This window comes from Microtus oregoni, unplaced genomic scaffold (genome assembly GCF_018167655.1).
Source record: "Microtus oregoni isolate MIOR12 unplaced genomic scaffold, Mior012 000005F_ref0000423, whole genome shotgun sequence".
NCBI classification, from domain to species: Eukaryota; Metazoa; Chordata; class Mammalia; order Rodentia; family Cricetidae; genus Microtus; species Microtus oregoni.
Window position 1 is genome coordinate 3,038,543 of NW_024543064.1, and position 288,358 is coordinate 3,326,900.

Here is a 288,358-nt window from a genome sequence, read left to right on the forward strand (position 1 = left end):
AAAATCATCCATTCTTCAGTGAGATCTTTGGACCCCAGACCAAGAACTAGCAGGACTTGACTCGTTACTTTACAATAGCCTGGGTGTTATTCACAATCCACTTTCAGCACTGCGTCTGTGGATAGCTCCAGAGCTCAGGGTCTCCAGGAGCAGACACTTCCCTCCTTGGAAAACTGCCCTAGGAACTTGTCAGGGATGGTCTCCTGTCCTTCTTCCCTGACTCGTGAAAAGAATCACTGGGCCATCCTGCTCCAGTCTCGTGTGGTCCACGACACCCATCCGCTCCTCGATCTCATGTCTTGTTTCCGTTTGTTTTAAAAAAAGATAGACGTTGGCTGCTAATTAACCCAGCTAACCTTGCAGCTGTGAATAGTTTGGCTTTGGTGGAATCTGGGGTAAAGGTTAATGATCGGCCCATGCTTCCCAGCATGTTCTTTCAGAAGGTATTGCCCAAGGAGGAGAGGATGGGGAAGAGGCATCACACACCCCGAGACAGGATTGGGACACTTCGAAGCAACTTTTATTACAGCAACAGGAAGAGGGCTAAAGGTTAGATAGGATCCTCTGCTAATTCAGACACTACTCGAGGATTAATGAACATTCAAGTGGGGCCAGAACTGTGGAGGAGAGAAGATGAAGGTGAGCTAGACTCTCTGACATTCACTGTACACTCGGGGACTAGCTCCTCATGGCTTTTCCCTCAGGGCCCAAGGTTGAGCCCAGCTTAAGGGAGCAGGTTAGAGACTAGTACGTGGAAACAGGGATGTCCTAGGAGAACCCAGCAATGGCGCTGCTGTCTCTCTGGGCAGCTGAGGGGGTGATGGATTGCTATAAATGCGCAAATCTCTCCACTCGAAACCCCCGCTGTTCTCAATAACACTAGGTTCTTCTTCAAGACGGCTCCATTTCTTGGCTGTGTTAATTTTTAATAAGCTGCTTGCATCTGATCTAATCATGCCACCGAGGGCAATTTTTATATTTTATAAGCACAAATAAATCCCTTCCCAATCGGCAAGCCCCTCTGTGGCAGTTTGCAAAGGCCTTTGGGTAGCCGGCTTTCAGCCTTCATCTCCTAGAGGCGTCCCTGACTTGTAAATACCTCTGGAAGAGTCATTGTTGCTTAAATAATTGAATCTATTTAAAGAAATGAAGCCAATTAACTTTTCAGTTTATGACTAAGAAATAATTTCACTGTGTGTGGTCAGACTCTGTTAAGTATCTGGGGATTCAATTATTGTTTAGGGCTTAGAAAAACTCAAACAGGATCCTAAACTATGTCAGGCGGCCTCTTCGGTGGCATTTAGCATGAGGACCTTGGAGTCCAGATTTGAAGGTAAGATGCCAAGCAATTGAGATTCTGTGCATCTAGCTGCCAAAACCATTTAGCTTTTTCTACTGAACTCCTGAGGTAAATCTTGCCAGTGAGGGTTTGAGGCTCTGTGCTCTCACTCCTGTGTCTTCTCCATTACCAATCCTTTCCCTTCTCCACCCGGGTCTCCCTCTGATTTTAGTTGTTTCTCACAGCCTCACCTCACATTACAGTGTAAGCGACTGGTAATAGGTTGAGAGGAAGCAAATCTTTCCTGTGGGAAATTGCGGTTTTAACAGGGAACGCTATCCTGGAATGTACCAGAGAGCAGTCACTGCATGCCAGGGGAACGGTAGATCTATCATGAGCAGTGAAGAGTTCTGGGGACCCCTGAGGATACTGTGGGGTGCCAGGTGTGTTCTGTATGTGGTGGGCACCCACACTTGCCGAGGACCAGGAGGGCAGCAATTGAGAGTCTATTCCAAAGCTACTGTTCACGCAGCACTGAGATCCCTCATTGAGGATGGCCAGGGTAGCAGAGCTGTGCCCAAAAGTGAGCTGGTGTCCGCATTTGCTTTCTATAGCTGTGATAAACACATGACCAAAAACATCTTGGAGAAGAAAGGACGTCTGAATCACACATCCCGGGTCACAGCCCATGATAAAAGTCCGGGCAGGAGCTCAAAGCCGGAGCCCTGAGGCAGGAACTGCAGAAGCCAAGTGCACTAGCTGTTCCCCGTGGCTTTCTCAGCCCACAGCCTGTTTTCTTATACACCCACGACTACCTTCCTCGGCACCATTCACCATGGAATCGCCCTTCCTACACCAGTCATTAATCAAGAAAATATCCCAGAGATTTGTCCACAAGAAAGTAGATGGAGGCATTTCTCAGCTGAGATTCCTGTTCTCAGATGACCCCAGCTGTGCCGAGTTGACAACCCGCACAGCTATTGAGAGAGGAAGGCAGAGAGCTTAGGGATTTTCCTTCCTGGAGGCAGAGCTCAGCTTCCAGCATCGAAATCCCACTGCTGATGTTATAATAATGTAGATGTCATAGCAAGGGAAGCTTTTCCACTAGTGAGAAGAAACAAACCCTCGCCTTCCGATGGCTTCCTGACCCCACCCCATCCCCAAGCACTTAGGTCATGCTCCCCTGCATGGGAGGAGAGACTGGCCTGGGAGACAGATGTTAATAACCCAGCACACACCTGCTTTCCTCAGCAAGTTGGTCTTCCAAGAGTGCACTGCTCTGTAAGGCTCTTCCAGTGCCCCAGTCATTTTAAAGATTTGTTTGTGTGTGTTCAGTTGTGTGTGTGTATGCATGTGTGTGTGTGTGTGTTCATGTGTGTGTTTGCAGGTGTGTGTATATGTCATGTGTAGGCGTGTGTGTGTGTGCACATGTGTATGCCATCTGAGTGCAGGTGTATTCTATGTGTGTGTATGAGTGTGTCCATGTGTGTGTATGTGTGTGTGTGCCTTCCATATATGTATAAGTGCCCAGAGAGGCAAGAATTGGGTGTCATATCCCCTTGATCTTGAGCTGTAAGAGGTTATGAAGCTGGCAGGCATGGGCCCTGGGAACTGAACGCTGGTCCTCTGGAGAAACAGCAAGTGCTCTTAACCCATGAACCATCTCTCCAGCACCAACAGTCAGAACCCCCCCCACTCTCTCCCTGGGCAGGCAAGCTTCATCGCCTCTGAGATCCATCACTTCCTAAGAGAATCAAGTCTGTCTGTGGCACCTGTGCCTGTGCCTCTCAACCAGTGGCTCTCAGCCTTGGGACGTATCTCAGAGATGACGTCTGAGCAGACATCTCTGTCTGTGGTGCCTGTGCTTGTGTCTCTCAGCCTTGGGACGTATCTCAGAGACGTCTGAGCAGACATCTCTGTCTGTGGTGCCTGTGCTTGTGTCTCTCAGCCTTGGGACGTATCTCAGAGACATCTGAGCAGACATCTCTGTCTGTGGTGCCTGTGCTTGTGTCTCTCAGCCTTGGGATGTATCTCAGAGACGTCCGAGCAGACATTTCCCCGTGCTTCTCAGACTAATCCCCCATATTTCACTCAGCCTCTTCAGGGGCACACGGCCACCACCTGCCTGGCCTCCAGAACCAGAGACCAACCTATCAGGCTCTATCCATCAATCACTTTAGTCCTGGTTTCTGTTTTCTATTTTCCCCGCTGGAGTACTATAGTAGCTTTGGTAGCTTTGTGCCTCCTCTATCTTTCCCTATCTGCCCCAGACTAGTCTCTCAACAGCCTCCATGTATAGAAGCCACATTCCCCAAGGTTCTTGTCATCTTCCTTCCCTCTAACCCCTCCCGTGGGGGAGGGGGCAAACAAAGAAAGGGTCACTGGGGCTATGATCAGTCTAGCTTAAGTATGACCTCTAAGCCAGGAAAAGTCCCATCTCCAAAAGAAACCATGTGCATGGCACCTGAGGGATGAGGTCTGAGGTTGACCTTTGGCCTCTGCATGTCCGCCTGCACACGTACCCATCCGTGTACATGCGTGTACCTTCACACTCATGAACACGCACCATATTTGAATGGCTCCTAATGGACATGAGGGATACTTCCCCTCCATGGGTGCTGTCCTCCACAATGTCGCCAGCTTTTAGGGAATTGATGATAGAGCACAGTAGCTTGTCCTGTAGGGTTTATATTTTCACTGGATGAAGCATGGGGGACTATGGCAAGCCCTTGTGAGAAATCGGTGGCAGGTTACAGTGTCTTTAACCCATTTTGTTAAGTGGTATTTTTGGACATTTCCAGTTTATCAGATCCAGCATTAGACATGGGTGCAGCGACCAGAGGAGGCCCCCAAACTCCAGTTTCAGTGACTTGTGGAGCAGGTGTCCCTGCTCACACAGGGACGGTGGTGTCACAGTGCGCTTTGAGATATGGCAGCTCCACACAGGAGTCAACACGGCCCAGGCTGAATCTCCTACAGCAAACGGGTCTTTGCCCAGGAGGAAAGCCGTGCTGTGAGAGGGAAGGAGCCTACGGTTTGCTGTGTGAGGCCAAGAAGCAAATGACATCTGGTCAAGTTCAAGGACACAGTTCAGCTGCCACGCTTGCCTGGTGGCCACTCAGTGGCTGCATTGGCAGCCGTCTGAACTCCTGAAATGGAATGGTGTGAGGGGAGGGGAGCAAGATGGAGGGGTGTCCAGAAGCTTTCCCACCTCCATGGGCTTTCTTGATCAACATCCTCATTTCAAAATATGTTCTTCCTTCTCCAAATGAGCCGAGTGAGCCCTGATGCTGTGGGACATGGATGGGGTGGGAACTCCGCTTGCAGTCTGCCTGGTGTGAAAGTTGAGTCTTCATGCGAGGGACTTATCTATCAAGGCTGGGGCGGATTTGTTGGTTATGAGAATATATGGAGAGATGAGCCGCCTGGATGTCATTAAATGGACTAAGTAGGTCAATCTTGTCTGGAGTAACGAACTTGAGTTTAATCAACACATCATAAGCAAAATTATGTGGGAAAAGCATCGCAAGTTATTGTTGTCATGTTTGCTTATTTGAATACTTAATCTTCTAATGCATGCCCATAATAATAAAAGAATTCCGCATGTGGGAAGAAATCATTTCTCGGTCATCCCCAAAGTGTGTTTAAGAGTCTGTGAATTTCTGTCCGATGCTCGTCTGTGAATTATGTTTCATGCCACGTCTGTGGGGAAAGGTTTGAAAGTTGTATGTGTAGGTGACTTTGGGCACCCTGCATTTCCACACCTAAAGATAGCCTGATGGTCTTGTTCACATAATAGGTGCTTTGAAAAATTAAAATATGGGTGTCCAGGAATGTCACTCTGTCCCAGGTCCCCAGCTGCAGCAAGAACAAGGAAAGGTTGTGGCTGATGTAGGGGACATTTTAAAAGACATTGCTTTAGCCTGGAAAAAGACGACAGCAATGAGACTTGAGCTTTCAGTGTGTGTGTGTGTGTGTGTGTGTGTGTGTGTGTGTGTGTGTGTGTGAAAGAGAGAGAGAGAGAGAGAGAGAGAGAGAGAGAGTGCTTGCGTGTGTGTGTGTGTACATGTGTATGTGTGTGTAGGCCAGCAGTCAATATCTGGTATCTCTATTGTTTTCCACACCATCATCATCATCATCATCATCATCATCATCAACATCATCATCACCATCATCATCATCATCGTTATTACTGAGCCTGGAGCTTGCCGTTTCCTCTAGACGGGCTGGCCAGCAAGCACTAGGGATCCACTTGTCTCTGCCTCCACAGTTCTACATTTCCAGACATGTGCTGTGTTGTGTCCAGTTTTAACTTGGTCACTGGAGAGCTGTTGGGGAATATTATTTTCAGATGTGTGACTTTTGTTTATGTTGCTTTTCTTTAACTCTGTGAAGCTGTGGTTCTTTGCCTGTCTAAAACACCTGATGGTCTAATAAAGAGCTGACCCACCAATAGTGAGGCAGGAGCAAGGATAGGTGGGACTGAGGCAAAGAGAATATAAATAGGAGAAACGGAGATGGGAAGGAGGAACAATGAGGGAACAAAAGGAGGGCATCAGGGGCCGGCTATCCAGCCACCCAGCCACCCAATCACCCAGCCACCCAGCCACCCAGCCACCCAAGCACCCAACCACCCAGCTACGCAGCCACCCAGCTACACAGCCAGACTCAGAGTAAGAAGGAAAGAAAAGGTATACAGGAATAGAAAAAGATAAAAGCCCCAAGGCCAAAGATAGATGGGATAATTTAAGTTAAGAAAAGTTGGCAAGAAACAAGTCAAGCTAAGGCCAGGCATTCATAACTAAGAATAAGACTATGTGTGATTTATTTGGGAGCTGGGTGATGGGCCCCTCACAAATCAGAAAGAATAAGACATTACCTTGCAGAGATCCAAATTCAGGACCTCATGCCCAGTCAGTAGGCACTTTACCATTGAGCCATCTCCCTAACCAAGTCCTTTGCTCTGAAGAGGTCACATTTCCAAGCTGGAGCCTGATCAAGGCCCCTCTCCACTCCAACGTGTCCCAAAAGATGAACTTGAAGAAAGCTTGGAAGAACACGAGAGAGACTCAGGACATCCATGTGGGAGGAGGAGGCTGCTGTGTCCCTGGAGCCGGCACTCCTGGCTGGTGGCTCTTCTGGAGGTCGCTCACCGGGGTCAGGCAGGCCAGCAGAACTGGAGCAGCTCCTATGAAGTGTCTGGGGCAGTGAGCACCGGCTGTCACCATACAGCTCCTGTGGATTACAATGTCCATGGTCGTTGTCATTGGAGTCATCGTCATGAGGGCAGGAAGGATGTGTCCATGTCCAGAGTATGCTTGGCCTGCTAAACCTGTTGACTGGACCACAGGGCATCTGGTGGCTTTAATGAGAGCAGCTGCCTCTTCCTCAAGCCTCCCATCTCCTACCCAGCCCACCAACTCATAACCTTTCTTGCACCCTGGGATCTGTAGCTGCTGGAAACGGGGAATGGAGCCAGGGCCTTCGTTAGGGTGCCTGGTTAGTCCCAAAGCCAACACCATGTACATTTATGGGTCCTGAGAGCCCTGACCATGGTCAGCAGCCCCCCCCCTTATTTGAAGGTCAGAAGGAAGAGGGACCAGACCACATGGACACCCTTGACGCTCTGTTCTGTCTCAGTGCACTTCTGCATCTCCTCCTCTGGTGTTGGGAAGCCAGGTGTCAGGTTACTTTCAGGAAGTACCTGGGAAGTTTCACCTTTGCAGGGAAGCCTTAAAGGGCTGACAGCAGCTGGGCAGACTGCAGAGTGGACACTGTTGAGCAGAGCGCTCATCAGAGGACAAAGGCATCTGGTATAACAGAGAGCATAGCTCACACAGTGGCTGCAGACTGCCCAGGAGGGGTGGCCACTTCGTGCATCGTCTTGACCATAGGTTGGCTGACCGAGGACAAGCCTTGGTGACTGGAACCAGTCTCTGCCCTGGGGAGAACAAGCCAGGCAGGTTTGGGCTCAGCTGCCCTGGCACAGACAGAATGACAGGGGTGCTTGGTAGCCTGGCTGGCCCTAGGAGGTGACCCAAGTGCTGGTGGTGGGTGCTTACAGCTCTCTCATACATGGGTGGCATGCTAGACGTGGGCTCCCAAGTGGCTTCAGCATTCCATGGGATGATAGATTGGGGGTCAAAGCTGTCTTTGAGGTCGGGCAACTATCTCACACTCTCAGTTATCCATGGGGCATGAGAGAAGGGGCCTCGTGACTCTCACAGTCTCCAGTCAGGACAAAGACGCATTCTCCTTAGCATGCTGGCTCAGCTGCTCCCTGACAATGGCTTCCTAGAGATGTCCCATTCTTCTGCTTCTTCAGAGAAATGCGCTCTGTGGACGGCGCTCACCTGGCTTCTCCTCTGCCTGTGTTTTGAGTGTGGTTCTTCCTGGTCCATGGAAACCTGGACTGGTGAGCTACCACGACAGACTCACCTAGACCTTGGGCACCCACACTGGGATGGCTGGGAGGCCAGGGTCAATGTGGTATCTCTCTCTCCCTCCCTCCCATGGCCTGTTCTAGAAAACAGCGGGGGCTTCTCCTGGTACAGCATCGCAGTAACCGATTCTTAGGTGGCAAGGGTCTTCCCCAAGGGAGGCTGCAGGAGTCCGGAGGCACATGCCCAACAGAGGCTAGGAGTCCCCTTTGCTACAGCCTTCAGCTTGACTGGTGTGAAGGTAAGGATGACAGCCCAGGGGCTGGGACTTCACCTCCCACAGCAGGAGAACCAAAGAACTCTGGCCACTCTCTGTGTTCCTCGTGTACATTAAGAAAACAATGCTCGCCTTCAAGGACCACACCTCCCCCACCAAAGGTTCAACAAGGGAAGTTAGATCAAACTTTATGCCAGGCGCACAGGGAGCGGCTTCCCTTTCCTTCTGCTTCTGGAAAAAGATGTCACATCTCCGAGGGCCAAGGTGCCCCCTGTTCCCTCTAGCTGGCTGGTGGGGACCTGATCATGTGAACCTTGGTTAAGGTGTCTGATTGCTACCCCAGCTGCTCACTGCAGAGCAGGAAGCATAACCCCGCTGCCGCCTGGGCTCACATGGTTCTAACTTATCTTTCTGTAATGGGCTGCCTCGCTCAACCTTTGGCTGGGTAAGAACTTGGTTGCCAGTGGCTGTAAAAATCAACTTGCCACGTCTTAGAATCCCCCCGAGAAGAACTTCAGTAAAGAATTATTTAGTTGAGGTTGGCCTGTGGGCATTTTTCTGTGTGTGGGGGGGAGGGGCAGCGATGGGAGTGGGAGTGGCCGTAGTCTTGAATATTTATTGAGATTGGAAGACTCACCCTGAATGTCGTCGGTACTGCTTCATGGGGGGCCCTGAACTGTGTTAGAGGAAGAAGGGCTGTCTGGGCAGAGAGCGAGCAAGGATGTGTTTATTGACTGTTCTTGACTGGTGGTGTGATGTGAACAGCCACTGGAGTGCTTGCCTTGACTTCCAGGTGGTGGTGGACAGGGGCTCGGCATCGTAAGCCCGATAAACTGTTTCCTCCGTAAGTTGCTCTTGTCCAAGTACTTGTCCCATTAACAGGAATTGAGTCAGAGCCCCCTCGTAATGATGTAAGAATATGCCACTGGACTAGGACCTAGTAGGGAACAGCAGTGGAGTCCCAAAGAGGATTAGTTACCCACAGACCAAACCCCAGTGCGTTGGTGGTCTGTCTTGACTGGCTACATGTCTCACCAGCTCTCAAAGGCAGTTGGCGAATGTCCCCATCTCCCGCTAACTCCAGCAAGCACAGAACAAATTTTTCTTCTCTGGAGGTTTAATATGCCGATTCATAAAAACAGAATGGCTCAGGAACCCCGATTAACAAGAACACCACCATGGTCAGCTCCCACCAGGCCCTCGGTGTGGGGACAGTTATAAATAGCCAGCTTTTAGAAGAAAATGCTGATCAGATACTAGCATCAGCCACTTTGACGTACTGCAGAGGCGCCGTCCCGGTAATTGGGGTTACGGGCAGTTGCTCTCTCCGCCGGGATGGCAGGTCATTTCTGCAGCCCGGGGCCTCCAGGAGGAATGGGGACCTGCCTGGGAAGTCCAGCAATCCAGCAGACAGTTAACCCTCTCTCTGCCTGCCTACGGCAGCGTCCCCTTCAATCTCTGCCCCCAGCTTCCTCACTCACAGCGTCCACTCTTGCCCGCCCCTGCAGCCACCCAGGAGGGCAAGGGCCTGGGACGAAGGCACAGGTAAAGACAGATGGGTCAAGCCATATGAAATAGGAACCATAGGAGCAGGCAGGCCCAGTGAGCCGAGCAGGAAGCCAGGTTCATTTCTGATGGGATTCTCTGATCCACAGTCTGGCCATGTCATCGCTTATGTCTCAGGGAAGACATTTTGGCCACTCACCACCTAGTCTCAGGGGGGAGAAGGGTCTCAGAAAAGCCATTTCCTTCCGGGGTTAACCAGTTTTCCATGAGGCGTGGATCACAAGGTCTTTTGTAACTGAGGCTGAACAGACAGCATGGGCTGCAGAGCCGCAGCTGCTCCTCCAGATTTTCCTCTCATAGTTCTGGGACTGATGGCACTCCGTCCACTGGCCTGCTCGTGTGAACCTGTGGGTGCTAAGGTATCTTCAAGGCCAATGGATAGCCTCAGGAAGGATCCGGTTTGCTGGCGACCTGGTCAAGTATCTTCCTGTTCTTCAGTTAGTTTGAAAACATCACTTCTGTTTGTGTAATCTCTGCGGCGAATGGCTAACTTGTAGACACTCGGTGGCCTCACAGTGGCTGAAGCTGTGTAGAGAGTGCAGTCAGGGGTCATCTGTGCCACCGCTCAGAGGCTCAGACTGTGACAGCAGTGACCTGAGCAACAGAAGGTCCTGGAGGCAGGGAGTTGGAAAGAAGGGGTTCAGAGCTTGGTCCTTCCTGAGGTCTCCCACAGGACATAGACACCATTTCTTCTTTGTGCCCTCAGGGGTCACCCTTCTACGTGTCTCTGTATCTTAATCTCCCTATTAGAACACACTTGTATTAAAGCAGGGCCAAGCCCACTGGCCTCATTTTAACTGAATTACTCATGGAACAGCCGTGTCTCTAAATAAAAACAGTTGCATTCTGAGGTCCTGAAGGGTTAGAACCTCAACATACGAAGTCTGGGGAAGGGGCAGTCATTACACAGCTATAGGGGTAGCTCCTTGGCTTACCTGGCCACAGCTGCCGACAGCCTCCAAGGGCCATGTGTCCAGTGATAATGCCCTTCACGGCCTCACCATCAGGTTATTTCAGGGTGTCATCTCTCCCCCCACCCACACAGCCGTAAATGAAGACAGATCACTCCAGGCACATTTAAAGACGCCTGCATACCAGAGAGAATGGATTTCTCTATAGGAGAGGCAGCACCCCTTGGCCACGCTGGCATGAGGTAGTGCTTGATAAGCAGGCTCCTTGCTCAGCAGATTCCTCCTTTCAGGGTGGTCAGGGACAAAGCTGCACCATGTGGAGGGGATCGCAGAGCGGGCATAACACCACACTACTATCTCAGTGGGTCGGAGCTAAAATTTTATTTGCCTAATCAATTACGAAGGATGTGTTGGGGTGCTGGCTCTCAGGGAAAGGTTTGGACAGCTTATAAATCAGATGCATCAGCGGCTCCAGAACTCATTTTCTTTGTGACTCTTCGGATGTTTCTGGTCTCCTCCTGCCTCAACAATCAGCTCCTTTGTAGAATCTTTAGTGGATCCCTATTGCCTCTTAGATCAAGTCCAAAAGCCAAGCTCTCTGTGGATTCTAGCCCCACTCCTAACAATGGAAATGTCCTTCTTTGAACAGCCAGGTACTTGGCACCTTCTCCTCCTCAGAATGTTGGCATAAGACCTTCATGTAGCTCTCCAGGTTCGTAGCGGCGGGGCTCCTGCCTTTCCTGGGCCTGCAGCGGGCTCAGCCTGGTGAATATCTTCATCATGTGTGCCCCTCTACACAGCCCCATCACTGAAACACCCCCACCCCCGTCCTGGGACACCCTGTCCCACCTGATGACGCCTCACTGCTGGTGCTCCCTCCTGTCTGCCTGACTTCTGCAGGGTCAGGGCCGAGTGCCACATGGGTGCCCCTTTCTTCCACTCTTTCTTTTGCAGGGATATGCAGCTCAACATAGAGTTCGCTTTGGAAGGTTCCTGAAGTGTTGAGGGTTGAGGTGTTCACACCCCCAGGACTTCATCAGCAGTGTACCTGCCTGACAAAACTCCCCCCAGACCTGTACACGGGTAGACACCACAGCTGCCAACCTCAGTAGAATCCCCACTCCATGTCAGCCTGGTGGAGCAGCAGCTGCCTGGTCTAAGCAGCCACCCCATCCCCAGGAGCAGCTGCCTGGTCTAAGCAGCCACCCCATCCCCAGGAGAGTCATTAGCCCCACTGGGCAAAACCGTGGGTTTATCTAGACACTGTAAATGCATTGCCTGGCTGTGGCCACCTAAACCATCACAGCATGATGTTTCAGTCAGATCTATGAGTGGGAAAGCCACTCCAACCCAGACCTGCCTCCCAAGAATACCTGTCCCCCCTGGCATCTGGAGCTCTGTGAAGTGGCTCTCTCCACTGTATCAAGTGAGAACTCGGCTTTGCTTGGTCCATGGGTTCCTTCACAGTAGTCTGAGGGACATAGATGAGTAAGCTTCCTTTAGAACCTCTCAAGGCTCATGGGGTGCTCTGAGCTCACAGGCAATGGTGACTCAGGTTCCCCTACACAAGTAAGGCTGGTGCATGACGCCATGTGCATCCAACTAGTATGGAAAAAGAGCACGCGATGAAAAACTGGAAAGAAGAAGTCACCCCACAGGGGGAGAGAATAAAATCACCCCTGGGGGGGGGCTGGAGAGATGGCTCAGTTGTTAAGAGCATTGCCTGCTCTTCCAAAGGTCCTGAGTTCAATTCCTGGCAACCACATGGTGGCTCACAACCATCTGTAATGAGTTCTAGTACCCTCTTCTGGCCTGCAGACATACACACAGACAGAATATTGTATCCATAATGAATAAATAAATAAATATTTAAAAAAAATCACCCCTGGGACTGGCAAGATGACTCAGCAATAAAGGCACTTGCTGTGTAATCCTAGAGACCTGAGTTCAATTCCTGGAACCCACTGAAGAGGAAAGAAGAGAGACAATTCCACAGAGTCTCCTGGCCTCCACATGCTCCACCACCACACATATGCACGTGTGAGCGCACACACGAGTACACACACATGCACATGCACAGAGACAGAGAGACAGACACACAGAGAGAGACAGGCCGACTAAGAGATGGAGAACTTGGCAGTAGGTGCGGCTTCACCCTGTGGCCAGCTGCCCGCACCCGGAGCAGAGCAGGGCTGTCCTTGCAGTTGATTCTTGGGTGGGCAATGAGGATAGGAGCGAACTTTAAAACAAACATCACCTTGTCTTTCACTAGCCCTTGGGGATTTTGGCACACTTCAAAACCCGCAGAAATGATGGTGTTTTCTTCCCCCACTCTGATTCTCGAGACATCTTGATACGGACTTGCACCCCAGAATCAGGCCTTCCAGCTAGCAAGCACTGAAGCCACGGCAGGAACCTGCTGGGAAAGGCAGGTGAGCAAGAAAGCCAGAGTTTTCTCTTTGTCCGCTTTTGCTAATTTTCCCTGCGTGGATACCAAGGCCTGCCAGTGAAGGTCATCTCAAGGACATCCCATGAGGACTGTCAAGATCTGAAAAGAAGACACAGTGGGAGCTAGGGACATGGCTTGGTGGGCAAAGTGTTTGCTGACACAAGAGTCTTGATCCTGAGGACCTGTAGATCCTGAGGACCAAATACAGTGGCCATGCCTGTAACCTCGGCACCAGGGAGATAGAGACAGGAGGATCCTAGGAGCTCAGTGCGCAACCATCATAGCCTAACCGATGAATCACAGAGACTTTAAATATTCTTGCTGTCTCTGTCTCTCTCTGTCTCCCCTCCCTCTGCCATTCTCTCTTCCCTCCCTCCCCTTTCTCTCCTTCCCTCTCTTCCTCTCTTCCCTCTTCCTCTCCCCTACTCTCCTTCCTCCCTCCCTCCCTTCCTCTCCCTTTCTCTCCCTCCCTCTCTCCCCTCCCTCCCCTCTTTCTCTCCCTCCCTCTCTTCCACTCTTCCCCCTTCCTCTCCCCTGCTCTCCTCCCTCCCTCCCTTCCTCCCTTCGTTTTCAGCACACAATTGAATCTCTCTTCTCTCTGGAATAGACTTCCTTGTGAAAACACTCCTCCCGTGTCTCTCTCTAAGAGGGAAGCTGTTTGGGTTTTTATTGGAATTGTTTGAAAGCAGAACATCTGCCTTTTCTAATAAGCCACGGAGAATGCAGAGCCGCCAGCACTGACTGGAAATGCCAGTCAGGAGGCTGAGTGGATGTGTGTGTGTTGAGTGAGCTCCTGGGACCCTAGAGGCCTTCAGGAGTCCTGCCTTGTGCTGGGAAGCTGGGAGGAACTCATTCCTGGTTCACATGACTCTGGAAGTCACACTAATTTGTGGGGGAGGGACCTGTGAAGAGACGGTCCCCGATCACTCATGATGCAAGAAGACTGGGAAGGGGGTACCTCCTCCAGGTAGCAGCCTGCTTCCAGCAGCTACTGGTGCCACCACTTACATGATCCAACTTGTCTATTTCCCACTAGACTGTACAACAGGGGCCCTCAGGTTGGGACTCTTGAAGTGTGCAGTGCTTAAAGCTGCTTATTGGTTAAAGAAATTAATATTTCTACCCAAATAAACAGCAGAAGCAGACACTTGATGTCGGTGATTCTGCACACCGCTGGCTTACATCAGATTCCTTAAGTGCACTGTTTCAGAGGGCTCTGCCTTGAAGAGTGGTTCCTTGCTCTGACAGGGTGATGGGCAGCCATAACTGGTCTCTCATGGACAGGGATTAGAGTGGTGGCAGAGGACACTGCAAAATGTTCTACATTGCTGGGCATTCCACCCCTGTGCTGGAAACAGCCCCCCTACAAACACACACAGCAGAGCCCCAAATCGGAAAACCCTGGCTCAGGGAGACCACCTGACCTGGACGGGTGCCTGCTTTTAGGGCTCCTAGGCAGGGCCGTGGGTTGAGCTGCCTGTGACAGGTGAGTTCTGTTTCTGCCTCCAGATGATTTCTTTGGGAGATGGGACCTGAGAGTGGAGACACATACAGGGCAGAGCACAAGCAGGAAGGGCCGATGTGATGCTAACTATATCCCTAACAAGACATGCTCCCTGGGCTCCTGACAAGTGACAAGGAGACACCTGTGGCCCATGTAGTGACTTAAATTGCTGCCCTTCTTCCTGCAGTTTGGAACTGGTTATGACTTGCCATCTTTCCCGTCTGCTTGCATGAGAGTTTTATGAGATTGATAACTTTTGACAGGAACTCACCACATAGCCCCGAGTGGCCTGCAACTCACTATGTAGCCCAAGCTAGTCTGGAACCCACAGAGACCTGTCTGCCTGAGAGAGAGTTGTATGTGGCTAATGAATGACCTGAGCCTGAGAATGTTTCATGACTGTGGAGTGGAGCATGTTCCCCAGGAAGCTGGAAAACCCAGTGCATCTCCAAGCTCATGCTAGCCAGGGGTGAGCTCAGGGAGGACTGGGGAGGCGCATGGTGACAGGCCATTGGTCTATGGCCTTAACTGAGAAGGGGAGAGCATTGGTTTGCAGGGAGGTGGAAGAGGTAGAAGCTGAAACCTGCCAACTACACCATTCACTGCTGCTTTTATTGGCATGGTGTATTGTCGTGGCGTGACTCGGTTTCTTCATATCTCGAAACGGGAAGAGGACGCCCTGAGGTTGTCACTGAGGCAGGCAGAGAACTGTTTGGTAATCCGGGCCACCCTGAGTTTAGACTATACACACAGCCCTCTTAGAGAAAAGTATTTAGTAGCCTGAGACACGAACCTGTGTCCCACAGACTCAACTCTGAGCAACACACCCAGCACCTGCTGGCAACCTAAGACTCCCAGCTGCTTCCAGCTGCATGCACACCCTGCTTCCAAAGGAACACATTTTTCCCCCTCTTAATTGACTCAGACAGTTTCTGTTCAAATGCATTCGCAGTACGTGCTAGTCTGAGGGTAGGAAGGTCAATCCAGCCTGAACTGGCTTTGGCTGTCGTGTGTGCACAGTCAAACTTGCCCTCATGTGAAATTTGAATAAGAATCTCCTATTTATCCTCTTGTCCCTTATGGGTAAGTGGGTTTGCATAAGGTTAAAAACAAATGCGTTATGGGAAGGGGTCTGTGCAGTAGAAAACTAACAATATGACCCGATCTGTCTGTCAGTCAAACCCACCCAAATTACACCCCTTACTAACCAAACTCCTCCTGCTTAGGAACCCAAAAATCCAAGACCCGAACTATAGTCGATGGGAACCATGACTGTCTTCACTCTCTGGTTTACTGCTGTCTGGAAAGTAGTCCAACCTTTCTTTCTTCTTCCTTCTCTCCCTCTCTCCCTTCCTCCTCCTCCTTTCTTTTTTCTGCTTTGAAGAAAGTTTCCTTGACACTTCTGTGAATCGCTGAACCTTTATTTCAGGTTTTGCACAGGAGGCAGAGAACCTGGAAATACCATCGCCGGCTTAGCACCTGTATCTGCTAAGGCCTCTGCCTCTGCGGGTGTTGCAGAGATGGACATGACCATGATGTGGGTGTGATTCTGCCTTGTGACCATCACAGGGAAACTGAGCACACCCAGGGATGCCAGGCCTGGGCATCCCCAGGCAGGCAGAGTTGGCAGGTATGACTCAAATTCTGTGTTGTGCTCAGAGGAGGCCATGTGATGCCTAGTGGGGGCTAAGTAGCTTTCTTTTGTACCTAAGGCTTCTGAGGATCATTAAAATGCTAATGTAAATTAGACTTTCTAGGAGAGATAAGTGGTGGGCATTTTCCAAGCTTGCTTTATTCATTTCACATGTAATTATTATGTTCATATATATGCAAAACACTTTCTGATGTGTTGTTGAAGTGCATCAGAAGGCATACAAGGTCTGCTCTTCCACAGGTTCCTGTCTACTGAGCAGGGAGGGGGGAGAGGAAGGAGGAACAGCGGCTGAGGAGAGCCAGTCTACAGAGAATGAAACTCTGGAGCAGCCAGAGGTGGCTTCCTCAGCTGAGACATCAAGGCAAGGCCCCAAGAGGATGAACTGAGCTCTCAGAACAGTATCAAGTCACAACCAAGGAGCCTTCCAGGCTATGGGGACAGTAAAATTCCCTGTGTCCAGGATGAGACACAACTGGGCAGAGAATTTAAACACCAGGAATATGGATAGATGCATGACATAAGATGGTCAAAGAGTCCCGGGGCTCAGCCCTGCCATATCAGACCGCCCACCCAGCAGCTGTGCAGTGGGTTATAGGCTGTAAGTGAAAAGTGGGAGGGGTGGGAGCCAGGTGGCTGCTGCAGAGGTGCAGGTGAGAGGGGTGGGAGCCAGGTGGCTACTATAGAGGTGCAGGTGGGAAGGGTGAGAGCCAGGTGGTCATTGCAGAGGTGCAGGGGGCAGGGGTGGGAGCCAGGCGACCACTGCAGAGGTGCAGGTGGGAAGTGACAGGAGGTCAGAAGCAAAGGAGACAAGAAATGAGCACGTGCTGGGTACATTCCATTACCACTGTGTGTGCGTGCATGCATGTGTGCTTGTGTACGTGCATGTGCACGTGTGCATGCATACATGTGTGCGTGTGCATGCACGTGTTCTACAATAACTTTCACTTGGAACATTCCATCCAGGAAGGAATGGGGGCTTGTGAGACTCAGAAAGTGAACAAGCTTCCCATTTCTGGGAAAGCAGACAGGATTCGCTGCCATTCATTCCCCAGGTCATGAGTGCAGCATTTGACTATAGAGACAGGAGACGCTGAACAGCAGAGCTGCCCAGAGACCCTCGGACCCTTTGGGCTACCAGCAAGTCACGCAGAGAGCTCCAGGGATGCAGTTTTCACGAGTTCTCCACGATGGAACAGGCTTTTCGGTGGTGCACCTGCCGTCAGCCCCCTGTGCTCCTGTGACCCTTCACCCGCTGTCCTAGTTCAGGTTCCTATCACTGTGATGAACACAGGAACAGCTCGATGGAAGAAGGTTTTATCAGTTTAAAATTGCAGCCAGTCATGAGAAGTCAGGACAGGAAGGAGCTCAAGACAGGAACGCAAAGGCAGGAACTGAAGCAGAGGACAGGAATAGACATGATGGCTGGCTCACCATGCTTTCCTCGGCCTGCTTTCTTACACCACCCAGGACCATCCGTCAGCACTACTTGACGTAAGCTGGGTCCTACTGCAGCAATCATTGATCAAGAAAATGCACCACGCGCTTGTCTGTAGACCAATCCTAGGGAGACTTTTTAAAATCCAATTAAGGTTCCCTCTTTTTGACTATGTGTAGGTTTGGGTCAAGTTAGTGGACAAAATCAGCAAGCTCATCTACACTCCTGAACTAACCTCCATAAACTCACTGGTTCACCAGGTTGCGTGTGTGTTAGTGTACACATGGGCTGGTATGTGTGCATACATGCTTCAGTGTGTGTAAGCATGCACATGTGCTGGTGTGTGTGCATACATGCCTGTGTGTGTAAGTGTGCACATGTGCTGGTATGTGTGCATACATGCCTCAGTGTGTGTAAGCATGCACATGTGCTGGTGTGTGTGCATACCTACCTGTGTGTGTAAGTGTACACATGGTCTGGTATGTGTGCATACATGCCTGTGTGTGTAAGTGTACACCTGTGCTGGTATGTGTGCATACATGCCTGTGTGTGTTAGCGTGCAACCTGTACTGGTGTGTGTGCATACATGCCTGTGTGTGCAAGTGTGCACATGTGCTGGTGTGTGTGCATACCTACCTGTGTGTGTAAGTGTGCACATGTGCTGGTGTGTGTACATACATGCCCGTGTGTGTGAGTGTGCACATGTGCTGGTGTGTGTGCATACATGCCTGTGTGTGTAAGTGTGCACATGTGCTGGTGTGTGTGCATACATGCCTGTGTGTGTAAGTGTGCACATGTGCTGGTGTGTGTGCATACATGCCTGTGTGTGTAAGTGTGCACATGTGCTGGTGTGTGTGCATACATGCCTGTGTGTGTAAGTGTGCACATGTGCTGGTGTGTGTGCATACATGCCTCAGTGTGTGTAAGCATGCACATGTGCTGGTGTGTGTGCATACATGCCTGTGTGTGTAAGTGTGCACATGTGCTGGTGTGTGTGCATACCTACCTGTGTGTGTAAGTGTACACCTGTGCTGGTGTGTGTGCATACATGCCTGTGTGTGTAAGTGTGCACATGTGCTGGTATGTGTGCATACATGCCTGTGTGTGTAAGTGTGCACATGTGCTGGTGTGTATGCATACATGCCTGTGTGTGTAAGTGTACACCTGTGCTGGTGTGTGTGCATACATGCCTGTGTGTGTAAGTGTGCACATGTGCTGGTGTGTGTGCATACATGCCTGTGTGTGTAAGTGTGCACATGTGCTGGTGTGTGTGCATAAGTGCCTGTTGCGTAAGTGTGCACATATGCTGGTGTGTATGCATGTACTTATGGAGGCCAGAAGTTGACATTTGTTTTCCTCCATTGCAATCCACCTTATTTTTTGATGCAGGGTCTCTCACTCAACATGGATCTCCCTGGTTTCTAGACGGGACAGCCAGCAGGGTCCAGGAATTCCCCTGTCTCCAGTATACAGTACAGGGATTGCAGGAATGTATGTTGTGACACTGGGCCCTTGAATGGATTCTAAGGAACATACTCAGCTCCCCGTGCTCCAGGTGTGAGCACTTAGCAGGCTAAACCATCTTCCCAGCCAAGGGCTGCTGTTTGGAGTGAATAGTTTTTTGCTAAATGATGCTTGCATAGAATAGTACCCCACTAGCAAGGTCACAGGTTGATGAATTATCACAAAACAAGCATGTCCATTCTACCCCCTTGTTGCTGCCACCCCAATATTAATTCCCAAAAACTCTGCCCTAGGGTAAACACTACTTTGAATCCTAAAGCCATGGGATGGGCTTGTTGGATTTAGAATCTGCAATGGACAGTTTCAACATTTTCTTTCTACAGCTCCTTCTGCTCACCGTCTCAAAGAGTTCACCAGTGGTTGACTGTGACAGGAAGTCACCTGCTGCTACGTGCGCTCACATTGTTCACACATTGGTCATTGACTGTGACAGGAAGTCACCCTCTGCTGTGGCTACAGGTACTCACGTTGTTCAAGCACAGCACAACACATTGTTTAGAGCTGACGGCTGTGGCAGTTGGAGTGGTTACTGCCTGAGTGGGTGTGGTGGTAACCGCTCCAATGACTATGGCTGTGGTGGTAACCGCTCCAATGACTATGGCTGTGGTGGTAACCGCTCCAATGACTATGGCTGTGGTGGTAACCGCTCCAATGACTATGGCTGTGGTGGTAACCGCTCCAATGACTATGGCTGTGGTGGTAACCGCTCCAATGACTATGGCTGTAGTGGTAACCGCTCCAATGACTATGGCTGTGGTGGTAACCGCTCCAATGACTATGGCTGTAGTGGTAACCGCTCCAATGACTATGGCTGTGGTGGTAACCGCTCCAATGACTATGGCTGTGGTGGTAACCGCTCCAATGACTATGGCAGTTGCTACCTCAATGGCTATGGCTGTGGTGGTAACCGCTCCAATGACTATGGCTGTGGTGGTAACCGCTCCAATGACTATGGCAGTTGCTACCTCAATGGCTATGGCTGTGGTGGTGACCGCTCCAATGACTATGGCTGTGGTGGTAACCGCTCCAATGACTATGGCAGTTGCTACCTCAATGGCTATGGCTGTGGTGGTGACCGCTCCAATGACTATGGCTGTGGTGGTAACCGCTCCAATGACTATGGCAGTTGCTACCTCAATGACTATGGCTGTGGTGGTAACCGCTCCAATGACTATGGCTGTGGTGGTAACCGCTCCAATGACTATGGCAGTTGCTACCTCAATGGCTGTGGCTGTGGTGGTGACCACCCTGATGAGTCTGTCAACTTTGTACAAACTGGAGCCACTTGAGAAAAGGAAGCCCCAACTGAGAAACTGCCTCCATCAAATTGGCCTGTGGCCAAGTGTGTGGTGCATTTTCTTACTGCCGTGGGTGTTGTCATATTCCTGAGTTGTATAAGAAAGCAGGCTGAGAAGAAGCCAGAGAAAGACAGTCAGTAAGCAATACTCCTTCATGGCCACTGCTTCAGTTCCTGACTCCAGGTTCATGTGAGACTCCAGCCCTGTAGTCTCTCAGTGTTGGGCTGTAAACTGTAAGAGAAAAGTAAACCCTTTCTTCCCTGAATGAGAACGGTCCCCATAGGCACACATATCCAAATGCTTGGTCACCAGGAAGTGGAACTCTTTGATAGGATTAGGAGGTGTGGCCTTACTGGAGTAGGTGTGGCCTTGCCAGATCCAATCTCTCTCTCCCTTCCTCTCTCTCTCCCTCCCTCCCTCTCTCTCTGTCTCTCCCTCCCTCCCTTCCTCTCTCTCTCTCTCCCTCCCTCCCTCCCTCCTCTCTCTCTCTGTGTATGTGTGTGTGTCTGTCTCTCTCTCTGTCTCTGTGTGTTTCTCCCTCTCTCTCTCTTTCTCTTGGCCGGTGGATGAGGATACAGCTCCCAGCTACTTCTCCAGTACCATGCCTGCCCTGCCTGCCCTGGGTGCCACCATGCTCTCTGTCACGATGATAATGGACTAAGCCTCAGAGACTCTAGGCAAGCCCTCAGTTAAATGCATTCCTTTGTAAGAGCGACCATGGTCAAGGCGTCTCTTCACAGCAGCAGAACAGAGGCTAAGACACTGTCTTTATCACAGTATTTAAAAAGCAATCTAGAGGACACACAGAGGCGGCATGGCAGCCAGACTCACAGAGGCAGCGGCGCGGCGGCCAGACACGGCGTGACACCGCATTCAGGAAGAGGTTTTGGGGAACCAGCACGGCAGCAGACCCAAGCGGCGGGGACAGGCGTGCAATAAGGAGAGCAGATCGCCCTACTACAATTAAAGCAAAGAGGTAGGCCTTTGGTTGGCCAGGTCACTGGCACACGGGGAGCCTGGTCCTGTCCTGAAGACCCTTCAGAGGGGTGAGAGGGTTCTTGGCCTGCCACAGGAACCAGGAAACAGAGCGAGGGAATTGAGTAAGCGGAGCCCTTGGCCAGCAGGGAAACCTGATCCGGTTTTTAAAGGACCCGTTAGATAGGATCAATAGGAGGAGATGGGCAGGCGCCAAGGCAAGAATTCACCCAATAATCTGAAAAACAACATGAAAACACCAGAACCCAATGATCTTACAACAGAAGTATTTGAACAACCTAACACAGAAGAAGTGGAAAAAATGGACTTTATGAAGGCAATAGAGTCCCTTAAACAACATGTAAAAAATGCCCTTATAGAAATGGATGAGAAGTATAATAAAAAGTTTGAAGAAATGAGTAAATACGTACATGATACCCTGGGAAACCAAGAAAAAACGATCAAACAGGTAATGGAAACAGTTCAAGAATTGAAAACTGAAATGAAGGCAAGGAAGAAAATATAAATTGAGGACCAGATGGATATGGAAAATCTAGGGCAACGAACAGAGTCTACAGAAACAAGCATAATCAATAGAATACAAGAGCTAGAAGAAAGAATCTCAGATGCTGAGGACACCATAGAGAAAATAAATGAACAGATCAAAGAAAACAGCAAAGCCAACAAATTCTCAACACAAAACATTCAGGAAATATGGGACACAATAAAAAAACCAAACCTAAGAATAATAGAAATAGAAGAAGGAGGAGAGGCACAGCTCAAAGGCCCAGAAAATATTTTCAACAAAATTATGGAAGAAAACTTTCCCAACTTAAAGAAAGATATTCATTTAAATATTCAAGAAGCATACAGAACACCAAACAGACTGGATCAAAGAAAAACATCTCCTCACCATATAATAATCAAAACACAAAATATACAGGTTAAAGAAAGAATATTAAGAGCTGCAAAGGAAAAAGGGCAAGTAACTTATAAAGGTAAACCGATCAGACTTACACCTGACTTCTCTATGGAAACTATGAAAGCCAGAAGGTCCTGGATAGATGTACTGCAGAAGCTAAGAGACCATGGATGCAAACCCAAACTACTATACCCAGCCAAGCTATCATTCATTATCAACGGAGAAAAGAAGACATTCCAGGATAAGAACAAATTTAAACAATACGTAGCCACAAATCCAGCCCTGCAGAAAGTAATAGAAGGAAAATCGCAACCCAAGGAATCCAACACTGCCAACACTGCCTACAATAACCCAGGCATCTAGTGACCCTTCACCAGCACATCTCAAAGAAGGGAGACACACAATCTCTACTACCAAAAGCAATAAGAATAACCAGAGTAAACAACCACTGGTCATTAATATCACTTAATATTAATGGGCTCAATTCACCTATAAAAAGGCACAGGCTAAAAGATTGGATACGGAAACAGGATCCAACATTCTGCTGTTTGCAAGAAACACATCTCAACCACAAAGACAGGCACCTACTCAGAGTAAAGGGTTGGGAAAAGGTGTTTCAAGCAAATGGTCCTAAGAAAAAAGCAGGTGTGGCCATACTAATTTCTAACAAAACTGACTTCAAACTAAAATCAATCAGAAGAGACCGAGATGGTCACTTTATACTCATAACAGGAACAATTCACCAGGATGACGTCTCAATCTTGAATATCTACGCCCCCAATATAAAAGCACCTACTTATGTAAAAGAAATATTACTAGAACTCAAAGCAGACATCAAACCACACACACTAGTAGTAGGAGACTTCAACACACCTCTCTCTCCAAGGGACAGGTCAATCAAACAGAAACCTAATAGAGAATTAAGAGAATTATTGGAGGTAATGAAGCAAATGGACTTAACAGACATCTATAGAACATTCCACCGAAATAGGAAAGAATATACCTTCTTCTCTGCAGCTCATGGAACCTTCTCAAAAATTGACCACATACTTGGAAACAAAGGAAACCTCCACAGATACAAAATATATCAGTGTCCACCTGTGTCTTATCAGATCACCACAGATTAAAGTTAGAAGGCAACAACCACGCTACCCCCAAAAAACTGACAAACTCATGGAAACTGAACAGTCAACTACTGAACCACACCTGGGTCAAGGAAGAAATCAAGAAAGAAATTAAAGTCTTCCTTGAATTTAATGAAAATAAAGGGACAACATACTCAAACCTATGGGACACAATGAAAGCAGTGCTAAGAGGAAAGTTCATAGCACTAAGTGCCCACTTAAAGAAAACAGAGAATGCATACATTGGGGACTTAACAACACACCTGAAAGCTCTAGAAAAAAAAGAAGCAGACATGCCCAGGAGAAGTAGAAGACATTTCCAGTCTTCTGAGGGCTGAAATCAATAAAATAGAAACACAGAAAACAGTCCAAAGAATCAATGAAACAAAAAGCTGGTTCTTGGAGAAAATCAACAAGATCGACAAACCCCTATCCAAACTAATTAAACGACAGAGAGAGAACACGCAAATAAATAAGATCAGAAATGAAAAGGGGGACACAACCACAGACATAGAGGAAATTCAGAGAATCATTAGATCTTACTACAAAAGCCTGTATGGCACAAAACTGGAAAATACAAAAGAAATGGACTTTTTTTTAAAATAAGTACCATATACCAAAGCTAAACCAAGACCAGGTGAATGATCTAAATAGACCAGTTACTCGCAAAGAATTAGAAATGGTTATCAAAAATCTCCCTTCGAATAAAAGCCCAGGACCAGATGGTTTCAATGCAGAATTCTACCAGAACTTCCAAGAAGAACTAATACCTATACTCCTTAATGTATTTCACAAAATAGAAACAGAAGAGTCATTGCCAAATTCCTTTTAAGAAGCTACAGTTACCCTGATACCAAAACCACACAAAGACCCAACCAAGAAAGAGAATTACAGACCTATCTCACTCATTGAACATCGACGCAAAAATTCTCAATAAAATACTGGCAAACCGAATTCAAGAACACATAAGAAAAATTATCCATTATGATCAAGTAGGCTTCATCCCAGAGATGCAGGGCTGGTTCAACATATGCAAATCTATCAATGTAATCCACCATATAAATAAACTGAAAGAAAAAAACCATATGATCATTTCATTAGATGCTGAAAAAGCATTCGACAAAATTCAACACCCCTTTATGATAAAGGTCTTGGAGAGAAGAGGGATACAAGGGTCCTACCTAAATATAATAAAAGCTATTTACAGCAAGCCAACAGCTAACATTAAATTAAACGGAGAAAAACTCAAAGCCATCCCACTAAAATCAGGAACACGACAAGGATGTCCACTCTCTCCATACCTCTTCAATATAGTGCTTGAAGTTCTAGCAATAGCAATAAGACAACATAAGGAGATCAAGGGGATTCGTATTGGAAAGGAAGAAGTTAAGCTTTCGTTATTTGCAGATGATATGATAGTATACATAAGCGACCCCAAAAATTCTACCAAAGAACCCCTACAGCTGATAAACACCTTTAGTTATGTGGCAGGATACAAGATCAACTCCAAAAAAATCAGTTGCCTTCCTATACACTAAGGATAAGGAAGCAGAGAGGAAAATCAGAGAAGCATCACCTTTCACGATAGCCACAAATAGCATAAAATATCTTGGGGTAACTCTGACCAAGGAAGTGAAAGATCTATTTGACAAGAACTATAAGTCTTTGAAGAAAGAAATTGAAGAAGACACCAGAAAATGGAAGGACCTCCCTTGCTCTTGGATTGGGAGGATCAACACAGTAAAAATGGCAATTCTACCAAAAGCAATCTATAGATTCAATGCAATCCCCATCAAAATCCCATCAAAATTCTTCACAGATCTGGAGAAGACAATAATCAACTTTATATGGAAAAACAAAAAACCCAGGATAGCCAAAACAATCTTCTACAATAAAGGATTGTCTGGAGGCATTACCATCCCTGACTTCAAACTCTATTACAGAGCTACAGTATTGAAAACAGCTTGGTATTGGCATAAAAACAGAGAAGTCGACCAATGGAATCGAATAGAAGACCCTGACTTTAACCCACAAAACCTATGAACACCTGATTTTCGATAAAGGAGCTAAAAGTATACAGTGGAAAAAAGAGAGCATCTTCAACAAATTGTGCTGGCAAAACTGGATGTCAATCTGTAGAAGAATGAAAATAGATCCATATCTATCACCATGCACAAAACTCAAGTCCAAATGGATTAAAGACCTCAATATCAGTCCAAACACACTGAACCTGATAGAAGAGAAAGTGGGAAGTACTCTACAGCACATGGGCACAGGTGACCACTTCCTACGAATAACCCCAGCAGCACAGACACTAAGGGCATCATTGAATAAATGGGACCTCCTGAGGCTGAGAAGCTTCTGTAAAGGAAAGGACACTGTCTCTAAGACAAAAAGGCAACCCACTTACTGGGAGAAGATTTTCACCAACCCCGCAACTGACAAAGGTCTGATCGCCAAAATTTATAAAGAAATCAAGAAACTAGACTGTAAAAGGCTAATCAACCCAATTATAAAATGGGGCATTGAGCTGAACAGAGAATTCTCAACAGAAGAACTTCAAATGGCCAAAAGACACTTAAGGTCATGCTCAACTTCCTTAGCGATCAGGGAAATGCAAATCAAGACAACTTTAAGATATCATCTTACACCTGTCAGAATGGCTAAAATCAAAAACACCAATGATAGCCTTTGCTGGAGAGGTTATGGAGAAAGGGGTACACTCACCCATTGCTGGTGGGAATGCAAACTTGTGCAACCACTCTGGAAAACAGTGTTTTGGTTTCTCAGGAAATTCGGGATCAACCTACCCCTGGATCCAGCAATACCACTCTTGGGAATATACCCAAGAGAGGCCCTATCATACAACAAAAGTATATGCTCAACTATGTTCATGGCAGCATTGTTTGTAATAGCCAGAACCTGGAAACAACCTAGATGCCCTTCAACAGAAGAATGGATGAAGAAAGTATGGAATATATACATATTAGAGTATTACTCAGCAGTAAAAAACAAGGACTTCTTGAATTTTGCATACAAATGGATGGAAATAGAAAACACTATCCTGAGTGAGGTAAGCCAGACCCAAAAAGAGGAACATGGGATGTACTCACTCATATTTGGTTTCTAGCCACAAATAAAGGACATTGAGCTTATAATTCATGTTCCTAGAGAAGCTAAATAAGAAGGTGAATCCAAAGACAAACACATAGGCATCCTCATGAATATTAACCTTCATCAGGCGATGAAAGGAGACAGAGTCAGAGACCCACATGGGAGCACCGGACAGAAATCTCAAGGTCCAAATCAGGAGCAGAAGGAGATGGAGCACGAGCAAGGAACTCAGGACCACGAGGGGTGCATCCACACACTGAGACAATGGGGATGTTCTATCGGGAACTCACCAAGGCCAGCTGGCCTAGGTCTGAAAAAGCATGGGATAAATCCGGACTCGCTGAACATAGCGGACAATGAGGAATACTGAGATCTCAAGAGCAATCGCAGTGGGTTTTTGATCCTACTGCACATACTGGCTTTGGGGGAGCCTAGGCAGTTTGGATGCTCACCTTACGAGACCTGGATAGAGGTGGGCAGTCCTTGGGCTTCCCACAGGTCAGGAAACCCTGATTGCTCTTCGAGCAGATGAGGGAGAGGGATTTGATGGGGGGGATGGGGAGGGGGGGGGAAATGGGAAGCGGTTGCGGGGAGGAGGCAGAAATCCTTAATAAATAAATAAATAAATAAAAAAGCAATCTAGAACAATTACTCTGGAGTGTCAGCTTGCTTGGATGAAGATTCCCCTGGGTGTGCCTCTGAGGACATTTTCATAGACCATTAGATCATAAGTGCTCTGACATATTGATAGATTGGGCCTTTTGATAGATTTTTAATATAACAGTATTATTAGAAGGAGGTAGAATGGCGAGCCAGGGTCATTGGAGGAGGTGGGAGGGGCTTGTCCCTGGGGCTGTGTCCTGTCTGGGCCTGTTTTTGTGTACCACTTTCTTTGCTCATTGTTTTCTACAGAGAACACATATTACTCCCTTCCGAATACACCCGGGGTGGGGAAATCATGGTCCCATTATGTGGACTTTCCTGCCATCAGTGGGGACTGACTGCCTAATGCTTTCCGAAAGGGACTGCTTTGTGTGTATGCTGAGGAGGCTCATCTGATGTGTAGGCTTTTGAGTTTAACCTATTCCAGTCAACCTGGAGTGGTGTCCTCTTGCAGTTTTAATTTTATTCCCTCGATGATTAATGAGGTTGGGTATCTTCTCATATTTAATGTCCTGGTTTGGACACCTCCATTTGTGAAACAGATGCAGAAACCTTTTGTACATCTTTCATTGAGCTTTTCTGTCTGTATAAGTGCTTAATTTGTGGTGTTTATTTTTATGTCTGAGAATTTCTTTTTTGATTTATGTTTATAGTTTCCAGTTCTGGGCCAAGAATCCATATCTTATTCTTAAATTTCCTGAATGTATTCATCATAGCTACCTTCAAGCCTGAACCCTGGCCATCTCTGAGTCACTGTGGATTTGTTTGTGTTGTGTCTTTCTCTCTTGGTTCCCACTTTCAACCTTCATTTTCAAACAACTGAAAAGAACACAGAATGCCCAGGTTCTTAACAGAACCACATGTGTTTGGAAAGGACTAACGTTGACCAGGCTCAACTTCAAGCTTTCCTTCTTGGGTTTAATGTGCCTGGATTTGTACTCAGCAATCAGTTCCAGAACACAGCTCAGAATTGATCCCTTCCCTCTGTTGTTCTTCTAGAAGGCAAGGAAAGCGACCCAAAATAGCCTGGAGTTGCACTGCTTGAAGTTGACCCTTGGCCACCATATTCTTTTGTTTGGCTGCTTTCTTTCTATGATTTCTCTTTGTTGGGGGAAAGGTATGGTGCTAGCCCATTTCTAGAATGCTCTTTTCCTGGGTGCTGTGTAGTGATATCCTTCAAACTAAAACATTTCCATTCTGGAGGGAAGTTCATAAGACTTAGGAATTAAACAACTCACAAGTCTCAGGAAGTCCCTGAAACTCATTTGATCCACAGGATCTTTCCTCCCAAGGTCATAGAAGCAATAAGAACAGATGGGGAAGGAAGACACCCTCTGGGTATGGGACTTCCTGCAAGTCATGCAGAGAGCCCCAGAATTACAGCTTCCATGAGTTATTAACCATGCTGGGGTACACATCTTGTTGGTGCCACCACCTTTGAGTTAGCTCTTGGAAGTAACCCCTCACCCATACTAGTATTAGTTTCTCTGATAAAACATTATTTTTTCAAGATGCACTTTGATGTTATTGTGTAAGCATAATTAAGGAAGTCCAAGAGAGCCCAGAATAAAGGATAACAAATATTTATTTGGGGAACACTCACACAATAAAGGTAGAGAGCTGCTGTGGTTCTCAGCTCTATTGGCACTGGAAGCTGTGAACAGAACTCCCACCACTACCCGAAAGAGCCAGCACACTTCCTGTCTGTGCTATAGTACCTCAGACCATGCCCTAATGGGCTGGTACACCAAAAGCTATTGGTTGAATGAATTTCCACAACAGTATTATTACTTGGCTCTGTCACCAGTGACTGATCTGAAATGAATAGTTATTTGCTCATGCCTCTTCAGAAGGTCATAGAGCATTGGGTCACAGCTCTTCCTGGACCCTGCATGACATCCAACATGCAGGCTGTGACACATTCTCCTCTGCAGCCTGAGGCCACCTCCCCCACCCTACCCAGGCCCATACAGCACTCTGCCCAGCTTAAACGTCAATGCCTACTTTGCAAATCAGCAATTTCCTCCAATAAAAAAAAGTTATGCCAAGCCCTTGGCTCTCCTTCCCAAGCTGGCCTTTTATTCTTGGACCTTGGCTCCTTATGCCCTTATGAGCCTAGCTGCCCTCAGATGTCCTCAAAAAGATTTGGCTTAAAGAATTTTTCTTGAATTTTCCAGACCAGTGACATTTTCTATAGGAAAGTTTCCATCGACAAGCCAGGCTGTACAAAAGGACATTTTCTGCATCAAGCTTGACTGTCACTACCAGATGCAGAAAGAGGGTCCTTTATAAACAGAGTGCCTACCAGATGGGCCAAGACTTCTCAAGGACATGAGACAGATAGAGACAAGGTTGACTCCAAGGACACTAGAACCTGGGGCACCATCCCTTGAAGAAGTGAGAGAAGTTAGGGAGAAAGTTTGGGGCACAATGGGTTGAGGACGTTAGGGTTTCACACAGAGGCAGTGACTGAGTGGGTGTGTGGACCTAGAGTCTGGCTGAAGGAGAGGGTGTGTGGCTCTAGGCAGGAAACTGGATGTGGCCACTCTGGCTCTCTGGGAAGGTTCATATGGGCACCTGACTGTGGAGTTGTAGGTGTGCAGGTGTTTCCTAAAGCTGTGTCTGACTGTCTAGAGATTGGATGTGGTGAGAAGAGGCCGCACCCCCACCCCCAATGCCAGGCCTTTTGCTCTCCAGTGTTAGAACGTGGGCGATGAAGAGAGCCTTGAAGGAGATGAAGAAGGACATATCCTGATCTTATCCCTGATGTGGGATAAAAGCCCTGAGCGTGGCCCCAGAGGAACTGCTCTGTCCAAAGGCACTGCCCAGGAGGAGGCCCGTAATGCTCTTTTCTGGAACTCTGCTGTTCCAGCTCAACACTGATCTGAGCCCTTGATGGGGGAGACTCACTCAGATCTCCACTGGCACAGGCAACACCATGAATGGATGTAGACATCTTTCAAACAGGGCATGGTGTCGAACCAGTCAACAGCTACAGAAAGTTCAAACAAGGCCAAATCTCTGGCTCAGCCTTATTCAGCCTTGCCATTAGCCATGGAGGCCATGGGAGCCTTTAATGAGAGCAGGCTTGAAGGCAGTAGGGAGGGTGGTGCCTGCTGTGGAGGCAGGAAGGAGGGTGGTGTCTGCACTTTGGAGGGTCAGTCTCCTTTCCCAGGGTCTGGCTTCTTTAACTTGTGTCATTGAGCTTGTCAGTGCTAGATGCACCCAAGGGAACCCTGGAGCATACCCCTACCTGCTAGCTCATCATGGCCTTCTCCCTTTGAGGGCAAGCATCTGTCATTAGAGCTCTTCCTGTCATGCTGTAGCTCCTCCAGTAAAGGCAGTTGTCACTGCATGGGGTGCTGTGATGACATAGGACTCCCCAGTTGATGTCCTCACAGTTAGTGGGGCGCTCAGAAATGGGATTGAAGGTCCCTCTAGGCAGAGGATGATGGGAGTGATGTGAAGCCTGGGTATCACCAAGTCCCCTTGGTCTTCCTCATAATAACCCAGAACCCCTGCACGTGGCCCATTTCCCACAGTGCCCAAAGCACCAAATGCTTCCCTTTTCGAATGCACAGAAGACTTACAAAAGGCAGCTAATTTTCTCTGCAAACAAGAGTCCTGTAGCTATTACCTCATAATCAAAACACTTCCTAGAGAGAGACTCCTTATGATCCCCCCCCCCCCCAACTTCAATGAACATACAAGGCTCAGGCAGTAAACAAAGTTTAACATTTCTGGACCCCTGACTAGGTTTGCAAGGCCCCTTGCTTGGGCTGACAGCTGCTGCAGGGTTGAGAGTCTGACCACCTCCTGCCCATAAGTAATGCAGGGGGGAGCTTTGGGGTTGCAGCGTGCTTGATCTGACCTCATGCTGAGATGCTGCGGCTGGCTTTGAGTCATCCTCGAGCTTGTGAGCAACCCTTCACGTGAACTTACCTGCTTGTGAGCAACCCTTCATGTGAACTTACCTGCTTGTGAGCAACCCTTCACGTGAACTTACCGTCACTGGCTCACTAAGCTGGACTTCCGCCTGGATGTGTCCTTGTCCTGTTATTGAAACCCTATCTTGGTTCAATAATTTGTTTTCCAACAGCCCAGAACAAGTACCACAGGAGTTCATAAGCCGGTCTTGTATAGTTACATCAAGGTCTACTCTTGAAGCTGGGCAGAAAACTGCCTTCAAGAGACCAAGGCCTGAGAGACAAAAGGCCAGGGTTCTGAGACCTGAGATCTGAGGAGATAGTGGCTGGCATCAGGGAAGAGGTGGTTCTGAGTATCCAGGCCTCTGTGAACCAGAGAGGGCTTTGATGGGTCAAAGGCCATCTGCTGTTTCCGAGGTCGTGGCTTTTTGATCTATGAATCCACCATACTAGAGAAGGTCATTTTCTAACACAGTCCATCCATTTAAATGCTCCTATTATTGTTTTTGAGGCATCATCTTCCTATGCAGCCCTGACTGCCCTGGAACTTAGGCGACCCCTCCTGCCTCTGCCTCCTCAGTGCTGAGATCGCAGGTGAGACACCACGATTGGCCATCCAAATGCTGATTCTCAAAATGCAGTTGAGGAAACATTCCGAAGGATGTTTGATTGCACGTCTGGCACTGTGGCCATGGAAGTCACGCGTGCTGTTAATACAAGACAACCTTGGGGGTCCCAGCTGAAAACACCTTGGTGAGGGGGCTGCAGCTGCCCTGACTCCAGGCTCTGCCCTGACGGACTCTGGCTGTGGCTCAGAAGCCGAGGAAGAATCCTCACCTTGGTCTGTCCTCTTCCCTCTTCCTCTCTTCCCTCCCTTTCTATCCCCTCTCTCATCTCACTCATCTCTCTCCTCCTCTCTGTGTCTTCATTCTCTCTCTTTCTCCTTCCCCTTTCTTCAACCACAAGCAACCTTCCTTCAGCACCATCACTTCCTGCAAGCAGGTGCCCGTCTCAGACAAACTGCTGCATATGGCCACCAGGCAACAGGAGATTGGGAAATGGCGGTGTCTTGTCACCAAGGACTCTGAGCTAGAGAACAGCCATCTGCCCCAGTGTGTCTAGCCCGGCACCCCCCAGCTTGCACTGAGTCCTGACCAGATGTTCTCTGGAGGGCTCTTCTTGCTCACGGCTCTGACAACACCAACTTCCATGTCTTCCCATCCAGCAGCTGCTAATGCCATTCAAATAATCTAATTTGGAATTCTGTCTGGAACACAGACAGCTTCACTCGCCCAGGCAGAACAAAGGGATGGAGCAGGGGCCTTCAGAGATATTTTGGGTGTTTTCAGACACAGAAGTCAACAATCTGTTCCCTCATCAGGGCTATGACCTCTGGTTCCAGAAGAAAACAAGCTGGGTGCAGAGAACATAAATATTTTACTTTCACCAATTCTTCAGTCTGGGCTGAAACAAATGTCCCCGCTGAATCCTGCCCCCTCCCCTTCCCAACACAGCTTTGGAGAGGAGGAGAAGATCGGAGAGTGGAGATGGGTTTAAAATGTCATTTGTCAGTTTTGAAGAAATGGGAGTCGGCGGCACGGCTCTTCATTTAGGGAGGAGAGGCCGTGCTCTTGGATTTCCCCTGTTTCTCCTTCTTTTCTCCTTTGTCTTTTTCCTTTTTCTCTTTTTTGAGATGATCTTGCTCTGTACCCTGAGCTAGACCCAGACTCATGATCCTCCTCCCTCAGCTCACCCGCCAGGCTCAACTTTCCTGAGCCCTTGGGGAAAAGACATGGCTTCCATCTAATAGCATGCTGGGTTCTACCAGGAGAAAAGGAGACAGAAGACATGGCCGTGGGTCTCCCTCACTCCCCCCAACAATTGATAAATGAATAAAAATGTTAATAAAAGATTGAAGGTGGGCTCTCGATGGGTGTTGAATCAGCAAAGGTGGGGCTTCCTGCTGGGAGGGAGAAGAGTGGTGGGCCAGCTAATGAAGAGTGGCTACTGGTACAAGTTAAGGACTGGAAAATTAATTTGTGGCTAAGACTGCAGAGGACCCGAGTTTAGTGCTCAGCACCCACATCAGGCCGCTTACAAACACTGTGGTGCCAGTTTCAGGGGGACTTCTGGCTTCCTGGAGCAACTCCACCAAGTGCACATGCCCTACACGGACATACAGGCATGCAGATGACTACAATAACAAATAAAAGCCTTAAAAGAGTAAAATCAAGGTGTGCTCTGCTTGGAAGAGTCAAAGAGGGGTGAAATGTGTTCAGGGGGACAGAGTGGAGGGTCATCTGGTTGGAGGGTGCCAAGGAAGGCTATCATGATTTGAAGTGAAATGTCCCTCACTGGATCATGTGTTAAAGACTTGGCTCCCAGCTGGTGGGGCTCTTTTGAGGGGTGTTGGAAACTGTAGGAAGTGGGGGACCTGCCTGAAGGACAGGTATCACCAGGGTTGTGCCTTGGGGGCTGTTTCCTGCCTGGCCCCTTCCTCTTTTGCTCTCTGTCCTAGAGTTGCTGTGAGCTAGGCAACTTTGCTCAAGCACATCGTTCCCCCATGATCTGCCTCATCTCAGACCAGGAAACAGCCCCTTGTGGATGGACACTTCTGGAACTGTGAAGTGTGTTACTACAAAGATTTCACAGAGGGTGAAACCGAGTTGACTATATGAGGGCTGGGGGAGGATGGAGTGGGAAAGTTTCCTGGTCAGGTCCAGAAGGCAGAGGGCGGCACTGTGCAATGTATTTGATGGCGGAGGAAAGGGTGGAGCTGGGTATACAAACGACTCAGAGGCACAGGGTGAAACCGTTGAAGGCCACACTGAGATATTTCAACACCAGGGCAGAAACAGGGTGACCTTGAGCCCAGTGAGGATGGCAGAGCAATGGCCCTGGTGCACAGAGGAGCTCATCAGGGTACCTGAGCCTTTTAAATAAAGCTCTTCACCAACCATGGCTAGGATGATGTATTTATCAGTTATAGCTGTGATGAAACACCATGATCCAAGGCAACTTGGGAGGAGGGGTTCACTTTTTTTTTTAAGACTTATTTATTTATTATGTATACAACATCCTGCCTCCGTGTATGCCCGCACGCCAGAGGAGGGCGCCAGATCTCATCAGAGATGGTTGTGAGCCATCATGTGGTTTCTGGGACTCGAACTCAGGACCTCTCGAAGAGCAGCCAGTGCTCTTAACCACTGAGCCATCTATCCAGCCCCAGGTTCATTTTTCTCATCACTTCCACATCACTGTTAATCATTAGAGAAAGTCGGGACAGGAACTCAAGCCAGGACAGGAACCTGGAGGCAGGAGCTGATGCAGAGGCCATGGAGGAGTGCTGCTTACTGGCTTGTTGTCCATGGATTGCTTAGGTTGCTTTCTTATCAAACCCAAGACCACCAACCTAGGAATGGTACCACCCATACAGGATATATTCCCCCAACCCGCAGCAATCTCGTCTCTGAGGGAATGTCAAGACTCTGCTAGCTCAGCTGGGAGGACCTTTTGCAGGTGCACGGTGCAGAGGAACTACTGAAGCTGGCATCTACCTGCCTTGGAGGAGGGTCCTATACTGCAGCGGATGGTGGTGGCACTAGAAGCCCTCACTCTTTGTCTGTCTTGGGCGGTTGAAGCTGGTGGCTCTGTCTCCCATGGTATCGAGCCACTCAGAATGAAGCCTCCTCAGAGGGACCAGCCTCAGTGGCTGCCCTGGAGAGCAATTCTCTGTGAGAGTCTGCTTAGGTTGCCATCAAGAGCATTGGTGGCTTCTGGGTCCTCAGGATCTCTCAGGTCCTGAGAATGGGCAACCCTAGAACCTGCTCCCTGGAATCTGTTCACCCTGCCCTCAGTCTCCTTGGCTGCAGAGGCTGAGTGGGTGTTCCTCCTTCTCAGGAAAGCCATAGCCTCATTCTTATCCAGCTGTGTGTGTTTGCCTTTGTCCATGCTGCCTCGCTTCCTCTGTGTTCAATACGCCGTGTCTGCACGGGACCTTCGCACTGGCCTCCTCTGTGTTCAACACGCAGTGTCTGCACAGGACCTTTAAACAGAAGGGTGACTGGATACTCAAGTGAGGGTCCAACTGCTCACCTTCACTCTCACCCCGAGAGCCCTGTGACGTCACTCTCAGCAGCTCCCACGCTTTTCCCTCCTAACACTGCCTCTCAGACCTCTTATTCCCTTCTCCATGGCTTCTATTCCAGCGATCACCATATGTTGTTGACATGGGTGTTATTTCTTATTTCTGGTCTGGCTTCCTCCTTACATAGGAGCTCCCTGGCGACACTACCAACCAGAGCTCCAGTATGTAGCATTGACCAGGTGGGGTATAGCACTGTATTCTGGCCATTGGACAGAGTTACCCATCATCAGCAACACTGACTTTGGTCGGGAGACAGGGACAACGGATGAACAGGTTTGGGAGAGAGTGGAAAGGCTGGTTGTTTTCTATGGCTATGATGGACCTCACATCTCAGGCAGGTAGTGGGGTTTGCTCAGACTGACAGCCCCGGAGCCTGCAGCTGTCATCAATACACTCGGGGTCTCAAGCGTCCTCCCCCCTCAACACGTCTGACAAATAAGTCAGTTTGCCACCCTTGATCACGGGTGCTGTCGTCATTCACCGCTGCAAGGCCAGGCCCAGCTGACCACAGAGCCAGCATGGCAGCTGCAGGGGGCACAGGTAAGGCAAAATCTGTGAGATGCTATCATGAAGAAACCTCGAAACATCCCAAGTTGATACGGCAAAGAAAACATTCAACTCATCTGACTGTGCTTGGCGCCAGGTTAACAGTGTCAACAAGCTCCCGGTGAACCACTGTGCTGGCACAGACCAATCTGTCACAAATCTCCCCCATTGCTGGACTTGCCTGGTAACAAACAAGCCTCTCAGCAGTGCCCTGGCGCTGTCTCAGTGTGGGGGTCACTGGCCCTGAGGGCCTCCTTCTCAGATAGATCAGAGTGCAAGTGACAGCTCTAGACCCCAGTTGGTCAGGTCTGCTTTGCTGGAGTCTGTGCATCCCTAGGCAGTTCCCAGGATCCCTCCCACTCCTTCCACAGAAGGTCCAGAGGCCTCCTCATCTCCTACTCCTTGAAGAGCCCCGAGGTGCACGGTGGTATGTATTAGTGCTTTCGTGTGTGCGCATGTGCACACAGACAGGTGGAATCACTGCATTCTGAGTGCATGGGTGAGGGCAGTCAAACCCAGAAGGCAGGTGTTGATTGGTGTGCAAGGTGCCCGCAGCCTAGCCCAACCCAGAAGGCAGGTGTTGATTGGTGTGCAAGGTGCCCGCAGCCTAGCCCAACCCAGAAGGCAGGTGTTGATTGGTGTGCAAGGTGCCCGCAGCCTAGCCCAACCCAGAAGGCAGGTGTTGATTGGTGTGCAAGGTGCCCGCAGCCTAGCCCAACCCAGAAGGCAGGTGTTGATTGGTGTGCAAGGTGCCCGCAGCCTAGCCCAACCCAGAAGGTAGGTGTTGATTGGTGTGTAAGGTGCCCGCAGCCTAGCCCAACCCAGAAGGCAGGTGTTGATTGGTGTGCAAGGTGCCCGCAGCCCAGCCCAACTCAGACTCAGGGGGATACACAGCAAAGCCCACAGGGACTGACTTGTGACACCAGCATGAGTTACTGGAAGGAACTTGTCAAGGACGTTCCAGGGACTTACGTGTCCCCATTCTGGACAAAGCACAAGGGCACAGGTCACCAAGTGTCCACCTCAAGGCTTTCACACTTGGGCGGGAGGGGGTACACTTCACACTGCTCATATCATCAAGGCTAAGAACTGTGAACAGCTACCACGTAACTCAGCCGCTGGCTTTACGAATCGGTTTTTCCAAAGAGGCTGGGTTTTGAATCTGTTTGCTCCTACCCAGGTGACCCCTGGTTAACTGCTAGACATTTACCTGCTCATCAGGAGCTGGGTATATCATACCCACAATTTCAATGTGGTCTGTGCATCTTACTTAGAGTCTCATTAAATACTTAACTTAAACTTATTACATACTGGGCATTTCATTTAAAAGTATGTATTAATTACCAAATATTTAATTAAAATGTACTTATTAATTATGAGATCATTTAAACTTGTATATTGTATAAAAGGTATTTAATTTAAACTTGCAAATTAAATAAAGAATCTGAGGCATACTATTTAAGCATAAAGCGATGGATCTAGACCCCTGGTCTTCAGCAGTGTCTGCCAGTTCCCTGGAGATCTCACATTACCCAGTGATCGCACACACCTGTCGTAACTGGGGCTTCTATTGCTATCATGAGACACCAGGTCCAAAAGTGACCTGGGGAGGAAAGGGTTTATTTGGCTTATGCTTCCACATCTACAGTCCATCACTTAAGGGAGCCAGGGAAGAAACTCAGACAGGGCAGGAACCTGGAGGCAGGAGCCGATGCAAATGGCATGGAGGGGTGCTGCTTACTGGCTTGCACCCCATGGTTTGTTGGCCTGCTTTCTTATAGAATGCAGGACCGCCAGCCTTGGGATGGTATCACCACAATGGGCTGGGCCCTCTCACATCAATCACTAAGAAAATGTACAAAAATATAAAAAGAAAGGAGGAAGGAAGGAAGGAAGGAAGGAAGGAAGAAAATTAAATGTTCTACATGCTTGCCTATATAGTCCAGCCTCAGGGAGGCATTTTCTCAACTGGGGCTCTTTCCTCTGAGAAGACTCTAGCTTGCATAGAGTTGACATCGCAACAGCCCCAAGAGAAGGGAAGAGCCGCATGCCCATCCCTTCAGCTCCTTTCTAGTCATCCACCCCAGGCCTTTCTCTTCCCCTGAAGCTTCCATCCAAGTCCCAGCAAGTTGTCTGTCACCGTTGGAATTCCTTGTGTGTGTCTGCTGTGGTCTATTGTGCCAGGCGTAGGGGATGCTGTAGATAGTCCAGGTGTCAGGGCTTTCTGGGGTTAAAAAGTGCTGGGTTCAGAGAGAAGAGTACAGGGAACGTCCTGACGGGGAGATGCTGGATGGCCTGGCCATAGGGGAGAGAACTGGGAGAGTGATGTGTCTCAAGCTACACGGTGGCCTTGGAAACCAGGGGAATGCTGGGCCCATCACTGGGGTCTCTTTAGAAAGGATCAAAGAAAGAGTTGCCTAATTCCAACTTTGACTTAAAGTGCAGGGGCAAGGGGTAACGGGGAGACCCGGGATGGGCAGGCAGGAGCTGCAGGTAACACCCAGCGCTTCTGACCCTGGATCAACACTTGGCCTTTCAAAGCTTCAGTCTCTTCACATGTACCGTGAGAATCCTGGGGAGACCCAGCAAGGTAACAGCCCGTGCCCCCATTCTTGCTATGAAGAGACTAATGTCCAGAGAAACAGCACAAGGAAACTGTAACCATTCAGTGCAACACATGAACTATCACAGACTACAGGAACTCCAAGTCACCTGGAAGCCCCAAATTCCCAGGCTGATACTTCCATTAGGGTACCACTGCCAAGGAGGGTGTGGTGTGTGGGATGGCTTGGGAACTCTGCACACAGTGAGTCAAGATACAAGAGGACTTGAACTAGGCCAGTAGCACAGGTCTGTAACTATAGCTACATTAGAAGCCAAGGCAGGAGGCATCCACATTTAAGGTCTGCCTTGTCCCTACGGTGAGTCCAAGGTCTGCCTGAGTAGCTTAAAGAATCTGTGACAAAATGAAAAGTGGCTTGGGTGTCCAACTCAGTGCCTGGGAGCTTGCCTAGTGTGCATGAGGCATTTGGACCCTGCCTCAGCCACACACACACACACACACACACACACACACAAACACCACAAAACACAACACACATTTGTGGATTTTATATAAGTATGTTAAGTTACATGTACAGATGAGAAGCAAGGGCCTGGAAAGACGGCTCTGCAGTCGAGAACGTTTGACGCTCTTGTAAAGTACCAGAGCTCAGTCCCCAGAACCCAGTCATGTGACTCACAGCCACAGAGACCTCTGTCTTAGGGAGATCTGACACCCTCTTCTGGCCTCTGAGGTCAACTACAGTTGCCTGCACATACCCTGCACATAGGCACAATTAAAACCAAGATCTATTAAATAAAAATAATTTGTCCTTTGCCAAGAGGAAAAAAATGAACTAATGGGAAGGGTGATACGGGGGGAGAGGAAGGGATTCTGAAAGGGTTTGCTCAAAGGATAGTATGCATGAAAATGACCCTATGTAAACCAGTAGAGCAAATTAAGATAAACTATACAATAACGAATATGCTGTATGCACGGTGTCTTAGATCCAGGACTCCCTTCCCTGTGGGTGCAGAGATGGGCAGGATGGTGACTGGGTCAAGCTGAGACGACTTCAGCTGAGCCACAGGTCTCTAACAGCCTGCTGGCTCCAGTGTCTGCTGGAGAAGACACTGGAAGATAGCAGGTGGCTTCCTGCAGGCTTCAGAGAGGCTGTCAGGGCTCGGGACTGCCCAGCAATGGCATCACCACCAGAGGCCTTAGCTAGGAGCTCTCAGTTCTGTCCTGCCCTGACCAGCCGTGGCCCAATCCAGTGAGCGAGCACACATAGTGCTTGAAAGCCACGGGGAAGGTACCCTCACTTGGGACTAGCTGCAGATACACCAAGGAAGAAACAGGGACACACGCTTGCTTGGCAACAGCCTTGCTGTCCAGCCACAGTGACTCTTCCTCCTGAGGGATCCGGAACAATCCAGCTTAAACCAGAACCATGAGAGAGTCTGGATTTCTGCTTTTGAAAGCTTAACCTCCTGCAGTGAATGGGAAAATGTCAGAATTTGGCACTGAATCCCCTTGGGTGACTGGTGAGCAGGCTTTCAAGTTCAGAGACATTCAGAGGGGAACATGAGGCAGCCAGCGTTGGGTCTGAATTTGGAGTCTGAAGTTTGTTCCCCCACATAGATATCATTGGGAGTCTCAGTTACAGTGATTTAGAATATGCCATATTAAAGGGCTGAATCAATGGAAGCCAGAGAGGAGACTTTGAGACAGCTGGTCTACTTTCAAACCTGAGTCTGAGGAGCACCTGGGAGGGCACTTCCGGACTGCATCTTGCAGACACAGCCTTCGGTATGCGGCACAGATGTAGGATGGAGCAAGCCCATCCATTCTTACACACTTAGGGTACCTCCACAGCATAACTCGTCTTTTCCATGATGAGAAAACAATGACCTGCTCAGGCTGGGAGTCCCTGAAGGGCCTGTGCCCAGGACCCCGAGGCTGACCAGGCCACTGGAAAGGAAGAAATAACGTGCTAATTATGTAGCTCGCTTGTCAGCCAGAGAATTTACTGGGCCGGGAGGCCTGGGCATGAATGTTCTTGGTGGAAAATATTCCTTTGCACACTGTGTGCCCCGGCATTCAGAGCAGACCTCAAGGCTAGCAGAATCTCAAGCATGACCTAATAATGCTTCACAAAAGGAAGGCAGCGGGGATGAGTGATGCCACGCCAGGCCGCGGGTTAAGTAGATTCCAGGAATTGTTTTGGATTCTCAGCAGCTGCAACCTGCCTGGCACATAGTCAAACCCATCCCTGCCACTGAGCACTGACCTTTTCCAGGTTGCTAAGGACATCTGTGTCGCAGGAGCTGAGGGACACACCTGACTCCCTCCCATTTTTTCAGTGTATTTATCTCAGGGGATTTCTCCATGCTCCCTAGACTTTGGCCTCTCTCCACCTCCTTCTGAGCTACTTCCTGCCTCTCTTCCACTACTTTCCAGGACCTCTGCTGGCTCCTACTCCTCGCTGACCAGCCTGCAGAGGGTGGAGCTCTCCCAGCCTCCATTCTGACCCCCTCTTGAATCTTTCTCCAACTGGGTCACCAATTCCCAGGAACCACTGACTTACAATGCCCACTCACAATGTCCACCCCCATCTTAGGGCTCTGATCTCATAGACATACGTCCTCACTTGACTCTACTTGAAAACAAAACGTTACCACCGAAACGAGGCCCAGTGTTCTTCCCAGCCCTGTAGCTGTGCGTGCCAGCCTTCCGCAGCTCAGGGAGTCTGACCTCAGACTCCCAAGTCAGTCACTCTCCCTTCCTCTCCCCTCATCCAGTCCATCACTCAGCTTCTCTCACTGCCCTCTGCTTGCTCGGCTTATAGATCAACATCCTGAATCCTCCATCAGCCTCTGCTTCTGGCTCCACATCTTCATCTCCTCTGCGTGGATATGCACCAACACCTCCAACCGCGGTACCATTCTACTCAAGACACACCCGGGGGCATTGAGGGTGGCAGACCAAGGTTAGGTCCTTGCGCTGTGCAGCTTTGTGTCACTACAAAAAAATTTTTGAGACAGATCAGTGTATGTTGAAAATTTTGTTTTAGCTCAAGATTTCAGAGTTCAGAGGTTCCTTGTGTGGCTGGATGTTGGAGCTGTGGTGAGATGTGTTCCTGGTGTGGAGTGGACAGAGGAGGAAAGCCATCCACTACATGGTGGCCAGGAAGCAGAGGGAGAGAGGGAGGAGGGACAGGAGAATCTAGTACCTCTTTCAAGGATGACCTCATTTCTTCTCACAAGAGCAGAAGATTCTAGACCCTCTCTCCCAAAAGTACCACAGGTTGTCACTGAATCTTCAGACACAAACCTCTCAAGACACACACCTCAGCCAGCTACAGATGTCATCTTGTCCAGATCCTTATCTCAGCCCCATCTTATGACGGAGAAGGTGCCATTCAGATGCTCAGGAGTCCACTACACACATGGTCTATTTTTGAAGCACTCTGTGATGCAAGGCTCTTAAACAAGCCTTGTATACAACGTGTCCTTGGGAAGAGTCCCGCCTCTCTGACAGGCTGGTCAGAACTGTCTGCATGAGCAGTGTGACATTTGAGGTGGCTTTTCTGCTTTCTGTGGGAATATTCTCAATATGGAAAGATAAGACTCTGGGTTGGAAGGGAAGGCATCTGCCTTTCAGGGAAGGCTGGTAGCTCTGTGCAGGATCAAGGATAAAGGCCCAGCATGTAGGTATATCTGGAAAGAAACCAGCAGGTGTTGTCCTGACACAAACCCAGCTCAGGTTCTTTGTCCCATCCCCAGAGGGGGTGCGCTATCATCTATCACCTGCCACTATATGTGGAAAATATCCTTATGCCCCTCACTGCCTCCTCAGTTGAACCCCAGGGGGGCAGGGAAGATAGGCGACATTGTCCTGCGGTCAGTTCCCTGGAGGTCTTCACTTTACCAGATGTTACCAGGGAGAGCCTCAACGACCCCTTTCCAGCACTCAGATGCTCTATATTCACTTCCCTTGCTACAGTAGACCAGTCAGGGTGTGTAAGGATTATAAGGCTACAGACATCATAGCCCTGTTCTCCATGGAGTAGGGAGGACCAGAACCCAATATTCTCAACCTACCCCCACTTAAAGTCTTTGCAGCTCTGCTCCTTAAAACTGGAACAAAATTAAGCATGCTCCATTTTTTTTTTCTCGCTAGAAAAGCAAAATGCAAAGGACTGCTCTGGGGACAGCTTCTGTGAGTTAGGCCATTTATGTTCGATGTTCCTGGATGTGCTTGTTAGTGTCTGTCAATCTGTCATAAACTAGAGTCACCCGGGAAGGGGGAAACATCAACCGAGGAGTTGCCTCTGTAAGACTGGCCTATAGGGAAGTCTGTGGAGTGTTTTCCTCATTGATGATTGGTTTCGAACAGCCTGGCCCATCGGAGGTCTTGCAACCCCTGGGTAGTCGACCTTGGGTCGTTTAAGAAAGCAGGCTGAGCAAGCCATGAAGAATAAACCAGTAAGCAGCCCTTCTCCGTGACCTCTGCTTCAGTTCCTGCTTCCCAGTTCCTGTCTTGAGTTCTTACCTTGCCTTCCTTTGTGATGACTGTGAGCTGTAGAAAGAAATAAACAATAACTCCCCAAGCTGCTCTGGTCCTGTTGTTTGTCATAGCAACAGGAACATAACTCAGATGCTGGAGCACATCAGACCTTCAGGAGAGCAAGGATGTGCACAGCCAGCGAGGGTTGTCTCAGACTCCGTGGATTTCCCTTTAGAGCCTCCCCTGACCATCACAGTGGCCTCAGGCCAGGCCCAGACACGAAGGCTCCTTCCCTCTAAAGCCCACAGAAGTGAAGCTGGGAGGAAAAGAATACCAAGTGTAGGTTTTAGAATCAGACAGAATGGTGTCAAATACCACCAGTTGTACAGTTTAGGGAAAGTTTCTTAACTACACTAAATCGAGTTCCGAGATGAACTAGACACATAAGCTGCTTCTTGTCAAGTTGTTAGGAAAATTGAATCAGAAAATGCAGCCCGTCTGGCACAGCAACACTCAAAACCCACCATCCCTTCCCTTTCCCTGAGTGGAAGCAAAAATTACGTGACTGAGTGGAGAGACCGTCCTCACCCTCATCTTCATCCTGATCTCTCCTACCCATTCTGGTCCCCACCCTGTCCTCAGCCCCATCCTCCCCCTGTCCTCACCCCCATCCTTACCCCATCCTCACTGCCTCCCATTCCAGTCCTCACCCCTGTCCTCACCCCCATCCTCACCCCATCTTTACCCCTGTCCTCACTCCCATCTTTACCCCCCGTTTTCAGCAGGGTCCTCACCCCCTTCCAGTCCTCACCCCATCCTCAGCCTGGTCCTCGCCTGTCATCAATCCTGTCCTCATCCCCCCTTCCAGTCTTCATCCCGGTCCCCAGCCACATCCTCAGAGATGCATCCTGAGCATTTCCTGGCAAGAGATAAAGACTTTTTTACTGGTCAACAGGAAGTGAACCTCACAGCCAGAGATTGGTTAGTGCCTGACAATGCTTCCCAGAAATAATCGACCTCGTAGAGCGAGGCAGTGAGAGGTTGTGTTTAAAATGCTTCCCTCTTGTTGGGACCAACTGGAGTCCTGCCTTCAGCTGCTCTTCCCTGCTAGAGCCTTCTGATTGGAGTTACTAAAAGCTGTGCCTTGAGGATCAGAGGATGGGGTTCTCGCCTGTTGGCCCACTTGACTGCTGGGTATTTAAGCCTCCATGGTGCTATTAAAGTAAGGGCTTTTTACCAATGATTTGATGTCCGTGTGTCTGTCTGTCTCTGTGTGTGTTTGTGTATTTCAACCTCCAGCCCCTTGCCCGAAGCTCGCAAACTGTATTGTAGCGCATAGAGCGCAGACGGGGGTGGGGGGGTGGGAGGGTGGGGGTGCGGTGCTCTGCATCCTCTCACCCTGATGACCAAGTGTCCAGCAAGGGTCCAACCATCTGTGGATTCCTAGAGGACTTTCATGTACTGGAGAGTGTTGAGGATGTGATACTTGTGTGTTTCTTTTTTTTTTTTTTATATTTACTTATTTTTTTCCATTTTTTTATTGAGAAAAGGAGAAAAAAAAAACAAGTTTCCACCTCCTCCCAGCCTCCCATTTCCCTCCCCCTCCTCCCACCCTTCTCCCCCTTCTCCCACCCTTCTCCCCCTCCCCCCATTCCTCTTCCTCTCCCTCTCCAGTCCAAAGAGCAGTCAGGGTTCCCTGCCCTGTGGTAAGTCCTAGGTCCTCCCCTCTCCGTCCATTTCTAGGAAGGTGAACATCCAAACTGGCTAGGCTCCCACAAAGCCAGCACATTACGTAGGTTCAAAACCCCGTGCCATTGTCCTTGGCTTCTCATCAGCCCTCATTGTTCGCCATGCTCAGAGAGTCCAGTTTTATCCCATGTGTTTCTACAGCATGGTGGGACTCAGAGGGGCAAGGTTCTTGATTGGTTCATTGGGCTGTGTGGGCCTGGGGAAGCATTGAGGAATCCACCTCAGCACACCACACCCAGCAGTCCGCTGCTCCTCCTGGGACCCAGGAAGCCAAGACTAACAGCCCAGATTTGGACTGTCAGGTCCAATAGAAACTCAGGAGGAATGGCTAACTGTGGTGCCTATTAGCATACCAAAGTGTCTGCTGGCCTCCAGGCTTACTGGAATTTGTGGTTCCTCTCAGTTCTTCTCACCCTGCCCCCTACCCTAAACTTCTCCAGCTCAGGGGCCTCCCTCCCCCAGTGTTTCATTCCTATATCACCCTGCCAATTTGGCCACGCACTCTCTTGGTCCCCTCTCTTTTATTTCTTTTGTCTTCCCCTCTTTCTCTTCCTTTATTTTCTTACTCCCCCGCCCCTTTACTCACAGCTCACTTCAGTCAACCAGCCAAGTTCAGACTACTGCTTCCTCTCTCTGCTCTGGACTCTTCCAGATGCTTCTGTCTGTTCTCCCCCTCACATCGACCATAGAAACCTTCCCCTCAACCATACCTTGGAGCGGTCATGTCCCCACTCTATGCATCTGGTGCCGAAACCCCCACTTTATACCTAGAGGAGATGAGCTTCTTCCACATCACGGCGAAGCACCTCAAGTCACATGGTCTAAAACAACAAACCTGGCTGTTATTTGGCTCTGAAAAGCACAGGTCTGGAATCTAGGTGGCACATGGAGTCACAGCAGGGCACTGTTTCCTCTGAGAAATCCAGAGTAAAATGCTCCAGGCTTAGCTGTTCCAGATGTTCTAGCCTTCCTAGCCATTCCAGATGTTCCATCCATATTAACAATTCCAGATGTTCCAGCCTTCCTAGCTCTTCCAGATGTTCCAGCCTTCTTGCTGTGTCTCAGTCTCTGCTCAGCTTCTCTTCTATGTGCACGTGGTTTCCCCCTCTCTTGTCACAATGGACTCCATCCCGCTCTCCTCAATGAGGCCATGCCTTGACCGGTTCCATTTGCCATGACCTCATATCCCAGGCTCTCGGTGACACAAATATGGGGAGCTGACAACCCTGGTAACCTCCAAGCTGGGCTTCACTGGAAGCAGGCCGTCCCTTCATCCTTTCTAATGACGGGATGGTCATTAATAATAACAGTCTACCGGCCTATGCTGTGCAAAGCTAGAAGCCTAATGTGCCCAAACCACTCCAAGAAACGGCAGAGCAAGGGACTGGCACAAACCAAGGGCCCCAAAGGAATGGCTAGAACTTGTTTTGGATTTCTACCAAACCTTTGATCTTCAGTTGGTTAGATCATGTCGCCAGGGCCATGGCATCTGCTGATGGTGGCTCCAGGTTCCTAGAACCACCAGGAAGAGATAGGGTAGGATTCCTAAAGGAAATATGTCTCCTTTTCCTATGTGGGGTGGATGCGGCTCCCCTGCAGAGATGGAGAAAGGCATCATCAGAGATGGGGAATGGTAGGGGCTGGGCTCGCCTGCCGCCCAGGCAAAGGAGGGTCATCGCAGCTCAACAAGAGCCCAAGTCAAAAGGTGCTCAAGCACGATAAATAATTCACAAGGCGCTTCCGAGGAGCTGCAATGAGATAGTACAATGTCCTCCAGGCCCACCCTGAGCTCTGCCTTCAGAGGTCACTTCTGACCCAACTGTGTCTTTCAAGAGCTAGATCTCAAATGCCCTCCTTTGTTTTCAAGATAAATAAAATAAGAGGTAGGAGATCTGCCACTTTACCAGCGTTTAGAGGGAAGGACCAGGTGATAAGGGGAAGGGGTGACCTCCTTGACAGCACCTAGCTGGAGCAGGCAGTTAGTGAGAGTGTGTTTGGTCCCCTAGAATGGGCTTCATGAGAACTAACAGTAAGACTTGGCAGGTGAGCAGTCTGAGTCCGAGGCCTGAAGTCCTGGGGCCTGAGCATTGGCAGGACACTGCCCCTCCCATCTCCTCTCCTCCCTCCCTTCCTCAATCCCTCCTTCCCTCCTTGCTCCTTTCTGCTAATCTGTTTGAAGGATCAGCATACCCTGACAGCTGTCTTGACAGCCAAGGTCAAAATCTTCCGTCCACACAGCTGGTGTCCCTGGGCTCTCCTTGGCTACCAGTTGGGTGTGCTTGACAGAAAGACCATTAGAAACATTCAGAAAGCTGTGTCTAGAAGCCCGTCCCTGAAAGGCTTTCCTGAGAACAGGATGCTCCCAAATACTTCCCTTGGGATTCACGTCTCTGCTGACCCCATCCTTCTGAGGTGATACCAGGCCAGGGGACCAGGTTGCAGCTCCTTTGAGGAGAGTATCTCATGGTCTGGGGCTCTCCCTATTCTGCCTCCCACTCCAGCCCAGGGCCACAGGGAGACCCCAGGGCGAGGTTGTTATGCTCCTTAATGGAATCATAAAGTGTTCTCCACAGATAAATAGAAAGATAAGGTTAACCGGGCCCTGGGGTAAGTAGGGTTGGGAGGGGGCATTGGGCCTGCTAAATGGAAGCTCACACATTGTCAGGTGCCCAAGTGGAGGCAGTAAATTAGCAGTTTCTCTGTAAATCAGGTTTATGGTTCACACTTTACATGTAATTGTTAAATTGTGCTAAAAATAAGTCACTGATAAAATGGATAATGGTCCAGTTTGCCTCATCCGGTTTGAGCCTGAGTTGACAGGGCTCTACCGGGCTCATGCTTACCGTTGGGCGGCAGCAGAGAAACGGGCTTTATTGGGCAAAGTTTAGGATTCACTTAAACCAGAACACCCTTGGATTCCACAGTCAGCTGGGACCCGGAATGCAGACTGGTTCGACCAGACTAACCCTCCCTGTTGCTTGCTCACCCTAAAGGAAACCTGGTGGAGACAGCAAGGCATCAAAGTAGAGGAGAAAACCCAGATCTAACAGGATTGGAGGATTTAAAGCACCGTGCCCTCCAGTCCTCAAAGGGACTTGACTGCTGTATCCTGATACCTCGGCCTCTGCTTGGTGTTTCCATCCCTAATGTCTTTACCATGGCTCCTGGGGGTGAAGCAGGGGCAGGGGTGGGTCGTGGAGCCATCAAGACAACTTAGGCAAGGCCCCGTGCACATGAGGCCAGGTGCACCCACTCACTAATGAGGCTGCCACGGGAGCAGCCTGATTTTGACTTTCCAGGTCATCATCACGCTCCCTGTGTCACCCCAACCCTGGCCTGCAGAGTGGGGGACTCAGGCACTTGATTGCAGCGAGCTGATGAACACCTGGTCCCTGGCCTGTCTCTGTGAGCTCCTGGGCAGGTGGCCCCAGGAGAGAGCCACAGTCAGAGAGAGGGAGCAAAGACAGGGGCCTGGATTCCATGAGCACACGGGGAGGCTGGACAGGACCAGTTAGTAGCTCTGGCACCATAAAGGGGGAGAAAGGCAACCTTGAGGAGCTGGTCTCAGAATTGTAACCAAAGATGACCAGGCTCTTGACAGGACCCAGGCCTGGAGTGGGAACACTAAGGACAGAGGACAGAGAAAGGGAAGGTAATCCCATGTGATTTAGAGGACCTTCTTGGCTTCTATTGTCCAAATACTGGGAGCCATGGAGAAGACACACACACACACACATACACATGGCAGTGGGGAGAGAAGAGATGAGGGTAGACAAAACTAGGTGAGCCCTAAACAGAGGAGAAGACAGTAACAACACGCAGGACCAGGTAAAGGCTATACCATGAGGACAAAGTGGGTCCCTGGAAACCGTAGGTGGGTGTTGGACCTACAGCACACCCCAAGGTCTCCTAGGCTGAAGACTTGGACAGCAGCAGCTGACTGCATTATCAGGGGTGCGTCTTCCCTGAAGGCCAGGCCTGACACAGCATGCGTTGTCCTCAGACCCTCCCCGTTCTCTCCTCACTTCCTGTCCTCATGTAGTGAGCAGCTCTGCCCTGCCCCGTGCTCCCTTCATGATGCTCGTCCCTGACTGTGGCCAGGAAACAGCCAAAGCAGTGACCAGAGACCCAAATCCTCTGAGACCGTGAGCCAAGGGAAACCCTTTGCTGCTTCAGGTTGATATGGGCAGGGACCTGGTCACAGTGAGGACATGCAGCACACCCGGGAAGAGGAGGTCATTGTAGACAGCATGTGATAAACACACCATGGAGTACATGGTGCATACATACACATACATACATACATACATCCTGAACGCAGGGAACGTCTGGGAACCCAGTCCTGGGAACCTGTTCTCCATGAGTACACACACATCATATGCTCCAGAAGTGAAGGTGTGTCCCTGGGGCCCCAAGGGTCCCCATTCTAGCAGACCCTAATCACAGAATGCGTGCAAGTTCTGGTCTCAGCCCACGTGGCTCTGTGGGCAGATTTGCAGATTGGCTGCCTGCCCAAAGGGACACTGTTTGAGACAAGTCTGGGAGGAGTGGGCAGCAGAGCCCGATGAGGAGATGCCATGGACAGGGTGGGGAGCATTCTGAGGGATGGGGTCCAGATGGGCACAGCCTGCATTACCTGGTGCTACGATATGGTGACAGAGCGTTCTTAGAGGGCTGGCCTCAGGTATCTGTCTAGGTGGCTACCAAAGACACAACTTAGCTTGTTCTGAAGGTGGTGACAGCTCCTGCCCTGCTCTGCCCTGGCATAGCCAGGATCCCCCAACATGGTGCCCAGAGGACAGGACAGTGGAAGAGGGGCTGAGCATGATCTCAAGTAGAGTGGTCCCCAGGGTCCAGGTCACCGAATCTCATCTCGGAAACAAGCCAGGAGCGGGCTGGGTGCCTTGCTCTGCCAGAGGGAGTCACACAGCACACCTGTCTCCACAGGAAGCCATTAGCAGCTGCTTTGATTGGCTCGTTTCAGTGGGGCTCATTATTTTTACAGGGAACAATTTCTAACCACTTTTCCTTGTCACTCAGGGCCGTTGCTGTGAGCTGAGCTCCTCGGGCCTTTATAAATACAGGATCAGGCACATTCAACCAGTCTGCAGGTAAAAATAATCCCCGTGGTATTTGCATGGTGGAGCCCAGGTGTGCGGGCTCATCATGGCCCCGGATTCAGGGCCCCCAAGAGGCCAAGGTCTGTGACAGAGCAAGAACTTGCACTCCCTTCCTTCTGGAACCACCTTGAGTTCCCAATTTTCTCCCACTTCACCTGAGAGTTCCGAGTCAGGACTTAATGAATAGCTTTTTGACTGAGTTCCCAAACAATCACAGGTACACAAAGGCAGGTTTCCACCCAGAAGAGCTATTGTCTGAAACACTGTGTGGGCAAAGTTAATAAGGCATAAATAACTTTCCAATCTGTCATGCAAATTGAGGAGAGTCTTAAAAAAACAAAGGAGCACATAAAATAAGAATATAATATACTTTTCATATATTAATACAAACAAAATGTAAACCATCAAATACTTAATAGACAGAAATATGTAACTATATGTAACTATAAACATTAAGAAATATTTATTTTTTGTGCATGAGGTTTTGTCAGCATGCATGTATGTATGTATATGTATGTACACCACCTGTGTGTAGTACCCTAAACGACCTCAAGAGGGCACTGGATGCCCAGGAACTAGAGTTGTAGATGCTTCTAAGCCACCACTTGGGTGCTGGGAATTGAACTTGGATCAAGTGCAAGAGTGGCAGGCACTGAGCCATCTCTCCGGCCCCTATTTATTTGTCTATCATTTGTTTATTTTGACTGACTTTTAGTTTTAATACATTGAAGAATTCATTGGAATTTTTCTGGAGGGATTTTTTTCCCTCAACAGACTCTTAACATTATTTATTTCTTCATAAAATTGCTGTGTTCTTCTGAAAAGTTGCATTTCTTCTCTTTTTTTGGTTAATAAATTTGAAATGGCCAACACCTTCCAGGGACTCCTCTCTGTTAGACCGTGACATTTTTAATTGAGACAATTTTCTCTCCACGGGTGCTCAGGTACCTGGTAAGCTCAAAGTAAATTCTGCACACTGCTGGATTTTTTTTCTCATACTAAAAAGTATGTAGTTACTTCAGCTGTGGCTGATGCTGACTTCTTGCTTCCGCTCAGACTTTTCAAGAATGCACAGCCTCGCAAACGCCTTTGCTCCCTGAGTAAGCTGCCTGTGTGGAGTTGCGTCTCTGTGTTCTCTTGATGTCTCTCAGAGTGTAGATAGACTCAGCGAACTTGTAGATCTTTTAATGTTGTTCCCTTCTGGTCCCAGAATAATTAAAAGAAGGGTTTCATTTCAGAGTGCTTCCTATGAAGTGAGGTTGTATTATTCCACAATTAAGTCTTACATGTGTGAGGACTCTCATTGTTCAACACGTCTCGTACCTTTTTGGCTTGGATCAAGACAGACCGGCTGTCTTCCCATTGTGGGTTTTTTTTTGTTGTTGTTGTTTTGTTTTGTTTTGTTTTTCCCTGTGAGCTTTAAAAGCTGCTCTTCCTTGTTGCTGCTCTGGTCTCTGGGTTTACTAAATTATTTGCTGTCACTCAAATTGAGACAGTTGGTTCACAAGCAGGTTCAGGGGCAGCAGAGGAGTCCTAGCCCAACTCCCATGGCAGCAGCTTGGGAACAGCTTCCACACCCATAGGATCTCATTCTCTGAGCAAGGAGTCGACCATGTTGGACGAAAGCTTGGTAGGGATGGGATCTCAGCTGTCTTAGGAAACATTGTCATCAGGCTGCTGATGACTTCATACCCAGAAACCCTTGCAAACTTGGCAAACTAAAGGCTTTATTGTTGGAATGTCTCAACTGAGAAACCGTTTTGAATGACATAGGCCTTGAGGCCCTTTCTTAGTTGACACTTGATGCTCGTGTCTTCTGAAAGTGTGTCAGGGTGACACAGGGTGACTCAGCATGACACAGGGAGGCCCTTGTAGCCTCATGTGGGACCTGGTGACTTTTAATGTCCCTTGCAGGAGGAGGCTTGAGGCTTTACTTGGACCAAACCAAAGGTTCGAAGTTGCAGTGGGGATGAGTGGGGCGGAAGGACGTGGACCAGCCCTGAAACTCCACGGTGCTTGTTCATGAGTGGGGAGGAAGGACGTGGACCAGCCCTGAAACTCCACGGTGCTTGTTCATGATTGGGGATGAAGGACGTGGGTCAGTCCTGAAATTCCACGTGCCTGTGTAGCCCAGGTGAAAACAATGGAGTCAGGGCTATCTCCTTGGGGTGGTTCCTCCAGGCCGGGTGTGTCTTCCAGGTTGGGTTTTGAGCTGATGAGGATATTCAGACCTCACCATGTTCTTACTCCAGGCTAGAGGAGGAGGGGCAGGAGGAAGAAGGAAGGGGAAGAGAAAGGTACCAGGAAGAGGAATGAGAAGTGGGCCCTCCTCAGCCCGTTATGTAACATCTGTCACCCAGCTGGAGCGGGAGCCGAGGCCTCCTCCTCTGTCTCCACAGGAAAGGTCCTCCTGTCCCCCTTTGATCTCCACACAGGTGCCTCCTGCCCAGCTTTCCACACAGGACACATTTGCATTTTTACTCTTCGGGCTGCACATACAGTTGTAACCACCGCCAGTCACCACAACTGATTTCCTAAGTTCCCTTTGTTTGAAAGAACTCAAAGCCTCAAGGATCTATGGTAGAGTGTTGTAAACATGGCAGAACATTAAAGACAGTTGAGCTGGGGCTGGACTTACTGATGGGCCTGGTGTTAAGGGGTTTCCATCTAGCAGGATGACATCTTCCACATCCGGGGCTTCTCAGCTGACTGCAAAGGTTATAGGACTCAGGGCTCCACACAGGACTGCTTGCAGCTCTGAATCCAAACGCAAGTTCAGAGATCCCAGATGCCCTCGAGTTTGATCATTCACTAAAAGACTCCTAGCAGGTGCTGGGATCCAAAGCTACATGTGATCACAGGAAAAGGTGCTGAGGAAAGGCGGGAGGAGGAAAAGACTGCAGAGATTGGCGGGCTCTGCCCTCAGCTTCTCCGTTCACTCTCCGAGGGCCAGGGTGCCCTGTGCTTCAGCTTTGTATAGACCATTCCTAGATGCCAACCATCCAGGTCTCCTGGTCAGCTAAATTCAGGATCTATGCCAGGTGTGCGACATAGGCTAGGTGGCTGTTGGCTGGTGGCTAGATAAATGGATGGATGATGGGTGGGAGGGTGGACGGATGGATGGAAGGATTGGTAAGCGAATAGGCAATGGGCAGATGGATGGATGGTGGGTAGGTGGATGAGTGGGTGGATGGATGAACATATGGGTTGGATGGAGGGGGGATGGATGAGTGGGTGGCAAGATATGTTGATGGAGGATTGGGCTGATAAGTGAATAGCTGATAGGTGGGTGGGTAGATGAATTGTGTATGTATGTATGTATATGTGTGTATGTACGTATGTATGTATTTATGTATGTGTGCATGCGTGTGTGTGTTTATGTATGTATGTATAGATAAACTGAACACCAAAGGCTGATCTTAGTCTGTTGGTGGTCTATAGTCTCCGTCTCTCTGGTGCAGCAAACTATCCTAAGTCCACTACTCTCCTTTGGGATGACAAAGCTCTCCCCACAGGTGCTGGGGTGAGGGTCAGATTCCCCCTGAGTAAGACCTAGGGTTCTCCATTGCATCCAGTGTTTGGGCAGCTGTTCCACGTTATGGCAAATACCTGGGTAAAGTATGAGGGCGAGCGAGCGAGCATGTTGGCTCCCAGATTGGCAGGTTCCAATCATCATCGTAGTCCACCATCTTGGGCCTTGCTGAGAAAGCACAGTACGGTGAGGATGCATGGTGGAACACAACTGTCTACCTGATGTTCTGGGCCCCCAATCCCCCTAATAACCCAGGACCTTTTTGTATCAAGACAAACAGCTTAAAGGTTCCAATAGCGTCTCTCAATTGCGTCATCAGCTGGGACCAAACCTCTAATTCATGAGTAATTTGCTCAAGCCATTCACCCCTCAGACTAGATGAGACACCCAAGACTTTCAGCCCAGCTGGTTAAGTGTGGTAGAACCGGAGGCGGATCTGTGTAGGGTGTAATGCGGCTCTTGGCTTCATGAACTGACTGCTGTCAGGAAACAGGACGGTAAAAGTCCACAACATGGTGCAATGGATCGAGATGGACACTCTGATTGTCACCGAGAGCTTTGCACCAGCTGCTCGTCCTCCTGGCTCCTGACATCCTGCTGGGGGTATCCTTTCAACTCCCATTGTACCAGATCAGCCCACCATCCTATTTCCTACCCATGGGGCATTGCGGGGGGGGGGGGCGAAGGTAATTTGATTTTCTCATCCAATCCAATGAGGAAGTACATAGATGACCATGACTGGGAACAGGGTTCTAGAGCTGATTGGTCAAGTGGATGCTGTCTCGTGTGGGACATCCTGCTACAGTGGGTGCCGGGACATTAGCCTGTCACCGTCGAACTGCTTCTCCTGGCTTTAGCCCTACTATTCTGGGCTTAACTCCAGCTCTTCTCCCATCCTAACCCCATTCTAGCCTGAAATGGGACCCAAAGAGAGCACTACAAAGACCAATGGGTTTAATGAGAGCCATTGTCTGGGATTTGGGGTGCTCAGCTTACCTCCGGGCTGCCTCACAGGAGAGAGGGCAAGCAGACATGAGTTCCCATACTCTTCCATTCAATGGGTAGCCACACAATGGCCTCAGGTCATCTCAGTATGGGAGGGAGGGATGCTGTTTCTTGCTCATCACCCTCATGTGACCCTGAGCAAGGATGATCAAGGTCATTAGTAGACGAGGCCTTTCCCAAGACAGGAAGCTTTTGTCCTTCTCCACAGCTGAGTCCCAAGACCAGTCCTACCCCGAGACCTTCATCTCTGTCACCCCTCTCTCCCCATTCCTGGAAAGTGGCTTCACTCTACTTGGCACGAGTCAGATCTCCTAAGCTATTGCACTTTGCTTTTTAATCGGTCTTCGTGGAAATGCAGAGCCCCAGGTGGCACAGTCTCCCCTTTGTATAATGCAATGACCCAAGATCTGTCACTGCCAGTCTGACTTCAAGAGCGGCAGAGCCATGTGGGGATACTATCTGCAGGCAAGGGCCATGTCTTACCCTTCCAGACCTGCTGCATGGATGTGGACCCTCGTGTTCAAGACAGGAGAAAATTAAGTCCCAGCTCTTGTTTGCATACCCCAAACAACCCAAGTGTTTGCCAGAACTACATATGATTTCCTGAGTTCTTGGTCTGATTGTCCAGCGCTTGGCGTGCTGATGGCCATTTTCCTGCTTAATGGCTGCTTTGCGTTTGTTCACTGGGAAATGATCCGGATGCAGATTTGTAGGACTGGGTTATAGACACTCAGTGGTCAGACTTGGATGCTCTGTGACCACAAGCCTGCACCCATCTCTCTGGGCCTTGACGTCTCCACCTAGAACTCTCGAACCTCTACATAGACTGCAGAGTTGGGCAGTCTCTAGGGGGCCTGCCAATCTCGGACTGTGAATTTTCTAGAATACACACATTTCTTCCTGTTACTCTGTTTGTTTCCGTATAACTAGGCAGAGCTTCCCCAACCCAAGCTGATATTCAATGTTTTTTATTCAATTCACCAATTGCCATTCCAGCTAGGAGCCCTGTAGCATGAAGAACAAGACCCCTTTGCCTTTTGATCTTGGTGGCCCACACCAGCACAAAGTCCTGACCCAACATGCTCCAGCTCTGGCTATCCCAAATCTCCTGAGGTCTTTTGAAGTTCATGTACAAAATAAACTTGTCCTTACCATGCTCAATGACATTGAAGGGAGCTGTCCACTCACAGCAAAGTCACCTGGTGACCCTATTTCATCTACAGGACAGAGGTTTTGACTGTGTCCATTCCTCCCTGTGCTTGGATCTTTTGCAGCTCCTGTGGGAGACAGGTTGTGGCTCCAACAACTATCTCTGCTTTTCCTCAAAATGCTCACACAAGGGAGTGTCTCCAAGGGACATGGCCATTGCTGTGTCCACAGACAGCTGCCTCTTGGATCTAGGGCTCTGCAGAGAAGGGCATCTGGAGGAACTTGGGCAACAGCAAGGCAGCCAGATGAAATCAAAGTCCCGCCCTGGAGCAGGAAGAGTGCTCTGTGAGAGACCCAGCAGGAAGGAAGGGGATGGGATAGAGGACACTGCCACAGACGAGGTAGTGGCAAGGACACAGAGAACTCAAGCAGGATGTCTTTGGTTTCCAGGGTAGGTGACACTGGTCTGAGTCCCAAAGACCCAGTCAAGTTGGCCAAGGGACAAGAGGATAAGACTTTCTGAAGTCCCTGGCTCATGGGAGCACGGGCCAATTAAAGACAAGGGCCAGATGGCAGCCAAGCCCAGTGACAGTGCAGGGCCAGGGGTAAGCACAGAGGCGATGGGAGGACCTGGCCCCGAGACCTTCGGGGCTGCATCATTGTGTGCCCGGTTTTCTGTCAGGGTGTGACCTCAGCACGCCCTTGTCCCAGTCTTCACAATTACCAAGTGCTCATATGCACCAAACACGGTCCAGGACACCAAACACGGTCCAGGATGGACCTCCAAGAATTCAAGCAATGGGACCCTAGAGGGCTAGAAACTATTGTTGACCCCATTTTATGGAGCGGTCAATTAAAGCCCCGAAGGGTTAAGTGGCTTTTCTAGGGACACACAGTCTGAATTTCCAGGAATGTGACAGGACCTGGGCCTCTGCCGTGTAGGTTGGTTACAACCGAGCTCCAGCGTCCTGGGGCCTGCAATGGACTCCATTATCCCTGAGGTGGACATGAGAGAGAAACATGCCACGGCCACCTAAGGCCTTGCTCCCTTAGTGGCAAGGACATGGGGACCTGGCTTTGACCACTGTGTCTCTCTCCCTTGACAGACAGCCTATCTTGAAGCCAGTCTCTTCCTGTCAGTCATGCTGGCAGGAGGAATTGGAGAGCTCACTTTCAAAGGCTGCTTCTTAGGCCTCAAGTGAATTGCTACTCCATTATACCACGGCTGGCCCAGATGAAAGGGCCGGTTCTGGGTGACCAGCCCCATGAGAGCAATGGCCCATCATCATCAGGACCACTCGTCCCAGAGTGAGGGAGAGCTAACTAGTGTGCACTGGCCGCACACTCACGGTGGAACCACATCTCTCTAGAAGCAGACAACAGAAGGCAAGGACTGGGGTGTGGCAAACAGTCAGTGATTGTACAGTATCTTTGCTTCTTGCCCAGGACTTCTGCAGGTCTGCAGGTTTGGCCAGGGGCAGGGCTCAGTTGGGCCTGGCCACATGCCCATGAGCACTGTGGGAATTAGTAGTATGTATCCTCCCCAGATACATAGTCTCTTCTTTGGGATCAGGCTAACAAAAGACACTGAGACAATTTTCTAGTCTCCTCTGCCAATTGTTTGGAGGAGCAGGCTCTCCTGATCCTCCTGGGCAGCTCAGGATGGGTGCTGTATACAAACCTGGTCTTCCAGAAATTCCAGAAGTTTCTGCTCCCGGGGACATGGCAGAGGGACGCCTACCTTCCTGTGCTGTTATCCTGCTTATCTGCAGCTGGTATTGAGGCCCCAGAGCTCCCCAGTGATCTGGAGACTCTCACCAGTGGGTGAGAGGAGCTAGTGGTTGTACTGTATGAAGTCACGGGAGAGCCTAGAATGTGGTGCAGGGCTGGATGGCATAGAAGAAAGCAGGAAATGACCCTGGGGATCCCAGGGTGTGGCGGACTTCTCGACCGGCGAGAAAGAATGACCACCACATCAGGATTCCACTCAGATCACGCTTTTACTGGAGTGCCCTTGATTGATGGGGAGCAGGGAACGAGAGGGCGGGAAAACGAGGAACAGGGAGCAGAGGGGAGAGGCAGCAGGAAGCGAAGGGGCCGGGGTGCACTTAGGCAGCCGCTTAAATAGGGAATTGGCACACGGGTCGCCCTGTGATTGGCTGCCACCAACAGCTGACACCAGACCGCATCGGGATAGGCTCAAGGATCCTCATTCACCGCGCATGCGGGAAGTGGGGACGCGCAGCTCTCAAAGCCATAGCCAAATATGGAGTTGTTTATAACCAACAAGACAGGATGTCGGCGCCATCTTGTAATGGCGATCCTGTCCGGCTCACTACACCAGGGGATAGTTAGGTGGGTGGCAGAGTCTGACCAGTACTGTTAAAGTCCACCTTCTCGTGGGGCCAGCCACCAGAGAGCCTCGTGGCAAGAGGCTCACATTAGCGGAGCAGTTGGCATCCACAGACCTGCTTCTCTGCCACAGACCTGTGCTAATGATGGCAGTCACCTAAGAGTGTCCCACACAAGAGAGGCCCACAGGGCACCTACACTCAGCCCTCCGTGTCTCAGAATTCCACATGCTTGCATTCAAGACACCTATGGGCTGAAAATATCTGAAAAAGAAGGTGGATATAAATGTGTGACTTTTTAATATTACTCCTTAAATGATGTGGGATGACATCAGTTTGAACTGTAGTAGGAGTCTCAAGTCACTAGAGGAAAAAGGCACAGGAGAGGTCACACTCTGGACACGCTAGCTCCACACTATTTTATAAGAGAAGCTAGGGCGGCTGGGGTCCTGAAGGGCTCCTGGATGGTTGGCATGGATGGAGGAGGACACTGCAGTCCCCTCCCCCTCCTGTCCTCAGAACCTTGAGGCTGGCGCTCAGCAGGGCTAGGCAGCTGGCTGGAGATCACACCTGGGGATTTGCTGGATAAGCCCTGGAGTTGCTTGTTTTATCCTAAACAGCAACAATAAGAGGACAGCACAAGAGGCTTTTTTTTTTTTTTTTTTTTTTTTTTTTTTTGCTTTTGTGAGCTGCCCTCCTGCTTGGTACCAGCATCCCCGTGGATCCCCCCCCCCCACACTTCTGCTGCCTGGCAGAGGGGCATGGCAGGGGGAAATGCCCTCCTGATGTCCCTCCTCCTTGGAGCATGGCCTGATTGTTCCTGCAGCTTTATATAGCTTGGAATAGAGACTCTGCATGTTCATCCGGGAAACCATGGCCTGATTCAGCTTGGAAACACCTGCTCCGGGTTCGCAGCTCCCTGTGGTCTTCTCCACAGCCTTCCAGCCCTGTAACAAAGCAGCCTCCCCAGCTTTGTGCATCCACCTGGAGCTATGTCATGTTTCCTAGAGACCTGGCGCTTAATATCCTTGCCTGGTGAAATTTCCAGAAATTTGGGAACAAAGGAACAAGGAATTTGGGGAGCTCTTTACCCCTGTTATGATATGTATCAAAGCCAGAAATGTGACAGGGAGGTCTGGGAAAATGGCCTAGATCACACAGAAAGTGACTCATACAGGAAGTGGATAACATGGGAAAATTCTTCTTGGGCCAGGCCTGGTGGCACATGCCTGTTGTCACAACCACTCAGGAGGTTCAGACAGGAGGATTACAAGTTCAAAGCCAGGCTGGACAACTTACTGGGACTGTTTCAAAATACAATAAGACAGTGATAGAGTATCCACTAAGCATGTGCAAGGCCCAGGCTCAATTGTCATGTGGTGTGTGTGTGTGTGTGTGTGTGTGTGTGAGAGAGAGAGAGAGAGAGAGAGAGAGAGAGAGCTCAGTGAGATCATCCCCTTTATGCTTCCAATACCACACTGTTCCCTTTCCCTATATTTATTATTTCCAGAGACAGCCAGTGGCTAAGAGCACTGGCTGCTTTTCCAGAGTGCCTGGGTTACCAGCACCACATGGCAGCTCACAAGCTTCTGTATGTAACTCATGTATGTAACTGATGTATGTAACTGTATGTAACCGATGACTTCTTCTGGCCTCCTTTCTTTTTTTTTTTTTTTTTTTTTTTGATTTTTCGAGTCAGGGTTTCTCCGTAGCTTTTGGTTCCTGTCCTGGAACTAGCTCTTGTAGACCAGGCTGGCCTCGAACTCACAGAGATCCGCCTGCCTCTGCCTCCCGAGTGCTGGCTGGCCTCCTTTCTTATCAGGCACACAAATGATGTGGGATTACCCCCTGTGTGCTGTGAATACCACTGCTTAATAAAGAAGCTGCGTTGGGCCTATTGCAGTTCCAAAAAGATAGAGGAGGAGAGAGTAGGCAGAGTCAAGGAGAAGCCATGTAGCCTCTGCAGGAGACAGATGCCCCTGCTGGAGCCCCACTAGAACTTTGTAAGTAGACCATGACCTTGTGGTGATGCACAGATTAATGGAAATGGGTTTGTTTAGGATATAAGAGCTAGCTAGCAATATGCTTAAGTGACTGGCCAAGCAGTGTTTTAATTATTACAGTTTTGTGTAATTATTTCAGTTCTGGGCAGCTGGGAACAAACGATCAGTCTCCCACAACACACAGCTGGAATTTCATACAAGGCAGACGAGGCATAGGGAAGACTTGAAAATAGAAACTTTCCGCTGGGCGCACTTACCTGTCTCCACCCATCCACCGTCACCATCGTTTTGCTACAAAGGACGAAGAGGAGGATGTGCTTGTGCCTGAAAGGTCAGCTGACAGCTTCTCCTACGATTGTTCAAGACCCACAACCATGTGCCACTGAGGAACAAACAAACACAGGGCTCCCATAGGAGCCCAGCACCAGGAGTGAGGTAGGAGCCCAGGTTTCTGCAGAAATGGCTGTGCTGCACGTAAGGAAACAGCAGAACAGTCCTGACAATGGCTGGGTGGCATGTGCTGCTGCTCTGGGTCTGCCCTATGGCACAGTCAGAGAAGGCAGCGGAGCAGGTCAGCCTCCCCCACTGTCCTCCACATGGTAGTTTCAGACCTCACCACTGGACAGGAGCTGTGCATTTATACTGATTCCAGAAAGAGACCCAGACCACATACGCCTTTCATGCATGCACACGTGGTCATCCAGCCATGCTCAGCATAGCCCCATGCTGCGCAACACTGCTTCTGATTATGACAGTTCCTTGGCCAGATGCCTGGAGCTGTCTGTCTGGGAGCATGTGGGTGACCATCTGACTCAGTGGCCTTGGTCTTCATGGTGGATCTGATGATTCATGTTTGAACAATTACGCTGGCCATCCCTTGGACTTCTATGAAGTTGGGATTGTAAGTGTATAAGGCCTCCTAGGAGAGTTGAGCTGACAAACCGAAGTGAACTTTAGGCCCACTGGAGTAAACTTCCTGGGTGTTTGTCCTTCATAGGGCTGCTTGTAAGTGACAGATTGCCCTCCCTTCAGACATGTTCCGGAAACTGCTTCGCATCAGAGAACAGAGACTCTGAAAAGGCAGTGCTCACGGAAGTGGCTTTTCTGCTGAATTACTTTCTAGATTGGCAGAGAACAGCCCAGATACCACTTGAGGCTCTGCGTGGGAAGACAGACTCCGGCAATTACTGGTCAAGAAAGGGGCCGCAGAAGGGTTAGCCGCTCTTGGATGTGCTGAGTGAGAGCAGCTCTTGGCATGGCCTGAGCACCAACCAAATAGCAAAAATTGATGATGATGATGATGATGATGATGATGATGATGATGATGATAATGGTGGTGGTGAGGGATACGATGATGATTATGGCAGAGATGCTGGTGCTGTTCATGGTGTCAGTAATGAAGATGACGGTTATGATACTGATGAAAATGCTGGTGATGATGGGGATGATGGGGGTTATGACATCATTCTGGGGAGTGTGGTGATACTGAAGACGGTAATGATAGTTACGATGTTGTAACAATAATACCAATGGCAGTGAGGATGATGAAAATGATAATGGTGACAATGGTATCAAAGTAAACGTTATGGTGCCAGTGGTGATGATGGCAATGACAATGATGGTGGTGGTGGTGGGGATGGCGATGAGGGACTTACAATGATGGTGGTGGTGACAGTGAAGACGTCACAATGTTCTCTTCCAGTTAGAGGAACAATTCCTGAAGATGCATCTTCTGGTCATTGTGGAGTCAGATATGAACCAATCATCCCACAGTTGAACAGCTGATTCTGTGTGCCAGTGGCACCGCCGGGGACTTGCAGCTGGGGCAGGTGCTAAGATCGATCTGAATGGTCCTGGTGTGGAGATTCAAGGCTCTGTGGCCATAGCTGGAGAGGAAGAAACTGAGGGCACATACAAGAAACAGCCGTCTTCCTTCTCACAATCTGTCGAGTTCAGGGGCTTAGCAGATGCAAGTCTCTTCCTGAAGTGTTGGCAGTGGAGAGTGTAGAAGGACTGGATGTCAAGAATTCCTGGCTCACCCTTTGTGAAGTTTATGCTTTCATGCCCCACTCCCTGCCATACCAGCACCCTGGTGGCATCAGCTTGGCCATGCGATTAGCCTGACAATGAAATGTGAACGCAGGTGATCTTACCCATTCCCAGAAGACACTGCAGGACTGTGGCTGGGCTCTGCGGATACCCCTCATCCTTTTCCTGTGGCTGGAGATGCTCAGTGAAGAGCAGCTCCCCGGTCTGGTCTTTGATGGCTATGGCGTGGAGCAGGAGTGTGCTGGATATTGACACCCATGACCGCAAGCAGGAGTTCAAATCTGGCCGAGTTCAGTATTGAACTCTGGGGGTCTATATAGGGATATCTGGTCTGAGCTGGCTGGTGGAGTTTATAAACAGACTCAAGAGAGACATGGGTCGTGAAGCTTAAAGCTGGGGTCCCACTCCATTGCCTCTGCCTGGAGCCAGGAGTCCTAGAGCCTCATGGGGTGCAGTCAGATCTGCTCATCACCCCACGCCCTGGCACTTGAGGAGCTTCTCTGCCTGGGCTGTGTCTGTTCCCGGGGAGCCTTACCTGATGGTCTTGTCTCCACACCTCAGGTTCCATAGATCCCTTGAAACATGCTGCCCTCCCCAGATAGTGTGAACGCCGAGGATGAGACGCTGGGCCCTGTAGGATCTCTCCCATCACGTCCTTTCTGCTCTGTTGAAGTGTAGTCGAGAGTGTCTTGTCCCTCATACCTCAGGACGCCCGTCCCTTGTCATCTTCATGGCTTAGTTAACGCCTATCCTGAGAACCTAGTGAAGGTCCGCCTCCCTTCTGAGATCTTCCCTAAGGCTCAGAGCATTCTGGGAAATTGGGGAGGGAGAGGTTTTCCCTCTAGTTTCTACCCTAGGTGGTCTCTGTGTCCTGATTCTTTTTGGTGGCTCTCCCCACTATGGCTGCCTCCCTCCTGGCTGGCCTGCGGTAGAGACACCTGCCTCCACCCCACATTGCTTTATACCACCTGAAGTGGCACCTGCTTTATACCACGAGGCACCTGAAGTTTGGTAGAGCAGACAGAATTGCAACACTGCGCAGAAACCATAGATTGCGGGGCTCACAACAGTTGGGAAAAGAAAGGATTAACTGGGCGCTGGAGCACTTTCCCCCAAGGGGCTTCCTCAGCTCTCCGGATGAGGTTCCCCAGCCTGTGTCTGTCCACCTAGGAAAGGTTCACTTTCTCTCCTCTCCAACTTCAGACTCCTACCCCTCCCAACCTGGCAGTGCCAGGAAACACTTTTCAGTTGTGCCCCTTTGCAAGGCCGGTGGGTCCCCTTGTCTGTCATTCTTTCCCACCTAAACAGAAGTAGACAAAGCTGTCGCCCGGAGCTGCCTGAAAGCTTTACAAGGAGGGGCATATTCCTGCTGGGACAGACTGGGCAGCCCTCTTTCCTCCTGCAGCAGGACCCAAAGCATTGGGGGCTCCATGGCTCAACTCAAGTCGAGGAAGCCCCTGTCCCCATCTCTGCATGCAGAACATTGTGTCAGACGGGGCAGGCGAGCCATTTCCTTTGCTGGCCCTGAGCTACAAGCTGCCTGTCCTGTAGCCATTTTGCTGGTGGGCGTGTCTGTCATCTTCACTCTCTGACAGGCTAGCCTGGCTCCCGCCTGAGCTCAGCAGCAAGCAGCCTTGCTTGGAGACAGCTGGGATGACAGGAAGGATTCCAGAGCCCCCAGCACAGAACCTGTCTGAGAAGGCAAGGTGACTTTTGGGGGAAGTAGAGAGGCAGAGGAGGTGGGGAAGACACCTGTGTGAACGAAACTTATAATGATTTTAATCAGCATTTTTCCTTCCATTTAAAACCCCAAACTTAGCTACTTAATCAAATGTCATGCTTAAGACACATTTACCTCCTTGGGAGAAAAATGAACAATGGCAGCTCAATTTGGCTTTGCATGAGTTTTAAAAATAGTCTGGGAAGGCCATTAGGTAAATGGCCTCAGAGAGCTTCAAGGAGGACCTCCTGCAGGGCCGCGGCTCCTTTGTTGGGAAACCGGGAAAGGGAGAGGTGAGGATGGTTGTCAGTTCCAAGAGGGGATGTCTGCCAGGCAGAAGGGAAGCTGCCAGAAGCCACAGGAGGACCTGCACTTTGCACAGAGACACCAACAGGGATCCTGTCTGCACACTGAGGCTGGCAGGCGTGGGCGTGTGTATGGATGCATGCGCATGTGCGTTTGTTCATCCGCATATGCATGTGCTCATGTGTGTGCACATATGAGCACATGTGTCTGTGTGTGCACCTGTGTACCAGCACACATGTGTTCGCATGCATTCATGCACTTGTGAGTGCACACATGTGTATTACGTGGAGTGACACATGTCCGCCTTCCCAGCCAGCTCTCAAGGAGAGAAAAATAAACCAGCTAGTTACATGAGAGCCTTGAACTCCAAGGAACAGGCCACACACATGGTGAGATGGAAGTTTTATTGCTTTTGCAACTGTAAAGCAATCGAGAGATGAAGAAAAACAAAGAATAATACATAAGGGCTTCCTTGGGGAGGTTTGGATGTGAGTCATCCCAGGGAAAACTGAAGATGCATGCCCACGTGCCCAGGTTCCAGGTTCTAAAAGGGTACATCAAGTCCTAATGGGGATGAGGGTCTCCTCCCCTGCCTAAATGGAGAGGTCCCATTTGCATTACTGTGGTCTGTCCACCTTTTTCTGGAGAATTCTGCCATTTAATGGACCCATCCTTGCTTGCAGAAAATGCTTCTAGCCGCTGCTTTATCCAGCCCCTCCCTGTCAGGATAGCATCCATTAGGTCTTGAAACATGGGCAAGCAAATGTGATCTTGGCTTAGTTAACTCTCATTGACGTTGAGTATTTCCTTGAGTCATGACTGTAGGTGGCTGACTGAAGGCTGAGTGGTACCAGTGACATCAGACGGAAGCCACAGGCATTTTGTAGGCAACTGAGGACGTAAGTATCTCCGGGTGTGTCTGGCTGTCAGTTTTATTGGCATTCGCTAGTTGCTTATTTGATGTGTCAACAAGAACATACATTGTTAAGTCGCACGCTGGCTTCATTCATCTGCTTCTGTGCACGTGCTGGGGAATGAACCTGTGGTCTCGCCCTGGCTAAGCACAGGGTCTTCATCCAGCTTCATCCCAACTTTGATTCATTAATCATTGAGAATGCATTTCAATAACATCGTAAACTTAATCGGGATGCACCTACCCCATTCGAAGAGGGCAGTGGAGCTTGTAAGGCTGGGAAGGGTCTGTAGAAGAAACCAGGTCAGAGCCTCACCCCCTCCCCTACCCCCCAGCCACCTGGCTGCCAGGCTGTTAAGATGCCACCGGAAGGATTCCTCAGGCTGCTGGAAGGTCCTCCCTTGAAGCACTCTGGCTTCTCCCGCTAGGTGGCAGCAGTGCAGGCATCTGCTTCCTAGTTGGTAACTGGGTCCAGCTTGCTCTCTGAGGACCTCCCTGTCTCCTGGCTTCCTAAGATCATCTCACAGCCCATCAGGACCAGGGCTCCGAGGGAAGATGGCCCAGAAGTGGCCAGACAAAGTGCTGAGTCACCTGGGTGTCTCTGGACCACAGACTGGCACCTTGCTATTAACAGTTGCACGTGTGCCTGGCAAACTCATTTAGTTCTGATTAAAACCTCCAAAGGGAAGTGACAGGAAACAGGTCTTGAGGAGGAGAAGGCCAAGAGTCAGAGAGGTTGCATAATACAGCCAGGACCCCAAGACAGTGACACCCGGTACCCATGTCCAGGCTCATGCTACCATATTGGTCTTGAGAGGGAAAACAGAACCACTTCCGTCCTATTCAGCCTGGGTGGGGAGGAATCTCTGGCTGTATAAAACCTTGGGCTGGAGGCTGGGGGGAAGGGCCTGCCTGGGGCTCACTGTGAGTCCCAGCCAGACTCTGTTGGCTCCTCCTCCATCGGTAACCCTCCTAGGGAGGCCTCACCCTCTCCTAGGGGGTCAGAACTGGGCAGAAGCCACTACAAGCAGCACTCTGCGAAGTCCGGTCTCGCATCTTTTTACCCTCCTGGTTTTGGTTCTCATGTCTATGTAGGAAGGCTGCTGGCTGCAGCTCATTTCCAAGGCCCTTCCTTGACTTTGCACTTTTCGCCCTCTGTGTGTTAAGTTCAAAGTTGGGTTTTGCCCCGATAGTTCCCCAGGGACCCAGCAGCTCAAGCCTCCATGGGAGACTCTGCCTCCTCCGTGTCACTTCTGTCAGAGAAAGCGGACCTCAGAGTGCCTGTCTTTCACTAACCAGCTATGCAGATACGACTAACAAGGTAAGGCACCGGGAAGTGCTGGGTCGGGGAGTGGACAAGATTTCTGAGAGCCTGGGAGACCCAGGTTCCGAACTCTTTGGTTCTGAAAAGGCGGCAGTTGCCATAAAATCAGGAAGGACGACACTGGATTGGAGACCAAATAACCGGGCAGAAACACGCTCCAACCGAACGCTGAAACTTCATCTGCCTGGACGGAGGCCAGGCCCAGGCAGTGGGGAGAGCTCCCCTGCGGAGGACCCTCCCCAGCCTCCCACAGTCTCTCGCATCACCAGCGCCACGCAGCTCCGCTGGAGGAAACTTTCGCGCAGCCCTGTCTCTCGGAGCCCCACGAGAACGTCCCCTCCCCAAATCAGCCCTCCGGGTCCACTGGGCGTACTTAGAACCGGGTCCGAACCTCTTAACTGCTTCGCATACCATCCGGTTACCGTGGCAACACCATCCGGCGGCGCCCAGCGGTCCAATCGGAGCCTGCGGCCTCTTTCGAGCCTTTCCCAAGGTGGAGACCGGGACGCGGCTAGGGATGGGGAAGGGGCGGGCCAGAATCCTGTCTCCGGCGCCGCCCAGCCCACTCAGAGCCCAGGTCGCCAGTTCAGCTCCAGGGAGGTGGGCTGGAGAGCAGAGCTTGCCGGCCGGGTAGGGGGGCTCAGACTCCTGGTTGAGGGGCGGGGAAGGAGGGTGACGTGAGCCCGGCCGGGCGGGAGGAGTTGGGACCCGCTCGCGGAGGCGGGGGCAAGCGCCCAGAGGCAGACGCGCAGAGGGAGGCGGCCAAGCGGCGCGGGCGGCTCTGCGGAGGGCGCGGTGGGCGCGGGCGGCGGGGCCCGGGATCCCCGCGCGCCTCCTCCGCGCGGCGCCGCCGCCGCGCGTCCCCACGCCCCGCGCTCCACGCGCCCTCGCCCCGCGCCTCCCCTGCCCGCCTCCTGTCAGCCTCCCGGCCGCAGCCGTCTGCAGAGCGAGCGCTCAAACGAAGCTCTCCGGCAAGTTGATCGGTGGCAGAACCTGGGACGGATCCCCCCAGCCCTGATCCGGCGGCGCGTGGAGGCAACCCGCGTGGGCCAGAGGAGTGATCCTCTAAAACCCCGGCCACGCCGATCACAGCCTCGCAGGTCATTGCACGGTGCGCCGCGCCACCGGCTTCGTTGCCTGCCGCCCCGGAGGGCAAAGCCGCTCTCCTCGGATCCTCGCGGCCAGCTTCGTCGCCGGTGACAGCTCCAGAGAGCGCCCGCTTCGTCGCCGCCCGCGCCGTGTGACCTGCGGAGGGGCCCCGCGCCCCGACACCCAGCAGGAGGATGTGCGTCCCCGCGGGCCGGCCCGCCTGAGCGATGCGCCCCCTCGGCGGCGGCGCGCCGGCCGGCATGGAGCCCCGCGCGGCCGCGCTCTGACTCGCTGTGCGCCCCGCGGCCGGCGGGCGGCGGCGGCCCGAAGCCGGAGAGCGGCGCCACGGGACGGGAGCGAGCGGGCGCGGGCGCCGCGCAGATGGCCGGGGCAAGCAAGGTCTGAGGCTCGGTTTCCCGAAACGTGACCATGTGGATCCAACAGCTTTTAGGACTCAGGTGAGCGACTCGTCAGGAGGCAGAGTGCGTGGGGGTGCGTGGGTGCTGGGCTGGGCTGCTGCTCACTGTTGCAAACGATGGCACCGCTTCTCGCCTCCCGAGGCGGCCCGCGTGGTGCACCCGAAGCCGCGCAGCGTGGCCGCCCGCCGCTGGTTCCTGCGGCCAGGCAGGGAGCTCCGCGAGTCTGGGGTCGCTTGCCCCAGTGACCTGGAAGCTAGGCGCGCCCGCGGCTCGGGACGCCAGCAGCGCAGTGTCCTGGCCCGTGGCCCCGGCGCGCCTCCTCTCGAGAGCCCGGCGCGAGTTGCGGGCCGTTGGGCGCGGCGGTCTCGGGGGCCGAGGCTGACGCCGGAGCCGCTGGAGAGAACCACCAGCCTTCCCAGTTCCCGAGCCAGCTTTGCCACTGAGTTGGAGGAACGCAGAACCCCACAGCGGCCCCGCCAGCCGTTCTGTCTGTTCCTTGGGACCCTGGGGGCCCTGAACAGAAGTGTAGTAAGAGCTCAGCTGCCGACCCAGCTGCTTTGGGGGTGACCTCCTGGCAGAAGGTCGCACGCAGCTGGCGGACAGCTGAGTCTGGAGAGCTTGGATTCTGGGGAGCAATAACAGGCAACCCCCTTCCAAGCACTTTTCACAGACACACAAGCTCACAGGGCTTGTCAGTGTCTGGGACATTAGGGCCAGGAGGAACTCAAGCCCAGCGCGGTTATGGGGCCGGCTAGAAAGACCCTTCTGAAAACTTTGACCACCCACTGAGTCGCTTTGGCTTCTCTGGATCCTGCCCTGGGCGGCCAAGGGGTACCCAAGACGTAGTTGCCCCTTTTGCAGAGCGCAGTGCCTACCACCCTTGCCCTCATGAAGGGGGTCTCTGGCCAGAGCTGGTGCGCTTGGGTTGGGGGTGGGACTTAGGCTGAAACGCAGATGGAAGCAGAGAAAGGCTACTTGCGCTTCTAGTGTTTGTCCACTGGGATGCACTGCGCTCCCGTGTTGAGCATACAAGGGGTTGGTGGCTGCTGGAGCAGGCAGCCTCTGCAACCCCCACCAGCACGAAGCTGGGGAGAAAGTGGGGCCAAAGGAGGGAGGAACATGTGTGCGACCTGATTTTGAGAAGTCTGAAGGAGACTGGCATGCGAGTGTTTTCTCGCTGGCCTTGATTTACGAGTGAATTTGGTGCCTGGGAATAGATGTTGGCCGGCATCATCTAGTGAGGGCTGTCAGGCGTCATTACTGGCGTTCCTTTTCCTGGTGGCTGGGTTTGTTTGCGCTGTGGGCTTTAAGACGTTAATCGCCAGCCTGATCGGCTGAGTGTGGGGCGCTGGCTGAGCCTCAGTCCACCATTGGACTGTGGTGAGATAAGGTTTAGCCCCCCCCCCCACAGTTTTGGGGTGTGGACCAAAGGAAACAAGACCAGCTCTTGGCCCCCATCTAGGTGCCCGGTCTGTCTGTCTGTCTGTCTGTCTGTCTGCCTGTCTGCCTGTTTGCTCTTCTGGTCTGGACTGTCCAGTTCCCCGTTAGATCCCAGGGTCTCGAGGGCAACCCAGAGGATCCCCTCCCCGCCCAGAGGCAGCTTGAGTTCCTAGCTGTTTCGGGAGCCACAGTCAGTCACTTGCTTGCTGGTGGCAACTTACCTGCAAGTTGTTAGATTGAAGGGTTAGTACATTCTGATAAGGCGGAGAGAACAAACACCAGCAAAGAAATCTCCTTTGGGGGCTCAAAATTCACTTAAACCGCTACCGTAGAACAACACTCGCCGAGCCAGGTTTTCAGAAATGCTTCTGTTGGGAATTTTGAAGTTTGACCTTTTAGGGTCCCTTGCATGTTAGCATGTAAGATTTTATACACATGCATGCTGCCACCTGCCTCCCACCCCAGGAAGGGCTGCTACCTCTGAGCAATCCTGAGTAAGTGTTCACGGCAGGGGAGCAGGGGGATTTTGTTTCCCTCTGGGCAGGCACAGGGAGCCCAAACCCAGGAGTTTGCACTTTGGCTCTGCAGCTCTTTCATCTCTTGCTGACTGCTTCCCTCTGCTCCCTGGGTGAGCACTGGACACCTTGCTGCCATGCTTGGAGCCTGGTTGGGCCGAGGTGGCGGAAGGCAGCCTTCCTTCTGCCTGGGAATAGGTGGTTCCCTGTAAGCCCAGGGAGGGGCTTCCTAGCTCCCACCCAGAGCCAGGGTTGGTTACTTCTGCGATGAAGCCAAACTGTATACGAAGCCTTGATGCTTTAGGAGGCAGGAGCAGATGGAGTTGGATTTTCCTGCTTTTATGTCTTTATTTATTTATTTGTTGGTTATTTGTATCTGGGCTTCCTTGGGTCCAGAGGAAGACAGTCCTTGAACGAGGCTTGGGGCTTGCTGGGCTGAGTCCCTGAGCAGCTCAGAGGGTTTGCTTACTCAGCAGGCAGCCCAAATCCCCAGATCTGATCCTGGTGGCTGGTTGCCTCTGGTGGGGCTGTGGTCTGAGGAGACTGACCTCATGGGGTTGTGTGGAGTAGCTGGGAGCAAGCACCCACAACGTTTGCTGGGTTGTGTTCAGGACTAGGCATACAATCACGGACTCAACCCTGCTCAAGTCTTGTTCCTCACAGGCATTCCCGACTCCCAAGCCTGAACTTTCGGCATCCCTTCTGCGAGGAAAGTCCCCTAGTACATGTTCAGAACGCAATTCACAGTTTTCTCAAGCCCTCCCAGTGTGTGCTGTGCTGTGTTGTGTCTGGGCTTCCCGGCAGGGATCCACTGGGCTGGCTGTCACCAGCCCCAGCACAAAGTCCCCCCAGCAGCTGGGGCTGCGCAGCCAGGTTTTAGTGGATGGAGTCAGTGCTCTGTCCGCAAACACTGGGCGCAGGGTGAATGCTGGCTCACTCTCCTTTACAGCTGCTGCTGCTAACTGAATGGCAACTGGAACCCATCTCGGGTCAGAGGCCGTGATACTCCTCTGGATAATAATGCTGGAATGAATGGTAAATTTAGGAGGTAGCGGAGGGTTTCCAGCAACATCAGCACACCCCACTCCTCTCTCTCATCCTTGGGCCAGCTGGAGGATTTGGTAGTAGACACCCCCTTCCCTGTCCGTCTCTATTCATTTACTGATTCCCCCCTTCTCTTCTGTGCCTTGGGGAAGGGGGCAGAGCACACAAGCAGCTCTACACCTCTCTGAGATGTCTACCTCCGGTCCCCAGAGAAGGGGCAGCTTGCTTATCCCTCTGTGTGCCTGCGTCCTCCTAGCTGGGATCCCTTGGGGGCTAGCTGCCTCCCACCCAGCCTCAATGTCTTCTCTGACCCTGACAAAGGCAGGGTGTTTGTCAGACATTGCCCCGAGCATGCCGTGGAAACCTGGGTTCTTACAGAGCCTATGGATTTGGAACCCCGAGCTGTGGGTCTCCTGAGCCTGGGGCTTTTCTCTAGTGGTTATGTGGGAGTCACATGGTTTTAATACACCGTTGCTAGGTTTGCTTCAAAGGGTTACAAGTCAGTAGAGACCAAATTGATGTAAAGATTAGCTGAGAAAGCCAAATATATCCCTGATCTAGATTCCTGCGTTTGAAGTCTGGCTGGAGAGGGTTTTGCTTGCCTCCTGCCTGGCAGACCGAGAAGGGGAGGCAGGCTGGGGCTTGTGGGTCTAGAGAAGTTGAGCGCAAACCAGGCTTGTTCCTCCTCTGAGACCCCTTCCAGGAATTTAAAGGGGCTGGTGACTCACGAAGGGCTAGCGGGGAGCTTGGTTATGTAACTCAGATAGACTCAGCTAAACGGCTTGGAATAGAGTCAGGCCGGAGTGTGCCCCTGTCAGAGCCTAAGCTCCTCTAGTGGCCCCTAGGTCCCCCGACTTCTATCCATATCAGGGAGAGGGTCAGATTAGCTGTAGGGAATCCACCTAGTTGCTGAGGACCCTCACCAGGGCAGTAGCCCAGCCATCATCACCCAGGAGTGTGGAGTGCTTATTACCAGGACAGTCCCCCTTTCTGGTAGGGCCATGTGGTAGCTACTGAGCTGTGGGCAGATGGCCTGGGTTAAGTAGGGCAGGTAGGTGCAGGGAGGTAGCTAGAAGGCTATGCTGGTCCCTCCAAGGATGATGGAGGGAGCCACAAATCCACCATGGGTCTGTGGGATCCCCAAAATTCTTCACCAGAATGAAGGAGAAAGTGTCTGAAATTGTCATTTGTAAGAATCAGATCTGCTCTGTCCCCTTACGCCCCTTCCCTTCTTGTCCCTCTTGTCCCTTCGGGTCCAGGACAGGCAAGAGGAGAGAGAGACATGCCTGCACCCCGTAGAAGGCCCCTTGTTCCACCTTTGTCCCTTACACCCCATGGAAAAGCCAGGGTACAGAGCTGGCATTCATTAGCTTCCGTGATGTCACCTCTGCCCTTTCCTGCTTGGCTTGATGGTATTCTGGGTCTGCTCCTTGTCACAATTTTTCTTCAGGACTGACCTAAGAGGGGCAGGGTCTGCACCAGCTGGCTCCCCTCCCTCTTCTGAGCGGTTGCCTGGGCACAGTCCCTGCGTCTGGCTGTCTGCTCTCTCAGGGCATTGCTTCCACTCCTTAGTCCTGCTTGTGTTTTGACCACAAGGGCTGCTGGGTTGGGACAGCAACAGTGGTGGGAACATGTATCTTGCTGCGGGACAAGACACAGCGTGGAGGTAGGTAATGCCGTGTAGAGAGGCTCGGAGATGCACTGAGCATCCTGGGTTGTGCTGGATGGGATGCCCAGGGTCCATGGGCTTACAGTGTGCCTCATTCCTCATTGCTCCCTGGGAAGATCGCCCGGCAAGCAATAGGATGCACAAGAAATGCCTGTCCAAGCTTAAATGTGTCAGCATGGCACAGTGCCCCTATTTTATCAAGTCCCACTTTTGTGCTTCTCCCTGGATCTCTACAGAAATCCAGGAGAGAGAGAGAGAGAGAGAGAGAGAGAGAGAGAGAGAGAGAGAGAGAGATATTCCAGCCTTAGGCTTAGACGTCCTCCTGCTCCAAATAGATATCACCTCTTCAACCTGGCTTATTGAGGGTGAATCACATCGTTGGATTTTTACCATCAGAGACACACTCCTTTGGCTTGAAGATTTTTTCCCTCTCAATTAGAATACAGACATGCTTGACAAAACAATCCCTTCCAGCTCTCTCAGCCATTATCAGCTCGGTACGAGAGACAGTCTCAGACTTTGTGGGTGAGAAGAGAGCATGGAGGTGGTGTCTGTCTGGGGCAAAAGGTGTCACTGAATGAGGAGGGGAGAGCCCTGAGGGGCAAGGTGGAAGCAGGTGTGTCTGACTTTACAGTCTGCAGGTGCTACTTGTCTCTCTGTGTCTGCAGCTTGGGGCAATGTTTTCCTGCCTTTTAGGATGACAGATCCTTGTTTGATCCAGCTTAAGCTGAAATGGGTCTGTGGTCAGCATGTGCATGTGTGGAGGAGGCTGAAGGAATTAGTTAATGAGTTGTGGTCAGTACACACCCGAGGAGGTGACTGTTTGCTATGCCAAACGTGTGCAGTAGAACCATATTGTACCTGGATGAGGCTTGCCTGCTGCTCTCAGTGCCTCCTGCATGAGCAGTACCCATCTCTGCCCTCAGATGCCCACCCCACTCGTGGATATATTATTCCTGATGTGTGCAAAGAAACCAGGTAACCATAGGTGCTTTCCCAAACCCCACACAGTAATCCCGCCCTCAGAGTTGTTGCTGACCAATGAGGGCACTCTTCAGAGGGCCAGGACACACGGAACATGGACTGAACAGAGATGTTGAAATTCCCGTTGGCCTCGTTAAAACAGGTGGAAGCCTCTCAGAATCCATTTTGTTTAGTTTAGACAAATAGCATCATGCCATCCTGTGTCAACATAAAATCTCAGTTTGAGGCCAGGTCATGGTAGTGCACACCTTTAATCCCAGCACTCGGGAGGCAGAGGCAGGCGGATCTCTGTGAGTTCGAGGCCAGCCTGGTCTACAAGAGCTAGTTCCAGGACAGGCACCAAAGCTACAGAGAACTTTTGGTTCAAAAGAACCAAAAAATAAAATCTCAGTTTGTGACTTGTACAAATCTCAAGGGAGGTGTCTCTGCCCTTCCTAGGACACAAATGCCCAATTCCAAAGACCCAGTGATCACCTGAGACTGTTGGCCATTATGCTGGACGTTGGCTCACTGGACATGGGCAGGAGAGAACCAATTATCTCAAAGTCTGTCCCCTCTGGCCTCAAGCCTGTCCCTAGGACAAAGCTGACTTAGTGCAGGCTCTGCGGCCAATTCTGGCTACAGCCCTCTTCAGCACTGAGGCCCTCTACCTCTGCGAAGGGTGAGGCTGTTCCTAAATCCCATGGAGGTGGGGGTGATTCTGTGGCCCTCAGAGGCCTCAATCTAGAGAGGGGATCCTCTGACCCAGCTGAGCTGACAGGGCCCCCAGGTGCCTCTCCAACATTTTAAACAGTTTTCTAACTCCAGGGACCTAAGGGCTAGCTGTCTGCTCACTTGTCACAGAGGCTTCTTGAAGTCAGGATGGGGAGGTGCCTACGGGTAAAAGCAGCATGTGAGGGCATAGGTTACCCAGGAAAGGCCACGCTGGCCTGTGTGGGAGACATCAGACAGCACTGGGGTGGATCATGTATCTGCTGAAGTTACATGTACAACACGAGATGAGACCAGGCACCCTAGACTGCCCCCAGAGAGCTGTAAGCTGCATGGACTCACCTTATTCTGTCCCTACACTTGGCACTCAATAAAGATGCTGCATGGGGTTCCATGGGAGAGAAACATTGCACCATAACTGTGTGTTTGTGTGTGCTTGTGTGTGCGCGCATGCGTGTGAATGTGTGTGTATGTGTGTGCATGTGTGTGCATTTGTATTTGTGTGTGCGTGTGCGTCTGTGGTATGTGTGTGCACGTGTGTATATGTGTGTGCATGTGCATCTGTGGTGTGTGCTCATGTGTGTATATTTGTGTGCATGTGAGTCTGTGGTGTGTGTGTGTATATGTGTTGTCTGTGGTGTGTGTGCATGCACACGTGTGTATATGTGTGTGCATGTGAGTCTGGTGAGTCTGTGACTGTGAGTGTTGGGGTTTGGAGATCAGCGTATATCAGCATTTGTTATTAATGTCTCCCTCACTGAGAGAAGTACCAGCTTTCAGATCCTTCCCACCAAAGAAGGAGACTTGAGTGGTCCTAGGATGAAGTCTGAATGAGATGCTGTGGCAGAAGCTGTGCTTGCAGCCCGGCTGCTGCTGCTGCTGCTGCTGCTGCTGCTGCTGCTGCTGCTGCTGACTGGGAGCCAAGGATCTCCAGGGGCATGATGGGCTTACTTCTGGCCCTAGGCAGATAACCAGGCCCAGCTTCTGGGAGGTGGAGCTTAACTTGCATAATGAGATGAGCAGACAAGAAAGTACCCAGGTACCAAAGACCAACCCGGCTGACCCACAGGGGTCACTAGTGGCCTAAATTAGCCAGACACATCTGCAGTTTGAAGTTATGTCTAGACCAGACAGGACCCTGAGTTCTGATAAGTAACACTGAATGTGACGTCAACTATTTTGCCTTGACTGGCTCAGTTAGCAGGGCAGCTTCCTTTGAAGACGCCTCAGTTCAAATTTGTGAAACCTGAGAGTGGCAGAGAAACAGCTCACATGGCTTTGCATGACCAGGGCCAAGGCTATGGTCTCTTTCCACTGACACACAGGCTTCCTCTGCTGCAGCTAGATTCATCAAAGAAGGCAGAAGGCTCCCAGATGCATACGGCTGTAGGAGCAGAGGGTCGCTGGAGGAGAAAGGGTTTGGGAATGTCTGCTGAAACACAGTATAGTTGGGCTGTGGAGGCCATTTTCATGCTTTTTTCAGCAATATCTGATTTAGAAAAAGCGTATGCTAGAGAAGGGCCCATGGTCCCAGCAGAGGCAGCCCAGGCTCAGTAAAAAGCTGTTGAGAAATGAATGTTTTTAATTCATTTTATGAAACATTTTTAGATCTAACAAAGCTCTCTCTCTCATACGCACACATCCCTACAGACTAATAATGTCCATGAAGATGCACAAAATATTCTTTTTAAAGGCATTTATGTGTAGGAGTGGTTTTTTTGTGTGTGTTTGTGCTTCTAAGTGCCTCACACACATGCAGTAACCAAGGAGGCCAGAGGGTGGCACCAGATCCACTGGAACTGGAGTTAGTGATGTTTGCCAGTTGCCATTTGGATGCTGGGAACTGATTGGGGGTCCTCTGCAAGAGCAGCAGACTATTAACTGCCAGGCCAACGCTTCCCACAAAATATCCTCAGTGAGATATTAATTAGTAAATAGATGTCAGCAGTATGTTTAAAAAAAGAAAGTCCACCAAAGAAGTGAGGGGTGGTCTGTGACGGCAAGAATGGTTTGATCATCTGACCGTCAAGCAGGGCAGTCTACCATATTAGAAAGAGAAAGGGGGGAAAACCGCACACCTGTCTCAATGGGTAAAATTCAACCCATTCTCATGCCAGCTCTCAGAATAGGAGGTTTTGTTTTTTCACTTAGCTTGATCGTGGATGTCTGTATTGACCTGTGATTAACCTTCTTTACACTGGGGGAAGAAACTGGCCTCATTTCTCCTGAGACTGGGGACAAGTGAACAACGTGTGTGGTCCTCATGCTGCCTCCACAGAAGACACAGGTCACAGAAAACAAGACAAACATACAAAAGCCAATTGTGTTTCTAGCTAGTGGTAACAAACCTATGGAGAATGAAGCATGAAACAATGTTTCAATTTGCTTTCTCTTGTGTTGATGGACGCCATGGTCCAAAGCAACTTCGAGAAAGGGATTGATTTCGTTTTACATGCTGCAGTTCAGCATTGACGGGAATGGAGCAGGGACTGGAGGAGGGTTTGAACAGGAAACCGTGGAGGAATACTGCAGACTGACTGGCTCTCCTGCCTATGGATGACACTATGTGTATAGTGCCTTTGAGTTATCAGACATCAATTACCAATCAGGAAATTCCCACATAGAATTCTGGGCTGTGTCAAGTTGACAGCAGAAGCTACCTAGAAGATTGTGTTATCAGCTTCCCTTTCCTTGGGCAAATGGCAAGTCCTGGAAGAATGGAAGACTTATTTTAGTTCATAGCTTCATAGTTTCTGAACCACCACCACTCTGTTGCTTCGAATGAATGTGGCAGCAGGAACTGCCCACCTTGTGGTAGCTGGGGAGGTCTGGGGTCCTAATATCTGTCCTCTCCCAATGCATACCCTTAGTGACCTGACATCTTTGCCCTGCCCAACACCCAAGGGCCCATCACTTGCCAATAGCACCATGGAACGACAGCCACACTTTTGAGACATTCTGGGGATACATTCCAGGGGCTCAGGAGGAAACAATGGTGGATTTATCTAGAAAAGAAATTGACTGTTGACTCTGTGTGCCAACAACAACAGCATTCCAGTCAAAGATGTTGGAGAAACCGTGAGTGAGTGGAGAGACATACCATGTCCATGAATCAGACGATATTAGTTTTCCTCAGGTTGATGAACCTTCCTGAACACGACCCTCATCCAAAGATCAACAGCAAAATGTGTCTGTTGTGAGGGTGAAGTTTTCATGTGTGGCCAGAGGCTGCCTGATGGCAAGATTCATTGTACAACAATGGTTGTAAGATTCATTGATTCATTGTATGATAAGGGTGGTAAGATTCATTGTACCACAATGGTCTCTGAACTTGGAGGCATGATCGCCAGGGATATGGAACAGACTCAGGAGTGGAGCCCAAGCCCACACCTGGATGACTTTATGGCAAAGATTCAGATTCAGTGACATGATGGATGGCTGCATCTCCCCAAATGGGGCTGGCGCCACCACACACCAGGGCCACAACAGAAGAATGAACCTCAATTCTCCCACCCTAGGAACGGATATGCTCAGAACAGTTACAGAATTAGGTGTCAAATGCACAGCTATAAACATTCAGGAAACAAATGCTTCTGGAAATGTCTTTAGAATTGACACTGAAAACATGACCCATGCAAGAAAAATATATGATGAATTGAACTTTATCAGAAATTTAAAGTTTGGTTACTGAGGAGGTGGTCCAGGAAGCAAAGTCCTCACTGTGTGACGGGAGGACCCGAGTTTAGATCCTCAGAACCCATGTAAAAATCAAGGGGGGTGGGGGAATGTGAACCCATATATGTGGTGCATTGAGAAGCAGAGGCAGAGGGATTCTTAGAGTTCTCTAAACAGCAAGCTCAGTCGACCAGCAAACTCCAGGTCTCATGAGAGACTCTGCTTCAAAAAATAAGATGGGGAAGGGTTGAGAAGACTTCTGGCCTCCATGTGTGTACACGCTTGTGTATGTGCTTGCACACCTCTACACATGTGCGCACACACATGCAAACACACGTACACAGGTTTTAAAGTCCGTGCGAAAGCACAAGGCACAAGTGGGAGGTGGTATTTATCCAGGGTTGTTGCTCTTAACACGGAAAGAGCCCATGAACCCAGAGCCGCACTGGCAAAAACAGGCAGAGGGCCTGCTCATGGGCAAACATGTTTCCGTGACCCCCAAAGCCCAAGATAATACACATGGGAGCCGTGAGGAAAATACACATGGAAACCCCAGCAGGACACACTGCCCACCCATAGAATGGCCGGGATAAAACACAAAGTTGGTTCCACCAAACTCCAGCAGGGAGGTGGAGAAACTGGGCCACTCCTGCAGCCTGGGTGGGCGGTAAATGTCATGGCTGTGCTTAGAAGATCTTGGCAGGGTCTTCCAAAGTTAGACATGGAGTCTCACTTTTCTTCATACTGGCAGGAGAAGCCTTCAGGCGAGGGTCTGTAGCTTCAGGCAAGGGTCTCCGTGCAGTGGGAGCAGGGCTTCCAGTGGGTTACCAGCTGTACACGCAGGCACACCCGTATACAGAATGGGGCAGACTTATGGTTATAGTCAGCAGACTGCAGGGTTTCGAGGGAGTGACCCAGGGGAGCCCTTCCAGAAGGATGCTTGCAGTGGGAGTTCAAGGCCAGATCCTGGCAAAACCCTAGCAGTGGGGCCTGGAGTCTTGGTTTCTAGGGGCAGAGAGAGCACAGAGACGTTGTCTTGAAGGACAGATGGAGGGGCCTTGGAGGTGATTGCTGGCAGATTCACCTCTGTCAGCGTCAATAACCGGGTTGTATTATTTACCGGACTGTAGTCTCTCAAGATGTCACGGTGAGGGAGAACTGAGTAACGGGTGCATAGGAGGTCACCACGCTCCGTGTGACCACGGCTGTGAATGTACGACAGACTTAAAAGCGAGCATTTAATTAAGGAAAGCAAGCTGACACCCGTTTACTCACGTGTGGGAGGTTGGCACCTGGTGGAAGTGTGCGCCTGCGCGCTGGGCTCCTCGAGGATGCGGATCTGGATACCGTGCATGCCTGGCGGCGCTGACTTGGGATGGGGGATGCTCCTTTACAACGCTGGCTGTAGACGTGAGCCATGAAGTGGGCCCTGTGTGTGACTGCTTCAGGGCTCTACGTGTAGATGGGGCACGGCTCTGAGATCTGCTGCCAGCGGAGCTAACGAGTGACCTGCTGCATAATTACAGGATCAGACGAGCTGTCCAGATCCTTACGTAAACCAGGTCAGCTCCGAAAATAGAGCAGCCATTTTGGGGTCAGTCCTACCACCCTACATTGGCTCCGCTGTTCTGAGACCAGACTCGGGGATTTGAAGTTAGATATGAAAACAACCAGCGTCTTCTTTCTGGCTCAGTGAGAGGAGCACTAGGTAGGCTGAGGCAGAGGCCAGGGTGGCCCCGCTCCTCACAGTTTGCTTCTAATAAGAAAGAACTGGGGCGGGGGGCGGGGGAGTCCACCAGCACAAGTTGATTGGAATCAGAAGCGTGGCGGATGCGCTGCTTTGGACTTGGCTGTGGGCCAAGTGACCTCATCTACACCTCCTAAGGTGCTGGGAATGATAGAACATCTCCGCCTTCTACACTATGGTCTTGTGCCCCACTTCAGTGAGCTAGACGCTTCATCTGCCTCATCTTAGCCCCTCCTCATGCAAAACAGGAATGGCTGCCCTCATTCCTCTCCTGGAAGGAAATGAAGCAGAGAGAGGCAGATTCACTGGCCTAATGTCACACATCCAGAGAGTGGAAGAGCTTGGGTTCGAACCCAGGTTTCAAGAACTCTGAGGTTCACTGTTCCTCTTTCCACAGTCCCCTGTAGCTTTTGTGTTTTATGTAAAATTTGTGTCTCGTTCCCTTACTTAAGTTGCTTATTGGCCTTTAGAGAGAAAAGAAGAAAATGAATACATGAATGAATGAATGAACAAATAAATAATCAGGAGGTCTCGGCCGTCATGACAAATTCAAGTCAATAACCGAGGGTTTAGCTACATGTACAGTTGACTCTAAAGCTCTCTGGCACCCACAGGGTTCGGGAAAATGTTCTTAGAATGGGAGATTATTTTGCATTTTCTGTGTTGTGTGTGCATCATGCATGCATGTGTGTGTGTATGTGTGTGTGTTGATGCATGACTATATGTACATTTCTATGGCATAGACATTGATGTCTGACCTTTGTTTAGTAATTATCACCCCATCCTGGAGGTCTCTGAGGAGGGTGCACTTACCCTTGATATGGTGTATGTTACATAGTGTTCAGGAGAGCTTTGAACTGCAAGCTTTGCACCTCCCACACAGGTGGGAAGACTGGTCATTCCCAACGTTTGTGTGTTTGCACTCACTGCGTGAACCCCTAACTTAACCATTCACAGATCTTGTCAGCTCACTGAACTGAGCTCCTGTCTCCTCGGGAGCCTCGTGTAACACAGGTTGAGCCCTAGCAAGGCCCCTCTTGCTATGCCTGGTGAATCTGGATTTTGGGTCCTCCCTGACAACTTCTCACCTGGCTCTCTCTGTGGATTCTGCTGTCCTGAGATAGCCTGCATGTGGAGTCCTCCATGTGTGGTTTTTATATCTGGTTTGCTTTGTCCAGCCTCCAGGTCTCGGGGTTTGCCCGCGTGTAAGTGTGTTGCTTTCACGCCTTTTTTATTATTGAGTAGTGTTCCACTTTCCTGGACACACCACAGTGTGTGTCTAGTGCATGTAGGCATGCCTGTGAGATCATTGTCCTTGTTACCTTGCCTCCACTGTCTCCATTGTTCTATTTCACACACACACACACACACACACACACACACACACACACACACACTCCCTGCACCGTGGTTGTCTGCAGAGGTTAGGGAATAAGGTCACGTGTTGGTTTGTATCTTTCTTGTTGCTTGAATCAGAGTCTCTTACTTACAGCCATGCACCAGGCCGCCTGGCTGCTAGCCAGGGATTCTGCCGTCGTGGTCACCCATCTCTGCACAGGTGTGCCAGGATGGCAGGTGTTCACTGCTGTGCCCACTGCTGCGTGCATTCCTGGTATCCAAACTCTGGTCCTCACGCCTGTGTGACAAGTGCCCTAGCCACTGAGCTGTCTCCCCGACCATCCCATTTTGTCACAGCAGATGTAGATACCACAGCCTCCCAGGAAGCACCTGGTGTGTGCTCAGACTGATGGGAAATGCACGGCCAGCTGTTTGATGCTCACTCCGGGCTGGAGCTTGCTCCTTCCTGGTCTCTGAGGAGACATGTTCCCTACAGAGACTATTGTCTAGCTGTTTGTTTCTCCTTCCAGAAGCATCCGTTATGTGTCCTCTGCGTGCCTCCACAGTGCCGTGTGTTGACGTCCTTAGTCAAGAACAGAATTTTCCATTCTCCTTGGTACAGAAGCACTGTGGACTGGGACAGTTTAACTTTTTAGAAGATGGGCTCCTGGCCTGTGCAATGCTTGGAGTTGGAAAGGAGGTGCCATCAGGGTCCCATAAGGGGTCCAATGTGTTCCTCCCTGTGAATGAGGGTGCATGGTCTGTGGGAATTAGGAAATAATGTAGATCATTCCGAGAACCTCTGGAACATCTGTCCTATGGAACATCCCACAGCCAGGGTCATTATTTAGGTGCGCAGAGCCAGAAGAGCACAGTCAAGCTCCAGGCAAGTCCTGGGGAAGCACAGACCTCTGCTCTGCCCCGTTTCTGTCCATGGACTGTCCCTGTGGAAGCCAGGAGCTAAGGGGACCTGCTGTCATGAAAGGGAGATTGAAGCTGGCAGTCACCTTTCTGGCAGGACAGACCAGTCCCCTGGGCACCATTCATCTCCTTCTGGGGCTGTGGGATGCCAAAAGCACAGGCTGCAGTGGCCTTCCCGGACTTGGCCCTCTGTGCAAACCTGGGTCAGTCCCCCTGACTCCCTCATCTCAGCTCCATGGTGAGCAGGACTCTGAGTTCCTCTGTGCAAACCTGGGTCAGTCCCCCTGACTCCCTCATCTCAGCTCCATGGTGAGCAGGACTCTGAGTTCCTCTGTGCAATCCTGGGTCAATGCCCCTGATTCCCTCTCCTCAGCTCCATGCTGAGCAGGATTCTGAGTTCTGTGGGCTAAGAGGGAAGGTGCTGTTGGCCGTGTCACTGGGTCGGGGGGCATAGGGTGTAAACGTTGGGGACCGTGTGCAGTGTGTACACTACAGTTCTGAGCCAATGTTCTACCCGGTGACATCTGTGGGTCCTGCTGGCAGATGTGAGCACCAAGCTAAGCAGCCACATTTTCAGTCCTCATCTCCAACCCCTGCGATGCTTTCCGGTGGCGTTGCTGCCGTGGGGCACTCTAATTACTTCCGTTTCCAGGGAAAACCAGGGAGGTCCCAGGATGGGTCTGAGTGCCAGGCATCGGGTTCTGGTTGCTGATCTCTTCTGTGACATCTTCTGTTTCCACACTAACAGGCTCCCTGTTGAATTTGACTGTGTTTATAGGAATATAGTGTTCAGCGGATGGGGTTGGCAGCCCAGCATCCAGGGATAACTTCCTGTGAGTTCCGTGCCAAACCTACATAGACGCCCTGGATATAGAGGTGAAGAGACGGGCCTCTTGAACCTGATAAGGAAGACAGTTGGCAGTGGATAACGCTTGTGGTGGCCCATATCCCCAGCTAGGCCTGATGTGAGGACCAGCTTCTCTGTGCAGCCAGAAAGGAAGCTTCTCTGTGTAGAGAAAGGAAGGCCCTACCAGCTCTTCCATGTGCTTGGCCACGCCTTCCTCTGGGACTGCTGTGGGTTGGGTTTGGAAGGGATGTCCTCCCCGTCCAGGTCAGAAGCAACCCAAGGATAGAGTGGGTGGTTCTATAGATGGGCTGAGTCAGCTAGGTCTGCCTCAGTTTCCAGGCCCCACCTTCCTCTTGGCTCCAAGTTGCTGCCGCTGGAGTATCGGGATGGCTTCACTCACCTTGGTCAGCAGCCGGTGTCTCATCATGTGCTTCACATAGCACCTGTCACCAAGAGCCAGCATGATGACTTCCAGGAGACTCCGGATTTTATTTATTATTGTTTGGAATAGGGTAGCCTCGAACCTGATGTGTAACTGAGGGTGGTCTTGAACTTCTGATTCCTCTGCCTTACATCTGAGCGCTAGGACTATAGGAATACAGCACCACACCTAGTGTACGTGGTGCTGGGGCCAGAGTCCTGGACCAGCTAGACAAGCGCTTCACCAACTGAGCTAAAGCCCAACAACTTGACATCTTAAACAGACTTTGTGTGTATGGGTGTTTCGCCTCCCTGTATGTCTCTGTGCCGTGTGTGTATGTAGTACCGGCAAAGGCCAGAAGATGGCATTGCTTCCTCTAGAGTGGGAGCTGCAGAGGGTTATGAGCTGACATAACAGGTGCTGGGAATCAAAGCCTGAGTTCCCTGCAAAAGCACCCAGTGCTCTGAGCCACTGAGACATCTCTCCAGCTTCACAACTGGGTATGCTTTTTAACTTAAATTTCTAAAAAGATATTTGTTTATTGTATGTATATGAGTATTTTGTATGCATGTATACCGCATGCTTGCCTGGTACCTGTGGAAATCAGAAGAGGGTGGTTGGAGTCCCCGGTACTGGGGTTACTGACAGCTGTGACTGGCCGCATGGCTGGTGGGCACTGAGCCTAGGTCTTCTTCAAGAGCAGCTGAGCTCACAACCACAGAGCCGCCCCTCCAGCTCCACAGCCGTCTGTTTTCGAATGAATATTTTAGAGCCAGTTTCCAGGTAGGTCTCTGTGTGTGCAAAGGACGTCCCCCAATTTGGAGGCAGCCTTTGAGGAGACTCTGCTTCAGGATTACCGAGGGCCAAGCTCTCTCGAAGACTATGTTACCTGGACGGTGACTGTCCTGTCTCAAGCCCGTGCTCAGTCCCTGCCCCCTGTTCTGTGAAGAGAAAGTTCTAGGCTGTGCTTCCTGCTGGGATGAAGCTAATTCTTCAGAGAGTCAATTACACGAAGAGAGAGAGCAAACTTGTTTATTTTTGCGACGCAATTTCAGAACTCCAGCAATAGATGATGGAATGGCCCCATTAGGTCCCTGATGCTGTGGCCTTGTGCCCACAGGCTTCCTGGGCCTTTGCCTGGTTCCCAGTGCCTGGCCTGGGCTGGTGGGCTGACTGAGTTAGATCCCACCCATGAGGTCCAAGGGCTCTGCTCTTGCTGTTCAGTACTTTTTAGCCATGTCTGAGTCTCTCCACGAGGCAACAAGTCAGACAGATAAGGAAGCAGGTTAGAGCTGAGTGTGTAGGACGGTGAGCTGCAGGCCAGGCAGCCATGGCTCTGGCTAGGTAGAGTTGGGGAGCTGTCTTGTATGTGCCGTATGGCATGTGAGGACTGGAGGAGGCAATCTAGACCCATTCCCAGAAGTTCAGGAGATCCAAAGGCTGGAGTTGGGTCAGGTGGGACAGGACGAAGTAGGGCCCTGCCTTGGAACAGCGAGGAGAAGAAATGTCTAATGGAGTCTTGTGAGAGAAGCTAGGAGGACTGAAGGAGGAGGGGAGAAAGAGAAGAGAGAAAGGAGGGGTTTCAAACAGAGGAGCAGAGGGGAGGAGAGGAAGAGGGAGAGGAAGATAGATGGAGAGAGAGATTCTTATTTCTGCTTACTCGGGAGGCTGTATCAGGAGACTCACTGATCCTGGCCTTCCTTAGTTCCCCCCAAGGTGAAGCATGAGTTCTGGGAGGGGAAACAGGTCCCTCTGTCCCCCAGGGACTGATGGGAGGGACTTCAGAGGCAGCGCCCAGGGCTCTGTCTTTGCTCCTTCGGCTTGGAGCAATGGAACATTCTGGAGAAACATTCTTGACTTCTATGTTCATAGAGGAGGAGAGATAGATCACAGGAAGGACACTCCATGGGAGCTGTGTGTAGAGCCCAGTGTCCTGTGTGGAAGCTGGGTCACAGTAGGACATCCAGAACCCAGAGAGACATTGGGAGAATCATGGAGGAGACCTTGGAATCCAGAAGACAGCAGCCTGGCTAGACTCTTGCCGTCCCCTCTCATCCGTAGTCTCAGGATGCTAGTGAAGCCCCAGCTCAGCCAGCCCTGCTGCCTCTCACTCTGGTCCCCAATTGCATCTCCCTCCCTTAGACAGCACCTGAACCCCAAGCTCCCATTCATCACCCATCCCTCACAGGGATGCCTCCAGCCCACTGTCATGAATTCAGCTGGTCATCATGCTAAAGCCTGTGCGTGTGGATTTGGGGCTGAGCTCCTGAGATGTGAGGTGGGACCCATCAGTAGGAGTCAATAGAAGTTTCTAGTGGAAATGGTCTTGCAGCTTCCACTGCCTCTTTGTGGGGTGGATCCTGTGCAGTAGCGAGGCGGAAGGTCTTGTTCTCAAGGCAGCAAGTGGGAGGAGGAGCATGGGAGAGCATGTGTCTGTGCCTAGGAGTGTTGCATGCATGAGTTTGCATGCATGCGTGTGTGTGTGTGTGTGTGTGTGTCTTGGTATGTGTGTATCTTGGTGTGTGTGTGTATGGTGTTTGTTGGTATGTATTGTCGTGGTGTGTGTGTTCTTGGTGTGTATGTGTGGTGTGTGTATGTTGTGTTGGTGTATGTGTGGTTGTGTATTTCTTGGTGTGTGTGTGTCTTGATATATGTGTGTCTTTTGTGTATGTGTGTGGTATGTTGGTATGTGTGTGTTGGTGTGTGTGTGTCTGTGTATATGTGGTGTGTTGGTGTGTGTGTCTGTGTGTATGTGTGTGTGTGTCTGTGTATGTGGTATTTTGGTTGGTGTGTGTGTGTGTCTGTGTGTGTGTATTGGTGTCTGTGTGTCTGTGTCTCAGTGTGTGATGCCATGAATGGTGTGGGTTGTGATGCACCAGTGAATTTGAAAATCACCAGCACCTCTGCTTTCTGCCCTCTCCGTCTGCAGCCACCCAGCAGTTCAAATACTTTAATTAACAGACTCTCAGCAGTCTGTTGAGGTCAGGGAATATCATTAACCTTACTTCACAGATGGGTAAACTGAGGCGGAACAGGGCTAAGCAATTCTCTGAGATCTTGCAGTATCAGCAGATCAGTCCCTGAAGACACCAAATGAGTCCACCTAGCACCTGACTCGGGTCCATCCACCACAGCCTAGCCAGGGGACCGAGGTCGCTCTGTGCTCCTGCAGGCCCTGACCACAGGCCTGAGGCCCAAGGGGCCAAGCCTGCCCTGACTAGGTCTCTTTGTTACTCTCATGTATGTGGTGAGGGAGTGGTGTTCATGCTCTAGAGTTACAGGAAATGGGGGTTCATGCCTGCCTCTTCCATCATCCCAAGGTCCCTTCTACTGTTCAAGTCATTCTAGGTAGGAGCGCCAGAACCCTGAATCTCACTAGGTAAATTTATGTCCATGGCAAGAGGCACGTTTGGGTTTTCAGAAAGGACTCAGAGTCATAAAGAGGGACTTGGACATAGCCAAAAAGAATGGAAACTTGGCTCACTTAATAGGAAGAACTCGTCAGTTTATGGCCATATTTACAGAGTGTACCCAGTGCATTCGCTCATCTGCAGTGATCCATACTCTCCAGTTCTAAACCTTTTCCGCCATCCCACAGGCAGCGCTCACCCTTGAGCGGTCATTGCCCATCCTCCTGGTGACAGTTCAGCTAACTACTTCCTGTGGATTGGTTAAGTCTAGGCATTTATTATATAAATCTTCGACGACCTTTGCTGTCTGATTTCTTTCATTTGGCATGGTGTTTCTGAGAGTCAGTCACACTAGTAGCAAGAATCAGGATGGAAAGTCCATGACAGCCTGTGGCCCCTCTGAATGCTGTTCTATACGGGTCTTCCTTGCTGGACAGCCATCTGTGCGGCAATGAACTTGTGTGTGCACACGTTTCTCTGTTCGCGGTTCTTCGAGGTATGCGCTGCTTTCCTTACTGCAATGACGGAACACTGAACAGAAACGGCTTTAATGGAGAGATTTATTTTGTTCTTGGTTTGGGAGAGTGCCATCCACAGAGGAGGGGACACTCTGGAGGAGCAGCCAGGACATGGGGTACACTCTGGAACCAGGGCAGTATAAACTGCCTCTAGAGACCTTTTGCCAGCGAGGCCACACTTCCTAAAGGCTCTACAGTCTTCGGAATAGTGCCATAGGCTGGAGGCTGAATTCTGAGCATGAGCCTTTGGGGGCATTTCAGAGCCACAGCGTCGTGAGGTCACACTTGGTTTGTGTCTTGGCTGGGACTGTCTTTGTTCTTCCAGGCCAGGGTACTGCCCGGGTTCCTACCCGATTCTTGTGTGCTCCCAGGGTCCCTCTGAGCTTCTGCAGGTGAAGCCTCAATTGCTCCACATGGGGACGGGAGTTGCTGACTTCTTGAAGCATGGTTCTGATTAGTGACAGTTCAAGCCAGCCCAGGCGCCCGGACTATCCCACTGCCAATGGGTCCTAACCCCAGATCACCGGCATGGGCGCACAGGCTCCGAGTGGCCTTTCTGTCCGTTTCCTTATCTAACCAGTCCCCTGGGAGGGAAGCGGCATTTTTATAAGCTCTGTGCTAAGCAGGGATTAGGAGCCATTTGGGGAGTGGATTAGTGCAATTGCCCCTGGGATGAGTCCTACTCTTGGCGACTTCTGCTTTTTCCTCATCCTGGACCTTAGCGCTGAGCCACGTGGTCTATTGAAAGTCGTAAGCTGACACTGATCCTTTTGCTCAACACCAGCCTGGACCCAGGGTAACAGGGAACCTGTGACTCGGCCTCCCTGGTGAGCCTGCTGCTTCCAGGGGGATATGCTGGCTTGGGAGCCTGCCTGTCACTTTCCGGTTAGAGGAACCTTCTTACTGACTCTACCTTGCACTGCTTGGTTCTCTAGAGGCTCTCCACAAGCAGTCAGACACAGCCACCTCTGCACTCGAGTCTCTCCCAGAGGTGGGGCAGGGCTCTTCACTCCCAGCCTTGAACATCTGTGGGTTCGGACTCCAGAAGCTACCGGCAGATCTGCTCAGAAGCACATGAAAGAGAGAGCGAGCCCCAGTTAACTAGAACAGGCGTGCCCCAGTTAACTGGAACAGCCATTGACAGCGTGTTCTGGGGTGTTCCAAAGTGTTCTGGATATTTTGTCTCTTCCCTTCCTGAGAAGCAGGGAAAAGAATTGAAAAAAAAAAAAGGTCGATGTTAAGAAGCTGAAGTTTTCCCAAAAACACGCTTCCGAGGGAGACTCCAGCACACAAAGCATTTCAGCCAGCAACCTGAAGCCCTTTCTCCTCCATGAGGGGCACTTTTGGTCGCTCGGCTGGAGACCACACCTTCCCCAGACAGCTCCGTTCTTCACAGTGGCTAGAGTGGAGTGGGGCCGCCCCTCCTCCTGAGGAAACAGAATGGGGTGGAGCACAAAGAGTGAGCTTGGCAGCAGGGCCTGCATCACTGGGAAGGCCTTCATGCAATAGCAACCGCAGCTCTGGGCCTAAGGGGGTCAAATCACATGTCCCGCTGTGCCCGCTTCCTCTTCCTCAGTCCTCACGGGTCCTCACCCCCACCCCACACCTTCAGTGCCATCAGAACCCAGCTCTTCCCCAGTGCTGAACCCACCTTGGTCCCCCAATTCTTCCCCAACACTCTTCCTAACTCCGAGTCCCCATCACATCCCTGTCCGTCCAAGAATGCTGGTGCGAAGACCAGGAAATCAGGAAGGCCCCCTTAGCTCTAATTCTAAAAGCTGCGAGCATATCGCTTGCCATCGAGTCTGCACATTGAAGCAAAAATGGAATTCCTGGGTATTCAGGAGGGTAATTAATGGGAATGCAGCATTTCGGGCAAAGTTGATGAGGCCCGATTGTACTGTAGTGGTCCTAGCCACAGGCTGCAGACGGCTGCATCCTGCTCTTCCGGGAGATGGATGAGAAACCAGTGCTCTGTTCACCAGGGTGTCAAGGCCCCTGTCACCCGGGTGCAGGTTCTTCTGAGACTCAGAACTGCTGGAAGCCCTCACGTGTGTGCACTGAGTAGCCTGTCTTTGCAACCCATGTTGTACGTGGTGATCATGGGGCCCTCAAACTGACGTGGAGTAGACTAAGCACTTGGAGTTACGTTGGTCTCCACAGTGGACATTATTTCAGCCAGTTTCCTCTGGGGCTGTTGGAGCCTTAACTCATCCCAGCCTGAAGGGGACTTAAGGTACCGCAGCAACAAAGTCTACCAGCCACAACGGCCTCAGCCCCAAAGGCCACAGGACAGCACTGAGTCTCGATAGAGCTGGTCTCCCAGCTTTGGTGCAGGGCAGTGGACAGACACCTTTTGCTTGCAGAGGCCCACGTGGAGGCACATGTTTTGTTTTTCAGTATTTGTTTCAAGCTCACTCCACTTGACCTGGAGCCCTAGGAGAGATAGCCAGGTAGACACCTGAGAATCCAGGGTGAGGGCCCTTCCACGGAGGACACAGCCATCTGTGGAAGATGTGGGTTGGGAGAGGCATCTGCAGGAGTGTTGCTGGCTCTCTGGTGCGTGGCCCCATCATGTAAATGATGCAGGAGAACTTCAGGTCCCACTGAGATGCTCCACCGCCTTGGAACTGCAGGTCTGATCAGAAGCCAGTACGTACTGTCTCCTCTCACGTCATGGGGAGCCCGATGCCGAGAGTGACTCTGGGCAGCTTTGGCTCAGGTGCCCACCTACGGGGCTTGGGGTTCTTCCCAGGCTCAGGGTCCAGGAGAAGTTACAGGGGCTCTGCCGGGTGGATACATGGCATGGCATGCAGGCCACGTCCTCCCCTCTCTCCCACCCATGGTTTTGGATCTTTGGCAGAATGTTTGGTGCAAAAGGAAGACTTGCTTCGTCTCTGTCTCCCCGGGCCTATTTCTGTCGTGCTGTCTGCCTCTGCTCTTCCTTTTTTGACATTCAGCATTTTCAAACACAGATTTCGCACAGATCCAGCGTGAGTCACAGGGCTGGGTGGCCACATGGAGAATTCTGGAGTGCAGGCTGGAGAGTCTTCCTGCAGACTGGAGAGCACTGCCCCTTTTGTGGAGGACAGGGACAGGAGAGTGTTGTGTGACCACCATACCTCTGTCCCTCTTCACTCTTCGGGTCCAGCACTGGGACCACCCACTCCACACCCTCACGAGGATGTCACTGTAGCTCCTGGGGTCCTGGGACCCTCAGGCTTCATTACAGCCCAGACAAGCAGGAGGCGAGTAATGCTACACTGGGCGCTATCGTCTGTTATAGGAAAGAAACGTAGACCCATGTCCACTGGGAGGAGAGTCATGTGGGGCAGCGATCAGCATCCAGAGAGTCTAGTTGTCCTGTTTGCACAGTCGAGATGTGCCACTTCGTGCCACGTCCTGTGGGCGACAGCACATGATCTGTAAGGCTCAACCACATAGACATGGCTAAATGCTGCACGGCCACCTTCTGTCTTGGTCGTCTGGAGGCAGAGGGACTAGTGTGTGGCAGAGGCATTTACCTTGGACAGGACAGCCCAGGGGCTTTGCTCCCAGGAGATGAGGGCAAAGACTTCCTCAGGGCGGTTCAGTTTCCTATCACCCAGTGCCAGAGACCAGATGCTTCAGAAACCCGCAGTCCACACTGGGCAGTCGAAGGCAGCTATGTTGCCGGCTGAAAAGCTGGAGAGGAGCGACCAGGGCTGTGCCATCATCAGTAGGACTTGCTGGACAGCTTCCTTAGGGGTCAGGCCCCCGTGTCTGGGAGAAAGCCTTTCTGTGTCCCTAACAAAGACAGCCATCCTGACGGTCACTCACTGACCATTTTACACCGCCTCCTCGGCTTCCCATACTCTGACATCCTATACAGGGAGCTGCTTTCCTCTGGCTTCTCGTTGTCATGGAGACGGGGGCCAGCATCACCTCCTCGTTTCATTTCCCGTGCCCCTGGCTTAGTCACGCTCCTCCAACTTCCTCATTACCCATATACTTGTTCGTTTGAAAAAAAAAAAAGTTCCAAAAAAAGATGGTTTGTGCGAAGGGAGTGAAAATTGAGTTTATTTACGACAAATTGGTAGAATCCAAACTTTGGCAAAGAGCTCCAGAAGAGGCCTCTGGCAGCTGAGGCACGCACGGCTCGTCCTGGAGTGTGACGTTTCTCATCCAGTCAGCTTGAGGAGGCTCTGACCTGGCTCTGGCCTCCTAGAGTAGAAGCCTACTCAGGCAGTATCTCTCCTCAGAGATGTGAAGCTACCAACTCTGCAGAGACACCCACTGGCTCCAAAGCAAGGGCAGGAGAGAGGACATAGTCCCCTGGGGCATCCAGCTCAGAAACTGCTGGCCTTGCGGATGTGGGAACGAGCGGCTCAGGGTGACTAGGTGCCCCACTTGCTTGGTCTCTGCTTGGAGCACAGCAGACCCTCAGACAGGCCTTCTTCAGCAATCAGTACGCAGAGGGAGGGTTGTGCGCCCTGGAGCTCAGTGGGGAAAGTTTTAACTGAATTTGATTGCAGTGGTATTAGCTCCAGATGTTAGAAAGAGAACCAGAACTAAACCCTATGGTGGAAAGGGCCACTGATGTTCTGTGTTGCTTTCCTAAGGTGAGCTAGTAGCAATCCAGCCACAGGGTTTTCCAGAGCACTGGCTTGCAACTGACTAGATTTTAAAAGATGAAACAGGTGTGGCCAGGCAGAGTCCTGGCTGTTCCAGGCTGACCTTCACCCCAGCTCTACACTTCCAGCCTCTCCTGGTTCTCCAGGGCCAAGTGGCTCAATCTCTGCCCATGGTAGAACAGCCATGGGTCGTGGCTTGCCCACATTTGTGAGGTGCTGGGCTTGCAGGATGTCCCCTGGAGAAGACCTTGGAGGTCATGACCCATACCTCCTATATGCCTTTCTGTTCCTTGGCAGAGGCAGCTAGGCCAGACAGTTATTCCAAAAGCCATGGAGAGAACATTCTAGAAGCAGGAATAGCTCTCTGGAGGACTGGCTGCCTGGCACTTTTCTTGACTTGCTAATTCCCGCCTTGCAGGTTCCAGTTTCAGCCGGTCATCTTGGCCATCATACCCATGGGACCTGCCCCGTTCTCAGCACACCCTCCTTGTCTGTGGGCCACTTAGCTCACCTCTGGTGACTTCTCCTGTCCCTCTCACAGTGACAAGAACTCTGGGGTGCGTGTGGTTTTGTTAGCTAGCTTTTCCTGGGTCCTGGTACCAGGCTTATGCCCTGCTCATCCCTAGTGGTGCTCAGACATGGCATGCTAGCCTTGTGGGTGGACGATGGAAGGCAGAGGGAATGAACCTGTGAATGTGTATTCATTCAAGATGGGAGGCAGCTTGGGAAAGTGGAGGATGGGGAGGTCAAGGCCCATGGGAGCTGGCACCCTAGGCGGGAGAACTGAGAAACGTGTGTGCAGCAGACCTCAGGCTAGAAAGGAAAACATAAACAGAAGCCTGGGGCAGTGAACAGTGACGTCATTGTAAGATGTGTCTGTCAAGGGAAGAGCTGCTCATGATGAGGCTGAGTCCTTCATCAGAGGAGGCAAGCAAGTCCACGGCGGGCATGTGTCAGGGACAGCACACACGCAGTCTAGGCTGTGACCTTGGGAAGGGTTCTGCCACATGGAAATCCAAAATTAGAGGGTTCCAACCTCACACCAGCTTCCACCATGCCTGGGCTCCTTGCTTTCATTTGTAGTAAAGGGAGTCTCCGTATGGGAGAAGGGAGCCTCCTCCGTAGTTCTTGGATGGTGGCCTCCTGCTCCGTTTCCTAGAAGGAACTCCTCTCTGCTTTTACCTGCTCTGCTGGCGAGGTCAAGATGACAGATTCAAGAGCATGAGGGAGGGGGAAGATGGAGGAGGGCGGGAGAACATTATAAATCTCTGAGCTCTGACACCAAACTCACCATGCTGGGCATGCAGAGGGCCTCAGCACAGGATGGCTCATCTTCCTGGAAAGATGCCGCAGTGGCGAACAGGGACTAGCATGTGTTTATCCAGGCCAATAAGCAGCCAAGACCGAGCAGGTCTCCAAATGGATGGTGGTTGGCTAGTTCCTTCTGCAGCCACTGTTGCTCTCCCTTGGGGCCCAGTCCACTAGTTTGAATACAAAAGACACATGGTGGGCAGTGCTTTTTGTTCAGTGGGATGAAGGCTTTCCCGGTGGCTGCATGAGGTGGTTTGGGCTTAGCAAGGGGTCAGTTGACACCTAACCCTTAACCCCCATCCAGCAGGAACAGCCCTTCAGCAAGTCTTCAAGGCAGTTCCCTTTTACCAGGGAGGAGGTCTAGTTGACTTGCTTACTGAGTTTGTGGGTTTTCTTCGAGCAAATGAGGCAGGATGGAGCCCTAGGGAAGACTGGAGAACAGTTTAGAGATAAGTGCCCGGCATCTTGTACTGTGAGCCTCTGCCCTTCTGGACCAGGTTGAGCTGAATCAGCCCATCTGTTGCTGCCTGGCGAGAACACACATTAACCGTGTGGCGTGCTACCCAGGTCAGGTATCTGGGTGTGGCTCCTCTGGGCGCTGTATGGGGCTGAGGTCAGTGTCTGGGGCCAGGGGCATGGGCATAGCCTCAGCTGAGCACTGGGAAGGCTGAGGTCAAGGTGTGGAGTCAGTGCTGGCAAGGCTCAGCCGGGCACCGCATAGGGATGCATCAAGGCTGTGGATAAGGGTGGCGGCTGGGCTGAGGGTGTTGGTGGTGAACAGGATCTTGGGGGCTGGGTGGGAGGGGGCTCTGCTTTATGAAAGATGTCTGCTCTCCTGATGACCCTGATACTAGGATGCTCCAGCAGCCACTATTGCCATATAGTCACCAGGGAATTCAGCAGCAGCAGCAAGAACCTTCCAGTAGCACGTGATACAGTTACTCCCATGACCACACGACTTCTGCTGTAACCTATCTGTTCATTATGAGGAAGGCATGTGTCCCGCCTCCTCTACGGGAGGGGTCTATGTAGCATGTACACCAGGAGGTGGTGACTTCCGGTGACCCCATGTAACCCCAACACCTGGGGAAGTGTGTGAAAGGTCAGGCTCATTTTCAGCAGTGGCTGAACGTGCAGCCCTAGGCCAGGTGCACCCACCAGCTCAGGAATCCTCGTATTTCCCAACTGGGCTAAGTGTTGCCCTTGCTCTGTTTTATGGCTTAGGGATCCAGCTCACAGAAAGGCTTAGCAAATGCCCGAGCCCTGCACTTGGCTGTGCCTTGCCTCCCCCTGTCTTAACCACCTCCCTGATATCCTGATTCTTGGCTTAGTCTAGGTCTTCAGGGTTCGCATGCCGGCAGGGCCTCCTATGCCACACTCTCCTTCCTTACCCAGCCGTGTCTGCTACCTCGTGAACTCCAGGGTGGTGAGTTGTGCGTTGTGCTCCAAGATCCTGCCACAAAGACCCCTGAATGCCAGGCACTAAGTAAGCAAATGGTGGGAGAATGAGTGAACAGAGACTCCTGATGTCCTTAGCTCTGTGGGGGCTGCAGTCATCGTTCTGTCTATTGCTGTGGTCAGGCACCGTGACCAAAGCAACTTCTGGTTCAGAGAGTCAGAGTCCGTGATCATCATGCAGGGCAGCTGGGCAGCAGGCCGCAGGCTCGGGGCTGCAGCAGTGCTGAGAGCTCATATCTAATCCATAAGCCTGAGCCAGAGAGGACTAATTAGGAATGATGGAAGCCTCTTGAAACCTGGCAATCCATCCCAATGACAACTCCACCACCAAACCTCACAGCCCATCCCATAGTGACACCCCCGCCCATCCCCTAGTGACACCCCCCCCACCAAACCCCACAGCCCACCCCTAGTGACACACTCCACCACCAAACCTCACAGCCCACCCCTAGTGACACCCCCCACCACCAAAGCCACACCTTCTAATCCTTCCTCAATAGCTTTGCCAACTGGGGACCAAATATTCCAACCTGTTAGTCTATGGGAGCCATTCTTGTTCAGATCACCCAACCCAGTGGTCCCAAACCACTGGCACTGCCATCATGAAGAGCTGCCCTGTGTGTTTGTTCCTCCTGTAGCTCTAGAGGCTAGATGCCAAAATCGAGCTGAGGGTGGGCTCTCCCACTCCCTCTGAGATGCTGGGGAAAATATTCCTGCCTCCACCATCTCTGGTGAACACTGGCCATCCTGGGTACTCCCTGTCTTGTGGGCTCATGTCTCAGCTCTTCCTGTCTTCAGAAGGCTTTCTCTCATTCATGTGTGTCCTAGATTCTCTGTAAGGAATACACATACCCAGGGTGAGTGAGTGAGTGTGTGTGTGTGTGTGTGTGTGTTTATGTGTGTGTGCGTGCACGTGCTTGTGTTCATGGACAGCTTCTGACTAATAATGGCTCAGCTCACAGTTTTTTATTTCACTTTTTGATGGAGTGAAAGTTGTACACTTTCAGTAAAAACTGTTTATTGGATTTTTTTGAATTTGAAGCTTGGGCTGGTGACAGGTTTCTCTGGAGATGCTAGCCCATTGTCACCATTCAGTAGGGTGTTGTGCCACTCCAGAGACAGAGTGTCTTCAGTGAAATAAAATTCTATTTATTGTGGGGGTCGCTGCTGTGGTGTGTGTGCACATATGTGGTCAGAGGACAAGTGAAATGTGGATTTCAGGGATCAAGCTCAAGTCTTCAGTCTCGGCAGAAAGTGCTTTTCCAGCTGACCTATCCCCTGGAATAGTTCCATGTACTTCAACAGCATTTCCAACTTATAATGCATTTGCCAGACCATGATCATATGTGTGCGTGTGTGTGTGTCCTCCCTCCCTCTCTCTCTTCTCTCTTTCTCTTCTCCCTCTCCTCCTCTTCTTCTCCCCTCCCTCTCTCTCCAGACAATTGGGTGGGAAAGAGAGAGGTGTATAAAGGGCTCATCACTTATGAGAGGGGAGGCTGAAAAGCCCCAAGATTCTCAGCCCATCAGCTGGAAAAAGACTGGAGCTGCCTGCACAACTCATGTCTGCTGGCAGGAAATCCATCATTTCAGCTGGAAGGGAGCCCTTTATGCCCCTCCCTCTGTCCTTGCAGGTCCTGTATCAACTGGAGAGGTACCAGCTTCACACATGGTGTTGTGTCATCCAGAGACTCCTCCCAGAACATCCAGAGTGATGTGTGACCCAAAGTCTAGACACCTGCATCCCAGTCACGTGGACACACCTTATCCTTGGCACCACTGGGTACCGATATGACACGGCCTTGTCTTAGCTTAGGCACATCTTGGAAGATGCTATTCCCAAACATGGTCACATTCTGAGGCTCAGATAGGCACTGTGTGACAAGGACACAGTTGGACTCAGTGCACCGCTAGCAGCAGGAGGAGATAGTGACTGAGCAGGTTTGGGGGTACATTCTTGACCTCTAGTTCCTTTCTACCCTGCGTCAGGTGACTTTCCAATGCTGACGCTGGGCATTGGCGCCTTCCTGGGAGAGGAAGATTAACAGCTGTATTTGCAAGCGCACTGGCACTTTTATACAGACATAAAAATCTGTTGCCATCCCAGTTAAATGGTGAAGTTCAATGTCGCATGGCTCCTTGGGCTCCTTGACTCCATCCTGGGTGTCTCTTAGACAGTGTTTTTATACGGACTTTTGGCTGAAGGGAGTGTAAATGGCCCATTTCTCTTTAGGATTACATTTTACTGTCTTATATATAACCTGTGCAATATATGAGCTAAATAATGGGTCTTTGGCATCAGAATCTTGGTGGATTTGGAAATATAGCAAAAATAGACTTCTGAGTAGGTTCTGTTTGAAATAGAATGTTCGCCAGCACCCAATATTGGCTTAAAATCCTGGGGGGAAGAGTTAAATAAATCAAAGAGACAGGTGCAGTTTTTAGATTAAACAGCCAAACTCATACAAAATCCCTTTGTCTAGACTGGACAAACACGGAGTGTTATTTGAGACACTTTGATCAAATGCCCCACTGTTAACCCACAGCCCGCTAAATGCCCACAGTGTTTGGGAAAGCCCGTGTTTGGGGCACTTCGGACAGTGTGCGAAATTGCCACAGACTGTGACAGGGAGGCATGCCAAGTGGGCCACACTCACTCAGCATCTCTGTTGCCAGTCCCCAGCCAAGGAGAGGAGGCAGGGTGGCAGACACACCCCCACAGAGTGCAGCTGTCTGGGGAGTCTAGGTAGCCAGGGGGTCTGGGGAGAAGCCCAGTGGACATTTTCCTGCCTCGGGGGCTTTGGGAATCTAGCCGGCAGAACGGCTGGATCCCATCTGTGGTCCAGGCACCACACCCTCCCACACCTAGATAGATGAACCCAGCAGGTGCATTGTAATACACATAGGCTTAGAAGCCATGCTGAGCAAGAAAGGTTTTCCTTCTACCAAAGCTCTGCTCACATCCCGATAGTGCACAGAGATCTATGAGCAGGAAGCTGCACACATGGGCTCAGGTAATTAGAGAGAAGAAGCCAGTAGCTCGTGGTCCCAGACACCCCCAAGTATCAACTGCTGGAGACCCAGGTTTTGAAATGGAAAGGAACAGGAGCCAGGGTTCACTGTCACCTGCTGTGTGACCACAGGAGCACAGCTTATGTCTGTGGTCCTTGGGAGGTGCAGCAGGTGGGCTGACTTGTGCCGTGAGTGCACCATATTTGCCTCGGCAAGCATGGGCCCAGGCTGTCCTTTTGTGCAGAGTTCTGAAGTATGGTTGTAAACATTTTCCTGGGCCCCATCTGTCACATCAGAGTCTCAGCTACAAGTGGGAGGTGACTTCCCCATCACACTGTGAGTGACACTGGTCCAGCAGACCTGGGAAGCCCTCAGTGCCCATGGGTCTATGAGATACGAGGTGCTTTAAGGACAGATGGTACTCCCTCTGCCCAGGAGAGCGAGCTAACAGAGCTGCTTTCTCTCCTGTAGTTCAGGAGAAACAGAGGCCGTGTTTCCCCTGTGTTATCCCTGTGGTCTTCCCCACGCAGAGTGGGCAGCTTTCCTGAGACTCACCTGGCTGACAGTGAGTCTCCCGTTCTTTCCCTTCATTGTGCCACACTTCTGAAGGAACTGGGGTGCATACTGAGATCTGGGCAGGGTAATGTGAGACCATGAGGTCTCCGCCTTCAGAGTGCTGTGAGTGTGAAGGAAACCAGGTCTGGTGGAGGAGGAGCAACAGGGACAAGGGCCTGACTGCCCAGAAACTGACTTGGGCTGAGTGAGCTGCTGCATGAGGTAGGGCCCAGGGTGAGAATGTGGCTGACCTTGGTTGTTTTGAGGGTAGTTATGAACGCAGTGCGATTCTCCATTGAATGAACTTCTGTCTGGTTTCACTGCAATAGGCTCAGCTCATTCCCAGGCTCAAGAGTTAGGGCGGAGGCGAAGGAGGCAGGCCAGTGCTAGGGGGTCACAGTGCCTTTGTAGGTGGGTTTGGGGAATCTCTGGTTAGCAAGCTGCTGGAGAGGTCAGGCTGATGCTGAAGGGAGACTCCAGGGCACACTCACCCATTCCCGCAGTCCTGCTTCGGGGCGCTTCTCCACTGCTTGGACTTCTTCCCCTGAACCCTTTTCATGATGATGCAGAGCCACTGGCTGAGGCCTCAGAGAAGCTGAGCCTTAACTTTAAGATAGAGAGGCTTGTCTCTGTCTCTTGAAGGTGAGCACCAAGGCTTAGAGATACCCAGGCAGATAACGGAGATTGGACAACTAAGATTCACCTGGCCTGAGCCTCCTGGCTCGGCCTTTCCTTCTCCACCTGGGACTGTGGAGGAGGCTGCCAAGAAGGCAAAGGGTGTATAGAGTCCTGTTCCCTTGGACAGCAGGGTCCGGTGGTGGATGTGGTGAATGGGTTTACAGACCACACCCCAGGCCATTGTCTTTCCTGCCTTTGTTACTCAAGCCACCTTGGCCAGAGTAAAAGTGGTGGAACACCAAAGCCAACTGGGCTTCCAGCTTCCTCTCTGGTAGAACTTCCCTGGACAGGTTGTGACTAGCACCCTTGCCCTTCTGTTCTGCATGCAAAGCAGTGATAGCCAGCCTTCCTGGGTATGTGGCTAGTATGATTGTGTCCAGTACCAGGAGCTGCCAGATGCTCCAGGCTCATAAATCATGGGGAACAAGGACACAACCTTGGTTCTCTGTGCTGCCAGTATGTTCTTAATCCAATCGTGAGATGGGAGAGCAGTTCCATTTGTATAATTTCCTATGAAAAGTCAGCAGATCTTTGCATTTTAAATGCTGCCCATGCAGCCTCTCCGCAGGGACGGCCGTGGCCTCCTTTTGATGGAACAAGTGTTGGACAGAAATGATATAAACAAGCCCTGGTGTAGCTACCTTCCCGGGGACATTTATTTGGGGGTCTTTTAATGTCTCCCTGTGATAGTTTCTTTGAAAATGGTGTTCAAGATGCCAGCAATGAGCATTTCATGGTTTGTTGGTGTTGGGAACAGACACAGTGCAAGCTAGAGCAGCTGATCTGTCTTCAAGCTGTTGCTGACAGCAGAACTTCTTCTTGTGGCTGTGTTACCAGGACTCCATTCCTTGTGCTGCCTCTGCCCAGGTGGGAACAGATGGACCCAATGAAGAACATGTGCTAGTAGTGTATTAGTTTTATTATGGGATCATCAAATCTACCCATTTCAGGCACAGATACCATTCGTGGCTCTTATCAGCCATCTGGTCAACCTGAGACACAACCCTGATATCTGGTTAGTAGTTGCAAGCCTGTGTCTCAGAATTGAAAGAAAGTATCGGTTGTTTCAAAGGCCCAGACAGCCACTGGGACACGTCAATGCTGAGAAGACCCTCTTCTTTGAAGGATGATTTCTGTGTCCTCTGGGCTCAGCCTAAATACATGTTGGTGGCAGATGTCCGTCTCTGAGGAGCCAGAAAGTACCGTGCAGGGGCAGCTGAGAGCTGGTGACTGCTGAGAGGGCTGGAAGAGCCACTCTCCCTCTGACTCTTTCACTGAAGCCCTCAGGAGCCCCTACTGGTGACTCTGTCACAGCACCACAACTCAGTTAGCGTACGTGGTTGTGGAACAAGTCCCGCAAATCACGTGCCTGATGCCAGTCAGAGTTCTTTCTGTGTTGCACTAGAGTCCTTGAGTCCAGAACAAGAAGTCCTCAGGGCAACACAAGCTTCTAAGGCTCTGGGGTGAGGTGCTCCTTCCTGTCTCTGCCAGTCCCTGGTGGGTATTAGCCCGTAGACTGGCTCTCACCTTCACCTGTCCTGTGTCCCAAACTTGTACTTTTATCTTTGAGGATACGTGAATTTCAGGCTTCCCCGAATAGTATGGAATGGCTTTCTTGCATTGAGAGCAGAGATCTTCCTGCTGGACCATATCTCATTCCTGGATACAGGGGTTACAAAAGGCATGAAGTCAGTGTGCTACGGTGACACAGTCATGCGAGTCCCTGCTCTGTTCATCCTTTTTGTTGTTCTTTATCCCTGTGGGCATTTGTATTCCCCAGTTTTGACCCAGGAAGTCACAAGGTGCCAACGCCCTCACAGGACATGGAGCAGCAGCAGGGGAGCCAGGGTTGAGCTGAGATGCGTGTCGTTACAGTTTGACAGCTTCCCTCTGCCCACTCCAACTTCCTCCCTGAAGCTGGTCTGACTCAAGGGAGCTGCATCCAGTGCAGATAGAGCCCTAACCATGTCCAAGTTGCATTTTTCCTTCACATAAGCGTACACATGCATACAGGGCATACATGTGCATATGATACATACATGAATAAAACACATGTACAACATGTGCATACATACATACATGCACACACATACTTGTTCATACATATAGCATATAGACATGTGCACACTCACACAAACACCTGTACACATACACAGATATCCATGTAATCACTTATTCACATATGAATGCATATGTATACATAAATATACACTTTGTACAGGTATACTAACATAAATTTATGACATATACATGAAATGTAAGACAAACATATAAACACATACATTTGCACATGTAATACACACTAACATATATATATACACATTCACACATAAAAGCACACACATTTTAATTTACACACTTGGAGTAGACATGTACACACACATGTATACTCACGCAACAAATACATACATATACACATATTGACATACATTGGAATATGCACGTGTACACATCTAGACATACATGTATATAAACACACCTGATCACATGAATAGATATATACTAACACACATGTGAACAAACACATTTTTATATATATATATATATATCATGCCAATGCATGCAAATGTATACACATGCAGACATACACATATATACTCATAACCATATGTACACACATTCACGCACATGTACAAAATACTCACAAAAGTGTGTAAACATAGCATCTGTAAGCAGTTCAAATAAAAACCCATCTTAGAGCAGATAGGCCTGGCCCAGGCCTCTCCTACCTTCTCAGTTAAAGGAACACATTAGGGATTTATTTTCTCTCTGCAGGCCAGTGATCTCAGCATCTTTCCATGGAATCGGAAAGGATAATGGGTGGTTTACATGGACCCTGAGATTCCAGAATGTTCCTGACTGTATGGCTGTGGTCAGGATATGGGCTTGGCCTAGTGCTGCTTTGGGGGCAGGGGAACGTGTTGTTCATCGTCTTCCTCTGAAGGCGTGATGGGTGCACTAATTAAACTCACTAACGAGCTGGAATCTACTCAGTTTGGAGTGCCACTCTCCACACAGGGGATCCCACCAGAGGGCTCAGGACAGAGTGCCACTGGTTTCAGCCGGTGCCCTGTGCTCATTTACATTCCCCACTCCCAGGCTCCCATCCCTCACTGAGCACAGCCAGCCCCACTGGAGAGGTGGAGCCAGAAACAAAGCTGCTCCCTCCACTGGGGTTTCTCCCTGGCCACGGTGTGTTAAGGACCCCATGCTTCTTCTGGTCTCTACAGACTCCATTCCAGAAACCTGGAGAGTTATTCAATGTTCAAAACAGAGATCATGGCAAGAGTGTCAATTCAAGGGCCCGAAACTCCTTGAAACCTACCACGAGCACCCGCCACTTCGCGGCTCTGTGGGAAAGTTTATTTTAGGAAGCCAGGGATGATTTGCCACGTCCTGTAACTCTGGCTGCTTGGCTGATCGTTGGCGATGAGTGGCCCTTACTTCACCCAGCATGGGAGGTTCAGGCACACCTGCCTCCCTCTGTCTACTGCGGTATACCGATTCCCTGTGATTCTTGGGGTTTGAAGCTATGGGGTGAGGGGGTGTGGTGGTGAATGGGACTGAAGAGGAGAGCACTGTGGGCGACCTGCTGGGCAGCATCAGCCCAGATCAGGGAATGGGGCACTCCTGTGTTCCATATGCGCAGACATCCTGATGGCTTGGCCCGCAGCATGGCAGAATTATCAAGGCAGAGGACTGGCCAAGAGATAGGAGCTGTTAGAGGAGAAGTTTGGGTCTTCAGGAGCAGGATGGCCTCATCTAGATTAGATGTCTGGGCCAGCAACTGATCAATGCTGGTTTACAAAGACCACGTGGATGTTCCTGGGAGAAGACAGAGGGCTTCCTGCAGGCCTGGTACAGGGGAGTTCTGTAGCAGAGAGAGCACAGCCTGCTCATCCGTCCGTCCGTCCGTCCATCCGTCCATCCATCCATCTATCCATCCATCCATCCAGGCAGCTTGCTCCTTTCCAGAGCACTGTGTGTGGGTGCTGTGGACTCAGGTGAATGGTGATCCTAAGCCCTGATGGAAGGTGACATCTAGCTAATCACAGAAAGCTTCTAATCGAGAGTTTCAGGGGATCTGGCCATAGTTTCAGCGGCTACCCCTGAGATGTTTTAGATCACAGAAGGGTGTCAGGGGCTGGATGACTCCTGGGCCAGAGGGTGGAGAAGTAGGCATCAGACAGGGCCAGGTTATGCCCTACTGGATGAAGATATTCACAGGGTCCCCACTGCCTGTGGTCTTGGGAGGGCAGAGAGATAGGAGGTAGGTATGTGGAGGTAGATGCCAGGTGGGGAGAGGACCATGGGTATGGGGTTATGGTGTCTATGGACAGCTGGTGCCAATGCCACTGCCTGGTTGAGGCTGGCTCTTTCACTTCCAGCATCCTAATGAATGCCACCCCTCATCTGGTGACAGGTAGTCTTCCCAGGGTCTCCCAGTCTGCATTCTGGGCTCTTGGGACCTTGACCTGCTCACCCCTAATCCTAAAGCCAGTTTGCATCTTGGCTCATGCCCAAAGCCTGGAGCAAGGACCACACAGAGGGTCTGTGCTGACCAAATGCAGGCTGAAGGGTAGCGGAGAAACGGGAGGAAGATTGACATGTGCAGGTGATGGATGGGGGTGGGGTGGAGTGGAATTGGGGACCACTAGTGAAATGGCTCCTGCAAGATGCACAAACACCACCATTCTCGGGCTTATTTAGGGGAAATAGCTCCCTATAAACAAACAAGTCGTTACCTCTGGTGAGAAAAGGCCTCCATGTGCTGTTTTTCTTCATGTTTTATTCTCTAAGATCATCTCAACTCTTGAAGCTCATGGAAAATCCCTAGGCACATCACTCTGTGGGAGAAACCAAGTCTCAGTGTTATCCACTGTGCTTCCCAGCCGAGCATTGTCCTTCAATGAGAGAGCCTGGTCACTGCCCATAGTGGGAATACGGGCTTAGGCTGAGTGTCTGAGACCCCACTGCACCCCATCCCTCGTTCAGGAGTGGCCAGGGAAGCTTGTACAGAGGGCCCGTGACTGTGGTCTACAGTTCACTTTCTTCTCTAGGGAATGTCCCCAAGATCTAGTGGAGGGAAACCGAGCATCCAGACCCATCTCTGACAGCAGAGATACAGAAACACAGAGAATTCCCTGCCCCGAGAAAGGTTTCAGAGACAATTACCAGTAAATCAGAGGCCACACTGTTGGGAAGCCAGCTGATAAAAGTGGTTAAATTGTTTTTCCCTTGCCAAAGGATTGCCCTATTAATCACTGATAATCAATTTGTTGCAACTAAAATACCTATCTTGTGATTTAGTATCCAAGGGAGGGCAGCCTTGTGTAGTCTGGCCCCTAGGTGGACAATGTGCTGTCTCTGGAGGATCAGGAAATGGGAGAGAAGGCTGTCCTGGAGAGCAGGACTCTACGCAGGTCAGGAGAAGCATCTGTCCTGGGACCCTTTACTACCACACCTTGGAACCCAGGCTGATACTGGTGGAAGGTCACACAGAGACAAGATGCAGCGGGGACTTTAATGCTAGGCTTGTCCTCAGATCTTGGCATGGGGAGGGACGGGGATGCGCCTGTCACTGGACTTGAGCCTCAATTTCCTTAGCATGGGGATGAGGGCAGAGGGCTGACCTTGTTCCCAAGGACTACAGTACCTGGCACTACTGTGAATGGCAGGAGAAACAAGTGTCTACTCTATTGTAAATAAATCACAAAAGCCAAAAGGCCCTGTTTTCATGACCTCTTGTCCTGACCACCCCCAGAAGCAGGACTTCCCAGTATCATCCATACGGGAACCTGCTGGTTCCAGCATGTGGGCACTAGACTGCTGTAGGACCATAGGCAGAGGCTGCCCCAGGGTCTGCCAGGGGAGGTTGGTGCCTGAGAGAGGGTCATGTTCCCAGATGCTACCTGTCCGTACTTCTCTACAGCGTAGCGTTAAACTCCCACCTTGACGTAGACTTCAGCTTCCATCTGCTTGTTGAGGCCTCAGGTCCTGGGCGTTGGGGACATTCCTTCACCTGAGCTCATCCTTGATGCCAGGCCCATTCTCCAGATGTGGACACTGAGAGTTTAAACAGCTGTGAGCCACATGGTCCATAAGCAGGGTGGGACCTCCCTGGGCCATCTCAATGCTTGTGATACTCAGGCCGTATGTAATAGACAGACATCTTAACATGGAAAGTGGCATGTAGGGGCATCTTTACTTATGTTGGCATAGTTCTTCACCCAAGGCACCAGGACCATGGGGCACTCACGGCACTCTGAGCTGTTGGCTAGAGCTGATTTCCATGTCATGCAGAAGGAACAACTTTGTCTGTCTGTTCACTATGCGGTCCAATATTCCATGCTTGTGCAAGCCCCAGAAACATCTAAGGGCACTTGGTGGAAAACAAGATGCCATGATCAGATAGCCCAGACATAGCCCAGAATATAGTTTTGAGGCCTGTGTGCTACTAACGAAGAAGGCAGGGGTGGAGGGGAAGGCCTATCCCAGTGTTAGGAGTGAGGTTGACAATGTTGTGACTCCTATTTATGAAAATGACTGAGCCAAGACCAGGAGCAAGGCATCCACAGTGCCCCATCAGGCTGCCAGGCAGAGGAGTCCACCTGGAGCTGCACGATGTCCAGTCACTCGAGAGCAGTCTCTTACCAGCCTGGGACAAGGCCAGCGAGACCTGTGTAGGGTCTAGGGATGCTGTGCACAGGGCAGTTAGCAAAGTTAGCGCATACGTGAGAGGATGCCCCTGCCTCTCAGTCATCTATTATGCCCTGTCCCTGGAGTGCTGAGCACACAGGGGTCCAAGAAATTGCTGCACACTTGTCCTGGCCTGAACCTGAGGGTCCAGAGAATATCCCTCAGGGCTAGGTCTACGGGTTCATCTTGACGATGACCCTGAGATGTTAGACAAGAATCCAGGCGGCAACTGACAATGCTTAGGAGATATCCCTCCAGGCACTGGCCCTTGACCCTGCAAGGCAAAAAAGCAGCCAATTGCTCAGGGCTGAGGATGCGGGTTCTTCTAACTTCCTGGGCAGCCTCCCGTCCCAAGTAGACCCCACAGATCAAGCCTCAGCCTGCCTTGTGTTCTTTCCTGCTTGGTCTTTGAGACTCCTCCCCTCCACCAAGAGCCTTTCAGGCTTACCCTGGAAGAGCTGAATAATACACTTCAGCATGCTGACTGGCTTCTTCTAGATCCCGAAAGCTGAAACTCCACTTTCTTAGGGGGACTGTAAGCCCCTGATCTACCCAGACATTCACCCATCCATCCATCCATCCATCCATCCATCCATCCATCCACTTATTCTTCCACTCCTCATCCATCCACTAATTATCCATCCATCCATCCATTCATCTGTGTATCCATACGTCAGTCCATCCACCTATCTACCCAATCATCCACCTATCCATTCACATGCCAATCAACCCATCCATCTACTCACCCACCCACATATCTGTTCCTCCATCCATGCATTAAGTTACCCACCCATCCATCCGTGCATCCCCCTACGCACTCATCCATGCATTCACCCACACATCATCTATTCCTCCATATGCCTTTCCGCTTATCCATCCACCTGTCCATCCATTCCTCCATCCGTCCATCCACCCACACCTGTCCACTGTGAGCCTTGAGTTGGGTAGGAGAGGAACAGACATGACAGCTCAGCTCTAGGACCCGCCTCACCATGGCAGGTGCTTCTTAAGTGACTGCTGAATAGTTGTATCAAAACTCAAGATGAATACGCGTGATTAGCCTTCCTATTTAATATTAAACAAGAATCAAGATTCCAGAACCTTGCGTTCTACTATTTGGTGCAGATGCCTCTGCCTTGGCTCCTCAGAGGCCCCTGTACTGTCCAGTACTGTGAAGGGTGACCAGGCCACATGCTCAGGAGACAGCTACAGACCAGGTCACTGACTGGCAGTCATGGATGCAAGAGTACACATGGTGGAAAAGGAGCCATGGACAGGAAGGATCTTCTAGTCAGCAGTGGGGGGGTGGTCTATGCCTTGCTCAAAGGCACCAGAACTCAAGTCCAGTTAGCTGCAGGGTGGTCCTTTCTCTCTAGAGAAGCTTCCTATAACAGTCTGGGCTCCCGGGGATTAATTCATGTGGGGGAGCCTTGTTTCTGGGGCACAGGTGATTCTAGGGAGCATCCTCCCCTTGCTTTCTTCCTTATTGAACTGAGAGTTCCATGGCTCCCAGTATGAGCCTACTTTGGGGACACAGGCCCAGTGCATGAGGTCAGGCTAGTGTCTAGAGGCTAAAGCTACAGACTACAGCTCAGCATCAAGGTATCTCAGGGCTTCTCCTCCTTCTGGGAGCCTCTCTTGGGTGTGTGGATCTACATGCCTTCCTCTGTCCTCCCTTGTGTGTCTTAACCTGTCCTTAGAGAGACACTCGTGACACTGAGTTGGGGCAGCCTGCCTTGCGGGCATCCTTGTCACTTCCTTCTCTTAAGTGCTTGTCTTTAAACATAGGTACATTCTGGTTCATCTGGGTCAGGATCTCACTTGTCAACTTGGGAGGAAAAGAGTTTACCCAGGACAGGATAGCCTGAGGGAGGCTAGAAGGCCTGGGGAGAAATCCCCTTGTGGGAAGGTAAAAATTAAGGCAGTCATGACTTGAAGGAAGGGGCAGAGGTTCCCCTCTCTGTGGTCATTGTCACAGAGGAATGAGTGGGAGGGAGAGCAGAACGTTCTGGAACAGACGGAGGGCTCCAGCAAGGGTTTTTCAGGGAAGAACTTACCTTGTGTCTCAATGGCAAAGATGAGGCCCAGTCTTTGGGCTTAGGCATCAGGATGTTTTCTTTGGGCTTTCTTCCTGGGAATTTGACCCTGTTCTAAGCTCCATACCTAGAACCTGTTCAGTGCCAACAGGAGCCACCTGACCTTGGAGACAGTCTGACCTTTGTCACCTACCCTGTCAAAAAGGCCACCCTAGAGCCAGGAGCCTTGTAGTGTGACAGCGTGTTAGAACTTAGGGTTCCGGTGACATGCAGAGATGGGCATGACGTGGGGCCACCATGCTGATGGCCTCTGTGGCTCTAGCTGTACAATCCAGCCTGATGGAGGCTACTTTGGACAATGGTCTCCCCTTCATCTACAGGTAAAATGTGCTGTCTTACCTGCTCAGAAGACAGGAACATTCCAGATCATGATATCATACCCTTTCTAGAAAAATTCATAATGAAAGAAGCTAGAGGTGGCCAGGGAGGGACTCAGGACCAGGAAGCGCTGGAAGCTTGCCCCTACTGTAGCCTGAAACTTCAGGTGTGTTGGTGCAGGTCAGTGGGGGTCTCCAGGCCCATCCACCTTGGCCTCTAGTCAGCCAGACCTAGTCTTCCTCCTGCTTTTTGTCTCTTCCCAGAAACCTGGGCCTTTTAGGAAATGCTGTTGGTTTCCAGGCTTCCAGAAAGAGTCCCGTGACACCTACCTCCTAGGAACACAGACAGCGTCACTAGGAACCTGGCAGTTCCGATCCCAGGGGAACAGCTCCTGGGCAACACAGCTGGCTCAGCTCCACTGTGATCTTTGGAGGAGTCATTACCCAATGACGACATCTTGTCCCCATGCCAGCCGACTTCTGTCACGGCAGCTTTATGCCATGGAGCATTCCCGCTGGGCTCTGGATGCTCCTCCGGGAGACCTCTGCAGACAGTATGCTGCAGGGAGGTGATCAGAGGGGATGCTGTCATGGCTGCGGCTCCAGGAGATAAGGGGATGATGAGGAAGGACAGTGTGTGCATGGGCTAGCGATGTTGTGTGTGTGTGTGTGAGCACGATTCGCTTGTCTGTGTGCACGTGTATGAGCCTGTGTTTGCACACATTTCCTGCGCATGGATGGTATGCCTGTGCATGCATGTGCGGTGTGAGCATGTGTGTGCATGCGTGTATATCCCACCTGCCTGTGTCTGGCCCTGAGACTGCAGGTCTGCATGTGTATGTGTGTCTATGTTCTTGGTCTACAGAGGTGGATATGTTGGGTCATGTGTGAGTGAAGATGAGACTAGAGCATAAGAGTGAAGGAGACCTGGGACCCTTGAATCAGGGGACGGAAATCTACAGTGGTGTTGAGAGCCTCACATAAGAAGACTTTTCCAACTCTTGCTGTCCTCTGCCCACACTGTCTGGAAGAAGTGATGTCTCCATCAGCAGTTCAGGTCCGATAGCAACAAGGAAACCATTGTCTGAACCACAGGCCTCCTCTGGACCACTCTCCAGAGACCATTCCAACACTGGGAGTTGGCCTGACCTAGACCTCTAGACTGGCAATGCTGGTGCCTCTGCAGCGTCTCCCCCATCTCTGCAGTGTCTCCCCCATCTCTGCAGTGTCCCCCCATCTCTGCAGTGTCTCCCCCATCTCTGCAGTGTCTCCCCCATCTCTGCAGTGTCTCCCCCATCTCTGCAGTGTCTCCCCCATCTCTGCAGTGTCTCCCCCATCTCTGCAGTGTCTCCCCCATCTCTGCAGTGTCTCCCCCACCTCTGAACTGTCTCCACTACCTCTATAATGTCTCTTCACCTCGGCAGTGTCCCCCCACCTCTACAGTGTCTCCCCACCTCTGCAGTGTCTCCCCCACCTCTGAACTGTCTCCACTACCTCTATAATGTCTCTTCACCTCTGCAGTGTCCCGCCACCTCTGCAGTGTCCCGCCACCTCTGCAGTGTCTCCCCATCTCTGCAGTGTCTCCTCCACCTCTGCAGTGTCTCCTCCACCTCTGCAGTGTCCCGCCACCTCTGCAGTGTCCCCCCACCTCTGCAGTGTCCCCCCCCACCTCTGCAGTGTCCCGCCACCTCTGCAGTGTCTCCCCACCTCTGCAGTGTCCCCCCACCTCTGCAGTGTCCCCCCACCTCTGCAGTGTCTCCCCACCTCTGCAGTGTCCCCCCACCTCTGCAGTGTCCCCCCACCTCTGCAGTGTCCCCCCACCTCTGCAGTGTCCCCCCACCTCTGCAGTGTCTCCCCCACCTCTGAACTGTCTCCACTACCTCTATAGTGTCTCTTCACCTCGGCAGTGTCCCCCCAACTCTGCAGTGTCTCCCCCACCTCAGCACTGTCTCTACTGTCTCTATACTATCCCCCTCTGCACTTCCCCTGTCTCTGCACTGCCCCCCCTGCCTCTGCACAGTCTTCCCCCGTCTCTGCACAGTCTTCCCCCGCTCTGCACTGTCTCCCCTGTCTCTGAAGTGTCTCCCTGTCTCTATAGTGCCTGCATTGACTCTTCAGTGTCCCCCATCTCTGCACTGTCTCTCCTGCCTTTTCACCCTATTTCCTCCCTCTGCTCCCCTTTCCCTACCTTCAGTTCCTATCCTGCCTTTGTTCCATGTCACTACATGAAACTTCTTATACCATGACCTCAGAGGAGAGACTATTTTCTCAGTTTCTTCTCACGGCTGGAGCAGACTTCTAAGGTGGCAGTGTGGATAGGTGTGGCCTATAGACCAGGAGAAGGCTGTGGGGTGCCTGTCTGTTCCTTCCCCCTCACTTATTCATCCCTTCTCATCACTGACTTGACTGTCTGCCTTTGGGTGGTAAGCACAACTGCTGTGGGGCCAAGGTGTGCCACAGCGAGACTCCAGGATCTCCTTCTCACTTCCAGCTGGTGCAGCTAGGCCCTCCGCAGGGACACCGCCACCACTGCCACACCCGCAGATGCCAGGAGAGACCTGTGGACTCACCCTGGCTGACCTGGGGACACACTGTGGCGTAGCTATCGGTTCACAACTACCTAACTCTATGTTAGCCCATGGCAGCCCCTCTCTGTGTAGGTGCTAGGGGCTCGGGGACTGAGACCGACTGTCTGTGTGCTCCATTTTTTCTCCTTGCCAGTTTAACAAGTTCCTGGCTGCCTTGGTGGCCTTTGCATATAACAATGTAACAGTTGTTACCAAACTAAATTAGAAAACTCCCGAGATGATACAGGGGAGGCCAATGAGTGCTTTAGACACAGGTAACAAGTTGGCATTATTAATAAGGAGCTCCCATGCTGCCTCCCGGAGCAGTGGCTTTAGGTATGGACAGCTAACTGGGAGAACTTTTTACTTTCCAGTCCAGCAGGGACCATGGACCTCCGAGAAGCCCAAGTCCTTCCCAGGACAGACTGCTTATTTCTCTACGTACTGCTTCGTTTAGTTCATATTTTAAGACACATTCCTGTTGAGAGGCCCAGCTACTATTTTTTGCTGTTTTTCCCCCTGCAAAATGAGAGTAACGGTGCTTCCTCTTCTCGGTTACCAAAGCATGAGACGAAGGCACGGTGAGAGGAGACTCGGCGCTCTGCGCCTGGCACTCCGCTATTGCTCAGTCTCTGGGCCAGCTATTTTAGGATCCCGCCGTCTTTTCTCTCCTCACGCAGCCCTCTGCCGTTTGGCTTGCTGTCGCTAGATACACATGGTGCTGTGGCTCTCATGTTTTGCATGACGGCCTAGAACCTTCCCCAAATATCTTCCCAGCCAGATATCCCTGCCTGGGAGATGGTCCACCATGCTCAGAGCTGCTCTGTGATCCGCCTATGTGTCTGCTTGTACCCATGTTCTCCTGGAGTATCTGCCTCGTCACTTGGCCCCGCTGCTGTCTCCTGATGCTGCCCCCCCTGCCATGCTGTATCTTTAATTGAGAATAGATTGAAAATGAGATTAAAGTGAGGTCCTTGGGTGAGTGTGGGAGCTTCCCGACATATCAGTCCCATGACGATGCCCAGGAGGGCTTTTTAGGGCCTGTAACTCTGCCATGATAGCATGCTCCCTGGCCCTCTGAGATTCCTGGAGATTATATGATTGCTGGACTGCAGACGTGATCCAACACATCTGTGTGTGACTGTGTCAAGTCTGTTCTGTGCCTCCGGGGAGATGGAGAGGGCATGAGGGTTTAACCCTGCGTGTGAGTCAGTTCATCCTGGGAGACCTGACCTAGACTTTGTCCCAGCTACAGAGGGAGGCTCAAGGTGTGTGACAGGCGGCTGTGTAGATTAGCAGCCTACTAGTGCAGCGGTGACGGGGGATATGTGACAGGAGCTGAGTCAGAAGGGCGTCCAGGAGAGCTACAGGCACTTCAGAAGGTAGCAGGCCCTGTGTCCCACTGTGGAACTTCTGTAAGGGAGGACACAGCAGCCAGGGATCAGCCGTGGACACAGAAGGAGACTCCCTGTCACACTGTGGAACTTCTGTAAGGGAGGACACAGCAGCCAGGGATCAGCTGTGGACACAGAAGGAGACGCCCCATTGCTGGGACTGAGAACATCACCACCCACTGTCCTGCCCACCCACAGCTCTCACCGCTTCACCACTTTGCGCCTCCAGAACGCTCGCGGGCATGTTGCCCAGGCAACCAGAACGCCACTGTGTTGTTACCCATCAGTCTCCCTCAAGCACCTGTGAAGGCTCTGGAGCTATATCTCCCTCATCCCAAAGTCACTGTGTGCTCCCAGGAAGGAGCAGGGCTCGAGCTTGCTTGGCTACTGGAGAGCAGTGGAGAAATCAGGACCCCAGGGCACCTACAAAGAACGCAGCCAGCGGTACTTGCCACAGTACCCCTGGGTACCTTTTAAAGAGCTTTTCGAATTTAGCCTGCTCTGTGGGCAGGGCAACTGAGGCACAGAGCAGTTATGTAAACTGTCCATGCTTGTATAGGTAGCAGGTTGCAATGCCAAGGCCTAGACCACCATCTGAGACTATCTTTGCTCTTGCCAAGATGTTCTGCTGCAATAGGAGCAGTGTTTGGCCTCAGTGGTCCCCCTTTCCAATTCCACCGCCCCATAGCCCAACTGAGGGACATCTGTAGCTCCCCACTGGCCCATAGATGAAGCTCATCAAAATCCAGAAGCACTGTCAAGTTAAAAGTACCCTCAGGAAGTCAGAGACTACACACCAAGTTAGGTGGGATCTTGGGAAGCTCCTAAACCAAAACGAACAAGATTGGAATACAGCCTAGAGCCAGCAGCCATGAGATTGTGACAGGGGGAGTCGGTGATGTGTGTCATATCAGGGGAAACTGGGAGGAGAGTCCTCAGAACGCACCGTTCCCTTGCAGCTTCCGTGTGAATATCAAGTATTCTGAGGTGAACAGCATTCTTAGAAAGTTCACAGAAGTGGGGAGAAGCCAGGAAGTGTCTGGGGTGGGACCCTGGTTCTGATGTCCCCATCCCAGCTGAGCCCCAGGTGAAGGGGCGTTCTGATCAAGCATGAGAGAGGACTGCCTCACACAAGGCTGACCAGGTGCCCGTGTCTCCCTGCCGTTGTCTCTGTAACTCCAGCTCCTTGAGTTGATCATTCCTGGCCTGGCTGAGAAGTTGCTGATAGTGAAAGGCTGGGTCTGGTTTGAAGGAAGGGAGGACCTCAGACTCCACACTACCTACCTTGTGTTTGTGGTGAGGAAACAGGGCCTCCCAGAAAAGGATCCACAAGCCTGGGCTCTGGCTAACTTCTACAGCAACTTTAGGGTAAAGATCTGGGGTAACACAGCTGGTGCAGGCAGGCTCCTGCAGTGGGCTCTGAGACAAAAGTAGCCTGGACCCGCCACCTCTAGGCAGTTCTGACTTCTACCTGCAGTGTTCGAGGTGGCTTTGGCCACACGACACCAGGAATTCACTCTTCCCACTCCCCTTGACTGTGAGCCCCATCGAGAGGAAACTGCTCTTTCCGGGAGCACACGCTGCCACATCTGGGTTCCCGGGAGGGTATGACTGTGGGTGAAGAGACGTCTATGTCTCTCTTAAATGACAGTGATTTTCTTCAGTGGAGAAACTATATAGAAGGGAGTGAATTGAACCTCAATCCACTGAATCTTATTAAACCATTCTTGGGGAAAAGTGATTTCAATAAAAATTTAAAAGGAAGAGAAGCAAGGAGCTGCAAACTAGAAAATAAAGGCAGATGGAGGCAACGGTGTGCAAAGCTCGCGGGCTCTGCTTTTCCTTTGCACGGTGTCCTTGGAGATGAGCAAGAGGTGAATGTCATGAGGCCAGGAGGGACCCTAAGTCCTAGGGACTCCCATAGAGCCCGCTCCACACAGACTGAGTCTCCACAGCATCCACACACCTTGCCTGTGACTCAGAAGGCTGGCTCAGGCCTTCCGGTTTGCAGACAGGGCTCAGGATTAGGAGGTCACAGAGAGTGTCCACATCAGTCCCCAGAACACTTACACACACTCGCTTCCGAGTCCTGTCCTTTTTTATTGTTATTGAGATGTAATCTACATGCCATTTACGTTCCCTGCCTTTGAGTGCATGGTCCAACGGTTTTGTTTTCATACGGTGTCTCACTGCCACTGCAATGAATTCCAGGACATTCCGTCACCCCCAAAAGAACCCCTCCAGTAGGCAGTCCCTCCCAAAGAGTCCCTCCCCTGTACTCTGTGGTAGCCACTGGAAGGTGGGCATCTTCCATCTGTGGCAGACCCAGAGATCGTGCCGAGTCTTCCATCTATGTGTGGCCCTACTCCTGGCTCCTTTGCCTTTGTGTGTGGATGGTACCTCCTGCCTTTCGGGGATCAAATGCTACTCTGTGTCTGGATGTGTCCCATGTGCTTATCTGTTGGGTGATGCTTGGGGTGTTTGCATTGGGCTACTGTGAGGCGTCACATGATACACATGAGTGTCCAGGTATGTACCTTAAAGACTGTATTTGCCACATTAGTGGTAGCTCTGATTTTCCAAGGGTCACCAAATTGTTTTCTACAGCAGACAGGCCAGTTCACACACCCATCGTGTGTGTGTGTGTGTGTGTGTGTGTGTGTGTGTGTGTGTGTCCTAGTCTCCCAGCAACAGCAGCAGCAGCGACCACAGCTCTTGGTGTGTTCCATCTTTATTGCTATTGGTGACCTTGAGGAATGAAGCAGGTGACACATTTGAAGGGCCAGTTGAAATGTTCCGGAGTTTGGGGAAACTCTACGTGGCCTCCTGGGTGAACATGTGGCCCATTGGCACTGGTACTTGATGGTAGGGTAGGCCAGCATGTTGCGAATCCTCCTGTCATCTGGGAGGATGTCAGACAGCTGACAATGCCTCGGTGCCTTCCTGAGGTGGAGCCCTCTGCTAACGGCTTCATTTTGTATCAGAGCATGTCTGAAAACCCCTAACTCTGTACTGAACACCCGTGGTTCTGCAGGAGGAATAAGGAGAGAAGGCCCTTGTAGGGTTATAGGGGTTCTTGAAGACCAGTCCAGGGGTGTCCCCTGCAGACCAGACCTACTGCCATGAGGTCAGGTCTCATGCAGGGCCCAGCACTCTACTGTCCAGTGGGGCAGGCCCTTGTCCCAGCTGACAGCTGCTTCCCCCGCACTGCCCTCTATTTCCCCTCTGAGCAAACGCAGCCCTTTAAAAGCAATCTGCTGGGCTGAGGAGGAGCAGGGCATCCGCCGCCTCCCCAACCCCATTGCCAGGGTTGGGTTTTCTGCATAACAGCTGGGTGTCTTGGAAATGAGAAGGTTTCTATGGTTACCAATTACAGCCCATGATTGGTGAAAAATCACAGAAATATCCTGTGTGTGAAGTTATGCCGGGGAGGCAGGCCTAGGCTTAGGTGCTGTGGTTTTAATTTCCTGGGGCGATATTTCTCAGAGTACTGACGGCAGGCAGCTCTGCTTTCCCGCTTCCCAGTCGGCCTGCCCCGTGGGTCTAGGAGACATCTAGGGGGACTTGATGGGGCCTGCTGGCTTCTGGCAGAATTTGGAGGGAACTACTTAGTTCCGGTGCGGTGTGATGAAGCCTGGAGAGCCCAGCACAGGCCTAGGAGTACTAGAAGGATCTAGGATAGGGCTTGAACTGCTGGGGGGTCTGGATGGTTCTCTAGGGCAGCTGGGATGAGGGCAAGGGTGCTAACTGGGCCAGGAGAGGCTTAGAAGGATCTGGTGAGGCCTTTTGGGACCCGGTGGGACTTGCTGGGGTCTGACGGAGTCTAGTAGGGCCAAATGGAGCCTAGAGGGATATGGTAAGTCTGGGTGGGATCTGTTGAGACCTGGAGAGTAATAGAATATTCCAATGGAATTTGGGTATGGTCTAATGAGTCCTGGAGGCACCTGGGGTCCTAGTGAAATCTGGAGGGAATTGGTGGGACCCAGTGGGGGGTAGGGGGCCCTGAGGGGCCTGGTAAGGTTTGTTAGAGACTTGTAGAGTCATGTAGGGTTTGGTTGCTGGTGCCACGACAAGCTGGCCTAGTGGCATCTCACTCACAGGGAAGCAGACACCTCTCCAGATATGCAGGCAGAAAGACCCAGGGTTCTCACCATTCTGTCCCTACAGGGTCACCTGCAGCTCCAAGGAGAGGCCCTTCCAAGTATGCAGGGGAGTCTCACACTGACCTAGATTTCTGCTCACAGTGATGACAACCCTGTCCCTGCTGGAGCTTGGCTGCTCGTGCAGAGTAACAACACAGAGGTAGAAAGAGCCCAGAGGCATCAGCCTAATGAGCTCTTCCTCCTTCAGACGGCGAAGTGCTTTCATTCTGATTAAAAAAGCCGGGCCTTATTATTTGGAGACCGGTGCTTTTTGCTAATTAGTCCCAGTGAACTCAAGCTTCTTTCTCAAGGGCCAACTCCTTCCCAACCATCAGTGGTCTCAGCTTCAGGCACGTGGGGTTCAGTACAGGCTGAGAAACATCGTGCACGTCCTTGAATAAACACAGTTCCATCCACTGAAGGGCAAGCTTGCACGCTCACACTGACACAGACCCACACTTGGGGACAGAGATGTATAGACCCAGAGAGAGATACAGAGAAAGACACAGTCACCAAGACACATGGATACCCACACAAATAATTACACAGATGGACATAGTGGTACCTTCTTGCACACTGACTCTCACACCCAGGGGAACACTCGCAGATACAGCAGTACGCCCACACATGCTCAGTCTCACGCCGGCAAACAAGCTCACAAATTGACTCCCTCAGACTCTCACGCACGAGCAGTCACATCCGGCACTCACGCACACCCACCTGGATGTGCTCCACCCCCTGCCGGCACACGCATCCACGTGGGCTTCACACGCCCGTACAGTGGCACACCCTGACACATGCAGTCACTTTTTAAAACGCACACACGTGACGCCGTATAAAGAAAAACAACCCCACGTGCGTTTCGGGGCCTGGCAGGCACAGCTGTGGAGGCTGGTGGTTCAGGGTACCTAACACCCCGCACCATCTCTCCCTGCAGCAGCCTCTGGGGAAGTTTTAGATTCCTTCTAACTTTCAGATGTGAAGTTAGTTGATGATGAGAACTGACTTTGAGTGGCACCTATAATCAGTCCTCAATTACCTACGCTGGGGGAAGGAGGAGCGCGTGGGCTACATCCTCCACTCCCGGCTGTGTGGGTCTGCGTTCTGTTCTGGATTTCCGTGTGCCGTTACAGCATCCCTGGGTCTAGAGGGGACTTGGGCTCAGCTAGTGGAGCTGCCCATGGACTCAGGACAGGGATGGTCCCAACAGGCCCCAGACAAGCGGATATCATGTTTCCCACCTGCTCCCATCAGACTCCACTCCTGATTGGCTGTGCTCAGTCTGGTCTTTCTCAGTCCAGCCCCAGCTGAAGATGAGAATTTCCAAAGGGCATCTGCATCAGAGATAAACAGGAGGGGTGGAAATGTCAACAGAGTAGGCACCTAGAACTGAAGCTTCCAGCTTTTCCCGAGCTGCAGCGAGTTCCCAGAGCGACACCCAGGGAAAGCCAGACAGAAGGAGCGTTGCTGGGCTGTGTCCAGGTGGAGGGCAAGCAGGCGTAAGCTCAGCTCAGAGGACTAAAGGGTCATGGGGTTTGGGGAAGGGTGGAGCAAACCCTGCACTCTAGGGGGAGACCCCTCCCCTCTGCCTCCTGCAGCCTCCCAGAGCCTGAGGCCTAGTCAGCTGGCCACTGGGAACAGATGTTCTCATCACTTTCTGTACCTTTTGTGTTCTTGGAGCCTCACCTCCACTGTGGGCAAGTCTTCAGGGGCAAGATGGAGGAGGGGGCTTTGGTGGCCGTGTCCCATGCCATAGAAGGGGGCTCTTAGGTTACCATCCAAGAGGTCCCTGAGCTGGAAGCAGCTGTCTCCAACACATAGTGACCACTGTAGAGGAACACAGTGCATGCGCCTGAGCCGGCCCAGAGGCTTCTGGGGTCTTTTCCAGATTCAGATGAGCTCTTTTTACAACCAAAAGTTTCCCCCATCCGGTGGGGTTAGAGATGGCCCTGGGCAGAGCCATCTTGCTGCCCCACTGTCCGCTGACTACTCTGCTCTCTCTCCTCAGCTCCATGTCCATCCGATGGCCCGGCCGCTCTCTCGGAAGCCATGCCTGGATACTGATAGCCATGCTGCAGCTTGTAGTCGACTTCCCGTCCTGTGATTCGTTAGGCCCAGGGCCTGAGTTTCGGCTTCTCTCACGCCCACAGAGGCCACAGCGGCTGTGGAGTCTGCGAAGCGGACCCCCAACAAGGCTACCAACACCAGCCTGGAGTCCCCGCTCTGCCCGGGCCGAACGTGCCCACGGGCCCATACAGATGCAGACTCCCCGTGCTCGGAGGGCCCACAGGCCCAGGGACCAGGTGGCCACCCTCGGACCCAAAGGGGGACTCACCAAGCCCCCAGCTGCCACCGGATCCAGCCCTTCCCTCCCTTCTGCATCGGCCTCATCCTCCATGGTGGCCGCTGGCACTGCAGAGCAACAGAGCCTCCTCAGGCGGGGCAGGAGACACACGCATGATGCAGAGTTCAATGATTTCGACTTTCGTGGTGGCAGGCCCACGACAGAGACAGAATTCATAGCCTGGGGGCCTACGGGGGATGAGGAAGCCCTAGAATCCAACACTTTCCCTGGTGGGTTCGGCCCCACCACGGTCTCCATCTTGCAAACACGGAAGACAACTGTGGCTACCACCACCACCACCACGGCCAGCACGGCCACCACCATGACACTGCAGACTAAGGGGGTCACTGAGTCCCTAGATCCCTGGAAAAGGACCCCTGTTGGGGTTAGCACAACAGAGCCTTCCACCAGTCCCAGCAACAATGGGAAAGATATCCAGCCCCCAAGGATCTTGGGGGAGACCTCAGGTAGGTGGCCTCTTTGTTTTGCTGCTCTGGCTTGGGGAGAGGCAGGATGCAGGGTGGTTTGGGACAGGAGGCTGTTCAGATGTCCCCAGGAGTATAAACAATGGCAGAGAGAGAAGAGCTGAGTGTGGGCTCTGAGGAGAGATTGGCTGCCATGTGGAACACAGTAACTTCAGTGCCTACCTACATGGTTATATTCAGGCTACAGTCTCCCGGGCACATCACGTGCCAATGTTAAGGGACCTTGTGATCTTCAGAGCCTTCAGGGTATTGGCTGCTTGGGGCTGGTTCACTGCTAGATGGAAATTGTCCCAAGGTTAGGAATGACCTTGAATTACCAGGAAAGACGAAGGGCAGACGAGGAGAAGAACTCCCTGTGTTGCTGATTGAAGCTCTGCAGATGGGTTCATCTCTTCCCTCAGGGAGGAGTTGGGGGAAGGCCTCTGGGATGGAGCAGAGATGCAAGGCTTTGGCTCCCTGACCCTGCAGTCCTTTTCTCGGGCCATGTGGACAGTTGTAGCTCCTTGACTGGAGACATCTCCTTCTGTGCAGCTCTGCTCATCTTCTTCCCTGCCTCATCCTCTAGTATCTGCAACAGGGGTAGCCCTGGTCATGCCCCAGGCCAGGGTTTGTCCCGATGCCAGCAGCCATGGGAGAAAGAGCTGGCAGCTAGTCCCCTCCCACAATCCCCAGCATGGCCCACGGTAACATGAAAGTTCGGGCATGTGGGCATCGCCCCCACAAACAGCAGTCCTTGCTGATCCTCCCACATAGGGAGAAGCTCCCGACGGCAGCAAGAATGGCTGGGGGTGAGACTCAAGCCTCAGGCTGGTGGGAAGGAGGAGGGGCAGCTCCTGAGGTTCACTCTTGGGCAGTTAGTACAGCATCTCTGCACCTGTTTTTTTCTTTGCACCTGTGCCTCCTTCTACTTTGGGTAGGCAGACATGGGCTAGCCGTTGGGCAGGTTTTCATGGGGTAAAAAGCCTTTCTCCTTCAACTGCTAACCTCCTTCCTTCCTGCGCTGAACAGCAAAACCCATTGGTTTTATCCTGCAGCACCTTGGTCCTCTGGGAAGTTCACCCTGAAAACAAAACTAGTCTTATTTTTTTTTTTTTTTTTTTTTGGTTTTTCGAGACAGGGTTTCTCTGTGGTTTTGGAGCCTGTCCTGGAACTAGCTCTTGTAGACCAGGCTGGTCTCGAACTCACAGAGATCCGCCTGCCTCTGCCTCCCGAGTGCTGGGATTGAAGGCGTGCGCCACCAGGGACAACTCTAAGCCTGGCAGCTCCTGGAAAGAAGATCTAGGGTGTCTAGGCGTCTGGCCCATAGCCTCCCTGGGGAATCCACAGTGTTGGAGCGGAGACAGGGGCATGAGGGAGATTGCCAGTGGCTGTTCATCTCAGGGCCAGACGTCTTGCAAGCAATTCCCATCGCATCTGTCTTAACTTCTACCGACTCATCAGCCATAATCGTAATGGAATTTGGCGCTCCTCTCGCTGGCTGTCACCTCCCCTGAATACGTCACTCACTGTATAGACACGGATGAGGGAACAAGTTCCCATTTGTCCCAAATTACATCTGCTATTACGAACGTTAAACGCCTGGGACAGCACTGTGAGGCTAGCAAATTAACTCACGGTACATCGGCTGTTGCTAATCCAACCCGACAGATGCTTATCTCCAAAAAGATTTATGGTTCTTCATAATATAATCTGCTGCTAGATTAATTTGTTTAGCAAAACAGATTTAGAAGAGGGAAAATATGTGTGTTTGCTTCGAATGCAGAGAAATGTAAATTCTGGCAATGATGCCAGCCTGCAGGAGAGGGGGGCCTCTGAGCTGGCCTGCTTAGGGGATGGACAGCGGTGGCTCAATGAGAGAAGAGAAGGTTTGCAAGGACGCCTGTAGCCAGACTCCCTAGAGTCCAGTTCTCCCCAGAAGCAGTTCATGTTAGGTCCTGGGGAGAGCTGCCCATTGGTTCTGAAGATGGGATATCTTGGATGACTGAGGGGAGCCATATAGTCTCCAGATGATTGTTTACAACATCATATGGAATCTGAGGGAGTAGGGGTGGTGTAGAGAATCTCCTAGCTGAGACGTGTGTAGTCCTGCATGGCTGCAGCAAGGAGCAGCTGGCGAGGGCTGCCTGTATGCCTGCGATTCTGCCCTCTGTTTTCTGTTGCCATGTCAAGGTCTCCTCTCACAGTGCCATCTTCTTCTCCTGAGCTCTCAAAGCTGAAAATTCATCCTGTACACCTGCTGTGCTGGTTCCATGATCAGGGTCTAGATTCTGCAGAGAGACCATACCTACCTGCTGTTTTTATACCCAACTGGAGTATCTAGAGGATGTGCTTGACCATGTCAGAGGCAGGAAAGCTCAGCAGGGACTGGAGAGCTCCAGCTGGTGGCACCCTGAAACCTAGAACTGGGCCTCCATGAAGTCAGTTCTGTTCTACACAGAGGGATCTTAGGATTTTGGTTTTGTTGCTTCTGCATACAACAATTTAGGAATGATACGTTACATTTTCCTGAGGTCCAGGCTTTCCTATTGGCAATGTGGGGACTCTGGAATTACTCGGGGCCTAGGGTTGCAAAGAATAGCTTCTGGAATTTCCAGAGCGCTCCTCTTTCAGGATTCAGATGACGAGTGAAAAGACTGGTCGGTGTTCCTGAATTTTAGAGTAGTGATCTTGCTTGGGCAACAGTTTATCCTCTCCATGCCTCCATGGGAATTCAACAGCTGTCTGATGCTGATCTTTGTTGTACAGTTAAAGTACACAGTTCCCTTCATGAGCGTAGGCTCTGACACCTCCTAACTGTCCAGTGTGTGTTTGGCAATGTTAAGATAAGTATGAAGATGATGATGGCAATAATGTTGAAGATGGAGATGACAATAATGGTGACAATGGTAGTATCAGTGGTGGTAGTGGTGAAGGTGATGATGAGGATGACAGGCTGGTGAGATGATAGTGTTGGTATGAATAGTGATGGGGAGGTGGTGAAGATGTTGACACTGGCGACTCTGGGGATGGTCATTCTCATGAACAGAGTGATCATGTTAATGGTGGTAGTGGTAATATTGATGGTGATGACATTGAAGAAGGTGGTGATGTTGGTAATGATGGGATGATAATAGGCTAAGTGCTGCTGATGGTGGTGGTGATAGTGGTGATAGTAATGGTGGTGGTGAGGGTGATGATGTTGGTGAGGGTGGTGGTGATGATGTTGGTGATGGTGATGATGTTGGTGAGGGTGATGATAGTGATGATGTTGGTGGTGGTGATGATGCTGGTGAGGGTGATGATGCAGGTGAAGGTGATGATGTTGGTGAGGGTGATGATAGTGATGATGTTGGTGGTGGTGATGATGCTGGTGAGGGTGATGATGCAGGTGAAGGTGATGATGTTGGTGATGGTGATGACAGGATTATAATGGTGGTAGTCATGGTGATGGTCATAGTGGTGATGATAAAGTTGAGGCCAGTGATGGAACTGCTGATGGCATTGATGGAAATGATGGTGGGGATGATCGATGGTGATGAAGTTGGTGGTAACAATTATGGCAATGGTAAAGACAATAGTAGTTATAAGGTTGGTGGAGATGGTGGTGGTGGAATAGTAATGATTGTGCTTGTACAAATGTTATGAATGGTGGTGATGGTGGTGGTATCGGTGCTGCTGGCAATGGTGAGAGCAGTGATGATGTCGATGACAACAGTGGTGTCATCTCAGATCCTTGTACTGATTGGCTGCCACCAGCATTGAGGATCCCGTTAATGAAATCCCGAGGCCTTGCCTCTGACCTTGATGCTCTCTGGAGAGGTGTAGATGCTCTGGTGGAACTGCTTGGGATGGAAAATCACCTGGTGCATAGGCACAGGGGTGACAAGCTGCAGCCTTACGTGTGTGCTGGCAGCGGAGAGATAGGTCATGTGGCTCGGCAGTTGGCCTGAGGTTGAAGGAGGAGGCTCCCTGCAGGGTGGCTTGGTCTATCTCTCACAGCCCAATTACCAGTCTGCTCCGAATCAGAAATCAGAGTCTCAGGGAGAAACAGAAAGTCCTTGCATGAGCTTTCACCTCACACTCAAGGGAATCCACGAGGGGCTCAAGCCAATAGATTCTGGCTGGTAGACAGGCCCTCTTCATAAATGCTTGGAAGATAGGCGTTTGGCTATGATTAGTGCTTACCGCAGACTCTTGGACTTGCATGGTGGTGTGTGTTTCATGGTTGGTCCAGAGTGCCTGGAGCTATTAGACACTTTCCGCAGCTGTGAGATTCAGATCTCTCAGAAGGTGAGCCACCTAGGAGGGCAGCCAGGCCTGGAAGTCCCCTTGTCATTGAAGGTATCTCTCCACTTAGATGTTACTAGAGTCCTTGCCTCGTCATTTTTACATTGCATCCACTCATGTGTCTTCAAGGATCACCTCTAAGCCGTTCTGTGTGTCCTCCTGTGGGGCCGTCAGTGTCTTTAGCTGCGGTGGCTGTAAGCACTGGAGGTGGGGGTGGGGCAGTGATGCTTTCCTTGCACTTCAGCGGTCAATGGGTCTGAGCAGGGGAACTGAGCGGCTGACCATGGGATAATGTTCGGTGACAGTGAAATATTCTCTAAATACTGGCGTTGGAGTGGAAGGAAATTAGAAGCAGTTACACCCATGAGAGGCCAACTCCTTCTATTGAGAACCACTGTGGCAATTTAAACAGCGAGCCCCTTTTAATTAAGTTGCTGGGTATTTGCTACCGGGGAAGAGGCTCTGTCCTTAATTGAACGACGCCTGCAGCAAATGGCTCATGAACTTCAGAAGTTTCCAGTGGCTTCACTGGGATAAGAGCATCAAAGAACAAAAGTGTACGAAGCTCCTCAACCTCTTCAACTGTGGACCACAGCTTCCGGAGTCTCTGTGGGAGCTGTCTCATCCAACAAGGCCCCGCAGCATGCGAATGCTGTACTGTTTATGTCACAGGCGAGGGTGAGGGATGACCAGCAGCTCCCTGGTCCCAGTGTCCGCTTTTGCTGAGTGAAGCCCTGCTCAGACCCAGGTGGAGGGAGACTCATTTGGCTCCCCTCTCCTGGGGAGCATTTGGCTGGTCTTCTTTCATTTCCCTTACGTGTGCTGCAGCCTTGGTTCATAGCACTCAGCGCCCCTTCAGCTCCTTTTGTCCCCCAGGGCCTTGTTCTCCTTCTGAAAGCTAATCAGGGGTGGGAGGCTCTCTGAGGCTGGTCCCACACACTACCCATCCTGAGCACAGGTTACCTGGAAGCTGCTGAGACCGACTCTCCCCAGCCTTTCCCTTACTGGAACCTGGAAGCCTGTCTCTGCGTGTCATCCTGCAGAGGGGTGGATGTGTTCCAGTGAAGGACCCGAAGGTCCTCTTGGCTGGAAACCAGTCTCATTTCTGAGAGTGAGAATGTTGACTAAGTGAGCTTGGGGGAGTCGGGGGTCTCACAAGGGCACCCTGATGAGCACATCTTACATTCCACATGTCACCATATGCTGCTTGGTAACAACTCCGTGTAACATACATGTGACTGAACGTCCAACTGTTATCTATGCCTGGGGAGCCATCCTGAGCACTGAGCTTAGATATCTGACGGAATGCCATTTTTAGCACCGTTATTCCTGGTGTAAGAAGACCAGCTTTAGAGCCACTGACTTCCTGATCATTCATGCACCAAGCCATCCATTCTCTTCAGTTGATGTAAAAGCTCTGCTAGGAGCGGCTTGGGGGCAGGGAAGCCTAGCCTTTCGCACTCTTTCCAAGGGGTTGGAGATTCATTTGGGAAGGTGAGATAGGTCAGGGCACACCCTCACGTAAGGACAGCAGAGTTGACCCCAAACACCACTTTCACAAGTGACACTGGCAGTGCTGGGGTCTGAGGACATGGAGACTGCTGAAGGGAGAGTGGCTGGGACAGGCTGTGGGAAGGGGGCATTGACTGAAGAGTTGAGTGTGCATAGCCTTATCTAACCTAGAGTCCTTGATGGAAAACTTATTTGAAGACCGTTGCTCCTCCACTGCTCCTCGGCTACCCCTCCACTGCCCCCTTCACTGCCCCTCCACTGCCCCCCCACTGCCTTCCACTGCCCCTCCACTGCCCCCTCCGCTGCCCTCCACTGCCCTCCACTGCCCCCTTCACTGCCCCTCCACTGCTCCCTCCACTGCCCCTCCACTGCCCTCCACTGCCTTCTACTGCCCTCCACTGCCCTCCACTGCCCCCTTCACTGCCCCTCCACTGCTCCCTCCACTGCCCCTCCACTGCCCTCCACTGCCCTCCACTGCCTTCTACTGCCCTCCACTGCCCTCCACTGCCCTCCACTGCCCTCCACTGCCCTCCACTGCTCCTCCACTGCCCCTCCACTGCCCTCCACTGCCCTCCACTGCCCTCCACTGCCCTCCACTGCCCTCCACTGCTCCTCCACTGCCCTCCACTGCCCTCCACTGCCCTCCACTGCTCCTCCACTGCCCCTCCACTGCCCTCCACTGCCCTCCACTGCTCCTCCACTGCCCCTCCACTGCTCCTCTGCTGGTCTTACCCCCACCTACCCACATCCAAACCCCAGTCCAGAGCCAGCTGTTGTAGTGAGCTGGATTGAGGGCTTGTCTGTTGTGGAGAATGCTCTAGAGCTTTCATTTTGGAGTGACAAGTGGCTTCTCTCCTGGTGAATTCCCCTCTGCCGTGGAGCAGGAGGGCCAGGAGGATGTCAGATTCCGGGTTTGAATGAGATTCGCCAGCAAATGTTTCACCCCCACCTTTACGGCAGGTAAGTTCCCAGGGACGCTTCAGGGCTCCCAGCGTGCCACAACTGCCAGATTCTGGAGAGTCAGCCAAAATTGCAGCAGCCCTACTCCTGGAGGCTGCACCAGATGGTCCAATGCAGAGATGGGGCTGCATGCCTCTGCTCAGATGTGGATCAGCGAGCCCTGAAACCTGACACCTCGCACTGCACTCTGTCCAGAGGGGTGCAATAGTCAGCTGTAATGGAGGAAGGAGGGGTCCTTTAGAAGTGTCTTCCAGCAGTGAGAGACAGGTTTGTCATGGGGTAGAGAGCAGATATCTACCCTAGGGAGGTGCCTGCAGGGTCACCTGAGGAGATGAAGCCAATACCGGTAGGAGGAGGGCCTGCCGGTGACGATTCAGCTGGACCTCTGTCCATGGTGGCATCCCTGTGTGTCCTTGGCTGCCCTGTGTGACCTCACTGGTCTTGTGGCTTCTTCACTTGCACAGTTGAAAAGTAACTTTCCTTTCCCAAGGTTGCTCTGAGACTGGGCTGTGCCAGTTGTGTGGATACTAGCACTAAGGCCAGTGGCCAGTGGCCAGGCATATACAGTACATTCATGGCCAACTCCCTGGGCTACCCTGGGGCGTCTCAGTGTTGGGGACTCCAAGTGCTACTGGCTTCCATCTCTTTCATTATCTCCCCAAAGCCAAATCATAGATGGCTGCCTACCCAAGGCTGGTCTGTCCCTGTTTTCTGTGGTGGTCCTCCAGACCACAGGACCCCTCACTCTAGGTGATAACACACCATTCTCCTGTGGTTGTGAGAGCAGACAGACCTAAGGTTTACATGACCAACTAATGTTTTATGGGGTAAGAAGTGTCCCTGTCCTTCATATGGAAAGTTAGTCATGTGATGATGAACAGTATCTTCTACTCATCAACACCACTGTTCAGTGCTAAGCAGTGTTTCTGTCACCCAGCCTCTGTGTGTGTGTGTGCGTGTGTGTGTGTGTGTGTGAGTGTAAGTGTGTGTCGGAGCTGTCCTGACTCATCACTACAGCCTGGTGACTTGGATCAGACATATTCCCTTAAAGCCCAGGAGTCTGGAGGTCTGACGTTGGCAAGGGAGGGCCATGCTGTTTCTGGTGGCTCGGAGAGGGGACCTTCCGAGTCTTTGAGTTCCTGCAGCTCCAGGCCATTCTTGGTTTGTGGCTGTATTGCTGGCACCCACCTCCATCTTCCCAGGGTTATTCACTTGGATAATGGTCACATTCTTACCGCTGGACAATGGGCCACATCGCTTCTGTGAGGCCTTTGTCTAAATGAGGTCACAGCCAGAGGTTCTAAATGATCATTCATGGATAGAGAGAAAAGTCCTGTCTGGTTGAACTGTTCAGGTCCTGTGGTTTGGGAGTGTTGGGGTATCTCCACACCATACTCTGTCCCAAATCCATGTGAGCTGGAGCCCTGGTGAACCTGTCCTGCACCCACGCAGGGACTCGTCTCTTGACAAAGTTCTCTGGGTACTTGCAGACTTGTGTGCAGTATGGTCACAGTGGGGGCCAGGGATGCAGAGGCCCTGACCCCCACATCTTCCCACCTAAAGTAGCAGGCATAAGCAATGAGAAATCTCCTGCCTTCCTTGTCAGGTGGGAGGAGAGGCAATGTAGGAAGGGAGAAAGATGCCTCAGAGACGCTTCTCTCTGAGCTAGCCATGCGAATGTGAAAGCAGCAGAGGAGGCAGGGGCGACACAGAGGGGCCAGGAGAGAAAGAGCAGGGCAGGAGAAGGGAAAGTGCCCCAGGATCAAATAAGGCACCCCAGGAAAGAAAGGCGTGGGCAGGGCCAAGACCTCAGGGTGCCCAGTAGCTGCTGAGAAAGCAGAGGAATACAGTCAAAGATGGGATCGATTGGAGGAAGTGGCTCAGTGGGTAGGATCCTATGGCACAAATCTGAGGACTCCTGTTCAAATCCCCAGGACCTGTGTAAAGCTATGCATGTTGTCCGTGTCTATAGTGCCATAATCCTACAGCAAGATGGGAGGCAGAAACAGGAGCATGTCTGGAGGCTCTTAGGTCACCTAGCCTGGTATATGTGGCAGCCAACAAGAGACCCTGTCTCAAATAAGACAGAAGGACCAACACGTTTGTCCCCTGACCACAGGAAGTGTGCTGTGGCCTGCAAGCCCTTCCACTCACACTCAAAACACAGTCAAATCACCCACACGCTCACGTGCATAAGTATGAGGGGATCACAAGGTGATTGACAGCGGCTCTGGGAATACCGTGGTGTTCTCTGGACAGTCGCAGAAGGAAGATGGGGTGGTAACTGGAGCTAGGGGAGGTGATGGCCAGAATCTAGGCAGGAGATGCCTGCAGCCGTATTGTAGGTTTCCGTTCCAAAGCCTTGTGGAGGAATCCAACGTAGATGGTAAGGAGAAGGTCAGTCTAGAAGGTTTCCCAAGTCTGAAGTCTAAGAAGTTCTTGTCTTCCATGGGTTGGAGTATCCTTAACCAGCCAAAGTGTGATGGATAGGGGCCTGGAGCAGACAGTCATCCACGCCTTTCTGGAGTTATGTTAAACTGTGTTACTAAAACTGTGTGTTGGTCAGCTTCCGGTCCCTGTAACCAATGCCTGAGGTAGCCCTCTGGAAAGGTTTTTGATCCTGGTTTTGAAGGCATCGTTCCATGGTGACTGGTTGTTGGTTGGGCCCTGTGGCAGCTTGGACCATTGTGTGAAGCATAGGTGGAAGAGAGATGTTCATTGTGTGTCTTGGGTCCTATGGTCTCCTTCAGGGACCTGCCCCAATGACCTCAGCATGCTCGCTGGATCTTGCCTCTGGTTGGTCCCATTTCTTTCAGCAACACCTAAGCAACATCAAGCCTTTAGCATACAGGTCTCAGGGGATTTTTAAGACTCAAACATAGCAACGGCCCAGGGAGGATGCATAGTGCAGCTGCCCCATGGGCGACTGAGAAACCCGAATGGAATTCAAAAGCCGTTCATGGATGTGGAGGTGGCTTGACCATTGCAGAAACGGTAGTCAGCCTGGGGAGACAACCTGAGAGAAGCCTGGGTGCTGGGGGGGGGAGGGTAGTATGCCTTTCACACAGGGAGAGCTGGCCCTGGCTAGGGAGCTGGCAGACCTACTTTCTAGAGTGATGAGCTGCTAGCATGGGAGCTGGGGACAGATTCTAATGTCGCTGAGCTGAAGGAAGTGGCCAGCGGTCCCAGCACAGGTGAGGTTAGCTTCCAGTACTGTATTATAATGAGGGGAGCCCCTGCTGCCCTGCTCCACACCTGCGGAATCAGCGTCAAAGCCTGGGCTCTGCTCTCTAGAACTGGCTCAGGCAGGAGCCAGGGAAGCCATATTCAGAAATCCCATCTGACTGTCCTGCAAAAGACAGCAAGGCATCCATCCGGTGTTATGGCAAACCACTACCACATTATTTTAGAGAGTTATTTTTATTATTTAAAACCATATTCTATGTCTATGTGCATGAGTCCAAGTGCCAGAGGGTCCCCCAGTCCTTTTGGAGCTGGAGTTTCAGGTGACACCCTGTCATGGGTACCGGAAACCAGATTCAGGTCCTCTGGAAGAGCTGTCAGTCACCTCTCCAGCTCCCTCCCACCCCTTTAAAATAGACCTTAAGGCAGTGAAAAAAGGACATACCCCAAAGGGTCGCGCGCCCCCCCCCCAGTGCCCCAACCCCTTCCCCCACAGAAGGCCCAGCCGCTCCCCCTCTGCAGAGAACCACCTGTGCAGCTGTTCTCTGAGTGGCGTGGGTGACATCTGTTCCTTCCTGAGTCATCAGCCCGCAGCTCTCAACACTCCAGGTGCCCTTTCCCAGGCTCAGGCGGGTAAATACCAGGAGGTGACAAACCCTCAGCGCGGGAGGGGCCCTGGGAAGCGGGCTCCTGTCTCCCCGTTTCCTCTCTGGAGCCCAGAGGCATGCTGATGGCAGCAGATCTCCTTCCCACTGGAGACCCCAGGACATCTGAGGTCCCTACCTCCCACTTCTCCCATGGTGCTGCTGGAGCTTTTGACCCCTGCAGGTGGCGCTTATGGCCCCTTGGTCACCTCCCCCTGGCATCTGCAGCATTTGGTTACTGCTATCACAGATCTTCATGTCATCATATATAACCACATCCTGATCCTTGGGAAACGGGAAGACTGCACTGTCCGTGGGTGTCCCCTGCACCTGACCCAGAGCCTGGTGCCAAGCACACTGAGGGCAATTCTAGAGTATTTCCTGTTGTTATTCCTGCCTCTGTAGAGCCCCCATCCCAGTGTGGGTACGGCTATACCTCCCTGTGACTGGTGGGATGGGACTGGGCAAGAGAACGTCATGCAGAACCATGTAGGCATTGGAGCCTGTGCTGTTAGTGGACTCGTTAGGAAGCCCACCTTGCTGGCTGGATGGACATGGTAGAGTTCTGAGAAGGGACCTGTGGTGGTGGGAGGGCTCTGAATGCTTGGGAATTTGGGCTGTCCTCACTGACAGGCACTGAAAAGCTGGGCTTTCTGCCTACATCAGGAGGAAACGGATCTCGTCAGCACCTGGGATGAGCTTGAAGCAGACCCTGCCCAGGTTGTTAGGACCTAAACCAACCTCAGAACAGTGGGGCTCTGACCTCCCTCAGTATCTATGAACCCCTGAATGGGGCCCAAGCCCCAAGCCCAGCAAGATTCCTGACCCGTCCGCCCTGTTCTCTGCTGTCTGGTGAAGAGAGCCCAGTAAGAGTTGGGAGTGGGCCTGAGAGAGCAGATGATTGGGATGCATAGTGAATGGAGCCAAGGGGGGTAGGGTGGGTGACTTTCGGGTGTGGGACTAGGCTGGGCTGACCCACTTAGCTGCCACCATTGCCTGCTCAGTGATTAGGTGACAAGACTCAAAAGACAATAAACCTTTCTCCGAGATGGCTTTACCAGACGTGTTTTCCGGTTCCTTGGAGGGTTGGAGGGCCCTCTTCATTGGGGCATAACTGCCACTCACGCTGCCCTGGAGGGCATTCAACATCCCAAAGGGGTCTTATGACTACTGGGGACCTGACTAGTGGCTGGAGAGGCACAGGAGGTGCCCAGTGGGTTCAGGGACAGCCACACACAGAGTTCCAGCATGGTCCACGAAGGTGCCCAAAGGCAAGCAGAGCTGCGCTCGGAGCTGAACCCAGGGTGGCACTGCACTGTGCTGGAGCTTCAGTCTTCAGTGGCAGATGGCTGGGTGCTAGCACCTCAGAGCAGAGCAGGGTGTACTTGGTAGAGTTGCTGGCATTTCCCTCGCTGGCCCAGAGCTCTTTTGCATGCTGTCAGGCACAGGCTCTGTCCCCAGCTTCCAGGAATCAGCAGGAACTGTGGCTTACAGCCTTCTGGGTGTCCACTGGCATTTGGCCTTGACTACGGACCCTGCATCCACCTCCCCTCACCCACTCACGTATGTTATGCTCTGGGTGAATCTTGTGCCCGATATCCCCAAGGAGACTTAGTCTTTGTGCCTGTGTTCGCATCAGGCTTGGGTTGTGTGGCGCTTGCCGGCATGTGACAGCCTGGGAAAAAAACGTCATTGAGGTGGATTATACTACAATTCCCAGAGATGGTTCATTCATTAATAAACAGCCTCCTCCTTCCTCTGTAAACAGCATCTACAGGACACAGATAAGCAGCCCAGCTTCTCAGATCAGGACATGGGGCATTACCCTATTGGCGGGGGGGGGGGGGGGGCAGATCGGAGGGATTAGGGTCTATGTCCTCTGAGGACCACTGCTGTGTGCACCTCCGTGCTGAGGTACTTCTTGTCCAGCTACAGTGTTAAGTCCCCCACCAGGATGACCCACTTAACATGTGTGGGTTCTGACTAGCTGCCCATGGGACGTGACTGCACAGTGATCATGTGAAGGTCTCCAGAAGCCTGGGGGGCATGTCCCTGTGTCCAGCAGCAGCTCCAGCTGAGTGTGGGCAGGGCTGGGTCCTTCTGAAGCTGAGGGAAGCTCAGTTCCTCCTCTCTTCCCACTTCTATGGGCTCCAGGCTATTCCTTGGTTTGTGGATAGACAGACAGACAGACAACTCTTCCTTTTTTTAAAATGTGCTTCTGCCCAGAACTGCCCTTCTTCCCAGGGACCCCAGCTGTTACTGTCCTTGATGACTTCCTGGTAACTCAATGAACTCATTGTTTCTGTTAGCCAGGCTGTTGAAGCCCCATGCCTGTCAATCAGTCAGCCCTACGTCCGTCAGTCAGTCAGCCCTGTGTCCGTCAGTCACTCAGTTATATTTCCAGCAGTCATTCATACCAGAGCAATCATCATCCTCCCCGCAGAGGAAGGCCAGTGTTGGTAGAGGCGTGTAGCCTGCTGGAGTGAAGGAGAACCCATCCCCCTATGGAGAAGAGTCAATAGCACTGGAATACCTGTCGGGGCACATAGCACTGGGTACCCAGAACAGGAAGACGCTCTGCCTAGCCTCCCTCCTCACTCTGTGATGGATGATCTCACCCCTGCCTGACTGGATCAGACTCCTCTGACATCTTTATTTCCCACTAAGCCCAAGTCTGTTGCTCCCCTCTTTGGTTTCTCCCCTTGGTCTCTTTGGGCTTGACCCCCAAACTTTTTAGGTTGTCCTGAAAATTCTTCTTGTTCTATGAATTTTTTTAAGTAGGTAAGAAAAGTTCAGATTCCTTCATATGCTGTGTCCACATGGGTCTACTTCTCTGTTCTTGCGTGCGGATGTGTCCTCCAAGAGTGGAGGCTTTGGGATCACACTGAGTAAACGGCAGTCAAAGCGGGGCATGAGTGTCCTCGGCCAGCAGAGTCCTGTCACTCTGAAGTGACAGGGTCAGCTTGAGAAATGAGAAGGAAGCTCCGGTGTGTGTGGTCCCGACATGAACTGGTGGCCCTGGGGCTCCCAGCGTGGGCAGCTCTCTCAGAGCCCCGAATGGTCTGTGAGTGGTGCAAGGTTCGCCACTCGCCTGAGATGAGAGGAACTAGGAACGCAGGTGTGCATGTCCCCCCCCCCCCCCGGGTTCTGGAAGAAAACTGAGGGTTGCCCTCCGCACCCTTTCCCTGCACCCATTGCTCCTATGTGGCCTTGCCTTGTGGCGATGTCTCCGCAGTTGATCCTCCATACCTCTCCATGGTCAGTGGCATCATGTGCACCGCAGGTGTCAGCCACATTGTGCTGGTGTGTGTGAGACTGCTTCCCAGGGCAGATGGGTGTGTACTGGGCGATACATATCTCTGTGGGCGGGAGAGCCCCATCTCCCTTCCCTTCCCCAGGACAGCCTGAGAAAATGCAGGCTGGTGGCCGCTGGCCCCTCAGGTCTGAATTGAGCAAACAGTGCTTGTTTTGGGGAACACCCTTCCCCACTCTGTGATCTGCACAGGAACTTTGTTTGGTATGCATTTCCCCTTGTGTGTGCACACGCCCGCCCGTGGAGGGGCGGTAGCTCCTGTGGCACCCAGGGCAAGGTTGCCCCCTGGGGGAAGAAGAAGATATTGTCTGAGTCCTGGAGTGTTTGAGCCCTGCTGACTTGCTGCTCCATAGCCCTGCTGGAGCCTCTCCTTCCCTCACAGGGCTTGTCAACAACTCCAAAGCTCCTGAACTCTGAGGCCCAGGAACTCAGACTTCTCAGTAAGGAGTCCAGATCCACACCATGCTGTCAGCCAACCTCTGGACCTGTGACTCTGACCTCAGTGTCCCCTCCTGTGTCGGTGGAAACCAGTGCAGAACTGTGTGGCAGAGGCCCTCCTGGGTGACCTGGGTCAGTTAGAGCGTGTGCCTGGCACAGATGGGACATGAACAGCCATAGAATGGCACCTGCGTGTCCCATGAAACTGTGAGATCCGGCTGGGCTGACAATACAGCAGGCACCCTTCCCCAGATCAGTGCGGCCATGGGCAAGGCCTCGGGCTGGGACCCTGCACCTTTCAGAAACCTGCACACAGCAGAGGGGAATTGGTTTGCTCTAGACCCAGGCTCTCAGCTTCTGCTGTCTGCATCTCCAAACCCTGGGCGCACAGCCCAGAAGGGCAGCCTAACGGCCTACTCTCGACAGGAGAAGTGGCCCCCAGGTCACCCATCCGCCTGTTGGTTCTTCAGTCCGGCTCTGCTCAGTCCACCTACACCACACACCTTCCGGGTGTGAGAAGCCTGGACCCCAAGGGGCAGCATCAAGTTAGAGTGACCACCTCCCTCCATTCCCTCTGTGTCAGGCCAGAGGAGGGCCAATGTGACGCACACTGTTTCCCGTATACCCGCAAATGCTGGCCTTGGATCTGCCTACACGCCGTGGTCTGTTAGACCAAAAATAGAACGGGAAGCGTTTCGCTCTGATTTCTGTGCTCATAATTCTAGGGCAAGATGCCCTTATGAGATGTAGATCAAATGGGGCGGGGGGGGGGGGAGGTCATGTGACTGGCGTGCATGGTTGCATGTCCTTGACAGAGCTCCAGTTAGCGGCTCTCCTAAGTGGTCACGTCTGGGTATTGACTTGTCTCAGCCTAGAGAGAGTGAGAGAGAGAGCGAGGGCAAGCATTTGCAGTGCTTCTTATCACAATTAAAATACAAATCCAGACAGATGGGCAAAGGCCTTGAACCCTGGGCTCCTGTTCTTAAAAAAAAAAATGACACCCACCCAGACCACAGACATTTGAGATGAAAGTGAGTGGCCTGGTCTCTGCTTTAACATTGTCACTTAGCACAGCTTGCCTGGGTCCTTCCAGCGAGCACAGGCTAATGGTTCGTCTTGAATTACATCTAGAAATGTGTGCCAATGATTCAGGAGGCAGACACGGCCCTGGTCCCGAGTCAGTCAGTGATGGTCATAGAGGCTCAGAGAAGTTAAGCCACTTGCCCAGGGTCACACAGTCTGGCAGGGCGGAGTCAGGATCTAAACTCCAGCTTCGAGGACGCAACCATGACCTATTTCAATTAATTTCCTCATCACCCTGTGGGGTAGATGATATTAAAAAACACAGTTTACAAATTAGGAAGTTCAAGGAGGAGTCTGTCACCTGTCCGTTTCTGCCACGTGACCACAGAACACATTGGTTGGAGTGACTGTGGGCAGGGTATTCTGATTGTGATCTGTCAGCAGTCTTTGTGGGGCTCGTGAAGGGAGTGAGGGAAGAGGGTGGGTCCCAGGAGGAGCCATGGGGAGAGTGTGACAGAATGGGGTAGGGTCCTGCTGCTCTCCCCCAGGTCTAGGCACAGTTTCTGAGTCCAGAAGCTTCCTTGTGTTCTTGCGGGGATGCTGCACCTGCCCCATGCCTGTGAGCTTTCTGCTTTCCTTCAGCTTCCAGCCTGTTCACCTTTCTGCTTCTCCAGCCCCTGCCCCCCGTACACACACCTGCCCTGTCTGAGCTGGGTCACAGTGCTGGCTTTTTATTTTGTTTTGTTTTGTTTTTTGTCAACTTGACACAAACTTTCTTCTCTGGGAAGAGGGAATTTCAGTTGAGAAAATGCCTCCATGAGATTGACCCATATGCAAGTCTGGGGTGGGAGGCATTTTCTTGATTGATGATTGATGTGGGAGGGTCCAGCCCACTGTGGATGGTGCCACCGCTGGGCAGGTGGGATGTATAAGGCTGAGCAAGCCATGAGAAACAAGCCAGTAAGCAGCACTCCTCCATGGTTCCTGCATCAACTCCAGCCTCCTACCTGGACTTTTTTCTCATTAATGGGCTATGATCTATGCTATGCGTTAAATCAATCCTTTTCTCCCTAAGGTTTTTGTTTATTAATTTGTTTGGTTGGCTAGGCAGAGTGTTTATCCCAGCAACAGAAACCAAACTAAGACCGTGATGGAGGTTGGCCAGCTGCAGCCTCTTGTGAGACACCATAGTGGGACTGGAGGGACTTGGGGACCCTGGCCAGTGATGCTGGTATGGCTGGTGGAGAACAGAAATGGGCCCTGGGGAGGTTTCAGCAGCCTGTGCTCAGGGCCCACTCCTCCCTGGGAGGAAGAGCGAAGGAGAGAAGTGTCCAGTTACAGGTTCTTCCTTAGGTGGCTTGGCAGCTCTCCTGCTGGGGCTCCATTCAGGTGGGAGGGAAAAATCATTTCTATGCATGGATGTGAAGTCTGACCGAGGGAGGAATGGGCTAGAAGCCCACTCTGAGCAGAGTTCAGTCTCTCTGATTGAATGTCTAGCCCACAGTGATGGTTCCACTTAGGCCTCGCATGGCAGGGTAAATCTGGGACGTGTGGCTCCCAGCTGGCCCGTCTGAGTTTGGCAATAGAAAGAAGGCTTAGCTATTGTAGGTAAGGCTTGCCCTCCCTGGTAGAATAAGCACCATTCCTCCTAGCATCCAAGATGGAACCAGAAACTCAAGGAAGGCCTGCTGAGCCTCTCCCCTAGTCTTTCTGAGCAGGGGCTGACCTTCCTCTCTTCCTCTCCGTCTTCCTGAATGGGGCCATCCTTTCTCTCTTGCTTGAACCTCAGAGCTCTGGATTTTACATTCTTGCCCCTGCAGGTCCCAGGGACTCAGGTCTCGGGTCTGGGACTGGGTGGTGCCCTTCGATGCCCTGGTTCTGGGGCTGGACTGCTGCAGCTTCGCTGTCTCTCAGGCTTCAGACAGCCCAATGGTGGGTCCACTCAGCCTCCAGGACTCAAGCCGTGTCCTCTCTGCACTCACAACCTTGCTTAGAGGTTGAATCTGGAGTTTCCCATGTTGCAGTTATTCAGATGAATCCATCCAGTACTTTTCACAGAAGCTGTGTTTGGGGCTCCCTCGGGCCCGTTCTGTGAGGTGTGACCTATCCTTATTAGGCTGGCAGCTCCATCAGCAGCAGAATCCCAGGGAAATGGCTTGCTCCATCCACTGTCCTGTGAGCCTGAGACAGGCTCAGTGTGTCGTGGGATGGAGGCTGTGCAACACCTGTCTTTCCGACTTGTGCTGATATCGGAGCAAGGATAGCCTGGTCTATCTCAAACTAAGAATGCTTACAAGGATAGCCTGGTCTATCTGAAACTAAGAATGCTTACGTCCCTGTCTATACCGTGTTATCCTGACTTCCTAGCAGATTCCTGGCAAATACAGCCACCAAAGGCCTGGACAAACTGCCCAACAGAAAAGCAGAATGAATGGAGAATTTAAAGATCAGAGGCCTCAGAAACAAGGAAGCGGTCACTGACCTCGCTGGAGGGTGTTAGAGTCATGGCTGGGTCAGGCAGGCTCACGTTGGAGGATTGGGGGTGGGGTGTAGGACAGGTCAGGGACTCTCTTTCTATTCCCCCCAGGAGGCTGGATTCCCCATTGATTGGTAACCAGCAGAGACTGTAGGTACCTGAAGCTAAATGTCAAGGAGATGGAGCCACCTTGCAACCACATGTCCCTGCCTGAGTGTCTCTAGCTATGGAGAGCTGCCATCCACCCAGGCACCAAAGGCTGCCTGCCGCAGCACCCAGTCCTGATGACAAGCCTTGAGGCCCATGGTGGAAGTGCGTCTCCTATGTAATGCCAGCCAGCCCCTAGCCCACACTTCCTACTGACAGTGTTAATTGCGGGGCCCCTCGTGGCCTCTGGAACTTTCTGGGGAAATAAGTCAAAAAGTTAATTTGATTTCACACAGATCTTAAACGGGTTCCTGGAGGCCTTGATCAATTTGCATTCTGTGGTCTGTCATTCTCTGCCCTGTGGTGGTGGTGCAGGGGCAACGTTGGTAGATTTCATGTCCTCTCGCCCACAGAGGTGACCCTCAGAGCCTGGCGTTTGAAGTCACAGCCAATCAAAGGCAGGGACAGCAGGGAGGTCTCTGTACTTTCCTTATTTTCTTTTGTGCTTCTTATGTCTGTGCCTTGTGTCGAGGCCGGGCTGCGTGGCTGTTGGAAGTGACATGGAACTGTGTGTTTCATCAAACACCTACTTTAGCTCCTGTTTCTCTGTGAGAGTTCGAGTTTCCCTCATTTGCTCCTGGAAGAGCTGTAGGCCCCAAGCACTCCTGAGTGGGTTTCTCTGCACACTATTGACAGACAAAGCATCTTATAGGGTCTGTACCCCACGTGATTGAAAGCAGGGTGACCCCTGTGTTCGCAATAGTGTTATCAACAGGAGTTAAGTAGTGCCCATTGGCAGATGAGTCCCAGCACTGCCCAAGCCTTGCAATGGGAAGGGACTGCGCCTGCCATGCAGATGGGCCAGGGGCACTGTGTTCAAGCATGCAGGAGGCCAGGTACTGCTCCCTTGACATGGCAGCCCTTGCATTCTCTGATTTGTAGTGAGACAGCATGATCAAAGTGCCAGCCACAAGCTATGAAGAGGTCCTGGACACTCAGAGTCCTGTGGGGACAAGGTCTCAGGTTAAAGCTGTGGGAGCATCTGGGAGATGACAATAGTGCCGTTTGTACAATCTGAGTGAGCTGAATGCTTTAGAGTGGACACTTAGAAATGGCCACTGGCCAGGCACTCGGGAGGCAGAGACAAGCAGATGCACACAGAGAACCCCTACCTCAAAACAAAGCAAAAGGAAGAAATGGCTGCCTGTGTCGCATGCGTCTTATCAAAGTGTAAGGTACGTACAGGGGGCTGACCTGAAAAGTGGGGCTCAGACACCATCTGGGTAGTGTGACTTCATGATTCTCCTCAGACCCCAGCATGGTACCTTGGCTAGAGGTGGGGTGGCCTGTGCCATTGCTGGGGACATCCAACAGGAACGTGGAGGTCAAGTGGATAGCCTAGGCAGTGAGACATGGGCGGGGGATACAGAAGGAGGCAGGCATCTAGCTGCAAGAAGCTTAGCCTGCTGCACAGGATCAAGCCAGTGTGAGCCTCCTCGGCTGCTGTGAGGGAGCTGGGTACACACGGGACTGGATAGGCAGGACTGTGTTTCCTCATGGCTCTTCAGGCTGGAAGTCTAAGCTCTTGGTGTTTACGGGAACACAGCCCATCCAGGTTCTGTTGTAGCCTGGTGTCTCTTGGTTTGCAGCCACGTCATTCCCATGACCTCCTTTCTCCTCTCGGGGCATCTCCTCTGAACATCTTGTGATCTTGTGTCTTCTTATCCCCTCTCCTTATAGACACAAGTGTACATGGAGTTGATACCTTTCAAGGCCTGTCCCCCAAAGGGTTACACTCTGAGACCTGATGGATATGAGTTTTTCAACCCATTATAGAGGTGCTGGCTCCAGACATGTTCCCAAGGACACTCCTGGATCTCCACCCACAAGTTCCTGCACTCAGACTTCTGCTTCCAGCAATTCTCATGGAAGGAAGCCGGGCTCCATAACCCGTTACCCAGGCTACATGTTTAAGAGCACTTGCCTCTCTTGTGGAGGACGGAGTTCAGTTCCCAGCACTCTCATGGTGGCTCACAGGCATCTATAGCGCCAGTTCCAGGGGACCCAACAGCCTTCTGGCCTCCTCAGGCACAGCACTCATAGTCTTACATCCCCATACAGACACACGTGCACACACGTAGTTTAAAATAACTTCAATCTTAGGAAAAGGGTGTTCTTGGTCACTGTAGGCTATCAGACGGCCTCTGCAAGAGAGCTCAGCCCTTCCACTCTCCCCGCCAGGGCAGGGAGGAAACAACCTGGCAGGGCTCAGACGAAGCTGCATTAGCAGTTTTACTCAAGAGTAGACTTCAGGGGGATGGTATATGAAATGACTGACAGTCTTAAAAGCTGCCGAGGTCACAAAAGCCTAGAAACGGGTGACAGGAGATGGAGAAGCCGTGAGTCACTCTGGATCACTCTCCTGCTTTGGAAGACCCGCATCGCAGCTCCCTGGAATGGGGGTGCTGGTGAAGGGTCTCAGGGTCACTGCCTCTTCTTTCTAAGTTTTCAGGACTGAAACTGTTTCAGAATACAAAGCAAATAAATCCGGTCAGCAAATCAATCACAGATGGTAACAATGACAAAACAGTCACAGATGTAGCAATCACTGTTACCTTTTCTCAGTGGCTAGCTACACGAGGGCCACCTCCCTCCAGGAAGAAGTTTCTTTCTCCTATGAATGCAGGCAAGGCCTTGTGGAGACTGCAACACACACACACACACACACACACACACACACGGACTGCAGAGCGTCTTTCCTGAAAGTCACTGCAGGACTACAGTGTGTACACTTGGGCAGATTCCTGCAAAGACCCAAGGAGGCTCTGGAGTTGGAGTTGCAGTGGTGTGAGCCTCCCCACATGTGTGCTGGGAACCGAACCCTGATCCTCTGCCAGAGAAACAGGTGCTGTGATCCACTGAGCATCTCTCCAGCTCTGGTGTTTTCCTTTGGTCATTGCGTTCAGTTCAGACTTGTGGCCAGCCAGTGTGCTAGACTGGAGTTCAGGTCCCACTGACGAGGAAGGGAAGGTACAGATGAGCTAGGGATCTGGAAAGTGCCCTGTCCACCCCTTGTGGGTTCAGTCTCTGCAGAGCATGACTGGGGACCCCAGAACCTGACTGCTGTACCGTCACCACCCCACTCTTATGGGGCTCTGCTCTCTGAGCCTGACTTGGCTGTTACAGGACAAGGAGAAGCCGTGAGCGCCGGCCGAGACCCTCTGCCATCCAACTGCCTGCTGTTCCTTGACGGCAGCTGATGGGAAGGGTCACTCTGTCTGTCATCTTACATTCCAGACACTAGAATGCATCGGTCGACTTAAGCAGAAGGCTCTTTCCTTGCAGCATGGGGAGGCCGTCACCCACTTTGGGATAGGATTTTTCAGTGATGTAGCTGTTTTAGACTCACCTACAGTCCTCTTGTAAATAAGGCCCCACCCCCGTGTCCCTGTGACCCCCCCCAATGCTCTGTGACCCCCTCTTCCATGGTCCTGCAACTATGCTCAATGAGTTCTTTGCTTCCCCAGGCTCGACTTGGGTGGAATGATTCCTTTTAGTCTGTCCTCTGTTCATTCATGATTCTTAAGGAGAAATTGTGCCACGCCCATGGTCATCACAGCAGCAACTGTGTCCCATCTGTTTCTGCCTTCCAGGCTTGGAAACAGAGCCCTATTCTCTACTTAGGACCCACAGGGTCATTGGCTCTTTGTTGCCTGGTCCTGAGGAGACAGGATGTGCCACGGGGTCTACCAGACAAGGGTCTGTCTGTATCAGGGCTGGACCCATGAGGGCTGAGAGTCAGAGCATAGATGGAGGTCAGTGAAGGGGCAGGAGACGCGTGTCGTACAAAGCTAGGAGGGTTTGAGAGACAGGCCAATGTGCAAAGACACTGGAAAGATGGCAACACAAACAAGAGAAACTGCAGACATTGCCTGCCTGCTGCCCTGCACACTCATTCACAGAAGTGTGTGATCATGCATGCATTCATTCTGGCCTGCATTCATGCATTCATTCACAGTGGGCTACCGCAGGAGGAAGCTGAGACTTCTTAGATGTTCCAGAACTTTCTGATTCCCTCTTCCCCCTTCCATCATGGAAGATTTGCCTTTAGCAGCTCAACTTGAACCTGGAGGTGCTTTGTGCAGCTGGGCAGGGCTTCAGCTGAAGGTCAGGCCAGCTCGACCCCATCTTCAGGAGAACGATGTCTGACTTACCTTCTGGAAATCGATCAGAGAGTAATTGGCCTCCTGACTTCAATGATCTGCATGCTGATTCTGTCTTGAAGATATAATTAGGGGGCGGGGAAGGCAGGGCTGCAACAAGCCCAGAATGAGCCCGGTTGGGCCTCTGGCTCTGCTCACACTAGAGAACACGACGCAGTAGGAAAGCAGAGCGTTTTATTTGGGGAGAGCGTAGATCCGTGTATTCAGGGCTCAAGGGTTAGCTGTCCAGGCCCTAGAAAGATCTCAGGCAGGACGCAGAGGCAGGCTGGATTCTGTCAATGCTGGGGAGAACTCTGGGGATCTGAGTGTGAGGTCCAGTTGGCTGTGAAGGGTCTGAGCCATTGCGTCAGTCCCCATGGCTGCTTACGTGTGCAGTTGTGTTCAGAAGGTGCCTTCGCTTCCTGTGCTGACCCCTGAGGTTCCCCCACATGCTGACTATAGCTGTTCCCCTTCCAACTTCCCCCACGCCGCCCCAGGAGCTGCATGCCGAAGCCTCCTGTTTGCACAGCGCTCTGCGGTTAAGGACTTGCACCTATTGGTCCTCTGGCAGATGAGTATGCTGAGAACCTAAGTGATTTGTCCAAGGTCAATGAGTCAATCAGCAGAGCAATTATTGAACTCTATTAGAGAGCTCGGTGCAGCGGCCTCAGGGAGAAGCTGGTAGGGAAGGACACAGCCCCTGCTGGGCTCTGCAGAGAGGGAGGAAGGCGGGGTGCAGACGAGACACACCCAGGGTACTCTCCAGCAATTACTTACACATATGCACAGACATCATGTCCTTTGGACAAATGTTTGTGTGTGCACAGAGCATATGCATACTTAGACACATGCCTTCATGCCCAGCCATGTCCTAGAGCATGCACACACACCATGTGCAAAAGCACATGTACCAACCTGTATGCACACACACCATGTGCAGAAACACATGTACCAACCTGTATGCACACACACCATGTAAATACAAAGATAATCCCTAGAGTGGGGTCAACCATGATGGCTTGTGTGGGGGTGGCTGTCACCATGGGTGTGACAAGCAAGTCCAGGAAGCAGCTTTCTCAGACTGCGAGCTTCTGACCTCACAGAGCCCAGTCCCAGACTGAGTGGCTTGTAAGGAGCCAAGCGTGTAGATGCAGCTGCCCTGCCCTGGTCTCAGCCACCACACCCCACAGTCTCCTAGGAAAGCGTGAGTGAGCCCAGGCGGGCGCTTCTGGCTGCAGCTCTCTCAGCAGCTGGAAAGGAAATAATCAAAATAATCAGTGCAATCATGCTAAATAACACCGCATAACGATAACAAATGGTCTTCAGAGACACCCTTGGAGGCCCAGAGTATGCTGAAGAGAGCACCATGACAATTTCCTAAATTAATTGTTTCAGGCCCCGCAGCCACACGTAGCTTGTGCCAGGATGCAATGCTTCAGGCCACCGGTACCAAGTGTGGTTCTGTCGTCCCTGGTCACCTTCTGCCCAGGGGAGACACAGTGTCCAGGACTCAGCCCCTTCTCCCATGAGAGCCTGGACTTCCCTAAACTCCTTTGGCAGTGATGCTGTCCCACCTTCTAACCTCTCTGCAGTGTCTGGACTGTGAAGCTGGCCACCATCATCACCTCAGGGCTTCTTACCTCATCTGTGGCAGCTTCTGTGCTTGCTGGTTCATGGAACTGAATTATGTGTTCCTTGGGTTTCCAGAGTGCCTGATGGAACCTCGAGGACCAGAGATGAAAGGACTCTTCCAAAAAATATGGGCTTACTGTGTGCCTTTGGCTCCGAGTGCTGAGCAGGCAGGTTTGAGATGAAGGGGCTGATGGGCCCTGCACTCTCTGTGCTCTCTCTAGAGGCTCCGCAGGATCCTCCTGTCTCCCCCAGCCCCTGGGGGCACAGGAAAGCCTTGCCTTGTGGTTACATCCCTCCAGTTCCCCCCTCCATCTTCCTGGGGCCAATTCAAAGGCTGCGTGCCTCTCCCAGGAGCTTCAGGGCCTTTGCCCTAGACAGACATCTGCGAATGGATATTCCCGGGTGGAACTGAGGCTTGGGCATCAGAACCCGACTGAGCCATCCTCTGCCTGAATCACGGTCACCAGCATTCCCTGGTCTCTGCCTCCGTTCTGCTGACTTATAAAATTCCACCTTGGATGAGTGGGGCATCCTGCCAGCTGTGTGTCTTCAGACGAGCAGGGCAGACACTCACATCTGGGCTGAGTCCAAGTCACGAACACTAACCTGGGGCGAAAGCTTTTTCCTCTCTGCTGCCCAGGTCCAGCTCAAGGTGCAGACTGACCTTCCGGGTACCTGGATATCACCAACACCCACCATATATTATATAGCATAGATACTCACAGAGGAAACTTTGCCCAGCCTTGGTTTGTGTGGGTGGCACCTGATGTTAGATGTGCGATCTCATTAGCCCTCAAAGGGACGCTGCCTGCAGTGCCTTCCGCTTGTTGGATGAGGGCTGACCAAGGTGCTGGGCTCTACTTCACTCTGCTTACACAGAGGAAGTAGGCTTCTGCCTACACAGGTCTTCACGATGCATGAACATCTTTCAGAAAGACGTGGCATGAGCCCATCCTGCTGTGAGGGCACAGTAGCCAGCAACCATCTTAGAAACAGTGGGTCCTCGTCAGACACCAAATCTGTTGGCCTTGACCTTGGACACCCAACCTTAGGAGCTATGAGCTCCCTGTGGAGGTGTCCTGTGATAGCCACACTAGAGGACCACAGTAAGACTTCGTCCATCTTCACTGGTGGACAGGATCTGCTGGTGACACTGTCCCCAAAGACCATCCATCCCAGCTCCAGCCCTCCCCCTCCTCCCAGCCCTAACCCCAGCCCAGTTCTTAAGAGGCCTGTTTCAGTCTTATTAATGCTTATTTCTTGCTGGCCTAGAAGGCACTTCAGGGAGCTTAAACAGCTGGCAAGACCTCTCCCAGGTCTCAAGGGAACTGCGGACGTCTCTTGGGGACGCAGTGCCCAGGCAAAAGGACATCAAATGCAGAGTCAGCACCACCTTCAAGTCATGCTTCGTGCTGAGGCAGCCGCTGTCCCGTTGAAGTCACCTTATCCTGGAAGCTCAGTGTCCCTGCCTGTGAAGTCGAGATAACGTCTGACTCACGGCTGACCAGTGTTTCTGCAAAAAGTGGAAGATAGGAAATGTTAATACCCCAGAGCTGCAGGTTTTGCCTGCTCTATCTACCATTCCCATCAGCATTCCCAAGACAAACAGGCCTGCTTTACACACACACACACACACACACACACATGTATCGGCGTAAATAAATGCAATGCAGATATTAAAAAATATTTACACTTTATTGATAAACTTACAGAACCGAAGTTCCCGCGTGGCACAGGAGGTAGGAAGGAAAAAGAGACGGAGCCGCCTCCCGCGCCCATTTATCTGTAGGCATTCGCCCGAGGCAAACCCCGCCCCCTCAAGGGGCTGTCTTAACCCTACATTCCCCCTTTTGTCTAAATAAGACAGAACTAAACCAAATATAATTATAAACAATAATAACAAATGATAAATATAGCAAACAATATTGAGAACAAAAGTTTTGTTAGGCATTCTATCTCAAGGAGTCTAAATAATGTAGAGAGTAACTACTATTAAATAATCTTCAACTCCATCAAAGATCTGAGAAGGGAATAAATATTACTTAACAAATGAGAGATATCCAAAATGTGCAACAAATGACAGAGACAACTGACTACCTGGGCAATCACCCAAAGTCTCGTTTGTAATGTTGAGTCAACCAACTTTGGCTAAGGCCTAACATAACTGACATACCATTATCAAATGTTACAGAGGCGCTGCCTATTTCAAAACGCGGGGGAGTGCTAGCTCTCCCGTCCCATTTGATTCTCTAGCAAGCAGCAGGGAAAATCGAGTCACTCAGAATCTCAGTTGCTTCCACGCGCCCAGGGAGACCATCGCCAGGAGCAGTGGCTCCGATTTGGGCCAGGTCTCGGCAAAGCCCCACTTTGGGCGCCAAATGTATCAGCGTAAATAAATGCAATGCAGATATTAAAGAATATTTATACTTTAATGATAAACTTACAGAACCGAAGTTCCCGCGTGGCACAGGAGGTAGGAAGGAAAAAGAGACGGAGCCGCCTCCCGCGCCCATTTATCTGTAGGCATTCGCCCGAGGCAAACCCCGCCCCCTCAAGGGGCTGTCTTAACCCTACACACACACACACACACACACACATGCACAAACACATAGGGTATAACATGGAGGAGGACAAGGAAAAGCAGATAAAAGTCTAGAAGTCTTGGGTAATCTCTACATCCAGACGGCAGGCACAGCAATCCAGACACTTGATGTGTAGTAGACTTGTGTGCCAATGCTAGGGACTTAGCTTCTGGGGGGTCACAGGAAGGGTGTGTGTGCTCTGGGCATGTGCTTGTATGCATGTGCGTGTGCATGCATACCCATGTATGTGCATTTATGTCCATGGATGTGCATCTGTGCCCCAGTGCTTGTATGTCTGCTTATTCATGTCTGTGTGTTCATAGCTGTGCATGTCTATGCATTGCATACATGTCTGTGCATGTATGTTTAGGTGTATATATTAGTGTGTTCACATATGTACACCTGAAGGAAGCACTGGAAATGTGAACTTTAAGGCAGGAGTCTGGCCGCCCCACATTGCCTAGCTGGAACTGTGGCCATGGAACCTTGAAAGTCAAAGTTTTGAAAATCCGTCTCCAGACTTGAGGGAAAAGTACGCATACTGACTGGTTTTATAGGTGGAGCTGCCCTGCCTGTCAGGCCAGCGTGAGCCACTGAAGGAGGAAGAGCTGCAAGCCTCAAGGAAACCCCTTATTCCCATCACCATGTGAGGATGCCATTCTCCCTCCAGGAAGAGCAGGTGGTCCCACCACAGGACTAGGTAAGAAGGGATTTCCCCTTCATAGAGAGAGGATCGTGTAGCCACTTTGTCCCTAGCATCGCTATGTCCCAGAGAGCGGAGAATGCATCAGATGTGGCTGCTGAGAAGCAGGGCCAAGACCCACATCTCCTTGGCCCACAAAAAGGGTTAGTGGAGGAGTTTATGGAGCCTGTGTGGATCTACAGCTGAGTGGTCATGTGACCTCTTTGGGCAGGTCGCTGAGCTGACAGTGATGAGGTCATACCTAGAGCATCCAGCTTCCAAGGCTAGCGCTCCCATCCCCCTCCCACCCCGGATTCCTCATGCCGAAGGCCATCTGTGAGCTTGCTCCACAGGTGCACACCCAGTCATTCTCTGAGATGACAGCAACTTCACCCAGAACATCCCCAGGACAGGCAGATTGGCAAACACAAGCACCCTGAGTTCTCTCCGCCAGAACACAGAATGCAATGGGCATGCTCACTGGCTCCCTGCCTTGCTGCAGGGGCTGAAAAAGGCCTGGACCACAACCAGGCTGTGCCTCAGGGGAACTGAAAGGAAGAGCAGAGCCTGGGACAGGATCAGAGGCTGTCTCCTCCTCCACTCGGTCAGTTGCCAAATATTTACAATCCGGCTGTGCTCTAGGGACTCGGAGACAAGGGAGACGTGGAACTTCATCCAGGAGCCCGTAGTCCAAGCAGCTCCTCCCACAGCTGTGCGAGTTCTGCCTGGGATGACAGTTCCCACAGTTTTATCCAGAAATTGGCCAACTTATCCAAGAGCAGAGAGACCTGGTGGGCAGGCAGGATAACAGTGCTCTGTCCAGGAGTAGAATCACAGTGTCACAGAAGCTGAAGGAGACCCCATTGTCTGTACAGTGTTATCATACAAGACAGGCCCATGGGCTGCAAGCCTCCTAAGTCTCCTCAAGGACTTGGAGCAGAGCAGCTGGAAGGACACAGCGGGATAACCTTGACCACATGGTCATCCTTCTAGCCTAAGGCAGTGTCTGCACACCAGCTCCTGTCTCTGTGGATGGTGACGTTGCTGGCCCAAAGGAGGCAGGCTTAGGGTGGTGGCCAGTAAAGCCTCAGGCCAACCAGAGCCCTCAGATAGGTTAAGAAAGCTCCATTCTAGATGCGCAACACAAAACCATGGTAAAACAACATAGCGGAAGAGACTAACAGAAAGGTAGATGGGACTGGAGAGAGAAAAAAAGGGAAGAAGGAATAGGAAGAGAGAAGAATAGGAAGAAGAGGAGAGGATGAGAGAGCTGGCAGAGGAGGGGGTGCTGGAGGAGGGAGGGAGAGATGCCGTGGTACCACTAAGACGAAGAAGCAAGGAACAAGAGGTTTGCTGTGTGATAGAAGAGCTTTGAGTTGCCTCGAGGAACTGTCAGCACAGTGCAGAGGTGAATGGCTGGTTAGGAGGATGCACCGGTGTGACCAGTGCAGAGATCATAACCATAGGTCTGTGCGATGGTTGGATGGCCCCTGTGACCTCTGAAAGCCATGCAACCCTCCCGGCAGAGCCACGAGACCGACGGGTCTGCCTGGCACACAGTAAGTCCTGGGTGAATGTCAAGCAGGAAGGACCTGGGCCAGCGAGTGAGCGTCTGCAGGAATTGGTTATAGGAGCTTGCGTTCATCTGCATTGGTTTCTTGTGACTTTACTGTGACCAAATGCCTGGCAAAAGCGCTTAAAAAAAATAAAGGTTTATTTCGGGTCACAGTCCGTCATGGAGGGAGGGTGGACAGGGCAAGCAGGAGGCGGTTGTCCACTGTGGCCACACTCGGGAAGCCAAGATGAATGTTCAGTTCACTTTCTCCTTTTTGTTCAGTCCTGGCTCCATCCCACCCCTCATTCAGGAGGATTCTTCTCACCTCAATTAGCCTAATTAGAAAATCCCTCATAGGCCTGCATGCTGGTGCTTTGTTTCCATGGTGACTCTAAATCCCATCAAGGTGACGAGCAAGATTAGCGATGGCACCATTCCCTCCTCTTCCCAATGCCCTCACTAGTGTCGAGGCCAGGAGCACCCGTTTTTCTTTGAGCTCCTCTGGTCCTCTGAACACTCACGTCCACTCCCACCCCGTACCCTATGATGCTGCTTTGTGATAATTTACTCAGGATGGAGTAAGTGGTATGACTTGGAGGTGGGAGGCTGAGGCTGGGCTCTGAAGGTTGACCTCAGAGAGCTCCTGGCCCAGCTCGGAACTTTATGTTCTTTGTAGACTTCCACCAAACTAAGATCTACCTATGGCTACTGGTAGCGGTCAGCGGGTCCCCTTCCCTGGCCCCCTCTCATTGTTTCCTAAGAGGCTGGGTGAAGCCCGTGTATCTCCTCTCTGTTGCAGCCTCTAGTATCGTTCCTGGCTCTGGGCCCCTGTGCAGTCACCAACCCAATGATTTTCAAAGGTCTTTTTAGCTAAACCTTTCTTGATGTGTGTGGAAAACGTGTTCCAGGGAAGCAGACTGTGCGGAGTGAGCACCCAGGAGCTGCCTTCTTGGTCCCATTCAGGCTCCAGTGGTCGCAGTCTTAAAACTCAGGGAGAATTTGAAGGCAGGCCCAGGACCCGAGCCCCATTCCAAAGGAAGCAAACATTGCTCATGACCAGTAACAGAGGGATTAACAGGAATACACGCCACTCTCCCCAAACGTTTCACATGTATTATTCATATATGAATTATTCATACGCATTATTTACATATACAATATTAGCATTATCCGTGTCCCAGTTCTCTCTTAGAATTCTCCATCCTCCCATATCCTTTTATGTTTATTAATTACTCTTACTTCAGAGCTGGTGTCTGATAACTCCGGGGTAGAGTCGGTTATTCCCTGCAACAATTTCTTGGGTCTCTTCTGTTTTCTTTCCTTGGTTTCTGCTCTTCAGCCCTGTCCTCTGGCGTGTCTGGTTATCTTCTGTTGTTGGATGTTGGGCATTGTGTGTGCAGAACTTCGAAGACCTTGTGAGACTGTGGATCAGGGTGTAGCCTATGACAGCCACAGTCCACGTTCACCCTATTTCCCGTGTGTGCCCACTCTAAGATAGGGATGGCTTTCGTGCATAGAAAAGGTTTGAAGGAATCAAGGTGTGCCTTCACAGCATGTGGAAATGGCTTGAAATTTGAGTTTCACACACACACATGCAACATCACGTGGGTGCTTAGCCACGGCCAACCGCTTGTATTTGTCCTTGGCAGAGTGAGCAGTTGTGACTGAGGTTCTATGTGGTCCCCAGAGCCACCATCCTCTGCCAACTCCTTCTCCAAGACTGGCCTCCAATGTAGCGTGGAACCCTTTCTCTGCCAACAAGCAGCCAGCCTTCTATGGACTGAAACTGGGCTTCCCTCTTTCTCTGCAGCTTGTCCTTCTTGAACATTCTTTACCTCCCCCTTTCCCTTTCTGTGGTTCCTGTGGATGCTTCCCTGGTCCCCGGGAGCTAGCACTGAGGAGAGGTGCGGTGGACTACAGGTTTTGTGTATCCTTTAACTGACAGGGCCATCCCGGCTCGATTTTCCAGGCTACTGTGAATGGCTTGGGCATGTTTCTGTTGTTCTCACTGATGTCATAGTCTTGGGCCTTGGAAAGCCTCCTGGAAAGCACAGGTTAGGACATCATGAGGTCCAAGCAGAGAGCAAAGAGGCTTCCACAGGAATCTGAATTCCTTCACCTCCCCACCCCACCTGTCCTCCTTATTAGCTGAGGCCATGTTTGGTAGGGGCAGTGCCCTGAAGCTGACATTACCAGGTTGCTCCTGTCTATCTTACAGAAACCCCAGTGGACAAATTTGGGGGGGGGGGTGCCCTGCTTTGGTGTGACTCTTCCCTGCTGGCAGCAAAGCTGGGAGGTGGGGTCTGGTAATTCTCAGCCTCTGCCCTAATCTTTAGGCTCATCTCCTTGCCTACTGCCATCAGAGAAAGGGTTTGGAAGAGTGCAGAAGGGCCAGGATTCTTTCAAATGGATCTGCTCACCTCTTTACTGGTGGCATTATGGTTGTGGCTGCTACTGAATTTAGTGATAATAGTCCCTAAGGGAAGCCTTAGCACTAGAGAGCCCCTGGGGAGCTAGGTCTGCCTTCACACTGACCCCTTAAGTACTGTACCCTAACTTCAGAGTGCCATGCACTTGCTCAGCTGCCTGACTGGAGCTCCCTAGGGTGAGTAAGAGGATCACACCTTCAAAGGCTCTGAGAATGCCGCCACGGGTTGATGACAACTGAACCCTCACTGCTACATCTGGGCTTGTGGGCAGCTGGGAGTCTTGGCCCCGGGGGGGGGGTGATTGTGAGAGGCTTACCCTGCCTCTGGACTTAGTCTAAGCACAGAAGTGTGACTCAGGACTCTTGGGAAGATCTGAGGCTGGGGCTCAGGAAGACATTTGTCAGGGCACTGCTAGAAACCTGGGTGGAAGAGCCGAGAGCACAGGGGTGAGTGAGGATCTCCTGCCCCCCCCCCTTCATGATTCCATTGTGGAGAAGGTGGAACAGCAGGGCAGGTGGGGAACCAACATATAGGGCCAAGATAGACAGATGGCCAAGAGGAAATCTCTGTGGGGAAAGGATCTGGCTAAACAGACCTGACCAGGATCTCTGTGGAGTTTAGGATGGAAGATGAGGATCCTGGTTAGATATGGAGGGTGGAGGTTCCAGGCCAACTGACTGAGAAGGTGCTAGATAAGACTGGGTTTATCAGACAGTGCACACAGGCCTTGGGGAAGGGCGGGAGCCATGTTGAGTCTGATCAAGCAGACTCCCATCACTCATCCTTAGCTCCATCAAGGCTAGTGTCTTTCAATGTAGTGACAGAAGTTTGGCCTCAGCTCCTTCCCAGGGCTGTATTTTGGCCAGAAGCTTCCAGGCCTGCAGGGACGTCAGCATTGGAGGTTGTAACCTCATGAGGGTTGAAGCACAAATGACTATCCACGCAGTGGGGTCTCTTGGTTAGGGCTATGGGCCAGGTCAGAGCTCACGGGTGCCCTTGTGAGTGGACATACCTAGTGGTTATGTCTTCTATGACTAGCAAGAACCAGCCTATATCAGGTTCCTCACCAAGTACTGGACCTCCTAGGTTGGCATTTTCCAAGCCACCTCTGCCTTCCTGCTTGCTGTTTATGGAGAGTCTGGGCAGTAGGCATGCCTAGAAAGGAGGGCCCACAAGACAGGTTCCAGAGCAAGACTCTCACAGTATCCTAAATGGCTCCCCCTATCTTTGTGCCCTTGGGTTTTGTGGTTCTGACTCAGTCCAGGAAAGCCCAGGAAAGGCATGTTAAACACATCGAGTCAGTTCCACTTTATGGAATGTCTCAGCTCTGCCATCTAACTCTCTGGGTGCCCTCTTCCCAGCTGAGTGCTGCCACCCAGTTTGCGGTTGGGAAGGATCTGAGATTGGTCTTAAAGAAGATAAGATGCCACAGCTCCTGTGGCCTCCCTGTGTGGAGCACGGAGATTGTCCACAGCCCTCCTGTGCCCTCATTTCGTCTACAAACCCAGGTTTATGCCTCTGACCTCGTCTGTTCTCTATGTGACAAAGACCCCTGGAGGCAGTGATAGGGTCAGAGTGAGACCAGCGGAGGATGTAGCTGCATGTCTGTTAGTGTTCAGACGGCACTTGCTCTGATAGAGACTATCTTTCTTCACCTCTGCTGTCTTAGAGATAGTAATACCAGCACACAGTAGGATCTCAGCTAGGGATAGCAATACCAGCACACAGTAGGATCTCAGCTAGAGATAGCAATGCCAGCCAGCACACAGTAGGAACCTCAGCTAGAGATAGCAATGCCAGCCAGTACACAGTAGGAACCTCAGCTAGAGATAGCAATGTCAGCACACAGTAGAACCTCAGCTAGAGAGCAATACCAGCACACAGTGAGACCTCAGTTAGAGTTAGCAATACCAGCACACAGTAGGATCTCAGCTAGAGATAACAATACCAGCCAGCACACAGTAGGAACCTCAGCTAGAGATAACAATGCCAGCACACAGTAGGACCTCAGCTAGAGATAACAATGCCAGCACACAGTAGGACCTCAGCTAGAGATAGCAATACCAGCACACAGTGAGACCTCAGTTGCAGTTGTCTAATAAGCTGGCGAGTGACAGACGCTCGTGTTCTTCCATCTGGGACATCACTCTCCAACCACGTCTCCCTGGAAGATCCTCGGACCTAAGGATGAAAATCGAAGGGTGGCATTGAGTGGAGGCACATCCTTGCCCAAGGTTCTGTCATCAAAAAGCCATGTTTTACATGTCACATGTCGCAAGGGAGCTCAGGGATGGACCATTCTCATGAATGACCTGTGTCTACAGGATACAGCTAACAGCATCTATCTGAAGACAAACTTACTGTGAAGGTCCCTGCACCACCCCCTCTCCTCCCCCACACCCAGGACAGGGCAGACAGTGCACCTGCTCTGAACCCGATGCTGCCATGCAAGCCTTGTGTGTGCTACCTCTGAGCTTCGGCTGACGGACCCAGCCTGGAATATGAGTCGAATCCGCTACAAAGTTGGTCAAGTTCACAATTCTATCCGTTTTTTTGTCTTAATCTATTTTCTGCTGCCCTAGACCAGGAAATTTATAAATTCAAGGCATTTGTTTGGTTTACAGTCCCAGAGACTGGAAAGTCCAGGACCATGGCAAGACAGAGCAAGTATTCCATCTCAGGTCTACCAAGCCAGGGGGACACATTTAAACCATGGCTACCATGGGCTCATGATGTATTTAGAGGACCACCAAGAGTCCTCTGTCATAGAAAACATGGCAGGGCAGAGCTGCTCCTACATGGTGGTCAGGAAGCAAAGACTGACCAGAAAGGAGCACTAAAATGATTCTCTTCAAAGCTACACCCTTATCTGGGCGGTGGTGGCACACACCTTTAATCCCAGCACTTGGGAGACAGACATGTGGATTACTGTGAATTCGAGGCCATCTTGGTCTACAGGAGCTAGTTCCAGGACAGCTAGGGCTGTTACACAGAGAAACCCTGTCTCGAAACAAAAAGCTACACCCATAGTGACCTAATTCCTCCAACCAGACCCATCTCCAGCCATCCATGATCACGCCATCAATCAGAAGTCCACAGGTGAAACCATCTACGGAAGAAGGAAGCACCCCCATGATCCACGGTTGTCTCCATTAAAACCAAGCCTGTTGGTATTAATGTTGTTGAACATGTGATGCTCTCAGGGGTAACTTCATGACTGTGATGTTCAATGAGCAACCCGGGACTTTCTGATGCCATGGAGTTTGTTCTTCTGTTTGTTTGGACCCAGTCCCTACAGAGGATCCTCTCTGAATGGTTTGCACTTCAGTCAGGCACGTCCTATCTCCAGCTCTGTGTTAGAATCTGCCAAAGTCATAACCAGAGTGCGTGGTCACCCTTCTTGGAGAATCTACTGTGTGCCAGCAGGCCCTTGTACGGGCAGCTTCCTTCCGGTTCCTTAGCCCCACCCTGCTGGGCACTGACCCATGCGTGGAACATTGTCTTCTGAAAGGTCACTGTAGACAGAGGTGTGCTGGCTTTGGAAGGAGCTACCGTGACAAGACTGGCCCATTTGTGCCTAAATTTAGGATTAGAGGCAGCCAGTGCTAGAAGGGATGTGGTACCTCCAGGACACAATGCTAAGTGCCTCTGGGAGGTGCTGGTGCCTCTGGGGTGGAGTTCTGGTTGCTGCTGAAGATGGTGCCAGGTCTAATAGAGGCAGTTCAGAACTCACAAGTGGCTTGTGGAGGCTGGGGCCTGGCCCTGGAAAATGTCTGCCTTATCCCCTACTACTAAGTGAAGCTTCCCACACCGAAGAGAGCCTTGTAGTGCTGTCTCTGCCTTGTGTCCCCTCCCCTCCTTGTGATGGTCCCTCCTAATCTCTTCTTAGCATCTCGCAAGGCCAGCTTGCCTGCATCAGCCTCTGGAGGCTGCTTCTTTGTGGAGGATTCAAACACTGAAGAGTTCAGAGAGAGAGAGAGAAGTGGGTAATTTCCATATCTGCTTTGGAGCACGCTCAGAGCCACCAGTCAGCTGCCTGTGTCCTCCAGCGAGATGAGCAGTTCAGGACACGCTGCCCGAGTGAGCTTGTCATTTGAACTGCTGGACATCGCTGGTGCCACCCTCTCTCACGGCAAGCTCCAAAAGTCCCTGGTGATTTGCCTTCCTGCTGGGGAAGATGCTGCCTGTCATCCCCTAGTTTAGGCAGCCAGAAGTACATCTCCTCCAGCCCAGCCCTGATCCCCACTCTTCTGCCAGGCTGTGACCTATGAGGGTCAGAGTAGCAGACACATGAGCCTGGCTTGTCGGTGTAACCCATTTCCAGAGCCAGTGAACTGGATCTGAAGGCGGCAGCCTCCCCTGGTTTTCAGAGCTGTTGAAGCTCTGCCAGCTCACACTGATTGGGCTGGTCATGCAGAAGGAGGGGCACAGAGAAGACTCTGCCCATCCCTCAATTCCTGCCTCACCACAGTGTCCACCCTAGAACTCTAGGGTCCTTTTGGGCAGCAGCCATAAATGACTGATTTTGTGAGTGTGTGTTTGTGTGTGTGTGTGTGTGCACTTGTTGGCATGTTCGTCTGCACATGCATACACATGCATAGAGAGGCCAGAAAACAGCTTGTAATGTTATTGTTGGGAACATGGTTCACCTCTTTAGAGACAGGGTCTCTCATTGGCTTGGAGCTCACCAGTTGGTTTAGATTGGCTGATCAGTGGACCCCAGAGATCCTCCTGTCCCTGCTTCCCCTAGCTGGGGTTGTAAGCATGCGTCATTGTACCTGGCGTTGTTATGGGGGACTTTGGGTATTCTCAGGTCTTTATTCTCCCAAGACAAGCAATTTACCAACTGAGCTTCCTTCCCAGATGGCCTATGGGCATTTTCTTCAGTGGCCAAATGAACGCAGTCCACCAGGGAGGATATAGAAATGAATGGGCCTGGTAGAAGCCAAGAAAATCTTACAGAATCCGCCAGTGGGCCCACCCCACTGTTCCCTTCAGTCTGTTTCTGGTCTGGAACTGTGGGGTCTGTATGATCTGTGGGGAAAGGTAAGGTGGGCAGGCCAGCGACATCAAGGTCTGCGATCCCCACCCTCCCTGGAAGGCTCAGATGTGTACCGAGAAGCAGACTCAGAGCCCTGTGTGTGGAAGCAGCTGCTCATGAGGACCTGTGCACTGGGTGTGGCTGGGAGTCCATGTCTGTTCTCTGCATGGACCTTTCCACTGTCAGTTCCTGAGTAGGAGCAGCCCCTCTACGCAGCGTTTGGCTTCACAGGGTCCCCTGAGGTGTTAACAGGCACTGAAAGCAAAAAATGAGCCACTCCCTCCCAGTTCTGGATGAAGTTCAACATCCTGCGGGGGGGTCAACTCTGGAACCCCTTTCCTTCTCTCTCTGACGAGTCTCAGCATTCCTTGACTTATGGCCCCATCCCTCCAACCTTTGCCTCCATCTTGACATGGACTCTTTCTCTGTACCTCTCCTCTCTTGCCTCTTGTGAGGACCATAGCCATGGACCTGGGGCTTACTTTGCATCTAGGATGTTTTTTTGTCTTGAGATCCACAAGGAATCACGTCTACTGAGACCTGTTTGAAATGAGGTGCATTTTCGTGGCTATGTAGGAGGTCTGGTTTCCGGAGGAACACCTTCCAAACTGCCTCAGAAACCATCTGCCCAGGGGCTGGAAGCCCAGGTCTCCATCTCAACTGAGGAGCCGTGTAGGCTGTGGTTAGGGACAGACTCAGAGGATTATGGTGTTGTAAACAGGGCCAGGACCCCCTCAAAGATGCCCCCTGTCTCTGTTGCTGGGAGGAAGCCCTGAATAAAAGAAACTTGGGGGTGATTATTTAATTTAAAATCACAATCCCTCACTGAGGGAAGTCAGGGCAAGAACTCAAAGCAGGAAGCTGGAGATGGGAACTGAAGCTGTCCCCATAGAGGACGCTGCTTACTGGCTTGCTCCCTCTGGCTTTCTCTGTGTCAGACTTTCTTTTCAGAACCACCAGCCCCAAATAACAAACAGAGACATCTTATTAATTATGAAAGCTTGGCTATTAGCTTAGGCTTGTCCCACTAGCTCTTATAACAAATTAACCTGATTTTATTAATCTGCGTTGTTACTTTTACTCTGTACGGTATGTCCAATCTCTTCAGTGTCTCCCCCGCATCTCCTGTGCACCGAGATTCTAACCCCAAGTTCCTCTCTTTCCCTGGAAGTCCCAGCTATTCTCTCCTGCCTAGCTATTGGCCATTTGGCTCTTTACTAAACCAATCACAGTGACACCTCTTCATGTGGTGTTAAACACATTCTGCAGCGTTTCTCAGCCTGCTTTATTATACAGCCCAGGACCACTTGCCTTACTCATGGTGGGTTGGGCTCTCCCTCGTAAATCACAATCAAGGAAATGCCCCACAGTCTGGTCTACAGGCAGTTGGATGGAGGCCTTTTCTCCCTTGAGGTTTCCTCTTCTCAGATGAATCTGTCTTGTGTCAAGTTGACAAAAATACTAGCCAGCACACCCTCCAAAGGTTTTCCAACTGCAAAGACAAATGCACGGGCAGCCAGTGAGTACTGTGGGCCCTCCTGCCCTCCAGGTGTGCCCAGCTAGCAAAAGGCAAAGCTGGCCCCTCAGAATCAGTGCAGGGGTGGCCTAAATGTGGCTAGGATGCTGGCTCTGAGAAGCTTCCTGGAGCTGAGAGCTGGTTGGTGTGTCATTATCCTGACCAGGCTGAGTCCCCGTCTCTTCATACTTCCTGTCTGTGGTACTAACTTTTCTCAAGTTAAAAGGAAATGTCTGATGTAAATTGTGAATTCTGTTCTATCCGGAGGAACTTACTCACTGATGTGCCCCATCCAGAGTTAACGCTGCCCCGTGTCAGGACCCTGAGAGCAACCTCAGGTCCCTCTTGGATCCCCCAACCAACACAAAGTTGTTGATGTTCTGCTACTGTCACTTGGTCCTAGCACAGTGGCCAGAGGTGGTTCCCTTGTGGAGGACAGACCGCCATTCCACAAGGCCTTGAGGTGGGGGAGTGGAGGGCATTGGCTGTGGAATGAGCCTGCTTGGATCAGTCACTGGTTAGTTCTACACTAAGAAATGTTGTTGTTCTAAGTTCCTAAGAGGGTCTCCAAGCCTAGGATGTCCTGCCTGAGATGATAATGTTCATTTGTTTGGGGGCTTAGCAGATTGGCTGAGCAGGCAGTCAGCCATGTCTACCTGATGGACATTGAACTAAGAGAAACATCTCTCATGGCTACTCCACACATCACCCATGGCTTCTGGAAGCAGTTAGTGCCTTTTGCCTTCTTGTGTTTGGCAGAGACATTTGGATGCTCACCATGGCTCTCACCTCGAGGCTTGCTGATCTTTCTCTTTCTGATTATGAACTGTGTCCTAAAATCCATCCACCACTCCCTGCCTCAGACTCTCCCCAGTGTTTCCACCATGTCCGCCTTCTGATTTCCTCCCTCCCTCCCTCCCTCCCTCCCTCCCTTTCTTTGTTTGCAATCCCTGGAGTCCAGTTGGCCCTGCTCACAAGCACATGGGTATAGGGCCATCCACTGGGGCACAAACAACCTCCCATTGTCCGTGTCCAGTGTCTAAAGAAGAGTGAGTGACTCTTCCTCCTCTAAGCCATCGATGGCCAGTAGCTCTTCACAAGAAACCACCCCTAGCAGAAATATGCTACTTATTAAAATAAAATTTATGCAGCGTTGTAGCACTACCTGGCTTCAAGTGTGCCATTTAACCAAGGATGACCCTGGGCTCCTGATCCCCCTGATTCTACTGTATTCCATGCAGACACCGCCGTGCCTGCTTTATGTGATGCTGGGGGTCACACCCAGGGCTTCATCACACTAGCCGAGCCCTCTGCCATCTGAGCTACATCCCAGCCCTGTGATCAGCTGTGATTACACATGTTGGGGTCTTTCTGAGTGTCATTAGTCTCCCTGGTTAATTCCTCAACTTGAAGGTGGTCATGGGGACCCCCAGATTGGCATGGTGCAGACTTCATTTCCTTGAATTCTACCCAACCCCCTTTATGCTGTAGCAAGCTGGGCGTGAATTAATCCTCCTAGAACAATGATTAGCATGCTGTCACCATCACGTGAATGTCAGCTCTTGTCCCTCCCCCAAGCCACCTTGTCACCTGTAAGGCAGAGCCTGCAGGGAGAACTATAAAGGGGAGGTGGCGTTTTGAGGCTGCACACCTGTGGTTAAAGGACATTGCTATCATCTAACCCACGTCTTCTCGGCCAGTCAGCATGTACACTGTGGGATGGTCACCAGTCTCTCTGGCCTCTGCTCGCTAGACCCCAGTAGACTCACCATCCCCTGCCCAAGTGTCACCATAGACACTGTATAATACCAATAAATGTTGCCTATTGATCTCTGTATCGTATGAAGCTGATATCCTTAAGGGTGGTTCTCGGAGGACACCCCCTTTCACTGAGCTGCTGTGATAAAGCTGACACCAGTGAGGCGGCAGAGTCCTTCCCTTGGGGACTCTGCCTTTCAAGTGTGACCCTGTGCTAAGCTGAAGACCCTTCTTATGAGTGGAGACTACTTTATTCTTCCTGACTTGCAGCTCTTTCAACTGGACTACCACTCAAAGTGATGGTGAGGGCTGTGCGTCAGCTTGGCCGGGCGAAGTTTACAGCAATATTTCTGGTTACTTCTGGAAAGCATCAGTGTTCCTATCAGCAGAGAGCCCAGATCCTCTCTCACTATTGTGTATGGCCATCCACTAATCAGCTGAGATTGCCAATGGACCAGAATGGCTGGGGAAGGGCAGCATCCATCTCCTGCCCTTGCATGTTAGACCTCTTAAGTCACTGGGCCTCTGGACTCTGGTGCTGACACCCATTCATCCAAGGCTGATGCTCAGGCTTTGGGTCTTGAACTGAGGTTCTCGTCATGAGTTCCAGGTTTTAGGCCTTTGACCTGGGACAGAACCACACAATGGATGTGCTGGCTCTCCTGCTTGCTATTGGCAGAGGGTGGGACTTTGTGGCCCTAGTAACTTCGTGAGTCAATTCCCTCACTATCTCTCTGCCTACATGCTGTTTGCTGTGTTTGTCAGAAGGAAGGATCCCAATGGACCCACCCAGTCCTCTGAAAACTTGGCAAAGTTGCTTCTCTGTGTTCCTGCCATCAAAACCAGTGGTCTTGTTTTTCTGTGAACACCCCCAGAATGGGCACATCTGGATGTCCCATGTAACCTTCTACCCATCAGACTGGCCCCTGAGTTTTGCTTATTCCCTGTGGCCACCGGGCCTGTGCTCCCACCACAGAGGTGTACAAGGCCTCTGCTCTGTCAACTATGCTACTCTAAGTTCAGAAATGCCATCCACTTGCCTTGGCAAATTCCAAGGCCATCGCTCTTGTCTTCATCCAAGCTTGACAGCCAAATGCACGGCTCACCCCTCCCACGCTAGAAGAGAAGCCATGATGGGTTTGTTTTTGCTACGGACAATGGCCCATGTTTGATTCGGCTTCTTTTAATAAGACCTCGTTCAGACCCAGAGATGGATTACCAACTTCCCCATCAATCTCCAGGGCCAGATCTTATTACAAACCACCACAAATATAACCATAAAAGCCCTATTGATTGATGTGGAGCTTGGTAATCCATCTGTCCCCATCCATTATTCTGGGTATAATTTTTCATTATCTGCATGGCAGCTGATTCCTAGCACATTAGTATACAGTGGCAATTACCAGGAGCAGAAAGAGCCCCTAAATTAGCAGGGACAATAACACCTGTCAGGACGGGGAAGCAAGCATTCCCACACTGCATGCTTCCGGACTCCAGGGCCACATCCGAATTCACAGAGTTACAAGATGCAACTCGGGATTGACCTTGAAAGTGGAGGAGAGGAAGTTCATAGCCTTCTAAAAACTTCATCTGGGGAATGTGTATTTCTTTGAGGGGACATTATTGTCAAGCTGGTCACAGCCCGCCTGGCAGCTGGAGTAGGGACAGCTCAAGGATTGCTTTGTACAGGGCCAGTGGGTTTATGGGGCGGGTGTCCCTGCTTGTGTTATTTAAGGGCCACCAGAGACTTAGCCGGAGGGAATTGATCCAAGGTATGAGTGTTGAGAGACACTGGTTTAAAAAAAAGGAGGGGCAGGGTTGGGGGATTAGTACCTGAGAATCTGACACCCACGCAGCAGTCAGAATCCTTTCCAGAGACCAGTGTGATGAATCCCTGGAAGACCTGGGTAGTCTCCTTTAAAGTTTTGAATATTATTTTTAACTTATAGATGTGTATGCATGTATGAATTCACACGAATGCACAGAAGGATGTGCATATGAAGGACAGGACAGCCTTGGGTGTCATCCTCAGGCATGCCATCCACCTCCTTTGAGGCAGCTCTCTGTCTTGGAGATCACTGATTGGGCTGTAATGGGTGACCAGCAAGGCTTTAAGGATGCTCTAGTTTCTGCCTTCTCCGTGCTGGGGATACTCCTTGCTGCACCGAGCCCAGCCTTTGTGTGTGGTTCTGGGGATCACATTCAGGTCCTCGAGGACTCTGGCAAAGTGAGTTCATAGTGCTGGAGCCCTGCCGTTCCTGTGATCCGGCCATCCTCATTCACAAGACGCATGTTCTTTTCAACGTAAATGGAGACAATTGAGACAGACAGGCGCAGAGCTGAAATAGTTCTGAGTGCCACTGAAGGGATTAAATCAGTCAATTTCTCTGTGAGTTTTGGTTTTCCAAAATCAAGAATCCTATCAAATTGAGTTCTCGAGATGCACATCATGCAAAGTGGCCTACTGTCAAAACGCTGCACGGGGCAGCCCGAATCCAGAGCAGTGAGCACCGTTGCTGGGCAGGGGACCATGGCTGTGTTTAAATCATCGAAACAGGGGCCCATGAAGCGCTCTGGTGAGGGAAAGGAAGATTCTCATCTTCTGAACCACAGGTTTACAGTGGGAGCCTCAGCTGTAGTCAGTCATTCAAAACAGATAAATACTTTCATTAAGGCTACAATAAACCCTGCCCCCCGTTGGCTGCTTACCTCAGAGAGAATTCTGAAAAATGTCATCCATGGGCTGGATATGACAGCTGTTTGCTTTTATAAAGTTTTATTGAAGCACAGTGACAGATATTTTTTGGACATCATCTATGGTGGATTTTGTACCTTGGCGGCAGAGCCAAGCACAGAGGCTGACATATTTGGGCTGCAGTTTCAGTGGCTCCAAGAGTCCATTGCACCTGGAAATCTGATCCCAGGATGATGGTGTGAGAAGTACCGGGGCCTTCAAGAACTGAGGTCTAAGGGAGGGTACTTGGAACGCGGGTTCCATGCCCTCAGATGGGACTTCGAGATCCAAGAGCTGGCACACCTCTCCCTCTCTCTCTTTCCCCCACTCTCCATAACTGTATGACTCCTGCATGTTCTCTAGCCATTACTGTTCATCATGACATGATAGAGCTGTTACCAGGATTAGGCACCACGTCCTTGATCCTCCAAAACCGTGAGCTGAAGGAACCTTTACTCTTTATAAAGTTAGCTGCCTCCAGTATTTTATTGCAGTAATTCAAACTGACTGTGCATAACGACTGTACCTAATAATATTATAATATATAGTATTAGTTTTATATTACAATATTAACATTATTATAATAAAATAATGATAATATACTAATATGTACATAATAGAAGCTTATTACACTGCCTACAAAGCCTGAAGTATTTAATTTTATCTTGTGAACAAAGATTTGCCTACATTAGCTCCATCTGAAGATGAGTAACTTCAGAAGATGAAGGGAACCACTCCTGGCATCTGCAGAAGATCAGGTTGAAAACTACAGGGTCTGTAAACATCATATAACTTTCCATGTGGCTCTACTCTCTCCTCAGTAGACAGCCTTCCAGTGGGAGGAAAGAACAAGACATTCTTATAGAGACCCACAATCCTAACTGCTTCCCAGAAATATTACTTGGACCGGTCATTGTTCAACCACCGTAACTGTAGGGTCTGTAGGTTCTTCTCATAGCTCTTGCTTCTAAAGTTGGATGGTCTTTTCTGGGCATGACAGAGAAATTGCACCCATGAAATCTCAACAGTATGGCTGCTTAAAGAAGGCCTGCGTGATGACATGCCCCATCAACAGGCCAAGGTGTTAGGCAAAATTTCACAAGGCCCCACCCCTGGATGAAGAATGGCAGCTGACCAGTGGAAGCTAAAAGAGGGATGGTCAGGCTTCTCCAGGGACTGTGTCCTCCCCTGAATAGGTTATATAATCCCAAGTGGTTGGCTTAAAACCAATGTAAGTATGAGACACACTAAAATGGCTCAGTAGGCTGGCCTGCAGATATGTGTATTACTAATAATAATTAGAAGAGGTCCTGAATTTGAGGAACACTCAGGAGTTGGGGAAGACGGAGAGGTAGAAGTTATGTAAATAAAGAACTCACATGTGAAATTCTTTACTCCCCCCCCCCAAATTTTTTAATGTGCACTTGGCTTTGACACTTGTCTTAGTTTGGTTTTTTATCACTGTGGCAAAACACCATGACCAAAAGCAACTTGTGGAGGAGAGAGTTTATTTCATCAAGAAAGCCTGTAGCCCATCATGAAGGGACATCAAGGCAGGAACTGAAGCAGAGGTCATGAAGGAACACTGCTTACTGACTGGCTCCCCCAGGGTTTGCTCAGTCTACTTTCTTACACACCGAGAGCCACCTGCCCAAACATGGTTATTATTAATCAAAAAAATGAATCCCCAGACTTGCCCACAGGCCAGTTCGATGGAGGCCATTCCTCAACTAAGGTCTCTTGTCCCAAGTGGTTCTAGTTTGTGTCAAGTTGATGAAAACCTAACCAGTCCACCTTTGTTCCTAGTTCCCTCATTTATTGCTTCTTAGTAATAAATACAGCGATTTGACATATAACCACTACTGCAAGGTTCTCGGCAAGGCTGTGTGTGCAGGGCATAGACGCAGATGCACAGATGGTGATGATGTGAGTCCTTTTGAAGGGGTTTGAAAACTCACAAGGACCATAGCCAAAGGCCAGTATTCTTCATTTAGAGCCATCACTGAGGAGGGTCCCCTGAATCAACCATTTTCCTCTCTGGGCCTCTGTTTCTTCCACCTATCAAAAGAGTAGGTTTAGTGTTTTTCCAGTCTCACCTGCAGAGAAGGTGGTGAGGTATTCAGTGTGGAAGATGCCCTGTGGTCCTCTTCTCTGTGAACTCGGGCATCTGCAGATAGTTGGCTCCACGAAAGGATTCTCTCAGAAATAAGAAAAGAGGTCAGGGTTGAGGCACCCTGAGTCTGCTCTGATCCTGAAGATACTGGAAGTGTACAGCAAAGTCTGTTGTCCCTGTGAGGGGATCCTCTTTGCCCCTGGAGGACCCTAGTAAGCCAGCCCCTGATGCTGCTGTTACGCTCCTCTGCCATCTGCTCTTTTCATCTGCCATGTGCCCAGCCACTGAGTTCTCTAGCCTTGACCTAGAATGTGGCACATTCACCACCATAAGGAACAAAGATGTAGCTTTTGACATGGGCTTTGGGATGTGTCTGGAAGGCCTGTGGCCTGTCCTGGAGCAGTGTCCATGGAGCCTTCCTACAGAAGAAGTGGTGGGGGTGAGTATCTGCCTCCATGGGCAGGCTTACAAGGGGAGAGGAACTGGCCTCTGACGGAGTCAGGGAGAAAGCAGATTAACACGCAATGCTTAGATTAACCAAGACTGCCCAGGGCTGGGCAGTACAAATGTGTTGGAGCCAGTGGGTCCTACATGATCTGAGGACTGGACACAGATTCCCTGGGTGATTCTCCCTTCCGAGACCAGTAACTGTAGACTCTACCATTAAGAGGTGTTGCCAGGACTACACAGGAGAACAGCACACTGCTGCTTATTGAGTGTGTATCTGTGATCATCACCGCCACCACCATCCTCACTGTGATAATGGCAGCCATAATGACCACGACGTTGATTGTGAAGGGATGAGGCTGATAATGATGGTCACAAAGAGAATTTGAGTAATGTTGTTGATGGTTGTGACTATCATCACCACCACCAAATTCTAAATGTATTTCATCGTCAACATCACACTGCCATCATTGTCAGGATTACCATCATCACCGTTGTCACAAAGACACCAAAATCAACATCGTCACTTCTACAATCTTAGGAACCATGGCCCTCCTTACCAATCTCCACTACCATCACTATAACCGCTGTCATCACCACTGTCTTCACTATCACCACCATCATTACTATCACCACCATCATCATTACCACCACCATCATCATCACCACCATCATCACCATCATCACCACCATCATCACCATCATCATCATCATCATCATCATCATCACCACCATCATCATCACCATCATCATCACCATCATCATCACCATCATCACCACCATCATCACCATCATCATCATCATCACCACCATCATCATCACCATCATCATCACCATCATCACCATCATCATCATCACCACCATCATCATCACCACCATCATCACCACCATCATCATCATCACCACCATCATCATCACCATCATCACCACCATCATCATCACCACCACCATCATCATCACCACCACCATCATCATCATCACCACCATCATCATCATCACCATCATCACCACCATCACTACCATCACCACCATCATCATCATCACCACCATCATCATCACCATCATCATCACCACCATCACTACCATCACCACCATCATCATCATCACTACCATCATCATCACCACCATCATCATCATCATCACCACCATCATCACTATCACCACCATCACCACCATCATCATCATCACTACCATCACCACCATCATCATCATCACCACTATCATCACCATCATCATCATCATCATCATCACCATCATCACCATCATTACCACCACCATCATCATCACCATCATCATCACCACCATCATCATCATCACCACCATCATCATCATCACCATCATCATCATCACCATCATCATCACCATCATCACCATCACTACCATCACCACCACCATCATCACCACCACCATCATCACCATCATCACCATCACCATCACTACCATCATCACCATCATCACCATCATCATCATCACCATCACTACCATCATCATCACCACCATCACCATCACTACCATCATCATCACTATCACCACCATCACCACCATCATCATCACCACCACCATCATCATCACCACCATCACTACCATCACCACCATCATCACTATCACCACCATCATCACCGTCACCATCATCACTATCATTGCCATCACCACCATCATCACCATCACCACTACCATCACCACCATCATCACCATCACCACTACCATCACCACCATCATCACCATCACCACTACCATCACCACCCTCTTGACATCACCATATTATCACCTTTATCCCCAATATCCCCATCCTCGCTTTATCACCAACAGCACGGTCGTCATTGCCATCATTAGGAACAGCAGCAGCCACACATTGCCACTATAAACATCATCACCATCATCGCCGTCTTTTCCATCAGCTTCCTCCTCCTCTTGCTGTATGCACAGGCGAAGAAACAGCATGTGTGCTTCAGAATGACATAGCTACCTCTTGACCACTCTAAGGGAATGTGTGGATACAGCATGACAGGATACTGAGCAGATAACACCCTTCCTATGGTTCTCCACTAAACAGCCCAGCCCTTGCAATGATCCCCCTGCCAGTGAGATCTTTGGTGGTTCTTAGACCTTAGTTAGCAGAGACTCCTGTTGGTGAGATTGAAGGTGGCTTCTGCAATCTAGCCTGGCTTTAAACCCACTCACAAGCTGAATGGCAGTCTTGGAGGAGTAGGCTACTTACCCAGAAGTCTAAAGCAAGTGCCCCAAAGTGAGCACAGGTATTTGGGGAGTCACAGGCTAAAATGAGCCTTTAGAGCTACAACATCAAAGCAAATGGTATCTAACTGCTGTTTCCTGAAGGCAGCCACAATGGTTGAGATGGCCATTGCAAGCACCGCACAGCACAGAGAAAATGCACCACTGTGGCTCTTGAGGGAACAGATAGAGAGGGAGGGTCACTGTTGGCGGAAGGCTGCTGTTCGTTCCCAGCTGCCCAGACCACAAAATAATCACACAGAAACTGTATCATCTGCAATACTGTTCAGCCAATAGCTTAAGCATATTTCTGGCTTACTCATATCTTAAATTAATTCATTTCTATCAATCTGTGCATTGTTATATGACTGTGGCTTATTGGGTAAAGTTCCATTCGGTGTCTGTCTCCAGCAGGGCTACATGGCTTTTCACTGACTCTGCCTACTCTCTCCTCCTACCTGCTTGGAACTCCCGCCTTGCCCTAGTCTGCTAAGCCTCTGGCCAAAACAGATTTATTCATTAACCAATAAAAGCAACACATAGATAGAAGGACTTCCCACACCAGGTGGTTGTGATACTCATGTTAACTCCACTGTTTCTTGTGTGGGGGCCAGAGCGGAAATCATTCAGGAAAATGGCCCTTCGCCACAAAAGATGGAGGTGGGGAAAGTCGGGACATGTGCTCTGGCCTTGCCAACTTGGAATCACTCATAAAACAGTCTCCCCTGATGATCATATTTAGCAGGAAAGTAACATCTGCTTGTGTGATGGTCTCTGGGAGGCTGCCAGCAACTTCTGAACACTGCAGTCTGCCACATGGGAACATGTGCCCTAACACCCCAGATCCATCAGATGTGACGAGCTGGAGTCTGGGGAGTGGGTGTTAGAACTGGGTGCTGGGGTAGAGACAGGACAGGGCTTGTGCATCCCAAACACATCAGCCCTTGGAGGATGATGCTTTCCCCTGGAGGTTCCCCAAGCTGCCTTGATCTTCTTTTCAGGTCCCATGTTTGCCAATATCAGGAAAGAGCCAGAGCTGTGTACCTTGCAGATCATTCTGGCTGGCCGGTAGAGTCGACTGGGGATACTCTTTGTTCCCGGGAAGGCCGTGGCAGATGAGGTCCAGAGGAATGTGGCCTAGGGTGCAATCAGAGGTGGGAGCTAGTACCCCCCTTTTCCCCTCTGCCCTGCACCTAAAAGGGGATGGCAGAGACATCCTGACCTTGGCCATCTGCAGGGCCAGCAAATGTTTGTTAGTCTCTGGCTGTCCTGCTGCTGAAGTGGCCCTGCCCGTCTCTCTGCATTCTGTCAGCTCCATGGTCCTGACCACTGTCTTTCTTTACTGGGGAGAGGGACAGGGCTCTGAGGCCGCATCACAGGACCTCAGCCTATCCTCATTCCTTCACTAGTAGGAACTAACGTTGCAAGCAAGGAATGACGGGGAAGACTGTAGGGACAGGAGACAATCCTGGGGAGACTGCCTTCAGGGTCTGCGGCTAGGGGACCCATCTTCTAAAAGTCCTAGGTGGTCCAGGCCAGTCCCTCTCCCGTGCTCTTGTCTCCAGAATGGAGAAACAGAACATTTGTCCCAGGCAAGGGAAGGGGGCAGGGCTTGGGAATCTCAGCAGAGTTACTTGAATTCAGATAAAAGCATCAGACTGAGCGTACAGCTGCCCGTGGCCAGGTCCCTGCTAAGATGCTGACTGTGGGGAAGAGGTCATGGCTGGGGACTCTCTTTGTGGGCCCGCGTGAGAACAGTCTTGGTGCTTCAGACAAACACCCAAGCACTGCCCGTTGTCCTTCAGTCTGCGCCCCCCTCGCCAGCTCCAGCCCCGCCCCTCCCCGCTCTGACTCCGCCTCTGTCTCCTCCCTCCAGGTCTGGCTGTGCATCAGATCATCACCATCACCGTCTCCCTCATCATGGTCATCGCTGCACTCATCACAACTCTTGTCTTAAAAAATTGGTAAGGCCCGGGAGTGGGGGGGGGGCTGTGGGGTGCCCAGGGGAGCTGCACAGAGAGCCCCAACTTTTTAAGACTGGGCCTCGAGATGAGTCTTTCACTCGATTGGCAGAATGCTCGCCCAGCTTGCACGAGACTCTGGCATCCATCCCAGCTGTTCACATACTGAGTGCGTTGGTCCAGCACTCAGGAAGTGGAGGGAAGAGGATCAGAAGTTCTTGGTCATCCTCAGCTACACAGCCTATGATACACGAGACCCTATCAAATGAGACATTGTGTCCTGAGTGACAGCCTAAGGTTGCATTCCCTTGGAGTAGGCAGTCCCAGGTGACTACAGCCACAGGTACCATGGCCAACATTGGCTTCAGCCAGATCTGTGTCCTCGTGCAGCCCTCAGTGTTGCTTCTGCGCAAGAGGCTCAGCCTTCGTGACATGGTTTCCCAGATTATATGGTTCTCCCATCACCCAGCCGTCTGGACCCACATGCATCTGTGTGTGTCGCCTGCTGGGGTGCAGTCCGTGCCTTTCTGAAAGGCAGGAAAGCAGCAGCAGGATGTTCCGACCCCTCCAGGCCCATTGCCCTCCACTGAGGTCAGGCAGCTTACCCGCCAGCCTCCTCGTCCCCTTGTCCCCTTCAGCAGCAGCTCTCTGCTAACCTAGATTGTTACCTTGTTGCAGGTGCTTTTCCTTCCCTGTCCCCTCCTGTAAAGTGGGCTGTTTTGAGGCTGGCCTTGTTGGGTGTGTACATCTGTCATAGCCCAAGAAACTGAGGGGAGTGCTAGGGTTCCTTGCTGCCTGCAGCACCTGAAGTCACGTGGAAAGGCATTTATCTAGTGCTGTGAGCTTCGAGGCTCAAGTCCACCAGCAGAGCAGTGTGCCCCCATGATTCCCAGATATACGTGATTGACAAGTAGGGTTCCAGCAACTGGACAGACCCAGAAATGGGTGAAAGCCAAAGGTAGGTAGCAAAGGGGAGGACACAGCCCAGGACAAACCCCATTCTACTGGCCTCGCACCTGCTACGCAGGTGGGTCCCTGGTGGATCCAGGACACAGGGATAACAATGCATGTCCCACAGAGCCTCTAGAGCAGAAGATGGGGGTCACCCCAGGTACGCACACCTGTGGGACAGTGCAGCATCATGGCCTTCTCGGGAGAAGACTGTGACCCCTTCCATGACAGGCCACCCCTCCCTCTGGGAGAGCATCCAGGGGTGGGTGAGGAAGGCCAGCAGGGCTCAGCCTCTTCTGCTGAGGGGCCTTCTGCCTCCGGCTCACTTTCAGGGGCAGTCAGACTCCCCCACCCCCGCCTAGGGGACATAGCAAGGCATAAAGTGGCACCCACGAAGACAGGACACTCACTTCAGTGTCCCCTCACATTCCACATGGCATTCCTGCACCGATGAGAGTGGGGTCCCTGGTTCATGCTCCAGGGCCACTGGAAGCCCCCTCAGTCAGAGCTGTAGGGAATGAGGCAGAGCTCACGGGGCGTGAGACCATCCCTTTGTCAGACCCCGGCAGGGACTAGCGTGAGCCACTGTTCCCAGTTTACAGACATGTTCTGGGTGAGGTGACAGCCAGGGGCTCCCTCTCATCAGTTCATCCAGCAGCCTTGCACCCTAGGCTATCCCCAGAGGCCCCTCGTACCAGCCCAGGCTCTCCCACAGTGACAGTGAGCACTATCAACCTTTCCATCCCTCGGAGGGAAACCAAGTCAGCCCCTCAGTCTAGCTGATGTTCTTTAGGCAAACAAGGTCCCGGAACCTCATCACTACTCACTCACCTCCAAGCTCTCCTGTGATAATGGCCACATTTAAAATTCAGATTTTATATTTGAAAAAAAAAGGGGGGGGGAGCTGATTACTTGATTGTGGTTGATCTTTCTGAAGAGGCCGAGAATTACTGTGTAATATAAATGATGCCTGGCAGTAAGGCTTCACTGCCACTGTGTGGGAGAGGTCTGCACATCGCTCCAGCACCTGCCCACCCCCTCACACCTCTCCTCTCTCTCTCCTAGCTGTGCCCCAAGCGGGCACACTCGGAGGAACAGCCACCAGCGAAAGATGAACCAGCAGGAGGAAAGCTGTCAGAACTTAACGGACTTCACCCCGGCCCGGGTGCCCAGCAGCGTGGACATCTTCACGGCCTACAATGAGACACTGCAGTGTTCCCACGAGTGTGTCAGGGCATCCATGCCCGTGTACGCTGATGAGACACTGCACTCCGCTGGGGAATACAAGTCCACATTCAACGGAAACCGGTGAGCTCTGTGCGATCCCCGTCCCCAAGGCTCTCTGTGTGGCACTGTCATCCTGTCCTGTCAATCTGTGGGTCGCTCAGGGGCCCAGCACTTGCAGACAACAGATTTGTCAAAACAATAGCAGTGAAGTACAATCAACAGGTGTTAGCCACCCCTGGAAGGCACAACAGCAGCCTAGTGAAAACCCTACCCAGACCCCTCACTCCTATGCCTGGAGGCTGAATGTCTGCCCCAACCCCACCCCCCAACTCAGAGTTCAAAGCCAGCCTAGTACTCACTGCCCTCTGGAGCATCAGGAGATTATGACAGGTCCCTCCCACAGTCAGTGTTTCTGAGACTCTTGTCAATAAGATGTCAGCAGCCAGCTCAGAAAAAATAGCAAATACCAAGCAGACTCCAGACTGGAGTCTCTTATTAAATGCTCTTTTATTATTCATGGATAATCTCTCAAAGAAGACACACTTCTCCAACCATCCCCGGGAACGGTCAAGAAACCCCTGAGTCAGCTGCCCAAGGTTTGTCCAGCATTAAATTAAAATATCAATAAGCTATTTTTTAAGTGACCATGCACCCATGCATCATTTGTAAATTAAAAAAAAAAGAAAAGAAGGGGAAAAAAATAAGGCAGTTAGCAGGCTGCTCGTATGCCTTGAAGGCCCCCTCCCCCACCCCCAGTCTCAGCAACTGGATGAGAGGGTCCCCTGCGACCTTGGCTGGGAGGTCAGCTCTGGGTCACCCTGCATCTCCCATCCTGTTTGCTGCTTTCCCTATAAGCAGAGGTGGCTTGGACACCCACCTCTGCTGGCCACCAGAGCCATCACAGTTCATTGCTCCTGTGCTGCTGGCTGCAGGGAACTCCTATGCTGCAGTGAACGCATGTGCCACGCCCATGTCCCCTTGTAGAGGTTGGGTGGCTGGCCGTCTCGCACCCTGATCCAGAACCAGGAAGGTGACACGTTGGTGCCTGCCGCTGGGCCTGGGATGCGGTCGTTTGCCTGCTTTGTTTCTGTTGGCTGTGATAAACAACCCCGACAAAATTCATTTTGGGGTAGACAGGGGTGTATTCAGCTTACAACCCCAGGTTTCAGTCCGTCCTAGCAGGGCCTTCACAGGCATACAGCTGCCAGCACGTCTACAGTCTGGAGCAGAGAAAAGGAACTACGCCTACCTGCTGGCCTGTTTCCTTCACTTTTATACAGTTCGGGGTTCCCTGCCTAGGGAATGGTACCGCTCATGGTGATCTGAATTCTCCCCACATCAGTTAACACACAGGCTCACAGGCCAAACTGATCCCCACAATCCCTCATTGAGACTCTCTTCTAGGTAATTCTAAGTATGTCAAATTGGTAGATAAAGCTAACCATCACAGTCACCTGGTTTCAATGACAAGCTGTAAGGGGGGCATTTTAGGAACTAGGGTCTGTCCTTTCTATCATGCGCAATGCTGTGCATCCAGTCTCGCCTTTGGGAGCACAGACCCTGGCTCTGGGCTCGTCCCAAAGCCATCTGGAGATGGTACAAGAGTGAGAGATGGCTAGTCACCCCACCTCCACACCTGAGTCCCTCGGCCCTGGGGACCTGCAAGGCCATAGTGATCCTTCTATGTAAAGGCTGGGAAAGACCCATCTCCAGAGAACAGACTCCCCCTGCAGGCTGACCAGCTGCCTGTCGTGTGCTGGCTCCCATGGCTCATGCAAGCCTCCTTCTCTGCTCTCCACAGATCCTCATCTGCAGATCGGCATCTCATCCCTGTGGCCTTTGTGTCTGAGAAATGGTTTGAAATCTCCTGCTGACTGGCCGAAGGCTTTTTACCTCCTGGGGGCAGGGCAGACACCATGTGTCTGTTTCATGGTATGTATCTGTCTCCTGGGGGCATAGTGCCCTCTTTGTCTCCTGGCCCACCACCTTCTCCCCTCACCTCTGCTTTGGGACCATCAGGAACCCCTCTCTAAGGCAGTGGATTTCCCAGTACATCCCCTGTGTGGATACTGGACCCTGGGTCTCTGGGCACATCTATTAGACACAAAGCCGGGACTTCTCAGGGAGGGAGTAGCCTCCCAGGATCAGCAACACTGTCTCAATGCCATGCCCTCCCTGTGTAGAACTGCGGGCTGGAATCGCCTTCAGAAACAAGCTCTGGGTACAGCATTCCCTTCCCTCAGCAGGAAGCTACCAGGGCAGCAGCTAAGCAGTCAGAGATCACACCCTCAGCACGCCACCGTGCAGGAGGGGGGCAGGGGCGGGGGCAGTGGGGCAGCAGCAGAATTAAAATACAGTCTCGAAATATGAAAATAAGAGATAAGAAATAACATGATAAAGAAAGAAAGTGAAGAGTTGAGACATCTACTAATTTGAAGCTGGAGACTGGCACCCAAACAGGATGAATTCTTCACGCTCCGCTGCCTGGGAACATTTGGCTTGCTTTGGATGGTATTAACGTGAATGCTAGCATTAAATGGCTTCTGTGCTGAGTCTGTGAACAGTGGCCTACGGGGCCTGGGGTGGGGTGAGTGCTTCTCCCAGGAGCTGCACAACCCACACGTCCGTCCCACTTACAAATGCTGGGGGCATGGCCCATGGGTGTTGTCAGTTTGGCAGCCTTTCCTCAGTGATTCCAGGCTTTCTAGGGAACCTTCCCGTTGGAGGAGGGCTGCTTGTTGGTTCCCGGCTGCTCAGCCCCTAAATAATCACACAGAAACTATATTATTTAAAACACTGCTTGGCCCATTAGCTCTAGCTTCTTATTGGCTAACTCTTACATATAAATCTAACCCATCTCCATGTGGGATCACCATGTGGCAACAGTTTACCCAGTAAAGTTCCAGTGTCTGTCTCCAGAGGGGCTACATGGCTTCTCCCTGACACTGCCTCCTTTCTCCCAGCATTCAGTTTAGTTTTTCCCCACCTACCTCTATTCCCTGTGCAAGCTCAAGACAGTTTCTTTATTAATTAACCAATCATATTCACAGCATACAGAGGGGAATCCCACATCTCCTCCCTTTGACCAGTATGCCACTGCAGAGTGAGCCAGTCTACCCTTATCAAAGAGGCATCCAGTCATTTTCGTGAGATGGCAACCTTGTGTCTCAGATAGGATACAGTATCCATCCTCTTACTCATCCCTCACCTTCTATCCAGTCATTTTCCTGAGATGGCAACCCTGTTTCCTAGATAGGATACAGTATCCGTCCTCTAACTCATGGCTCACCTTCTACATAGGGGACTGAATGGAAAGGGCAGGAGACTGAGGGCTGGACATGGCTCGAGGGTTCCATACCCAACATTTGCCCAGCAGGAAGCAAGGAGCAAGCTGCTGTCAGCATGGGAACGAACCGGTCAGTTCTTAATCCCAGCACTAATGAATCACAAGTTTGGTCCAAATCAAATCTCCAGCTCCGTCTCTGTCCCAAAGCCAACACATTCCGCCAACGGGCAAGAGAATGTAATTAGATTAGACTAGAAATGAGCCTCCTGCAGAGGCTTTCATGGAGCCCGCGTGGCAAGCACAGCCTTCTAGTGGGCAGGACACGGAGCCTGGCACATCCTCAGAGCACACTGCCGTGGTCTGCCAATGTGTCTCATTCCATTAAGACTGTGGACATCCTTCTTGGATGTGCCAGCTCGGCTAGTGTTGGGGAACAATGGAGTCCCCAGCTGCCTAGCAAAGCTTGGCACGACCCAGGGTAGGGTGGGTACCACATCTTGTTATAGCTTTGAGAGTTCCTTAAAGGTGGGCATGATGGCTAATACTTGCAATCAAGCAGTCAGGAGTCTGAGGCAGGGGAATCACTGAGAGTTTGAAGACAGCCTGGGTACAGAGTTAGATCTTGTATCAATTAAAAAAAAACAATAAAACATGAAAAATGGGTTAAACTATGATTCATTGACATGGAGATGCTGAGCCTACCCACTCAGCCTCCACGTCTGGAAGAGTTGGGGGTCCATAGGCCGCTTTTCTCCTGCTCCTGGGGCAACTCTGTCATATAGATGGCCATTAGAAAAGCCACTTTTTCTATACAGAAGGGCATTTACTCCCCACAGCAAGCCTATCCACAAAGAGGAAAACTGAGGCTGAGGAAAAGCAGACGATTTAACCATGGTGCTCTAGGTTGTCAGTGGTAAGGTCAGTCACCCGAGGTTGTCTAGTGCCAGGATGTCATACTGCCTACCCTTCAGATGTCTCTGCTTTGCAAACCCCTTGCAGGATCTGAGACCATGCCCTTCTCTATACCAAGTGCCTCCATTCACCCCAGGACAGCCCCAAGCTGTAGTCTGGCTGAGGGTAGGATAGAGCTACAGGAGGACCAGTCCCAAGGGCTCAAGGGCCTGAGCTCTGCAGCCTTCTTGCAGGGAGCAGCAGCATGAACATTTCCAGGAATATAGAGTTTGGGTGGCAGGACTGTGATTTTATTTGTTCCTCAGTTCCAGAAAACCCTCTTGTCTTTCCCCTGGCATTCTCTCCCACAGTTTTGATTGGATGTCTTGGTACACTGATCTTGGGTGGGGTATAAGATGTAGCTGCCCCAGGAGATACTTGAGAGTGACTCCATCTATGTGAGAACACCTTTTTCCAGACCATTACTGCCCCTCCCTGTGCATCACAGGAGCCTCTGGATTGGGTAGAACTAGGTGTTGCATCTCCTTGCAAAACAGACAAACTCTGTCGCCGTGCCTGCCTTGCTTCACCTCCGGTGACTTTCTGTAGACCAGAACCAGGCGAGATGTGCAAAGAGCCTCATTAGTCTCTGATAAATGCCTAAAGATCCCATCGCCCTGTGCCGGGCAAGCTATTCATCACTCACTGGGATGAAAGCCTTCGGATTCTAAGTATCCCCTTGTTCTTATAATTAACGCCTGGGCACGAGCAGCAAGCAGAGACCTGCCAGAGAGATCTCTCAGATTTACACGGGCACTTGTTGTCCGTTAAATAAACAGCAATTAATAGAAAGAAACATTTAATTAAGGTTTAATAGTCTGTTTGTCGCTTGTAGAACCTTTAAGACTTTTAGGTAGCTTTTTATTGGTGATGTAGCAATTTCTTTCTAAGAATCTGTTTTGTCTATTGTGTATGTGTGTCTGTGTGTGTCTATGTGGGTCTCTGTGTGTCTGTGTGGGTCTTTGTTGGTCTGTGTGTGTATCTGTGTGTCTGTGTGCGTCTGTGTGTGTCTCTGTGTGTCTGTGTGTGTCTGTGTGGGTCTTTGTTGGTCTGTGTGGGTCTTTGTTGGTCTGTGTGTGTATCTGTGTGTCTGTGTGTGTCTGTGTGTATCTGTGTGGGTCTTTGTTGGTCTGTGTGTTTATCTGTGTGTCTGTGTGTGTCTGTGTGGGTCTTTGTTGGTCTGGGTGTATCCTTGTGTGTCTGTGTGGGTCTGTGTGTGTCTCTGTGTGTCTGTGTGGGTCTCTGTGTGTCTGTGTGGGTCTCTGTGTGTCTGTGTGGGTCTTTGTTGGTCTGTGTGGGTCTACATGCATGGGCGTGTATATAGCGCACAGTTGGACATGAGACAACCTTCCAGTCAGTTCTTTATTTCCACAATGTGTTCTGGGGATTGAACTCAGGTCTTCAGGCTTTTGAGGCAAGCTCTTTTACCCTCTGAGTCATCTTGCTGGCCCCAGTGTAGCAGATTCTTACCCCAACACACTCCTGTCTCCTCGCAGGAATAGGTATATGTAAGCGGTACCTGTCCCTTCCCTGCAGACAGGCTCCTGGTGAAACCCAGGGCTCATGACAAGCAAGCGCCTGCTTCCTTCCTTCAGGCCAACCTTGCCATAGACCACCTCACAGTGGATGCAGTTAGCTCTGGATAGAACCAGATGAAGCTGGCTTCCTGTACTCCAAGGAATAAAGGAACCTCAGAGGCTCACCTGCCGCTTGTTCGTGGCTCATTTCTTGCTATCCCCCTACTTCCCCAACAAGGATGGTTGACTGAACTTCAGAAAACCCCATTAGACCTAGTTCAGTTCGCCCTACTTGCCAAAGCCGCTTCCTTCTGAACAGCGCCTTGAAAACCATAATGACTCTTGCATCTGGAGTAACAAGAGATAAATCATTATTAATATTCTCAGGAACAAATTGAAGCACATAGCTGATGAAAAACTGGAACATGCCTTAGCCCTCCCCCAGAACAAAATAAAACACACCTCAGGGGCTGGGAAGATGGTTCAGTGGGTAAACTGCTTCCAGGCCCCTAACACACATCTGAAAAGCCAGACACAGCCCACCAATCTGCCCAGCCAGTCTGTGAGCACTGGGTTCATTGAAAGACCTTGTCTTGAGGTGGATGGAGATTGAGAAAAACACCAGAGTCAATCCCTGACATCTACATACATGTGCACAGGCTGGAACATGTACACATGTACACACACACACACACACACACACACACACTATATCCATAGAATACAAAGCTCTTGTAACTCAAAGTAATACTTCTTTAGAAGTAGCACAGAGAACCTTCTAGAAGCTGTGCTTTCTGATAATCCACACAAAGAAAACATGGGGGCACAGGTGCCCTTTCAGGCTGTGCTGACTGTGACTGCTTCAGAGCTGTGGCACCAGGGACCAGGCTGCTCTGTGGTCTTGGTTTTCAAAGGCAGAGGCTGAGCATCAAGCCCATGAGCTTAGGATACCCATTGCCCAATCTCCTTCCAATCAGCAGGGGGCAGAATCTATCCCAGAATTTATCCGTGAGATTGTTCTGCAGCTCTCTGCAGAACATCTTCCCTGTCTGTTTGCTCTGCGGCTCCCAGCTTCCCTGTTTCTCTTCCTGTTTCTGTGGGGTCCAGTCCCACCTCCTGCTAGGTGGTGGCCTTCTGCCTGGCCTGGGTTCCTGGTCCTTCTCCAGCTCGGGACCAAGGGGCTCCTGCACTGAGCCCCTGCAGCTAGAGATCCCATTCTTCACCATAGGCCAGAGCAGCAGGACTAAGTGCTCTGTCCTCCCTGGCCTGAGACTGGGATGGTGTCCCTCCCTTGCTTGGACCCTCTTCTGCTCTCTGAAAGGAACCAGCACTGTGGTGACAATGGCAGGCACAACGTCAGGGCTATCAGAGGCCCAGTCTCTCTCTCCTCTACCTGCTAACAGCTGCTCATGGTCCTGGAATAGATTCCTCCCTGTGTGGCTCCACAAGATCACTTCACAGGGACAGCCCCTGTGACAAGCCGTCCTGGAGTGGGTTTTAGGTCAAGAAAGATCCGTGTTGGTGACCCCAAATGGGGCACTGGGCCTTGTCTGTAGCACAAATAATAAAAACCCAGAGACAGATATTGGGGTTCAAGCTGAAGATCAGAAAAGCAAAGCAGCCAAGCCACTAGAGAGTTCTCACCTTTTCCAAAGCTCAAACAAACAAAGGGGCGATCCTGTCCTCAGTGTGACTGCAGATTGCAAAGCTCTCCACCAGACTTCAAACAACACTGAGATTCTGTCTCCACCCAGTCATATCACTACTGTCTCTACCTCCCTAGTGCTGGAATTAAAGACGTGTAACTCCAGAGTGCTGGGATTAAAGGTGTATGCCACCACTGCCCGGCCTCTAGTGACTTAGCTCTGAGCTCTGATATTCAGGCAAGCTTTATTTGATAAAACACAAACAAAATATCACTGCCTGTATCTGCCTCTTAGCTTCTTTTGGTGTTGGGTACCAGTCCACAAAGACACAGAGCAGGAATCTAAGAGAACCTGAAGTGACCCCCACTGGAGACCTGTACGCAGGGAAGGTCCTGTTGCCAGGGATGCGTCATGAATGCCTGGCTGAAAATCCCAGGGAAGAAAGACATAGAAATTGAGGGCATGTCTGAATAGAGGAGAGAGATCAGCCGAGATAAGCAGTCTGAGATCTGTGTACCACTATGAATTGGAGAGGGGGAAGAAGGAGCCAGCATGGAAAAGCAAAGGATAAAGGTCCCACGTGGGAGTGTCCAGAAAAAGGCTGGCAAGGAAAGGGCAGGGCCATTCCTCCAGCCTTGCTTTGTCTAAGTTCAGGATCAGGGACCAGAACCCCACCCCAACAAGAGCCTTTCTCACGAAAGTGGGGCAGCCCTGTGACTTACATAGCTGACCTTAGATGGAAACCAGGTTCTAACAGGAACCAGTCACCAGAAGCCAGGTCTGTGCAAGCTCCAACTAGCAAGGGGAAGCCCAGGCTAGGCTGCCTAGAGAGACCCTGTCCTAATAAACAAACAATAAACAATGAGAATAGGGGCAGATAACTAAGTCACCCATGTTACACTGACCTAGGCCACTGCTGACAAGGCCAACATTTAGTGAGCCCATTAAAAAAAATACATGTATTTGAAACCCTGTCTCGAAAAACAAAAAAAATACATGTATTTGTAGAAAGCTAGAACTAATAAATACCACTTAAACCTTTCTGTCTCTCTATCTCTGTCTGTCTATCTCTGTCTCTTTGTGTGTAAGTGTGCGTGCGTGCGTGTGTGTATGTGTGTGTGCTATTGTTGCCCATGTGTTCCTGTGGGTATGTGCTTGTGTGTGAAGGCCAGAGACCATATTTTTTGAGAGAGTCCCTCACTGACCCCAAAGTTCACCAATTCTGCTAGACTGGCTGGCCAACAAGACCAGGGGTTCTCCTGTCTCTGTCTCACAGCACAGGGGTTGTGGACACACGCTGTCATGCCTAGCTTTTGTGTGGGTCCTGTAGATCCAAGCTCTGGTCTTCATGGTGCACAACAGGTACTTTGCCCACTGAGCCGTCTCCCTGGCCCCTTAACTCCTCTTACGTGTGCCGTTCAGTGGCATTAATTATGTCAGACTATCCCCACTAAAACTCCCTCTGAACATCAGCATCCCTAATATCTGTGCAGATGCACACTCTAACCACACCCACCACGTGCCCCTTCAAAGCATGCCCTGGCTCACTCGTGTTAGTGGTTTCACACAATATTATTTTTTTTAACTTCAGAAATGTTGAGATGAAAACAGGCACACAAGATGACTCGTTCTCCCTACATTAAATTGTGTCTTTGTTTGAAACCTTCTATCCCTTGATACCTGAATATGGGGTTGGGTGCATAGCTGGAGGAGGACCCGCTGATCTGACCTGATGTCCCTTTCCTTTATGCAAGGTCGCCTGAGGTCCACAGTAGGTGGACAGCCCCACAGAGGCCTAGTGGATCTTCAGCTTAGGCCTCACAGAGGCTCCAAACAGGAGTCTTTTGGAGATGGCAGGCAAGTTAGAGGGGTATTCGTGGAGCCTCTGTTTACTCTGGGTCACATGGAGGGGAGGGGAGGAGCAGCGCCTTTAATTCTCTTCTCCGTCTCACTGGAGAGACAAGTCAAGACTCTGGGCACAAACATGGGTCATGAACTGAGCAAGGGCAGGCCTGCCAGCCCTGCCCACAACTCCAAGGCAAAGCCCACCATCATTGAGATGGGAGGAAGGATGCCACGCTGGAGCCTTCTGGGAGAGCTGGGTCCCATCACCACCCTAACTGCAACTGCAGGAACTATTAAAAACCAGGTCGCAGACCCTGGCCGGACAGCTAGCTTCCAGGTCTCCAGAGGAGGCTCGGGGCATATGTTTCCAGAAGGTTCTAAACACGCTGTGATGGATCTTCCAGTCTGGCCATTTGCTTGGCCTGGTAACTGTGGGACAACGCCAGCATTCAAGTTGTGTCCTTCTGCCAGCTTCATCTAAGGACCACTGGGACGCTTGCCTTTTGGCTTGTGTCGTCTACAGGTGTGGAGGGACTTTCGTCTCTGCCTGAGGGTCTCGGTGGCCTGTAATCATGTGTGTGGGGGGGGGGGGCTTCAGTGAGAGCACTGAGTGGAGTGGAGGCCCACACACATCACCGCATAACTCAGACAGCACCAAATGGGACCACCCATGCCTGGCACGTGCTGCACCCTCATGCCCATCACGGGATTCTCTCGCTAGAAGGCTGTGTTTTCATGTACCATCTGGGTATCCTTTCCTGACCAGCCTGCTAGAGAATGTTGCAGCCACTGGCCTCCCCGGAGTCCCTGTCTTTCCCTCTTGGAGAGACTCAGGCTGGCTTTGCTGATAGAGCCTTACGTCTGTCCTGAGACTTGGTCCTAGTGTGTCTCCAGCTACGGTGGATGGAAACGAAACCTGTAGGTTCCTTCCTGCATTGTAGGTGTAGCAAGCAAAGCTCTTCCCACTGTGGGTTAAAGAGGGAACGAGGAAGACTACGGTGAACATAGTAGCCAATGACATGCATGGTTGGGATGCTGCTGTGTTCCGTATGAGTTAATGGAGGAGACGGACCTGTCAGAGGTGAGGGGACAGCTCCACATCGCCACCCTTGGAAGCTGGAGCACTCCTGAGCTCAACCCAGAACAAAGAAGAATTTATGGCTTTAACACCGGAAAGGATTTCAGGACTGATGTCTTAAGCAGAGTTGGGAGTTTTGTTAGAGATGTTTTAATATAAGCTTAAGACTAAGGGTTAGCAGTAGAAGAGGTGTTCAGAAGAAATTAAGACACCCACAGGAGCATGGGTGTGGGCTTCCCAAAAGCAAGTTGTACTTTAGCAAGGGGTGACTGTAGATGGGCGGTCAGAAGCTCTTTGGAATTCTGTCTCTCAAGGTTTTTCTCAGAACCTACCCATTCTTTGCCTCTGTTTCTTTGGTTGTAAGGTAACAGATTGGCTCTAGAGGAAACGGGAAAGGCCTTAACAGCTGTAATTTGCTGGTGAGGGTCTTCACTCAGATGTCTGGGCTCTTTTTCCTGCTGTTGCCCCCCAGATTTCCTGTGTCTTTCTGTCCTGCCTCAGGCCCAGCCCTTCCTGGGAGGCCCTGAACATGGGACTGAAGCCCTTCCTCTTGACCCCACCAGTCCTTGATAACCAGAGTGGGTGTGGGGGGCTTTGTACGGGCAGGAAGCCTTCTCGTGCCCCAGGGCATGGTGCCATTTAATCTCTTCTCTCCTTCCTCCACAGGATTCCGTTGGTGAACTTGTACAAACAAAACAACAAAACAAAAAATTATAAAACCTAAAACTAAACTAAGGGGAGGGTCCCGCACCTGCTACTTCTGTTTGCCAGTGGGAAACTCGGCAGAGCAGGACACCCAAGGCCAAATCTATTTTTGTAATATTGCTCGTGCCTAGGGGCGCTCCCTTCTCCCAGAGTTTTCTTCGGAGAGCAGAAAGAAACGCAAGAAGTGACTAGAGACAGTAGAGAAAGCCAAGCAGAAGGTCAGGAGACAGCTCCCAACGCCTGGGACTCGCACCACGATTTTGAACCTGTGCCAATAATACCACTATGTGCCATGAAATGAGCCGGAAGCTCGGCCGGAGCCGAGCCCAGCAAACCACGTGGAGAAATCTTACAGAGGACAGGGGTGGGGGATCACTTCCGGTAGAGTCACTATTTCTGGTTAATATACATATATAAATATATAAATACCAACACAGACACACACACTTTTTTTGTACTGTAGCAATTTTTGAAGATCTTCAATGTTCCTTTTTAAAAAAACAAAACAAAACAAAGAATTGTGTTCTAGTTACAAACTTGATTTATTTACCATGCTTAGTATGAACAGAATAAACTCGTGTTTTGTACTTGGGCAACTCACATCACATGCTGCGGACACACACACACGCACCTGCACACACAAACACACAAGCATTTATATGCATATATCGGAGAAGCGGTTCTGCAGGTGGCCCGGTATTCCATCGCCATTCATCCAGGGGGACAGCCTCAACCCAGATGAGGAGGCCTGTACATGACATCCTTCATCTGCCAGATACTTGCCGAACGGCACTCGGTGTGTGGCTTCTCACCTTGGGCCAGAATTAAGAATGCTGTGGTTTTCTCTCTGTGTTCACCCACATGATCCGTGCTCCGTTTCTTCCTTTAACTGTCTGAAGATGCTAACAGCCACACGCGTTCATGTAGCCGACTGCCAACGAGTGAGCCTGAGCACCAGGTTGGGCGGGTGGTGGATTCTCAAACATTTGTGTTATACAAGCATAGACTGAATTAAAGAGATTTTTCAGTTCTATAATTAAAGGAATATATCCATACACGGTGTGTGCTTATATCAGGGCAGCACTCGGGAGCCCAGGAGGGATCAGAACTCCATGATCCTGTGTGTGCCAAGCCCAGGTGATCCCTGTGGACTATGCTCTGGTACGGGCTGTCTCCTTCCATTGGTGGTGGTTTTCATTGGGCCAGGTGTGACGAGGAAGGTAGGGGAAACTGAGGACCTAGTGACATGTTTTCTCATGGCGATGTTACTTTGGGGCTTCTATTGGACCCCAGCCTCATACTGTATCCCTAGTATACGCCCTGGTTTGGAATAACTCTCATCCCTGTGGCAGGCGTCTCTCCACAGCCCATCTCAGCTAATCTCCCTGTCCCCTAGGCTCCCTATCAGTAGCATCTGCTGGGAGGAGCCTGTGGATCTGTTCTACACTCCTTGTGCGTATGCGTGTCTTCCCTGTATTATGTGTATCATGTGTGTGCAGTGGTCATGGATGCCTGAGAGGTGGCCAGACCCCCTGGTACTGGAGTTCAGGTGGCTGTGAGCTTCCCTGAGGGTGCTGGGAACCAAGCCTGCGTCTCTGGAGGAACAGAGAACCCATGCCCTGAACCGCTGAGCCATCTCACAACCTCACTGTGACTCAGCCAGGTGTCAGGGATCTTCTCCCGGGGATGTGTTCCCTCTGCACTACTCAGGTAGGACTCCAGGTCACCAGTGGGAGAAGGAGGGGAAGAATGGAGAGGAAGTCTGCAGACGGGCTGAAAGGCTAGAGGCCAGACAGGCAGCCTCTCTTGCCCTCACTTATGTCTAAGTGGTCAGTTTTGTCTCTTCCCAGGGACTTTGCACTCTGGGGACAACCTGACATGACATGTGCTTTTCAAAGTTAGCTTTCGTATCCCTCTGGACACTTGAGAGTGGAGCCTGATGACGAAGGGAGGTGGTGTGTTTACAATTTGGACTTGTTGAGATCTGTATTCAGGACTTTGCTCAAAAACTTGGAAGAGGGCGCGATGGTGGCGCACGCCTTTAATCCCAGCACTCGGGGGGCAGAGGCAGGCTGATCTCTGTGAGTTCAAGACCAGCCTGGTCTACAGAGCTAGTTCCAGGACAGGCTCCAAAGCCACAAAGAAACCCTGTCTCGAAAAAAAAAAAAACTTGGAAGATGCTTCTTTTGGATTTTGTTTTTGTTTTGCCCCCACCCAGCCCCCAAACATGACAGTGTTTGCTGCTGTAGCATGGCCGGGTTACAGCACCAGGTCCCCAGGATTCCTCTCCATGCCTCTGAGACGAGCATCTTTCTCTGCACCTCCCGTTGTCCCCAAGCTCTCTCTTCAGAGGTGGGCTCTGGGGTGAGCAGGGTAAGATGAGAGATTACATTACCATCTGGCGGTAGGGCCTGGTGGTCAAGTGTGAGAACCCCTCTGTCCTTCACCTCTGGAACCGCGTCTGCTAGCAGATACTGCCCTCCAAGGATTGGTCTGGCTGCTTGCTTCAGGTGCTGACCTTTAGCAAGGTATGCAAGGAGGGTGACATCGGTGGTGACGTCCCTAAAGGTTTTACCCGTTTGGCTTCCAAGTCAGCAAGCCCTTTGCCGATTGCGAGTGTCCACTTGTCCCCCACTACAGCTTTTGGTCTTGAAAGCCACCTCACTGCAAGGTCAGCTGAGCCCGTCTCTAGGCTTAGCCACTTCTACTCCCCACACCGTCGCTCTCCATCTGCTGCAGTTCCAAGAGGCAAGCGGTTACTTTTGGTTTTAAATAACGGGTGTGACGGATGAGGTTTCTCAGCACAGCCAAGGAAGCCTCCAGACTTCCTGAGACAGACCTAGGTGTGTGGTACCACCCCATCCCAGAGGCTGCTTCCCACATGAGGTGAGGGCATGTGGACACCCAAGGCAGGCGGGGCGGCCTCTCTGCAGGAAAAGCAGAGGTCCTGGGTTCCTCCCGTGGGCTTCTGGTCCTCTCTAGTCTGGGTAGTCTTCAATCACCTCTGACTCCTCAGTCATCCCTTACCAACTCTCTGCACTTGGTCGTAGGAAGTTGCCTTGACTGTTAACGTCAACTTTGCCTTCTTAATTCTCAAGCATCCCAAATATCTCCCAGCAACACTGTAGCCTCTGGCAGTACCCTTCTTGCGGGCAGCCGTCTTCAGCGGCCATCACATGCCCAGCTTATCAGCTTAGTGACAGAGTACATCTGGTACAGTCTCTGTTTTGGCTCTGCGGAATAAACGAAGTAGGGATACGTACATGCATGCATATATATGTATGTATGTGTGTATACATATAAATATATGTATGTGGGTATATGCATATATATGTATATAGAGAGAGACAGCGATAGAAAGACAGAAGGACACACACACACACACACACACACACATAGAGAGGAGAGATACATGGAATGAGGAAGAGAAAGAGACAGATATGAGGAGATCATCGTTTCCCTTCTCCCAGGTGGTCTAGGATCTTCTGAAACTCTTGAAAGGCAAGATGGGGAGACAGAGCTGAGGCTAGATCATAACATCCACATTCAGACTGGAGGTCTCCTGTCATTTATCCCAGCTGGCACCAGGACCCATGTTTTCTTTGTCCCATCAGTTGCCCATCACCCTCTTAGGAGAGCAAACTTGGTGCACATGAGCCCCGATGTGCTCATGGGCTCCAGTCAGAAAGGCACTGGGACTCCCGATGCCTGGCGCTGTTCTCAGGTCCGCCTGTAATTCCTTAGGCTATCACTTGCACACAGAGGTGTGTGTTTCATCGGGGTTGGACGTCACTCATTAGCCCATCAGTCTTCTACCATGTTGGCTGCAGGACTGCGAGTGAGAGGGATGTAGTCCCGTCCTTGTGTGTGGGTTGTATGGTCTGCTGTGGGTGCGCATAGTCAACACAGAAACACAGCAATCAACAAGTAGACAGATGGTGGAGGGGCCATGGAGCAGGGCATTAAGAGCGAAGGGGAAAATGATGGGTGCCATGTCTTGTCCTTGGCCTCCTTTTTCTCCTGGAGGCCACCTCTTGCTTACTGAGGGGTGGTCCAGGTTTGGGTGATACAGGAAAGCCTCTTACCTCTCAGATAGAAAGGCAGTGCAAACCTGGGTATAAGATGTTCTGATCATTGCAGAAGGCTCTGCCTGGCCCAGCACCCTCCCCCTGCTCATTCCAGTGAGAGCAATGCTGAAATACAGAGCACAGGGTCAAGTCGGTGCTATTGTTACAGCGGGAAGCATGCCCTGCTCGCTAAGCCCATCTCTAATCATGCCCTTTCTTCACGCTCAATCTGCTCTATCAGGCCCACAAGATTTAAGGAGGTTGGGCAAGGGACCTGAGATCGGAAACTTAGCCCCAGGCATTGGGGCACCATCCCCGCTGGTTCCAGAAAGCAGCATCTTCCCCGGACTCCCCCAAAAGTCCACCCTTCTCACACAGCATCTGTCTTTAAGCCAGCAGTGAATCACAACAAACACGCCGTGATTCATGTCTGCCGAGAGCGCTGGGTTTGGAGCTGTTTGCCGACTTGCTCTGTCGCACAACTTTTTGATTGTTTGTTTGTTTCCAGTGTAAACCGCGCAGCCCACATGAATGAACGTCTTCCTTCTGTTTTGCATTCTTCACTGCTTGCGTCGCGTGTGAGGAAGGCAGGCTCTTGCTTCTCTCTGAGCTGAGATCATATATGAGGTTTTCAGGGACCCTGAAGAATTCTAGAACATGCCACCAGGCTTCTAGGGCACAAGGCATAGGTGGTGTTATGGTTTCTTGTCATTGGTGGGTGTACAGCTTGGGTTCTGATGTCAGGAGGTGGTGGAGGAAGGAATTGTCATCTTTCCTGTCAACCAGCCTTCAAACCAACAAAAGAACGGACTGTTGCCGCTGCCCTCAAATAAGTCTAGAAAGATCTCAGTTCATGAACATTCAGTGGCCCACCTATAGAGCTCACCATGTGGCCCGAGATCCCCAGCTGGGGAACTCGCCTGTACACCGATCTTCTGGAACTGATGGGTCCAACGTAGCTCTTAGCTTGCACTTTGCCAAAGGAGGTGATCTCATGATTCCAAGGCAAAAGGGAGAGGTGGCCAGCGAGGTGCAGATAAGCTCACATCACCTGCTTTGAGGATTGTTCACTCCAGTTGCCAGCTAAGACCTTGGGCTGTCCCTGCTTTTGAATGTTGTGTGTACTACTGTCCAGATGCAGAATGAGCCTGGGGCTACTGGGAGGTAGGTGCCTGGCCCGGTTCCTCATGGCAGTGGTGGGCAGCCAGGAAGAGGGCTGCTTCTCTGTGGATTGTCGATGACCAGATGGGGCTGCACACTACCCCTGCAAATACACAGTCACAGTACCCCAGTGGGACAGTCTGCCCTAGGTTTTGACATGAATCAGAGTGGACAATGAATGCTCCCAGAATCCCCATCACCTTCTCCTCTTGATGGATCCCCTCCTGAGCCCTCTGAGAGTGGCTGGGCATTAAATCAAGCAAGTTGGTTTTGAGAAGACCCATCAATCCTGATCACATATGGGGCAGCCTGGACCAAAGGGAGGAAAACAGGGCCAACTTTGCACCTGCGTGCGGGACACTGACGGCGAGGATGTTAAACTTGTTGCTGACAGTGGGGAAGGAGTTGCTGAAATGTGACTGGCTGTGCCGGGTCTCCATGCGTGGGTGAGAATCTGAACAATATGCTACAGATAATTTTCAATTTGCCAGGCTAATACACTAAGCCAAGGGAGTATTTGGTGCATCCCACGGGGCCAAATCTGCTCTTGTCGTTCTCTTGCGTTCCATGGTCTGACATCTGCTGGGGTTATAGATGCAGACTGTATTGCATCGGAGAGAGGTCTCTTTCATAAAGGGTGATTAAGGTGTTTTTTTTTTTTGAAGGTGGGTTTTCTCTTAAAACAGAATCCCCCAGAGATCTGGGCTCCCAGGAGAACTCAACACTCAGGTAGCAGTGACATTAAATTACAGCTGCCTGGAAGCTTCCTTCTAATGGGGACATAACTCAGTTGGTCACCTGGTTAGCTTTTGTCAGGCTTCTGAAACTCTGCAATAAAACTCTTTGGTGGAGATGTTTACAGCTTTGGGACTGACCAGTGCCCATTAACACTGGCCTCACTGTGTGGAAGTTGCTGCATTGAAGAGAACTGGGGATGCAAGGTCACGGGAGAAGCAAGAAGACCATGCTATCAGAAGTTCAGTTTTCACACTGTTAGATTCTAGAAAAATATGCAACCACAGAAAATTTGCCTAGGAGGCACTTGGTGCGTCTCTGCTATAATTGGCTCAAGTCACAATTTCAGGGCTAACACCGTTCCAAGCCACCATCCTGCTCTTTCTGGCTTCATCCAACCCTTCTCATCACTTCGTGTCTTCCCAAATTAGCAAGGTGAACTGAATCCTCTGTGACCCCCTAAGCCCAGTTTTCAATCTTTGGAGGACTCGCTACATGTGGGAAATAGAGGGTCTTACTAGAACCTCAAATGTCGAGCACCATAAAGGGTTGCAGGGCAAGCCAGGAGCATCACCTGATGAAGTTTTCCATTGTATGGCAGCTGCCATCAGGGAAGATGCCCTCTCCAGTCTCCAGGTCTCTGTGGTAAAATCTTCACTCTGTGCTGTTTCTCTCTCAGGCATACAGATTCCTAATACCAACCTGTGAGGCCACCTATAGTTCAAGGCCAACCTAGAAACTTGGGTTCTTTTCCTCGAGGAGTCCCAGAAAGTTCTGGGAGGGAGATAACTCTCTATAGTACGCTTAGAAATAATGACACTCCCAGGTACGAGCAGAATGGTTCTACAAGTTCTGGGATTTGAAGACAAGGAGGAGTCACAGGTTTAGAAATAAACTGTTAACTGCTTATTTATACTCTATGTGGAATACTGTTCTTTCTCAGGAGAAAAATGAAAACCCTGTGTTGACAGGTCTTCCTGTAACTAAACACCTGTCTTACAGACCTTGGAAGGCCAACGGCTCAATGTCTGCGTTTCCTTAAAGGGGCATGGAAGCCAAGTCAATAGCAGAAGTGGCTGGGTATATTTGAGTTGGGGAAAGGGGGCTGCGTATAATTTCTCTGCAGGTGATTTTTTTTCCCTCCAGATTTTAAAGGTTGTTTCTGTATCGGGAAACTCTTAAGGGTCACACATACCCATGAACTTCCCAGTGTATGTCCAGTTCTCTGGTGCTGCTCTAAAGCACACAAAGCTTTGCCCAGCTGAGCACTCAGAAAGAAAGTGGGCCCAGCTCTCTGTGTCCTGGCCTGGGTAGGTGACAACAGCATTTGAGCTATACGAGAAGTTTCCATGGTGATGTACCCAGAATGCCAGCGTCCACAGGTGCATGGTTGGGGTGTCCCATGGCTCTTTCTATGTGTAAATGTGGAGAAGGGTGTGTATATGTGTGCGCAATACTTACAGGTGTGGAGGTCAGAGGTCAATGATGGGCCCCTTCCTCCATCACTTTCTACTTTATTTAGTCCCTTTTTTCAAGTTTTTATTTTTCAGTATATTTTGAATTGAAATATAATTACATCACTTTCGTCTTTCTGGGCCCTCCCAGGTAACCTCCCTTAAGTCTCATGCCCCTAGCTCTCAAGATGATAGCCTCTTTTTTAATATTATTATATGCATAAATGTGTGTATGTATGTATATATATATACACAAAAATATCTATCTAGTATCTATAGATATTTATAGATAGAGTAATTTTAGTCTATAGATATCTGTATCTATAGATAAATAGATGATAGATAGATAGATAGATAGATAGATAGATAGATGATAGAAAACCTTCTAAGTCTGTTTTGTTGTTGTGTGTAAATGATTTCAAGGCTGATCACTCCACACTGAAGAACTAATAAGGGCTCTCATCCCTGGAAAAGGCTAGTGCTCCATACTCTAGCAATTAATAGCTGCCTGTATTTGTTTGTCTAGGGGTGGAACTCCACAAAATTCCCCTCTTGTACATTAGTGTGCCCAGCGATATTGCCACTGTTTCTGTCTTGTTTGTGTAACCATTTCTAGGATAGACTGTTTCACAACAGGCCACTCCCTTGTCTATGCTGTTCTCCAAGCCGTGGATGCGCGATCTGTGATGTAGACAGAGGACTCATGGCTGAGAACCTGGAGCTTGCTGTACCTAGGCACACCCTTGGGATTTTCTCACCCCGGGTTCCCAGAGCTGGAACTGAAGGCATGCAGCACAGTGCTCAGCTTTTCAGTGTAGATTCAGGGGATCCAAAGTCAGGTCCTCTGGGTGCAGGGCAAGCGCTGTACTCACTGAGCCAGCTAAGAACTGTCCCTCTGCCACCACCGCGCTCCTGCGGCTCCCGGGGCAGTGAGGGAACAGCTTTAAACTAGCTAATGCCCGAAAAGATTCCCACTGAGGGAATCTTGGATGAGAATCTTGTTCCCATGCTGGGAGGGAATTCATCTAAATAGTTGATGTTATCAACATCAGGGGACACCTTGGACACATGTGGTGTCCGCTGAGCGCCAAAGAGTTCTGGCTTTTCTAGACGTGTTCTGACCCAGCAGGTGGAGTGTATGTGAGCAGGGTTTCTACCTCCAGTCTGGAGGTTCTCAATGGAGTGGGGGTTTACTCTTCTAAGATTTCTAATGTGATGATGACCATGGGACCAAGGCTGTACACACAACCAAGTATTCTGTGTGCCAGATGAGGTAAAGTGCCAGATCAGGAAAGTGACATTCTCCTCTAGGGCCCATGACCTCGCCAGCCTGGGGCAACTGGTTAGGTTTGCAGTACCAGACACGAATTCTCTCCTGTTGAGTGGTCCTTAAGTCCACTTAGAAAGCTGTTGGCTAACCTGAAGATATAAGCACACTTGGGGACTATCGTGCCCTGCTGCTCATTGCTGTAGTCTGTAGGCTTCAGAGCGAGGCAGGACTATTGATAGCTCTTCTCCCTTGGTAAACCCACAGCACCTTCAGGAAGGCTCAGGAGATGCCCCTAAGGACACAGCAGTCCTGGTAGCTGAGAAGTCCCCTCAGGAACCAGGAGCGAATGTTCCTTCCCTGTAATTACCTCTTCATGACAATCATTCCAGGTCCCTTCTTCCATGCTGCATAATAGAGGGACATTTACCTGGCACCCCCTAGCACATCCCCAGAGGCCCTGTCCTCCTGCTTAAAGTCCAGTTTGTTTGTGAGACTGTGGGCTGGCAGATGGCGGAAATGGCCACCGCTCCCCAGGGAGCCTCTCCAGCATCAGAGAAGGGGCTCAGTGCCCTCAGACACATTGACGAATTGGATACATAACAGCCTTTAACAAGCAGAAAAAACAATACCACTTCGGTCATTTAACTGATTTAAACAAATCAACAGCCTGGATACCATTAAAGCAAACTCAATTTGCTCACCACTGAGAGCGGGAACCTGGGCTGCTGGAATCCATTTGCTAGCATGTACTGCTCTTGACTTTGAACTGAAGCCAAGGAAAAGAACACAGGGCCCGAACATGGCTGAATAAACTTGGTAGCATCTCCCTTTGAAGGGCTTCCGAGCAGGCAAGCACACTGGAAACAACGACCCATGTGAGGGCCCAGAGATAGTGGTGGAGAGATGGCTCAGTGGCTCAGTGAGGGAAGTGAGGCACCCTGTTGCATGCCTATAATTATAGCACTGGGTTTTGGGGCCTGAGGTGAGAGAGCACTTCCCTCCAGGGTAGGGCAGGGAGTGAGCATTCCAAACCATAGCAGATAACAGGAGCTACTCCCAACAATCACAGGGAGGTCAGAGAAGCATGGCCTCCAGGAGCAAGGATATTTCCACATTCCTCCTTTCTTGGTTAAAAAAAAATGGCTTATTGGAATCAAAGATGCATACAGGATTGGCTGTGAAGACCAATGATCCAGGCTGCCGCTGATCTGGGAGGGAGCCCTGCATGCTGAAACCTGATAATCTGCAGGTGTTTGTGTTGCCACCATCCACTGGGTGTGACTGGAGGCTTTTCTCCCACCCACCAGTTACTGAATAGTCATTCTGAGGCTTAATAGGCTTAATATTAATTACAAACTGTTTAGCTGATGGCTCAGGCTTCTTACTGGCTAGCTCTACATATAAATTAACCCATTTCTAATAATCTGTATATCATCGTGTGTCCTGTGGCTTATCAGTAATGCATCTTATGCCTTCAGTGGTTGCTGGTGCCTCCCTGACTCCGCCTTCTTTCCATTTGTCTCTCTGCTTGGATTTAACACCTATTTATTTTCTGCCCTGCCATAGGCCAAAGCAGTTTCTTTATTAATTAATGGTAATAAAACATATTCACAGCATACAGAGGGACATCCCACATCAGTTGGGCTGGGCATGAGCTGAGCTCTCTTCAAGTAGGTACCACCTGAGCCTCAAAGTGATGTTAACTTTAGAGCTAAGAGCATAGGGTGTAAAGTGGTAGGGTGACCCAATGGCAGGGTCCCCCATTCAGTGGTTTTTGAGGGAGATTTTATGCCATGAACTTCTCTCTTCATCCACAGAGACATTTGGCCCTAGGTGGTGACAGTTTTCACTGTGACACAGAGTGAGGGTATATCGCAGTTTGTTTTCTGTTGCTGTGATAAACACCATGGTGAAGAATAACTGAGGAAGGAAGGAGTTTTATATGGTCCATCACTGAGGGAACTCATTCAGAGCAGGAACTCAAACAGGAGCCCAGAAGTGGCACTCAAGTAGAATCTGTGGAGGAATATGGCTCACTGGCGTGATACCCATGGCTTACCCAGCCCTCAGGACCACCTGCTAAGGTGTGGCACAGCCCAATGATGGGGAATTGCCCTCTGTATGCTATGAATACATTTTATTACTATTGGTTAATAAAAAAGCTGTTTTGTCCTATGGTAGGGCAGAATATAGGCAGGCAAGAAAACTAAATTGAATGCAGGGAGATAAAAGGCGAGTTAGCAGATGTCATGTAGTCACCCAAGAAACAAGTGGTAACAAACCATGAGCCTCATGATAAAATATAAAATAATAGAAACGGGTTAATGTAAGATGTAAGAGCTAGCAAGGAATACGCCTGAGCCATTGGCCAAACCGTGTTGTAATTAACATAGTTTCTGTGTGATTATTCAAGTCTGGGCAGCCAGGAAAGGTAAGAACAGTCTACATGTACAGCCCAGAGTAGGCTGAACTCTCCCACATCAATCAACATGCTCTCACAAACTTGCCCACTGACCAATCAAATGAGGTATTTCCTCATTTGTGGTTCCATGACTTTAAAGTATATCAAGCTGGCAAAAAGAAAGAAAGAAAGAAAGAAAGAAAGAAAGAAAGAAAGGCAACACAGGATGCTACTGGACATGGAAGGCTATGACTAAGGATGTTGTTAAACAACTCCAATGCAGGCTCACCCATACCAAGGATGGTTGAAGGGACAAGTAAATGTCCATGGTGCTGGCCGAAAGAGAGCATCCCTGATGAAGATAACAGCAGGACTGCACTGTCCTTTCAGGAGCCCATACGAGTGGACCAGATGTGCATTATCAGGATTCTTAGGGCTTCTTAGGTTAGCACCTGGGACTGATCCTTTGAGGCCCCACCCTCAGCCAGGACCTCCACCAGAAGACAGCAGAAACATCCCAAGAACAACATGAGCTCCCATGATGGTTCATATTCAGCATTTGGTTTGTAATCATCTCAGAGACACGCCCCTGGTCTTGCCTGTGAGACTGTTTAACTGAGGTGGGATGTCTCAATGTGGGTGGCACCATCCCACAGGCTGGAGTCATAGACTGAATAAAATGGAGAAAGAGAGCCGAGGGCCAGCATTCACCCCTCTGCTTCATGACGGTGAACGAGATGTGAACTCTCTCAAGCTCTTGCCATATTATCCTACTTCCTGCCACCTCATCCTACCCATGATGAAGCACTTCCTGCCACCTTGTCCTACCCATGATGTACCACTTCTTGCCATCTCATCCTATCCATGATGGACCACTTCCTGCCACCTTGTCCTACCCATGATGCATCACTTCCTGCCCCCTTGTCCTACTCATGATGAACCACTTCCTGCCATCTTGTCCTACCCATGATGGACCTCTTCCTGCCACCTCGTCCTACCCATGATGAACCACTTCCTGCCACTACGTCCTACCCATGATGGACCACTTCCTGCCACTACATCCTACCCATGATGAACCACTTCCTGCCATCTCGTCCTACCCATGATGGACCTCTTCCTGCCACCTTGTCCTACCCATAACAGGCCACTTCCTGACCCCTTGTCCTACCCATGATGGACCTTTTCCTGCCACCTCATCCTACCCATGATGGACCACTTCCTGTCCCCTTGTCCTCCCATGATGGACCACTTCTTGTCCCCTTGTCCTCCCATGATGGACCTCACCTGCAAACCATGAGCCCAGACAAACATTTCATCTCTTACTTGGTTGCCTTAGTCATAGCGATAAGAAAGGTGACTAATCGCTCCTTGCACAGCTGTGCTTTTATTACCTGTGTTTATTAGCTAGCTAGGGCTTCTATAGCCATGTGCTAAACTCTGGATTCTTTTGAACAAGGCAGGGTTACTACCTCACACTGCCAGAGACCAGAAGTCTGAGATGGGGTACCTGCAGGGCTGGTTTCTCACAGGCTGTGCCCGTAGGGAATCTGTCAAACCCCTTTGCTTTCCTTGGTTCCTGGTGGTGTGAATCCCTTCTGTATATGGCTTGTACCTCTATACCCAAAGTTCCCCATTTTAACAAGCTTACATTGGTCAAATACTCCTTATAGTCCATTTCAGTGTCTGTCTGCAATGACCCAACTTCCAAATAAGGCCACATTCTAGGTACCAGGGGGTCACATTCTAGGTACTAGGCTTAGTATCTCAGCATCTATCGGGACTCACAGTTCAGTGCTAATACACTGGTGACCAGAGAGGACGCATTCACAGCCTCAAAGCCTGTCTCATTCCCCCCTGCTATTTTTTCTAAAGAAAGATAATTGGTATAGAAACAGGGGAGTCTCCAGAAAAGGGACTTCAGCTCCGATGCCCACCCAAGCCTGCCCAGGAATCCCAGGATGATGGGAGCCTCATCATTAGCCAGGGAAGCAGTGCAGCTGCACTAAGAGGAAGAGCATCCTTCTTTACGGTGACTGCCCCCACAGCAATGTTTTTGTTATGGTTTGGAAGTGAAGCAGCTGCCGGGGACAAGGGAGGGACACTGAACACAGCCCCTCACCGAGCGCAGAGAGAAGCTGCAGGTGTAGACATCTGCCTCCTTATTGTGTTTTTTATTTTCATACATGTGTTTTTATTTTGGTTTTTCTCTGGCTTGAGTCCCCAAGCTCCCTATCTGGTTCTTGCCTGCTTCTTCACTGCTGTGGGCATCTCTGTGGTCAGGCTCTACTTTCTGTCTGGGGGAAGAAGGAGGTACGCAGTCAGAGGGGCTTGGCAGGGCTTGCCTGTGAGTAGTGGGTGGGCTCCTCCAAGCCTTTGTGCACACACACTCATTTTTGTTGGCAGGGTCTAGTTTGAGAGTGCCCTCCCCCCCCCCCCCCCCCCATTCGGCCTGACCCGGTTCCTGGCACACTTTTCTTTTCCAAGCTCTCCCAGTGTTTCCCAACTCTTTGACCTTGAACTTGGTGGAGATGATACAGTAGGATGTCTGGTCTCTGAGGCTGTGTTTCTCCAACCATGCATGGTTTCCAAGAATGAGGTGGGAGGTGCTGAGGCTAGAGGGAAGGGGAAGTCAGAGTTCAGTCTAACAGGGCTTGTCTGCAGGCTGAGATGGCTTGAAGGCCAGAGCCCCGCCTCCCAGCTCTCCATGGTGCTGAAAAACCAATGTGCGCACATCCTGCTGCTAGGTTTGCAGACAGTCGCCCAGAACAGCATTGCTGAGAACCATTCTGTGCAAACAATAGCTCCTGGGAAGCTACAAGGCAATGAGGTTTTGATAATGACCCTGAGAGAGCCATGGATACAGCTCTTCCTGGATCACAAACTGCCTCTGACGGACTGGTCCGATGGATACCAGCAGGCTTCTCCGGACTTGCCGTCACCAGAGGCAGCAGAAGCACAAAGGGCTGCAAAGTGTCTTTATGCCCCAACTGTGTCTGCGTGTGTTTATAAATGTGTTTGGAAGCCAAAGGAGGAGAGCTTCTCTCTCACTTTCCACGTAATTCCCTGAATTCAGACAGGGTCTCTCACTGAATTCAGAGCTAGGCTGGAAGCCAGAAAACCCTAGTGAGCCCTCTGTTTCTACCTCCCACAGAATAGGGGTCACAGGTGCATATGGCCATGCCCAGACTTTTCTGTGGACCTAGAATCCAAACTCAGATCCTCATGCTTACACAACAAGCATTTCTACTGACTGAGTCATCTCTCTGGCTCCCCTTTATCTTGGTAAGCTATGTGTCGTGGCAGTTTCCTGTCTAAATCAGCAAAGGGACCTCTCATTGTGTTGAATATCCAGGGCCATGGAAGAAAAACCCTAATGGAACATCTTTGCCAGCATCTGTGTGATCTTCACACTTTCCCAGTGAGAGGAAACCACACTGAGATCCCTCTGTGAAGAAGGCAGACACCCGATTCCCTAACCCAGACCCACGTTGGGCTTTGATACCATACACTTCACGTGAACAACAGTTGGGATGGCAGCATCTCTCACCCCAAGTCCTTCCACTCGGGAACATTATGCAGAAAAATCACAAGAACCATCCAAAGCTGTGGTTCACTTTGGGATTGAATTGCCACTTAAATCAAACTGACAGTTGGGCAGGGGGCTTGAAGAATGAAATTAAGGGGGATGCTGTATTTCAATTGGGAAGCCCTGGGTGCTTTCCAGGAGAGCAGGTCTCCTCTAAATGAAATATAACCCTGAGCTCTCATTGCACACTCTTTGATTTATCTGAGCCAGAGAGACTTGTTTCAATGGCTCCAAATGTTATTTTCAAAGAGCAAATGAACATCTCATGCTGGAAGCAATGACACAGGAAACCAGCTTGGCAGGATCTGGCACTGGAAGAGGCAGGGAGGAACTCTGAGCTCTTCTGTCTTCTCATTTGAAACTCAAGTTCAATGCGGCCTGACAAGCTGGTGGAGGAGAGAAACCCACAGATCCTGGTGGGTGGGGGACGGGAATCTGCAGCGTTTCTGAGAGATATCTTCTCTGCCCACTGTCTCTGGTCAGCATGTGTGGAGGCTTGGGGCCAAAGAAAGACGAAAGTGATCAACCAGAGGACAAGGGAGACGCCAAGCTCAGCTCAGCTCTGTCCTTCCCAGACCATCTCAGCATCTGCCTCCCCATCCTGCAAATCAGAATCAGCCATTTGTTCTATCTATGGAGATAAAAAAAAATGTTGCCTGTATCAGTGAGGAGCAGAAATAATAGATTCAATATGCATTACAAAGGGATTTGTCAGATTGGCTTGCATGATAGGGACTGGTTAGTCCAACAGTGCCCATGTGCACACTAGAGAGGCAGAGAACCCTGCAGCTGCACCGTCTATGGGGCTGGATACTTCCCTCAAACAGTCTTAGCCTGACGCCGAAGACCTGGAATTCCTGAGGAGCTGCTGGGTTCAGTCCATGTTGGGAGACTGAAGAAGCTGGCTCTGGTGTCAGACTGAATGCCCTCAGTGGCGAGAAAAAAAGGCAGGCAAACAGAAGGCCCTTCCTCCAGGGAACACTTACATCTTACCTGCAGCCAGAAGGCAACACTCGGGAGAAGCTGGGTCCTGTCATCAGAGGGAGCGTCTGTGGGCAGGTGAGCCTGAGACACACCTGCCTCTACATCCCTCAGACCTGTCCTAGACAACCAGGTCTGTGTGCACCCAGCAGGATGTGGCCCCTCAGATGGGATGCAAGCTAGGATGGTGGGAAAATACAGATTACCCCAACAGACAACCATTTGACAGGATGTCAAAAATTTAAATTGCATTTCCCTTTCTTATGTATTTGGGATGTTGCACATGTGACCTGTTGTGCACGTGAAGGTCAGAGGACACTTGCAGGAGCTGGACCTCTCCTTCCACTACATGGGCTCTGGGGACCAAATGCCGGTTGTCAGGTTTGCTGGTGGCACCCACACGGTCTGCTCTCCTGGACCCCTGTGCAGCCTGATCCAGAGCATCTCAGACTTGCATATTGTCTGTCCAGGAAAACAACCACATGAGATATGCGGGTTTCCGCGTCTATTGGACAGGTAGTGTGGACCACTGTGAAGAGAGTGAACGAAATCACAGGCAGGGAAGCGGACTCAACTGGAAAAAAAAAAAACAACAAAACATGTATCGCTAAACCTATTCACCCAAGTTTGAGTCCCAGTACCCCACTGTAGAAGGAGAGAGCCAATGCCTGTCAGTCATTCTCTGGCCTCCATAGCAAGCACTTCCTCTGATAATATGATATGTGATAAACTTCTTGAAGTCCTGTCAAAGACTGTGTGTTGGGGCCCATCTGTTCTAATCTCACCTGAGGTTCACAACCTTACTTGATACACATCTGGTTGTGCCGGTCAGATGAGTCCATCTGCCCTCAGGTTTGCCTCCCAGGAGAGTCTGAAAACTCCCTGTGTTGGCACAGGACCTGGCTTCCCCCCAGCTGCCACTCCAGAGCTGAGAGTTCTATGCTGACAAACTCTGAGCTGGTATGGTGACCCTCCTTTATTCTTTCTGAGGGATTTCTCCAAGAGGGTGGTTTCCGTGGAACCCTGCTGCTGCACAGGAGTGGCCTCGGCCAGAGCATAAATGACACCCCATGTTACACTGTCTCCCGCCCTCTAACCCGCCTCCCTTTCCTAGTTGTGGTGTTCCCAGAATGTCCCTCCACTAAGGCTTCAAGCACAAGCCTTGCTCTAGCTCTGGTTTGCAGGAACTAACAGACTACAGGGATGTGGACCTTCGGGGAAGACATCCAGGGAACCGGCAGATGTTGAATCCCTTGAAGATCCATCTGCATGCAGTGGGGGGAGGGTAAGGAGAACTAAACTGAGCCTGCAGTCAGGGCCGGGAGCATCATCTGCTAACAGCCTGTATAAAGGACACGGAAGAAGAACTTTCTCTCTCTCTCTCTCTCTCTCTCTCTCTCTCTCTCTCTCTCTCTCCCCCCCCCCCCCCCCTGCTTACCCTCACTCTTACTAACAAGTTTATTCCTTCACTGCCATTAGAGCCTTCTTCTTCAGGATTCCAGTGTATACTAAAGACTTACCAAGACATCCAGCTGTCTGGATATTTGGACTTTCCGTTGGTAGATAGCCATTGTTGAACTAGCTGGACCACAGCATGCAAGCCACTCTAATAAATTCCACATATATTCATTTTGTAAGTTCTATTCATACGTGTGTGTGGATAGGAGATAGATAGATAGATAGATAGATAGATAGATAGATAGATAGATAGATATTCTTTAAGCTGGGCCACAACCTGCACATTCATCCTGTAAGCTCTGTTTCTTTAGAGAACTCTGATCAATACACTGGAATAGAATGGTGTCTGGGAGAAACTGTAGATAGATAGATGGCTTAGAAGCTGGGATGCTGTGGATTATGCTCCTTATTAACAAAGACTGGCTAATAGCAGGGCAAGAGGAGATTGGGCGAGACAGCCTGCCACAGAGAGAATGATGGGAGGAGGAAGGGTGGAGTCTGGAGACACCAGCCAGCCGCTGAGTAAGCAGGATGTGTAGGAAATGAGGTAACAAGCCAAGAGCCATGTGACAAAACATAAACAGAAATATGGGCGAATTTAAATGTGAGAGTTAGCTAGCAACAAGCCTGAGCTATCAGCCGAGAATTTATAATTAGCATAAGCCTGGGTGTGTTTCTCTGAGAGTGGCTGTGTGAAAGCAAGACTTCTGACTACACTGGGATAGGGTGGTGGCTGTGATGCCATCGTGGCTAGGGTGGGAGGTGACTGGATACCCTAGCAGCTGGAATTAGATTGTGGCTGGGATAACACTGTAGCTAGATGACCAGGAAGCTGGGAAAAGATGATGGTTGAGATAGAACGATGGCTGGGGTGGGTTGGTGGCCATATAACCTGGGAGCTGGGGCCCACAGGCTTCTTCCCGCACATCTCAGGCCTGAACTGGAGCATCACAGGCATCTGGAAACCTTGGGAAATCACACAGATTTCCCTGGCAGGGTTGCTGTGATATCATAGTGAGCAGATGACCTGACACAGCCCAGGGTTCTCAGCAGACTCCACTCCTCACCACATAAATGGTAGCACTTGTCAATGCAGGTTCAGAGCAAGAACAGACAACTGGGCAGAAGGCTCTTGGAGGAAGATTCTGGTGCAATTTCTAATGGTGAAATAGGTTTGAAGTGGAACACGCTGCCATGACAGGAACACTTCCGGTTATGGAGTGGATTCCACGCTGCCAGCTGAATGCTAGCCAGGATGATATGAGGCAGTGTGACATTAAACAGTAGGCCACACATCCCTTCCTGGTGCTTACCTGAGCTCCCATGAGTCTGCTCTGAACTGACCAGTTTAGAGTATCCAATGTCTACATCCCCCAGGCTTTTGCTGAGTCAACAAGTATGGGTCCCCCATCCTGTCTGTGACAGCAGCTGGAGAGCTAGGTATACAGAAGTTCAGCCTCTCTGGTGGGTGGAGCAACTACCAAGTCGTGTGACTGCAGAAGTATACCCTGGAAAATGAGCATTCACCCTACACCACAGGTGAAAAACTGAAAGAGAGGGGAATAGTGGTAGCTCATTGATCAACACACTTGCTATGGAGTATGTGTATCTAAGCTTGAACCCCTAGTGCCCACACAAAATGTGATCCTGGCAATGTATGCTTGTAACCCATACCTTGGGAAGCAGAGACTGGAGATCCCTGGGGTTTGCTGACCAGTCAGTCTGATTGAACTGATAAAGTTTGGGATTGATGAGAGACCCTGTTTCAAAAACTACTGTGGAGAGTGGCCAAGGAAGACATTCAATATCTCTGGCTTCCACATGCACATGCTCACACATACACACACACACACACACACAGACACACACACAGACACACACACACACACACACACACACACACACACGGAACCTCCCAGAGGAAGCCATATTTAATCTGAGAGGTTTTCGTATATAGTATGGCTATGTGGGATAGAAAATAAGAATGAGCTCAGAAGAGAGAAGTAGATGGGAGACTCAATGGGGAGGATGTGGTAAGGAAAGGACCTGGGATGCAGGTGGACTGAGGAGTTGGCAGACCCTGCTTCTCCTTGAGAGGCACTCTGTGTCTATGCCATCAGCCTGCCTCCCCCTCAGTGTCCCCTCTGGAAAGCTATTATTGAGTTGACAGGGACTTGTCCCAGTAAAGTTGGGTTGAAATTGAGAGAAGGGAGTATATTTAATAGATCTTCAAAGAACTGATGTACTTTGAAGCTGAATGGATTGAAGAGGAGGTAGACAATAAAGTTAATGTTTAAAGATGGCCAAGACTTGAGGTTGTCAGACACTGGGTGACTGAAAAGAATGGCTGATGCCAAAGCAAAGATAAGAAGTTCGTTTAGGACATGTGACTCAGAGATAATGGCAGGGCAGGAAATGTCTTCCAGGTGATTACAGATGAGAGGCCAGACAGTGAGTGAAAGGCTGGGCTGTCTTTACTGATTTCAGGTTCATCAGAGAGATGGTCATTGCTCCCCTGTGCTGAACCAAATGGGCAGCCCTGAGCAAGTGTGAGGAACACCAGGTATCTAGCAGTACAGGCTGGAAACCCCAGAAAAGTAAGCAAGATGGACACTGTCTCCCCAGAGGTTGGAAAACCCAGGTGAAGAGTCAGGATGAGAGATCTCACCAAGGCAAGGAGAAGGGTTCCAGAGCAAAGGATTCTAGATGCTCAGTTCTGAGGAAGGCAGGGACTTAAGAATGTTAAAAATGGGGTGATGGTGTGTAGAAGGAGTTGCAGGCTGCTTCCCGCTGCCCAGCTCCTGGCCACTGGCTAGCTTTACCCAAAATAATTACATGGAAACTGTATTCTTTTAAACACTGCCTGGACCATTAGTTCTAGCCTCTTATTGGCTAATTCTCACATCTTGCTTTAACCCATATTTAGTAATCTGTGTAGCACCACGAGGTGGTGGCTTACCAGGAAAGGTTCAGTATGTCTGACCTGGCGGCTGGCTCCATGACGTCTGACTCACTTCCCTTCTTCCCAGCATTCTGTTCTGTCTACTCTACCCACCTATGTTCTGACCTATCAGGCCAAGCAGGTTCTTTATTAATTAACCAATGAAAGCAACAGATAGATATAAGACCCACCTATATCAATGGTGGTGCACACCTTTAATCCCAGCACTCAGGATGTAGAGGCAGGTGGATTTCTGTGAGTTTGAGGCCAGCCTGGTTGGTCTACAAGAGGGAGTTCCAGGTTCCAGGACAGGCTTGATAGCTAAAGTGAAAACTGTCTCAAAAAACAAAAAACAAAACAAAACAAAAAATTAAAAAGGCCAGAGACAGCCTGAGGCATCAAACTCTACAGGAGCAGAACTGAGCCAGTGACCTGGGCTGGAGCGTGAAGAAGGACACTTAAAAGAAATCCCACACTAGCTCAGAATTGAGTATAATAGAGGGTTATTTATGTAATGGTAGAATCACAAATCACAATCTTCTGCTGGAACAGGGAACGGCAACCAAATCCTGCAGCCAGAAAAGAGGCCAGATGCACATTTTACATGGGCATATATAGTATAAGAGGCCATGCCCAAGTGGGCAGGTAACTTAAAGGCTACTGGCAGTAGGAATTCCTAAAGCAGGTACAGGTCTGCAATGAAAACCAGCCTATAAATCACAAGCCCAGAGAACCTAAACAACAATGAAGACCCTAAGAGAGACAAACATGAATCTAATCTACATGGAAAGTAGAAAAAGACAAGATCTTCTGAGTAAATTCGGAACATGGAAACTTGAAGGTGAGGGGAGAGGCAGGAAGGGGAGCAGAGAAATATACACAGCTCAATAAAATCAATTAAAAAAAAACATGAGCAGAAATAAGCCTTTTCTCCTTATATGTAAAAAAATGTTAAAAATGGACTTCAGATATTTGCATAAAGTTTCTCAAAAGGCAGAAGCTAAATGCTAAGCACCAAGCACACAGAGTGAGATGTTAGCCTAGCAAGAAGCACTAAGGTGAAGAGCTAGCCAGGAATACTGGGGTAAAATCCTGGCAGCGAGACAAACAATTCCCAGAACAGATACCTGGAATCCCCAGGAGATTCTAAGCCCCGAGGCCATCGAGAAAGACCAGATATGTGACCTGTCAACAGGCTCAAACTGTTGCTGAATAGAGATGACTTTTGTAAGTGACATAAGGAACAGGTCTCAAAATGTACAGCTGGGTGCACAGGCGAGCTAATGTCAGCAAGAGCCAAACTCAGGCAACCCTGAAGGATGACAAAACCCAGCAAGGCTCAGCAACACTTAGGCTGGGTGTTGGGGGTCATGTAAAGATTGGGAAACAAGAAAAGACAGATAATATGACCGATTGCACAGGAAATGTGTTTGACAGAAGCAAGCCTAGGAGTCAGAGACAAGCAAACAAAACGAGAGGGTCATCAAATGGTATAATTCATATTCTTGAGGGCCTAAGGGAAATTGAAAACAATGAATAAGATAGAAGGCACCAAAAATCACTCAGTGGAACCCTAGACCTGTGTGGAGAAGCCGTGTGAAGGGTCTGAAAAGGGAATGCCCTGCATCTGCTGTAGCAGTGGAGTAAAGGCAGAAGACAACAGGGTCAGGGGATTCAAAGACACAGAAGGACAGAAACACAAGAAGAAGGGGACTGTAAATAGCATAGCCCTTGAGGGGATTGTTGGGCAGAATTGAGCATTGTGTGTGCTTGTAATTCAAGGAGCCAGAACAAAGATTCCAAAAGGTCAAAACACATAGCTGAGTAAGTAAGAAGTATAACTTTTGCAATTTGATAAAATTATAATTAATGCATGAGTTCAAGAAGCTTAATAAGTGCCATCAGGGCAAACATATGGAAAGCCACACTTAGAAGCATCACTGTTCATCAACCAGACGCTTCAAGGAAGAGACCACAGAACTAGAGGAAAGGGGCTTTCGTACAGGAGAACACAACTAAGACCTCTTACAAATGTGTCTTCAAAACCCACACATGACATAGCAAGGTGATATCTTTAAAACTGTATTTAAGAAGCAAGGTGTGGTGGCTGAAGTCTGAAGTCAAAGCACACAAGAGGTTGAGGCAGGAGGGCTGCAGTAAGTTCAGCCTGGGCTACATAGAGAGTTTTAGGTTCCCTGGGCTATAGTGTAAGGGCCCACTTAAAAACTAAAACAAAATAAAGAAATAAAAAGGTCTTAAATGTGAAATTTAGTAATCAGAAAAATGCATTATGCAAAAATGGAGGAATGCTAGGACTTTGAAAAATAACCCAAATGAGAGAGCGTTTGGCCAGGAAAGCGTGAAGAAATGTTTACACTACTTTTGCAAGGCAAAACAGTCAAAATTGGAAAGCTGTCAACAAATGTAATTACTTTCATATTCATTTTCCAAAATATAATTTAACAGCTAAATAAAAATACAGGATGAGGAAGAGCCATCCACCTACGTGGCTACCATCATTCAGAAGGTACAGGCCAAAGGACAGCCAGTTCCAGGCTAGTCCGGGCTACAGAGAAAGCCCCGACCTAATCAAGCAAAGCAAAACAGGGGCAGCAAAGAAAATATTCTTCCATGGAGCGTCAACAAATATCAAAGTAAAATACGACATTAGCATAAAGGAAGAAATACAACTTATTATTGTCAAGTTACTAAATTATACATGAACTGTCTTAATATTGAAGTCAGAATTAGCCGAAATGCTTGTATGGTGAATTTCAAGTAAATAACAAACTTAGAGAGGTGGGGCTGAGCTATAGGTAAAGGGGATAAAATCAGCCCAAAGCCAGGCAGCTAAGGAGGCTGGTGTCATGAATCACAGGACTGCTTGCTGCTCTTCCAGAGGACCAGAGTTCAGTACCCAGCACCCACACTGGGTGACTCACAACCACCACGTGAAACTCCAGCTCCAGGGGGTTCAACACTCTCTTCTAGCCTCCACAGGCACCTGCACTAATGCGGCACACACACACACACACACACACACACACACACACACGAACAAGAAAAGAGGGAAAAGGACATTTGTGTCATTACTGTGTGTGCAACACAGTAGGCTATAGGGATCTATTTGTGTCCAACAAAGCAGGTTCTAAAGTGTGTCCAGTCAACTCATACATGCGTCCTTCACTGCAGGGTCTAAGTATGTCCATTCAGGTCATTTCTGTGATCATCACAGTGGATTGTACGATACAATGGCTGGCCTTTGTCAACTTGGCACAAACCTGAGACACCCAGAGAGAAGGATCCTCACCTGAGGAAGCATCCACTGTGCTGGGCTATGTCCATGTCTCTGGGACATTTTTTCAAATCAGGACCCCGTCTTTTATGCTCCTACTAGTATGACCCATTAAGTAGCACTTAAAACATTCTACTGTTTTTCTAACACAAATTTCCAAAATCTACATTCCTCCAAATGAAAGCATAATCAGGCCTATCACAGCAATACTCCTGTCCCTGGTACCAATTCTGCCTTAATTAGAGTTTCTATAGCTGTGAAGAGACACTATGACCACAGCAATTCTTATAAAGGAAAACATTTAGTTGGAATGGCTTATAGTTTCAGAGATTTAGTCCATTATCATCATGGTGGGACATGGCAGCCTGCAGACAGACATGGTGCTGGAGAAGGAGCAGAGAGATCTACACCTTCAAGTGTAGGCAACAGGAAGTGAACTGTCTGAGTATAGTTTGAGCATAGGAGACCTCAAAACCCACCTCCACGGTGAAATACTTCCTCCAACAAGGCCACACTTACTCCAGCAAAGCCACACATCCTAATAGTGCCAGCCTCTGTAGCTCAATCATTCAAACACATGAGTTTATGGGGGTCATACCTATTCATACCACCACAATGTTGATAATAATGATTATGGGACTTTTAAAGTTGGACTATGCCTTATACTGTGATACTAATTGTCTAAGTTACTTGACATTTACTGTGCAGAGACACTTTGGCCAAGGAAACTTACAGAAGAAGGCGTTTACTGGGGGCTTTCTTACAGTTCTAGAGGGTTAGAGTCTATGCATGGCAGGGGTCATGGCAGCAGGCGGGTAGACATGGCACTAGAGAAGTAGCTGAGAGCTCACATCTGATCCACAAGCTCAAGGCAGAACTAACTGGGATGCTGTGGTTTATTGAAACCTCAAAGACCACCCCAAGCGACAGACCTCTTTCAACAAGGCCAAATCTCCTAATCCTTCCAAATTAGTTATACCAACTGGGGAACAAGTGTTCAAAATAGATGAGCTTATGGGGCTTATCCCCATCCAAAGCACCATGTTTCACTCCATGGCCTCCATAGCTCATAGCTGTATCATAGTGCAAAAGGCAGTCAGTCCAACTTCAAAAGTCCCCATGGTCTTTCACAGTTTCAACGCCATGTAAAAGTCCAAACATCTCTCTGGAGACTCAAGGGAATCTTTTCATTGTAACCCCTGTAAAATCGAAATGCAAACCACACATTCCAACATACAATGGCACAGAATATGCACTACCATTCCAAAATGTAGGACTGGGAGCATCGTGAGGACTTACTGGACTAAACAAGACAGAAACACAACTCTTAATTCTGTAGCTCTTTGCCCAGTGTCAAAGGGCTTAAATCTCGGAAACTCTAAGCCACCCCAACTAATTGTTTAGATGGCTCTCCCCTTTCAGCTTGCTCACTGCAACACATATGTCTGTCTTGGGCTGGTTCCACTCCCCATATAAAGCTCTCCTTGGTAGCTAAGAGTACCACCAGATGTTATTAAAAACCAAGAGCAACATTTCCACCCCCTCTTTACTGTAACCCACCAACCTGTGACCCCATCGATGTATTAATTAAGCATTTTGATTTATGAGTCTCTTTGTTCTCTAATAAAATCCCATGCAGACCCTTCCATGATGGGACACAATATTTTGGAAAAGCTGAATATGTGTTCCTCGCACTGGCTCCAGAACAAACTGTCTATCGCCCCATCTGAAGTGAGAGCTGTGTTTTTGCATTGACACGGGACAGAAAACAACCATGATGTCTGTCATCATCAGTTTCCTTGGGAAATACACTTAGCAGTTTCTCAGCATGTTGAACGCAGGCTTTGTTCTGTCTGCTGTCCACTGTAACATCCACGGGAAAGATTTGCCTGTGAGAGGCGAGGGCACAGGTCCGCAGAGATCTGTTCACTTTATTCAGAATTCCTTCCCAAAGTGGACAAGGTGCAAACGTTTATCTGTGATGGGTGAAGACATGGTAGTGAGTCCCACAGACGGCTCTGGTCAGTGGGTCACCATCTGGTCAAGTGATCTCCAATCCCCAGGTCTAAGCATGATGGTGTGGACTTAAGGCCAGTCAAAGATGGCTGCAAACACAGACAAACACCCCCGTGATTCTCTTCTTTGGGAATGCTAATGTCTACCAAGTCATATTTAATGACAGACAGTGTTCTTTAACTTACCCAAAGCTAGGAACCAGAGGTGGGGATGCTGACCACAGGGCTTAACCCACTCATTTTGTGGACTTGAAAACCAACCTTTGAGGAAGATGTGACCCCCCAAGGTGAGGCAGGGGCTGTCGTAGCCAGGACTAAAAGGACTTTGTGGAAAGCTCTTCCTCTCAGAAGTCAGGTGTTCCCCCAGGGACTCCAGCCGTCTCATTTCCAATTCAGAGCTTGTACAGGAACTCCTAATAATGGCTCCTGATGGAGAGAAATGTTATTCTATTAACATATTTGCATGATAATAGGAACTTCAGGCCTTGCTGGGGAAACTCCAGCCCCAGGGAAGGCAGCTGAGCCAGGACTTGGAGAATTTGGGGCTTGCTGAACTTGAGAAAAGTCACTGGATCCCTTTCAGAAAAGGTGACACCCAGGCAAAGTTTGTGCTCTCTTGCCTGGAAGCCAAAATCATCTGCTTTCCCCCCAGTCCTCAGGAGTGTCCTCTAGTGAGAAACAGAATCACCAGGCTTTAGTTCTGCTGACTGAGGGTAAGTACGGAGAACCATTCTGCATTGGAGGGAGATGCTTCTGTAATTTATTAATACAAAAATAAATTTGGGGCACCCTTTGGTTTCAGTATAAAGTAGGGAGGACCTCACTCATTACCAGCAGGAACCCCCAAAACTTTCTAAGGCACCAACTGGGGCAGAAGATACCTTCACCAGCATTGTTATTCAGTGCAAACACAGATAGTTTATCCTGAAGCCAAATATGAGTGTCTGTGGTGTTGACCGTTGGAGTGTTGTTGATGCTGCCATGAGGCCGGTGGCTGCTGTTGATGTGTTGATTTTATTGTGGGGGTTGCCATGGGAGCAGTTGCTGTGTGTGCTTCTGGCTACGGTCTCACGGACTTTCTGGTTGAGGTGGTAGTTGTTGAGCTAGGGTTGTGGTGGTTGGCATTGGGGCAGTTGTTGTTCCTGTGGTGGTGTTGATAATAGCGTGACAGTTGTAGATGCTGTGAGGGTCTTGGTGCTGTGACTGCGGCTGTGGCTGAGATGAGGGTTGGACTCATAGAGGCAGTGGTTGTCATTGCTCTGGTGACAGTTAATATGGCCTGCAACAGTGTAATTCTTTTGCTATTATTATAGTTGGAGGTGGTGATGATGGTGTACCATGGTGTTATTGCTGTTGTGTTGATGATGTCATAATGAGGAGCTGCTGATATCATGGTTGTAGGCACTGTGGTGGTGCTGATGGATGAAGACATTTGGTAGTGACCATTGTGGTGGTTGCTGCTCTTACAGCTGGTGACATTCCTAGTATGTCATGATGTGCACTATGGCAGCTGTTGGTGATGCTGTGGCTGTAGAGGTGGCTATCGTGTTGTGGTGCTATCCAGGGGGTCGTGGTGGTCCATGTCATGGTGGTTATTGTGATTGTTAGTGAAGTTAAGGCTGAGTAGGTCGAAGTTGTAGGTTTAGTGTGTGATGGTGTTGTGGTGGTAGTTGCCATGGTAATGGTGGGTCATGATGTTATTGCGGCTCTGGTAGATTTCGTGGCTAGACTACATGATGATGTCATGATGATGGTTGTCACAGTGGTATTTTTGTTGTGGACGTTATGGTGGTTGTTGATAATGTGGTAGCTGAGGAAGAAGATATCATGGTTGTGGAGTCTGATGATATTCTGGTGGTTGTGGGAGGATGGTTGCTGATGTTGTGGTTTTTATTGTGTTTTTTTTTAATTTTTTTTTTTTTTTTTTTTTTTTTTTTTTTTTTGGTTTTTCGAGACAGGGTTTCTCTGTGGCTTTGGAGCCTGTCCTGGAACTAGCTCTGTAGACCAGGCTGGTCTCGAACTCACAGAGATCCACCTGCCTCTGCCTCCCGAGTGCTGGGATTAAAGGCGTGCGCCACCATCGCCCGGCTTTAATTTTTTAATTTATTTATTTATTAAAGATTTTTGTCTCTTCCACGCCACCGCCTCCCATTTCCCCCCCCCCCCTCCCCCAATTAAGTCTCCCCCCCCCTCAGCCCGAAAAGCAATCAGGGTTCCCTGTCCTGTGGGAAGTCCAAGGAACCCCCACCTCCATCCACATCTAGTAAGTTGAGCATCCAAACTGCCTAGGCTCCCACAAAGCCAGTGTGTGCAGTAGGATCAGAAACCCATTGCCATTGTCTTGAGTTCTCAGTAGTCCTCATTGTCCGCTATGTTCAGAGAGTCCAGTTTTATCCCAGGCTTTTCCAGATCCTGGCCAGCTGACCTTGGTGAGTTCCCTTATCATACAACAAAAGTATATGCTCTACGATGTTCATAGCAGCATTGTTTGTGATAGCCAGAACCTGGAAACAACCTAGATGCCCTTCAATAGAAGAATGGATGAAGAAAGTATGGAATTTATTGTGTTTTTTGTAGATATCATGGTTATGGTAGTATTATGTGTGGCATGATGGTGGTTACCATAGTGATGGTGGCTGATATTGTGGTTGCTATTGTGGGTTTTGTAGATTGTGGCATCTGAGGATGTCATAGTGATATTTGTCAGTGGATGACATAGTAGATATTGGTTGCTGATGCTGCGGTTGTTGATGATGCTGTGGCTGAGGATACGGATGCTTTGGTTGCTGCATCGGATGCAGTTGTGCTGTTTTCTGGGCCTTTGGACCCCATATATGTTTTCAAGTGTTCCCACCACAGCCCCTTTCTCAGCTACACCTACTTACTTTAATTACTAGTAGAGGAGTTAATTAAAACAAGGAACTTCTGCAAGTCCTACAAATCCCGGAGCGTCATCAAGTACCCTGCCCCTGCCGTTTATGGCGCTCTCTGTTTACAGGCAGCGATCCAGCTTTCAATCTTTGTGACAATGTTCCAATCCCAGCCAATTTAAATAATCTGCCAGTAAAAATTCCACGAGCCGCTCAGAAACACTTCACGAGTCTGAATATACAGCGCCAACTGGATCTAATCATCGCTTTCGTGTGTCGGATCCTGTTGGGAGGTGACGAGCGGCACACGTTGTCGGCCTTGATTTGTCTCGTGAGTCCCCTGCTTGTGTGTGGCATCCCTGAACCTTCCATTCCCTCTCCTAATTCCCCCATCATCTTATTTACTTGGAAATACGCTGCAGAGCAACTTCTGAGAGCAGCTTGGTTCAACACTGCGCTCAGCAGAGGATCTTCCCCAAGGACTCTTAATTTGAGCAAGCCGTGGGCTTGGCACACGGTTGCCTTGGTCTTGAGAAAACAGGAAGGTGAGCAGTCCTGCTGATTTGTGCTTCCTTCCAGATGCCAGAGGCTTAACCTTGGGATGTGTGGGGTCACTGTTGAGTTTCAGTTTCTTCATTGACGGTTTGGGGATTAAAATACCAGCCTATAGGGGTATCGTAGAGCTTGCATAAGATCAGGACTGTAAACTTTGGGTTTATTTTATTTTTAATTGCACGTATGTGTTTGGGTAAAATGTATGTACATGTGAGTACATGTGCCCACAGAGGGCGTAGGTACTGTCTCTCCCTGGGTCTGGATTTATAATGGTCACGTGTTTCTCATTGTGGACGCTGGGAATCAAACACGCCCTTAACTGCTGAATCACTGCTGACGTCACAAAGACCTAAAGTTTCGAATGCAAATCCTGTAACACAAAAGCAGCTGGCATAAGGGAATGGAACGTATCTTCTAGACCCATAGGAACCTGAGTGGGAGGCCCTCTAAGGACATTTCCCACAAGCCCCCTCTCCCCACAGAGCAGCCTCAGCAAAGGCTCTGATCTCCACCCAAGGGTCACAGTGACTACATTTGGTTATGTCTTTCCCATCTCTCTCTTTGTGTGTGTTTCTGTCGCTCTCAGCTGGGTGGGGCAAAACCAGCTGTCCTAGCTTTGCCATCCTAGGATCTGGCCCAGGCATATGCCGACCGATGAAGGATTCTCACAGCTGGGAGGTGTCATGGGTTGAATTGTATCTCCCCAAAACATATGTTCAAGTCTTAGACCCAAGTGTGGACTTATGACCTTATTTGGATAAAGCACCCTTATAAGTCAAGAACAATAGCTAGTTTTGATTGTCAACCTAACACAACATGGAATCACCTGGGAAGAGAATCTCAGTGAGGGATGGGAATGTCTGTCGGGAATTGTCCTGGTTATGGCGATTGATGTGTGTAGCATGAAAATGGAGTGGCATTTCAATTGTATTTTAATAAGTGAAGCTTGCTTGAAGATCTGAGAATAAAGCAGCCATGCTGGTCAGTCTTACAGACCAGGCAATGGTGACACACACCTTTAATCCCAGTAGCCACACTAGTTGCCATAGAAACCAGGTGGTACATGCCTTTAATCACAGCCCTAGAGAGGATTATAAGACGGTACGAGACAGCTCTCAGACACAGTCTCATTCTGAGATTTCTGGAGGCAGGATCACTATTACGGACTGAGGTGGAGGTAAGAGCTGGTGACTGTCTGCTTTGCTTTTTGGGTCTTCAGGTTGAACCCCAATTTCTCTCCCTGAGTTTTTATTAATTGTGCATCACAAAATAAAAACCCAGAGACAGATATTGGGGTTCAACCTGATGGTCAGGAAAGCAAAACAGCCAGTCAATAGCTCTTACCTCTACCTCAGTCTGAAATGGCGATCCTGCCTCCAGGAATCCTCAGAACGAGACTGCCTGAGAGCTGTCTCCACCTGTTTTTTATTCCTCTCTAGTGCTGGAATTAAAGGCGCGCACCACTACCGCCCAGTTTCTATGGCAAACTAGTGTGGCTACTGGGATTAAAGGTGTGTCAGTCACCACTGCCTGGTCTGTAAGAGTGACCCGTGTAGCTGTTTTTCATTCAGTTCTTCAGGCAAGCTTTATCTATTAATACAAGTGAAATATCGCTGCAGATATGGGAGGATCTTCCCCTGGCGGATGACACCGTTCCCTAGGCAGGGTGTCCTGGACCCTTTAAGGGAAGAGAGTGAGCGGAACAATCACAGACATGCATGTAGCCATTCCCTCTCTGCCCTTGGATACAATGTGACTATTTGCCTTGAGTTCCTGACTCCACGGCTTTGCAATGATGACACTGTAAAACTAAGTAACCCTTTTACTCCAAGTTGCTTCTCATCAGAGCATTTTCATCAGAGCAACAGAAATGGAACTGGGGCATCGGCCAGGATGCGGTGGTCCCACTGCTGGCTCTAATCCACTGTGACCGTATCTTTATCAAAAGGTAAAAACTGCGATACAAAGACACACACAGGCCTGGAAAAAGCTGTGAAGATAAAGATGGAGATGGGGTGTGGCTTCTGCAAGCCATAAGTGCTGGCAATCTGAAGTCACAGGGCAGGTTACCTCAGGCCCAGAGCAGACCAAGGGTGGGTGAGGTCCATGGTCCCAAGCCCAGATCAAGGAGAGACACAGGTCCTTGGTAGCAGCGAGGTCAATGGTGCCAGACTCCTCACTCAACACGGCGGGTTGCACTGGTCATGAAATCCCCTGCCTGGGCTCAGGAGCCATTGAGAGCATTAGTCCTCAGGCCTGAACCTGCTGAGCCCCACCTAGGGTGCTCAGCTCCGGATCCAAAGTGCAGCTCCCCCGGGGTGCCGAGCTCCCCTAATAGGCCACGTTGTGAAAGAGCTGGCGTGAGAGCAATTTGTTGTAATCAGTCTTTGCCACCCGCCATCTCTCTCTGCAGAGGCTTAAAATACGGCAGAAACTCATTTCACGGGGAAGATGATCGCGGGCTCAGGGCACCAGGAAAGGGAGACCTTGGAACGAGATCTGTCTTCATCAGAACCAACCCGTTTAAAACAGAAGTGTTTCTGGTTCCACGAAGAATATTTGCATATTTTTCAAATTCTTAACAGAGAAAAATTTCGAGGTGTCAGGCAAGGAGCCCTCAAGACAGCTGCTATTCCCTTCAAAATAAACGAGAGGTGTCATTTTTAATGAAGGGAGAGAAAAGACGCTTCTAATCCCCAGCTGCCTCCTCCCCCCTCGCTCTGGGAGCCCTGTCTGCCAGCTTCCTGGAATAGGAAATGGAGACCAGGCCTAAAACATTGCTGGCCTTCTTAGGCTTCTCGGATTCACCCACCAATGGTCTCCTGAACTTGAGCCTGTGCAGGTCACATGGAACTGGACCTTGATTCCATGGGTGTGATAGGTCTCCGCTGGATCACAGTGCCCAGGAGCACCTAGTCTTCTTAAGCTGGTTCAAACTCAGGCTCTGTCCTTGACCATCAGTAGCACCAGAAAGATAAACTGTGCCTTCACTGGAGTGGGAGTGGATGGCCAGGAGGAGATGGGAGCTCTGTGTGTCCATGCAGAAGAGGAAAAGCCTGGAGGCTCCGATCTGCACAACACCGATCCCACACATCTGTCTAAGCAGAATTCTGGAAGATCCTGGGTGGGAGACAGCAGGGAGGCCTCTTGACGGAACAACTGCTCTCCCTCAGGGAGGGAAGGGACCACAGGGCTCTTGTGTGCTGACCCTGCCTTCTGTCTGCCTAATATGAGGACCACCAAAGGGGCTCCCAGAAGGCTGCTCCTATAAGCCAGACAATGGTAAGCAATCAAGTTTGTTTCCTTGGCACATGATGGAACTTCATGGCAGGCAGTGTTTGAATGTGGCTCCTGAGGGTCCCAGTCCCTTGCTTGTATTTATCACATTGAAGGTCATGGGTCTGACCTAATCAGGTAAGCTTTTTTTAAAGAGGGTCCAGGGAAGACAGGATATAAAGTTACAAAGACAGAATCACATGACATGGACCTATAGGTCCCCACCATCACTCGTACCTGGCATCATTCTTAGGCCAAGAACCTTTGATTTGGGTCTAGTGGAGAAACTACTATTATTATCAAGCTAAAGAGACAAAGTATTAAACCGAGCCTTGATAACTTGTCCCCGTACCCATAGATGAACACACCTCTCAACCCTTAGCAGTTAACAGAGACCCACAACCAGTCAAGATGCAGAGGCTATGAGACCGATGAGTGCTCAGCCTGAGAAAGGATGCTTGGCCCCTGACGTCATGAGTGGCTGAGGGAAGGACTGGCTGGCTCCTCTCCACCCTAATACCAGCCCAGCCTCCAGGAACCACCTCCTGGAGCCTCAAGAGTTCGTGAGACCAGCGGGGGGCTGGCGACCATTTCCAACACTACGGCACATGTCCATTGTGTCCCAGCCACAGTGAGGTGGCTTGACTCTGGTCCAGGCAGCATAGGTCTTATTAAAGTCCAATAAAGACTCACGGGCACATGGACCTGCCTTGATCCGGGGTCAGTTCCTATGACCACACAATCTCCTGCAGCTTGGACTCTGAGGTGTGAAGGAGGACGTGTCATGTCACTAAATGTGCCCACCCTTGTCTTAGCCTTAAAGTGCCCTTCATATCAGAACCGGGTGCCCCTGTGGGCATCAAAACGGGGACTGTGTACAAAGTCCCAGAATGCCAACCAGTGTGCCAACAGATAACAGCTACGCCCTTCTCTTGTATAGAACCCCCCAGAAGGGTCGTGTAATGACTCCCTGGCAGGGGCTACTGAACCAGCATGGAATGCAGGGTCACCCCAAACTCCCTACTTCTGCTTCCTGTTCCCCCAGCCCTGCACTCTTTCCAAGTCCTAATACCATCAGGACTCAAGTCCCTTCAAGTCCAGTGTGCCCAACTGCCAAAGTTAGGTCTAATTAGCCAGTCTTAATTGATATTAAGATAAATAACTTTTCAAATGATTTCCCCCTGTGAGATGGAGACTTGTCGGGAGGGCAACCATCCCTAATTTAAATCAATGAATTAAAACAAATGTGATTTAGTGGTTGCCGAAAGGAGAGGGAAATTTTTAATTCGCTAATCAACTCATCCGTGTTGATGGTGGGGGAAATTCTAAAACACATTAATCAGCTGGGGACGGAACCGTTCACATGGCACGGTGTTGTCAGGGCCATAAGTAAGCAGGACTGATTTAAGACCCAGCAAGTCCTGAAGGGCTGGATCCCTGCAGCTGGGGCTCCCTCACCAACCTTAACCAAGCTTTCCCTCACATTTAAGAAGTTTGGTCCTAGTAAGTTGAGCATCCAAACTGCCTAGGCTCCCACAAAGCCAGTGCGTGCAGTAGGATCAGAAACCCATTGCCATTGTTCTTGAGTTCTCAGTAGTCCTCATTGTCAGCTATGTTCAGCGAGTCCGGTTTTATCCCAGGCTTTTCCAGACCCAGGCCGGCTGGTCTTAGTGAGTTCCCAGTAGAACATCCCCATTGTCTAAGTGTGTGGGTGCACCCCTCACGGTCCTGAGTTCCTTGCTCGTGCTCTCTCTCCTTCTACTAGACCTGGATGGAGGTGGGGGTTCCTTGAACTTCCCACAGGACAGGGATCCCTGATTGCTTTTTGGGCTGAGCGGGGGGGGGGGGGGGGACTTAATTGGGGGAGGGGGAGGGAAATGGGAGGCGGTGGCGGGGAAGAGACAGAAATCTTTAATAAATAAATAAAAAAAATAAAAAAGAAAAAAAAAAGAAGAAGAAGTTTGGTCCTGGGGCTGAGGAAATGGCTGGGAAGTTAAGAACACTGTCAGCCCTTCCAGAGGATGAGTTCAGTTGCCAGCACCCATGTCGGGCGGCTCACAACCACCTGTGACTTCAGCTCCAGGGTGCCTGACACCCTCTTCTGGCTACGCGTATGCGCCACACTCCTCACAGAAATAAAAAGAAGATAAAACACAATTTTAAAGACAATGTCAATCTTTAAGTCTGTTTATAAAAACAAAACCCGTGGAACAGCTTAGCAGGTGAAAGTCTTTGAAGACTCCTGCTTGATCCCTGGATTTCGTGGTGGGAAGAGTCATGTGACTCCCAGACGTTGTCCTCTGACCTCCGCTCACACTGCGGCATGTGCGCACCTCATCCACGTAGACACACACCACAGGTGTGCACAGTATTTTTAATGGGCTAGCAAACAGTCTCAGCAAGTGACGGCACCTGCTGCCAAGCCCGGTCTGATGACTGTGGTTGTTTCATCCTCTGAGACCCTGGGCCCACAGAGACAACTGACTCCCACAAGCATGCACACCACACACACACACTCACGCATTCAACGCACACATGCACACACCAAATAAGAAAGGGCCAGTGAGCAGACTCAGTGGGCAAAGGCTCTTGCTGCCATGCCTGGTCCCCAGGATTGACACAGTGGTGGCAGAGAACAGACTCTTGGGGCTTGTCAGCTCATCCTTGTCCCTGACACGCAAAATAAATGAATAAAATGTGATGAGGAGCAGAGGTGGACATAGACGCCACCGGATCTCATTTTAAACTCCCTCTGACACCAGCGAGTGGGTTTCTAAAATGCGCTGAACTAGATTTTCCCGCCCCAAATCAGACAGAGCCAAGGCACATGAAGTCCCAGACTTGAGTGAGGGAACCGGACGTGGAGAGCCAACCCACAGCCTGCAGAGCAAGCAAGTGTGGCCCAAAGAAGACTCAGGCAGAAGCAGAAGCAGAGGCAGAGGCATAGCTCAGGTCCAGGGCTGCAAGGTGGGAAGTGGGCGGCTGCCTGGCTCCCTGGCGTGGCAGCTGGGGCTCTATGGGCTCTCCCTTGTTCTCTGTGTTTACACTGTCTCTCTCTCGGTTTTCTGAGAAAGCCACTTTCATCTGTAGATTCCCCGCCTGATGCAAGTTGTGAAAAGTGAGGGAAGACTGGAACCATTACAGATTTTTTTCCCCCTGTTGTAAGCCACAGAACTCGACAGAAACTGTCTGAAGCTAAAATAGGAATTTATTGGCTCATGTGACGGGAAATGTTGGGATGGATTCAGCTGAAGGCAGAACTGTAACGGAGAGAAACTAAAGGAGCTCGCACGTTCCGAGCTTAGTTCTGCCTTCTTCCATCAGCTCCAGCGGAGCGCCGTAGCTCTCCAGAGCACAGGCAGGCAGTTGAGCCAGCTTCAGCTCCCACAATCTTTCACAGTAAGTGGAGCAAGCATAAGATCAGTCTTTTCTAGAATCCTAGCTTTAAGGAGTTCCAGGGTCTCTGGAGTATCTGCTCTTCCTGCCGTGATCAGATGAGCCATTTGACCAGTCTGCATTGTGGCTCTGTGGCCTGGGGCCAAGGTGCTGAACCCATCTCTACAGAACTTCATCTCTACAGAGGGCTGGTACCTTCCGCCTGGGCATGCTACATGGCTTCAGGAGCTTAAGGTGATGAAAGCAACTGGAGAGGGGCAGATGACACAGCAAGGGCCCAGATGTTGGCTGCTGGGACCTGTCTACCCGAGTCAGACAGGCTAGAGAAGAATCTGCAGCTAACACTTAAACTGGACTCCTGAGGTGAGCAGGTCACCTGGACAGAGACAGGAAAGGAGGACCTGGGCTCAGTGTGTGTCTCCTCATGGAGGTGATATGATTGTTGCATGCCTGGGACAGTGTCTGAGGTAGGGGTGCCTTCCTCCTGCACCTCAGACATGTCCAGTGATGGCTGCCATCCGCTCAGGCTGCCCTGCGGTTCTGGTGGTTTCAGGCACGAGTGTGGGTTTCATAGACTCTCGTTCTCACATAAAAACCTGAGCCGCATCCAGTCAGAGCAGAACCCTCCAGAGGGAACCTGAAGGCCATACACACTTCTGTGTTACAAACACAGCAGCATGCTCCAAACACCTCATGCCAAAGACATCACCCACGCTGGCTTCTGCACCCTGTGTAACTCACTAGGATACAGCTCAAGAGTCATCATCACACCTACTCCAGTCACAGAGATGTGTGTGTGTGTGTGTGTGTGTGTGTGTGTGTGTGTGTGCGTGTTAGAAGCTAGGAGCCCTCAGCTTTGGCTGCCTTAGCTTTGCTCTTGTTGCTATGTCCTAACGGGTCTCTCGGGGAACAGGGTGAGAAGGCACAGCATCAATGGCATAGACACCGGAGTCAGGTAAAGGCCTGCAGCAATGGGTGGAGCCTTTTATATGCTCCTGCCAGCACCCAGGCTGCTTTCTCATCTGTTGACAGTGCATGGCCGCCCCTCACTGGCTAGGCACAATCAGGACCTCTGACAACGCCTGTTGCTAGACCCCCAGGCAGACTCCTGGTCACCTCTTAGGCCTCTGACCTTGTTGACCAGAGAAGTCAGGTGGGAGTAGAGCAATGGGGCTGGGATGAGGACGCAGCTCTGGTCCCGAAGCCGGCAAGTCTGGGAAGTCATACAGCCTTTCTGAGTTTCAGTGTCCCCGTCAGTGAAAGAGAAGCCTGACGCCTGCTCCCCTGAGCTGATAGGAGAACACGAGAGGAGAGAGGGGTGCATGTGGTCTTGAGAGGACGCTGGAAAAGACATAAACAGCACAGTGCTGGCAAGCTCTGAGCGTGAAGAACTCCAGTAAGGAATCTCGACCCATTCATTCATTCATTCATTCATTCATTCACTCATTCATTCGAAATGGCGGAGAGCTTGTCTTTCTAGGTGCCAGGCCACATGCAGAAGATCTGTTCTTTCATGGTCAAGCCCTCTGAGCATGTGAGGTGAGCGGAAAGCTTGGCCTCTGTCCTAGAATTTATTTATTATAAGCTAACTTAAAGTCTGTCTCCATCGAGGGCTTCGGTGACGTCTGGGAGGGGAAGACGTCTGGTCTAAGTTATAAGTTAGTTCAGATTCCAAAATAAACCATTTACAAATTCCCGAGCATGGCTCTGACAGGAGCCCCAGAGCTCAGAGCCCAGGCTCTTACGACAGGAGCCCCAGAGCTTGGTGCTCAGGTCTCTGACATCTCATGAGCTGTTCTTCAACCCAGTCTCCCCAGTGCCTCTTGGCCCCAGGGGTCCAGAGTATCTCAGAGAAGGCCCAGCTTCTACTCTACCTGTAGTGTGTTCCTTCTAGATGCTTCTGTGACTGGACCCAGCATATCTTAGAGGGTCAGACTGAACACATCAAGCCTCAGTTTCCCCACTGTGCTTAGGGAACCCGTCAAGTTAACTCACGTGAATGTTAGTGCGACTCTGATCAAGGGAATGAATGAGCGGTCTCCTTGGCCCCTGTGATGTGCTGAACAGGTAGGCACATCAAGTCTGATCAAGGGAATGAATGAGCGGTCTCCTTGGCCCCTGTGATGTGCTGAACTGGTAGGCACATCAAGTCTGATCAAGGGAATGAATGAGCGGTCTCCTTGGCCCCTGTGATGTGCTGAACAGGTAGGCACATCAAGTCTGATCAAGGGAATGAATGAGCGGTCTCCTTGGCCCCTGTGATGTGCTGAACAGGTAGGCACATCAAGTCTGCCTCCTCCTTTGCCTTACCAACAGGATGGACGTGAGGGTCAAGCTATATATTTCCAGTAAAAGTTGTCTATAAGCTACAGAGTTCCACATTTCTTCCCATCATGCCTATTATATTTAGGTGTGCGCTGACACCAGCAGGCCACAATCCCAGGCAGAGGAAGTGGACACAATCATCTCCCCAAGATCACTTCCTGTGACACACGCCCTGCTTTCAAATCTTCATTTTCTATCAGTTGGAAAAAAAAGAAATAAATATCAACAATTTCACTCTAGCATTTTCAAGATAGGCAGGGCTTCCCCAGGCCTCAGCGGCAGGGCCGCATACCTGTCTCCTGGTGAACCAATGGCAGAGATACTTAACAACACAGTGTCAATTCTAAGATCACCGAACCAGGCACACTAGGTATTATGAGATGAATTCCTTCCTGGGGGATCAACTGGGCCAGAGCAAAGTACTACAGCCCCCAACCCCTGCCAGGCTGGTATTCCCTTGTGAGCCTCCATGCCTCCAGGGAGCTGCACCTGGCCTCTGCTGTCAGTGGCATTGATGTGGGAGAGTCTTCTGTTTTGTGTTGATTTCATTAGTTAATAAAGAGACTGCTTTGGCCCTTTGATAGGACAGAAAATCAGGTAGGCAGAGTAAACAGAACAGAATGCTGGGAAGAAGGGAAGTGAGGCAGACGCTATGCCTCTCCTCCCCGGGACAGACGCGAAGAAGCTCCGACCCAAGATGGACATAGGCTAGAATCTTCCCGGTAAGCCACCACCTTGTGATGCTACACAGATTGCTAGATATGGTTTAAAGCAAGATATGAAAGTTAGCCAGTAAGAGGCTAGAGCTAATGGGCCAGGCAGTGTTTAAAAGAATACAATTTGTGTGTTGTTATTTTGGGTGTAAAGCAAGCCGTGCGGGAGCCGGGCAGCACAAAAAGCAGGCCTACTCACCTCATCACTACAGCAGCATGCTGTCATTGAGCAAGCAGAGGCTTGCCTCTGTCAGTCTATGGCCACCTGGGTTCTGGAGATGCTCTGATGTTCTCTCTGTCACTTAGTTGCAATATAACCCACCGAAGGACCAAAGCTCACAGTAATGACCACCATGCGTTCTGATTCTTTCCTGGACAAATGTCTTGTGAGAGAGACGCAGACCTTCGCAAGCCTTTCAGACTGAAGATAGTACAGAAGGGAGCTGCAGCTTGCAGGGTTCACAGGCCGCTGGCAATCAGGCCACCCTGTGCCCACAATTAAGGTGTGTCTGTAAACAAGCTCCACTTGGCTTCCTCCCTCGGGCAATGCTGCCAAGGAGCACGTTCTGGTGAAAGTACCTTAACAGGAACCAATCACAGATCTGAGAAGCAGCCCCCTCCTCCTGGGCTCTGAAGGACTACGGTAGCCTGCACAGCCTCACTGGGAAAGAGACAGAGCACAGTGTCACCCGGGAGTGTCACAGTCATTGTGGTCTGACAGAAGACTCCAAATTTCACCTGAGATCCTACTTCATCTTCAGCCAGGGTGAGTTCATCCCGAGAATACAGGAACCTTAAGGCTCATGTGTGAATATATGTGTGGGTCCTCTGAACTTCTGGAGGCGGGGAGAGTGTTCTGACAGAGCCATCTGCATGGCCATCGAGGTCCAGTCTGTGGCCAGGCAGTCCTCTATGTCCGTATGTCCACACTTAGGTGGTGCGGAGGTAGAGGCAGTAATACGGCTTCTCTCTCTCCCAGCCTCCACATCTTCCAATATGGAGACGGATGGGGACATTGAATGAATAGATAGATCTTTTCACATCTATAGCAACATCCATGTATCTGCCGCTGAATCTAAGCTATGGATCTTTATATCTTTATATGCTCCCCCCCCCCAAGTCAGATGGATAGCTGTATTTCCATATTTATTTAGAGAGATGCATCTCTACAGCTGTAGACACATCTACACTATAGACAGATTTGTATCCATGCATATAGACAGATGTGAGGTGTAAAGACAGACGAGTTGAGCAGACGTCTCTTAAGGGGTTTTCTTAAAGACTGGCTTCTCTGACTGCTGGAGTAGCCATGGGAAACGGGCAGATGCTGTCAGAAGGCTCGTGGTGGGAACTTAGGGGGCTGTCCCCATATGGGGCTTCTTCCTTCTTACCACGGTTGGCTCAGCCTGCTTTCTTATAGCACCCAACACCTCCTACCTAGGGGTGATATCACCCACACTTGGCTGACTCCTCACACTTCAATCATTAATTAGGAAATGCCTTCACAGACTTGCCTACAGGCCAATCTAATGGAGGCAGTTCCTTAATTGAGGTTCCCACTTCTGAGGTGACTCTTGTTTGTGTCAAGTTTACAAAAACTCAACCAGCCCATGAAGGATAATCTGCTTGACTTAGAATCACATGATTCTAATGACATCTGCCACACACTTCCAAGTGGCATTCATATTAGCTCATGAGCAAGTCAGCTGGTACCACTGTTTAGCCAAGCTGCCCGTCAGTCTGACCATCACAGGAAGTGGATGAAAAATGTTAGGTTTAAAGATGGCAGGTATACTGAGAAATAGCATAGCAAAAATGCTTTTATGGAGATGTTTCTGTCAGCTCTTCAAAATCTTGGGTGTTTCCTGAGCATATCACCCAGTAAACAGAAGTCAGCTGTGTCCATGTTCTCACCGTGCACCGGGTCACCATAGGTTGGCTCGGGAGATAGAGTGTATCTGGCTTGCATTCTGGCTTCTGAAGTTCCAGCTCCTAGAGATGCTAGCTCTGTGGAGCAGAGGTGGAGATTCTGAGCAGCAATGTGGAGCAGAGGCCCTGTGAACCCTGCTCTGCATTCCGCCAAGCTGGGCTGTGTAGAAGCAAGAACACTGTGTGCAAGTGGTCCCCACCCTGCACTGCCCGGGGCTGGGCTGGGTCTGCCACTCTCCGGTGAGGCAGAGTGCTCCTCGGAGGATAACAAAATGGGTGTGCTACTCAAGGGGCAGCAAAGAACTGCAGAACCCCAGGGTCCCTGGTCTGTTCTCAGCTCAGGAACCCCATGTGAGAAGGATGGAGTCTCCATGCACACCCCACTTTGGCTGGGGAAACAACAGGTCAGGCCGTTCCATCCTGCATCAGCACCTCATGCCCCGAGTGTTTGATCATTTTTATCTGGGGTTCACAAGGAGGGGAACTGACTGTATTCAGAGGCCCTGCAGAATGGTCCCAAAGCCTGGAGACCCCCAAATTTTCTTTTTTGCTTTTTTGGGTAGGGAGCATGGGGCAGGAGTTTGAGCTCAGAAACCCTGAATGTCTAAGTTTTTAATCACTCTGCCATGGCTTCCTCATGACCTTTGCACTTGACCAAGTCTTAAATGACCTCTTTGACATAGAGAGGAGACAGCACTGACCCTGTGAAGCACCGGGCCGGTCACACCATCTGCCTGAGTTCTGTTTCACTTGATTAAGTGGGGGACACGGTCTCCATGCTAGGCAGCCCCTGGTGGACATGCAGCTTGGTGGATGCTTCTGGAGATGGTAAGTACTTTTGCAAAGGGGAGGGGATTTTCCATCAACCGCCCAGGCGCATGGGCTTAGTCGCTGTGGCGTCTGAATTCCACGTTGCTGGCTGAATTGCCCTGCACAGTAACTGGGATCAGCTCGTGGTGCGTGAGGTGCAGCTTTTAAGGCAGCATTTCTAAATCACATCTATTCCTGGCCATTTCCCACCGAGACTGGAGAGAAATGCTGTTTCTTTCCCGTTTGCACTCCGCTCATTTTGGTATTTCCTAGAACGGAGGTCCTAGCGGTCTGCAGCAGAACCTGTCTGTGCTCACGGCAGGTTGTGGCTTGTCACTCCTGCCCAGGCTCAAAGCCCCCTGTTAGAAGCCTCTACGGCCAAGCTTGGCCATCAGGCATCTCTGATATCCCCTGATGGGGTGCAGAGATTGGTCCTGACCTGGTGACCCTGCTTTGGCACCAACGTGAGAGGTGCAGCCCATACACGTCTCTTCTCATCATGGGCTCCAGCGCTGTCCTTTCCAGAAAAACCCAGCCCTGGTGGCTTCTCTCATGAAAACAGCTCCTGCCAGCCTCATACGCTGGCTCCTTTGTGACCTGCTCCCTCCGGTAACCTAGGAGCCTGGGTCACTCTAAGCAAAGGCTGTTCTCATTGTGTCTGGTGGGTGAAATGAGCCAAGGCACCACACCATTTCTTCCCCTTCTTTCCACTTTCTTCTCCTTCTTGTTATTTTTCTTTGCTCAGTTCAAATATGTGACTACAAAATATCTATAGCAGTTAGCACTGCTGCTGAAGGTGACAGGGTAATGGTGGCAGGGATGATGATGGTGAGGGTGATGGTAGTGATGATGGTGATGGTGGTGGTGATGATGGTGATGGTGAGGGTGATGGTGGTGGTGATGGTGGTAATGTGTGGGGTGATAATGAAGGTAGTATGATGGTGATTTTAATGATGCTTGTGGTGATTGTGGCGATAATAGCGGTGCTGCTCAGGGTGATGGCGGTGATTAAGGTGATGATGATGGTGGTGGTGGTAATGACGATGGTAGTGACGGTCACAGCTGGTAGTGACTGATCAGCAGTTCCCACGGCCACATCTACAGACAGGCATGGGAAGAAAGTAGCTGTAGTTTCTCAAAGGCTCCAGAAGCCACTCCGAGAGTCTCTTGCCCACAATAGTTTGGGGGAGTCTGAGAGTAGACTGAAGCCCATTCTAGGAGTTTGGCAAGAGGAAGGCGAGAGCCTGTTGCTATGGAGACTCCAGCTGGGCACCACATGCAAATACCTGCCTCCCTTGAAACCTGCCTGACAGTGATGCTGAGCATAAAGTACAGAGCACAGTAAAATGGGTTTTTAACTTTTGTGCTGGGACGGCGAGCTGATTAATTATGCACGAGCGAACGAACGCTCAGAGAGGCAGCGGCAGAACGGCAGGTAATGGCCTTTTGACAAATTCCCTCCGAATCTTAATTTTTTAAGGGGGATTTTTTTTTTTGAGTAAATAGAATAAGGAGAGGCAGGCAGGTCCATTTGCAGCAGCGGCTCCACGGACACCATTAGCGGGGCTTTCACTGAACGCATGCTTCTCTTCCTCATTAGTGTGACAGGAACATGACTCTGAGGAGCCGGTGCTGAGGTCACCTGTTCTGTCATGTGGATCGGGGCCCCGTCCCACAGGGCAGGGGGTGGGGTGTGACCCAAAGAAATGAGGACTATGGGAGGGGCTTTCCCAGGACTAAAGGCCACACACACAGTTTCTGCCTTGGAGAAGATGCTGCTGATCCCGGGAACAGAAGTCTATGCTCATCTGCAGGGCTCAGAGAGAAGGTATCCTGAAGTTGGGGCTCCTTGGGATTCAGTGGGGGTGCTGACCCCCAAGAGGCATCCAAGAACACAGAAGAGACACCGTGGCTTAGGGGGCTCTTGTGAGAGACTGCAGAATGTCTGTTTCTAGTAAAGGAGACCAAGCGGTAGACTGGTTCAGCCAGTGAATCAACTGCTGAAACCTTAGTTTCACCCCAAGGACCCACCTGAAAATCCCGGCGCGGTGGCATGTGCTTGTTAAATCAGTACTGGGGAGTCGGAAACTTGAGGGTCTCTGGGGCTCAACGACTAGTCCAACCTGATGAGGAATTCAAGCCAGTGAGAGACCCTGGTTCAAAGGAGGGACAGCATTCCTGATGAGGACATCTGTGGCTGTTCTCCAGCCATTCACCATGTACACACATGGGACCCACAAGCATGCTGGCACACCATATAAGCACATGCATCTACATTCATAAAAAAAAGAAAAGAGCCAGGAAAGGGGACATTGAAGTATTAGGCATCAGGTGGGATATTCAGGCAACATGCTGACTTAAATAAAGGTGTGTCTAGAGCCACCTCTGGGACTCCCAACTAGGGCTGTCTGTAGAAAGAAGCCATCAGAATGTGGCTTTCTATGGTGAAAAACCAGCCCCGGAAATCTCCCAGAGTAGATTTGGAACTATTGGCTGGTGGGGCCCACCCTTTTGAATCCTGCTCCTTCTCAGCAGGCAGAACACCAACAAGTGGACACAGGTTTGGTTCTCTCGTGTGTGCCGGGTGCTTTTATGACAACTTGGCCCAGGCTAAAGTCGTCTGAAATTGAGAGAACCTCCACGGAGAAAAGGCCACCATAGATCCAGCTGCAACATCTTCCGTACAGGAACATACTCTGTAAGCTGCCAACAAAGAAATGTAGGCATCAAGCCGGCCACGCAATCTTTAGTGATAATCCGCTGTGTTCATAGATCAGTGCCTTGTTCAGCCGTCATCACAGAAGCTCCCTCCTGCAGCGGACGGCAGCAAATACAGAGACCCACAGCCAGACCCAGGGAGCCATAAACAGGGAGAACCCCATCCAGTCTCTCCCCTCAGAGCTCATGGATCTCTGAGGAAGACGGGGTAGAAAGATTGCAAGAGCCAGAGGGGATGGAAGACACCAAGAAAACAAAGGCCCTCTAAATCAACATGAGCAAGGGTCATATGAACTCAGAGACGGAGTCAGCATGGATAGGGCCTGAACTCGTCTTCACCAGGTCCTCTGTGTGTGTGTGTTATGGCTCTTTTATGTTTTTAAAGGATTCCTGAGTGTGTGAACAAGCTGGGCTCTGTTTCTTGTGCCCCCTTTCAGGCTCTTTCTGTTGATTGGTCTTGTTCAACTTCGATATGATGATAGGTTTTGTTTTATCTTATTATAATTTACTCTGTTATATTTTATTATTACCTCTTAGAAGCCTGTCCTGTTCTAATGAGAGACAAAGAGTGGATCCAGATGGGACGGGGGCAGGGAAGGAGCCAGGCTGGGTACAGAGGGGACACTGTGATCAGGATATCATCTGTGAGGAAAGAGTCTATTTCCAGTAAAAGGGTGTGTGTGACTCTGTAGACAGCTGGGAGTCATGAACCAGAGAGTTTGGAGGGAGGAAAATAATAGAAATGATACAACAATTTTATAATCTCCAAACAGTGAAAAGGGGTTAAAACCACTGTGTATGCATGTCTGAATATGGAAATGTTTTACTAACATGTAAATTAAATAATTAAGAACATTGAAGTAGCAACTCTACCTCCTAGGTGCTCCTCTGGAAAACTCAGTGATTCTACTAATCCTTACAGTCCTGTCAAGATATCCTCACACCTGACTACTACCTGTAAATTCAAAGGTTGATTTCAGCTTTTTAAAAAAATCCAGCTGTAGGGAATTTTCTTAGTTAGTGACCGATGTGGGGGGGCCCAACCCACTGTGGGTGGTACCATCCCCAGGCAGGAATGCAGGCCAAGTAAGTCAGTAAGCAACATTCACCATGGTCTCTGCACCAGCTCCTGCCTCCACGTACCTTCCCTGTTTGAGTTTCTGTCCTGACTTTCTTCAGTGATGGACTACAATGTGGGGATGGAAGCCAAATAAACCCTGGCCTCCAAAATTTGCTTTTGGTCCTGGTGTTTCATTGCAGCGATAGAAACCCTAACTAAGGCACCGTGGGATTCTCGGAGATCTGGTGGAGCAGAAATTGGGCTACTGGGGTACATCTGGGCACCAGAGGCCCTTTAGGAAATCTGTTGGAGAAGAGAAAACAGATCCATGGAAAAGCCTTGTGTTTCTGTAGAATACCTCTCTAGAATGCGTCTTTACAAATGAAGAAACTGAGGCCCATTGAGACATCAGGGTCCAAACTTGAGGCTCTGTGAGTGGAGTAGCACCCGTGAACAACTGTTTGGGTCCTTTTGGGGGTCTTGACTCCTCACATGCCTGAGCGAGAAGCATCTCCTTTCTGCCTTACTGTTGGCCACAAGCCTAGCGTGGCACCAACTCGTGTGGCTCAAAGTCAGGACCTTTTCTCCTAGAATGGCTGTAATGGCCAGATGCCTGCTGGACAGCAGGAACCAGAAGGCTAGATAGAAGAGGCTCTGAAGGACAAGTCAGTCTTCAAAAGATGGAGTCAGGAAGGACACAGTGTCCTTTGAATTGCCTGGGTGGGTAAGTTGATACCTGGGGCAGGAAGAGGCACAGCATCCTGAAAGCAGGTAGCAGAGCCACGTGGGTCTCTAACTAACCAGAGTCCAGCTGTGATCTATCTCCTAAGTCTCCCCAGATGTCCCCATGAAGAGCCCACAGATGTGCTCCCCTCTCACACTTCACATGCTTGAGTCCTAATCACCGGTGCCCTGGAATGTGTTATTGTTGTGAAAATCAGATGTTGCAGATGCTGTTAAGAGTAGACGGTCATACTGGAGTGATGTGGGTCCCTAAGTAACATTTCGAGTTTCCCTGTAAGCCTGTGACATACAGGCACAAGAGCAGACAGGAGGACAGGCTGTGTGACTATGGATGGGGATGAGAGCGTGTGTGTGTGTGTGTGTGTGTGTGTGTGTGTGTGTGTGATCATGGGTACACACAAATCTGACTAGCCAAGTGATACAAGCTCTCAGACACCTAAATATAACAGAGATGTGGGGTGGACTCTCTTGACATCAACAGAAACAACCAGACCCTGACCTTGGGATTTTGACCCCAGAGCTCTGTGACATTGTTTCTGTTAGCTTAGCACCTACACTGTGGTACTTCTTAACCCCTTGAACCCAGTGTTGAATTAAACCACCAGCCCTTTCCAAACAGCTGCTCCAACCAGGCTGGAGAAACTGTGGTCAGGAGTGGCCGGGATGGTCATGTGTGGAGGTGTCGGGGGGCGAGGAAGACTCAGCAGGACAAGGTCTTGGTGCCATCTGCTCACTTGGTTTGTCACCTCTCTTTGCTTGGGATTGCCTCATTAGGTTTAGATGACAAGATAGCAAAGAGAACAGAGACAGTGCAGGCTGTGCCTACCGCTGTGCACGCTGGACCTGGCCTGGGGCCACTCCCCCGCCCAGCAGCGCACACTTCGCTCCTCTGTGCCCTGCAGTCTGGCTGAAGGCAATCGAAGAAGTCAGCAGTGTTTCTCCAGGGGACTCTGAGCTGATGGATTGTTTGCTAGGGAAAATTCACGTCCCCCATAATTGGAAATGCAAACAGAAGTGATTATGGGTTGATTTGTAGCAATTTGGCAAATTTACGGAATGCATGGTTCTGCTGGAACAGGGGGACGGTGAGGAACGTTGCGGATGGAGCTTGTGTTCCTCTGCCTGACTGGAGATGCCGGGTTTCCGTGAGCTGCCTAGGTAAGAAGGCATGCTTTCTCCCCAGGGACCCTCCACACACTGACATGATCATGACTTCATGGTTGGAAAGGCGTTGGGGGACGCACGGAACAGTCTCCTGACGGACGGGTGTGGGGTGTCCATGAGTTACTCTCCTGGGTGCTGCAACCCAAGATCTGACTAAAGCAACTTAAGAAGGGAAGTTTTATCTTGTCGCACACTTTGAGGGTACAGATGTCACAATGGTGATGGAGCTGGCCCCACTGTAGCTCTCGTCAGGAAGACAGACACTGCTGCACAGCTGGGTTCTCTATTCCTTCACTCAGGGACTTTGGCTTGCGGAAGAATGCTGCCCACATTCAGGGGCATCTTCTCTCTCTCATTAACCATCTGTAAATACCCTCATGGACACACACGAGTGTGTTTCCACTGACCCAGCCAATAAACAGTGAAGATTAATCATCATAGGCACGGTTTCTGTACCTCCATCTTACACACACACACACATGCTCACACACTCACACTCATTCACACACACACTGACTCACATGTTCACTCACTCACTCACACACACTCACACTTCCTCTCACACGCTCTCACACACAGTCACACACTCACTCTTACACACACACACACTTACTCCCTTACATGGCCTCCCAACCCTTCCACAGGTGTACACATGAACATTACCCACAATGAGTCTACACTCTACATGTGTGCATGCTATTGCTATAGCATCTATCATTCTCTCTTTCCCTCTCTCCCTCTCCCACCACATGCAGAATTCCACAATACACACGCACACACACAAATCTCCACCATGCTCACCATATGTCCTCTGTATCACCCTCACAAAGTTGTCTCATATCACACACATGCACACACACAACCCCACAGACCCCACACATGTGTACACATGCACCATATAGCTACTATCACATGTGCATGCACAGGATCCTCATCACATGCAACCCCCACCACACACATATGCAATTCCTCGTCGTTCGTGTGCACATACTTACCAAGTGTAAATACTTAGCACACCTTACACATGTACACACTCACCACACCATCACCCCACTGCAAAGCCCTCACAACACACGTGTATACACATGATATCTGCCACACATAGCTGCTCCTTATGACATACATTTGTGCATACCTGTAACTCTGATCACACATGCATGCACACACACACACACACACACACACACACACAGTGCTACTCTGCTCTGTTCCACAGCCGTGGCGGTCAGGGTACTCGCAGAGCAGCAGCAGTGCAGAGATCGCGACCTCAAGGTGTCTATTTACAGTTACTCTCCGCACATCAACAGTTGTGTCCTTGCCCCTTTCAGGCCCTCCCCAGCCAGGGGAAGAACCTACCTCTGGAGTCACCCCTTGTCAGAGTCAGCTTGGAGTCAGGCCTTCCCTAGAATGGCCTCACTCGGCCCTTCACCTGGTCCCATCCCGAGTTTCAGGGAGGACAGTCAGGTCTCTCCAGTCCAGGGTTCCAGACTCCTGTGGCTCAGGATATTCTGACCTCTGTGTTTACCAGAAGGAATCTCACCATCAGTGGCTCCCTTATCAACCATAGCCCCAAACCTATGAGCCGGCCCCAAAGACAGGACCTAGCTTGGCCCATGTTCAGAGACTAGAGCACCAAGCAAGTGTCAGTTCAAGTTGGAGATAGGATTCAGAAGAGCCCAGGGAAATGAAAGACTCCCTCAAAGCTTGGGATGCTAAAGCTGGGATGCTGCATTATCCCTCGGGTTATCTCCCCTGAATATTATGCAAACCTCCCCCCTCTCCATCCCTTTCCCCTCCTTATCTCTGTCTCTGTTCCTCTGTCTCCTTGTCTCTAACGAAAGATCCTGGCTGGGCTTCCTCAGACATTTAAAGCAGAAATTTAAATACAATATCTAAACTTAGCTTTACTTATGGCAACACACACACACAAATCCAATTATCAATTAGAACCGATAGCGCTTTGTAGACCTCTCTCTTTATTAGTACCGCGTTGCAGCTAGCTTCAGAGAGCCATTTCTGGGAATCGGCCCTGGGTTATTATTGTCTTGCTGACTCCATTCTGCAGGAGATTTAAGATCCCACAAGCGTCTGCCTGAGCCTGCGGAAGGTCTCACTACTGCTACCCTGAGAGACTTTAGCAGCCTCTCTGTGCTTCCTGGATGATTGGCAGGTGGTAGCAGACCCAAGAATCCTGGCCTTCGGTGGTGCTGAGTGGTGCTGTATGACATTTCCAAGGGATTGTGAATATGTGTCTGTTCACCATGACCAGGAGCTGACGACAAACCAAAGAAGCAGTTAAACCTAATTCTAGCTTAGCGAATCAGTGGATTTATTTACTGGTGAAAGCATTATGGGCAAAGAGTTACTTCTGGGTGCACAGACGACTGAAAGGCAGCTGTAACATTGGGAAACCCACTCCAACATGGTGACAACTCACCCTTGGGGCCTCCTGCAAGCTGGGCTGGTGGGAGAGCCTTCATCCCCCACAACTGTTACAACTTATATATCCTTGCACAGGGCCTTGTGAGTCTTGTAACTTTTAGGAGTTTCCTTAGCTTCCAGGGAATTGCACGTTTTCTTTCCTGTCTTCATTTCCTGAGTCTTAGGATAGGAACCTCCCTCCAGGAGGGATTATTCAGTTTTGAGGACTGTTATATAACAGGGGATGCTTCCAACTGCTCTAGGTTGTGGTAAAAAGTCATCAATTCTCCATCATTGCTGGGGTCACTAGCAGGGAGAGTGGGGATCAGACAAGATGCTGGTCCTCGTTGCTTACCCAGCAGGGTTCTGTAACTTCCCAGCAGAACTTGCCATGCTGATGATCCCAAACCCAGAAGGCCTGTGTTCACAGGTTCACACAGTTTGGAGCCATCTTGGCTTTTAGTGCTTTCTCTCCACTCCCTGCCCCAGGACCCATTCCTTCAGCCACAGCCCAGGGACAAGAGCCTGGAACCGCTTGCTTTGCACGACCTATTTTTTTTTTCTAGGGTAAAGCTGAGGCCGGAGGGAGCACAGTTTGTTCATAAAACACAGCCCAGCTTGAACAGAGGACAGTGGCAGAATCAAGGGAGTCGGAGGCTTCTCAGTGAGTTCATGGACGCACTCAGGGAAGGATGCTGCAGGCCAGCAGCACTAGTGGGGGCTGCAGTGGTGCTGTGCTCTTGGGTGCTGCCTGGAAGTCTAGGAGCCTAGACTTGCGGAAGACTTGACGTAGCCAGGTCTTGCTTTTGATCTTGCCAATGGAGAAGAGTCATTAATAACCTATCCACAGGAGCTCATTAAAGGCAGTGAGCCCAGCAGCATTCTGGGTGGGAAGACAGGAACAGGGTAGGAGTCGAATTTTGCATGTGGGGTGGAAAGCACTGTGGGGCAAGCAAGGCTTCTCTGCCCAGGGGCAGGCAGAAGTGAGAGGAAAATCACTGGGAAACTTCTAAAGGTCAAGAGGGTTCTGGGAACAGACCTCTCCTAAGTGGGTTCTTGCTGCAAGACAGGCTGGGGATCCTTTCTTCCCCAAGGTGGGGAGTAGGGTAGAGGCTCAGGGTGGGAGATCAGATCTGCTGTGGGAGTATTAACCGACTCAGCAAAGTTCCTGTGAGAACTCAAATTCATAAGGAAGTGCGTAGATGGGCCATGGAAGGTTCTGGAGCCCAGCTAGTCGCTGTCTAGCAGAGACTCCATTTCAGAAGACAAACTTCACAGCTTCCCGTAGACTCAAAGAGTGAAGAGAAACCCGGGGATCCATCCTTTCGGCTGCCATTGGACTGATGGAAATCCTTTGAACCAAAGGACTTGGAAAGGCTTTTAATGTGCGGATGTGCCCAGGGATGGAGTGGCCTGTGTATAGATTCCAGCACAGAATGCTTTCCATGGGACCCTTGTATGGAATAAGGAAAGCCTGGGGAAGAAGTCTTCTGTGTCTTCTAAAGCCCCCTGCAGTAGTCGAGTGGTGGACACACAGGCCAGTCACCCTCAGAAAAGGACAAAGAAGAAAAAGAGCGAGTGTCCCTTCTTCCACGTCCAAGGTTCCGGGAGGACAGCTGTGCCATGTCCTTATTCCAAACTTCTATCCCCCTCTGGACCAATGGTCCCTGCAAATCCATTCCCTGCATCGCATCAGGGCTTCTGCTTGCAACTGGAAAAATCAGAGGCATCGGTTATCAGACGCCTTTCCTTCCTCCAGTTCCCTGGAGCCAAAGACAAGTGCAGTTGTCTTAGCTTTGCGGCAACAGTTGTCAAAAAGAAAGACGGCTCTCTTCAGAACACTGGCCCCAGTCTCCGTCCCTATGAGTTTCCCATCTAAAACAGCTCGAAGCCATTTGGCAGCAGAGAGTCAGCATCCCAGGGAAAAGCTGCTCATGTTCTGCTGGATGGAGGGGATGTTCGTTCATCATGTTGGCAGAGGATTGGTTTGAAAATCAGGAGGGCAGACCTGTCACGCTGCTTGGAGCCTCCCTGGATATGTGAATGGCAAGAATTCAACAGGGCTCCCATGTTACCAAAAGGCAATATGCCCTAACCAAATCAACAGAGATGCCCCCACCTCCCACCACCCCATATGCTGCCCTGGTGCCCATGCTGCTGCTCCAAGTTGTAGGGTCTCCAAAAGAGTAGGCAGGGCACACTGCTAAGGAACGCCTCCCAGTATGATAGTTTATCTTGAGAAAAATCTGCTGGAACATACTGACCAGCAGGCAGATCCCAGAGTCCTAATGTCTACATAGGTAGAAGACATAAGGAAGCCGAGAACCCCAAGAAAGCAGTCTGAGGTTGACCTTTGGCCTCCACATAATTGCATGTGTGTATACAGGCGCACACACACATATATATACACACACTAAAACTCTTTTTAAATTTTTATGTACTTATTCTTCTCTCATATAAGACATACAAGCTCTAGCCTTCGCTCCCTCCACTCCTCCCAGTCACTCCCCATACCCCCTCTCCCCAGATATACTCCTCTGTTTCCCTACAGAAAATAACAGACCTCCCAGGATATCAACTGTTGTGGGATGTCTTCCTGGACACTGTGAATATGTGTTCCTCTCATTGGTTGATAAATAAAGCTGCTTTGACCTATGGCAAGGCAGGATAGAGTCAGGTGGGAAATTCAAACAGAGATATAGGAGAAGAAGGGCAGAGTCTGGGAGACATTATCCAGTTACCTGAGGAAAAACATGCCAGAAGATCAATAACACCACAGCCACATGGCAATGCTTAGATTAGTAGAAATGAGTTAATTTAAATGTAAGAGCTAGCTAGTAATAAGCCTGAGCTATTGACAAAATGTTTATAATTAATGTTAAGCCTCTGAGTGGTTATTTGGGAATTGACAGGTAGAAGAGAAACCTTTGATTATAATCAAGTGAACACAGAGTAACAAGATGCAATAAGACTAGGCAGACACTCAAGGCTAGACTAGCAGGAAGAAAAGGGGTTTCCTGAGACACACCGAATGTTGGCTGTGGGTCTTTGTATCTGCTCCTGTCAGTTGCTGGAGGAAGCCTCTCTGATTGTGACTGGGCTAGCACTGATTTATAAGTATTGCAGAATATTTTTGGGAATCATTTCATTTACTTTTTTATTTTCTATTTTTTTTTTTTTTATTATCAGTCTTGGTTGGTTCTACCCTGGGTCTCTGAACCATCCAGCTTCCAGTTCCTGGCCATCTAGGAAATACCAGGCATGGGCTTCCTCCATGGTTGGGCCTCAAGCTGGACCCATCATTGGCCACTCTCACAGGTTCTGAGCCACATTCGCCCCAGCACATCTTGCAGGCAGGACAGGTGTGCCTCGAAGGCTTGGTTGGTGTCCTGATACCACCCACTCTAAAATTTCTTAAAAGTAAGCAGAGAATAAAAGAGCAATGGTATAGAGACACGTAACAACATGAAAACCACAAACCATGTGGTGCTCAGAGCAAGGTCAGCTCGAGACTGAGTGGGTGGCATGGGGGCCACTGTGGAAAGACAAGGCTTAGAGGAGACATGGATGGTGATAGCTCATCTGGAGTGTCAGATTTCAACAAATTTCTTCCACATCTTCTTCTACATGGCTTAGTTATTTTTATTTTAAAACCCCAACTGCTGAGGTTGAGCCAGGTGGGCTTGGTGTCAGCTTGTCTCTTTTATATGGTGGACAAACAGGCCAATAGCCCTCTTTATAACCATGAGAGAAATCTGTTTATCTCCGTGGCCTCTCAGAGGTCAGAGTGCGAAGGTCAGGGGTGACCAGCTGGACCCAAGAGGGGCTGGGAGAGGCAAACAGATGCACAGCCACTTCAGAGACTTTGCTTCAGGAACAGCAGAGGCTCATTGCTTCAGAGTGACCCGTGTTACCCCTTTGCAACGCGGTTCACGCTTCCTCCGTCAGGTGTGATTAAGATGTGACCTCCTGGCAAGATCACTATCTGTTATTCACCCCAGATGAGAAACCTGCACCAGGACGGCCAAATGATTCCACCCCGGTCTAGCTTGGTGAACTGGTGAGTTTGCTGAGTTTATTTACAGGAACAGGGGGATGGTAGCTGCATAGCTGAATATCCACCCCGTGAGTGATGGCAACTCAGGAAAGGCACGTCCTTGATGCTCTCTCAGGATCCCTTCCATCACCGTGACTCCTCTTTCCACCCAATGGCACTGACGGACATATTTACACCCCCTTCTCCCTGTTGCTGTATAATGAGCTTCTGTGAGTGCCTAGAAGGTGAATGCTCACAGCAAGTCTTCAGCACAGAGCTGGGAGTTCCCCGAGCAGTGCGTGCTGAGACAGACACGGCCCAGGGTGCCTAAGACCAGCTCACGGTTCAACGGCAAAGACCCAGCAAGCTCTCTTTTGGCTCTGCTTACTCTTGCCAATAACTGGAAGTTCTCCACGGTACCAGTATTTACACCAGAGCAATGGCACACATTCAGTAAGATGCCTGTCCTCATGGCGAGCATGCTATCAGCCGCCTGGCACAGGGCAGCTGGAGACCCATCCCCACCTCCTCGTTAACCCATGTTGCTTTTCTAGGCCTGCAAAGGCCATGCTCTTATTTAAAAGATGCAATGGGGGTGGGGTTTGGGCATTGAAAGGGTTTTCCAATCAGGGTGGACTAAATCGGCTATGCCTGAGAGATGTCAAAGTCAGGGCCCTCCACCTCTTTGACAATTCTAGGACTCCTCCCGGAGGAGGCTTTCCGATGTCTCATCACAGCTGGCGACAGGAAGCGGCACAGAGTTCCCTGTAATGAGCAGCCATTGCCAGGAGACCAGGCAGACTATAGAATTTCCAGGGAGGGTGTTTAAACGTGGTAATATTTTAGACTTTTTTTTTCATTGCCGGGAAGGGAGTGGAGTATCCGTCTCCGCACCCCATTACCTGATTTAAAACTCAAAAACGTGGTAAATGAGTCTTGGGTAGATCCTGCCAACACAGCATAATAAAGATTTATGCCTTAGTGAAGGTTTTGTCACAGAATGTAAATGTTGTCTTCGCGAACCCAAAGGATGGCACAGTAGCGGAAAATACAATGACACACAGTTCTAACTGATCGCAGGCAGGGTCTGCGAATCAGCAGTCCAGAGTTCTGTGGGGACTCCTAGACCCATGGTGGGGCCTCTGGGTCTAAGAGCTAATGAGTTTCTGGTAGGTTCTTCTTTCCATTAGTGTCTGCAACCTTCCCACCTGAAGAAAAGATCTCTGCTGATTCCTGTTCTTCAACACTACTCATCACTCACACCGTGTTCTGGTGATTCCCCAGCAGACTCTCATTTAAACTCCAGACAGGCCTTTATGAGGTGGCACTTCTCTGAAGAGGCACTGTGAGGAGACACTCCTGTGAGGAGACACTCCTGTGAGGAGACACTCCTGTGAGGAGGCCAAGGGAGGAGGCACTGTGAGGAGGCACTCCAACACCCCTCTTGAGGTGAAGAGGTGGATGCTTTGTGGCACTCTGAAGGTGACTGACCTCTCTTCCCATGGTGTCCTGACCAGAGTCCCTCCTCAGCACACTCTTTCTACCTCCAGATGCTCTCCAGTCCCTACCTCAGGGCTTCTGCATTTTCCTTGGAAGGCTGATGTTTTGCACAGCCTGAATTATCTGGCTCTAGGCAGAGAATGGGCCCCTGGAGGTGACTTCAGGCCCATCTTCCCTTCTCTGGGCTTACTCCTTGAGCCCTCCTCCAGTACTTAGGGTGTAGTGGGCACAGAAGCAAGCTCTTTGGGGAGGTAGAGGCAATGTGTGATAGTCATGTAGGGGCTGAAGCAGAAGAAGAGAGAGAAATATGATAGCATCTAACTTACGATGACCTGACTTATGATTTTCCAGTTTTACTATGTTAGAAAGGCAGGCCGACTTTGGGTCTTTCCCTGGGAGAGTGACCTGTGACACATGACCTTTGTTATGTTGAAGTCTCTCTCTCCTCTCTCTCTCTCTCTCTCTCTCTCTCTCTCTCTCTCTCTCTGCCTCCCTCCTTCTCCTCTTCCCTCCAGCTACCCCTACTGCCCCAGAAGTAGGCCATGGTCCTCTGAATTCTGCAGTTCTCTCTAGATGTGGTAAACAATGTAATCCTGCTAGCTCGGAAGCTCCTACAGCATTCCCTCCACCCCCTCCACTTCCTCTGAAGGCCTGCCCTCACCTGCCCAGATCCAAGGCAGCTTTGAGTTATAATTGAGTCTTTATTAGTGCCTTCCTGGCTTCTAGCACGTGGTCTAGGTCACATGATATGAAGTTTACACCCCCACCCTTGAAGACCTATGAGAGCGAGAGCACCCACCTTCATTCCTGGGAGCAGAGGGAAGGGCCTGTCTCCCTTCAGGACACACATCTCTCTATCAGTGATGGCTGTCTCTCCTAATGAAGCTCTCCAGACCTGCTGCCAGCTCCCTTTCCCACTTCAGCGAAGGATCACAGCCGCCTGTGGCCAGGCCTTTCCGACTCTCCTGATATAACTCTTCTGAAGGGTAATTTGTCTCAGCTTACATCCTACCAAACCTGTGACTTCCGTGTTTGTCAGTGTCCACCCTTTCAGTGCTGTGAGGGTCCCTGCACCTCAGCCACCAGGGTCAGCAGCCAACATCTACAGTTTGTTGGGTTCCTTCGAGAGCTTGTGATAGGTTTCCTGTTGCAAATGCATATTCAGCTAGTAGTTTAAACCTACAAAGGGCACACTGAGCTGGTACCCCACGGCTAAGTGGGGAAGCGACTGATCAGTTAGCAGGGTCTCGATGTGTGACTTTGACTGCACACAACTGGCTTCCATTGGTCACCTCACCCAGGTGGCCAGAAGCCCCACACGGCCCTTTCTTCCTCCAGCAGCTTGAGAAAGCCGAGAACCACGATGTATAAGGACTTGGCGCTTAATGAGGCAGAAGGAACCAAAACCCACAGTTGAACTGCCGCCGTAAAGGACGCTAGCCCGGCAGTGGGCGGTGGGGACACAGCAGCACCTGGTGTTTGACCATCAATGATAGTTAAATTTAATAGTAGAGTCTTGTTGCCTGTGAGAGTCTTAATTATAGGACAAATGACCCTGCCTGTTAACAGTGGGAAAAAAATGATCCAAACTGAAATCACATAAACTGAAGCTGCTGCCTCTCCCTTTACAAACGAGCCTAATGGGCTGTGCGGAGCTGACGGGCAAGCTGGGAGGTCTCCTTAACGTCCAGTCTCCTGCCTCTGGCTCAGTGGGGACCATTCATCAAAGGGCATCGTTGTGATTACATTTTAATGATTGTCTGTGCTGTCTGCCTGGAGGAAGCAGGTCGCTGGGCTGCCAGAGTCAGGCGCCGTGGGAGACGTGCGTAGCCAAAATGTGTCTGGGAGACTGTGGAGGGGCGTGAGCGCCACAGGTATGCACACAGGCACATACCAGGTGATGCAGACGTGTGTACATGTATGTACATGTGTACATGCAGGTTCATGCACACAGACACACACACACACACACGAGCAGGCCCTTGATCTAGTAGCAGTGGTCACCACATAGTCTAAGTCATCTTTCAATGTCCCAGTATCACCGGCCGATTTCCTTGTGAATAAAAAGCTTATTGTGGACTGCTAAGAACCCAATAAGTAACTGCCTTACTTCCTAGCTGGGCTCTTTAAAGCGGGCTGTCCCTCCCACCAGCACCTTTGCCCTCCTAAGGAATGGGCGAGGCTTCAGGGTCCAGCCACGCTCCTCTACCTGTACAGCCAGCAGGACAGCGATCCTCAACATAGTGAGATCCTGACTGGTTGGCACCTGTGGGAAGAAGACGATCAGCGGCTAAGCCTAGAGCCCATGGTGTACGCTGTCAATCAGCTGTACCTCAGCATCCCACCAGCCACTCCTTGGAGCCCAGGAAACTGAGGCTTCGGCTGTCTGTCTTCAAGGGGTCTTCCTCTGCCAAATCCATTTTCTGAGGTTCTAACTCCTAAGACCAAGGATGGCATGTGTTTTTGGAGACACCAATGAGGTCAAATGAGGTCGCTTGACCCTGACCCAGTGTCACTGGGGTCCTTTTAAGAAAGGATCAGGACGTAGAGAAGAGAGAGCCTTGAGAGATACAGCCCTGCCAGCACCTAGAGTAGGAAGACAAAGCGTTGCTTACACAGTAAGGACGGTGGCCGTTTGTTATGGCAGCCCCATGCCAACCCATCTCTCAAGTCTCCTATGGTCTCTGAATGTTCTGCAAAGCAGAGATTTTAGGGGTCCAGGAATGGGACCAGGGACCATGGCACTCACCAACAAGATGCCACACAACAGGGCTTTTCCGCTCTTGCCTTGAATTCGCAAGGCATAAAAAGTCTCCTGTCCCTTAAATCAAAGCACTGGGTTTCAAAGGAAATTTACCAAAGCATGGCTTTCCAGCCTCGTGGAACTGTGTGTCATGCAAACACTGAAGATCCTTGTCTCAAAGTAATTCTCTCGCAACTCCCTAGGCCTCCAAGGGAAAGAAATCAAAAGATCTGCGGTGGTGCCGGCACATCCTTTGTCAAAGCTGGGCGAGGCTCAAAGCCACAAACTTTTGTGTCCTGGGCTAAATTTAGCTAATCACACCTGTGAGTTCTGTTCTCTGTTCAGGGCCCAGCACCCCCTTCATGGAAGGATTAACGGCAGTGTCAGTAACAATGATAATTTGTGCTTTAGCTCCTGGCTTCAGACAGCTTTCAAAGGCCGCTATCCAGCACCTTGCCTTCCCTGTGGCTATGAAGCACAGCCAAGATGCCGCTGGGAGGGCGTGCAGGAGGGGGAAGCAGGGAGGGCTCCATCCTCATTTCAGGCATGGCAAAGCAGGGAGGCAGAAAAATGTGCATGCCCAGCAGTTGCAGGTGCAGTGTGCTGCCCCTGTGTGTGACTTTGCTCTCCTGTACAGCAGTGGACACAGTACCACATACATCCCTCACGAAGACCCTGCTCCCTCCATCTGGAGGCATCATGGCTGGAGATATTGCCTTCCTCTGTCAGAGCAGTTCATGGGCCACGCCCACTATCCTCTGGGCATCATGAGTGAGCTGGGTTGGAATCCCTGAAGCAGGTAGAGTGGTACTGTCCCCTTCCTCAGTGGGTCAAGGACAGAGGGGCTCGAGAAACTACAGCGGCTCTGGTGAGAGGGTCGTCCGTTCCCTCATTCTCCCTGGTCTAGCGACCTCTCCAGGCCCCTGATCACTCTCCCCTTCCTAAAAGGTGGTAGGCTTTTTTAGGAGACATTTTAGGGGAAACGTTGGCCTAAGAAAGCACCCCTCCATCTGTGTTCTCTTCCCTCTTGTTTCCTTCCAGTACTTGGTATATTTCTCTAGAATAAGAGGGTGTTGAGTAGCAATTTCCTCAGAGTTAAAATATCCCAACCTCGAGGGATATTTCTTAAGAGTCAGGAAGTCACTGAACCTGACTGGATGTACAAGCCCCCTCCCCCCCATCCACGTGACATAAGCAGTGAGGGTTTCTAAGGACTGAGACCAGCTGAGCATCAAGAAGTGCAGAGGAGCTATCCTGCCTATAAGACTCTCTAACTTGTTGGGCAGTGTCTCCTCCCCCATAGTGTTCTAGTTTTAAGAGCTATCAGCCATGCTGGGAAGTACTTTTGGTGGTGCTGTCACCCCTGTCCTATATTCTTGTAAGTAACCACAATTAACTCATTGTTGCTCCAAGTTTGGTGTTCATGGTATGTTTACATGGTCTGTTGTCCATTCCCTAGCTGCAGCAAGTAGACACACATGTATACCTAGAAGACAGGCATGCCAGGTTGAGTGATTGGAGCCTGCCTTCCTGCGCTCAGAAGTGATGCGCTCTCATCTCGGCTACAAGGTGTGCACCCTCTATCTTGCTAATGTTCACTTCTGATATGGCTTATCACCCCAGCAGGGAGCAGGCATGACCTACAGGCCCCTCAGGTCCACCTTGCCTTTGCCGATCACCTGAGGCCCAGGGAATGCTGGCCGAGTTGTGGTTCCAGATTTGTCAGGCACCAACTCATTGGCAGTGGTCTGGCATGGCGGGTGGGAGAGGGGATCGCGGGAATGAGAACTTTCTCCAGGGGTGGATGAGAGCAGAGGTCTCCAGAGAGCCGCATAGCCCCATTGCTCCCAGTCCCTTCTCCCTGTGCACAGGAGCATGAGTGCAGAGTGCTTCTCGGGAAAGGAAAGCTCTTCTGCCCCCAGGGACGTGGATATAACTCCAGGAATGCCCTACAAATGTCACGGAGGTAACTAGGGGTGAGTCTCAATTGTTAGCTGCTCTCTCCTAGGCTTCTGTAGGCTGGCGAGGGGCTCTGGAGATGTGAGAGTCTATGAGACCCTGTTGGAAGTGAACCCAGAGAAAAAGCACACCCCAAAAGTGTGGCCACATCCTACCACTTCCGTAAGTCCCTCCAGTGTCCGGTGAGGCCCTTCCCGCATGACCCTGCTAGCCTTCAGCCTCATCACCTGCCAAGTGTTTGGCAGCTGTCCTTTGTGTTATTCTGAGGACTCCTTCCCCATCCCCCGTGGGCTCCGAGATAGCTCCTCTTCTTCTATGGTCAGGCTGGGTACTCTGCTCCCAGGGACTCCATATTGGCTTGCAGGCTGTGGTGGAGACATCAGCAAGAATGAAAGAAATGAAACCGGAGCAGCCAGCAGTGTGCCCTCCCACAGCCCGTGGGCTGGAGTCCAAGATCTGTGTGCCTGCAGATTGGCTCTTCCCCAGGCCTTTCTCCTTGGCAGGTAGCTTTCTTCTCCTCCTGTGTTCTGGATGTCTATGTCCCCATCTCCTCTTACAAGGACACTGTCGCATTGGATTGGCCCACACCGATGACTTGGCCAACCTCGGTTGCCCTTTCTTATGATTTAATGTTCAAAATTTCATTTTTTTTTACTTTTAAACATCTTTACAATGTCATACACAGGTACAGGGTATTATGGTTATATTCACCTTGTTGCTATCCCCTCTTACTCTCTCTGACCCCCGTTCTTTTCCCAACCAGCTCCTCTTCTATTTTCACACCTTTTGTGTTTCCCATTGGGTTTTGTGAGTGTTGTTTGCACGATTGCAGGTGAAGGATTGCTTACTGCACTGTGGGCCACTTAGCAGTTGCTACAGCCCTGAGGAAAGCGAGCCCTCTCCCATCAACCGTTAGCCACCAGTCAGCCGCCTCCTTACAGACTGTCTCTACAAATGTCACAGCCAAGTCAGAGTTTATGTATGAATTCGGGGCCACACTTCAGGCCACAGCAATCTTCTGACAAACAGACGAGATCCCACCCTGCCCCCAGCCTCTCTCACCATCATCCTTCCTGCCTTAGAGCTGAAGACTGTTTCCAGTGTGCCTTCCCAAGTCTATGTACACCCCAAGGGGCAGGTTTACATCTGAAGCAACAAAAATATCCTGGGAAGGGGAGGGAGGAGAAGGAAAGGGTGGTTAAGGGGAGGAGCTAGGGAGGGGCATATATGTTCAAGATATAGGGTATGAAATTCTCCAAGAATTAATGAAAATATTGTTTAAAAAAGATATCTCCCCCCCCCCCCCAGTTGGGTAAAGAGTGCAGTTCAGCTGTCTAGGACCTGCATGAGCCTAGAATCTTCCACAGAACTGGAAAACAAGAGGACAGAGCATGGAGCAAGTGTACACTGATGTCCACGTGCCCCACTCACCTTAGAGGGGACAGGAGCCTCAGCTAACCCAGGTCCTGGACAATCCGCTCTTCCTAGGTGGCTCTAAGCGTGTCAAGCTGACCACTAAAGCTGGCCTTCACAGGGTCTTTCTCACAATGTCTTGGCTTTGCTTTTGTTTTTTAATGCAGATTGATGATCTTGAGGCACCAGGGCCATGCACATTTCTTTATTGGATGTTCCTCATGTTTTAATTCTTTTCTTAGGGGTTTAATTTCCTGTCTGCTGAGGTGTGTCCTTCAGGACTAGTCTTCAAGAGAGTAACTGCAGGGTAGGCAGTGATGCCCTCCAGTCTGCCCTTGAATTGTCCGGAGGGAAGTTGAACTAGATACAGAACGTTTTCCTTCAGTATTTGTAGCTGATGCTATACAATTCTGACCATTTATTTGTCTTCAGATAGAAGGCAAGATTTCTCCCTTGTCACACTGAGGATGTTTGCCGTTTCCTCTTCACTTAGAGGGTTTGGTGGTCAGTGTAAAATATCCAGGAAGGGAGATGTGAGCCTGGCTCAGTGAATGACAGTGTTGGCAGCCACACAAGTCTGATGGCTGAACTTGGATCTCTAAAACTCATGGAAAAAGCTGATACAACGTTGGAATCTGGGATCTAAGCATCCCAATTGAGAGGTAAGAGGCAGAGACTAGTGAATTGCCCAGAAACTCGAGGTTCAGTTAGCCAGTAGCACAAAACTCCACTGCAGACACCTTTCATCCCAATACTTGCAAGGCAGAGGCAGGTGGATCTCATTTGAGGCCAGCCTGGTCGACAGAGTGAGTTCCAGGACAGCCAGGGCTAACAGAGAATTCCTGTCTGGATAGTTGGCACAGCAGCAATGAGACAGACCCTGCCCCGTCAGGTGAAAGTTGTCCTCTGAGCTGCATACATGTGTCACGCTGTTCATGCCTGCACCTGCATAAACATAGGTGTGCACAGACTGTACATAAAGGAAGTGTAAGGTTTCACACGTGGGTATGCTTGATTTACTTGCACAATATTTCTTGAGTTTCTCAACTCTGAGTACCTCATGCTGTTTTTGCCCACAACAACCTGGCATGCAGGTGTTAAGTATTGTTTCTGCTCCAAACCTCCATGTCTCCCCCCCAGATCATGTCCTACGTAGTCACTTAAACTCCTCCTTCCATCCTCCTGTCTCCAGGCAGGGTCAGGGTTCTCTCTGGCCTGACTTCACCTTTCTCTCACTACATCTGTCAGCTGTGTCTCATTCCCGGAGTAAGCAGCTATGACAAACCCACCTGTGATGACATTTTAGCTCCTTTCTCGGTTTCCTGCCCTTATGAGATACATGACTTGAAAACCACATTGACCCTTTATTTCTCTGCGTTCTGAGGAATTCACTTCCCTGTTGGACTTGCCAGTTTCAGATATCGCTTTCCTCCTTGGCAGGGGTCTTTCTTGACTCGCCCCTGCATCCCTACTAGCAGTGGCCTGGTTTTGACAACTGACAATTAGCTTAGGTGACTCCGTGCCATTCCTGTTGGTGTTGATGTTACTGGGTTCAGGTGAACTACCATCCACTGAGAGGGAACTAAAAACTGAAAACAGTTTAGATACCACCAAAGTCCAACTTAGTGAACCAGTTTATCTGGCTGAGAGGTTATTCACAGGAGCAGAAATGACTCAAAGGCAGCTGGCTACATCTATTACCAAAGCCACCCCAGCAGGGGTGACAGCTCACAAAACTGGGAACCTGGAGCACACTGCACAGACTGTAGGCAGCACAACAGGTAGAAGACTGTCCTTTCCAGTCAGCTCTGCTGCTCTCAGAGTGCCTCCCAGCATCCTTTTTTGCTTATACGTGCTTGGGAAGGGAGGGGGCTGGTGAATCTGCTCAGTTTCAGGAACTTCCTGAAGCCTTTGAGTTGTCTTTTGCATACTCAGCTTCAGCAGCTTCCCTAAAGGGTGGAGTGTTTTACCTCTCCTGAGGACATCTTGTAAGTTTCCCTCCAAGACGAAAGGTTTTGTTTCTGAGGAAATGGATAAACTAAGTGACCTCGTGTCTGGGCCCAGGTCTGGGCTGCTGAGAGAAAGTCTCTGGAGAAGGCCCCGTTTGTCACGCTGTGCTGAATGACAGAGTTCAGTGCCATGTCTACCTCCTTCAGAGAGTCAGCTGTGTGAGTCAAATGTGTCACGACTGTAACCAACATGAAACAGAAGCAACCTAAGGTGGGGGATTTGTGTGATGTCACAGTTTCAGCCCATCATAGCAGGCAGGAACAGCAGAGGGAGTGAGAAGTTCCTGCAGTGAGCGCATGTGGCAGACACTTCACACATCATTATGGACTGGAAAGCAGAGAGCTGGGCTAGGAACCAGAAGTGAATACCCTCTCAAGGTCAGCCCCATGACCGACTTCTGCCACTCAGACCACAGGCCCAGGTTCTAAAAGTTGCCCAGCCAGTGCCACCAGCTGGATACCGGGTGTTCAAACACAGTCTGCCAGGGACATTTAGTCCCAACAAGAACATGGAAAAACCTCTGACTCCATTTGAAAGTCCTTAAATATCTTAGTCCAGGGTGCCCACTGTGGAGTCATGTATGCCCATGATTCTCAGTCCAAGACGCTCACTGAACAGCCATGTAAGACCGTGATTCTCAATCCAGGACGCTCACTGCAGAGTCATGTATGACCGTGATTCTCAGTCCAGGACGCTCACTGCAGAGTCATGTATGACCGTGACTCTCAGTCCAGGACGCTCACTGCAGAGTCATGTATGACCGTGACTCTCAGTCCAGGACGCTCACTACAGAGTCATGTATGACCGTGATTCTCAGTCCAGGACGCTCACTGCAGAGTCATGTATGACCGTGACTCTCAGTCCAGGACGCTCACTGCAGAGTCATGTATGACCGTGAGGGTGCCATGACCACATCTGGGCTCTTATTCCTTTGTGGTGAACCTTTCCATAACTGCAGCCCAGGCCACCACTCACACCACACGGGCAGCTAGCTGCTAGTGAGGCCCCTTCATTCCCCAGGAGATGCCATGCCACGGTCACAAGACCCAGAGCCCCTCACCTGCCATTCCCCTGGCTTCCTTGAGTTATTTCTTCACCGCTGACCTATGGGTAAACCGTCCCTGTGTCTAAGCCTGGCCAGGAGCCAGCATTTTCCTCACTGTGTTACCTCTGTGAGCAATCACCTTCCACATCACATCCAGTTGCCAGATGAGTGACTGTCTGTGCCATCGGTGTCTGTGCCCAGCAGCTCACAGGTGCATGCCACCTGCCCAGGTGTATACATCACCATGACATTCACGAGGCTTCCCTGAGTTTAGGACCCATTTTAAAGGGAGAAATATGCAGGTGATAAAACGTGTGTTGCTGTGATTATCTGATACATCCGTGTACAGAGATTGATATACGCGAGGATAATGCACACACAGGGACGTTGGCCATGACTTCTCCCAAGGGAGAAAATGTTTGGAGTTTTATGATGGCATGACCGTAACCAGTCATGGCGCTCTTGCACACCCTCATACTCAGGATGGTCTGTAAGCAATGGAAATGTATTTCTCACAGCTCTGGAGGTAAAAAAAAAAAAACACTGAGACTCCAGAATATTCAGCGTCTTGCAGGGCTTTCTTTCTGGATCACAGATGGCTTCTCTTATGGTCATTGACCTACTATGCGGTCTGACCCTTGTGACTCATGTTTAAAGACCTCCCTAAAGTGTCTGTGCTGAAATCCCAGCACCTTAGGGCTTAAGCTGTGAGCTTGTGAAGGGGAATGGGGACATTTAGACCCAAACAACAGTTGGCTTAGTTTCTGCACAGTGGTTGGTGGAGGGTTGGTATAACCTTGCGTGGAGCAGGAAGGAAACAGCAACCACCGAGGCTTTCCCACCTCTGCGACCTGGAAGTCACCATCTCCTCATGCCCCTGCAGCAGCACAACTGGCAGAGATGTGGGATGTCGTTAGGAAAGGTGCCAGGTCTGTCCTGCCCACTGCCCAGTCCGGGGGACATTGTCACCTCTTGTTTGGAAGCTGTAGCTTAAGACCTTCTGTTGAGTACCACAGCTAAGCCAGTGCCACTTCCCTGTGGGGATGACTTGGATGTTGTTCATAAACCAAGCGTGAAGATCTGTCGTCACGGACAACACACCAAAGGCAATCCCTAAAAACGGTTTGACACCTCTGGGCCAGGGCAGATCTTGTCTCTCTGTCCCTCAATGCAGGCGCTTGCTGACTTCTGTTCTGAGACAAGATCTAAAGGTCTCCTTCTGTAGCTTAGGCTGGCCTACAACTCAGGACGCACCTGCCTCAGCTTCCTGAGGCAGATGCTACCATTCAGGCATGATCTTCTGAGTCTCAGGGACAAGCTTGTCTTACCCCAACAGTCATCCCCTGTGACACAGGGACACACACAGGGTTTGGTCAAGTCTGTTTTTTGAGACGAACATTTGTAAGCAGCTCTTGGAAGACCAGAGACATCCCTGTGGCTCTTGAGTGGAGGCAGTGGAGGGGAGGCATACTCCACAGCCCCTGGGGGCTTCTTCTTTCCTGTGGTGATGCTCTGAGCTGCCCGAATGCCCTCAATGGTCATTTCCAGACCAAGCACTGTCCAATTGAAATTCAGACAGTGACCCATAGCCACGGCACGGCCCATTATGACAATGATCATACTGAAAATGGTCTGTTTGGCCATCAAGTAGGGTCCTCGGAGGACTAATTCTGCCATTGTTAATGAGGGCTTCTTCTGACTTCCTGGGGCTGCTTTTCTTGATGTGCAACCGATTTATGACTCATGGAGGATTTTAATATTAATGTCGGCCTGATGGAAGATAAATCGGACACAGAATTTATGGGCATAGTAAAAAGCTGGCTGTTCCCTCCCCCTCGACTATGAAAACATTTACTGAATTCACTTACCGAATACCTTGTCTTATTCCAGAGACTCCTCAGGTGGTGGCCTAGAGGAGGAAGAGAAAGCTATGAGGGAGTTAACCTCAGTGACTCGAGGTCCAGAAAGGGGGATGTGAACATGCAGGGTGGTTACAGCCGCACCTGTGGCTGTTAGAGGCTCCACTCCTGGCGGCTTTTATCAGCCTGTAAATAAAACCTTGTGGCTTGATTGATACATGCTGGGCTGAGCAGGGCTGTGCAGACCTACAGAACCAATGAACTTGATGAATGTCTCGAGCCTGCTGCCAGCAGCGGGAGGTGTCCCAGCCGGGTTCTGTCCTCAGCGTACTTTCAGTCCTGGCCTTGTCGGCCTCTGCAGCCAAATGCTGAGACCCAGAGTCTGGCTGCAAGTCTGGCTTTCCCACTCTTTTAACACAGGCAGGAAGTGAGTAATACACACTGCCTCGGTTAAACCTTCTCATGGCTGTGTCAAACACTCAATGGCCGCAAATTAAGGGAGAAGGGACTTACTTTGGCTCATGGTTTTGGGGTGTTTGGTCATTTGAGGAGGGGAAGGCATAGTGGCAGGGATTTTTCTTGGCTCATGGTTTTGGGGTGTTTGGTCGTTCGTGGAGAGGAAGGCAGAGTGGCAGGATCTGGGGCCTGCTGGTCAGTCTCTTCTCATACAGTCATAGGTTGGAGAGCTGGACCCTGATGTTTAGCTCATACTCTCCTTCTCATCCAGTCAGGACCCCAGCCCGTGGGATGGCACTGCCCACAGCTGCAGTGGGTGTTCCTACTTCTATCTACTCTAGGAAAGCCCCCACAGAAATACCAGTGGGTCTGTTCCCATGGTGATTTCAAATCTTATCAAGCTGACAACTGAGATCAACCAGCACCCTGAAGGAGAAGGGAACCCTGGCTTGCTGAACAAAGCCAGGCAGATCTCGGACCCAGGTTTGCTGACTCCAAAGTCAACATCCCAACTTCCACCTTATGTGTCCATCAAGCAGTTGTCAAGACAGAGTGAGCTGCCCCTGGCTCCCACGCATGACAACACAAGCTTGGGCTCCAGTCATGTGATGCACCCACCCTTCCACACCTGGGCTCTCTGTTTGTAACATCGCTCTTTAAAATCATGTAGGGATTTATCAGGGAAGACGGGGCCCAGAAGAGAGCTCAGTCAGGAAAGATCCTGCAGCACAAACGTGAGAAGGTGAGTGTGGAACCCATGGGATTGTACACGCATGCCCTTGTCACGTCTGCTGGCCATCAGGCAAACCTGGCTGGTGATATTTTTGCTTTGCTCTAAATTCTTGGCTTGAATAAGGCCAGTGGGGTTCTCTGTCGTCCTGTTCGTCTACAGTTCCACCTAAGCTGATGCAAGAAACGTAAAATAGGGCATTCCTAGTTTCCTGTACAGACAGACAATCAGAATTTCCCAAGCAAACCCTATTGTCTGGGTCCATGCTCCCGGGCAGCTGTGTCATTCTGACCTGAGCGATGGGCAGGCTTGCATTGCAGCTCAGTGAGTGCCAGTGGCTGCTGATGGAGCCAACACTTTGTCCCTTTGCCTCCGGTGTCCTCCGTGCTGAGCACAAGGCCTGAGCAATGCTCTGTGAGCGTGTTCCTCTGCCAGCCTCGTCCAGGGGCACATTCTTTTGTCCTCTGTCCTTGGAGGCCATGTCCATTGCCTCCCAGGTGGGTTCTGCAGGGCAGTCCTCACACTAACCAGCCAGAGCCACCCCAGGCCCTGCAGCAAAAAGAGTCTGTTCTCCACAAAACTCGGTGTGACCTGCCAGCTCCAGGTGTGTCCTCGAATGGCTGACCAACTGGACTATGGGATTTCTATAACCTCCATTATGGTTTGAGAGTTTACCAAGTGAGTGTGAGCCATGAAGTTGAGGAAGGCACCACAGTGAACATCTAATGAAGGGCACGTGGAGATGGTAAGAGGAAGGGTCACAGGTGAGGGGTGAAGAGAGCACAGCGCCCCCACTCTCCTGCAGTTTGGATGTTATTTGTTCCTCACAGTTCAGATGTGAGAGACTCAGTCCCCAGAGTGGAGATGGTAGAGAGAGGGGGATCTTAAGATGTGTGGTTTACGAGGGAGCCACTGGCATGGGCTCCTTTCAAAGGGCTTAGAGCTGGGACCTGGGCTGAATGCCTTTCATAGGAGCAAACTAGATCCCTGTCACTATGACATAAAACAGACCGAGATCCCACAGTGTCTCTGAGTCACCCTCCTGTCATGTCTTGCTGGTGAACCTCCATGTGGTGATGTTTAACGGTGTTCTGTTGCCGAGGCGTGGTTGGTTACGTTGTCAGGGCCTGGTGACTGAACTCCATCTCTGTCCTGTTCTCTCTGCATGGCTGATGTCCCTGGTAACCTAAGTATCCTGAGAAATACGGACCCTTCATGAGTCTCTCCATTCGTATAGCAAAGACTCTTATCGGTGTGGTATCTCAAAGACCTAAGACCATAGATCAGACTGTGTATATAATGTTTGTGCATGTGTGTGATGTATGTATTTGTGTGTGGATTCTTTTGACCATCCACGTGCATGTGAGGGCAAGAAGTCAACGCTGGCGTCTCCCCTATCATGCTCTACTTTAGCTTTTGAGATTCTTTTTTAAAGATTTATTTTATTAGTGATGTATACAGTGTCCTGTCTGCATGTATCCCTGTCCGCCAGAAGAGGGCACCAGATCTCATTACAGATGGTTGTGAGCCACCATGTGGTTGCTGGGATTTGAACTCAGGACCTCTGGAAGAACAGCCAGTGCTCCCAACCTCTGAGCCACAGGGGTCACTTCTCAGATCCTGCATATCAGATATTTGTATTATGATTCATAACAGTAACAAAATTACAGTTAGGAAGTTGCAATGAGATAATTTTATGATTGGGGTCCCCACAACACAAGGAGCTGCATTACACAGTTGCATATTGGGAAGGTTGAAAAGCACTGAGCTGGATCTCTGTCTGGGGCACCCTGGATGTGCTTGTCTCTGTCTCCCCAGTCCCAGCACTAGAGTTACAGACAGTGCTAACAGTGCTGACACTTCTGGCTTCTCACATGTGTGCTGGGGATCAGAATCCTGGTCCTTGTGTTTAGGAGGCAAGTACTATGCCCCCCTGCGCCACTTCCCCTGGCCCGGATACATTTTTGCTCGTTTCAGAGTTCTTTATCTGACAGTCAGCTCTCCCAACACTGGCATCATGAAGCTGGTATTACTGTTGCCAGCCTTCTGTCTTACAAGACAAACCTGCTCCCCTGGCTGCTCTCAGGGAGTGAGACATGGGCAGAGCTGGAACCACACCTGCCCCCCGGTTCTAGGAGGCGAGGGTGATTTCCAGATCCCGTGGTCTTCAGAGAGTGGGGGTTAGAACAAGGAGACAGCCTTGAGGCAGGGGCTGTTGTTGGGACCACTTTGGGCTGTTTTTTCTCTGGCCAGCCGGTCAAGAGGGCCAGTCTCATTGAACTCATTTTTCCTTTTAAAGCCATAGCCAAAGGATCAGGGAGGGTCCTTAAGAGACCTTATTCACTCTTCTGGACAGATGGAAGTGAGGGCAGGGCTGTCGTTTTCCCGCATGCTCTCAGGAGTTCTGAATGTAGAGCCCTCCTGCCCTTTCAGCTCTGTCTTAGTCAGTGTTGACATTCTGACTCACTGGGCTTAAATAAACTGTTCTTACAGGGAAGAAAGGGCATTGACTGGTCCCAATTCCCTCTCGCACGTAAGCTAGGAGGAGAAATGAACAGGAACAGGAAAGGAGGTAGAAGATGCTGGATGGAGCCGTAGAGGTAGGCAGGACCCAGGATCTCCCTGTCCCCCAGGCCCTGGGCAGAAGGCTCCCATGCTCAAGGATGGTCGCACCCACTAGCCTGGTGTGAGGTTGAGAGAAGGATCACGAAGTGAACTCCAGAGAGCAGTAAGCCCTGTCCTCTTGAGTGGCTGTCACCAGTGAACACAGACCAGGGAACTTAACCACCCACACTGGTTTCTCGGAGCGCTTCTCTTTGGAGGCCCAAGAACAGAATGCAGTGTGGGAGCCGAGAGGCCCAGTGCCAGCTTGTCGGTTGGTCATCTTCTCGTGTGTGCTCACGTGCCCCGTCCTTGGCATTTTATGGACGGGGTTGTGGGCGGCAGCCAGTGATCTCTAGCGGCTTATGGTAAGAGTGCTAATCTCCCTGTGTCAGGCCCAGCCTTGTGACCTTACTCCACCTCTGTGATTTCCGTGCTCCACCTGTACATCATGGAGGGCGGAGCTTCAGTTTAAGGATTTGGGGAATGCAGCTGAGTCCAAAGCACCTTCCTTGGTTAAGCGACGTGGAGTTCTTTGTCGGTGCCTACCCTCACCTTTCACAACCACCTTATATTACTACTTTTCTGTGGCTGTGATAAATTACCACACACAAAGGCAATACACAGAAGGAAGAGTTTCCTTGGCTTTGCAGTTCCAGAGGAATGAGGTCACCGTGGTGGGGAGGCTTGGCAAGAGGAAGGTGTGCTGAGGGAGCCGGAGGCTGAGTGCTCACATCGTGTCTGCTAGCAGGAAACAGAGGAAGTGAAGAGGAAGTGGGCAAGACTATACAACTCAGAGCCCGCCCCTGGTGACATATTTCCTTCCACAAGGCTGCCTCGCCAAGCAGCACTACCAACTGGGGACCAAGTGCTCAAATACCCAAGGAGGGCGTTTCTCATGCAAACCACCACGTATCGCTTCCTTCCCTGCCCTCCTGACAGATGCCAATCTGTGAGATTTTAAGGCAAACTGGGAGGTTTGGCCAATGCCAGGGAAATAGTCTTAGTTAGGGTTTCCTTTGCTGTGAAGAGACACCATGACCACGGCAACACCTTCCTTGGTTAAGTGACTAATATATTAGTCTTAGTTAGGGTTTCCATTGCTGTGAAGAGACACCATGACCACAGCAACACCTAAAGGAAAACCTTTCATTGTGGTGGCTCACTTACAGTTTCAGGGGTTCAGTCCATTATCAGTGGGAAGTAAGGCAGCGTGCAGGCAGACATGGAGATGGAAAAGGAGTGGAGAGTTCTTACATCTTGATCTGAAGGCAACAGGAAGTGAACTGTGTTACAGGGCTTACATAGCTCAAGTATAAGAGACCTCAATCCTCCCCCCCCCACAGTGGCACACTTCCTCTAACAAGGCCACACCCTCTCCAACAAAGCCACACCTCCTAATAGAACCACACCCTATGAGTTTATGGGGGCAATTACTTTCAAACTGCCACATATATTAATTGGCAAATAGAAAAACTTCTACTCAGCCAAGACAGGGAAGCTGAGAGACCTGTGGGGAACCCATCAAGGTCTCGCATAGCCCAGGGTGGCCTTGAACTCACCACGTCCGGGGAGGTGACCTTGCACTCCTGGGTCCTCCTGCCTCTACCTCTCCAGCACTGAGATGACAGGTGAGTCCCGCTGTGCTGGGTGCTGTGCTCTGCTGGGCATGGATCCTGGGTCTTTGAGTCTACTAGGCGAGGACTCTGCCGATAGAGCTACTCCCCAGCCTCGCCCTTTTCTCTTTCTCATGGGTCACTCAGTATCCACCGACACCCGGCTGCTGGGTTTTCTGGCTCAAGACAATCAGGAGCAGTGTGCGCTGCTTGATTATACTTCCGAGACAGGAGATGCTGGCTGTGGTATGTTCGTGTACAAAATGATTCCTTAGGCCTGGGGCGAAGCCTCTAAAGCCACCTCTGCCCCTCGTCTCTGCGGCATTCCCTTTGAGGTCCTTGCGTCCGTGTGCCTATGTTGTTCATCTTGTACCTAACTAGAAGAACACGTCTCTGTACTTAGTGCACAAAGTCTCCCCTTCCCTCCGGGGGAGTGGCTTTGGGAAATGACTTCCACGGCCCTTATAGGCTTTCATAGGAGTGAGAAATAGGCAACAAGCTCTTGTTGAAAACTACATCTGAATCTTCTAAGGGGTTTTAAGCACCCAGGACATAAAGGGAAATTGGCCCCGACAGAAGCATGGTGGTTGATTTAGCCAATAGTGTGGATAATACCGCATTCTCGAAGCCTCGGCGCCTCCACGGGCAGTCTCAATAGGCATGACTTTAAATAAGACACTTTGTTATTAAATAAAACCTCTTTACAGACAGGGACCGGAAGGGCTTGCCGGGTCAGTCATTTGGGTTTGAAATCTCCTTTAAAATGAATTTCCAGAGGATATGACAAAGGGGACAGACACGGGCAATAAAACACATTGTGAGAAGCTGCTAAATATGTATTTCGGCCTCTTTAAATGTCCATAAATACATATGCATGAGGCTCAGCCCCTGCTTCTGGCTTGCTGGAGGCTGCTTCCAGGCATGTGCTGTAGTCTCGCATCCCCTCAGCCCCAGGACTCGCTCGCAGACTCCCAGAGACAGGCTGTCTTGGACCAGCTGCCCCTCAGCATTCAGCAAGTGGCTCTGGGCCTCCAGTCACAGGGTTTCCACGTTTCCTTCCTGATGCCGTGTCTACCCATTTCCCATATACCTGGTTTATCGTAGCCACCTTCCTTATGCAGCTCTGCAGCGCCCAGCAGCACACCTAGGCAGGGTGAGTCTACCCCTTCCCACCTCTCAAAGGTGAAGCATATGTGTCCAAGGGGTTGCCATGACAAAGACCCGAACAGGTTTAGGTCATCAACATTGTTCCCAGAACTCGGAAGGGCATTGTGTTTGCTCACGGAAGCTTTCTTCCAGACACCCTGAGCATTGCTCTTACCCAGGCCTCTCTCAGGTGTCTTCAGTAGGCCTTAGTGTCTCGTGCCCCCCCCCCCCCCCCCGTGTCCATCCAGCTCCATGGCCCCTTCTCCCACATCTGTATCTCCCTTAAGAGCATCGGTCATGCTGGTATTAGCTCCTAATGCCACCAGCAGGGACATGGTCGGTTTTTCAAATGAGGCCGCATTCTGAGGGCCTGGGCTCACATGTCTTTGGGGAGGACTGAGGACAGTCTCTTAATGCTTTCCGACTGTGTATTCAGGATGAGAAATCCATTGGTTTCTGCCATCCGCTTGCCAACAGTTACTAAGCAGCTATCTGGAGCCCTGCTAAATTTTGGGGGTGCTGGGGAGAGAGGCACACACAGAGGAACCCTAGTGGGAGGGGATCCACGTAGGAGAGGGAGGTGTGCAGTGGGGAAAATGGGAGGAGGGAGAACTGGTTCTGGAAGAGGCTAGGTGAGGATGAGAGCCAGCGAGGGGCGGAGGTGGGAGGAGTGTGGATGGGGCAGGGAGGGCAGAGGCATTCTGAGTGGGTGGGACCTTGAAACAGCCTGAGAGAGGGCCACAGTAGAAGTTGCATTCATGGAGCTGAGCCGACTCTGAGGATAGAGAAGGCCTCTCTGGAGGTGTATGAGATGGCCACCCAGCATGGAGACCGAGCAGGAAGGGCAGGTGAGGAAGGAAGGAAGCCAACATGGACCTAGCACCCTGGTGGGGGTGAGTCTCTGTGCTGACTGGGGGTCAACAGTTCAAGAGGCTCGGCTCCCCCGAGCCTTGTGTGAGACCCTGGCAGGATCAGCTCAGGTGTGAGGAGCCTAAGCAAGGGCAGGCATTAGCAGCTACCAGGGTGAACCACTCTGGGAATCTGCAAGTGTGAGAACAACTTCAAGTTGAGGGGGGCATGTTCCCGAGACACGGGGTAGCTGAATAGGAGACTCCTCAAAAAATAAAGATTATACAAAATGGCACATATGAGAAAAGGAAATTAATTCATGTAAACAAAACTCCCATTCTGAGCTCTTGTAGCTTGGGTGGAGCATGGTGGGAATCCCTGGGGTTGAGAATAGAAACTGGAGGAAGTGCTCAAGACAGTCAGAGGAGGCAGATTCCGTTCCCCCTCTGAACTGGGCCAGCACTTAGCTGAGGTGTTGAGAAGGCGGCTCTGTCTGTAAAGTTGGTGCAGGAGAATTGTCTGTATTCTGTCAGTCATTTATAAATAAACGCTGATTGGCCACGCAGGAAACATAGGCGGGAAAATCAGACAGGAAGTAGAAATAATGTAATGAGAACAGGAGAATTCTGGGAAGGAGGAAGCTGATTCCTCCCACTCCTGCCCAGACCACCAAAGCAGCAGGATGTGATCTGCCTCACTGAAAAAGGTACTGAGCCACATTGCTAACATAGATCAGAAAAATGGGTTAATCAAGATGTGAGAGTTAGCCAGTGAGAGGTTAGGGCTAATGGGCCAATCCGCTTTATAAGTTATAGAGATCTATGTGTGATTTTCATTGGGGCTAAACAGTTGTGGGGAACTGGTGGGAGGACAGAAAACACAAACAAGCCAGCCCTTCATGTTACATAAAGTGCTTGCTTTGTCTGCACAAGGACCTGAGTTTAATCACCAGAACCTATACACACATAGACACACAGACCCACAGACAGACACAAACACAGATAGACAGATAGACACACACACAGACTCATACATAGAGACACAGGCACACAGACAGACAGACACACATGCAGACAGACAAACACAGGACCCACAGAGACTCACAGACACACACAAACTCACAAACACACACACAGATACAAACACAGACACATAAACAGACTCACAGACGCACACATATAGACTCATAGACACACATAGATATACAGACAGACACACACATAGACATATAGGAACACAGACAGACACACACACACAGACTCATAGACACATAGATGGACAGAGGCACACAGACTCACAGATACACAGACACACACACAGAGACTCACAGGCACACATAAACAGATTCATAGACACACACATAAACACATAGGCATACAGACAGACACACAGATACATGGACAGACACACACAGACTCACAGACACACACAGAGAGACAAACACACAAACAAATAGACACACAGGCAGACACACAGACTCATAGACACACACCAGACACAGACACACAGACTCAGATACACACACAGACACAGATAGACACACAGATACCCAGACACAGACCCACATACACACACACACACACACACATACACACACACACAAACATAACTCAGGGACAGGCAAGATGGCCAAGAGGGTGAAGAGGGTTTGAAGCAAAGGTCTCTGACACGAGCTTGACCCCTGGGACCCACATGGCAGAAGGAGAGAACAGCTCCCACAGGCTGTCTCCTGACCTCTGTGTGTGCTCCACGGTGTGCTTGTGCCCACACACTTACACACACAATAAACAAATGAACACGATAGGTGTTGAAGCCATCTGAGCGGCTTTGGGGCTTGGAGAGCAGAGGGTGCCTGGGGCCACAGGCCAGCCAGGCTTCTGTCTTCTTTTTAAGCAGCAGGCCAATGAGAGGCCCTGTATCAATAAATGAAGTGGCCATGACAGGATGGCTCAGGATCAAGAGCTCATCCTGGTGTTTGAGAAGCAGCAAGTTTGGTTCCCAGTACCTGTGTCTTGTCCCATCTGGTCCCACAGTCACTTTTAAAGTAACCACTCAGAGGCTTAATATTAATTACAAACTCTTTGGTCTATTAGCTCAGGCTTATTATTAACTAGCTCTTACTATTTAAATTAACCCATTTCTATTATTCTATATTTTACCATGAGGTTTTTGCTTGTTACCTCACATCTTGCTTCCCCGGCAGCCACTGGCATTCCCATCCTTTTTCTCTCTGTATTTCTATTTTTATTTCCTGCCTGACTCTATCTGCCTGGCTACTGGACAAATCAGCTTCTTTATTAACCAATGGTAATAACACACTCATGGCACACGGCGCAACATCCCGCATCAGGAATTGACCTCTTCCCTTGGTACTCACACACATACACTCAGCCCGTGGAGAAATGGATTATGATAAAAGTGAAAATTGGTAAATATAAACTGATAGTTTAGTATCACTGAAATTCTAGGGAAAGGTGTGTAATACAGACATACATAGAAAATGCCAGCTACAAACTTACCTATGGAGTGTGTGTGTGCGTGTGTGTGCACGTGTGTGTGTGCGCGTGTGTGTGTGCACATACGAGTTGTGCTGAGCACAGAGCACATGGCCAACACCAATTCGTTCTGCTTGTTGAGTTTCAGGATCATATTTAAAACCTAACATCATGATTTTAAACAGTTGCAGCCTGAGCTCGTGGTGGAAAATTGGGCCAATATGGCAAACAAGCCTTGTTTTAAAGCTTTCTCAAGTAGCGTTGATCCTCGGGGATCATCTTTCCCAGCCCGCTTTGCGGAGTCCTGCTTCTCAACTCTCCCTCGGGAGAGAGTTTTGCCATGTTTATTCCAGCAGCCAGGTCTTCTCCAGGGAGATGAGCAGCCGCCGAAGGAGCCATCCTCCAAGGCTCTTCTTGGCACACTCCAATGACTCCTGGGTCCAATGGCTTCAGGCTTCTGCAGCCCGAGGCACATGGTGCCCATCATGGTCAGCAGAGGTGAACAAGTAGAGTGTTTGGAATGGTGATATGTGTGTGAGTGTGTGCCAATGAGTATGTGTGAAGGTGTGTGCATTCAGGGAGGCAGGAAGGGGGCTAGACCGGAGGCTGAGCCTGGCACCATTCATATGTTCCTCTGTCGATGGGGACCATCCATCTGGCCAGGCTTGAGGGCACTTAGTCTTCCTTAGAACACAGCAAATGTTTTACCATTCTTTTAAATATATTCCTGAAAGGTCCGACTTTAATGCCATCCAGACAGGAAACCTGAGCTCAGGGTGAGCTTTCGTTGCAAGCAGCTGTGGCCAGTGCAAATGACATGAATTACACTCGCCATTACCGCAAGATGCACTGCTCCCGCTTGGCATAAAATTGGCCATTTCCTGCGGTGATATAAGGGCCTGATTCCCGACGCCCGGTCGATGGCAGGAGCTCCTATTTTGTGCCTGCCACACTGGTCATTTTAATCGTCCTGGCCTCCCTATCTGGGCCATGCCCTGCTCCTCTCGGCTTGTATTTCTCACTCTGTCCGCGCTTCCAGTGCCTGGGTTCCTCAGACACATGGCACATATTTTTCTGAGAGTGGAGGGCCACACCCCTCCAGGGTGCAGGAAAGGGAGCAAAACCAAACTTCCAGACAGGTAGAGCAGGACACAAGCTAGTAAGACCTTGGGAAGTGTGACCAGGAAAACAAAGGAAGCTTCAAGCCTTGTGTGTGTGTGTGTTTAGGTGGTGTGTAGGTGTGTGTGTGTGTGTAAGAGAGAGCAGTACATGTATGTGGCTGTGTGGGGTATATATGTATGTAGGTATGTGTGAGTATTTGTGGGTTTGTGTGTAGGAATACGCATATGTGTATAGGTGTGTCTGCATGATATATGTACAGGTGTGTGAAGCTCTGTGTATAGATGTATAGGTTATGTGCAGGTGTATGTGTATAGATGTATGTGTTTATATGTGTTTATGTGTATAGGTGTGTGTGTGTGTGTGTGTGTGTGTGTGTACACAGTCTTTCTTCAGAACATACAGCCAGCTCCCTCTACAGCCCAGCCTTCCAGGGTTTCTTTTCACAGACCCACACTTAGGTCAGGAAGGGGCCCAATCACACTTCCGCCTTGAGCACAGTTGGCGTTAGTCACAGCTGGCTCTGCAGTCAGGTCTCTGTTCTGGTTTTGGTAAATATGTTAGGACACAATGTGGTTACAATGCATTTTCAATTTTTGCATTTGCTTTGGTGCAGTTATGTCTGGGAGAAGCAGGAAGGCAGGAGGCTCAGGCAAGTACAGAAACAGCATGGGCTGTGTGGTGTCACTCTGGAAATGCTGGGCCTCATACACCCCTCAACTTCTCTCTGTCACTTCTGCCCACACCCGTCTACAGACTGTTGGAGCAGAGAAGGAGAAAAGGAGAGATGGAGGAAGAGGAGGGAGACAGCTGGGAAACGGACACCAAAGCTTAGGTGGTTTCTAAATTTAGCCAAGCAAGTTTTAAGTACTCAGGTTGCTGATTGCGGAGGTGCCAGCCCATAGGATTTGTGGAAGGAGGTGGGGGCAGGAGGATCATGAGTTTGAGGCCAGCCTGGGCTGAATACTCATGTTTATTGTGAAGAAGTTTCCACCTGAACATAGATCATTCTCATGACAGTGAGTCACACTCTCCCGTCCCCCAGAAAAGGGCTCAGGCCTGCACACTAGCTCCAGGGTGTGTGGAAGGCAATGCCGTGTTTGCAGCTCTGCTTCTGGGCTTTTGCAGGTGTCTAATGTGGGGACTATGGTGCCTGTGTGGCTGTTAGGTTCCTGTTGATTTTATGCTATAACAGGAAGCTGGGAATCATCCCGCTGAAGACCCTGTGGCTCTATGGTGCTATGTTGCATGGGCTGAAGGGTCTCAGGAGCAGGTCAGAGTGTGTTATGAACATTATTTAAACCTGGACATTCAGGTTAAATCTGAACCCACCATGGTCATTTCAACACCTGTGAAGAGAAGGTCTAGGGGGTTCTCCAGTGAGATAGAAGAGCATCGTGAGACTTTCCCTAAAGATGGAGGTGTCACCAAGCAACCAAACAGGCACAGATCTTACATGTACCAACTAGTCTTCTATTTTGGAAAAGATGCTTACTGTCACAGTTTGAATGGGAAATGTCCCCTACAGATTTTTGTTCACTGCTCAGTCCTGGCTGATGTTGGCATTTTGTAGGTTCGGGAAAATGCAGACATGGAGCCTCATTGGAGGTAGTGGGTCTTTGGGAGTCTATAACCCTTGACTTCTTCCTATTTGCTCTCTGCTTTATGGTTCACCGTGGTGAGGACCACGCTATCCATAAGGAAAGATTGAACCTTCTGAAACCATGAGGCAGACAAGCCCCCACCACCCTGAGGTTGTTTACATCCGGCAGTTTGCCACAGGAACATGACACTTGCTTTCACATGTGCAGAGCTAGCTGCAGAGGCCTGGAACTTCCCTTGCTGCTAGAGCCGTGGTATAAGATGGGATGGGATGCCATGGGCAGTACCCAGAAAGGATACTGCATTGCCCTGAGACCTACCCAGCTCATCTCATTCCCATCCGTCCTATTGCAGTGCATCAGCCTTGTGGTGTCCCTGCCCACCACTGCCATTGACACAGTTGGCTTTGAGCTCAGCAGGAAATCAATGCATGTGAAGGCTAAAGGAAGGTGGCCCCTCCTCTCCAGGATGGACCCAATCACCAGGAAGCATCCTCTTAGTCCTTAGTTCCTCTGGTTTGTGACAGCACTAACTCTTCCTTCATTGTGGGTGGACCCATAGCTCTCTCCATGTTTATCCTCGTTCCCAGAACAAAGTCGAAATTTTCCTGCCCTGCTCAGTTAGTCGGCTTTTGTAGTTAAGAGGTTCTAGAAAGAGGGTCACAGGCCCAGAAGGACCTGCGTCTTGTCTTTGGGTTGCATGGACCCAGCAAAAAGGGCAGTTAGGAGTGTGGACATGAGTGATTCTAGGTTATCTGTTGGCTTGGCCTCCAGGGAGCTGAGGAGGCTCAGAGAGTGGGCCAGTCAGAGGAAGATAAGGCCAAGGCCATTGCTGGTTCCTCAGTGAAAAGCTTTGGATCCCCAGACCACAGTTCTAGAATCCAGGAAAAGGGTGAGGCCTTGGGAAAGAGGGCCCAGACACTTTATTATGGAGTAGTAAAGATGGCTTTGTTTTCAAGGCGCCAGGATGATGATAAAGACAGACGTGGTACTCAGAGCCGGTGAATCGGGGACCAATCTGCTATGGCAGGTGTGGGAAACACGGGAGTTGGCTTGGAGAAGGTGCTAGAAGCGGCCTGAGGCTGGACTGGAAGAGCAGGCAGCTTGCATCTGGTCACAGTCTTTCTCTGATGTCCGGTGCGGTGGCAGAGCGTCTTAGGCAAGAGCTGTCACTGCTTCCTGACAACCAAATCTCTCTGAGCTGCTTGGAAAGTTCTAGGGCGCTGTGATGTGGGAGGGAGTGCACGTGGTGCCTGCCCTGGAGAGGGCGAGAATGCAGGCAGCTTGCTTAGCTTGCTGTTGTCGTGTTATTTTGAGGCGTGACTTTTCCTTGCATTTCAGACCCCTGAGCGTGGCTCCCGTGTGCCCTCGCCCGTTCTCTCATCCTGCAGTGTTCTGGAACCCACCCTCTCTCGTGCACAGTGGGGCCGCCTGCCTCTCCCCATCACCCAGACAGCTCTGTACCATTCTAGTCCATTCCCACACTCGCTCCAGCCATCCACTCAGGTTTGCAGCCACTTCCTTGGAACGTTGTTACTGTGACCCAGAAAAGCATTTGAGGGATGCGGTTTCCGGAGTGACCCTGGTACAAGATGCAGCTTTGTGTCTTCTAGTGTTAATATCCCCAGAGTCAGCCTTAGCGTCTGTTAGTACTTGGTTTCCCAGGCTGCAGTTTGGGGGCACACTTCTCTTACCTCTTGGCATGTGCAGGGATGTTTCCTTATGATGAAAGTTTAGGGCTCTTTGCTTACTTCCTTCTCAGATGCTATTAGGGCTGGGAAGTGGATGTATGTAGGGTGGGGGGAAGGGGGATCACTCAGATAGCCTGTGGTGAGAACAAAATCTGCCATGGAAGACAAGGATAGATCCTACTGGAGGACTCCACATCTTCTCCACCCACTGGCTGACGGGGTGTGGGTTTCACATACCACATAGCCCTGGTGGACAGCTGCGCTCATGGATTGCTGGCTTGATTGCACCCTCCCCTGACTGAAGCACTGCGGTGGTCCCCCAAGTATTTGAATACCTCTTCCCCACTTAGGGAGGTTGCATCACCTTCAGAAGGTGCAGCCTTGATGGAGGAAGTATGTCACTGGGGGTGGGGATTTTGATCTGTAGCTTCTCCCTGCTTCCAGCCTCCTGTGTGCTGGTGAGATGCGATCTCTCAGCCTTCTGCCTCTGTGCCACGTCTTCCACACTACGGTGGGCTCTGGAACAGCGCATGACGACAAGATTTCTCCCCTCAGTCATGGCATTCATCACAGAACCAGAAGTCACTCGTACGGGCTCCATGTGAAGAAATGGGTCTGGACCCCTGAGTAGGAAAGAGTGGAGACAGAGGAGGCTGCACTCTACAGCACAGCGAGCTGCCCTGTGTTCAGCCAGCTCAGGCATTGCCATAGATTATTTATCTGAACCCCAGAATGAGTCTTCAGTCTCCTCTTTTGCTGTGACAAACTCACCTTGCTAAAGCAATGTAAGAGAAGAAGGGTTTCTTTGGACTCATCTTTGAGGCAGCTGTGGTCAAGAGGGCATGGCAGCAGGTGACCCCATGGTGGTAGGTGCTTGGACTCATCACCTTTATATCTTGGAGGAACAGAAAGCGGAGACGGCATCAGAGGGAGGAACAGACTCTAAGCCTCAAGACTCACCCCTCAGTGGTTCACTTCCTCTAAGTATATTCCCAAGATTCCTCAGCTTCCCAAAGTGTCCCTATGTAACTGGAAGCTTCTTTCCTAGCCCTCAGTTCCCACATAACCACTCTGAGGCTTAATAGTAATTAAAACTATTAGCTCAGGCTTATTATTAACTAGCTCTTACAACTTAAATTAACCCACTTTTATTATTCTATATTTTACCACAAGGCTCATGGCTTGTTACCTCACATCTTGCTTCCCCAGTGGCTGCTGGCATCTCTCTGACTCGGCCCTTTTCCTCCATGTATCTCTGTTTGGATTTCCTGCCTAGCTCTATTCTGCCTGGTTATTGGCCAGATCATCTTCTTTAGTAACCGGGGGGGGGGGGCACACCATATTTACAGCATACAGAGCGACATCTCACATCATCCTTGGGTACCAAGCTTTCAACCACATGAAAGGATGTATGCATGTGATGGGGAGAGAGTCCACATTTCAGTCATGATGCAGTGCTGGGTGAAGAAGACACAGGTAGCCATGAAGGACTTTGACTCTGAGCTTGTGGGCTTTCAGAACACATATGCTGGGCTCAGTGAGTCAGGGGACTATGGTTTGCGATGACCCCGCTGTTCTCTTTACTATTGTTTGCCTCATTCTTGGTCTGTGGCCTCATGATGTTTAGTGCCACATACCACAGTGATGATCTGTGATCTGAGGGTCCAGCTGCCTGAGCGGGGATGATCAGTGGCCCCTCTTGGTGAAAACAGGCATGCCCACCTTGGTGCCATTAAACAGGACAATGGTTTCATATAAAATTTCCAGACACACTCATGTAGGGATTCTGAGCTTCTCCTGACTCACTTAGCATGACAGGAAGAGGTTAGAATCCCAAGGAATAGCTCTCCTCCTAAATGTCTTTTGTCACACCAGAGAAAGACTGCTTGGTGACCAAGGGAGAATGTAAGCAATGGCTCCAGTCAATTGGGACTCCCTTCTCACGTGGCACTAGGGTGTGTCAAGTCGATATCTAAAGGTAACTAGGACACACTGAGTCATGGAGTGAGGGTAGCTGGGTAAGTGATGAGACATGAGTGAGGGGGTGAGGCCAGGATGGTCTGAGATAGAGCAACAAGCTAGCATCAGGGGAAAACAAAAGCAACGACTTCTGGGAAGGATGGTGGCATGAAACACATGCAGGGCCATAAGGAAGGAAGTGACTCACAGACAGAGAGCTCTCCACTGTGAAACCCAAAGGCTGTGAGCTGGAGTGGCTCAAAGTTAGAGGAATCACCTTTGTGTCTAGGGCGGTAGGGATGACAGAGTGAGTGACAGTCTACAGATGGTTCCTTCTCCATGACAACTGCTTTAACCTCTTCTCCCAGACATAGGCATAAGCCAACCACATGCTGACACAACTTCTTCAAGACGGGGTTTCTCTGTGTAGCCCTGGAACTCACTCTGTTGACCAGACTGAGCCCAAACTCAGAGGTCTCAGAGATTTACCTGCCTCCGCCTCTCAAGTGCTGAGATAAAGACATGCACCACCACCACCCAGCTGGCAGAACTTCTTTGAGTAGCAGCATGTGAACGGCTCTGATTCCATCCCTGGGAAGTTGGTCTGGGTTTCCTCTAGTGCACCATTCTGAGGATTCACGGGACTGGCACATCTTTCAAGTTAGTGAGGCTGCCAAGTGTGGGTTTTTAGGTAATCAAAGTCCTGAGAGAAGATGACCAGGTAAAGAGGGGCAAGGAGTTGCACCTGAACAAGGCAGTTGGCGGTGGATGGCAGCCGGCAGGAATTTTCTCGGGAGGCTGGAGAAGGGAGAATCTGAGCCACTGAACATGAGTCTGAGGATGTTGACATGATGAAGAGGTGACAGCAGATGCAGGGAAGGGCCGACAGTGGCTACTGGCTTCTGGATGAACCCAATCCAAGAGCAGAGAGAAGGGATGTCATAGCTTATGCCTTAAGCATAAGAGAGGCAGACAAGAGGGCACTGTGTTTTCACCTCTTTTCTTCTCTCTGTGCAAGACCTGAATGACAGATGAAGCTTCCTCGGCACTGACCTGATTCACAAGACTCTTCAATGTGAATGCAGTATGTTCCAGAAGTTTCCTCAGACACACTCACTAATTGTGCTTTCATTTGGTTTCAGTCTAGGAAATACATTAAATATCATACTTGTCACGTAACTCATGAAGGGGCTTTAGCTTAGCTGTGGAGGGGCTGGAGGAGGGAGCAGGGCTGGCCAAGCTGCTGCTTCCTGTCCATCATTGGCCAGAATGACCTCATTTAGGCCTTGCAGCCTCATGCCTGGCCTGGCTTGTCCCTTGCCCCACTTTGCCTTTTCTTTTGCTGGGTTTCATCAATTGGCTTTTGCTGCAATGAGACATCACAGTTATAATAAAGACTTGGTTCAGTTCCCCGAGCCCCTGTGAGTCACTAAGCCTTGTGGTCATGGCTAAAGGGGCAGCAGATAGATCCCTGTCATGAATTACTCAGCAGTAACAAGACAGCGGAGAGAAATCCCGAATGTCTTGTTGGGATAAAGGGTACTGCCCGAAACCCAGTGTGGTTGGGGTGTCTGTCCACTCACCCTTCTTTGCCTCAGCCTCTTTGGATATGCACTGGTTTCTCAGGAACTCTCTTTCTGCTGAGCCTTGCTCTGTTCACTCCACCTCTCGAGTATTTCCTTCCTCTTCCTTGCCTGAGGGATTTCTGCTCATCCCTCAAGAATCAGTCAAACACTGACCATGAAAAGTCTCCAACCATGCGGCACCAGGAAAAGACTACATTTAACTCTCTGACAGCACATCCCCTGGGGTAATGGAGCTTAGCAAGTGGGCTCAATTGGGTCTTATTCATCCCATGACCTGCTCTTCAGCCCCGTGACCTCACTCTACAGTTTCCACTATGACAGTAGAGACAACCTCTACAACAAGCTGAGAACATCTCTGATAATTTTCTTTATTCACATTTTCAAAAAAAATATCAATGAACAACCTTGGTTTTTATGTTTTAATCATCAAAGTCCTGTGTGTGAATATTCTGGGGGAACATTCAATAATAAGTTAGGAATTTGAATTCAAAGAGCTCAGCTCTAACTTTGTCTCTAAACTACAGGGGAAGTGTGCAAGCACTTCCAAACTTGACTGTCAGCTGCTGGAGGAGACTCAGGGTAAGTTGGCCTTGGGAACTTCAGGACACATGAGCCCCTGTTCCCATGGTGTGCTCCCATGTAGACATGACTAATCACTCATAGCAATCACTCTCATCCTTCTGAGGAGATGTTATGTCAGCCCAAGATATATATAAGAAGCATTATCTTCCGTCATAGAACCAACTTCATATCTTTGTGACTGCGTGGTGTGTTAGGCATAGAGTATCTGTGGTTCCATTGGAATAGATTTGGGGTGTAGCTGGAAGCTTTTCTGTGTCCCACCCAGTCACACAACTGCTTAGAAAATAATTCCTCAGAGGCTTAATATTATAATCGTTTGACTGATGGCTCAGGCTTATTACTGTCTAGCTCTTACATTTTAAATGAACCCATTTCTATTTATATTTGATCATGAGGACCATGTCTTGCTACCTCATATCTTGCTTCTCCAGCAACTACTTGCATCTCTCTGACTCTGCCTTCTTTCCCCCTGTATTTAGTTTGGCTATTCCACCTAGCTATATTCTGCTGTGCCATAGACTAAAGCAGGTTTATTCATCAACCAACAGAAGCAACACATATTCTCAGCACACAGAAGGATATCCTGCATCCCTGGAGAACCTCTTTCTCCTGGATGCTGTGATGAGGCTGTAAAAGCCGAGCCATGTTCCATTATACCATCACAGGGACAGGACATTGAATGGACCATGGCGTCAGGTCCTTCAACAAAGAAAACACACATGTAGGGAGGCATTGTGTCCCCCAGATTCGCACGCTGATGTCCATACTCCAGGCTCTCAAGAGTGTGTTGTGTAATTGTGAGTGTGTTAGAGTGTGGGGAGTGAAGAAGGAACTAAGCTGAAGTGAGATCATTTGGGTGAGAGGTCACCAGCGTAGCCCATTTGCCATCCCAGTGTTGTCCACACAGGAAGAAACCGCTTCTGTGTGCAATGGACATAGGTCAATGCAGAAATTCACAGCTGGTCAGAGTGCAGAGGGTAAGCGGTGTCTGTGGAACGCTCAACTGTAAATAGCTATGTCACCCACCCCAAGGTTATTAAAGAATATATAAAGAAACCAGGGAGTTGGGGGTGGGGAGGAAGGGGTGGATCTAGGAAGAGTTAGAGAAACAGAGAGTATATATCATCAAAATATATTGTACAAAAATCTCAACAGTTGTGGGAATGGCCAGCAACACTTTCAAGAGCCTCAGAAAGAGTCAATTTGCCCAAGTTTGATCGTGGACCTCTGCCATACAGAGGTACCAGGCTGCACTCCTCATGGAAGCCTTACGGTGTGAGCATAGGGCTCTTCCAAAACAGATGAGATGGGGTCACAGGTCAAAAGTTAACTCAGAAGGACAGAGGCATGTCCTCGGTGTCTCCATGCCACTAAAGAAGTGTGTCAAAATTCCTTCCAATTCTCATACCATCAAACCCAACTGTATGAAAATGGAGAGCAACACAGGGTCCCCAGTTTGATGGAAGAGGGGTGAATCTTAGTGGAGCTGAATCCCCAGCTCTCAGGCCTGGGCAGGGTCTCAGGGTTTTTAACTTCCTCTCCTTGCCATTGACACAGTTAAGGTGGTAGGGTGGTATTAGGCTGGAGTCTGGCAGCTGCTGTAGGGAGACGTCCCTGGAGAGCCATGCTGTTTCCCTGCGAGAATCAGACTCTTATTTTCTGCAGACCTAGAAAACTGTCACTCAACTAACAGTTCCTGTCATCCCAGTGGTATTGGACCCTGCAGGGTTTTTCATTGAGGGTGTGGAGTCCTCAGTCAGCTGAGACCCAGGAGTCTCAGGCAGCCTGGCATTGGACGTTGTGTGCTGACACCATGTGTTGACACCGTGTGTGCTGACACCGTGTGTGTTGACACCGTGTGTGTTGACCCTGTGTGCTGACAGACACCATGTGTGTTGACACTGTGTGCTGACACCGTGTGTGTTGACACCGTGTGTGTTGACACTGTGTGTGTTGACCCTGTGTGCTGACAGACACCATGTGTGTTGACACTGTGTGCTGACACCGTGTGTGTTGACACCGTGTGTGTTGACACTGTGTGTGTTGACCCTGTGTGCTGACAGACACCATGTGTGTTGACACTGTGTGCTGACACCGTGTGTGCTGACACTGCAGGCTAGACACAGTGTGTGTGCCTGAGTATCCGGATGTGTGCTGGATGCCAAGCATGTGAGATCCTTTATCTCTTACCCTCGTCCTGGCTCTCAGGGTCCCTTTCAGAGCTGTGTCCTTCTCAAACGCATGCTCCCAGTGAGAACTGCCATGGGGAACACACCATCTCCTTGCTCTGGATAAGTGGCCTATGCTAGCCCACTGCGGGTGGCACCATCCCTAGGCAGATGGCTCTGGGATGTATAAGAGAGTGAGTTAGCAAGAAGCATTCCCCTGTCATTTCTGCTTTGTTTCCTGCTCGAGTTCCTGCCCTGGCTTTCCTCAGTGATGGACCGTGACATGGAGGTGTAAATTAAAACAAATCATCCACCCCCGAGCTGTTTTATTTTTATGAGTCTTTTGCCTGTGTGTGTCTATGCACATGTGAATTTAGTGCCCACAGAGGCCTAAAGAGGCCATTGGACCACCTAGAACTGGAGTTATAGACAACTGTGAACTGTGAGTAGGTGCTGGGAATCAAACCCAAGGCCTCTGAAAGAGCAGTCCATGCTCTTATCCACTGAGCCATCTCTTCAGCCTTGCCACATTATTGTTGGCCATGGCATCTATCATAGCAACAGAAGGAAAACTAGAATAGTGTCCCTGGACCACCCAGAAAGCAGGCACAGATTGCCTACTCAGCCTCTCCCTGACATGTCCGCAAATGAGGCCAAGCAAGCTAGGGGAGTCCCAAGAACCCAGAGGCCGAGCTCAGAGCAATTAGGGGAAACTCAGCCACCTTGCAGCTCTCAGGACCATGGAGAGATGCCAACATGTCCCTTACTCACCTTGCAGCTCTCAGGACCATGAAGAGATGCCAACATGTCCCTTACTTCCGCTCCAGGTTGCCGCTCTCAGGACCAAGGAGAGATACCAAGAGGCCCCTTACCTCTGCTCCAGGTTGCCGCTCTCAAGACCATGGAGAGATGCCAACATTTCCGTACCTCTGCTCCTTGCAGCTGCAAACAGCCGCTGGTTCAGCTCGCAGCTTTGGGAATGTGTGAGCCTGCATGTGTGTCCTTGAATCTATACACAGCGTGTTCCATTCTCAGACAAGGAAAACCAGCACAAGATGTGATTTAACTGGCAACTGTGTTTGCTGTGGGGTAGCTGGAGCCATGATTGTGTTTGATGTGGAGTTGAAATGCATAAAGAGATAAATGGCTTAATTTGAATCAATATTAATTTAGCGCAATTTACTTTTAACTCTGCTTCTCAGAAAATCAAATTACTCTGTCCAGGAGTCATTTGAAAACTTTTCCCTGCTCAGAAAACTGAGCTAAACTAGCCTGGTTTGTCGGCTGGAGCAGGCATGGAGCTTGCGGCCTGGTGGACGGCCTGTGAAGGATGCAGACATCAGATCTTAGAGAAACATCTTAGTGAGCTCATCACTGTGTCTGTACATAGGTGTACATGTGTGTGTACATATTCATGTGTATGTATGTAGGTATATGGTATGTGCATGTGTGTCGATGGGTGTGTGGAGGCCAGAGATTGACACTGGTGTCCCAGAGTCTCAAGGATTGAGTCAGACTGTCTGGTCACTGACCTGAAGGCCAGCACCACAGGCCTAGGAATTTGAACTGGGGTTCTCATGCTTTGCTGACTGAGCCATCTTCCTGACCCCCTTTTCACTCTTACAAGGAAACCCATTGCATCAGGCCCAGGTAACTGATCTCATTTCAATCTGTTACCTCTTGAGAGATCCTCTTCCCCAAAAGTCAGATTCTGAAGGGCTGGATGTTGGGACAGCTCAGGACAGCCCTTCTGGGAGAAAAGGGACAATGTCAACTCTGAATACAAACACTTCATCTGGGCAGGGTAGAGATGCATGATATGACCCTGAGGGTACCTGTGTGCAACGGGTCAGAGTCCCTGCAGTAGAAGGTTCTGGGAGCTTCATGGAGTTGTGTGGTCTGGCGTGGCCTCTGAGTGGGTGACCTCATGGGGCTGTGGCCTGGCGTGGCCTCTGAGTGGGTGACCTCATGGGGCTGTGGCCTGGTGTGGCCTCTGAGTGGGTGACCTCATGGGGCTGTGGCCTGGCGTGGCCTCTGAGTGGGCTTCCTCCACACAACTCTGCTTTGGCCTTCCCGAGACCTCTCCAGGTGGATACTATCATTTTATGCATAAGGGACTTGGTTGTTGAGGAACTGACCCATTTGATGATGGAGGCCAAAATGTTCTGGAATCCCTGTCTGGAAAGCCAGAGAAGTTAATGTTCAGAAACCTGAGAATCAGCAAGCTCATCGGTGGAGCCCCACGGAAGGGCTCTGTAGGAAGCACCCACGGAATGTGTTGCTGCACCAGGATCCTTTCTGGAGTGTGAACCTCCGAACACACCAGTCCATCCCCTGAGAACCCTGGCGCCAAGTGTTTCTGCCATGAGGAGAAAAGTTGGATTGATGAATGAGGTGGTGCCTCTGGCACAAGACACACCTATGTGATGTCCCCTTGACTGGATTATGGGACTCCCAGAGAGACGATGGCATGCTATTCCTGAGAGTGTCTGGAGAGCCCATCAGTAGATTGAAAAAACCCTCCCCAACAATGTGGTGGGTACCATCCAGGCTGCTGGACAATAAAGAAGGAAGGTGATCCTCTCCATCCTTCTACTTTCCCCTTCCCATCCCTGCTCCTATCCCCCTTCCTCTGCATTCTTTTCTCAGCTGTGAAGGGACAAGGGTTGGAGATAGGGGCTCTCCATGCAGGGGGAACAACCTCACAGCCAGGAGGCTGTTTGTTGTTGCAGCTGCCAGCCTAGCAAGGAGAAGAGAGTAATTTTTAAAATGTAAATAAAATTGTGGTTTTTTTTTTCAGGAGTTTGTCATGTATCATAACTGGTCCCTGCATGACCCATGCTGCCCTACATAACCTAGACTTCATATTTTTTCAAACATTGTGTGTGTGTGGGGGAGGGGGGGTGTCTGTCTGTCCTTGCCACAACAGGCACCTGGACACCAGAGGATAACTTTTGGTAAGGCTAGTTCCCCCCTTCCCTCATGTGGATCCTGGAGATTGAACGGAGTCCTCAGGCCAGGTGGCAAGCATCTTTATCAGCCGAGCCATCACACTGGATCTCTCTCTTCCTGTTTACAGAATTTTTTGCACCAATGATGGGACACTTTTGAGCACAGCACCCAGTCAGGGCTCTGAACATCTGGATGATCAGAGAAACAAGTGAAAGTAGCTGCTTCGCCCAAGAATGAGGCCGTGGGTAGAAAAGTGGGTCAGCAAGGAGACACCGCAACCAGATCTCCTGCAGACACTCTTTTCCCCTGAGGGGACGTATTCGCATTTCATTGCATAGGTGTTTCAAAAGGATGGCTTTTAAAGACAGATGCTTAGTTTATGGCCAGCGTTGTCGGACTATATCTGTTACATGAATTAATTCACATCACTTGGCATTTTAGTGACTGAAAATTATTTCTTAAAATACTTAGAATTCTGTAGGCAGTTTTGTATTTGCATGCATACACACACACACACACACACACACACATTTTTTTTCTTGATAGGGATAGGTAGTTCTAATCAAATCCTAGCGACACAGATACAAACTTGTATTTAATCCCTCCACCAGCCATGATGAGGTCCGAAATGGTTTGGGGCTGGAGGTGGAGGGGCAGTCAACTGATTTCTCTCCCAGGTTGGCACCAGGAGAATTCCGACCCCCACAGAGCGTGATAACAGCATATAAGCTATTCTCCTCTAATATTTTACCATGCGAGCTGATATTGCAAAATCAGAGCTTCCTGAAGCCTGACAACTTGTTTGCAATAAATTCTAGGAGCAGAAATCATGACCAAAGGAAATAATTATAGCCATTCTCTCCAGCCCCGGGTCGGTCTCACTCTGCCCACACCATGCCTGCGACAGGATTCACGGGAGGCGGGCATCCCCAGCACACTTGCTCCCATTTTGAGCCAACTTTTTTCCTAACAAAGGATTAATCTTCTGGGGGTTCAGATAAATGGTCACCTCATCATGATCTGTGGGCAAATTCTTCCTATTAACCACCGCGATCAAGAGAGGTGGGGACCTCAAAGAAGCAACTCTTTTTTTGGAGCCAAACACTCCGGAGCCTTCACAGTCGGAACGCTCTTTATTGGCAGGCGGCGAGCAGATGATGGGCTTTCTAAATTGTGCCTCGCAATTGGTGTTTTCACACGTTTCCCGACGTAATTTCAAAATTAAATTAGGCTGGATATACACAGGAATGTGGTGGACGCCATTCAATGTGGACTCCAGCCAGCCCGCCTCTCAGACTCTATAGAAAGGAGAGAAAACTAATTAACTTTCTAGAGCTATGAGACTGGGTCTGTGTACGGGATCCACCTACCGACTCCCGCCTGATGCTCTTGTGGTGTCTCAAGGGCATTGTTGACACCTGTGAGCTTCAGAGAGCACCCCGATTCCTCACTATGCACTCAGCTAGAAGGAAGGGCAAGGTAGCAGGGGCAGTCAGGGCAAGTGGGTGCTTACTGGGCTCCACTGAGTCTCTCCTACCTTGGGAATGAGGTTGAGACGCCATCGGCTGCTCCCACCAGGAGACCCTTTGCTTTCTGTGTTCTTTCTCTGTGCGCTAAGGTTTTACACCGTCCACTCTGCAGTAATGTGGCATGTTCTCCGACAGCCCCCAGAGGCTGTCTCCTTGACTCGTGTACAGAGTCGCACCTTTGCTCCCTTGGTATCATCACTGGGTCTGGGATGGAAGGCACCACAAAAGGTGGCTAGAAAGGCAGACCTGGCCTTGGGGGTTTGGCCTAAGCAATATCCAGATGCCAGGAACAGCTTCTTCTACACGTGTCCTGAGTGTACTGGACATGGAGATGCTGAAGCTGATGCTGGGGGGGAGAATTCATGGGAGTCTGCAAAGTGAGGGGATGGGCTCTAGGGGGGCCTCTGTGAAGGGATGGGCTCTAGGGGGACACCCCAAGGCTCTTTTTTTCCAATCCTAGTAATGAGATAACCCTCAAAGTCATAGGAAGGTCACTAATGAAAGCAGTTGCTGCCAGCCTTCAAGAACAAAGTGCCCATGGCCATGGCCATGTGTGCGCGTGCGCACGGGCGCGCATAAGAGGAACACTGTTTAAACTCCTGGTGTGTGTGTGTGTGTGTCAGGGGGGTCACTATTTAAACTCCTTGGCACCTGAAAGGGAAACACACCTATTCCTCACGAAGGGCCTGGGCAGAGCCAGGGCCTGCAGCGGGCCTGGACTTCTCTGGCTGAGCTGAAATGCTCTCCCTGGGACGCTTCAGAAGGTTTTCCCTCTCTTTCACAGAGGGCAGCTGAAACTCTGGCCACTGGCCCCATGCCATGGGCATACATCAGCAGGCTGGAGAACAGGAGTGTTCTCCGAAGGATGGGCTCTATCACAGAGAGCAGTGTCCAGTGCTCCTAGGCAGAATGGAGCAGGCCTGGGGAGGAGGGACGGAGCTGGGGGAGGGCTTGTTCTAAGCTCCACACCTCACAGTGCTGACTCTGAGGAGAATTCACAGATTGCTGAAGCCAGCAAAGGGCCGGCTCCCGGCCTGGTGAATCCTGCTGACTTAAAGGCAACAGGGAAAATGGGCTTGAGAGAAAACAGGGCCTCTTCCTAGTTCTTGCTGATGGCAACAGAGAGGCACACGCATGCATGCATGTGTGGATGCATGCACACAAATAGACACACATGCCTTCGCCAGGCACACAAGTACCCTGCCACAGGGCTCTCCTACCAAAACGGTTTTCTCCAATGCCAGCTCCAGGCAGACTAAAGTGGAGTTGAACAGTGCTTCCCCCCAGGTCCATTTGGCGCTAAGGGTGAACTCAGTGTTACCTTGGTAGCAAAGTGATGGGGAACAGAAACAGCTCCAGCTTCGTCTGGTCAAGTTGGAGGTCAGGAATTTCTTTTCTTTTTTTTTTTTAACATTTATTTATTATGTATACAATATTCTGTCTGTATGCCTACAGGCCAGAAGAGGGCACCAGATCTCGTTACAGATGGTTGTGAGCCACCATGTGGTTGCTGGGAATTGAACTCAGGACCTTTGGAAGAGCAGGCAATGCTCTTAACCACTGAGCCATCTCTCCAGCCCCAGGAGTTTCTTTGACAAGAGCCTCCATTTCTGTCTTTTCTTGGGGCTCTCATGACACCCAAAATTTCCACCCCTTTCAGCAGCCTCCACCTCCTCCGCCAGTCACTCGTGTCTAATGGGGCTGGGCTCCAGAGACGGCCTTCCGTTGTGTATTAAATACAGCACTTATCTTTTTAAAAAATGACTAAGGGCTTTGAACATTGATTTCTCCCTTCAGGCTAAAGTTGTTTCACTTGGGAAATGGTAGCGAAACAAAGACAGTTTGATCTGTTTTGCATTCGCCTTAGAGAGAAAAATCCCAGCCCGAGCTTGACAGCTCATTCATTACCCATAGTCCTCCCTGGCTAGGCTGCTGGACAGGTGGGAAGAGGCTCTCTGCTCTGTGCTGAACTTCCTTGTTCTGGAAGGGCTAAGGGTGGGGCTCCCTTGGGTCTCACTACTGTGGGTGGGGCATCAGGAATCCCAAGGGCAACAGGTCTGTCTCAGTGGGTGTGGTCTCAACTGGTACTGTGAACTAGGTGCTTAATTTCTTCCAAACTCCCAGTTCCTCAGGAAGATCTGCTTTTCCCAGCTAGAGAAGGCTGACAAGGGTTTCTGAGACCACCACATGGACAGAAGCATCTCATACAACTGTGTTAGCTGTTATTGTAACTTTGTTGGGGTAGACCTCAGCAGGCATTGAGATTAAGGCCTTAGGCCGCACTGCTCACTTGAGGGGAGGAAGAAGCAGGGAGCTCACCCTCCCCCAGAAAGGGAGTGGACTCATCAAAACCAGCTTATACAGAGCTCCTGCACTGTCCCCTGGCCATTGGCCCAGTTAAGCAGACATGCTGTTTATTAAAGGAACAGTGGTTATTGGATTCTGCTGTATTAACAGCAATAAATCCAAGAGACATCTTTGCACAGCCTCCTTCTGAAGCTAATGTGATGCCTGAGCAGGTGCTCTGGTATGCCCAGCCCTGGGCAAGGGGCACAGCAGGGCCATCCTTGCCCCACACTTGGGAGGATATGCTCAGCCCTGGGCAAGGGGCACAGCAGGGCCATCTTTGCCCCGCACTTGGGAGGATATGCTCAGCCCTGGGCAAGTGGCACAGCAGGGCCATCCTTGCCCCACACTTTGGAGGATATGCTCAGCCCTGGGCAAGGGGCACAACAGGGCCATCTTTGCCCCACACTTGGGAGGATATGCTCAGCCCTTGGCAAGGGGCACAGCAGGGCCATCCTTGCCCTGCACTTGGGAGGATATGCTCAGCCCTGGGCAAGGGGCACAACAGGGCCATCCTTGCCCTGCACTTGGGAGGATATACTCAGCCCTGGGCAAGGGGCACAGCAGGGCCATCTTTGCCGGGCACTTGGGAGAATATGCATTCTACTCACTCTTGGGAAGGGATCAGCTCTGAATAAAAGAGTGCAATCCTGACTCCCTGTGAAGACGCAGAAAGACAAGCAAGTGGGTCATTGGTGTGTGTTGGGGGGCATCAGTGATAAAGCCCTTGTCCTCGTGCAAGCATGAGGACCTGAGTTTGGATGCTTAGAACCCAGGTAAAGCTGGGCAGACAGACAGAGGAGCCCACATCTGCGATCCCTACACTCCTGTTAAAGGATAGGCGGCAGAGAAGTCTCAGAAACTCCCAGACCGTTTAGCCTGGCCTGAACAGTGGCAAGCAAGAAACCCCATGGCAAACAGGGTGGACCATGAGGATCAACACTCAAGGTTGTCCTCTGACCTCCACAGATGCACTGCACAGCACACCTGTACACACACACACACACACACACACACACACACACACCCTGCATAAAGTATGGCTGGAACAGGTTTGTTATGGAAATGAGGTGGGGGTGAGTGAGGAAGGACAGAAAGTGGGGAGAAGGAAGAGAAGGGGGTGGAATAAAAACTCCCCTGTGCTCACAAAGACAGGCGGCTGCCTTTTTATTCTCCTTCCAGCCCTATTTCCATCAAAATCTGGAGGTGCCTCAGGAATTCGCTTGTGTTTGAATCAGAACAGTGTGGCTTTATGGGAGATATTTGTTTGCTTATCCATTAGATTTACATTTTCACAAAGAACATTTCTATCAAAAGAATGAAGCCTTTGCCAATTTAAAAACAAAACAAAACAGGTAGGAACAAGCTTAGCTGTTAGAAACACAAGGAAGAAGGGTTGCCTCCGGAGCTTGGGAGCCTGTGGGAAGGTTCTGCGGAGCAGCCAACCTGGCCCCTGCAGCTCCCACAAGGCCCTGGGGCAACACCAGCAGAGGACAGGACCCTAGGGGAGGGCTAAGCAGCTCTGCCTCCTACATCTGTCAATTCTGAAAAGTTCAGATGCACAAAAACAGAGGACAGGAATCTTCTCTTAGGACCTCCAGGAGCCTTGGAGAAAAGTCTCAGTAGGGGTATCCCTGCCCACATACAATGTGTGCACAAGGACCAAGGTCTTTCTCAGGTCAGGCATCTTCCCTCTGTTCCGTCATCCCCACTTCTTTCGTGTCCTCCTTCCCTTTCTCAACTTTCTTCCTGTTCCCTTACTCCCTCCTCTCTTCTTGTCTTCTCCCCCTCTCCCCTCCTTCCCCTTCCTTCCCCTCCCCTCTCTCCTTCACTCTCTATCCTTCCCTGTTCTTTTCCTCCCTGTTTCCCCCTCCCTGTCTTCCCCCCTCTCTCCCCTCCTACCCCTTCCTTCCCCTCCCCTCTCTCCTTCACTCTCTATCCTTCCCTGTTCTTTTCCTCCCTGTCTTCTCTTTAACACCATGATTGATATTTGCCCCCACTTGGCTGATGAATGGCGCTGACCGACAGCCCCATCCTATCTTCTGAATCCGGGTCTTCAATGTTGTACCACTTAAAACAGAGACACCTAGCATGTTTGGTGGGAGAGACTCTCACCCACTCTCCACTCTCCGTACAGTCCCTACAATACCCAAGGAAACCACTCTCCTACCTAGACACCCCAGTGGGGCTGTGACTATGGCTTCAGCCAGGTGAAGCAGAATTTGAGCACTGAGGTGCTCTTGCCTGGGCAGGAGGGAGGCACTGGCTCAGCTCCCAGCTCCTTGGGTGGGGAGGAGGCTTCCCCATAGGCTAAGCACCTGCTGAGGTCAGGAGATATGGAAGATCCTGAGAAGGGCAGACCTGGGGCATCCTCAGAGCCCCAGAGTGGACCACAGGTGGTGATCCCATCACTGAGCTCCAAGTCCTCCCTCCCAGAAGCTCTGGTCCTGCCATGGCCCTGGCCCACTGTCATAACTAAATCCACAATGTCACTCTGGATGCCCTCTTACTCCATACAGCCACACCTTCTCCATTCTGACCCAGGGAGGAACCTCAGCACAATTCAAAACCAGGTCTGATTTTCTCTACGCTCAGGAGTTTCCCTGTACTAACATGTCCAGAGACCTCCTGTAGATGACTGGGATCTGCAGTGAACGACGGTCTCCCCTCAGTTGGGAGCAGCATGCTTCCTGTGCATGACAGAATCAGTCTTCCACTGATCACAGAGTGCTCCTCAGAAATCAGAGTCCTCTCGTGGATGACAGAGCCCTCTCATTGATGATGGAAGAGTCCTCCCACGTATAGCAGAGTTCTCCCAAGAGCATCAGAGTCCTCTCGTGGATGACAGAGCCCTCTCATTGATGGCAGAGTACCCCTGAAGGTGACAGAACTTCCATGGATGCCAGCACTGTCCCATGATAGCCATTCTCCTCCAGCTTCTTTGTCTGCTTAGCTCTATGCCCAGCATCCATATGAACTCCAGACTCCCTTGGTACCCACAGGAGGTCTTAGAGGGAGGACCGCGAGTCCTCTCTCTTCTTCCTGCCAGCTTTGGTGCATCAGCTCAGCAGAACTTGGAGGGAGAACAGAAGACACTTCCCACCATCTGATGGGAGTGAGGACGAAGCCCCAGCAGTGAGCTCACATCAGCTCCAGAACATCCTCTCTCCGTGTCAGGCCAGAAGGGGAAGGGAAGAACTTCTGGAGGGAAGAGGGTTTGCTGTCGGCCTGTGAGCACTGCCAGCTGCTTCTGCTGTCTGCCTCCTTCAGTTCTGTGCCCAGCAGTTTGTGGGGGAAGAGGACTGCAGGTGAGCTACCCCTCAGTGAATAGCCTGAGCTGGAGCCTCAAGTGAGAATAGTTGGGCTGTGATGGCTTAAAATCAGTCAGGGGATGCTGAGGAGAAAGGAAAAGGCAGCCATAGGAAGCAAGGCCAAGGCTGATCCCAACAGTTCCCAACCCACCAAGCACTGAGCTGCATCGAGAAGCATGCTGGGATGCTTGGGCCTAGGAGCTACACAAACCTGGTTAGCCCAGAAAATGTACATTCAAACACGCATGTCAGTAAGATCCTGGAGAGATAATGATGAATATGTAGATTCCACTGGCTTCTGTTCATTGTCTTTAAAGACAGCTGTGGAAGGAGAAGGCTTAGAAACCCATCAGAAGAGTCAGAGGAAGGCTTCATGGATATTAAAGGAATATCTATGGTCTCAAAAGACATTAATCACCTTGTGTGTGTGTGGACTGGGTGCTGAGTGGGTGATCTAGATCTGTGACTATGTGGGGCTTCATTCTTAGCAGATGGCCATACACCCTGCACACTTGCCTGAAGATAGATAGCATCAGCTACAGAGGGGACTACAGAGGGGACATCTCTTTCTTCAGCCATGTAGTCACGGGTCTGGGCCCATACCCCAGCAGAGCACATAACAGAAGCTGGATTAACATGGTGGCTCTTAGTTTAAAATGTCATGGAAACAGAAGGGGGACTAGTGGAGAGGATAGGGTTCAGAGAGGTGGGGATAATAAGGAGTGAATGAAGTTAAAGAACATGGTACATATGTGACATTGATGTAGGAGGGTCTTCTTTCTACGTGTTGCTTTCATTGGTTAATTAATAAAGAAACTGCTTGGCCTGATAGGTCAGAACATAGGTAGGTGGGGTAGGCAGAACAGAATTCTGGGAGGAAGAAGGCAGTATCAGGCAGATGCCATGATTCTCTGGCCCGAGATGGACGTAGGTTAGAATCTTGCCTGTAAGCCACAGTCTCGTGGTGCTACACAAATTATTAAAAATGGCTTAATCAAGATGTGAGAGTTAGCCAATAAGAGGCTAGAACTAATGGGCCAGGCAGTGTTTAAATGAATATGGTTTCTGTGTTATTATTTCCTAGACTGAGCTAGCCACACGGGAGCCAGGTGGGATGAAAAGCAGGCCTGCTCGCCTCATCACTACATGACATTGTCATGCAGTTGCAGTACATTGCACATATGTGACATTGTCATGCAGTTGCAGTACATGTATATATGTATGACATCGTCCAAAAGTGGTTATGAAGAATAAAACAAGGTGATGAGACAGGAAGGTTTTGTCCTTCCAGGAGTGACATTTGAGGAAAGCTTCAAAGGAGAAGAAGAAGCAGGACAAGGGAAGGCGTGAGAAAGAGCCCTTCAGAAAGGGGTAGCTGTGTGTGCTCATCTCCTTGGGCAGAGGGTCGGGCCGGTTAAGATCACAGGAAAGATGGAGGAGCTGGCTCTGAGGAGTGTGGTTGAACTCGGTCAGGGAGGGGCAGTAGGGGTGAGGTCGGAGCTTCCTGCGGTTGAAGAGGAAAAGGAAAAGCAGCTGGGAGAAGATCATGACCACACCAGCATAAAATATTGCTGTCGGCAATGAAGGAGAAATTTTGTGAAGGCAATTAGAAACCGTACAACTTCTCGGTAAACTGGTGATGATCCCCCCTCTTCAAAGCAATTGCTCATAAAATTAAGGCCTTGAAGAAAGAGAAGGCAGGAGAGAGGTGGAATACAGATTGGGTTTTAGGGGAGAAAGTTTACAATTTGGATCTGAGAGAGGTGCAGCCTGGGACCTGGCTCGGAAACAGCTGTAGTTGACATTAGTAGGTTATTCATAATTCTGTCCCATCTCTCTCCTACCCAATACTAAATTCTTCACATTGAACTCTGCTTCATGCTCCAAGAGGGATTTTCATTACCTCTGTGTGACCAGCAGCATAGCAATCCAGGTCTTTAGTATGAGGAGACTGGCCACGCGGGTGACATGCCAGCCGTTACCTGGCACTGCTCAGTGAGAGTTTGACACGGACAGAATTGCTTAGATACATTCAGGCCCTGGGCAGCCTCCAGCATCCAAACAGTGGGGATGAGCCATAGGAGAAAGGGAGCCATGGGAGATACAGACAGATGGACACCATCAAGATGGAGAAGCTTCTTCTCCTCATCTTGCAGGACCCTATCCCTGGGAGACATGGACGCACTGCATAACACCTCACTCTTGACCCGTGAAGCTCACTGGCCCATCCCTTTCCTTCTATAAACAGACCATACCCACCTTTCCCTCCTGTGACACTCACTGTCCTCTTAGAAAGAACTAGAAGGGTCTCAGGAAGACAGGGGAGGGTACAAGGATAGTCACGTTTCACAAATGACGCTTTCCTGCTGCCAGGTGCCTGGGACCCCATGCCAAGCCCCTGCACCTTAGGCAGATGTTTCCTAATTGCAAGAATTCTGGGGGGAGCCTGTGTGTGCGTCCTCATCTTGGCACCTCTACATGGAATGTTCTAACTTGCTTGAAGACAGCTGCAGTGAAAAGGCCCTTGGTAGGGAGCTCTCTTCTAGGTGACCACCCTTCCAGAGCAAGCTCGCTGAGAGACCTAAGAATTCAGGTCTCAGTGTGACCAGCGTGGGCACTTGCTAGTCCAGTGTATGCTGCCACCCTCAGCTCTGCCTGCTCGTTAGGCTGTACCCTGTTACAGAGGTATGCCGTGGATGATCTGGGAGAGTTCATGACCAGGTCTGGGGCCACAGCTCATCTTTCTATCAACTCCCCCCTCCCACACACACACCTTGCTCTCCCTGCCCTCAGAGGATGAGGGGTTGGACGGGCAATCTGGGTCTTGAGATGTGGACATTAGTCTTGACTTCAGTCCAAACTCCCCAACCACGGGCCCATGGGTCCCTGCTCCTCTGCCTTTTCCTTCCTCATTAGTTTTTGAGAAGGGCTACAGTTATTTACCAAGCAAGTGTGTCCTGAGTATGTCTGTGAGTCACGCAACGTGCTGAGAACTTAGCATGAGGGAATCATGGAGGCTGCAGAGATGGACCACGGGGTAACGTACTTGCCACATGAGCCTGAGGACCCAAATTCAAACCCATAGAATCCATGTCAACCTGGAGCATGGTAGCACACATCCGTAGCTCCAGAACTTTTACAGATAAATGGAAGATGGAGACAGGAGAATTGCTGGTAGCTCTCAGGCCAGTTAGCCTGATGTATGCATCGCGGGACAACAGAGACCCCTCCTCAAAAGAGGCAGAAGTAAGAGCCAATGTTCAAGATGCGTGTGACCACATGCATGCTCCCCGACACACACATATTAGTATAAACAAAAGGCACCATGGACCACGCTACCAAGTACCCAAGGAGCCCTCTGCAGAGCTCAGGACTAGGTTCATCACTAGTTCCCTTACAAGCAGGCAGAGGCTCAGTGGAGTGGGGCAATGGCTGTGAGAACACCAAGTTCCTGTAAGGCCCTCTGCACACACCAGGCTGACGGCTTCTGGCTGCAGCATCCTGTAGTCATGTCTTCTCGCTGTGTATCTGTCACATGCCAGCTCCAAACAAGAGCTTCTGGATCAACTCAGAGTTGTCCCTGTGTCTGTGAGGTAGACATTTCCTGTCCTATTGCACAGAAGAGGAGGCAGCAGATGGAATGTTTACCCAGGTGATCTACGTGAGACAGAGGCAGGGGGGACCTCCCTTCCTTCCACCCTCAAAAGACCCACCCCAGCTCACTCGGCTGTAAAGTGCCTGGAAAGACATTGCCCAGATTTCTGAACTTGGTCCCCCACCTCTCTGCCCCACAAAAGGCTGTCCTTCACGACACTCCTAAACAATCCTATCTGGTGGGGCAGCCTTTCCTGGGAGATGCCCAGGCTCTGTCTATCCTGAGGACCCAGCCCTATCTACGTCCCGGAATCCCTGTCCCATCCCTCCATAGCTACCACATCCACACTGTCTGGCACAGGAAACGAAGGCTCCAATGAGCTTTAATTTGTGGTTGGACTGGGTTCAGCAGCGCATCTCCGAATCAGATGTTTAATTTACTCCATTTATCCTCCACCCCCCGTGCCCATCTCAGAGCCTAACGGTCTTCGGCTTGGGCAATGGACATGTCCAAATGGACCATTTGGACGGAGCCTCTCATCTGACTGAGCGCAGCCAAGGCATGCTGCAAATGGAGCTGCCGACATATGGCTGGGGGATGAGGGAAGATTTATAGCCACACCGCGAATCCGAGACGACCGGGGCTTGCAGAGCCACAGAAGCCTAACTGGTGGGCTCTTGGTGGGTGACTTTTGAGCAAAAGTGTGCTTCCCAAGGAACCCTTGAACAAAGCAGCCATGATTATGAGCTTTCCTATTAGCTTGATCTCCGCTGCCTGACAAGCGCTGTGAGCAAAACAACTTAGGGGAGGAAAGGATTTATTTGCCTTATACTTCCAGGTCACCGGCTAACCTTGAGGGAAGTCAAGATGGAACTTGAAGGCAGGCCTGCTTGCTATTCCGCACAGCACTGCCTCCAGGCCAGGAACTCACTTCCCAGCCAAAGAAGTACAGAAGGAACCATGGGCCATGCTTGATGGTTTGCTCCCAGTTCATACTTTCATAACTTTCTTATAGCCCAAGACCACCTGTATAGGGAATGGTGCTGCCCACAGTGGGCTGGGCCTCCTGCATCAATGAGCAATCATGACAATCCCCGTGGGTGTTTCCACACAGTGATGCAAAATTGACTCGGAATGAAGAAAGTTGGTGAGAGGAAAAAGCTACCAGTAACTAACACAGCTTTAATTGATTGCATTAGGCACACTCATGTGGAAGACAGCCCGCGTTTCTCGGTCTGTTGACTCCAGTGTTAATCACAGCTTACACAAAACTTCCTAAGGGGCATCTAGGCTGACACCCATCAGTATCTGAGTAGCGTGACCCATCCAAGGTGACTTAGATGGTTGATCTGTAATCACTGTGGTCTTGTCATGACTGCAGTGGAGTGGCCTCGGCCTCCCCAGGAATAGAGGATTCCAGTACGGCCAATCTTCAGGCCACCTTTCATGTGGCTTGGAACAGTGTCTGGAGACAGCCAGTTGCACGTGACTGACAGTCTTGCAGGTAGTGACAAAGGAGACCATTCGTTCTCATCCCATGGATGAACTTCACCGAAACGGCACCTTCTCACCCACGGTGTCTTTAGCAGACAATCACAAGTCCTCCTGTGGGGAACAAGTAGCAATTCCACATTACTCATGATCCCCTCCTTAGACAATTCCCTGCTTCAGCAGAGTTCAAATCCCTGCATCCTAAAGAGTTTAGGCTTTGGCGGGTGTCAGTCCCTCCTGATCGTGACTGACTGAATCCATAAACTCCCCGAGAAGAACCCTTTCCGTTCTTGGCACCCGAAGTCCTGGGCTGGTCAACACTGTAGCTAATTAGAAATTTGAGGGTCATTTCACGGGCTCAGTGGCTGGTTCCGGAGAGGCATCTGTGGCTCAGAGCTCGGCTGGGTTCACAAGCGGTGACTTCGCATGCTCTCTGCTGAATGGTGGTCGACGCAGCTTGTTAAGTGGAAGAATTCTCCCCTTGCAGGTTAAGGCTCATTTTCTCCATTATCAATCAGCTTTCTCCAAAGAAACTCTGCATTTAGTGGCTCTGGGATTCTAGAAAAGATGAGCTTCTTTCAGTTGCTGAAGCCTGCGGAGGCCTCTGTGTCATGGGTTGGGGGTTCAGCTGTGGCAAAGCACAGCCTTTCGATTGCCTCTATCAGCTATTAAGTCTATAAATAAGCAATTTATGTTCTTCTGTTTGTTCGGAGTCAGCTTCTCATGTAGCCCAGGCTAACTCCAATTTACTGTGTAACTAAAGATAGCCATGAACACCTCTGGATCTCCTTACCTCTGCATTTCTGGTGCTGGGCCCTCAGGCATGCTCCACCATGCTCAGGCTGTGCTGAAGATGGAACCCAGGGCCTGTGCTGGGCCCTCAGGCATGCTCCACCATGCCCAGGCTGTGCTGGACATGGAACCCAGGGCCTGTGCTGGGCCCTCAGGCATGCTCCCCATGCCCAGGCTGTGCTGGAGATGGAACCCAGGGCCTGTGCTGGGCCCTCAGGCATGCTCCACCATGCCCAGGCTGTGCTGGACATGGAACCCAGGGCCTGTGCTGGGCCCTCAGGCATGCTCCACCATGCCCAGGCTGTGCTGGACATGGAACCCAGGGCCTGTGCTGGGCCCTCAGGCATGCTCCCCATGCCCAGGCTGTGCTGGAGATGGAACCCAGGGCCTGTGCTGGGCCCTCAGGCATGCTCCACCATGCCCAGGCTGTGCTGGACATGGAACCCAGGGCCTGTGCTGGGCCCTCAGGCATGCTCCCCATGCCCAGGCTGTGCTGGAGATGGAACCCAGGGCCTGTGCTGGGCCCTCAGGCATGCTCCACCATGCCCAGGCTGTGCTGGACATGGAACCCAGGGCCTGTGCTGGGCCCTCAGGCATGCTCCACCATGCTCAGGCTACACTGCCCTGGACATGGAACCCAGGGCCTGTGCTGGGCCCTCAGGCATGCTCCACCATGCCCAGGCTGTGCTGAAGATGGAACCCAGGGCCTGTGCTGGGCCCTCAGGCATGCTCCCCATGCCCAGGCTGTGCTGGACATGGAACCCAGGGCCTGTGCTGGGCCCTCAGGCATGCTCCACCATGCTCAGGCTACACTGCCCTGGACATGGAACCCAGGGCCCAACCCCACACACTTGCAGTTTTAGACTTCCGAACCCTGGCCAAGGGAGTGGGGCTAGCCTTGAAGGCTCCTGAGCTGTCCGTCTGTGGAGAGTCCTTCCTGTTGTCGTGTGGAAGCATTTGAGTTCTGTTTCGAGGGGCTGAGGGGAGAACACCAACTTTTTACCGTCATACTCAACTTCAAGACCCCATGTGGCTTCTTGGTACTAGCATTGATCTCCAACAAGTATGTCCTCTTGGCCATTCCGTTACCTGTGTTTTGATCCTTCCTGGTCAAATTTAAAGGTTTTTATTTTATTTTATTTTTCCTCCTAAATCTCACTGTACAGAGGACTAAAAGCAGGCAGTAGGGCTCACATGGCAGCAAGACAGACAGACACCTTGTTGTTCTGAGAGTTCCCTGCCCCGGAAGACATCCCCCTCTGAGCCCTGCCTTCTGTAAAGGCCTGGTTATAGACGCATTCTGCTGAGTTCTCTGTGAAGCCAGAGATCTTCAGTCATAAACAGAGTTCAGATTTCCCCTGGTGACATCAGTAACGTGGCCTTTACAGTCTGTGTTTGCATCAGCATCCCGGACTTGGGAAGGCCTGTGCAGTTGCCGTACGTTCCTCTTATGACATCTGGGCTGCTCCTCCAAACCTTCTACCTCTGTCCTCTAAACAACTTTCTTTATTCGTCAGCCATGCATCGCTGCATGGAAACAACCAAGGCCACTAACTTTACTGAGCAATAATGGTTATTAAGGTAGCAGTTTGGGAGACTTAGCGGGCCCCATTGGCGTGGTCTCTGGTGACTGCAACGTACAGTACACTAATGTATGTAGGAGCCGATGGCCATTGAAATAGGGAGGGAGAAGACAGACAGAGCCCCATGATGCCTTCCTTGGTGACACTCCCAGTGACAGAGGGACTTCTCTTGAGGCCAAATATTCTAGAGGGGCCACCTCCTGCAATGCTGTCGCTCTACAGTGGACCCTCGGGGAGGGGAAGTGCACATAGGCCCCAGGCATCCAGTGCCGGCTCACAGAGGGCATCTGCTTGGCCAAAGCTCTGGCCTGAGTACACTGTTAGTCAGCAGGGTGCGGGTAGTGGTCAGGGCTCCAATTGTCTGCTGTGTGGTTCTGCATGTTCTGGTCTGCATCCTCCCCCAGATGATTCCGACCAGACGTCTGCACTGTCCTGTCTTCTCCCCCACAGCATGCACGCTTAAAGGCCCCTTTTGATCAGACAAAACTCATGAAGACATGGCCTTCACATGCCCCGGCCTGTATGCGCCTGCTTTGATCTCAGGAATCATTTACAATGGTAATTTCAGCCTATGGGAAGTCTGAAAGCGTTAAGTGCTTAATAATAGATTAAACACGATACAAATAATTTGGGATGAAAGTTCTGTCCCCTCCCCCTAGCTGCCCAGGCACACTCACAGAGATCCCCACCATTTCTGAGGGCTTATACGATCTCAGGCCCACTGCCGGCTCTGGGCTGGCTTCTTCTCCACTGCTTGCTAGGTAAACCAAAGGCAAAGGAGACCCAAGTCTCCCCAGCATCAGGTTGGGGTGCCTGAGAATGACTGTCAAAATGCAGGTGGTGACCCCAGGCCACCTTAGGGCCTGAGCATCCATGCCCCAAAGGATACTGGGAACCCTTCAGTCCCATCCTCCATGCAGGTGGGGCCAGTGCCTTTCCCATCACACACATCCCAGTCCAGGACAAGTAGCTATCCTATGGTCTGTGGTAAGCAGTCCTGTGAAGGCTAATTCTGAGCAGTGAGGAGCCATGAGGACAAAATTATTGAGAGATGAACAGGAGGGACTTGGGTCAGTCACAAGAAGGGCAGCTGTGACAAACTTGGTAGGAAAAAGCACCTATTGTATGAGCCACATTTTTTTTTTTAAAAAAAAAAATGAGAAGTGCTTGGTTCCCAGTGGATTGGGCAGAAGCTTCGGAGGTGTGGCCTCACCAGAGGGGCTGTGTCCATGGAGACAGGCTTGGAGGTCTTAAAAAGTAGGCACCATTGGAAGTTCATTCTCTCTGTTCCCTGCTGGCAGTTAAAGATGCCAGTACTCAGCTGTTCCTGTCCCCTGCCGGATGCCACCCATCCCTACCAAGATGGTGATGATCCATCTCTGTGGAATCATCAGCCCAATAAACTCTTCTGTAGGTTGCCTTGGTCATGGTCTTTTATCAGAGCACCAGAAAAATAATGAAGACACCCAACACCCCGAGTCCTGTCCCTGGAGTCTGGGGTGGAAGGAGAGAACTGACTCCTGGAAGCTGTCCTCTGTCCACATTTACCGTGTGGCCTGTGCATGCTCACATGCAGACACACCGCCACCGCCACCGCCACCAGCTGTCATAGCAGTAAGAACAGTAGCGGAGGCAAGTGAGTGGAGATATAAATGTGTTTGTGCATGTCAGAGTATGCTTACGGGTATGTGCATGGGCTGTTATTTGTAAGCACGTGTGAGTATGGTGTATATATATATGTGTGTGTGTGTGTGTGTGTGTGTGTGTGTATGTGTATCCAAGTGTGAGCATGTCAGCATAGGCATACTTAAGTGTATAGCTATATGCTTTGTATAAGTGCACACATACTTATACATGCATGTGTATATGCATATATGTGAGTGCTAGTATAGAGACCCCTGTGCAGAGCATAGGCGATTTGTATGTGTGTGTGTAACTTTTCAGAGCAGTGAATTTGGTTCTGTGCTACAGACAGAATGTGTAAGCATCTTGCACTGGTGTATCCCGTCTCCATGGAAACAATGCTCACCTGGAGCTGTATGCTGGCATCAGTGTCCTGAGCTAACCTGCAGGTAGAAATACGGGCTGAGGAAACTCTTAACTCCGCAGGCACAAGGGAGTGCTTGGTCTCTCTGTGCAGCTTCCGCTCAGCCAGACACAAAGCTTGCAGTCTAGGCTAGGGCTTCATTTTGAATTTCAGGCAGCAAAACCCTGGGAGTTTATTCTCGGAGCAGAAGTTACGAACACTCACTTCAGGGTCAGCACCTGGGTAACGTCTTGTCTATAAAAGGACTCGGACAACGCTGCCAGAGTTCCATGAGATTTCGTGGAATCGAATCAAAGGAGGAAGAAAGAAGTCAGAGGGAGCAAAGATGCAAATATCAGACAGCCCGGCACGTAAGTTCCCGGCATGTCCAGCGGGCCAACGAACCCTGAGGTGAGAGCTAGCCCTCGCTTTCCCTCTTTTGAGACCAGTGCAAGGCGCTGATCTCAATGAGGAATTAATCTAGTCAGATGATGAGAGCGGAGCCAGCCAGGGTAAGATCAGACGTTTATCATGTAGTGACTCAATGTCAGAGCAATTTCAAGTCCTCGGGAAAAGCTGCGTAATTTTCCATCTGGATTGGGCCCTTTTCCTTCCAAACGACACTTACAGTCACTGCCTTCAGCACCAGCAGCGACCGGTTCTGACTGGTTTTGAGTCATGGGACACTAAGCGAAACCAGACCATTGTTTTCTTCTATTTTTTTTCCCCCTGTGGCTTTTCATTATCCCTACGAAGGCTAAATGGATGGGGTTCTAAAAGCCTTTTAAAAGACCCAAAGACAGAGTTTGTTTTTCAGCCAAGACCAACAGGAAATGATTTGGGCCTTCAAGCTATTTTCAGATTGAGTTATGATCAGTCAAAAAGACACTCCTAATTGGAAGAGCTTCTACCACAACCAGCTCCTGGGCATGCGCTTGGACTTAAATATGGAGATGTGCTGCTTATCTTGGGAGCAGCCCATAATTCTCCTGTGTGCAATCTGGCAGGAACTGGATGCCAAGCTACCGTGCACAAGTGAGGTGGAGCTCAAGGATGGTGCAATGAGGATCCTGCACGGAACCCTGAGTCTGGTCGCAGAGCCCTGAATCTGGTCACAGAGCCCTGAATCTGGTCGCGGAGCCCTGAGTCTGGTCTCGGAACCCTGAGTCTGGTCGCGGAGCCCTGAGTCTGGTCGCGGAGCCCTGAGTCTGGTCGCGGAACCCTGAGTCTGGTCGCGGAACCCTGAGTCTGGTCGCGGAGCCCTGAGTCTGGTCGCAGGCCCACTTTGCACACAGTGGCCCTTGGAGCTGTAATTAAAGGGAATGCAGAATAAGTAACGTTGAAAGAGTGTGAGGGTACATCTGCTCCCCAGCCCTACCACAGCCTTCCCCGAAGTGCTGTCTTAATTAAAGAAATAAATCCATCAAGCCGTCTGAGGAAACACTACTGGTTACAGGGCTGTGTGGATTTCCTCCCCCAAGCGCCAAGTTCTGGGTGGTACGGAACGGAGGAATCAGACACCAGAGACAAAGGAAGACAGCAGAAGGAAGATCGGGTTTAGACTACGGCAATCCACAGGGCTCCTTGTCCATACATTGCCTACCCCCTCATTGTAGAGAGTCTTGTTCTCAAGGTGATGTCCTGGGAGTGGGCAGCAGAGACTTCCCATACAAACTTCTAGCTAACACTTGCGGAGGGGTCTGGTAGGGTTCTTCCTCCATCCCTAAGCATTCCCAAGACAAGCTTGAAATAGAGCCTGGAGAGATGGCCCTGCCCTTGCAAAGTCCAGG

General features: G+C 50.5%; 1 protein-coding gene across 1 annotated transcript; it reads left to right on the forward strand.

The window, feature by feature from the left end:
* The first annotated feature begins 66,587 nt into the window (after positions 1–66,587).
* Positions 66,588–181,483, forward strand: Ajap1 (adherens junctions associated protein 1). Its single transcript, XM_041651067.1, has 6 exons — positions 66,588–67,513; positions 117,562–118,364; positions 167,144–167,231; positions 169,245–169,487; positions 171,208–171,338; positions 180,396–181,483. Exons 1-5 carry the CDS (start codon positions 67,485–67,487, stop codon positions 171,278–171,280), a joined length of 1,236 nt encoding a protein of 411 aa, XP_041507001.1. The 5' UTR covers positions 66,588–67,484; the 3' UTR covers positions 171,281–171,338; positions 180,396–181,483.
* Positions 181,484–288,358: the final 106,875 nt, after the last annotated feature.

Bases quoted from the DNA above. Each gene is read 5' to 3' on its own strand.
- Ajap1 (XM_041651067.1), top strand. From the start codon at position 67,485: ATGTGGATCCAACAGCTTTTAGGACTCAG. The intron at 67,514-117,561 runs GTGAGCGACTCG...CTCTCTCCTCAG, and splicing joins CAACAGCTTTTAGGACTCAG to CTCCATGTCCATCCGATGGC. The intron at 118,365-167,143 runs GTAGGTGGCCTC...TCCTCCCTCCAG, and splicing joins GATCTTGGGGGAGACCTCAG to GTCTGGCTGTGCATCAGATC.